Here is a 271677-nt window from a genome sequence, read left to right as displayed (position 1 = left end):
CGCACATGAGCGCGGCACGCATAAGTCGAACCCGGAGCCTAACGTTAGATGGCGCTGACTTGCTACACCGAGCACCGTCGGCGCGCTCTAGACAGGGCTGCTCAACACAGTACATAATTACAATACAGATTATTTCCGGTTCAGATGAAATGGCTTCCAGAAACGGATGAGGAAGAGGAGGAAGGAGGAAAGGCAGGGAGGTCAACCGGAAGAATATCCGGTTTGCTATACCATACACGGGGGGAAAGGGGTGAGGGGATGAAAAGATGAAGGAGAAAAGACAGTAGAAGGAAATAGAATTCACTATGCGAAGTCACAGCGTTCGGTACACTCACTGCCTATCGTGCAGGCCAGAAGTCTTCAAGAAGCGGAGCAGTGCCTTGGAGGCCTTTACTGTCGATGATCGCCGCGGCCAGTGGCTGAGAATCTTCATTTCCGTCAGTGGGCAAGAATCTAGACGCTCCAGTGTTGGCAGAGAGACTGCCTTTAGGAGCTGTAGGCAGGGCGTTCACAAAGAATGTGGGCGGAATCTTAGTCTCATCACACCCGCAGATGCCACATGCAGGGTTATCAGCGATGCCGATTAAAAAAGAGTAATGCTTGGTGAATGCTATACCATGCCACAGGCGACACAGCAAAGTTGCTTCACGTCGTGGTAGGCCGGATGGAAGCCGAAGCTTCAGATCTGGGTCCAAGGTTTTCAAATGCGAATTCGAAAATTGGCCTGAATTCGACGAAACAAACGTGATGTCCCGCGCCAGTAATCGAAGCCTACCCGCTGCGTCGGCTCTCGAGATGGGAGAAAGTATGCATGCACCTTACGGAACCTTTCTTAAGAACACAGCAGAAGCATCCACTGCAATAATCAAATTTCTTTCCTTTATTAGCATGACGGGACTTTCCATCACCAAAAATACGACAATCGTCATACCGCATCTCTGTTTCTGACATTTAGTCCGTAGCTCATATTAAGAAAAACTCTCGAGCAACGCATTACCAGCAGGTTTCTCTGTAAAGGACAATTTTTTTTACATGCTGGTTCGCAGGGCCCACGCTGCGGTGCAGGTCACTGGGTTTCCGCAATAAAGTTCGAAATTATCTAAGAAGCTAGGCTTAGGGCGCACTTTGGTAATTCGATATAACGCTCTGCTTAGCATACACGCCTCTGCAGACCAGAAAGCACGACCTCTTCGCCGCATAGTATGCAAATGGTTTGGTGTGTGTAAAAATTAATGGCAGTCGTTACAGTTGTTTGCGCCCTAAAGAACTGTCCGTTTCGACATATTGTTTCTATGTTTTTGCCATTTACGTCTATGATCACGTAACTTGCCCCTATTTTCCCTCATTGCTCGGAGCCACCCGTTTACTATAAATTAATCCATCCTGCTAACTGCACTTGTAAAGTAATTCCTTTTAATTAACCAGGATGTTTATGCAGCCGGTTCACGCTTACTGAAATGTCCCATTGCGTTAATTGTTCTCTCAATTCGAACCTGATATTCCTGATAAGTGTTTCTAGCACCTTTTTCTTTTGTAGCAATAGCTACATTACGGTGGCATTTCGAGCCTTCAGCGTGGCGGCGCCGCCGCCCTGTGGCTGCGCTGCCACCCTGTGGCTTCGCCGCCACACCGCGGCTGCGCCGCTACGCTGTCACGTGATTGGTCACGTGGTGCGGAGTAGCTGCCGGCGGCGCGGCGCTGTGGCTTATCACGTGGTTCGTCACTTGACCAAGTTCCACTCGGCCAGCTGTAGCTATCGCGTCACTCCAGGTTTAACCAAAGCTAAACCACTGCAAATTTTTTATTTTTATGTGAACCGGAGAGATGTTAATGATCGTGTTAAATATGATGTTTTGTATTGTATTATAACGTTTAAGGATCTTGATTAAAAGACTTTTAATGCTTCAAATTTGTAATTATGTGACCTTGTTTCTGTAATAACCCCTAAGGCATAAGCTATTGCTCTATTTATGCCTGTAATTCAAATTTGATGTAGTTGTGATGGAGACATACCTTAATTTATCCCATGGAGTCTGGATAATGCATGAATTCACTTCTGTACTTTATTATTGTTTGTTTAAAATGACTTCTTAAAACATGGCAGTGCAACGCTAATTCACCCATTTTGAGGGCTTGTACAATATTGCGGCCGGACATCTTGTCGTACCTTTCGAAGTCTTCTGATAGTCTTTTTCTTCCAGTACAAAATTCAAAATTTTCCCGGTCAAACCGAAGGTCCGATTTCCAGCGCATTCTTAGATTATTTGCGGGTACTTGTTGTGCCTCCCTTCTTACTCTTATCATACAGTATTGTGAGCGAAGGCTTATACGTGAGCTCCTTCCGGAAACTAATTTGAGTAGACCTCGTAGGCCTATTTTTGCAGATCAGGTTAAGGATATTTTTCTTCCTACTAGTAACGATTAAATTGTTTGTAATAAATTATTACTAATTCGTTACGAGCTGGGCTACTAGAATGCACTTTATGCATCCAAATGAAATACATAATGTAGTTGTGCCGATTACAGCTAGAAAACATCAGCGGGTTTATATCAAATCTCTACCTGGAATTTGTAAGTACTTCCATCTATTCATAAACTCTGGTCGTGAATTCGGCTAGTTGTACTAAATATAGACAAAGTACAATTAGTTTTTTTTATCTCGATCTGGTGGTTTGAAGTTGTATATAGCATTTCATTGCATTTCATTGGTGTTCGTATGCGTGTTTCCGCTACTGTTGTTAGTTAAAACTTGCCCATCTGCTAAAGAATGCAAGCATTTGAGACATATTGTCACGCGTGAATGCGGGAGATCACTGATCACAAGAGACAGCGGTGGGCTTCGACAAACGTCTTGTCCACAGCTCCAGATCACTTCTTCTTCTTCTTCTTCTTCTTCTTCTTCTTCTTCTTCTTCTTCTTCTTCTTCTTCTTCTTCTTCTTCTTCTTCTTCTTCTTCTTCTTCTTCTTCTTCTTCTTCTTCTTCTTCTTCTCCTCAAGTAATATTCTTGTTCTCCTTCTTCTTCTTCTTCTTCTTCTTCCACTTGTTTTTCTTCTTCTTCTTCTTCTTCTTCTTCTTCTTCTTCTTCTTCTTCTTCTTCTTCTTCTTCTTCTGAGGCGGCGCGTGCTAGCGGAATGCACCGTGTCAATATTTTCTGCCTTGCTACGCGTAGCTTGTGCTCAGCAAGGTGCGCAAACAAGCTTTAAGAATCCTCGACTCTGCATCACGTGTTCCTCATTGGAGTGTATAGACGGACTTGACCTCTAGAGACAGTAATGCAGCCTGCTTGTTTCTATCACCGCGCCTGATAGCAAGAGAAATAAGCATACTTTTACGAAGCAGTTGTCAGGTCGGAAATCTTCCTTAGCATGAGTAAAAGAATATTAAGCCACACAAGATGCCTCATTGAAAAGGCATTTACGGCAAGGAATAGTGACCCAAAACCACGAACCTAACTTTTTCTGCGCTTTATAGTCGGGTAGATGTAGGCTAAACTCATACCCGAAATCAACGCATGACACAAAAAGAGGGCCATGGAGAAGACGTGGGAAACCAAAACTGAAACTGGGCAATATATCCAAACTTATTTCTGATTTCGAAGCGCGACGTTCGATAGTGGCTTGATAATAAAGGAAATATACCGGTTTATAAAAAATGTATTTGGCTGGGCAGCTATTTTTACCATACTATGCAGGTTCCAGTGTTTTACCGTTTTGATATAGTCTTAATTTTACTATTCGGAGCTTTCTTGGAACAATGTGGGCTAGTTGCAATTTTTCAATCGAAAAGTAGAAGCCAAGATTGAAACTGCGTGCATCTCAGCTATGATTCCTTTGTGCTTACCAGACAGCTGCGCCGCCATAAGTCATAAAATTTTCAGTTGGGAGGAGAACGTATGAGCCTGTTTGTTGAAAACCTATGAAATGTCATGTTGCTTACCCCAACGTGTCGGCCATTGTTTGAAATTTTCCGCAGGCGTCAAGAACGAAATGAATGAGCTACCGTGACGTTGGTGACAAAACACGACTTCAGCACAACAAATAACCGAGTTCAGTCTTCGGCTGTGGATGCCTACGGTTTTTAAGTTCAAAACAAACTCATCGGCTAGTTTATTTTCGGCTCTGAGCCAGGAAGCGTCAGCAATGTGTCGCTTTTCTTCTGGCACACTGTGTGCACTTTTGAATGAGCGTGTTCTTGAATAGCAATAATTTCTTGAGTACTAAAGGCTGTAGAGATTTAAAACTTCGTGAACGGAATGGAACGCATATAATCTCCAGACTTTATTCACAGATATAACCCGTAAGTGTTAAAGGCCCCGTTCTCTATAAAATGCGGTGTCGATCTTGTCGGCGTTGTGAGTGAAAAATCACAGGCATGGTTCTGGCAGGTGGTCCCCAAAGAGCAACCTAGAAGGCAGGTGGGCCACCTAGGTCACGTAACCTTGCGGCGTCATCACAACCGGCCGAGCGGATTTGGATAAAAGTTCCCACTGCGGCAGGTGGCACTTAATGATTAGTCGTTCACGAAGAGCAAGAAGGCCTACTATCGGGAGCGCGTGCCATCACTGGGCAGTGGCGCATCACTTAAATGCTCCACGACAGTGCTAGCAGGGGCATGAAGACTCTCAGGGAAGTATGACTGTAAAAGAGAGAATGACATTCTGCACAAATAAAAATTTACCAGTTACGCTATCGCGACATATAAACTCAACGCGGGGCTTAAGCGTCCCTTCCAATTTTTTGGTAGCTGTCGGTGACTCGATGAAGTGCAAAAAATTGGCGGTGGTTTAGCTCTGGTTAAACCTGGACTGAGGCGATAGCTACAGCTGGCCGAATGGAGCTTGCTCAGTTTAATTGCAGTCAGTCTTTCGCCGCTCCGTTTCGCTGGGCATTCCTCCTTCATCTTAGTCCCACTTGACACAGCGCATGTGCACAGCTGTGGCAGCTCGGTTTCAGCGGCGCGCCGCGCCGCCGGCAGCAGCAGCTGCACCGCACCACGTGGCTGGTCACGTAACCATCCACGTGACGAACCACGTGAGAAGCCACGGCGCCGCGCCGCCGGGAGCTGCTCCGCACGACGTGACCAACCACGGGACAGCGTGGCGTCGCAGCCACAGGGTGGAGGCACCGCCACGTTGAAGCATCGAAATGCTACCGTAATGTAGCTATCGCAACAAAATCGAAACAAACTTCCTGTTTGTCACTGACCTCTATATCCTTCCCTCGTCAGCTTAAAAGAATAACGTGGAATAGTTCAGCTAATCCAGGATATACAAAGCGAAAGATGTCGGAGTTCACTGTGTTCATTGGCGTTGGCGTTGATAATGTTCTAGGTGGCGATGGCTTTGAGGAAAGGAAGGGCGCATAACTGGTTCCCTGGATATGCAGACGCCTCTTTCGTGCTTTGATACATGTGGCGGTGGTGAGAGAGAGATGTGGCCTGAATTCATTAGTGCTGACAGCATTGTGACTCACATGCGGCACTGCAGCAATAGCTAGGCCGCAGCGTTCATTTGGTGATCAATCTCTGGCGATTAACCATCAACTGCATGCCACCTCCCAGGATTGCATTGAGGACACGCTGCCTATTCAGTGTGCAGAACGCAATCAAAGCAGGATTTTGCAGTTGGACACCAACGCCACGGACGTGAAAGCAAGATTGAAGTTTCCACTGGCCCACGGAGCCGGTTGTGCGCCTTTCCTTTCGTGAAAAGGAACGGTGTTTGCAAAGTTGTCAACTCCAATGAACTGTATGAACCCCGTCGGCTCACTTGTTTAAAAAAAACTGGTTTTTATTGGGGAAAGGAAATGGCGCAGTATTTGTCTCATATATCGTTGGACACCTCAACCGCGCCGTAAGGGAAGGGATAAAGGAGAGAGTGAAAGAAGAAAGGAAGAAGAGGTGCCGTAGTTGAGGGCTCCGGAATAATTTCGACCACCTGGGGATCTTTAACGTGCACTGGCATCGCACATCACACGGGCTCACTTGTTTTGTTTGGCTTTTGAGGATAGGAAATGGCACAGTAACCATCTCACATATCTCGGTGGACAACCGAACCACGCCGTTAGAGAAGGGATAAAGGAGGAAGGGAAAGAAGAAAGGCGCGGCGCTGAGCAGCGGCGGAACACCTGTGGCTCGGTGCGACTAGTGGCGCATGCGCACTAGTGACTAAGGAGTGAGAGCGAGAGAGAGAAATATCCGTGACGAGGCACGCGTTATGACGTCATGTGCCTCCTCGGAGTACCGCCACGGCGAAATCGCAAGTTCGCGTCTAGTAAAGATTTCGCTTTAAAATGTCAAATTCAAGCATAGGTTATTCTCACAGGAATGCGAACTAAAGGTACTGGCGCCTGTGTGCCGGTACGTTTTTGAAGCCATGGTGTTCATTCGGGCTGCAAATTTCATGAAAAATTTATACCGAAATTTACTTTGGTAGCATCCGCAGAAATATGTTTTGTGCAGAGCTCTAATATGGGTACAACTTTCGTATTTTTACCTGTATTATTAAAATGAACCACTGATACCTCAATGAAATTACGTGGTTAGATTCATGTTTTGTGAGTCGCCTTATTATTCTTGCGTCACTGTTAAAAAGTGTACTGGCCTTGTACATGAGTGCTAACTAAACTACTATAAAATTTTATGTGAGTTATTTCGCTCTACAAACTCCTGTCACGTAGATAATAATATAAATGTCATTCGTTCTTCATCCATTGTTTCCAGTGTATCTTAAATAGTGTATTTTGAAAATTATTCGGAACAAATTGAATATGTTCTCAACTTTTTTCTAAGTAAAAGAATAGTCAGGAGAGGTTCGAATAAGGCCAACTGTTGTTTTGTTTTCGACGACCGTTCCCAAAACAAACCACACCGAGAAAAGGATGAACGCATGACCTTCCGCGAAAAGCATGCCCGGGATGAGGGGTTCAGCGTCATGACGCTCTCCATTTGGGTCACTGCTCTTAAATGGCTTTTGCATGGCCCCAATTCTAGATATACTGGATAACGCGGCAGGAATCAAGCAAATTCACTGAAATTCACCAAAAGTCAAGCAAATTCACCAAACCTGTGATGGACACTTGATCTCGAAGGCATTAGCTCGGACTTTATTGCCACTGAAGCTTCGTTTCCTGCGGTGTGGCTCTAATGCTTCCGGGTGCCAACAGCTCCTCGAATATGTACAAGGTTTCCTTCCAGTTTAGAGCTCGGCTTTTCCGCGGTGGAATGCTTGGGAAAAGGATCTTCGACCGTAGTTTTCCTATCAATAAAACTTGAAGGTCTTAGAGTTGTCTTATTGACTGTTTTGAGACCCGTTAGCGGAGATTAGTGTTGCGTCTTTTAGCAGCTGTAGATTTACCTTCATAAGTTTAAAACTTATAGCACGATACAGCAGTTCCAACACTTGTGCTGCAGTGTTTCACACGACTGCTCGTTCTTTACACATATTCGCACAAGTAGCGAGCATTAGTACCGATATTAGATTCGTATTCGAGTAGGTTTTAGCTACAGAATCAGGTTGAAAAAAGTACTATTCGCACACCCCTAAAATAGAAACAATATTAATTCCATAACGAGAAGCTGTCATTAAAATTTGAAAATTACCTGAAAAAAGGAGGCAAAAAATGCTATAAACTTCAAAATTTCTATAGCAATATGTCTTTGTCAACTATATAACTTTATTCTTTTCTGCCATGTATCACTGTAGGCATTATACAGAACCAATAGGCCACAAGAAGTGTCACTGGCAAAAATAAATTTTTGCAAAGCGGCCGAGGTTGTTTCACCCATAGAAAACGAAGCTCCTTGTTTCAGTCCTCTTTTATCTATATCTTATATTTTAGTTCTCGGCACAAGAAATATTTCCACTACTCAATCCTTGGTCGCTGTTTGTTTCGAATTCCGGATAGCATTTAAAGAGTACGCACTCGCCGCTGTGCGCGAATAATGCCCGCGAGAACCCTATTTTGCAGTTTCCCTCTTTGCCACTGGCTTAATAAAATATCTCAGGGTGTTTAAATTCGACGCTAACATTAAACAAATGTCAAAAATCTGAGTAACCATTAAATCATTCTTGACTCAAGTTCTGGTTTAGCTTTACCAAGTAGTGCACTTGAACTATTCTGGAAACAGCAAGAACCCTTTTAAATACCATGACAATATTAAACAGCTTTCCTATCCGAAAGAAACGCATGGGAATGATAAATATTCTTATGTGCACAGCGTAACAGTTTTGACGTATTCTCTGACGTCGGTTGGCTGTGCGATAAAAAAACAGCACATTCATCAAGTTGAGAAACCGCTGCCACGAGCTTCACGTCATACTTGGGAACAAAATATATGCTCTATTATAGTTAAATAAAGAGCGGACCGAAGCACATTCTTCTATCTTTTTATGTAGTTTCGGCAATAAAGAGGGCATTTCGTTCCTAAAATTTTATTCATGGTCGCCCTCTACCTTTATGTCGAGGTTGCCTCTATTTTATCGCGGATATAAAAAACATGTGCGATGATTGTAATGACATAACAAAATAAGCGGTCAAGAATGTTTGTAATCGAAGCAATTGTTGCCCCACTTGAACATATTTAAAAATTATGGATAGAAACTTAGTTGGCCCCTGGATATGCATCTTGGAAAAGTCATGTTTCTTTTTAAAGAAAGGAATAAAAATGACCTCGCCACTTACCGGGAAAATGATATTCTGTCAGTATTCTATGTTATGACTGTTATTAGTATGACTATTAATATTATGGCTATTAACATTATTATTTTTATTTTCCTAAAATAAACAGTTGCCCAATCGGCAAGTTACACTCTTTGTAATTATTCATTTTGTTACTAGAAAATATCCTTCGAATGGGCATCAGGAAAGTTCTTCGTGAAAGGAAAAGTGGTCGCTTTCAGAGTTCTTGTCCTGTAGACCAATATGATGAGATTTAGGTATGAATGTCCTTTAATTCAGTACTTCTGCTGTAAAAACTGCACAATGAACGAAAAACATTTATTTAGTCGAACGTAGCCTTCTGTGGCGATAGCGTGACGCCCTAGCTGAGTGCCCTTAAGGAGACTACAGCAGCTCTCGACCGGTCGTATAGAAGTGGTTGGTCTTCCAGGCTCCAGTTGGGCGGACTCCTTCCACTGCTCCTGTGATGGATTTTCTATTGGGGACTGCCGTGCTGCATTGGCAGTCTCGCGAGTGTTATATTGTGCGACCACCTCAAGCAGAGTGGACAGGTGGTCCTAAAGGCCGGTGGGCAAACTTGCTTAGGATGTGTGAACTAATGCAAGTGTTTGGTGCAAAGTAATGTAAGCGTTTGTCTAGAGCCGCCTACAAGCGGCACCTAAGGGCGCCTTGTTTTCCGTAATTGTATTGTATGCGGTGGACTTCCTGGAGCTTTCGATTGTGGCATCGGCAATGGCGGCTTCCTCCGCTTCCCCTGGGTCGTCGTAGTTGACGGTGAGGCTAGTGATTTCCTGAACAGTGTGGTCTATCACCGACACTACTGCCGCTATGATCCCTAGTCTGACACGGTCTTCGTAGACCATGTCTGCCCTTTCTGCTAGACATTTCTCCTGGCCTCTGGTCCTTGCCTCTCTGTGCCCCTTTTGTAGTAGTGGTGGTTTAATAATGAAACAATAATAATAAAAACGAAGGAAAAATATTTGCTAGCCTCGGCATCTGCCATCGCTACTCAAGCACCTGAGCTGGGTAGCGTAAAGGTTAGCAGGCAGAATGTAGGACTGAATTGAAAGAGATGAGGGGACCGGTAGAAAGGATACGAGGTAGAGGTGCTATACACAAATATTCTATTTACACAATAATATATATACAGGCTGGATGCGTGTGATGTCCATACTACAGCCGGAGTGAGGCGTCCAGCTTAAAATCGTCCCTTTTGTACCTCGGGAAGCATGTTGCGGTGGAAGAGCTGGACCAGGAATGTCCTGTGCCGCTCACCTGGGATCATGCCCATTTCTTAATTTTTCGATTTCTGTCAGCATAACCAAGCCCCGCACGCAGGGATATGCCAGTTGCAGAGAGTAGGCACTCCTTTTCTACTGCAGCTATTCGCTGACCTTTATGTGCGGCTCGTGGAAACCACATTCCGAACCTTGATTCCCCATACACGACATTTACAGAAGGAGTATGGTGCGCATAAAGTGTTCGAACTTTCATCCGAATGCATCCCTCTGAACATATATTTATCCTACAGGGGCATCATAATTGCGCTGTTTTTGCAACACCCTGTTTAATAAAAGAAACCCGCAGCCGGAGTAGGACAAAGGCAGGAGGCACACCTGTTCGCTTTTGAAGTACCAGGGGTAGGTCCTGAAACTAATTCTTGTCTTTGGCTGTGGATTAAATCCGTTATTGTCGGCGTTTCCACGTATGTTTTATTTTAGGAAAAGCAAGAGGGAAGACAAATCTGCCGTACAAAAAGTGACTAAAGCACCCTTATCTACTTTTAAGAAAAAATTGTCACCTCAGTTCCAGCACCGGCTTTGCTTAAATGCTCTTACATACGCTGCCTTTGCATTACCAGGCTGCAGAACTGCTCAACAAAGGATTTTTATAAATCATGCAATACTTTACACATTACATTAATTACAATACATGGCGAAAATGGGTTACTGCTTGCGCTGAAATCATAATTGCCGTCAAAGTCGCATAAGAACTCACTTAGAATCAAGGTGTATAGCCAAAGAAAAATAAATTACGACGATGGTCGATGAGATATCACTTTTGCGCTGCAGAGTTGGGGTCATATTGTCATGGCTTGCTTGACGTAGAGGCCGGTGGCGAGCACAGGTGATAATAGCAGGAGCGCAAGAACACAGGAACAGGCAGGTCCGCCAGCAGCAGCGTCGTCGTCGGCACGCGGCAATCGCGCTTCAACTTTCTCTTCGCTACACTACCACCCCTATAAAGAAGCATCGTCCCGTTGCTAACCCGGGAGCAAAAAACAACTGGCGGAAAACCACACAGGGGCCCAGAAATCTTGCTGGCCGATGTGCAAGGCAGTGGGAAATGCAGGCGATTATCGCGCATAATACGTCTTTAGCCGGATAACGTGCACGATTTCAGGTCGGAGGGAACAACGAGATGATGGTCGCATTCCTTCGGGCAGCACCTCGTAGTTCAGGTCACCGATGCGGCGAAGAACCTTATACGAACCAAAGTAGCGCTTCATGAGTTTTTCGGAGACACCTCGATGGCCTACCGGCGTCCACACCCAGACCTTGTCCCCAGAGTAAAAATGAATGCGACATTGACGGAGATTGTACCGACGAGCGTCTGTATGCTGTTGGTGCTGGAGGCGGAGTCGAGTGAGTTGCCGAGCTTCCTCCGCGCACTTTCAGGCTAGACGGGCATCATCGATTACGTCGACAGACGGCACGTGTGGCAACATAGCGCCAAGGATCATGGTGACCTGTCTGCCATGCACCAGTTGGAAAGGGGTCATACCTGTCGTCTCCTGGACAGCGGTATTATAGGCGAATTTAACCTAGGGTAGTACCTTGTCCCAACTGCGATGGGCGACGTCCACATACATAGCGATCATGTCAGCCATCATCGTCTTGTTCAGCCCCTCCGTCAGCCCATTGGTTTGCGGGTGGTACGCCGTAGTTCGGCGGTGGCTGGTGTTGCTGAGACGGAGGATCTCCTGTGTGAGCTGTGCCAGAAACGCGGCACCCCGGTCAGTGACCAAAAAGGCAGGGCACCGTGACGGAGCACAATACACTCAATAAAAAACTGAGCTGCCTCAGCAGCCGTCGCTGACGGAAAGCTTGGGACTCGGCGTATCTGGTTAGGTAGTCGGTGGCTATGATAATGTAACTGTTACCCGACTTCGACGTTGGATATAGGCCGCGAAAATCTATTCCGAATGTGTGGAACGGAGAATGCGGTGGGTCGAGCTGCTGTACAAGTTCAGCTGGCCGTGTAGAAGGTTCACCAATGCGGAAATTTGGGCGAGTTGGTAAGTCTTTTCCGCCTCTATCACTCTCGACAAGTCTTTACGTAGGGACGAACGTACTTAGGAAGTTGCGGCCAATAATACTTTTCTCGAATACGTGCAAGTGTTCGGCTGTAGCCAAGGTGACCAGCTGTTGGATCATCGTGACAAGCTTCGGCTACCTCGGCGCGCAAGTCTTCTGGCACAACAAGGAGCCATGACATCGGGCTCCTGTCGAAGTTCTGCTTGTACAATACGCCGTGCAGAACCGGAACGTCGGCAGAATACGCAGGAAAACGCGAGGCACCACGTCTTCGCGGCCTTCCAGGTGTGCCATCAGCTGACGAATCTGAGGATCATTGCGTTGCCGAGTAGCCATATCTGCCGTGTCCAATGACCCAAGGAAGCCGTCCTCTTCGTCATTATCGCCCCCTGGTGCCGGATTCACGGTTGCTCGAGACAAACAGTCAGCATCATTATGTTTGTGGCAGGATTTGTAGATGATGGTGACGTCGTACTCTTGTAGGAGCAGGCTCCACCGAGCAAGGCGGCCTGCGGGATCCTTGAGATTGGCGAGCAAGCACAGCGAATGGTGGTCGGTAACGACGCGAAAAGGGCGACCGTACAGATAGGGCCAGAATTTGCTGATCGCCCAGATGACAGCGAGACACTCTTCTTCAGTTTTCGAGTAATTGCCCTCCAACTTCGAAAGAGCTTGGCTGGCGTAGGCAATAACCCGCTCGGCGCCGTCCTGGAATTGCACAAGCACTGCCCCTAGTCCTTGGTTGCTGGAGTCCGTGTGGAGTTCACTGTCGGCGTACTGATCGAAATGGCCTAGTACGGGAGACGCTGCAAGGGCGTGCTTTAATTGGCGGAATGCTGGCTGCTGCTCCTCGATCCACTCAAAGGCGACGATATCTTTTGTAAGGCGGTAAATTGGCGCTGCGATCTCGGCGGAGTTGGGAACGAAACGTCTGAAGTACGCGCCAAGGCCGAGAAAGCTGCGGACCGTCTTCTTGTCGGATGGTGGAGGGAAGGACTCTACGGCAGCCGCTTTCTCTGCATCTGGCTTCACACCCATTTGGCTGACGACATGGCCTAGGAACTTCAGCTCACTGTGTGCGAAGCGGCGCTTTGAAGGCTTGAGCGTGAATTCGGCGGTGAGAAGAGCTTGAAGAACCGCTTCAAGGCGCACAAGATGGTCAGCGAAAGTGCTGGAGAAGATGCAAACTTCATCCAGATGCACGAGACACGTCTGCAACTTCAGTCCGGCGAGCGCAGTATCCATGACTTGTTGAAATGTCGCGGGCGCTGTAAACAGACCAAACGGCATAGCCTTAAACTCGTAGAGTCGATCCGGTGTTATAAACGCGGTCTTCTCGCGGTCGCTCTCATCAACTTCAATCTGCAGTATCCACTCTTTAAGTTGATGGACAAAAAATAACGGGCATGAGGGAGACGATCGAGAGTGTCGTTGATGCGAGGTAGTGGATACACGTCCTTCTTGGTCACCTTATTGAGTCGCCTGTAGTCGACGAAAAATCGAAGGGTCCCGTCTTTCTTCTTGACCAGTACTACAGGGGTGACCCACGGACTGCTGGATGGCTGGATGATGTCGTCGTTAATCATTTCGCGCACTTGCTCTTGTATAGTTTCCCTCCCCTTCAAGAAAACGCGGTACGGCGGTTGGCGAATCGGGGGCGTCGCGGTATCGACAATAATTCTATGCTTGGCGACGGGAGTCTGGCGAACTCGGGATGTTTTCGCGAAACAGTTGTGGTACCGATGGAAAAGAGAGAGCAGCTCACGTGTGTGGGCCGGCTCAAGGTTGGGGTATATGTACAGGGGCAACGTTGTAGGGTCACGTGACCCGGGCGGGGCCTCCTCCTCAGGCAGCGCAACAGCTTCGCGAATGTCGCTAAGTTCTTCCAGTTGGGCTATAACTACCCCTTTCGTCAGGTGCTGCGGCTCGTTCCTGAAGTTGGTCACTAAAATGTTGGCACGCCCACTTTCAACATTGGCGATTCCCTGTGCTACACCAATGCCTCGCGTAAGTAGCATCTGGACAATTCCTTCGAGAACGCCTTCGCCACATGCGGTTGTATCATCTCGGAACTGAAGAAAAACTGTCGACAACGGCGGCAAGTGAACATGGTCGGCATCAAATTTCATCGCAGGGAAGGTAGTCATGTATCTCGCGGGGCTGTTCACCGTGGCGGGAGCGCGGATCAGCCCGGTTGAAACCTTGAAGGCCGAGTTCGCGGTACGGACAGTAGCGGAACATGTGGTCAGGCTCACCACTGTGGAACACAGCGGCCTCCGGTCTGCAGTCCACCAGATGTCGGTTTTCCTGCGGCCCAGCGGTTCCAGGCATGCATCAGACGGGGGCACGAACTCGTGGCGTCGAGAGCCGGAATCGGCAGCGGTCTGGTACTGACGAAGTACGGGAGGTGGACGACGGACGCCGGAGGCGTAGCTCAGAGATGGCTGGTCGGCTGCGCCTACAATGGGTACGTCTTCGGACTCCAGCGCGTGTCGCAGTTCGTCCCGAACAGCCGTCACGATGGAGACAGATGCAGGCTGTTCAGGAGCTGGGAACAGCCTTTTCAGCTCCTCTCAGACGACGCCGCGGATAATTTCGCAAACATCGGCGAGGCCAACACCACTCAGGCCAGACGAAGCAAGACTTGAGACGACAGGAAGGGCGCTCAGTCCCTGAAAGTGACTGGTTCTTGTCTCCAATGCGTGTTCGATGTCGGTAGCTTCAGCGACGAATTCGGGCACTGTGGTCGGAGAATTGCGGATGAGGCTTTCAAAGATGTCATTCCAGACACCCCTCATCAAGGCCCGTACCTTCTTCTCTTCAGTAGCCCGAGGGTCAGCGCAGGCACTCACACGTAGTACGTCTTCGACGAAACTTCTCACGCTCTCGGTGGGAGCCTGGATACGAGCGTGGAGCATATCTTCAGCATTCTGTCGCCGGCGCTGGTTTGCGATTGTGCGTACCAGTTCGCTCTTGCACGTCTCTCATGATGTTGGCGAAGCCTCGTGGTTCTCGAACCAGTATTCCGCTGTGGCATCTAAGGAGAAGTACAGGTTCTCCAGACATTGGTCGGGTGTCCACCCATTATGTCGAGCTACCCGTTCATAGTGCTGGACCCAGTCTTCGACATCATCAAGTCCATCGCCACGGAACGGGACGACTGATCTTGAGGTGACAGGCACATAGACGATCCTCGGCGCAGTCGCGAGGTCGGTTTGTTGTGACTGGGACGACATGGTGGCGTTGATCCTAGATGTCCTCGATCCCTGGGGCAAGAGTCCGAATTCGGCTGCTTGGCCTTACTGACGTCGACTAGCACGAGTCGCGGTTTCTCCCGAGGGTTCAAGGAAAACCCGACTGCCAGGACTTAGTACCGGGCTCGAATTGCGAGGCGGCGTGCGTTGCATGAGATGCGTTACCCAGCACCTGCACAAAATATCACTGCTTGCTTGACGTAGAGGCCGGCGGCGAGCACAGGTGGTGATAGCAGGAGCACAAGCACACAGTTGTTGTTGTTGACCTCACACAATGGCACATACCCACAAGGGGGATTGGCGATAACCAGGCGGTGACTATTTAAATGACCAGTTGCATGTGGCAAGCATGGGATGACCTACCAAAAATTGGATCACACAGTTTCCGTAGCCGAGGTGGTTGCAGGAGGTTAGGGGGGTCATACAAACTAAAATTAGGCAAAGAAGAGGTAGGGATTACTATAAGTGGTTGTAAAAACCGAAATACAGAAGCTGATAATGGGATGGGCAGGACGAAAGCTCATGATGGTAGACGTTTTGATTCTAGGAGATAATTTTGAACGGCAGAGCAAACATCCCCATTGGTATGGCCAATCTTAGAAGCGCCAAGAGACAGAATAACCGCAGAAGACAGGCGCAAACTGAGATTCTGTATTGGAACTTCTAATAGTATCCTCCTAATCGATGAGTAGCGACGGCAAAAAAGAAGAAAGTGCTCTATTGTTTCCGGCTCCGCACAATACGGACACAATGTGGAGATCGCCAGACCAGGCCTGTAGAGGTAAAAATTTAGTTGCGGCACCCGGTAACGAAGCCTCGTGAAGGAAACTTCAAGATTGCGCGATTGCCAGACTGAGCTTCTCCAAGGGAACAGTAGGTGCGGGAAGTCGTCCAAGGAAGTAAGCGCTGATGCGCCCAATTCGTTCATTACACTGTACCGTCGAAAGCGTGCCGCCGTGATGTAAGCAGTTGTTGGAAGCGGGTCAACAATCGGTCCACTCAGGGCTGCCTTCGCTAAAGCATCAGCTGATTCATTTAATAGAAGACCCCTGTGCCCAGGAACCCAAAGAAATCGAATTGATGTGATGTGTGGAGGGATCAGGAATTTTAGTATCCGAAAGAGCTGCGATTCAGTGGACGCCGAGAAGGAAGTGCATAAAGATAACGAGTCCGTAATTATTATTACTGCAGATAAAGAAATTGGTACCTTGCGCAGAGCGAGAACCACTGCTAGAAACTCAGCCAGATAGATAGGAGTGAAATCTTGGAGACGGAGAGAAAAAGACCAGTCAAGAAACTGGGAGTAAATACCTACACCTGACTTTTCTGCACACACCGAGCCATCAGTCACAATTGCAACATTTGAGCTGAAGGTCGACAAATAACCCTGCAACATACCATTTAACCATGAGAAAGGCAGTAATTTTGCATTACATGGATAAATGTCATCGTAGATGATAGACACAGTTGCGGGGATTGACCGCACCGGAACAATTTCAGGTATTCGCACGTTGAGTGGGCCCAGCAAAGATTCAACGAAACAGATTTGGGGAGTTTGAAGGCGAGACCATCCGACCCCCAAGAACTCCGCTTGCTGCCCTAGGAAGATCAACTCGGATGCATGCTGCTCCGAGTCGCAAAACTTTAAAAACGATTGTACTGTCAAAAGGCGAAACCTTGCAGTAAGAGACGGCCCCCGCGCTTCCAGATACAAATCATTGTTTGCCACGTATTTAGGGAGACCCAAACACAGGCGCAGAGCTTCTCGCTCGAAGAGCAGAAGTGGGCGCAGTTTGTATGCAGCTGCTCCAGAAAACAAAACGCAACCGAACTCCAAGATTGGCCGATATACATTTTGTAAATCAGCAGAAGAGCATGTCTGCGCATACCGCAGCGAGGGCTACTCATCCTTTGCAGAAGGCCTACCGCCCGAATCCCTTTCGCAGCAACGTGATCTATATGTGACCGCCAAGAGAGAGAGGAGTCATAAGATACCCCGAGATACTTTAGGGAACATACCTGAGGAATGACATGATGACGATAAGACAATGAAATGTGTACCTGTTGAGTAACCGGAAAAGGTAACAAAGCGCACTTGTTTACATCAAGACTTAATTGTAATTCAGATAACCATCGGTCAAGGGAATTTAAATATGACTGTAAAACCATATACACGGAATGTAAATCACTCGCAGCAGCAAAGAAAGCTATATCGTCTGCATACACGTACGTAGTCACGTCAGGGGATGTCAGAATCGAAATGAGTAAGAGGTTGAATAGAACAGGGGAGAGAACTGCACCTTGAGGCACACCTTTAGATTGATGAAATTTTCTTGTAGAAACTCCGCGTTGACAACAATAAAATTCTCTGTCAGCCAGGAAAGCTGACACCCATTCCACAAATTAACTTGGCAAGCCCAGAGCCCGTAGTCTGTACATCAGAGGCCCATGTTCGACACTGTCATATGCTTTCGAGATGTCTAGAGTTACTAGCGCAGTATACTGTCGACGCCGGCGCGCTAGTCGGACACGGCTTTCGAGGTCAGTATGCGCACACCATATAGAGCATCCAGGCTTGAAACCAATCTGACAGGGGTTAAGTAGTCCCTTTTCTGTAATAATGGGCAAGATTCGTCCATAGAGCACGCGTTCAACCAATTTCACCAGATTCGATGTCAATGAAATTGGTCGAATGTTATCTAAGACCAACCCTTCGCCTGGCTTTTTAAGCACCGGGATAATTTTGGAAACACGCCATACATCCGGGATCCATGGGGTTCTAATAGAGTAATTTACCAGCTCAAATATAGCATTGGGGGATTCGTCAAACAGTATTTTAATCATCGCAGAGGTGACACGGTCAGGACCAGGAGCTGCAGAAGGTAACCGATTTATCACCTGGGAGAGCTCAGAAACAGAGACATTAAGGAAATCATCATAGTGATTCCCAAGCAGTTGTGGGCGAGAGAACGCAGCCGAAAAACGGTGTTCCAAGCCTTTGCCAATTTCTTCTAATGACCTGGCAAGCTCTACGGGAGTCAGCACATTAGAGGGAATGTTATGAGGCGGTGGCAGCCTGTTCCTTGACCTCAGAAAGCGAAACAAGGCTTGTATGTTATTAGATTTTGATAGATGGTCATAATTCTGTTCATCATATTTTTCTTTTGCCCTAGCGACTGTGCGCTTGAAGGTAGCTGCAAGAAACTTATAATCGATCCAATTCCGGGGACATTGATTATGGATAAGTTTCTTCCAGGCTGCCTTGTGCCGCCTATAATCCTTTGAACATTCTGCATTCCACCAAGGGCTCAGAGAAGTGCCTATGCTACCGCACACTGTAAACTCTGATTGCCTCCGTACCCGATCTAAAATAGAGCATAAGCCTAACACCCTGCTCTCCTGAGACAAATTCGGCAAAGAGTGTAGTTCTGAACTGAGTGAACTTTTGAACTTGTTGTAATCGCCTAGGGTGCAACTGAATCCGCCGATAGAAGTCATCGGACACACAGTGTCAAAAGTGAGTGGGAAATGGTCACTGTTTGTTGCAGAATCAACCGAAGTCCAGGAGGAAACTGCTACCCCTGGGGTTGAAAACGTTAAATTCAATGCTGATCGGGAGTGCCCACGGAGAAAGGTCGGAAAACCCGAGTTATGACAGTTTAGGTTATTCACACAAGCCCAATCCCATAAACGCAAACCGCACTGGTCTGTTCCATAACCCCAAGTCAAGTGATGCGAATTGAAATCCCCAACAAGCAACACATGTTATCTGCTGACAGAGAGTAAGGAATCTAATGGCCGTGTATCATGAACCCCAGATGGAAAATATGCATTTGCGATAGTAATGGGATGGAAACCAGGAACTGAAAGATCCACTGCCTGAATTTCGCAATGAGCGTCCACACGCTGAAACACCAATCGTGCCTTGTGACAGAATCATCTGGATGAAACCAGCAGAAGCAAACCGCCCCGCCCCCCCCCCCCCCTTGATGGGCGGTCCATTCTAAAAATTCGATAATGTTTCATTTGAAATGAAAACTCTTTCGATAACCAGGTTTCTTGAAGCGCAATGACATGAGGAGAAAATCGAGTTACTAAATCAGTGAAGGTCCGCCAGCAGCAGCGTCGTCGTCGGCACGCGGCAATCACACTTCAACTTTCCCTTCGCTACAATATGACTAATATATTTTTCCTGTGAAATGCTACCTGTGCGAAAAATCGTATCATGTTTGAGACTTACGAATTACCTGTTCATTGTCAATCGTTTTTCCACTCCAAATCAGAGTCTGCTTGAAAATTTTCAGAAACTTTAAAAAGAAAGAAAATGAGCTTGATCAAAATGAGGGTTGTGAAAAAACACCCCGAAGCGCAGCAAGCGGCGCATTTTCATGCCATATTGCCCTTAACGCCTGAGTATATGCGCGCCTGTACCTTTAAAATGCTCGATGCGCTCATTTCTCTTAGTTCTTGGACAAACATTACTAAAATTGCAACTTGTTAGAGAGATGGTTTTAGATTAGGTGCATGCATTATATGGTCAGACACTGTAGTCAGTAACACAATAAATATTAGGTATGGTCTTGAATGGAGGACGAGCAAAATTTCATGAAGTTCATTTTCGTGCTTCACCGCGGTATTTAATAACTGAAGAATGTATGAGCTCTTTTTTCACAACTTTCTTCTTGCTCAAAATAGCTCATAACAAAGCATAAACTCCAACACATCAGCATAAAGGCTTCTCACCGAATTTTAAATTCACTTTGGTAATACCATATTGAATGTAAGTCGTTCAAGGCATAGTAGCATACTTGTCCTACACTGGCAGAAAGACGGATAGAAAGTGGTATTGAAGAAAAATGTGCAAGCTATGCGGATGCAGTTACTGCAGTTTTGGGGGAGGGGCATTCACTGGACTTCAGAAGGGGTATGGTGGTCAACAGAAAACCTCATCTGAGGCATAAAATTACGCCGTATTATTTTGTGCAGTGATGCAAGGAACTATAAAGATGCAGATATACTTTTCTGACTTCGCTTTTTGTCTCAGCATTATTTCGCAGACGATTTGTTCGCTTCTTAGCGCAAAATCGTAAAACCAAATTGCTGTAATATCTGTTCATTTCTCTTTTTTAGCCGCCGCGGTGGCTGAGTGGTTACGGCGCTCGGCTGCCGGCCCGAAAGACACGGGTTCGATCCCGGCCGCGGCGGTCGAATTTCGATGGAGGCGAAATTCTAGAGGCCCGTGTACTGTGCGATGTCAGTGCACGGTAAAGAACCCCAGGTGGTCGAAATTTCCAGAGCCCTTCACTACGGCGTCTCTCATAGCCTGAGTCGCTTTGGGACGTTAGACCCCCATAAACCATAAAAAAACCAAACCAATTCTCTTTTGTTATCACTTACCTGAATCGTCGTTATCGTTCAAAGTTTAAAGAAACATATACACGTAAATGAGGATTTTACTCATACTAATCTTCTTCGCTGTATTTCCAAGAGCACTCACATGTATTATGGACAAGCCGTTTAATGCGTTCGCACGCTCTATCTCATGAATGCGTGCGTTCTTTCCAACTTCAAACACTTGTAGGCGTAATGCACAGCATGCCGAAGTAATTCTCTTGTTTTGAGTTAAGAAATTACTAGAGTAGAAAAGAACAGGGTTCTTCCTGATGGCCATACTAACGGAGTGGTGACATTTTTTACTCCGAAACAAGGGCTACATTACCTCCTCCTCCCGTCTTCCTGGAATTTGACGTATAATAAATTGAAGCCTCTAGACAATGCGAAGAGGCCCCTCCCTCCAGAAGCGCAATCCAGCAGCCCCACCGCGAAAACTAGCTAGAAGACTGCACACCCGCTCATCGCCACCCTCCACCAACGCGCTTCGCAACGCCCTTCTCTATCCAGAAAAGGCAGCCATCATAACCTTCCTACCTCTCACTTCCGAAAGGGTTCCACTTATTAGAATGTCGTGAAGCAGCGCAACGAAATGGCAACGCCAAAACGTAGTTGACAGAGAGTGCAAAAGAGAGCTGCGCTCTAGAAGCACGAGCCAGATGAGTTGGGTGGGGCGCTGGCGTTGCCATTTCGTTGCGCTGCTTCACGGCCTTCTAATAAGTGGAATAGAAGCACTAGCCAGATGGGTTGGGTGGAGCGCCCCACCCAAGCTCTCTGGCCACGGGGCTGTTCCACCTACACGCCACCACCCACAACCTATCTCCTCCCTCCTGCCCTCTCTATAAACCTTTGTAGGGTGTGCGAAGCTCGGTGTAGAGTAAATATACTCAATAGAGAAAAGCATGAACAGTAAACTGTTTTCGCAGAGTTGTCTTATTTTCCCGAAATTTTTAGTGGACAATTAGACAACCGACACAAATGTTATTCCTTCCCAATCAAAGCCACTCCACATAGCATTACTCTAATTTTAAAAGCAATTTATAAAGTTATCCATATCAATATAGCCCACCGTATTATTGGCATTTAGAACACACTAAAAATAAAAAGTAAAAAAAGCTGTCTTTCTCGCACAGCGCAAACCGTGAGACAATGAACACCACTTCCCCAATGTCAGCAAAGTAAAGAGCATCACTTTTATTAAGATGGTGCCACAAGTGGTTACTGAGCACAATGCTTTAGGGTCTCTGTAGCAGGACACTGTCGATGGATCTTGATTCGAAATAACGCGCACTGTATAGAAAGCATTAGACGTTCCATGCAGAAGGGTTAGAAAAGAGATACGTAGAAGGAAACGCGCTTGCAATGAAAACAGATATTTTGGAACGGGTATGTGGAAGAGCTAAGAAGTAATAGCCTGCTATTCATGCATACTATACATAGCGGTAAAAGCAGCGCAGTTCGCTTTCTACGGAAAAGAATGGAAAGCATTATGTTGACGGTTGGGGTGAGCTTGTTTGCAGCCTTCGAGCTGCGTGTGTTTCATAAGCATTAGCTTCGAGTCGTTTTGGCTGCTATGACTTAGCTGAAAGCAAAAATAAAAATGTGTGGCATATTCCTTTAACATCTAATGATAATCTCTTCCCACTGTAGTCATGTGCTCTATTCACTTGTAGATCACTGTATCGCTAAAAAGGGCGTTGAATTGTGCAAGCGTTCAATCGCAGCAGTTATTCCGTACAGTCTATTACTTAAATTCCATCCCTAAAATGTTACTCAACGGAAAACACCAAATAATGCATGAATACGTCCATCGCGCAGAAAAGGTAATGACACTCTTTCTATCATAGAAATGGCATTTGGCCAGTCGACCGTAGTTCAGAACAAGCACGCCATAGACATGCGGTGAGTGTATTTTTTTGTATTGCGGACCATCATCGAGCGCGCAATGCAAACGCAAGGCACGTCGCCGCTCGTTCGGGACCAGGGACCGAATTATTAAAACAAAGAATGAGAGAGCACCAGGCGAGTAAGCCAATGATTAATTACTTCCTTATTACAAATACAGTCCACCTTGTGGAATTCTCCTAAACATTTGACCAACACTGTTCCCACTTCGATTTATTGATCAATTCGCTCTCGCAATGCCATAAGCTTGCTAAGCCATTTAGCTCGGTTAACAGAGTGATTGCTCTGCTGTAGCGGTGCACCCAGGTTCGAACCTCTGACCTAGACATACATTCTTAACTACGAAGTTTCTGATGCAGTCCCTGATGCAAATATCTGATACAAATAGCCGTATAGCTGCGCATGGGTAGATTCGAATGAGGAATTACTCCCGTATTATACATTATTGGCGCTGTGAATATTTGAACATTGAAAATTAGTTTTCGAGGAAAGGAAATGACGCTGTAACTGTCTCACATATCTTGGCAGACACTAGAACCGCGCCGTAAGGGAAGGAATAAAGGAGGGAGTTAAAGAAGAAAGGAAGAACGAGGTGAAATAGTGGAAGCTCCGGAATAATTTAGACCACCTGGGGATTTCTAACGTGCACTGAAATCGCAAACCACAAGGGCGCGTTTTGTGTTTCGCCTCCATCGAAACGCGGCCGTCATGGTCGCAGTTTTTACATGGCGGTGTAGGTTACTGGGGTTCCTCTGGGCCTCTGTTAGAGAGTGTAAAAAAAAAAAAACTCAAGTGCGCCGAAATGGACCTTTTTTTTATAATAAAACGTGTCATATGAACTGTATATAAACTGTACGTACATAAACCGTGTTTGATATAAACCGTTACTATTGGCATAAATGAGTGAACAGGAGATGTACTGGATGCGATATTTAATACACCCAATTTGCAATGGAGTTCTCACATCCAGCTGCAATATCAACCACACGACGGCACGCCCGTTGTCACAGGCTGACGTCAAAGAGATCCTTCATTATTTTATCCTAAATAAAACACATATAGCGAGTATATCTCAAAACGTGTATCGTCTGCGACACTCGAATGTCGCCGACCATCCTTTACCCTTTTTGAGGTCTGATCTTCTCAAATTCTTTCGAGCGGGAAAGAGCACTTCGCCCCGGTTTATGAGATTACAATCTTATGTATTTATCTGGATGCTGTATTCACCTTTTATGCCCGAAAATGTTTCTGCTGACATTCAGATGACAGTGGCAGAAAGAAATGTTGAGAATATTTTGACTGAAAATTTCTTGAAACTTGAACACTTCACAAACGAAACAACCCGCTGTTGGATCTTTGACATTTTACTCCTTTCAAATTGTCTTTTTTGAAGTCATTCCTCGCAGGTCAACGTGAACCCGTCGCATGTGTTAGTGCAAACAAAGTAGGGTCTGTTTATCAGTTACTTATAAAATTGAGAAGAAGGGCCTGGGGGCGAGTAGCTGCATGACGAGATGAACGGCGGCGCAACACCAACGGCACGAGAAAAGGCGCAAGTAGGTAGTGTCCTTGGCTTGTGACGTGGCAGTTGCGCAGCCGTTCATTTTATTATTTATTGTTCGGCGAGGTTTCATTAAAATGTCGCGAAAATGGTGCATCGCGCAAAACACCACGCATGCAGAAAAGTATTTTTAAAAAGCAACCAGAGTCTTTGTAGAAACTTTATTGTACACCCATTCTATTGTGACAACTCTTAGCCGGGTGTGCTCGTCGAATATCAAGGAGGCGATCGGCTGAGATCATACTAGCGGTAAATGTCTCGTGATTACCTTTTTTATGCCTGTGCAATTGTTAACAGCCCAAGGGCGGACGGTTAACGAGATCATCAGGAGGAGGAGGAGGAAAGCACAGGCAAGAACGGTAAAGCATATGCATGCTTAGCGCCACACTTTTATTCTGAAGACTGAGATGTTCTGCATAGCAGCCTAGGCCCAGCGGTCTATGATGTACCAATGATCGTGCACATATGCTTCTGCGTGATGCTGGCGTCAGTTCATTAAATAAAAAACTTGAAAGAATTGCTATAGGCACGTGTACAGGCGCTAATTTACGCTCCGTAAACTCAGTGCTTTGCATATGACAGATTAGTGACTTCACAGCTGGGTTATAAAGAGCAGTATGAGGCATTAAAATCGGGGGAGAAGGGAGGGGAGGGATGGAGCACGTCAGCACTCTGCGCATCCGTCTTTCGGTCAGTTTAGTGGCTTAAGCTGCAACAGCGTAAAGATTGCGTTGTTTTTGTTTTCAGAGGGCGCTTAGGTTTTTAAGGAATTCTAACAATTCACTTTGAATGTACCTTGGGCCCAGCAGGTACAAAAGAGAAGGGACATCCCGATGTTCCATTTGAAAGTTTGTGGGGTTGACATGGGGAGATAAGTACGTTCTCCCCACTCAATCGCGGCTGACACGGTTCAAAGCCGCCCGGACCCCACCCCGTGATCGCGTACGCTACCGAGCGCACGCCGACCACGGCGGGCCTTGCTCTGGGGGAACAAAGGAACGACACATTGGCTGACACAAACAGGCATTTATTGCTACAGAAACAATAACGCCAGCTAGCAACAAGGTACGCTAATGAATCGAGGGCGTCCGACTCACCAGCAAGGTTCCGAGCGAATGTTCGCCCGCGCTAGGGCAAGGGATATAAACTCCGCAGGCCGGACGGGACGAGTACGGGAGCCTGTCTCCCCGTCGCTTCTTCGCCCCGTCGGCGAAGAGCGGAGCCCCGAGCGACGCGTCCGCCCAGGGTGATTATCCCGGCCGAAGAGACCCCATCTCCCGCGGGCGGGCTTCAGCAGTCTCCCGCGCAGCGACGCTGGCGCCATCTCTGGCCAGTTAATGTAACTGGCAAGGGAACGCGCTCATCCTCGGGGTGACTGCTGCTGCACGGTGCCTCGCGGGAAAGCAAACTCAGGGGGCTGCAGGGCAGGTCCCCACATCCCCCCAACCTTAAATAGACCCACGCGCCTGAAAGTACATGCTATGGAGGAGTCTCCTGGTCTTCATGTCTTTGAGGCACGTCTTGCAGCGGAGGTCACGCCGACAGCGTCCACGCAGACTTCCGCGGTATTCCGAAGGCGGCGTGAAGGTCTCCGCTGGGACGACTCGTATGGCCCGCGGACTACCGTGTCCGCAGGCCCGCGAATCGAAGGCCGGTGGGAAAACTGCAGGCCAGGATCCTGCAGTAGTCGCCAGGGCAGCAGCAGCCGAAGGTGACTGCTGTCTGGTCTCGCCACAGCTGCCCCGGATGGATGCGGCGAACAGGATACAGGCCGCTCCGTCGCAGCAGGTGGCAGCGAGACGATGTGCACCGGTCAGCAAGCCTGGGTGGCTCCACCGGATCTGCAAAATTGTCGAAACGCTCTCGGCGTGCCTTTAACGTAGGTCACGGGAGGGGAAACGGCATCCGCAAGGGCCTCGTGGCACAATGCCTAACTCGCTAGCAAAACGTGTCGGCGGCTGTGCAAACGCAAAGTTCGAGTGAACAAAGCCCTTTCTTGAGTTGAACGAGACTGCTCAGTTCGTGCGAGGTTACAAAAAAAACGGACGGGCAGCAAAGTGCGCCCCCTCTCAACGTCACGGTCCGGTGGTCATGTCTCTTATAATGTGGTGCAGGCAGCTCCGAAAAGCCTCAGGCCTAACGACCACTCCTACAACGACCGTGACCACACCAAAGACCCGAAACGGGTTTTGTGCGCGCAGCCGCGAGGAGACATCAGCTTTGTGGGGTGGTCCTACCCCGCTCACTGCACAAAGCAGCTTCTGAGCGGTCGGCGCCCACCGTATCGGACGGTGTCGGAGCGCCCGGTGCCGAGCTGCAATACCAGCGAGCTCGTAGCGGCACCCGTGGCCCCAGGCCACCCGGCTCCCGGAGCCGCGACTCCCAGAGTCGAAAAAGAGATAGTAGAGAAAATATATACAGAAACTCGGACCACCCACGCGGCTTCCGTACTCACTCGCTTCGGGCTCGGCGACTCCGCGGGCGCTAGGCCTCGAACTCCCTCGATGCGGACCAAGTCATTCTCACGAAGAAACTCCAGGGAAAAAATGTGCTGAGCATGTCGAAAAGTTCAAACATGCTGCAGCGCAATACACCTCGCACTCAAGAAAGCATGCCGCAGGTCCTAGCGATCAAAATTCACTCTAGGCCTAGCACTTGTCAAGTCCGGACAAAGAGCGTTCCTCGAACCGAACCGACAGTCGTCCAATGTTCCAAGAGCAGGCCCCACGTTGGGCTGCCAGATGTGGGGTTGACATGGGGAGATAAGTACGTTCTCCCCACTCAATCGCGGCTGACACGGTTCAAAGCCGCCCGGACCCCACCCCGTGATCGCGTACGCTACCGAGCGCACGCCGACCACGGCGGGCCTTGCTCTGGGGGAACAAAGGAACGACACATTGGCTGACACAAACAGGCATTTATTGCTACAGAAACAATAACGCCAGCTAGCAACAAGGTACGCTAATGAATCGAGGGCGTCCGACTCACCAGCAAGGTTCCGAGCGAATGTTCGCCCGCGCTAGGGCAAGGGATATAAACTCCGCAGGCCGGACGGGACGAGTACGGGAGCCTGTCTCCCCGTCGCTTCTTCGCCCCGTCGGCGAAGAGCGGAGCCCCGAGCGACGCGTCAGCCCAGGGTGATTATCCCGGCCGAAGAGACCCCATCTCCCGCGGGCGGGCTTCAGCAGTCTCCCGCGCAGCGACGCTGGCGCCCTCTCTTGCCAGTTAATGTAACTGGCAAGGGAACGCGCTCATCCTCGGGGTGACTGCTGCTGCACGGTGCCTCGCGGGAAAGCAAACTCAGGGGGCTGCAGGGCAGGTCCCCACAAGTTTTGTTCCTTGGACATGGCTGCAAGTGGTGAGGTTAAGGCATAGGCGGAGATGCGTGGCATCAACACCTCGTTTTTGTTGTGTTTTGAACACAGACACATTCTTGCGATTTGCTCACGGTCGTACCTCGAAAGGCGCATTACGGCGCACTGCGCCCCGAAAAAAAAACACCACCAATAGATCGTGCCGTTTGAACATTGATTGTCTTTGGCAGGTTATTCATGCTTTTAAGCTCTTCTCCACTTGTGATGCAAGTCAACTGCAGCAGCGGTAGCCGAGCGTCGTCGGCATGCTGGCACCTTGGGCGCTTTTTTGGATGGCAGCAATGCAACAAAAATTAAAGAAGAACGTTTTTTTTGGGGCTGAACTTTCATATAATACGTTTACGTTGTGTGTAGAGAAATAGTAAAAGTGTTTGGGTTAATCTGGGCAGCCTGGAGCTTTGTTCTTCCTCAAACCGAGAGCAAGAATTCCGATGTCTCAGTGCTTGTCGGACACGTCTTAATTTGGTACGTGTCTTAATTATGCATATAGGACAAGGAACGAGCATTCTCATATGTTTTGTTCCGCGGCAACACTTAAAGCTACGGTATCAAATTTGGTTGACGCATACTCTCTTGAAAGAATTAAATGACCACCTTCAAAAGGTTTAATCGCACAGTCGAAATGGGACTGACGGCATGCACACAGTTGATAAAAAATGCAAGATTTGTCCATCCTGGCCCCGCCATGGAAACAGGTAACGGCGATGGCTAAATCGTGCACCAAATCCTTGCTCTTATCGGTACATTTCCATTGACGAATACTACTCCTGCTCCACATCTGCTTGGACGCAGCACAAAGCTCTCAAAAATGTCCTGTGCAACTGAAGGAGCCATTCACTATAAAAGAAGTTTCTTCACCATCTAACAAATCAAAGGCCTCCTACTCCGTCTTTTTAACCTTTCGAGAATAGAATTGTGCACGGCAACTTAAGCAACGTATGATTTTTCAATCCAGCACTTCGTGCTTTCCAGTACGGAAGCAAAAACTACTGCCCGCCAAGAAACTCACGAAACGTTTTCGCTTTGCGGCTGCACAAGAGCCTCTACAGCTTCGAAATAAGTCTCGAAAAACTTGCCGCGTAAATACACCCACGCAATAGCTCGTCGTCAGCACTACCTTGTCGAAATTTCATATATTCATGTCCTTACCACCTTCTGCACACCCAACTGAGTTGCCTTCCGGAGCCCTTCACAACGGCGTCCCTCATAGCCTCAGTCGCTTTGGGACGTAAAGCCCCCATAAAAAAAACGAAAACATACCTCCTTGCAGCATTCCTAGCAAGCGGTACAGCCATGGTCTCCCATTTCTGCAACGAAGACGCGACCGTCACTTTAGCTGGCTCAGTCCACATTACAGCTATTATTCGAGAAGCCACTTAGTCATAAGTTTTACATGCAAACAACAATTGAAGAGTTGTCGATTTTAAATGGTCAACATATCTACAGGCAGCTCAGAAGAGCCCAAGGAGAAAGCACTTCTCTATACCTCATAAGAATAAGTGTCCAGCAGTGGGCTACCCTTCCATCTATACAAGGCTCTTGGGGTAGCAAACGGTGCATCCTGGAAATACACTTAGCACCATGAAAATGAACTTTTGAACTTTTGGTGGAAGATATTATGATCGTGCTCATTTCTAACGACCACCAAACTAATCGCTCACTTCAAATTCTTATATATCCCCGCAGCCGTGAGCACTAAGTCTTTGCTACGGCCCTCACATCGAAAGACGAATTATCCCTATGCGACATTCTAAATGGCCCACCGCCCAATAGCCAACGTTGTGCTGACATTTCACTCGTAGGGAAATATCTAATGAGCGAGATACAGTAGCTTGTAGGTACGCATGAACCCCCCTCCCCCCCGCGCAAAGGTACACGCACAAAACACTACCAAGCAGAGTGGTAGTGCAAATAGAGATGCGCTAGCGCCGAGAAATTTTTTTCAGCTCAGAAGTTAAGAACATTACATCTGCACTAGAGCATCACTAAATGAGCTTACATTCTGCCTGCTGCTTTTTTATGCGCGCGTGTGTCTGTGCTCATGCGTGCCTAGAAGGGTTGTATTGATGTGTTGTTGTCTCACTTGTCTCACTCTAATTGGAGAGGTGCAACCTTGTCCGACACAAATGCTTCGAAAGGATGGCGTCGTAGCGTTGGTGTGGGAAAAAGGCGACACATGACTAAATGTAGATCTCCTGCCCAGCTAAGAACAATCTGTACTGAGAACATTTTTTATCTAGATTCATAAGCAACGAGAATTGTTCAACAAAAAATATTTTGCTCGCCGTAAAATATAACGCAGTACTCATGAGTCAGTTGTTTTTACATTTTCGCTTCTTTCATCGGTAGTATGAATTCTTTTTTTTTTTGTTTTCAGTTACTGTATGCCCGAAATGCTAGTAATAAGGTCGCATGCAAGAAATCCAGTTTTACTCTGTGTTCTTGCGGTCAGGAGCTCATTATATATATTATAAAACCGATCGGAAGCTAAATTATGGGCTGGTTCAGGACACATTCTTCAATAGAAAATCGGGGTGCTTTAAAAATCTACAGGTACCACAGAAAAGCATCACCATTATTTGAGTTGTTGGGAACCATCCTCGTCATGGTCGGAATAAGGTTCTTATTAACAGTTCTTGAAACCGTAGCACAACGCTTTCTTCATTGACTTTCTTTCCGAAATGTAAGGTAGAACTTCGTTATTTACACATCAATCGACAAAAAGGCGAGGAAGCCTGGACGACTTCCGCAGGTATGTAAACCTTATCGTCGGGCTCTCAATGCCCTTTCGTGTTCGCCGCCAGCCTTGCCTTCCAAAATACATGCAACACTGCCCAAGCTCTAATGTCAAAATCTATGCATCCAACAGCTTCCAAACTCCTCTGCACTTTCATGTTCTCAATGAACACCATGCTTTACACAGCTGATGTATACAAACCCCTAATCAACAGGATTTTTTTTGCACTAAGAAGATTACATTCTTTCAGTTCATTTATATCATAATTCACAAAGGGGGTTGAACCTGTGAATGGCCTTAAGCAAAGGTTAATCAAAGCAGTTATTTATTTTTTAGATTTGTGAGTCACCACCAAATGTGAAATGCAACTTGAAAATAAATATTACTCATTCGATCATTCCACTCCGTTCATGAACTTTGTTTAGATCGATAGCGTTTAGACTTGAGAAGCTTTTCGTATTTTTTTCAAACCGACCAGCAAATTGTTCTTTCGAGCAAATAATGTTTAAGTCAGGCGCTCGTTTTAGCCACTAAATAAAAACCGTAAAAATGCATTGACATTCTGCGTCGAGAAGTTTAAACAACGGGTCCGTTGCCCTCGTGTAGACAAGCCGAATCAGAATATCAGAATATAAAAAAAAAAATGTCGTTCATTTTTACTTTGCCAACTTCGGTTATTTTTATGCCAGGTCTTCCGCTGAGCACCAAGCAGCAATAGTCAAGGGCAGGCCCATTTTCCCTCCTTTAACTATGTCCGGAGTGAAACAACTTTCCGGCAGTGCTCAGAACTAGTGTCAAAAATCACGGCTAAATATAATTACTTTGTACTGTTTAGCTAAAACGCTTTTATGCCGAGACAGAAGGTGCAGAAAATTTGCTAGGAGAAATTTTTCACGATTGAAAGCAACAGCAGGTCTGGGCCAAACAGCATGTTTAAAATCCGGCTCCATCTGTGCAATTGTGTTTCATTAACAACTAGTGAGGTTCCTTGGTGAGCGAAGCCAGGTACGCCTAGAGCATTTCAGAAAAGCTATCTTAGAAAATGAGCATAAAAAATTGGAATATACTGCCGCCTTGTCACTCAAAATTCGGTGTTGTTTTGTGTCGGCAAAGTCTTTTCTTAGTTTGTTAAGTTCCTCTGCCTGCGTTTCTGTATTTCTTTGTTTTTGAGCGTCAATTTCGCCCTTTTCGTTAACCTCCTCTGACGAGGTTAACAGTATTTTCCAAATAAATAAATAAGGTTCCTCTTTTGCTTTGGCACTTACACCGAATTGTTCATAAAACCATTTGTCACGATTACAAATAAAAGTTTATTGCAACAAAGTAACGTTCATAAAAGCATTTGTCACGATTACAAACAGAAGTTTGTTGCAAAAATGTGTAATCAAAAACCGTCTAACAAGAATGACCCCAGACACGCGGGCGCACAAACAATTACCAGGCGGATTGGCAGATTACCTGGTAATGCTCTAGTCCAGCGAAAATGTTCTCAATTCTCTCAGCTGAGAAAAATGTCTCAGTAACAGTTCATCACTCGATGCACTAGCATTCCGCATGGTAGCGTTTTGTGTGTGTCCCTTGGTGTGGGTGTTCAAGCGCTGCTACAAGCTCCGCTTTATGGGTATGACCCGAAATCATTGATGAATTTTTGCCCATATATGCAGAATACTACATTCTCTACTTTATATTCATGGATCCGCAGGAGCCTCATACCGCACCTGGCGCAGCGGTGCAGCACTCTAGCAAAGCGCCACTGCTCTGCGATCGCAGATGTTGCCACCAGTGGAGATTATGAGAAGCAGATTTCTCTTAACGACCAACCCTTCGTGCAAAATCGTTATTGTAACTGCCGGATATCATAGTGAGCAGTTTGGTCACAATCCTGTACGCAGGTTGTGAAGACATCGCAAGGTCACATGCCCTAGGCAGCCCACCCAGGTCGCTTCTCTTGGGGCTTCTTCGTGGATTTTTTTAAGGGCCGAGTTTCAACTAAATGTTCTGTTAGTATATTTACATGAACATTTGCTTACATATTACATAAATTTTACGAGTACTGTCACAAAATACCTCCTCTTTCTCCCGAAAATTGTTTCCCAATATACAATCTTCCTTTTTTATCCTGTGAAAAGGCTGAAGAGACAGGAAAATGTGCCAGAAGGCTAGTTCAACATGCATTGCGTTTCTATTGGCGTGCCACAGGCGAAGAGAGTCTTCTAACTTTTTTTTTTCAGAGCATAAAATTTTGTGATGCAGTGCCCACTGACATATATAAAGAAACTAGAGTACTTCAAAAGAAAAGAAAAATTCACATATTAGCAAAAAAAAAAACAGAAGGTGCCATGACACACTGAATGCCTCTATGTATAAAAAAATGAAACATGGATAATAACATAGTACTGAAGATATCTGCTTCACAAGGAGGATCTATTCATCAAACCGAAACGGAGGAAAACGGCCACTTTTTTTTAGATTACCTGCTGGTCGGTTTGAGCCATGAAATTTCGAGAGAGCATAAATGAACCAAACCAGCGGATACAGCAATTATGAAAAGTAGTTTTTTGATTTTTGGGAATTTCAGTGTCGAATATTCTTTTATCAAATTTCATCAATTTCAGCGGTTCCACCTATGCGAGTCGTAAATTAACACCTGCTTTAAGAACGTTACGAAGGCAGCTAAACACGGCAACACAAGGAGAATTGCTGTACATAAAAGACCAGGCAGCGATAGCCATCATCATGATCCTGACTACGCCCACTGCAGGACAAAAGTCTCTCCCATATCTCTCCAATTAACTGTGTCATTTGCAAGCCGCGGCCACCTTACCCCAGCAGCCTTCTTAATTTCATCAGCACACATAGCTTTATGCAGCCCCCTGATAGGTTTGCCTTCTCTTGGAATCTAATCCGTAACCCTGAAAGATTAGCCCAGAGGATCTGTCATATGCGCGTCATCCAATTCTTATCCTTCTAGTTATTTCCCTCTCATGATCCCTCGGATGAGCGGTCACTACCTGTTCTCAGTAGACGTACTCTTTTACCAGTTCCTGCACCTCGCTACACATTGATAGCCCCACATAGCGATTCCAGCGATAGCCAAATACCTTCAACTTTACACAAAAGCTATTTGTTTCCAAAGACAAAAATGTAATTGCCCTATTTTAGAGCACGTGTACTCTGACCTTGGAAAAAACCAAGGGCTGAAGGCACACGCGAGTGAGTAACGTTGATTCGTGCAGAACGCCTCCGACAAAAATTCCTCGAAAAAAGCGACTTTTCAACACCAAATGCGTTTTTTTTTATATTCTTCAAGAGCGCATATTTCGAAGAAGTTTTAAGTAAAACAATAAGAACCTTTCTCTACCACTGTTCTTTGGATGTGGAGAGAAAATTGACGGAGCAAATTATGTTGATAATCGCTGGAAAGTAAATATTTCAATTTCATCATAAAGAAATAGGCTGCCGTGCTATTTCCCGCTCGAAAGAAGGAAGGACGACCAGGCTTGAGCGCCAACATAAGGTCATCAGCGGCATTCGACATGGGAGCTTTCCACTGCACTGAGTTTCATTGAGGATGAAATGATTAGGAATCTCTTTGACATTACGGTGTTACATTGGGCATGCTGTTAGGTGGATATTATTGCTCCTAAATGTAACAAAAACCCAGAGTAACACACGAATATTGAAAACGAAGTCCGTAGCTGCAGCCGTGCACAGCTTTTTGCGATCGGGAACCTTTGTAAGCCACTTTATAGGTACTGTAATCAAAATAACGTACTTTTCGGCACACTTGAGTCCCATTTGATGGATCCAAGGAGACCTCCAGAGGACTGGAAAGTTATGCACAGCCATGCAATAAACTTCAGGTGGCATATTTAGGGCTTTTTAAAGTCACTATTCTGAATCAGATGTGGCCTGGGGTTTTAGCAAAATCCCCTGAATTATTCCTAAATTTTCCAAAATTCCTTGATTTGATATTCGAGCGGATCAAAATTAAAGCTTTACTCGTTTCTAAAAATTGTACGTTGAGCGGCACGTGACATCGACCTCCGCACAAAAGTTTTGAAGACCGGGGAACACAAAATAAGAATATAATTGTCATTGTGAGGCACCCAGTTACCTAAAATCAATAAACTCACTCTCTACAGCTTACGTTAAGCGTACATATCAATGTTAGAAACTTTGAGATGTTCGTATTTCAGTACAATTCGATTTGTTATCATTTTGCTTCGCCCGCATGTCTTCCGAGTTATCCGCTTCCATTTTTTGAGCTCGATTCACGTAATTGGAAGAGCAAAGGTCAGAAGAGCAAGGTTCCGGGCTAGTTGGTAATGCATTTAAGGGAAGAAACAGCGCAATGAGTTGTGAGTCAGCGCTCGTGTGTGTCCGTCCTTCGTGTGTCCGTGTTTCATTGCGCTGTTTCTTCCCTTAAATTCACGTAATCGCTCGTGCAAGGCGCTGATAATCGGCGCGAAATTGCTCCCAACGCGAGGCGGCGTTTCATTTGCCAACGGCTGTTGACGTCTAATAGACGAAAACAAAGGGTTTCTACTCAGTATCATTATAGACCATAAATATAAACGTTTAAGAATCTTGCGATGGGCACACATGGAGAAATTAGGATTCGACAAGAGTTTGGACTTCATAAATAGGCAGTGTGCGTAATGCAATTATACGGAACTCTAAAACAGTCGTTAAAATTGCGTCTTGAAGAAGTATGTTGACTACAAATAGCTATAAGTTTAAAAGCTGCCAATCGGCTTGTGTCACTAGATAGTCATCAGAAAAAGAAAAGCCAAAATTATGAGTATAAATAGAGAAGTCTGATACATTCAAAATTTAGTTCAATCTGTAGTCTCTTATAGACAGAAGTAAAAGGGACTAACACTTGACTTCCCTCTTTATAAACTGTCTCTAGAATATAATCGCTTTTCATCAATAGACACTCCATAGTCCAAGAATAGACAAAATACTAATTGGCTTAAAAAACACATCCACTTTCAGAGAGTAAGAGAGTATTAAGACTCTTAATCTGCATTTTCATCTATCCTGAATAAAGAAAAGTCTAACTGGCTTCCAAACGTCTTTCTTCTAGAAAACGCCTATACACCATGAATATTCAAAACGATGTATTTATAAGACAATGGTGTGCATAGCAAATTAGAAGGTGGACTACAAAATATTTTTTGTAAGAACCCCGCGGAAATATATAGGTACAAAATTCTACTTTATAGAAACATGTTCTGTTTCTATTTTCTGTTTTATAAAGTTTCTATAAACTAAGTACTTGGGCCGAAGAGACACGCCAGTGAGTAACGCTGATTCGTGCGGAATGTCTCCTACAGGAAAAGCCTTGAAGAAAGCGGTACTTTTTGTCATCAAATGGTTTTTTTATTTGTTTCAAGAGTGCATATTTGAAAGTAGTTTTAATTAAAACAATATAAACCTTTCTCTACCACTGCCGTCTGAGTGAAGAGAAAACTTAGTCAGAATTTTAGGCTGAAGATCTTTGGAAAGTAAATGCTGGAATTTCATCTCATAAAATTGGCTGCCATGCTCTTTACCATACGAAGGTAGGTGGGACAGCCAGGGTTGAGCGCCAAAATAAGGTCATCAGCGGCATTCGACCTTGCAGTGATGGAAGCTTCCTACTGCACAAGGAGGGATGCGTTTCGTTGCGGATGAATTGATTAGGCATCGCTTTGACATTGCGGTGATAGATCGGGCATGTTTTAGGTGTTTATTATCGCTGCTGAATGTGACAAAAACCATAGTAACACACCTACATTGAAAACGAAGTCTGCAGCTGCAGCCGTGTAAAGGTTTGTGCCATTGGGGTCCTTCGTACGCCAATTTATACGTTCTCTAAATAAAAGAAGATACGTTGTAGCACACTTGAGTCGATTTGACGTTTCCAAGCTGAGCCTCAGATGACCGCAAATGTTCTGCACACCCACACCCACAGGTTGTGGCAGTAAAAAAAAAATCATCTACAACAATGCTCTGACATAAGATGTGAGCACACAACAATTATCCAGAAAATAGTTTTTTAAACGTCTAAATTAGAATACGCATGTAAATTACCTTAGAGTTAGCTGTCTGAAATTACAAAAATAAATAAAACGATGCTTCCACTTCCAGCCGGTTGAAGAAGGTGTAGTAATTTCCTCTTTTCGGCACTAGAATAATATATGGCGATCTGGATGCGGCATAACAGCAAAAAAATAACTAAAGAGCCCCGGTCCTATGACTCTATGACTAAAAACAGTTTTTTGCGTGCGTCTTCTAGAATTTTCATTGGTGCTGTGCGGAGTTGAGAACTACTCCACTTTTATGGGATTACGCCGGGCCGAGAGTGGACCAATTGTAATATCCATTGAGGAAGGAAAAAATTTAAGGCAGCCATTACGTCACACTATTTGAAGCCGGACGTGGGGGTTCCCGATCACAAGTTGCTCACTGTATTGGTGTCTTGAGCATGCGCAACAGAAACTTATGCTAAGGACGCCGCGGCGGCCAACGTTACTATATGCTGCGCCACCGGCCAGAGACTCCCAGTAGTCTTTGCAAAAAAAAAAAAAACATGCTACTTTCGCCATACGTTTTTTCATGCAGCTGAAATAGCGAGGGCCTCTCTTTTGCTTTCCTTCATCAGTGATATTATCTGAAGATGTTACTTTCCTTTGAAGAGAATAAAATGTTGCTCAAAAAATAGCACGCACTCAAACCCACTGGCGCAGACGAAACAGTTTGTCCCTGCAGATAGGAAACAAATACTTAGATTTCAAGCTTCGATTTCAAGAAATGCCAAGAGTAAATAAAGTAGAAAATTAGAAGATTTTGATTTCTCTAAACAGAAATTCATAATTTACGTAAAGCAGATATTGATACAGAAGAAATTGTGTACTGATCATCGACTCAGATAGTTTCTGAATTTCGTGCTTCAGTCGATCATGTGATGGTTGTCGTGAAATGCAAGCTATAGAATTCCTTACGTTTTTAGGTAAACAATCGGTACACCTCATTGATTCCGTTACTTCTTTGTTGTATGAAGCAACTTGGGCATGTTGTTCCATTAATTTAACAGGCCCTGGTGTGAATTCCTAATGTTTGCCTCGAAATCATCAAATAAATTTCAACAATGATTCCTGCTGTTTACTGGAGAAATTATTTGTTATGTTAAACGACATTCGGCTGACTAAGAACGAGAATGCTTGTAGAACATTCATCCCTTCACCGACAAAAAAAAGCAGAATCTCGTGATTTCTATTCGAAAAAAGGGTAATGCGTTGTGCCTGTTTTTAAGATCATACAGCAAAGATAAACATTCTGTTCAGCAGAGCGCAGAGCAGAAATGTCATCTATTTTTCAATGGATAAGGTTAGTACGGTGTCTCGAGGTACACTTTTTGACCTTAGCTCGGCCTTTTCGGAAGCAGCGCTCAAAAATATTCCGCAGCTGCAAAGAAATAAACAACCAATATGATTGTTTTCTTTTTCTTGGATTTCTCGGAGAGCGTGAAAGAATACTAAGAGGTGGTGTTCAAAAATAAAAATCAAACTTTAAGGCTCAACGACTTGCATCAAAAGCAAATTTAAGTTGAGGTAAACAGGTATGCTTGTACGTCTTGTGTGACGTGTATGAAACTGAGAGGATGTGCGTGGCGCAGAAGACGGAGAAGGAAAGGGCCTTTATGTGGGTGAGGGGTGCCGTACCTAAATAACCTCTGATGTGTATATAAATGCACGTTCCCATTTGAAACTCAAGTGAAAGCATAGAGTTGTCTCGTTTCGACGATGAGTTCCCACGGTGCTGTAAGATTCGCAATTTTCGCAATCGTTGCCTTGCATTCAGTGTGAGTACAATTTGATCACGGATGACTGGGGTGGTACAGAAATGCAAAATGTTTATACAAGAGCCTCCCAACATCCGCTATTAGAACGCCCTTTGCCGCTTGATAGGAAACTGCTGAGGTTTTTGATTGCGAATAGAAGTAAAACTTTATTTTTTTTACTGCTACACAGAGTTATAACGAAATAACCAAGTCTGTGCTGTCCCGCAGTTAATATCATGCGGTGGACGATTCAAACAAGTATAATTTATATTCCTGTGAGTTAGCAACATTCTGTGCTAGTAGGGAAGGAGATGCTTCAGCAGTGAACATTCTTTTCTGTGAATGTTAAATAGACGGCACGAAGGTTTTGTGGATTGTTCCCGCATGATTACTTTTCTCCGTGCATTGATAAGAAACGTGCCTCTCTTCTTTAAGAAGATATTTAAAGAAAATATAGACCGCCTGATGTTTAAAGCTTCTTACACTCATTTTAGTCAATAATGGAAGTTCGGTTATTGAGCGAATTGTCATATCGAAGAAATACATGTTCCTCCCACAACAACCATATAGTGATTATTTCGATAAACTTTTTGCTGCATGTATCATTCGATTTGATTGTGCGTGGTTAAAGAAAGTCTTGTGTGAAGCATCATTTTATGCACTCCTCTGTCATTATTAAGCAGTCAGGAGTCAAACGTAGGCGCTGAGCCTCAAATTCTGCTTGCCAGGGTATTTCGATTCTCTATGATGTTTCGCTCTTTGGTGCTAGTTACTTGGTTCGAAATAAGCAGCAGCAACCGCATTTGGATGCAGGGAGAATCTAAAAGAATCCTCGTTCTCGTAGGAAGGTGGCGTCGAACATTCAGAAACACCATGTGGTCATTACTTCCAATCCGCTAGGGCTTGACAGATAGGTCGCATTGATCAATTTACAAAAATATTCTGAAGTTTTATATTTCATAAATATGAGCATAGTTGCAGGCAACTGCTTACATTGAACATTTCCCGAAAAAAAAATAAAGCCTACTGCTAGCCACAAAAGATGGGAGAAGTCAATGAACATTATAAAACTTTTCGAAGAGAAGTCCCTATGGGATATGTGTTGCCGCGTAGCTTTTAAGGAATAGCAGAACTCACAAGCCTGTATCGATCCTTCGGTGCGTGTAGGAAGATCATCGGTTAAACTTATATTTCGCCGCAGTTGTGTGTCCGTGCTCATGGAAGTACACGAATTAACTCCTCCTGTAAAAATGGTAACGCAAAAGTCAACATGAAAAAAACTAATCTAATACTGGACAGTACGTGAAGAGAGGAACACACTAAACCAGACATTGACGTACAGGATATGGCAAGAAAATACGTCTATCCCAAATAACTGTCGTTATTCGCAATTGGAGAGCGGAATCGCTCGAGGAATAAGGACAGTGAGGAGAGCATTTGACAAGTGCTCTCAGGACCTGAATAGCAGTCTAACTTCAGCACTCAAAAAGAAAGAATACAACATTTGGCGATTGCCGGAATTCGCTAAGGGACATATATTCGGACGCTAACCGAAAGGCTTAAAAGAGATATCGGATAACACAGCGAGCGGTGGACAGCAAATCAAGGGTCAACATTAGATGGAGGTAGGAAGGCAGCATAGTGGGTGAGGGATTCAACAGTAGGTATATATACTCAAACTGAAATTAACGAGATGAAATTGACGTGTCGTTTAGCTACTGATGAGATATGACAGGTGGTCCTTCAGGTATGACGGAGTAGACTTCAAAGAATGTAATTCAAACAGCGGCCGTCAGTCACGTGATAATGCCGGACAAAGAAGTTTTGGGGGATGTGGTTAACGTAGCTGACATTTTATCACTCGCACTGGAGTATACAGGGATGCAGTTTATTAGCTGAACAGGGGTAATTTCAGGGATAGTTCTCATTTTGACATTCCACTCATCTCAGGAGAGCCAAGGGCACGACAAGTGGCCACCTAGCTGAACAGTTAACTCATTTGAATTCATTTCAACTACTTAAGGCTTGTCTTTCTTTGTAATGCGGTCGCGTCCATATCTCCGTCCTGTGGTCCTGTATTTTGCTCCAAATAAGATGGACAGTTTACATCTTCATTTGTCTATATCGCAGTCACCTTTCTGAGAGCCTTGAACGCAGTAAATTTAATTATGAATCCTAAATTTTTCTGAAGTTGATTTCGTAAACAACACTAATATTCTTCTTATTCTTTCCAGTTTTGAGTGCTTGAGTAAGCCACAAATTTTGCAAAGGTCTAAAGGAACAACTGAATCACCATGGTCTGCGGAAGAATGCCCAGAAAAGGTAAGTATTTAAAACGTATTGCGTATAAATGGTCCCGTTACGAAATCTAATAAAAATGGCCACGACTTATCTTTTCGAATTTGAGTACAATAAAAAAAAACGAGCATGACCTGCGTGCCCACAAATCAGCCCAGCGACTTGCTCGAGGTGCCCCTTTCCTTCTTACAGTGTTGAGATGATTTCTGAATTCTTTTCATGTTCAGTGCCAGCGCTTGTATCTCTGGAAACGTCACTAGCACCAGCTTAATTAGTGCTTTGTAAAGATTGCGCTCAATACACCACTTGCGTAGGCTCAAGCGACGACAATTCTTGGCACTGTATGTTCGAAAATAGCATGAGTTTTCTTTTTCTGAGCAGCCAAATCTAGAAATCACGGAAAGTTCATTTCTTAAAGAACCCTATCAACGACTTCAAAAACCCACAGAGTCGAAGCTCGAGAACAAGCGAATCTGCTTGGAAAACTGCTGTCAAAAAATAAAGCTAAACGTGCCTGTCCTTGATACATTGGGTCCGTTCTGACGAAAATCCCCAAGTTCCACCACAACTCTCGAATCGAAGTACAAAATATAAAATGAGTTTCAAAACCTCGATGAATTAACGTTAAAAATGTAGGAAGTAGCGCACAGCAATATGACCTTATTCCGTTAAGGAAAAAAGTGAAGAGAGACATTGGAGTAATATAAAGACAGGACGGACCAGGTGAGGTTCAATAAACAGCAGATCTGCTGAAGGACGGTGGGGGCATTCTGCTTGGAAAACAAGCCATCTTATGTACGCAATGCATTATGAGCTCGAGCATACCGCTAGCTTGGAAGAACACTCATATCATCTTAATCCGCATGAAAGGGGACGCCAAGGACTTGAAAACGTATGGACCGATCGGCTTGCGGTAGCTTGCCTACAATGTATTCACAAATGAAATCGCTAATAAAATCAGGACAACACTGGACTTCAATCAACCAAATGATCAGGCAGGATTTTGGAACAGCTACTAGACTTTAGCCTGTATTCACACTGCTAACCAGATGACAGAGAAATGCTCAGAATACAACCAACTCCTGTACACAGCCTTCATAGATTACAATAAAGGAATGGACTCAGTCCAAACTACAACATTCATGCAGCCGTTACGGAATCAGGGTGTAGACAAGCCTTATGTAGAAATACTGGAAGATAGCTATAAAGGCTGCACAGCCATGATACACTTCCAAAAAGCCAGCAATAAAATTTCCATCTGGATGGGCGCCAGACAGAGTATTACAATCTCTCCAATGCTATTCATCACTTTTTACGAAGGTATTTAGAGTCCTGGATTGGGAACTGTTGGGGATAAGAGCTATTGAAGAATACCTTTGTAATCCGCAATTACCTGATGGCATTGTCTTGCTTAGCCGCTCAATTGCACAGCAGTATCAACGATTTCGCCAGGCAGAGAGGAATGGCTGTTATAAAAATTAATATTTTAGAACAACTGCTTTCTTTCCGTAACAGAATGCTTGGAAAATATGCCTTTAAGTTCACCTTCACCACAGCGCCTTCGCCTTGGCCTTCATCAAACTGCCTTTATAAGTGAATACCTGCCAGCATCGACTTGATATGGAGTCCCAAAATTATGATAGATTTTGTAGATGTCGATTATGGTTGGCTAAATGGTCAAATGCTTCTCGTCGACAAAAAAAAATTAGCCTCTTTTAGTTAGGTCGCCATGCGTTGCGCACTTTCTTTGGCATACCTAATTTTGATTTTAGGAGGAAGAAACCACTGCTGCATATTTTTTAAGAAGTAAAATTCTCAAGTAAGCTTTATAATGAGGGCGATACAAGTACTACGCTCATCTCTGCAAGCAACATGCGACACCTATTTTATGCTTCCGATTAATCATGGCCGGAACACTTCTGTAAAATTTAGAAAATGCGATCACTTGAGTCTATTCCTTGATGAATTTGGCCCTCCGTACGTACCAATAGCACAAAGCAGCGGTCCAGGCGGAACAGAGAATGCCGCGCAAAACGTGCGTCACACGATTTTAATTAAGAACCCTCAGGTAGGCATATCTCTTTGCGCCACAGCAATGACTGGAATCGCGCTAGCATTGCAAAATAGAGGGTTGAATCAAGAAATGACATAAGTTGAAGACGTGCGCGTGGCAAACAAATGGACCCTCAGCAAGCATGAACCGGTGGTTTATTAATGCGAAAGCATTTCTAGGCTATGCTTACGGGGTCGTGTCACCAAAGCCTGTCACAAAAACGCGTCCATAGCGATTGTGACGTTCTAAAAAAGGCAGCATGAAACGAGTGGTTGTGATCAATACAGGACTATGTGAAAATAATGGGCAAATAATTTGATGTCAATAGGATAAGTAGTTACTTAATTAGAGTCAATAATGTCAAAAAACTTCGAAATAGCGTCGACGTCGATATATAGTGAGTGGATGGGAAAACAACCGTGGATAGCAAAATATTAGAACAATAGGCAAAGACGAGAAAAAAAAGCTGGAAATTGATTTAAATGCGTTTGATGAGTGTTAGTTATTGGAAGAAAAAGCTTGATTTACAAACAATTATTAGTTAATTAATTAGAAGCACATGTCAATGTACTCAACGATGGGAAAAAGGCGACAAGTGTCGTGGAGGCGCCAATGTTTTCGCATTTCTCCAATGCGCGTAGCCACAGTGATCTCTAACGTTTTCCGTTATTTATATGGGAGGAGCGCCTTTTTAATGGGAGGAGCGCAATTTCAGCCCGAGTGCCGCCTTATACCCACGCGATTTTCAAAAGGCATTAGCTGAATGCTGGCCTGTTGCCTGATTATCGATGCTAAAATCTTTGGCTGAATGGGTATGTGCACACGCATCGTGCTAACAAAAAACATGCCTGCCATAGCGATTTTTGGGCAGGCTTGTCTTGCACCGTTAAAATGAAAGCATAATAACTCGCCTAGCCTTTAAATGTTCTGAAACGTGGGCGGTAACTTACATGCGTTGCACTCAGGAGGACAAAATCACTTGACCGTAAGTTACTAGACTGTTCTCCATTAGCTTTTACACTATACTTGTACGAACAGACTAAACATCTTTATTAGCTCAGGAGAGTAAAGTTCTAGGCCATTTCGTTGTAAGTACCGCCCTATATTGTCGGCTTCCTTTGTCTTGTGTCTGTTTGCGGTTTTAGTTGTTATATCATTATTACTATCATAGTGAATAAAAGAGGTTGCCTCTGTTCCTGACACCTCTTCTCGAATGTTTTCAGTTGGTACTGCACTGGAAGCCTGTGATTCCTACGCGGGCTCAGTTGATATTACAAGTTTTTCTTTGCTAAAAACAGTGTTATGCAAACATCTTCAACCCACACAACACTATCATGGAGATCCATACTCACATACTGGCGTGGCAGGGGAAGCGAGAAAGAGGTAAATGCATACAAATAAGTACTGTTCGCCCAATATTTGAAAACATTCGCTTGATTTGAGGCGGTAAGCATTATAGAACTACCTTGCGCGCTAGTTATTGACCACTTCCGTGAAACCAGTGTCGTAATTATGAATTTCAATTATTTTTTTCAGTGCATTCCTTCAAAAAATATCACATGCTCAGGCGACTGCCTATGCGTTTTTCTGGGCGACTCTGAAGAAGGCACTTGCTTCAACATGACTGGAGTTGAAGAGCTGCGCTGAACTAGCAAGTCGAAGAAATTGATAAGCACACTGCTGCTTTTGCCTTGATGTTTCGGGGAAAATAAAAGTTTCCTGTGGCCAGTATTGATTCGGAAGAGATGTTTGGCAGTTATAAAAATTATGCTGTAGAATAATGCAATCTCTGTGTAATGAATACACAGATTATAGCCCTCCTGATAGAATACCGAGACTTTGTTCGTGAAGGAAATCAGGGTTCCTTTATTGCCGTGAACATTCAGGAAGAGCTACAAAAGTGCCTTATACAGATCAATCCGCCGCTTGGTCTGTATTGAAGAGCTTGATTTGTATTGGACCGCTTGAACAAGAAATTGAGTAGAAAGGAGAAGAAATAGATAGACGCAACCCCTACTGGCTCACATTAGAAATGATGGCAGTGTAGCGTCTAGCAGGAAAGTTCGAAACCTTTCAGAATAGAAGACGTCATGCAATGTTCTGCTATGAGAGAGGGTATGCACTGGTTGATATAATATGGTAAGCCTTCTGTGTACATGAGCTCGCTAACGTCGGACTTAGCAAGAAAACTTGGCAGCAGTGCTTGATGAGTAAGCTGCTCTTAGACGACGTTGTTTAGATTTCTGACTATGAAAATGAGAATCTGAAGAGTTAGGAAAAGATTTCGTCTATCCTGATGAATAGTAAATAATGTCAGCACAACCATTAAGAAACAAATATTGCCACGACGAGAAAGAAAAATTCGTCTTATGCAGTGTTTTCAACTAAGCTCACTGCGAACATGGAGGAACAATAAAGGCAGATAATACATGCGAAGATATCGAGCAAATATCGGAGTGTTACGGCCTCATTGTCATTTCCCACTTTACATTGAATGATCCCTGGGAGTGCTCGGACCCTTCCTGGCGCAGCAGTGCAGCGGTTAAGCCATGCGCCACTCTCCTGTGATGGCAGGTGCTCCCAGCGGTGGGCCGTGTGCGACCCAGGTTCTCTTCCCGAGCGACCAATCATCAATTCAACCGCCATCTGCTAAGGTGGGCAGTTTTCTCACTGTCCCGTGGGCAGGTTGTGATGACGCCACTAGGTCGTATGACCTAGGTGGCCCACCTGCCTCCTAGCCCGCTCTTTGGGGACCACCTGCCCGAGCCTGTGATTTTTTGCTCACAACGCCAAAAACGCAAACACTCAATTTTCGAGAGAACGGGGCCTATAACCCTATTGCGTTAAAACAGAATGATTCGACTATGATTTGTTACGAAATGCCGAAGGGATGCGTGATAGCTGTGAAAGCTGGAAAAATTGTGAAAGCTGAAAAAAATCACCAAAGTTTATTCTCTCGTTTGATTCGTTTACCGTCTCGCATGCCTTTGACTTTGGTACCAGAAATATGGCATTGAAAACAAAGAAAGCTCTGGTCTACTGATTTCTCCCCTTCATGGTGATGCAAAGATAGTAGGGCCCCGATACTGGAATATCCCGGAATACACAACGCACCATAACCTTCACAAGTGTGATTCACCTTTTAATTTAAGAGGAGTACAGATAAAAAAAGCACTATTTTCTAACTATGAAGAGCATGTTGCGCTATATTCCGCCGTAACAAGACACGAATATCGGAGGGTTGCGAGGGAAATAAATGGAGAAATTGAAACCGTTGATTAATTTAGTCAATGATTTTCCCCCTCCACTTACATTTTTGCCATGAGGTGAGGGTGAAATTAAACGAAGTACTTGGAAGGTGCACTGAGGAAAATTAGAACCATAATGAAAGAAGGATTTCATTTCAGTTGCCGAAGAAAACTTACGTGCTCTAAACAGTAATACACCAACATTTGAAGACCGAAAGAAATGTTGACGCTGTTCTTCTAACATTTCGAAAGTGTGCTGTAAATCAGTTTGAGCCCTAAAACACCCAAGTTTTGTGCAAATGGCTGGTATGAGCTATATTTTCGTATTTTAATCTTCCCGCACAAGAAAGGCTATTCCTTATGACACCGCCCATACGGCTTCTTCTTTTCTGAACCTCTTTCTTTGTTGTAGCCAACTAGTAACCACGAACAGCTCCACGGATTTCATGCCCGTGCCCATCTTGCTTGTGAGCGCAGATGTATGTATGTATGTATGTATGTATGTATGTATGTATGTATGTATGTATGTATGTATGTATGTATGTATGTATGTATGTATGTATGTATGTATGTATGTATGTATGTATGTATGTATGTATGTGTGTATGTATGTATGTATGTATGTATGTATGTATGTATGTTGTATGTATGTATGTATGTATGCATGTATGTATGTATGTATGTATGCATGTATGCATGTATGTATGTATGTATGTATGTATGTATGTATGTATGTATGTATGTATGTATGTATGTATGTATGTATGTATGTATGTATGTATGTATGTATGTATGTATGTATGTATGTATGTATGTATGTATGTATGTATGTATGTATGTATGTATGTATGTATGTATGTATGTATGTATGTATGTATGTATGTATGTATGTATGTATGTATGTATGTATGTATGTATGTGCTCTTACGTAATCAGGAGCATCTCATGGTTTTAACACCGAATGCTAAAATGCCAGAAATATCAAAGAGCCACGCAGCAAATTGCGCACTCCGCTTGACTGAAGCTCTGCTGGAGTAGTGTTGTGTGTTATAATTTGAAATTTTTAAAAGTGTGAGGTAAACGGCCCTTATGATATCTCACGGCTGCTTTAAATTATGTGTTAGCTGAAAGAAGAACATATATGAAAAACAAAAGGAGCATCCGCAATTATTGAGGCAGTCCTTGTTCGATTACTTCGGTTCCCCACGCATTGAAACAATCGCGTGATTGTTAAGCAAGTAAGCTACAACTTTTCTTTGTGATAAAACAAAAGAAAGTGCACAGCTATGCTGATATTGACATTTTCCGTTTTCAGCTTACTGTAATCAGTGCAGTGAATTCCGGGGCTTTTATAGAAGAAAATTTTTGTGCTCACTGCCAACAGAATCGAAAAACACGCCCGAAAAAGAGCCTTTTTCTGCATGTCTTTGTTCACTCTTTCTACACTGAGCATATTCAAGTTAAGCAAAATTCACAACAATGCCTAATAGGTGAGGCGCGTTTGCGAAGTGGACGCAAAGAACCATGGGAAAATCGTCTGCCAGCTACTTCCGGTTCCAAATTTCTCGCGCACAATGGCTTTTGCATAGCGATAGCCGTGCATGCATGCATTGTTTATTCACTCATTTATTTGTGCTGCGACACCGCTTATTGCACAGCATTTCCGTAAGATCTGCGCGTACAGCGTGTGAACGCGTCTTGAGCGCAGAAATTGACAATATCGAAAGTTAGGTGTGTTTTGTCGTTGTTATAATATGCCTGAGTAAACTGTCCGCTCTCCGTATGCACGGCAGTGAGTTGAACTAGTTTAACGCGTTGGTCGTTATATATTTTTTTTTTCGCCGCACTACGGTGCCAGCGAAGGGTTGAAATGTGTGCAGTTTAGCAAGGGATAGATGTATTTTCCTCACAGCCTGTAAGAGCTGCAAGTGGGCTGGCAAGCTATCCACACATGCCACTGTGCGCACAACCCGTCTCAGCACATCGCACTGCATACCCATAGAAAGCCTCATACCATTTACATTATTTTGGTTGCATTTCGTGCGAAAAAACACGTCAAAGCATAGCAGAGTCGATGTCACGTTGGTCTTGCGATGATGCAATACAATAAGTGGTGTTGCAGTGCAAATAAATTACTGTAAGGAGCGATGGAGGCTTCACGACTGCTGTGAAGCCAGCGAGAAGGGGGAGAGATTTGGAACCGGAAGTAGCGGTAGCGGACGACTTTCCCATTATCCTCTGCGCTGAACCAGAAAACGCAGCTGACCCATTCTCTAATGTGTTAGCAAATGTGGTTGCATGTAAGGAAACCGATGTCACTTCCGGTCTCCAATCGATGGGAATGCCCTCGCTTTGTGACGTAACTTCCCTTCAGCGAATGGGAATGTCTCTGACTGGTGACGTATGTCTCAAAACTTAAGCTAAGGGACTAATTTTAAGAGTGACGAGGCATTTTGGTCAATGGGGCTTCTAATGCTATTCTATTAAAAATGCATTACAAGCTATCACCGCCTTTCATTGCTGTTTTTTGTGTTCCCCATCGATGGTCACCGACCAAATCTCCCCATCTCTCATGGAACATTAAATTGAAAACCCTTTTGTTTTTGAAGCCCTGAACTACGTAACGGAAACTCTTTGCGAAGAAAGATAGCTTTTTTAACAGCGTTTCAAAGATCGCTGAATGTACGCATGAAACTCGATGCGCGTATATTTTTACAACATCTTTCCTGACTGCTAAGCGAAGTTGCATTAACATCAAAAAGGTTTACATCTACCCTTGTTTTCAAGTACAAACAAAGCAAATATTTCCAACACATCCCATTCTGAGTTAGAGGAGGGTGGCCCCAGGAACAGTAATTTTTTCTTTATCACAGATTCAAGTCGTTTCAAATTATTTTATGCCGATTTTGCTTTAAAAAGAAGTGAAAGATACATGGGTACGGTGTCTGTAGTTAAGTTCTACGTGAAGGCGGGAGTTTATTACGTAATAGAGTGCAATCAAAAGAATAATAAAAAAACTAAAATTAACTTTCTTATATTTAGTTTGAGGGCACATGGATATTTTGCGAAATTGAATGCCGTCAAAATCGTAGGCGAGCACCGTTTTTTTTTAAATTTTATAATCGGAATCGTGCTACAATTTATCGAACGTGAAAATAAACGCTCTTGAGATCTCTTCACATTCGCTTTTTTATGTTGCATATTGAAGAAATGTGCATTCTCGAATCAAATCCAGCCTACGTTCACGTATTTTGCGACACAGATAATGTAGAATTGATTCCCGTCACGATACCACGTGCAGTAATTCCATTTTATTACTCGTAATATATAGAGCGCAGAAACCAAATTAACAAGCTGCCAAACAAGTATCTTCTCCAATTCATATCCTGAAGCACGATATTGGTTCAAATATTTTATAAACAGGGTTAGCCTCTAGTGTTAACGGCCTTCAATTTCTCATTATAATCTCATCTCCTCAAACCAAAAATTAAAAAGTCAATCGGTTTATTTCAATTAATATTAATAATAATATTTCGTTTTGGGAGAAAGGAAATGGCGCAGTATCTGTCTCATATATCGTTGGACACCTGAACCGCGCCATAAAGGAAGGGATAAAGGAGGGAGTGAAAGAAGAAAGGAAGAAAGGAAGAAAGAGGTGCCGTGGTGGAATGCTCCGGAATAATTTCGACCACCTGGGGATCTTTAACGTGCACTGACATCGCACAGCCCATGGGGGCCTTAGCGTTTATTTCAATTGATTATTCAATTTTTGTTGCACTCTTACGTATATAATGTCCGCCTAACCTCATAACCAACTTGAACTGACCACGAAGGCGTATCTTTCACCGCTTTTCAAAGAAAAGCTTTATTAAATAATTTGAAACAATCTGTATATACACTAAGCGGCTGTTCAAAATATCACATTTAGGAACGATATGTTCTCCCCACTTCAGGTGGGAACGGCGGCTGAAAGAATAGAAAAGAGAAAGCGTATCAACTAAAACATTTAGCAACGCTTTGTTCATGGACTGAACGCATGAGTGTTTACTCATGCCTCGTCCTAAGCTGATAATGCACTGCAAAAAAAGAAGCGAGTGCCCTCAAGAATGACACACGGCTCCGTCCATAGCACGTCCGTCTCACTCACTCACAAGCATAAAGAGGAACAATTCTATTCATTACCATTTACTTCAAGGTCTTCCTGAAACAGCTGCCTTAGCTCATTATCAGGCAAAATGTCATTCGCACGCTAGCACAAGTGTTACTCAAAGATGTTCCGAGCGAAAGTTTCTTGAATGAAGCCGTTTTCCAAGATGATAACAGACCCAAAGCAAACGGAAAAAAGAGATGCCGAATGAAAACAATGTATTTTGTGCTGAGCAAGATTATAGCATTTTCAAATGTTATTTCAGTGAATGAGCCATAGCATATACGCTTCGAGTTCGTTCAATGGCTAGTTCCTTCGAAAAAAATAATACATTTTTTATACCATCTTTCAATTTCAGAATCTATCTGTAGGTTTAGCCCGGTTGATTTCTGCAGCAGTATGCAGCATTCAAGGTACATGCCAAAGAGCTGTTTAGGAATGTCAGAGCTGCCTTTTCTTTGCACGCTGTTGCAGACTTCATATTTTCGATTACCAGTGATTACACGTGCGCTTTAGTAAAGGCCAGAGCATAGCGATGCTTCCTTGGTCACTGCTTACTCCAAAAATATATCACTCACTTTGAGCTTCGTATTTACAAACGCGGCCAAAATGCAAGCGGTAGGTTATCAATGCGTTCCGAGCGATGCATAAAACCAATAATTGACGGACAAAACCCTCTTTATTTTTTGTTCAAATTCGAACTGCCCAGCTTTAATGAACTTCGTACATCTTTTTCCAACTGGTTACAAAATGTTTCCCTGAAAAAAGAAAACTTGTGGAGTTCGTGACAACAGCTCTTAATGACCTATTCAAGAGTGTCATCATCAAGAGAGCTATGTCTTCGACTGTCCGAGATGAAACTTTGAATGAAATTCAGGTTGTTGGCGACAAGTTTTGGGGAACATAGAACGCGAAAGCCCGATTCAAACCAGCCCTTCCGTAGGGCATATAGTACATGGAATGCGTTAGCTAAGGCATCATTATGTAAAAGCTGGATATTAGAGCTTAGTCTTTCTCCGCACGTTTCGTTCAATGGTTCATGCAACTGAACCAGCTCTTGAACTTATGAGGCTCTTTCCATAGTAATCCAAGTGTTTAGGATTAATCGTACACCAAGCATATGCAACTGATCCTGCATTTGAACGTAACTTGATCTTTTCTTTGTCGAAGCGTGTCGAAAACCCAGTGGGAAGTGCGAAAATCTTTTGATAACCCTTCTCATTTATAAAAGAAAATCAACAAAATAAAATGGGTGATTGGTGGGAAAACTTTATTTCGAACGACGCATCATCACAAACTTTATAAAATAAAAAGTTTGTGTTCGGCAAAAAGAAATTAGTGCTAGGCATCCTACTTGCACAGACTCCGTTTTTAGTTGACTTTTACCGAAATTCGTGATGGCGGACACCTAGGCCTAACTCTCGACTACAGTCTACGCGCCAGTGCTTGGAACGCCAGTGCACGGCGTTGAGCATGGCACAGTAGGACTCTTCCGCCGGCTCCCATTCTGGTTGCAGCTACTTGAGACCGGCGAATGCCATGTTACAGGCGCAAGTTATGCTTCAATCCAGCGTCCCGGGGAACGAGTTGGATCAACGAGCCGAATGCGACCAGACCATGGGTGACGAAGACGGCATATCTACAACTTGGGAGCGTCGACGCCCCAGCAAGCGCCGCAAGATGACCCGTGAAGGCAGGGTAAGTCGGCCCCACTCTGCACTGGTAGTGAGGCCCACTCAAATGTTTAAGGAAAAAAATATTCCTCGCAATGCAATAGCTGAAGCTATAGGAATGATGCCACCGAAATATGAGTTAGCTGAGCTGGCAACGACGCGCTTTGACGACGTCGCCAACAGCATAGTTGTCACAGTTTATGATGAAGGGCGTGCAGATAAGATGGTGGGTCTAACTCATCTCGTTCACAAAGATAGAAACGATATCATCGTCGTTCCAATTAAGGTAGAACGCGTATCTTCTAAGAAGATCGCTTTTGCGGTGTCATCCGCATCGACCCGCAAAACGACCACAAAACCATATTTCAATGGCTTCGCTGCGAACAAGCAGAAGCCATAAGTACAGAAGATGGGCAAAACTGATTAAGATATCATCGCATTTAATGCAGCTGCAATTTCAAAAGTAGACATGTACTACATGAAGGTTACAAGGGTAGAGGAATATTGGCCGAAGCGTATGGTGTGCTATAACTGCCATTACATTGGTCATATAGCAAAGTACTGCCCCGAGGACAGTGTGTGCAAAGACTGCGGCCAAAGTCACACACCCGAGGAGGGTGCGATGATGAGATATTTTGCGTCGAGTGCAAAACATCGGGCCACATTGCGGTGAGCCAAGCTTGCCCCAGCAGAGTGCCGCCAACTCCTTTTGAGGCGCCGGCAACTGCTCCAGAGACGCCCGCGTCCGGAGCGGCATCGCAACAAGCAGGCGTTCGGTGGGCTGACGTAGCAGCCGGGAAACACAGTGAAGAATGGCTCGTAATAATCAAGTTAATGTTGTACAAAAGTCAACCAGGAAAAGTGATAGATTTCTGTCATCGTTACGCAGCTCCGTCCGAAGACCGAGACGATCTAGAAGCGTGTGTCGAAACGTCAACCAAAAAAACGCAGCAAGCAAAGCACCATTCGACACTGAAACTCAGCTCTCACAAACAGCGGCGCAAATCAAACACAAGGCTACACGTGAGATTCAAAACGAAATCAAGATCCTCAGACACGACTTCAAGGCTCAGTTTCCCACGCTCGAGCAAACCATGAAGTTTTTGGCATCACACGTTGAGATTCCCCTCAATAAGGAGCAGTGTGAACCTCCTAGCAAAAAGAAGGTCCAATCTCAACGACCGGCCGAAACTCAACAAACCTCTTCGTAATGGTGCCGGGGAGACCACCGTTCTACAGTAGAATATACGAAGCTTTCGCCAAAACGGCCCTATCCTCAAATATCGGATTAAAATGTGCAAGCCGTTAGCCATCCTGCTTCAAGAAACGCGAGGACCATGTACCCTTCCAAAATATAGGCGAAAAGCTTCACTACGCCAGCATGTCAAGGCGCCAGCGGGGCCACAATTTTGACCTTGAATGTAGCTAGAGGTCAAACAAGGAAATTACGCCTGTCTCACATATCTCAGTGGACACCCGAATCGCGCCGTAAGGGAAGGAATGGGAAGTAAAGTGAATTGCGCCTGTCTCACACACCTCGGCGGACACCCGAACAGCGCCTTAAGCGACAGAAAATGAAACTTGGTTTTAAGAAAAGGAAATGACATCTATCTCACATTATGCCATTTTCTTTCCCCAGAAAATTCTCAATTTCGATTTCTGAAGTTATCGAACCACGCGGTGACTCAGTGGTCAGGGCGCTCGGCTACTGATCCGGAGTTCCCGGGTTCGAACCCGACCGCGTCGGCTGCGTGTCGATGGAGGTGAAACGCTAAGGCGCCTGTGTGTTGTGCGATGTCAGTGCACGTTAAAGATCCCCAGGTGGTCGAAACTATTCCGGAGCCCTCCACTACGCCACCTCTTTCTTCCTTTCTCCTTTCACTCCTTCCTTTATCCTTTCCATTACGGCGCGGCCCAGGTGTCCGCCGAGATGTGAGACAGATACTGCGCCATTTCATTTCCCTGAAAACCAATTTGCAATTTCTTTCTGAAATTATCTGCATGGTTTGCGCGTCGATTAGAACCGCATTTGGTTCCATATCTGGGCATACAACGTGCAATAATACGGTTGTAAATATCACCGAAGCTCTATTAAATATACACTGTAAAATATACATAATATATATACTAAATAAATATACCATAGTAGAGAAATATTAGCCGTACTCTTCGGGATCCAAACCCTTACTTTTTGATAGAGATTTTCAATTATTTTCTTATGCAGGGATTTCGCGAAAGAACCTTTGCGCGCAAGTTTCAAATTAGGCATCAAAAATAGAACTAGGAAAAAAAGATGTGTGTGCCTCCAATGATTTCGTTCTTTTTTCATGAGAGCTGCGCCCTCATAAGAAATAAAATGTTCCACTTGAAAACCGTCCAAGAAAAAATATGCATTGCATCAGCCTGTTTGTTGAGAGTTCCCTCCTAAATGTCAGGTTATTGGCCTCTCCGTGTCGGGCGCGGCTTGAACTATTTCGCAGATGCAAAAAAAGAAACGTACGAGCTAGGTCGTGACGTCGGCGGCAACACGCGGCAGCAGGGCAACAAACGCTTAATTAAGCTCCAGAACTCAGCTAGGGATACCGACTGCTTTGAAGTACACTGCAAACTAATTCATTTGAGTTTATCTTTCGCTATGAGTGTTGAAACATCAATAACCTACATGCCACTTTTTACGTGACGGAAGCCAATAGCCGCTGATATTAAGGAGCATTGTGGATTTTTTTTCTCATTCGTGGAGTAACTTACTCGGAGATGATAGTGTAAATATTCATTCAATTAAAGATAATTGATAAAAACTTGGAGCAAAAACAACCACATGACGCCGGTGCGATTCGAACCCACGCCGTCCGAATTTCAAGTCCGATGCTCTACCAAGCGTGTGAAGGCATGGATTCATGCTAAGGAGATGCTTGCGCCATGGACGGTGAATTGCTGCCTGTGCCATACATCAGATACAATTGACCACTGTTTTATTTTGTGCATTGATGCTATGTTCTGGTGGGGCATATTATAACCAACAATTAAGAAGGACATTGACATCACACCCTACAGTTTTCGTTTTCTGCCTGTGGAGAAAAATTGTGCTGTGCCATTTGATATATTTATATTGCTGGGGCTATTTAGTCTCTGGAAGAGCCGCTTGACGGACCGCCACGCCGAATCATCACGGTCGTCGAAATCTCTTTCGTGAGCAATGCGCTTTTGTGCGGGGAGTATATACTAACCAGGAAGAGCCGCCTAGCTGGCTCCCCTGTCTCGATGCATGCGTGTGCCTCCCAGACTTGATGTTTTGGAAGGTGGGGTCATGCAGGGATATGGTGGCCTGGTGCTTTGAAGCGTACGTCTGCTTAGATTGTTCTTTTCGGCACTATTTCCACGCAATACAGAAAAAATTGAGCTACGCCGACGGCTTTCCAATCTTCTGCCTTCGGGGGTATCTATGTGTAGTGTAATCGAACCTTCAGTGTGTTCACCAGCGCCACCACGTCCATAGCGGCGGACATAGTGTATTAGCGCCAGTACCAAGCATTAGCATGCTCAAAAGGTGAGGGCAGAAGCTGTGCGAAAACCCTGTTACGCTGCCTATGACATCAACACTGACAGAATCGAGGCCCTCAATGATCTATTAACTATAAAACTGAAAGGAAAGGAGGTGTTTGTTATGACATACGTGACGGAAGCCAACAGCCCCCGAAAACATGAAGCAGAGGGGATGTTATTTTATTTTAATTTGTGGCGTAAATACTTGGAGACTGATACTGTACACATTCAGTCGTTAAAGATAGCTGATGGAAGGCAGAAAAAAAAACAAATGTCCCCTTTTGCTTCTTATCGATTAAAATTGAATAAATATTTGCACTATTAATCCCCAATTAATTCACTCCACAAATTGGGGAAAAAAACCCATCCACTATGCTGCGACATTGCAATTGCTCTGGAAATTCAGGATTTTACTACGGGGTATCAAAGCTTTCAAGAGGACTTATCAGCGATAGTAGATTGGTTCGCTTCTAATTTAATTTTTATAAATACACAAAAAAACGAAATTAATGTGCTTCAGAAATCCTCATAAGGCGCTTTCATTAAATAACGACATATATTTGCATTCTTCTAAGTGTAGTTCATGCATCTGCCAACCATTGCAGTTCGAGCCAGTGGTCAAGTATTTAGGAATTTTCTTTGACCAGCACCTATCCTGGAGTGACATATGTCATTTACATATGCAGAAAACTGAGGGCTGTCGCAGCCATGATGTATAACCTTCGAGGGCAAAGCCCTGTCAACATTCGAAGAACTGTATATAAGTCATTAGCCGAAACAATTATCACATACGGTATCACCTTGTATGGTACGTGTTCTGACCAGAAGAAACAAAATATCAACAGAATAATTAAAAGAATTGTCAATAGCATAGCCTATGGAACGGAATGGGAACATATAGAGACACATGAAAAATACCGCATACTAGGAATATTTCCAGTGCATGGGCTATTTAAGTATACTGTGTTGACCCGCTACTATTATTCTAACAATTTTAAGCTATTAGTAAAGAAAGATGTATCACTACGAAAAACTGAGAAATATGTTAAACCACGAGTCTTTACAAAATATGGAAAGAAAGCCAGGAATTATTATGTACCTCAGATATTCAATGAACTAAGTGAGATACTGTACGATTTAAAAACACGAGCTGTAATGCTGAGAGAAGTAAGGAAATGGTGTTCAACTTTGTATTTTAATGTGTGATTTTTTCCCACTCAAGTGGGGAACTTGTCGGATTTCTTTTTTTCGTTTTTATTATATTTTCTCGTTTTTTATATTTTGTTTGCATTAGATTGTATTACTTGTATTTACCTTGTATTATTATTTTTTCCTGTTATGTGAATATTGTGAATGAATATTGCTTTTAATCCTAGTTTAAGGATGCAACACTGGCTGCCTGGTCTGCTAAGAAGCACTATGTGCTTGGATTGACCCGTAGTTCTTTTTTGTACATTTCGCTATGAAATAAAGACTTCACTTCACTTGTTCCATTTGATCTATTTATATTGCTGGGACTATTTGGTTTCTGGAAGAGCCGCATGACGGACCGCCACGCCGAATCATCACGATCGTCGAAATTCTTTCGTGAGCAATGCGCTTTGGTGCGGAGAGTATATCCTGCCCAGGAAGAGCCGCCTAGCTGGCTCCCCTGTCTGGATGCATGCGTGTGCCTCCCAGACATGATGTTTTGGAAGGTGAGGTCGTGCAGGGATATGGTGGCCTGGTGCTTTGAAGCGTAAGCCTGCTTAGATTGTTCTTTTCTGCACTATTTCCATGCAATAAAGAAAAAATTGAGCTACGCCGACGGCTTTCCGATCTTCTGCCTTCGGGGGTATCTATGTGTAGTGTAACCGAACCTTCAGAGTGTTCGCCAGCGCCACCGCGTCCATAGCGGCGGACATAGGACGTCTTGTATTAGCGCCAGAACCATGTATTAACGTGCTCGGAAGGTGAGGGCAGAAGCTGTGCGAAATCCCTGTTACGCTGCCTATGGCATCAACACTGCCAGAATCGAGGGCCTCAATGAGCTATTAACTATAAACCTGAAGGGAAAGGAGGTGCTCGTTATGAAATACGCGACGGAAGCCAACAGCCACCGAAACCATGAAGCAGAGGGGATGTTATTTTTTTCTAATTTGTGGCGTAAATACTTGGAGACTGACACTGTACACACTCAGTCATTAAAGATAACTGATGGAAGGCAGAAAAAAACAACAACCAAGTGTCCCCTTTTGCTTCCCATCGATTAAAAGTGATTAAATATTTGCACTAATAATCCCCAATTATTCACACCACAAATTGGGGAAAAAAACCCATCCACTATTCTCCTTGGTTTCGTTGGATGCTGGCTTCCGTCACGTATCTCATAACAACCAACTCTTTTACTTTCACTTGTATGCTTAATATGTCACATTTAGTGCAACAGCAGTTATATAGTGGGCATTTCCCGCATTTAGTCATTGTATTTGTGTTTGTTTCTCTGTCTGTCTTTCTGCTTCATTATCATTTGTCTGCAGCCTGCTTTGTGGCAGGATGCGCACCTTCCCACTGGTCTGTGAGCAACCTGTCAAGGTGTATACTATGCATACATATATAAGCTGGCAAGTGATAGTCCAAGTATAATGGTTGGTCGCGAGAAGTTGCTCACACTAGCAACGCCCCTCACAAAAGCCTCACCGTTGGCATGGCCTGCCATCGCAAGGCAGTGGCTCGTAACTTAACCGTTTGCTCCACTGCTTCAGTGCTCCTGCTCCAGGAGAGAGGGGAAATCCATTCCGCATATGTGATCAATAAACCGAGCAATTTTTATCCGTGAACAACGGATCCGATCACCGGACCTGAAGTGCAAACAGTAGTGCTAGCGCGTTTCATTCGCATTTTTCCTTACTACTGAAATCGGCCGTCCATTTTTTTTTCAGACATACTGTGTGCACTCTTGAATGCAGACGTAGTGCATACACACGCCTTCTGAAGTGGCAAAGGCTGTGGACATTCACAAGATTCGCGAAAGGAGTGGAATTCATATAATCTGCCAAGTTAAATATTTTCGCAGCTGGCTATAGTTCGCTGATTCGAAAAAACATAAGCGAAATTCTTGTCTGGCAGTGGCCCCTATACGTTTCCTTGCCGAGCTTATAAATATTCCATTTAAGGATATGTTGGCCTCACAAGATTGCAAAGTAGGAATGCTGGTACATTTGTTTGCTACGTAGCTGGGGACGTAGTGTGCATTCATTCCGCATATTTCCTTACAAATTTAGATAGAAATCTAGATTGGTGTTATTTTCAAAGCACTGTTTTGTGTCGAACTGAAGTGTGCGCACGATTTTGGGATTTGTACATCTCTGACCCGAAAGTGCACTGCTATAAACTAAGTTTGGAACGCCTTTTGCCTCGGAGTAAGGAGCCGAGCATACCAACACTCTGCACTGTCGCCACTTTAAACCAGCTAATTCGATTTAAATATTTTTCCTTTAAACAGAAATAAAGTTATTTCTTGCTATTTATGAATAAATTAAAAAAAAGTATGAGCTATACCAGCGCACATTTTAACATTTGAAGTGTGAAACGTCATTTCCCTGGCGTTGTCCAAGCAATAATGATCACGTGTTGTTAGGCACAAGGAACCATACTGCACTATTCGAACCTGTAAGCCAACTGCTTGCCGCAATAGATTTTAAGATCGGTGCTTTACTGACGCATCCATGAAGCAGTTAATACGAGCGTAAGTTTCGAATAGGAGGTCCTCTTTCCACGCTTGCCACATCAATGGGGGAAAAAAAACGCCATATCGCCGCGGGAAAAACCGCGGCGATGAGCGTGGAATAGTATCCAATAAAATTGGCGTTTTTTTGCATTTAAGACAGTGAAACAGCCGCAAATTTCAAAAAGTCGCCTGTTTCATGCGCTGGATAAAACAAAGAAACTTTAGTCGTTGTAACGAGCATTTTAAGTATAGGGCTTGAAAAGCATGCTTCCAAAAGTGTTTTTGTGGCGGAAACTTCTATTCACCAATCGGAAAATAGGAGCAGAGATCAAAAAAGCAAATATGACTGATTACATCTGATTTTTTTGCTCTTCTAACACTGCCATGACCCCATGACGAGTACAAGATTCTAGCGGAAAACTACCGAAAGGGAAAATATCTTGTCGCTAGGCTGCCAGGGGCATCATTGCTTGTTGCTACTGTGCGCCAGGCGCGGTTTGAATGCATACGCAGGTGTCAAAAAGGAAATGAACGAGGTAGGCTATGACGTCGGTTGGTAAAAGAAAGAAAACTTCAGGGCAACAAACGCCTCATCTTCGATCTACAGCAATCAATGCTTACGGATTTAAATTGTTTCAGCCACTCATCCATTTCAGTTCACTTTTCGATGCGAGCCTGGAAACAGCACGAGAAAAATGTCACTTGCATGTGATATGCATGTTTATTACAATGACGATGGCAAGTATTATGAGAGGCCTGTTTATGTCTGTACAGCTTTCAACGTTTGAAAGGTTCTTGAACGGAGCGGAATGCGTACAGTCAGCGAACTGCTGTTTAAAAGATGATTTTTGTACTTGGCGATGACCTCCAAAGATGGGACATAATCAAAATTTCGGTTTATCGTTAACCTCAAACCTCCTCATAACTGTGCCTATAACTGCAGGTCACAAGTACACAGCCTTGATACAGCAATCTAAATTGACGTCGGCGGTAGCTTCGTGCATATGTGGCTACTTCCATCGTGTGAAGCCATGCATTCTGCCACGCGTTAACAGAGGAAAGACATGGGTAGGCGTCTGCAGAAAGAGCCAAAATAGCGAATCTGTGTGTCCCTATGAAGATAGCTTGAAATTCTCTATTGGTGCTTTTATGGATGCTTCAGGACAATTTTTTTACCGAACCTTAATAACAAATAATCTTGTTTTTTCATTTCCCTGAGCCGCACTTCCATCTTAATATGCTTATATTGTTTTCAGAAAATGAAAACTGAACTCGTGTTTTTTTAATTAAAATCTCATATGCTGTCACTTATTCCTCCCGAAGATATCTAATTGTAAGAAGCGAATAAGAATAGAAAACAACTAATGCAAACGGTGTCGGGGTGTTTACATCCAGCGTTCTCAAATAAAGCAAGAATGATATCAGTGCTGCGCTCAAAGCTTGAATATTAAATCCGCTTTTTGAATACTGACGCGTCTTATTAGACTGAAACACAATCTGGGTGAATTTCTCTGCGTTCTCTTGTTAAAGTTTTTTCACAGACAACTCAGATTGAGCTGAAACATTGCATTTTTTCCTGGCAATTTTTTCCTGGCATTTTTTCCTGGCAAGGAATATTGGGTTTTCTGCCGTTACTATTTACGAGTTTGTTAAAATTATAACTAATCACTCATATGCGCATAACAAAATATACTTAATTAAAAGCATGAACGCTTATAGCGCAAGGACAGCTTACAGACTGGGGTGATGTTGATGGCTAGTAGTAGGGAAGTTTTGCTCCAAAATTTGTACCGCAGTGTATTGTGTGTGAGGCGGGAAATTTATTAGGAAAGAGAATTCGTCACTGCCGGTCATTATTGATCCGTACTGCTAATCCACTCCGCAACATGGCGGTGAGATTGCTCGAAATTGGGGTTTACCTTTTTCACCCATGCCCACAGCCGTGAACAGAGCTGGCACCAGCGCATCACACATGCTATGTTTACATGGCTAATGGAATGCATTACCGGCATAAAGTACCACAGAGGCATCCAGAAGATCTCATATTATCGTTTCAAGAGGCGCCATCTCGCTTTTCTGCGCTCTGCTTGGTCTTGTTACCACCCAGCTGTCGTTCGGAGCCGGAATATTTCGCTGGGCCCTCGAAGTCTATAATTTTGAGCGTTCGTTTCACATGAAAAGCAGAAAACGTTCAGTGTGGGCTTCCCAGCAGCTGGTGAGACCGTTACATGCAGTGGTGTGGCAATATGAGGCTACGATGACGGACAATATATAGCTGAATTTCAAAAATTTTTTGTCGCTTACTGTAAAAAAAAGCTCAGAAAAATCCCTGAGTGAATTTAAAATAACAGCAGCAATGAATTTCGCCACATTTAGTATTATAATTAGGAACGCCTATGACTGGAATTTATAGCCGAATAGCCGGCAGAACACTCTTCGGCCCAAATTAAGCATGCCATTCTGAAATTTTTATCTGGTTGTTCTATTTTAGCTGCAGCTTTTTAGACAAAAAGTGTAGATTTCTCTGGCAGCGGAAGAAAACATTTCTATTGTTCACGAATGATAAGTTGGTTGCTAAAAATATTGAAAAAATGGTGCAACTTGGGCTAAAATAAATATGAAGCAAACAAAATCCTGTATCGGTTGTGTTATATAAAAGCATATTAACTCTGCATTTAACAGAAACAATTTGGTGGATAAAAGTTATTAACTATTTGTAAATCAGCTAATGATAGCAATTTCGCACTCATATTTAAAAGCTCAAGCGCTTTCTCATCGCCAGAAATGTTCAAGTTGAAAATACGGTAGTAAAATATTTCAAAAAATTCGTAAAATCGCCATAAATTTTTTCGAAGAACTGTTGAAGGGGGAGTGAAAGCTATGGTGCGTTTCACATGGAATGACTTAGGTAGTGAAATTTCAATTTTTGAATCAGGCAGCACCTGCTGCCATCCCGTCAGCGGCTCAACGGCTGTATTTTGATATGCTGCTCTAGTTTGCTTTTTGATTTAGAAAAACAGTTTAGGTGGCTTAACCCCTGCCGCACGAGCACATATAGTGCGGATGAAATGGGCACTGGTTATGTTTTATTTATGCCCGAAAGAACGCGTAACCCAGCCCTGGTGTTCAGTGCATCCTTTCTCCTACCACAATAGCTAAGCGAAATCTCCCTCTTTGTAGGAGGAGAGAGTCGTCTGCACGACAAGCACGGATTTGTGTGGGCCCTCTGCTTTTTCTAAGGCAACGGCGTGCCGTTCACAAGCGTGCCATTTTCATAACCTGACGGGCAGCCATGTCAGGTTCGAATATAAGGCTTTCAAGTAGTTGCGACTGGTGTCCCCTCAGCGAAAACAAAACACAATTATCAGTGGAGAATGGACGACAGGATTGCAATGTATTACGGACTAATATCATTAAATGCATGACTGAATAAACCTGACACCTACCATTTATGCGTAAATTTCTAATCCATTTATGGTTTCTTTCTATAAATAATTTGCTAACAATCATCACTTCTCAACATGCCACTCAGCAAAAGTGAGCTGCAATCCATTCTCAAACTCTTGATGTATAGTATTTACATATTTGTGTTGCGTCCAATTTCTTGGAACTAACCTAACTCTATGACCCAGAGGAACCATCCGAATCTTAAGAAGCTATGCCCCCGCTCTATGAGCTGCGCTAGTAATTGAGGGAACTATTCAGTCAACCAACCTCTGAAGACGAATATGCTCCTATAACTTTACGGCAGTACTCACGCCCTTGTTTGATTAGCTACACTAGCTAGGAATGAAGGCCACCTGTGCCCGCGAAGCCAGTGCCACGCTCGGTGCGAGCATCACGGCGGCTCAGGAGAAAGAAGATATAGAGTCTCCCTCATGGGGGTGGACAACTGCGCGGAAACGCTCTGTGGCCAGTACAAGGAATAGCTTTTCGAATGTAGCTATCCGCCGTTTGCTGCTTCAGCAGCTGTAAATGCCGCTGTTGTCGGCTCACTGTCGTATAGTTCTCAACACTGTAAAGATTCAGCATTATCTCTTGAGCAGTAGAAGTTCGAGCGAGGGGTAATACCGATGCAGTTTCTCTAGAACATGGATTCGGGGAGATTAGAATTCTCCTATAAAGCTTGCATATGGAAGTAAATAATTGCTTTGATTTTGCCAAATAAGGTTCCACGAAAATAACACTGTGAGTTAGATATATCCTGCCACTGTTGCGTTCCATCGTAGAGAAAGAAAGAGCGATAAAATGTCTACACTGCTATGCCTTGTTTACATCCCGTGCATCATATGATAATTATCCTTTAAAAGTACTCTGAGAACGTCCAGCAAATTTAGCGTGAGGTCTATCTACCATTCAGAATCCAGGTGGCAACTTTTCGTAGTACTGCAGGTATTTAAAATCTGCAGCATATGACCGAGGTTTTTTGTCAACCGATTAAATACCAGCGGGTTTCCCACTGTGCATAAAAGTTTAACCAAAAGCCTGCTTGCACAGAACTGTTTGCATGCCTAACATATAAAACATATTTTTATGCATCTCTATAGCTCTTCATTCTTCTCTGGTGCCTTTAGATTGTGGATGGGAAAGCCTTCTGGAACAGAAATGTCTGCGGAGTGACCCAAAACCGTAATACGCGCTTATCGAAAAGCTCGAAAACGCAGCAATTCGTTCCTGTTATTAGTATCAGACACAAGAAAAAACACCGAGTCTGGATAAGTCGAACATGGACGTGACTGAAAATGTTTGAGTATTCCTTGCAGTTCAAAATCAGAGCAGCCTTTTTAGTACAGTTGCACAATTATTATATCGGAAAATTTGTCCGCATTACCAATCAGAGTCGGATCTATATTTTTGCCATAAAATATCAAAACTCCGGTGCCTTGAATCACAGGTTTGAGTGTAACCCCACACTCTCTCCGAAAGAAGCGGTGGAAGTTATTCTGAGGTTGTTAAACCAACTCTCAGCCGAAATGAGTGATTGCGACTTCTCTTCATGGCATTGACACAGCCGCAGGAAAATTCCAACACAACCCCTGAAAATATATGCTGTGTATCAAGTCATTCACTGTGCGGTAAACAAAGTAAAATATACGTCACGTGTGACGTCCGCCGAACTCCAGGGTGTCATCTCAGTATATCAGCCACAGAACAAAGATGAACTGTGTTGTTGACAAGGCTGCGGTAATCGACATTCCTCTGATGTGTATATAACAAGATGTGAGCGCTCAGTACTCCACGGAAAGCGTGAGGCCTACAACTCAGCACGATGAGTTCTCACGGTTCTTTTAAACTCACAGCTTTTGGAATAATTGTCCTGCAAGCAATGTAAGTACCACTTACTCGATTTTAAACGACTTGGAACCTCATAGGTTCACTAAACCCTTTTTTTTGGCTCACAGCTACAACAATAAAGATACATTCTCTAGATTATTGCTGGAATGTTGAAATGCTGAATATGTTGAAAGTAATGTTAATTCAGGAATGAATGGAAAAAAAAGGAATATTTGTATTTGCTCAGGTGGCGACAACAGGCCTAGTTCGTGAGTAATCTTTAAGTACGTAAATAAGCCGGCGGGTGATTTGCACGAATGTTCTTTAAATTTTGAATCCTGAAGGAAATGCACCTGCACCAGTACTATTTCCAAAGAATATGGATTAGAAGAAACGCGGACTTTTTTTATTTTAGCTTTGAAGCTACTCGTCTAAGTACAATGTTTTGTTTGCAGCTAATAAGAAGGATCATTCCAGAATAAAAGATACCGCGCACTCAACATTCACCCAAAACAATTTAGATTCGTTTGAAGAACCAGAAACTTTGCCATGCATAAAAAAAGCTTCAAGCGCCACAAATATTGCGTATTTCATTTTTCATCTTACTTCGTGTTTATTTAACAACAGCTGATGTTAAGGAAACTGGAGAAAATCACGAAGGCTTCACTTGGTAACTGCAGCCTTTCGTTAGTCATAGATTGAAATTCCTAGTATAGGTGGCAGTGCGGCTTTGTACACCACCTGAGCATTCGGTTTCACTGCATTGGTGCGCCACTTATCGGCAGCTTGTAACGACAAGACAGGGCAAGAGACGATCCTGTTTTTTAGACGTAACTTCTAACAATATTTACTAATTATGTTTTGCTACCATTTCCAGAGTTATGTGTTTAAGCAGGCCACAGATTATTTCAAGGTCAAATAACAGACCAGAAGATAAAATCTCTGTGGAAACCTGTAACACAACAGTAAGCCATTTTAATTTTACTGTGACATACGCGATTCATTAGGTAATATAAACAAAACATTTCTCATCAGTCATTCGCTTTCCGCAGCAGTAAAAACTGCAAGTCGGGTTCTCGGTGACACGTAAAGAAAGCTGAATGGAAGCGTAGTTTTTGCAGCCGTATTAGGCATTCCTTGAAGTAGGGAGAATTTTTCGCTGAATGTTTTGTGTCCATGCGGCTTCAAAGGAAGCCTACACAGTTTTCACAGAAACTTTCTACTTAAAAAAACAGTCATTATCGCCTAAGCACACATTAAGGACCACCGCCTGACCTCGCCTGTATCTGTACCAACAAAGCTGATCTGAACAACTAGCAGGAGAAGGCGAGGTGAAATCGCTTCAATGAATAACTCCAAGTGGGAACGGTGTTCGTCCATTCTCGCCCACGAACTGCTCGGTTTCTGTGAAAATTGTATAACTTTCGTCTCTATCCGTATGGCTGCTTTTGCGTGGCTAGCAATGAGGAATTGCTCCCTTAATACGAATCGTAAGCCGGAAAGAGCCTTAGGAATCTCTAATGAGAAGCAGCTTTCATGGCGGAGAAGCGATACACTAATGAAAAGCAACAGCAGCATCAAGCGGAAGCACACAATGATGGGAATAAATCCGATCCCCTTTCTGATGCTTATCAAGTGGCGAATGCCAGCCTATACAGCAGCAGTAATATTCCATTCGGGGAACATTACAACGAAGAAATTTAAGGGCAGAAATAATTGGAACCTTAAATTTTTACTAAGTTTCAGGCAACTTTCAAAACAAAAACCGTGCTGTTCTGATTGGCCCTAAATATCAATCTGCTTGTAGAAAAATGTCATGAAGTACAAATTTTGCAGTATAATAAGAAAAATTTTGTTGCTGTCAATAATTTTTTCAGCTGTCAATAAACCAATAATTCATTCTATCCCACTTTCCTTCCGGTCTAGCTCCCTAGTACGTGTTTCAGTGCATAAATATTTAATCGTGCTGATTCACAAAATCCTACGTTTGTGTTATCATGTAGACCTTGTATTGTAACCAGAAAACTGCCTGACACATTGGTACACAAAATAAATTTCGCCTCCTTCTCCCAGTACATTTGAGGAAGCAACTATATTTTTCCACGGTCCAGTGTCGCGTGCAGTACTGTTTGTTAGTATGGGGAGTAGGCACGGAAACAAGCATGGAAAAGATTTATATTCTTCAAAAGAAAAGGCTTGCGTTTCATTTAAAATCTATCAAGATATGACTCTGTTTCAGCGTACTTTAAAAGAAGTCAGATATTAAGTATAACAGCACTCTGCAGTCAATGACTGTCCGAGTTTATATACATGCCATACAAAACAGATTGTAGTGCGTTTTTAAATACGCTTCCCAATACAGATCCACACTATGGTGTAAGAAAAGTCAACTTTATAAAACCTCGTATAAGAACCGGGTATAGTGAGCAGTCAATTCACTGGCAAATCACGAACCTTCTGAACAGTTACCCTTGTATATTTTATCTTCTTGGACAATCATCATCCTTTTCATATTTAAGGAAAAAAATAAACTTTCCTTTGTGGAACATATGTGATTATTAGTGTCCTATTCCTGCTGTGTCCTTGCATTTCTGATTTTGTATCTCTTCGCTTGATGTACGTAAAGTGTTGTATTTTTTTTAAAAGTGAGTTTGTATGTGCAATGTATCCGCGATCAATGACTGAAAGTTTTGTTTTGCTCCATGCTCGCCATCTTGTGTTGCACATGTAATTTGTGGCGCCGAAGGCCCTCTCAGATGACTTTTACGTCACCTTTAGCCTCGGTCCCATGGCAAACTTGAATTTGCTAAAAAAATTTCAATAACCACCACTGAAACACACTGCTCAGTCAGATCGAAAGACAGGCATCCATGACCAATTCTTGAATGCACAGCTTAGTACATAGATAGTGTAAAGCGGCCGAAATCTGTAAACAGACCAACCATCTCTATTACCCAAGTGTAATTAATTTATTGCCTTCAAATTAGGCAGTTATCAAGCAGATGCTAACCTGCTCTCAGATACCAACATGCTTAAGCTTCGAGAGGGACAGCAGATATGTATTATTCAGAATAAAGACATTTTCTAGTACGATATGATAACAGTCGTTTACACTCCTCGCCTGCAGTTATTTTGCGTTTTTCTCTGCTGAATTCAATACCGTTAATGAATATATCATTTTTCTCCCTTTCAGTGCAATCCATTTAAAAATATAATATGCAGAGAACCCTGCATTTGCGTTACTCTTAACCAGAAAGAAAACGGGACATGTCTCGATTTGTCTGGATATGATTACGACATCGGCTCGCTAGCACCAATTTATTCGGCAACTCCTCGTCCTGCCGAGGCACCGCTAATTTAATCACTGCTGCTTTCCTATTGCTCTCGACGCAGCGAATACGCAACATTTCAATTTAATATTTATTTATATTGGGTTTTTTTTTCAATAAATACGCATGTGTGAGCCCTGCCGGACAGGTGTTCACACTCGCACAAAGCTAAATATTCGTCAATTTGTTGAATTCTTTTCTTGCGTTGGATATATTCCCTGTTATATTTAATTGAAACAGCCGCTTTTGATATCTATCTCCGACGGCAAATTTCTTTTGCGTTTTATTCCTCGCCTTTTTTTTTCTTCGGGAAGTAGAAGCGCTAATGGTACAAACATTAGCTAGAGCAGTCTCTGAGCCTAAATCTCAGACATCTGTCCAGACAGAGGCGCGAGAAAACGTGCGAAAAAAGTATCTGAAAACCCCGTATACGCAATGCAGGACCAGCAACCTGCCTGTAAGTCCAAGAAATCTGAACTTGTTCGGCGATGACAGATATTGTCACCGGGACGGTATTTTTTTTCTTCGCAGCTGTAGGTGGTACTGCAAGGACCTTAGTAACATGAAACGGACGAATGCTTATGTTAATATAGGAAATACACAATAAAGTTATGGGAATGGCAAGTAGGACAATTCGCGCTGTATTTTTATGCGCCAGGCGCTCGACTCCTGACCCGAAAGTTGCGGGTTTGATCCCCGCCACGGCGGTCGAATTTCGATGGAGGCGTAATTCTGGAGGCCCGTATATTGTTGTCCAAAATTCCGGAGCCCTTTACTACGACGTCCCGCATAGCCTGAGTCGCTTTGGAACGTTAAACACTCATAAAGCGTCCTAAACCAAACCACGTTTAAGGCACCAACTGTTGCTGTGCCACCGGATGCACCTGTACGCACTCGACACCTCGTGGCACTACTGGGACTCTAGCCGCTGCATGCTGAGATGTAATCGTCGGTACGTATGTATCGCAATGGAATGACCTGCAGCGTACCACATGCTGTACACGCATTCACGAACTGTTGAACTTAGACAGACTGATGGCCAAAAAAATGAAGATGGACAACCTTTATTCAACTTGACACCAGGTGAACCAGTGCTTCGAGATGGTGGCCGTAAACGGCGCGCCTTATACTCGGTCGAAACTCTATAACGTAGTGGTGAACGTAGCTTTGGACACTTAATGTGTAGACCATGTAAGGATACTGAGCTACGTGGCCATAAAGCAGGTTGGAAGCAGATTGAAACAGACGTTAGCCGCCCGGCGATAGCCCTGGCAGCGCAGGTGCACTCCAGCGCCTCTTGCTTTGAGATTTTACGCTGTGAAGACGTTTGTCCCTGTCTCGTTCTTGCAACTCTTACTTAAAAATTTCTCGTAAAGTTAAGATGGGCGTCTAACCCGGATACTTACACGCCTGATTCAGCTGCGCTAGGGCGCTTGGTGTGAGAAACGTCTAGTAGAGGACAAAACTGGCCGCACTTCTCAATGCAGAAGGGAAGCTGATAAATGCAAATCAACTGATGGATCAGTCAAGTGGAGGAGCTAAAGAGTCAGTAGCATAAGTAAACAACAAAGCTCTTTTCTTCCTTCAACGCCAGCCGGAAACGATGGCGTGAAGTTGCTCAGGCAGAGGATCTATAGCACCGGTGGCGCTCCAGCAAGAAAATAGTACTGATGACTTTTATGCACATTATCTTATTTTCAGTGCACACTATGCAAAAGACTCAAAACGCAGAAATTTTAGGAATAAAGAGAGAGAGAGAAACCGAAGGACGGAAAGGCAGGGATGTTTACCAGGCAATGCCCAGTAGGCTACCCTATACGTGGGGAGGGGAACAAAGTGAAAGGAAGGAAAGAAAGATCAGCAACGAAATTAAACACGAATCCATCGAACTCTACGACAAGGGCACAGAGGGCGCGCACTTACAGCCCCGAGTTTATAGTCGGGAACTCAACCCCGACTCCTTTAAAATCTTCAGGAGCGCCTTCACCGACTGCACCTTCTACTTGGGAGGACCGGTGGTGTGGGGCACCTATCTTTTCACCGGACCAAAGCGACCAACATTTCGTCGAGACCTCCTCTTGAAACCTCGGTTTCTCTGCACTTCGCTCGAAGCCTCTAATCACTTGCCGTAAGGCGCGTGATTACACAAAACAGCTCTTCTTCTCTTCCCATGTACGGTCACACCTGTCCCCCGAACTGCGACCTCTCTAACAAGAGAACACTGAAACGTACAACTGCTGCCTTCAGCAACTCCGGCAACACTGGCGGTGCCACTGTCCTGTGCGGGGCATGCCATCTTTGGGGGAAAGCGTTCAAAGCCATGATATTCCGCGGCGCGGCACTGCCTTGCACACAGGTCGAGTTGAACACCCCCCCCCCCTCGCAGCAATGAGAGCCACCGGGTGCCTCGTACTCTCTGACCCCGAACTCCGGGTCCAGAAACTCCGGCTTGGCCTAGCACGGGTTGGCAAGCAGACACGCAGCCCGACAGTCGAAAGGAGACAAGCTCTAACCCTACTGCCTGAGCATGGCGTAAGCTACCTACAGCGCAATAGAGAGAATAATGGGTCAAAGATGTATTTAAACTGTGCAAACTTCTGCTGACCGACCGGCTGATGTGTTCTCGATCCGATCAGGACACTCAAGTGCACACCATTGAAGACAGGGTCTAAGAGAATGAGGCCATAGCTTTTTCAGATTTATATGAATAATAGTGATAAGCTGGTTACCCCAGGAACACATAAGCGCTTGCTGGCTGATGATTGTGTGGTATTTTGTCAAATTATGTGTACTGAAGATCAAAATGAACTTGATCTGTCTCTAAAAATGTGCTTGATTGGTGCGGTAAGTTTGCAATCATTGTTAACACTGAAAAGACCGTTCCGCTCCAATTTAAACATAACAACAACGCACTAAACCATGTGTATGTTCTTGGATCGCCACTAACGCAGGTTAAGAGCTACAAATATCTAGGTGTAACAATAACTAACAAAATCTTTCCTGGAATTCGGACATGGATAACATGTGTTGGTCCGCGTTTAGAAAGCTGTGTTTCCTGAGGCATATATTTAGAAATTCGGATGCTAACGTGCTAATATAAATATATTGACATATAGCGCATACACCAAGCGAAATCTCGAATATGCTTCGATAGTTTGGGATATATTTGCCAAATTTAACATTAACAAAAAAGAGAGGAGTCAGAGAAAAGCTCTTCGGTTTATTTATTCAAAGTTTGAAATCACTGGCTCCCGCACTCAGCTTATGGCGGCTAATGATATTGCATCACTTGAAACGCGAAGGACAAAGGACTGTCCTGACTTCCTTTATTTTTTGCTGACAGTTTCTGACAGTTCTGTCAGTGAAACTGACAGTTTCAAGTATTCTTTTTTTTCGCCCACAGTATCCATATGGAATCATGCTATGGCGTTGTCTTAGTTCAGTAACACTTGTCACTTTTTCTAATGCATGTTCCTCTTGATTGTGTTCTGTATCTTTCTGAGATACTCTTATACCTCTTATGCTTGGACCATGACAAGGGTCTGCAGTATGTACTATATAAATAAATAAATAAATAAATAAATAAATAAATAAATAAATAAATAACAGGACACCGTGCAATGCCGCACGGCGTTGCAGACCACATGCACTGGATCACGGGATCGTTAGTGCTCTCGAATGACCAACGGGAAGGAAATAACCGGATGTGGTCTGTTTCACGACGCATCAGTTGCAGTTGATACAATTCGTACGGCTCTGGCTATGACGGAGCCCTTGCTATGCGGCTTTTCAGCACCGATATGGTTTTTCAGATCATCGTGAGGAATTTTTTACATTTGAAAGCTGAGCAGCACATCGTAAACGTCCAACGCTCAGGGGTATCCAACATTTAAGTTTGAGCTGGATTAAAAATTAAAATTAAAATTTGTTTTCAGGAAACAAAATGACGCAGTAATTGTCTCACATATATCGATTGACACCCGAACCGCGCCGTAAGGGAAGGAATAAACGATGGATTGAAAGAAGACAGCAAGAAAGAGGTGCCGTAGTTGAAGCCTTCGGAATAATTTCGACCATCTGTGCACTGACATCGAACAGCACAAGGGCGCCTCTTTTTGCGCTTCGCCTGCATCGAAACGCAGCAGCCGCGATCGGGTTCAAACCCGGGTATTCTGGATCTCTAGCCGAGCACGCTAACCACTGAGCCCCTGCAGCAGGTAGAGATGAATTTGCACGTTCTGAAGATATCCAAGGCCGAAGTAGCTGCCCACATATGTATGTTCAGAAGCTCGAAATTCTATCTTGTGAATTAGACATCTCAAAATTATGGTGTTATTATTGCGCAGTGAATCGTCTAAACAGTCAGTGGTTCTGGCGACAGGTGGGTAGTAGTTATTTGCTCTAGTATGAATGAATAGCTGTAGGATTGTGATATCTGCAACAAAAAATTCGTCGTCCGGTCGTATAATTTTTGAGGCCAGCTGATGATACATTTTCGACGAAATAAAAGTGAGCCACCACCGACCGAGCCGTTAGTGCGAGCAGCTCGAAATACACGGGAAGATTTGGTGGATGACCTCCTATTCCGTGAAATCCAGTTTAAATTTAGTAGTGGGATCTTTGGGCTATGTTTTAAAGCTACCTTCTGCTAGTCTTGAAATGAAGGTACGACTTAGTGTCTGTTTCATGCAAGAACTTTTATGCCCCCCATGACTGATGTTCAAATAGGGAGGCTGGAAGTATTTGTTTCAAAATCTAGGACTGGTACTTGTGCTAGAGGAACTTTTCTTGCGCTGCCAACACTGTTCACAAGACAACCTCCGCCTACCATCCGCAAACGAATGGTCTCACCGAACGCTTTCATCGAACCCTGTCCGATATGCTGTCCATATACATTGACCCTCATCAGAGTAACTGGGATTCCTTGCTTCCTTTTGTCACCTTCGCCAAAAACACTGCAGTTCAACGCACGACCCGCTACTCTCCGTTTTACCTGGTCTATGATCGGTACCCTAAACTAATAATGGAAACATCCTTCTTCTCTGCACCTGTTTTCTCTGACCCACCATCCTATGAACAATTCACTTCACGTATTGCCCACTGTCGCGAACTGGCCCGACTCAACACAGAGGCCGCCCAGACTGCACGGAAAAGCAGCTACGACTCCGGTCACCGTGTAGTGACATTCAATGCCGGTGACGAAGTCTTCCTCTGGACGCCTACCCGCACACCAGGCTTATCCGAAAAACTGCTCAGTCGCTTCATCGGCCCATACACGGTGCTCGAACAAACTTCACCAGTGAACTATCGCGTAGCCCCAGCGTCTCCTGTCAACGACCGTCGCTCTAGTGGAACTGATATTGTGCACGTGTCTCGGCTCAAGCCATTTACCCGCCGTCCTTATTCCCTTTAATTCTTGCGACCAGGATGGCCGCTTTCGTTGCCGTGGGGGGGGGGGGGGAGTGTGAGCACTTTTCGTGAAATTCATCCACATCTGTGATTGTCCATCATCATCCTTCGCTTCACGTGAACTTCATCCTCATATGGGAATCATCATCATCAACTCTCGTTTGTTGGTTTTGTTCTTCGACGCCATTGTTGGCAGTGCCAATAAAAGCTCGGACGCCCAGCTTACATCTTTATTACTTTCGCAGTGAATCAAAACGAAGAGGTTTCCTCTCTTCCTTACACCTCTTTTCGAGTGTTTTCAGTGTGTACTGCACTAGAGTCTTCTGATAGATAAGCACACTGCTGCTTCTGCCTTGATGTTTCGGGGGAAATAAAAGTTGCCTATGGCCACTATTGATTTGGAAGACATGTTTGGCAGTTATAAAAATTTCGCTGTAGAATAATGTAATCTCTATGTGTAATGAATACACTAATTAGAGCCCTCCTGCTAGATTACCGAGACTTTCTTCATGAAGGAAATCAGGGTTTCTTTATTGCCGTGAACATTTAAGGATAAGAACTACAAAAGTACACAATACAGATCAAGCCGCCGCTTGATCTGTATTGAACAGCTTTATTTGTATTGAACCGCTTGAACAGCAAGAAATTGAGTCGAAAGAGGAAGAAATAGATAGAAGCAACCCCTACTGGCCCACATTAGAAATGATGGCAGTGTAGCGTCTAGCAGGGTAGCTCGAAACCTTTCAGAATAGAGGACATCATGCAATGTTCTGCTATAAAAGAGCGTATGCATTGCTTGATATATGGCAAGCCTTCTGTGTACATAAGCTAGCTAACGTCGGACTTAGAAAGAAAACCTGGCAGCAGTGCTTGATGAGTAAGCTGCTCTTAGACGACGTTGTTTAGATTTCTCACAATGAAAAGGAGAATCTGAAGAATTAGGATAAGATTGCGTCGGTTCTGATGAATAGTACATAATGTCAACACAATTATTCAGAAATAAATTTTGCCACGGCGAGAAACAAATATACTCTTACGCAGAGTTTTTCACTAAGCTCACTGCGAACATGGAGAAATACTAAAGGTAGAAAATACGCGCGAAGATATCGAGCAAATGTCGGAGTGTTTAGGCCCCATTGTCATTTTCCACTTTACATTGGTGGGTCGCTGGGAGAGCTCGGACCCCTCCTGGAGAAGCAGTGCAGCGGTTAAGCCTTGCGCCCCTCTCCTGTGATGGCAGGTGCTCCCAGCGGTGGGCCTTGTGCGACCCAGGTTGCTCTTCCCGAGCGACCAATCATTAATTTAACTACCACCTGCCACGGTGGGTATTTCTCTGACTATCCGATGGGCAGGTTGTGATGACGCCACAAGGTCGTGCGACCTAGGAGGCCCACCTGCCTCCTCAGCCGCTCTTTGGGGACCACCTGCCCGAACCTGTGACTTTTTCGTCACAACGCCAAAAGCGCAAACACTGAATTTCCGAGAGAATGGGGCCTATAACGCTATTGCGTTAAAACAGAACGATTCGACAGTAATTCGTTACGACATCCCGAATGGATGAGTGATAGCGATCGAAGAAATTGTGAAAGCTGAAAAAAATCACCAAAGTTTATTCTCTCGTTTGGTTCGTTTACTTTCTCGCATGTTATTGATTATGGTGCCATAAATAGGGCACTGAAAACAAAGGAACCTCTAGGCTACTGATTTCTCCCCTTCATGGCGATGCAAAGATAGTAGGGCCCAGATATTGAAAAATCCCGGAATACACAACGCACCGTAACCCTCACAAGCGCGATTTACTTTTTAATTTCAGAGGAGTACAGATAAAAAAAGCGCTATTTTCTAAGTAGGAAGAGCATGTTTCGCTATATTGCGCCGTAACAAAACACGAATGTCGGAGGGTTGCGAGATAAATAAATCGAGAAATTGAAACTGTTGACCAATTTAGTCAATGACTTTCCCCCTCCACCTCTACTTTTGCCACGAGGTGACGGCGAAATTCAACGAAGTACGTGGAAGGTGCACTGAGGGAGAAAATTAAAACCACAAAAAAAGAAAGATTTCATTTCAGTTACCGAAGAAAACTTACGCTCTCTTATCAGTGATACACCAACATTTGAAGACCGAAAGAAAAGTTGAATCTGCTCTTCTGACATTTCGAAAGAGTCTGTAAATCAGTTTGAGCCCTAAAACACCCATGTTTCTGCAAATGGCTGGTATGAGCTATGTGTTCGTATTTCCATCTTCACACACAAGAAAGGCTATTCCTTATGACACCGCCCATACGGCATCTTCTTTTTTGAACCTTTTTCTTTGTTGTAGTCAACTATTAGCCACAAACAGCTGCACGGATTTCATGCCCGTGCCCATCCTGCCTGTGAGCGGAGATGTATATGTATGTATGTATATGCTCTTACGTAATCAGAAGCATCTCATGGTTTTAACACCGAATGCTAAAATGCCGGAAATATCAAAGAGCCACGCAGCAAATTGCGCACTCCGCTTGACTGAAGCTCTGCTGGAGTGGTGTTGTGTGTTATATTTTGAGATTTTCATAAGTTGGCGGTAAACGTCCCTTATGATATCTCACGGCTGCTTTAATGTATGTGTTAGCTGAAAACAGAACCCATATGGAAAACAAATGGAGCATCCGCAATTAGTGAAGCAGTTCTTGTTCGATTGCTTCGGTTCCCCTCGCATTGAAAAAATCGCGTGATTGTTAAGCAAGTAAACTCTAGCTTTTATTCATGATAAAAGAAAAGAAAGTGCACAGCTATGCTAATATTGACATTTTGTGTTTTTAGCTTACTGTAATGAGTACACTGAATTCCTGGGCTTTTATTGAAGTAATCTGGGTGTGCTCACTGCCAACAGAATCGAAAAAGCACGTACAAAAAAGAGCCTCTTTCTGCATGTCTTTGTTTACTCTTTCCACACTGAGCATATTCAAGTTAAAAAAATTCTCAACAATGCCTAATTCTCTAATGCGTTAGCAAATGTGGATCCATGTACGGAAACCGATGTTCCTTCCGGTCGCCAACCCTATGAGAATGCCATCGCTTGGCGACGTAACTTCCCTTCAGCGAATGGGAATGTTCCTGACTGGTGACGTCAGTTTCAAAACTCAAGCTAAGGGACTAATTTTAAGAGTGATGAGGCATTTCGGTGAATGGGGCTTCTAATGCTATTCCATTAAAAATGCATTACAAGCTACCACCGCCTTTCATTGCTGTTTTTTGTGTTCCACATCCCTGGTAACCCACCAAATCTCCCCATCTCTTATGGAACATTAAATTGAAAACCCTTTTGCTTTTGAAGGCTTGAACTACGTAATAGAAACTATTTGCGAAGAAAGACAGCTTCTTTGACAGCGTTTCAAAGATCGCTGAATGTACGCATAAAACTCGATGCGCGTATATTTTTACATCTTTCCTGACTGGTTAACTAAGTTGCATTAACATCGATAAGGTTTACATCTACCCTCAGTTTAAAGTACAAACGTAGCAAACACTTCCAACACATCCCTTTCTGAGTTAGATGAGTGTGGCCCCACGAAGTGTCTAATTTTTTCTTTATCACAGATTGAAGTCGTTTCAAATTATTTTATGCCGATTCTGCTTTAAAAAGAAGTGAAAGATACAGGGGTGCGGTGTCTGTAGTTTAGTTCTACGGGAAGGCGGGCTGTGTTTATGTAATAGAGTGCAATGAAAAGAATAATAAACACTAAAATTAACTTTCTTATTTTTAGTTTGAGGGCACATGGGTATTTTGCGAAAATGAATGTCGTCAAAATCATTGGCGAGCAACGTTTTTTTTTTAATTTTAGAATCGGAATCATGCTTCGAGATATCGGACATAAATATAAACGCTCTTGAGATCTCTTCAAGTTGGCTTTTGCATGTTGCATATTGGAAAAATGTGTATTCCTTGAATCAAATCTAGCCGCAGTTTACGTCTTTTGGGACACAGATGATGTAGGCTTGATTCCCGTCACGATACCACGCGCAGTGAAGCCATTTTATTACTCGTAATATATAACGCGCAGAAGCCAAACAAAGCAGAGTACCTCGGAGTTCACCTGTAGTCAGACATACCATGGATTAACCACATTAATCTAACTTTAGAATCCGCCAGCCGCTCACTCGGCCTACTAAAGCATAACCTCAGACTGTCTCCCCCGCACATGAAAAAAATCGCTTTCATCACACTCATTCGTCCGAAGATTGAATATGCGTCAGACATCTGGGATCTCGATCACGCCTACCTCATAGCTAACATTGAGTCCTTGCAGAACCGTGCTGCGCGTTTTATTCTTTCAGACTACTCACATACTACCAGCGTCACTGCCTTAAAGAATCGCGCCGAACTAGGAGACTTATCTTACCGCCGTGAACTATAACGACTAGCACTTTTCCACAAACTGTATCATTATCCTTCGCTTCAACACGATTTTTTCCAATCACATGCAGCCTCCTTTCCGCGGCTCGACCATCCGCACAAAGTTAAAAGCATCCCGTGTCATTCATCTGCATTTGCGAAGTCATTCATCGACATCGTCGACATCACCTGTCCTTCATCATTTGCAAACAATCTAAACAACATTTTTTGTTCATGATCACTAATGGCATTGTTTTGTGCCTTTTCCTGCTAATCCCACCCCTTATGTAATACCCCGCGAGGGGTCTTTAAGGTAATAAAATGAAATGAAATTCATACCACGCACCATCATTGAGTGGAAAAGTTTACCAGCGCACATAGCCATTAAATCTAACGCCTCCACATTTCTTGGTCTCATCCGCAGCGCAGTAGGGATTTAAAAAGTTTGTAGTGTTCGAAAGTTTCGAATGTGTTCTTTTTTGCATTTTCTTTACTTTTGTGATTACTTCTGTTGTTTTCGTGCCTAATATGTACACTGCAGTATCTTACATCTCCGTTATGCCAAATCTTTTTCTTTAAACCTATAATTTGTATTGTATTGTTTTTATCGCCTGCGTTTTATTTATTCTCTGGTGCTTAAATATTTTCTCTATGCTATACCTAGCCTGTTTATTGTTCCTTTGCGCGTTAATGCTGTTCTTTGACATGTTTCTACACTGAACCCCCTCCCCCTTCTATGTAATACACTAGAAGGAGGGCATTTAGGGGTATACTGAATAAATAAATAAATAAACAAGCTGCCAAGCAAACTAGTATCTTCGGTTAGTGTCTTGAAGCAGGATGTTGGTTCAAATATTTTATCAACAGGATTAGCCTGCAATGTTAAAGGCCTTCAATTTCTCCATATTATCTTGTGTCCTAAAACCAAAAAGTAAAAAAAGCCAATCGGTTTATTTCAATTAATAACATTAATAACTGGTTTTTGAGGAAAGGAAATGGCGCAGTATCTGTCTCATATATCGTTGGACAGTTGAACCGCGCCGTAATGGAAGGGATAAAGCAGTAAGGGAAAGAAAGGAAGAAAGAGGTGCCGTAGTGGAGGGCTCCGGAATAATTTCGACCACCTGGGGATCTTTAACGTGCACTGACATCGCACTGCCCACGGGCGCCTTAGCGTTCATTTCAATTGGTTATTCAACTTTTGGTTGCACTCTTACATAAATAATGTCTGCCTTCTCGCATAACCAACTTGCACGGATCACAAAGGCGCATCTTTCACAGCTTATCAACGAAAAGCTTTATTGAATAGTTTGAAACGCTCTTATTTGTAACACCTTCTATTGCCCTCGGTTTCAGCGTGAGCGTGCACTCCTGGCCGCAACACTCCGCCGTTTAGATCCTCGGCCTCTTACTGAACCCAAGATTCTGGGTTCTTGGAGTAAGCATTCATCGCAGAGGATAGCCTAAAGACAATTTTAATGTTCTTGAAGGACACAGGACTGAGTGCAAGATTGTGAACAATCAGTGTGTGCCCTGTGTACCCTACAAGTAACGGCCAACGAACGCGTGGAAAAGTGATAATATTCCTTTGTTCTCTCCATTTTCTATCTTTCCCCCCGTTGCCCTTTCCAGGTGTAGGGTAGCATACCGGGCGCTGCCTAGTTGACCTCCCTGCCTTTCCGTCTTTCTTTCTCTCTCTCTCTCTTTAAACGCTATTTATATACACTAAGCGGCTGTTCAAAATATCACATTTAGAAACGATATGTTCTCCCCACTTCACGTGGGAACGTGGGAACAGCGGCTGAAATAACAGAAAATTTAAGACGTATCAACTAAAACACTTAGCAACGCTTCGTTCATGGACTGAACGCATGTTTGTTTACTCATGCCTCGTCCTAAGCTGATTATTGACTGCAAAAAAAGAACCGATTGCTAAAGACTCGTGCTATACGTCAGCCTTCAAGAATGACACACGACTCCGTCCATTGCACGTCCGTCTCACTCACATCGCTTAAAAGAGGAATAATTCCATTCATTACCATTTAGTTCGCAAGGACTTCCAGAAGCAGCTGCCTTCACTCATATAAGGCAAATGTCATTCGCACACTAGCACAAGTGTTACTTAAAGATGTTCCGAGCGAAAGTTTCTTGAATGAAACCGTTTTCCAAGATGATAACAGTCCCAAAGCAAACGGGAAAAGGGATACCGAATGAAAACAATGTACTTTGTGCACACCTAGATTATAGCATTTTCAAATGTTATTTCAGAGAATACGCCAAAGCATATACGCTTGGGGTTCGTTCAATGGCTAGTTCTCTCGAAAAAAAAATAATACATCATTTATTCCACCTTTTTATTTCAGCAACAATCTGTAGGTTTAGCCCGGTTGATTTCGGCATCAGTATGCAGCATTCAAAGTACATGCCAAAGAGCTTTTTAGGAATGTCAGAGCTGCCTTTCCTTTGCACGCCGTTGCAGACTTCATATTTTCGATAACGAATGACTACACGTGCGCTTTAGTAAAGGCCTGGGCTTAGCGATGCTTCCTGGGTCACTGCTTATTCCAAAAATATATCACTAACTTTGAGCTTCGTATTTATAAAGGCGGCCAAAATGCACGCGGTAGGTTATCAATGCATTCCGAAGGTTGCATAAAACCGGGAATTTACGAAAAAACCCTGTTTATTTTTTGTTCAAAATAGAACCGCCCAGCTTTATTGTACTTCGTACATCTTTTTCCAACTGGTTACAAAATATTTCGCGGAAAAAAAAACTTGTGGAGTTCGTGACAACAGCTGTTAAAAAAAAACTTGTGGAGTTCGTGACAAGAGATGTTACTGACCTATTCCAGAGTGTCGTCATCAAGAGAGCTATGTCTTCGACAGGCCAAAATGAAACTTTGAACAAGAGTCAGGTTGTTGGCGGCAAGGTTTGGGGAACATAGAACGTGAAAACCCGATTCAAACCCGCACTTCCGTAGGGTATATAGTACATGGAATGCGTAAGCTAAGGCATCATTACGTAGAAGCTAAATATTAGAGCTCAATCTTTCTCCCCCCTTTTCGTTCAGTGGTTCATGCAACTGAACCAGCTCTAGAACTTATGAGGCCCTTTCCATTGTAATCAGAGTGTTTGTGATTAATCGTACACCAAGCATGTGCAACTGATCCTGCATTTGAACGTAACTTGATCTTTTCTTTGTCGGAGCGTGTCGCAATCCCAGTGGTAAGCCCGAATATCTTTTGATGTCTTTTGTCATTTATAAAATAAAATCAATAAAATAAAATAGGTGATTGATGGGAAACTTTATTTCGAACGACGCATCATCACAAACCTTAAAAAATGCGAAGTTTGTGTTCTGCAGAAAGAAATCAGTGCTAGACATCGGACTTGCGCAGACTCCGTTTTTTAGTGGAATTTTACCCCGAAATTCGTAGTGGCGGAGACCTAGGCTTAAGTCTGGACTAGTCTACGTGCCAGTGCCTAGAACGCCAGTGCTCGGCGTTGATCATGGCACCAGTCGGACTCTTCCGCCGGCTCCCAATCTGGGTACAGCTACTTGAGACCGGCGAACGCCATATTACAGGCGCAAGTTATGCTTCAATCTAGCGTTCCGGGCAACCAGTTGGATCAACGAGCCGAATGCGACCAGACCATGGCTGACGAAGACGGCATATCTACAACATGGGAGCGTCGACGCCCCAGCAAGCGCCGCAAGATGACCCGTGAAGACAGGCTGAGTCGGCCCCGCTCAGCACTGGTAGTGAGGCCCACTCAAAAGTTTAAGGCAAGAAATATTCCTTTCAATGCAATAGCCCAAGCTATAGGAATGATGCCATCGAATTATGAGTTAGCTGAGCTGGCAACGGCGCGCTGTGACGACGTCGCCAACAGCATCGTTTTCACAATTTATGATGAAGAGCATGCAGATAAGATGATGGGTCCAACTCATCTCGCTTACAAAGATGGAAACAATATGATCGTTGTTCCAATTAAGGTGGAACGCGTAACGTCTAAGAAGAACGCCGTGCCCTGTGTCATCCGCATCGACCCTCAAGACGAACAAGCAGAAGCCATCAAAGTACAAAGATGGGCAAAACTGAATAAGCTATCATGACATTTAATGCCGCTGCACTGCCAAAAGTAGTCAAGTACTACATGGAGATTACAAGGGCAGAGGAATATCGGCCGAAGCGTATGGTGTGCTATAACTGCCATTACAATGGTCACATGGCGAAGTACTGCCCCGAGGAGAGTGTGTGCAAAGACTGCGGCCAAAGTCACACACCCGAAGAGGGTGCGATGATGAGCCTTTTTGCGTCGCGTGCAAAACATCGGGGCGCATTGCGGTGAGCCGCGCTTACCCCAGCAGCAGAGTGCCGCCAACTCCTTTTGAGGCGCCGGCAACTGCTCCAGAGACGCCCGCGTCCGGAGCGGCATCGCAACAAGCAGACGTTCGGTGGGCTGACGTAGCAGCCGGGAAACACAGTGAAGAATGGCTCGTAATAATCAAGGTAATGTTGTACAAGAGAGTAACCTCGTCATCGCTCTTCGGCAGTAGATAGCGCAAATACGCGCAGAAATTAAGCCTCTAAAATCCCAGTCAACCCGGAAAAGTGATCGATTGCTCTCATCGTTACGCAACTCCGTCAGAAGACCGAGACGATCTAGAAGCGTGTGTCGAAACGTCAACCAAAAAAACGCAGCAAGCAAAGCACCATTCGACACTGCGACTCAGCTCTCACAAACAGCAGCGCAAATCAAATACGAGGCCACACGTGAGATTAAAAACGAAATCAATGTCCTCCGACAAGAATTCAAGTCTCAGTTTTCCACGCTCGAGCAAACCATGAAGTTTTTGACACCGCACGTTGAAATTCTCCTCAATACGGAGCAGTGTGAACCTCCTCGCAAAAAGAAGGCCCAATCTCAACTACCGGCCGAAACTCAATAAACCTCTTCATAATGGCGCCGGGGAGACCACCGTTCTACAGTGAAATTAGAGAAGCTTTCCCCAAAACGGCCCTATCCTCAAATCTCGGATTAAAATGTGCAAACTGTTAGCCATCCTGCTTCAAGAAACGCGAGGAACATGTACTCTTCCAGGGTACAGGCGAAAAGCTTCACTACGCCAGCTTGTCGAGGCGCCAGCGGGGCCGCAATTTTGACCTTGAATGTAGCTAGTGGTCAAACAAGGAATTTACGCCTGTCTCACATATCTCGGTGGACACCCGAATGCTGCGTAAGGGAAGGAAAGGGAAGTAAAGTGAATTACGCCTGACTCACACTGCTCGGCGGACACCCGAACAGCGCCTTAAGCGTAAGAAAATGAAAGTTGGTTTTAAGAAAAGGAAATGACGTCTATCTCACATTATGTCATTTCCTTTCCTTAAAAAACCAATTTCTTTCTCCACTTAGATTTCTGAAGTTATCGACCCACGCCGTGGCTCAGTGGTCAGGGCACTCGGCTACTGATCCGGAGTTCCCGGGTTCGAACCCGACCGCGGCGGCTGCGTGTCGATGGAGGCGAAACGCTAAGGCGCCTGTGTGTTGTGCGATGGCAGTGCACGTTAAAGATCGCCAGGTGGTCGAAACTATTCCGGAGCTTTCCACTATGCCACCTCTTTCTTCCTGTCTCCGTTCACCCGCTCCTTTATCCTTTCCCTTACGGCGCGGTCCAGGTGTCCGCCGAGATGTGAGACAGATACTGCGCCATCTCCTTTCACTGAAAACCAATTTTCAATTTCTTTCTGAAATTATCTGCACGGTTTGCGCGTCGATAGGAACCGCATTTGGTTCCATATCTCGGCATACAACGTGCAATATTACAGTTGTAAATATTACCGAAGCTCTATTAAATATATACTGTAACCTATAGGTAATATATATATATATACTAAATAAATATACCAGAGTAGAGGAATTTTATCCGTGCAATTCCGGATGCAAGCCATTATATTTTGATAGAGATTTTCAATTATTTTCTTATGCAGGGATTTCGCGAAAGAACCTTTGCACGAAAGCTTCAAATTAGGCATCAAAAATAGAACTAGGAACAAAAGATGTATGTGACTCCAATGATTTCGTTCTTTTTTCATGACAGCTGCACCCTCATAAGAAATAAAATGTTCCACTTGAAAACCGTCCAAGATAAAATATGCATTGCATCAGCCTGTTTGTTGAGACTTCCCTTCTAAATGTCAGGTTATTGGCCTCTCCGTGTCGGGCGCGGCTTGAACTATTACGCAGATGCAAAAAAAGAAACGCACGAGCTAGATCGTGACATCGGCGGCAAAACGGGACAGCAGGGCAACAAACGCTTAATTAAGCTCCAGAACTCAGCTAGGGATACCGACGGCTTTGATGTACACTGCAAACTTATTCATTTGAGTTTATCTTTCGCTATGAACGTTGAAACATCAATAACCTACATGCCACTTTTTACGTGACGGAAGCCAATAGCCACTGATATTAAGGAGCATTGTGGATGTTTTTTTCTCATTCGTGGTGTAACTTACTCGGAGATGATAGTGTAAATATTCATTCAATTAAAGATAATTGATAAAAACTGGGAGCAAAAACAACCACATGACGCCGGTGCGATTCGAACCCACGCCGTCCGAATTTCAAGTCCGATGCTCTACCAAGCGTGTGAAGACATGGATTCATGCTAAGGAGATGCTTGCGCCATGGACGGTGAATTGCTGCCTGTGCCATACATCAGAGACAATTGACCACTGTTTTATTTTGTGCATTGATGCTATGTTCTGGTGGGGCATATTATAACCAACAATTAAGAAGGACATTGACATCACACCCTACAGTTTTCGTTTTCTGCCTGTGGAGAAAAATTGTGCTGTGCCATTTGATCTATTTATATTGCTGGGACTATTTAGTCTCTGGAAGAGCCGCTTGACGGACCGCCACGCCGAATCATCACGGTCGTCGAAATCTCTGTTTCGTGAGCAATGCGCTTTTGTGCGGGGAGTATATACTAACCAGGAAGAGCCGCAAAGCTGGCTCCCTATCTGGATGCATGCGTGTGCCTCCCAGACTTGATGTTTTGGAAGGTCGGGTCATGCAGGGATATGGTGGCCTGGTGCTTTGAAGCGTAAGCCTGCTTGCATTGTTCTTTTCGGCACTGTTTCCATGCAATACAGAAAAAATTGAGCTGCTCCGACGGCTTTCCAATCTTCTGCCTTCGGGGGTATTTATGTGTAGTGTAACCGAACCTTCAGTGTGTTCACCAGCGCCAGAACGTCCATAGCGGCGGACATAGTGTATTAGCGCCAGTACCAAGCATTAGCATGCTCAAAAGGTGAGGGCAGAAGCTGTGCGAAATCCCTGTTACGCTGCCTATGGCATCAACACTGACAGAATCGAGGCCCTCAATGATCTATTAACTATAAAACTGAAGGGAAAGGAGGTGCTCGTTATGACATACATAACAGAAGCCAACAGCCCCCGAAACCATGAAGCAGAGGGAATGTTATTTTGTTTTAATTTGTGGCGTAAATACTTGGAGACTGATACTGTACACATTCAGTCGTTAAAGATAGCTGATGGAAGGCAGAAAAAAAAAACAAATGTCCCCTTTTGCTTCCTATCAATTAAAATTGATTAAATATTTGCACTATTAATCCCCAAATAATTCACTCCACAAATTGGGGAAAAAAACCCATCCACTATGCTGCGACACTGCAATTGCTCTGGAAATTCAGGATTATACTACGGGGTATCAAAGCTTTCAAGAGGACTTATCAGCGATAGTAGATTGGTTCGCTTCTAATTTAATTTTTATAAATACACAAAAAACGAAATTAATGTGCTTCAGAAATCCTCATAAGGCGCTTTCATTAAATAACGACATATATTTGCATTCTTCTAAGAGTAGTTCATGCATCTGCCAACCATTGCAGTTCGAGCCAGTGGTCAAGTATTTAGGAATTTTCTTTGACCAGCACCTATCCCGGAGTGACATGTCATTTACATTTGCACAACACTGAGGGCTGTCGCAGCCATGATGTATAACCTTCGAGGGAAAAGCCCTGTCAACATTCGAAGAACTGTATATAAGTCATTAGCCGAAACAATTATCACATACGGTATCACCTTGTATGGTGCGTGTTCTGACCACAAGAAACAAAATATTAACCGAATAATTTATTTATTTAATAAATAAATAAATAGATTATTCGGGTAATATTTTGTTTCTTGTGGTCAGAACACGCACCATACAAGGTGATACCGTATGTGATAATTGTTTCGGCTAATGACTTATATACAGTTCTTCGAATGTTGACAGGGCTTTTCCCTCGAAGGTTATACATCATGGCTGCGACCGCCCTCAGTGTTGTGCAAATGTAAATGACATGTCACTCCGGGATAGGGGCTGGTCAAAGAAAAGTCCTAAATACTTGACCACTGGCTCGAACTGCACTGGTTGGCAGATGCATGAACTACACTTAGAAGAATGCAAATATATGTCGTTATATATGTCGTCATTTACATTTGCACAACACTGAGGGCTGTCGCAGCCATGATGTATAACCTTCGAGGGAAAAGCCCTGTCAACATTCGAAGAACTGTATATAAGTCATTAGCCGAAACAATTATCACATACGGTATCACCTTGTATGGTGCGTGTTCTGACCACAAGAAACAAAATATTAACCGAATAATTAAAAGAATTGTCAATAGCATAGCCTATGGAACGAAATGGGAACATATAGAGACACATGAGAAATACCGCATACTAGGAACACTTCCAGTGCATGAGCTATTTTAGTATACTTTGTTGACCCGCTACTACTATTCTAACAATTTTAAGAAGCTATTAGTAAAGAAAGATGTATCACTACGAAAAACTGAGAAAAATGTTAAACCACGAGTCTTTACAAACTATGGAAAGAAAGCCAGGAATTATTACGTACCTCAGATATTCAATGAACTAAGTGAGATACTGTACGATTTAAAAACACGAGCTGTAATGCTGAGAGAAGTAAGGAAATGGTGTTCAACTTTGTATTGTAATGTGTGATTTTTTTTCCACTCAAGTGGGGAACTTGTCGGATTTCTTTTTTTCGTTTTTATTATATTTTCTCGTTTTTTATATTTTGTTTGCATTAGATTGTATTACTTGTATTTACCTTGTATTATTATTTTTTCCTGTTAAGTGAATATTGTGAATGAATATTGCTTTTTATCCTGGTTTAAGGATGCAACACTGGCTGCCTGGTCTGCTAACAAGCACTATGTGCTTAGATTTACCAGTACTTCTTTTTTGTACATTTCGCTATGAAATAAAGACTTCACTTCACTTGTTCCATTTGATCTATTTATATTGCTGGGACTATTTGGTTTCTGGAAGAGCCGCTTGACGGACCACCACGCCGAATCATCACGGTCGTCGAAATTCTTTCGTGAGCAGTGCGCTTTGGTGCGGTGAGTATATCCTGCCCAGGAAGAGCCGCCTAGCTGGCTCCTCTGTCTCGATGCATGCGTGTGCCTCCCAGGCTTGATGTTTTGGAAGGTGGGGTCGTGGACGGGTAAGGTGGCCAGGGGCTTTGAAGCGTAAGCCTGGTTAGATTGTTCTTTTCGTCATTATTTCCATGCAATAAAGAAAAAATTGAGCTACGCCGACGGCTTTCCGTTCTTCTGCCTTCGGGGGTATCTATGTGTAGTGTAACCGAACATTCAGAGTGTTCACTAGCGCCACCCCGTCCATAGCAGCGGACAGAGCACGTCTTGTATTAGCGCCAGTACCATGCATTAACGTGCTCGGAAGGTGAGGGCAGAAGCTGTGCAAAAACCCTGTTACGCTGCCTATGGCATCAACAATGCCAGAATCGAGGGCCTCAATGAGCTATTAACTATAAAGCTAAAGAGAAAGGAGGTGCTCGTTATGAAATACGTGACGGAAGCCAACAGCCACCGAAACCATGAATCAGAGGGGATGTTATTTTTTTCTAATTTGTGGCGTAAATACTTGGAGACTTACACTCTACACACTCAGTCATTAAAGATAACTGATGGAAGGCAGAAAAAAAAACAACCAAGTGTCCCCTTTTGCTTCCCATCGAATAAAAGTGATTAAATATTTGCACTATTAATCCCAATAAATTCACACCTCAAATTGGGGAAAAACCCATCCACTATTCTCCTTGGTTTCGTTGGATGCTGGCTTCCGTCACGTATCTCCCATAACGAGCAACTCTTTTACTTTCACTTGTATGCTTAATATGTCACTTTTAGTGCGATAGCAGTTATATAGTGGGCATTTTCCGCATTCAGCCATTGTATTTGTGTTTGTTTCTCTGTCTGTCTTTCTGTTTCATTGTTATTTGTCTGCAGCCTGCTTTGTAGAAGGATGCGCACCTGGCCACTGGACTGTAAGCAACCTGCCCAGGTGTATACTGTTTATACATACGTAAGCTGGCAAGTGATAGTCCAAGTATAATGGTGGGTGGGGAGAAGTTGCTCGGCACGAGCAACGTCTCTCTCACAAGTCTCACCGTTGGTATGGCCTTCCATCGCAAGGCAGTGGCTCGTACCTTAACCGCTTGCTCCACTGCTCCATTGCTCTTCTCTTGCTACAGGACTCCCAGGGCCTTTTGAATGTAAAGCAGAGAAGGGCATATTCCGCATATATGATCAATAACCCGAGCAATTTTTATCCGTGAACAACGGATCCTAACACCGGACCCGAAGCGAAAACAGTAGTGCTAGCGCGTTTAATTCGCATTTTTCCTTACTACTGAAATCGGCCGTCCATTTTTTTTTCAGACATACTGTGTGCACTCTTGAATGCAGACATAGCGCATACACACGCCTTATGAAGTGGCAAAGGCTGTGGACTTTCACAAGATTCGCGAAAGGAGTGGAATTTATATAATCTGCTAAATTAAATATTTTCGCAGCCGGCCATGGTGCGCTGAGGTGAAAAAACATAAGCGAACTTCTTGTTTGGCAGTGGCCCCAATACGCTCCCTTGCCGAGCTTATAAATATTATATTTAGGGATATGTTGGTCTCACAAGATTGCAAAGTAGAAATGCTGGTACATTTGTAGTCGTACGCAGTAGGAGACCTGGTGTGCATTCAGGCCGCAAAATTCCTTACACATCGAGAGAGAAATCTATATTGGCGTTATTTCTAAAGCACTGTTTTGTGTCTAACTGAAGTGTGTGCACGACTTTGGGATTTCTACATCTCTGACCTGAAAGTGCACTGCTATAAACTAAGTTTGGAACGCCGTTTGCCTCAAAGTAAGGAGCCGAGGATACCAACACTCTGCACGGTCGCCACTTTAAACCGGCTAATTTGATTTAAATATTTCTCCTTTAACCAGAAATAAAGATCTTTCTTGCTATTTATAAATAAATAAAGACAAGTATGAACACGACCAGCGCACATTTTAACATTTGAAGTGTGAAACGTCATTTCCCTGGCGTTGTCCAAGCAAGAATGATCACGTGTTGTTAGGCACAAGGAGCCATACTGCACTATTCGAACCTGTAAGCGAACTGCTTGCCGCAATAGATTTTAAGATCGGTGCTTTACTGACGCATCCATGAAGCAGTTAATACGAGCGTTATAAGTTTCGAATAGGAGGTCCTCTTTCCACGCTTGCCACATCAATGGGGGAAAAAAAACGCCATATCGCCGCGGGAAAAACCGCGGCGATGAGCGTGGAATAGTATCCAATAAAATTGGCGATTTTTTGCATTTAAGACAGTCAAACAGCCGCAAATTTCAAAACGTCGCCTGCTTCATGCGCTGGATAAAACAAAGAAACTTTAGTCGTTGTAACGAGCATTTTACGAATATTATCACGATAGTATAGTGCTTGAAAAGCATGCTTCCAAAAGTGTTTTTGTGGCGGAAACTTCTATTCACCAATCAGAAAATAGGAACAGAGATCAAAAAAGCAAATATGACTGATTACATCTGATTTTTTTGCTCTTCTAACACAGCCACGACCCCATGACGAGTACAAGATTCTAGCGGAAAACTACCGAAAGGGAAAATATCTTGTCGCTAGGCTGCCGGGGGCATCATTACTTGTTGCTACTGTGCGCCAGGCGCGGTTTGAAAGTTTACGCAGGTGTCAAAAAGGAAATGAACGAGGTAGGCTTTGACGTCTGTTGGTAAAATAAAGAAAACCTCAGGGCAACAAACGCCTCAACTTCGATATACAGCAATCAATGCTTACGGTATTAAAATGTTTCAGCCACTCATCCATTTTAGTTCACTTTCCGATGCGAGCCTGGAAACAGCACGAGAAAAACGTCCCTTGCATGCGATATGCATGTTTATTACAATGAGGATGGCAAGTATTATGAGAGGCCTGTTTATGTCTGTACAGCTTTCAACGTTTGAAAGGTTCTTGAACGAAACGGAATGCGTACAGTCAGCGAACTGCTGTTTAAAAGTTGATTTTTGTACTTGGCGATGACCTCCAAAGATCATCAAAATTTCGGTTTATCGTTAACCTCAAACCTCCTCATAACTGTGCCTATAACTGCAGGTCACAAGTACACAGCCTTGACACGGCAATCTAAATTGACGTCGGCGGTAGCTTCGTGCATATGTGGCTACTTCCATCGTGTGAAGCCATGCATTCTGCCACGCGTTAACAGGTGGCTACTTCCATCGTGTGAAGCCATGCATTCTGCCACGCGTTAACAGAGGAAAGACAAGGGTTGACGTCTGCAGAAAGAGCCAAAATAGCGAATCTGTGTGTCCCTATGAAGATAGCTTGAAATGCCCTATTGGTGTTTTTATGGATGCTTCAGGACAATTTTTTTACCGAACCTTAATAACAAATAATCTTGTTTTTTTCATTTCCCTTACCCGCACTTCCATCTTAATATGCTTATATTGTTTTCGGAAAATGAAAACTGAACTCGTATTTTTTTAAATAAAATATCACATGCTGTCACTTATTCCTCCCGAAGATATCTAATTGTAAGAAGCGAATAAGAATAGAAAAGAACTAATGCAAACGGTGTCGTGGTGTTTACATCCAGCGTTCTCAAATAAAGCAAGAATGATATCAGTGCTGTGTTCAAAGCTTGAATATTAAATCCGATTTTTGAATACTGACGCGTCTTATTAGAGTGAAACACAATTTGGGTGAATTTCTCTGCGTTCTCTTGTTAAAGTAATTTCACAGACAACTCAGATTGAGCTGAAACATTGCATTTTTTCCTGGCAATTTTTTCCTGGCATTTTTTCCTGGCAAGGAATATTGGGTTTTCTGCCGTTACTATTTACGAGTTTGTTAAAATTATAACTAATCACTCATATACGCATAACAAAATATACTTAATTAAAAGCATGAACGCTTATAGCGCAAGGACAGCTTACAGACTGGGGTGAAGTTGATCGCTTGTAGTAGAGAAATTTTGCTCAAAAAATTGTACCGCAGTGTATTGTGTGTGAGGCGGCAAAATTATTAGGAATGAAAATTCGTCACTGCCGGTCATTATTGATCCGTACTGCTAATCCACTCCGCAACATGGCTGTGAGACTGCTAGAAATTGGGTTTTATCTTTTTCACCCATGCCCACAGCCGTGAACAGAGCTAGCACCAGCGCATCACACATGCTATGTTTACCTGGCTAATGGAATGCATTACCGGCATAAAGTGACACAGAGGCATCCAGAAGATCTCATATTATCGTTTCAAGAGGCGCCATCTCGGTACCACTGCGCTCTGCTTGGTCTTGTTACCACCCAGCTGTCGTTCGGAGCCGGTATATTTCGATGGGCTCTCGAAGTCTATAATTTTGAGCGTTCGTTTCACATGAAAAGCAGAAAACGTTCAGTGTGGGCTTCTCAGCAGCTGGTGGGACCGTTACATGCAGTGCTGTGGCAATATGAGGCTACGATGACAGACGGTATATAGCTGAAATTCAAAAATTTTTTGTCGCCTACTGTAAAAAAAAAGCTCAGAAAAATTCCTGAGTGAATTTAAAATAACATGAGCTATGAATTTCGCCACATTTAGTATTATTATTAGGAACTCCTATGACTGGAATTTATAGCCGAGTAGCCGGCAGAACACTCTTCGGCCCAAATTAAGCATGCCATTCTGAAATTTTTATTTGGTTGATGTATTTTAGTTGCAGTTTTTTGACAAAAAGTGTAGATTTCTCTGGCAGCGGAAGAAAACATTTCTATTGCTCACGAATGATACTTTGGTTGCTAAAGATATTGGAAAAATGGTGCAGTTTGCGCTAAAATAAATATGAAGAAAAGAAAATCCTGTATAGGTTGTGTTTTATAAAAGCATAATAACTCTGCATTTAACAGGAACAATCTGGTGGATAAAAGTTTTTAACTATTTGTAAATCAACTAATGACAGCAATTTCCCACTCATATTTAAAAGCTCAAGCGCTTTCTCATCGCCAGAAATGTTCAAGTTGAAAATACGGTGGCAAATCATTTTCAAAAATTCGTAAAATCGCCATAAAATTTTTCGAAGAACTGTTGAAGGGGGAGTGAAAACTATGGTGCGTTTCGCATGGAATGACTTAGGTAGTGAAATTTCAATTTTTGAATGAGGCAGAACCTGCTGCCATCCCGTCAGCGGCTCAACGGCTGTATTTTGACATGCTGCTCTAGATTTGCTTTTATGATTTAGAGAAACAGTTTAGGTGGCTTAACCCCTGCCGCACGAGCACATAAAGTGCGGATGAAATGGGCACTGGTTATGTTTTATTTATGCCCGAAAGAACGCGTAAACCAGCCCTGGTGTTCAGTGCATGCTTTCTCCTACCACAATAGCTAAGCGAAATCTCCCTCTTTGTATGAGGAGAGAGTCATCTGCTGGACAAGCACGGATTTGTGTGGGCCCTCTCTTTTTCCAAGGCAACGGCGTGCCGTTCACAAGAGTGCCATTTCCATAACCTGAAGGCAGCCATGTCAGGTTCGAATATAAGGCTTTCAAGTAGTTGCGACTGGTGTCCCCTCAGCGAAAACAAAACACAATTATCAGTGGAGAATGGACGACAGGATTGCAATGTACTACGGGCTAATATCATTAAATGCATGACTGAATAAACCTGACACCTACCATTTATGCGTAAATTTCTAATCCATTTATGGTTTCTTTCTTTAAATAATTTGCTAACAATCATCACTTCTCAACATGCCACTCAGCAAAAGTGAGCTGCAATCCATTCTCAAACTCTTGAAGTATAGTATTTACATATTTGTGTTGCATCCAATTTCTTGGAACTAACCTCACTCTATGACACAGAGGAACCATCTGAATCTTAAGCAGCTATGCCCCCGGCTCTATGAGCTGTGCTAGTAATTGAGGAAACTATTCAGTCAACCAACCTCTTAAGTCGAATATTCTCCTATAACCTTACGGCAGTACTCACGCCCTTTTTTGATTAGCTACACTAGCTAGCAATGAAGGCCACCTGTGCCCGCGAAGCCAGTGCCACGCTCGGTGCGAGCATCACGGCGGCTCAGGAGAAAGAAGATCTAGAGTCTTCCTCATGGGTGTGGACAACTGCGCGGAAACGCTTTGTGGCCTGTACAAGGAATAGCTTTTCGAATGTAGCTATCCGCCGTTTGCTGCTTCAGCAGCAGTAAATGCCGCTGTTGTCGGCTCACTGTCGTATAGTTCTCAACACTGTAAAGATTCAGCATTATCTCTTGAGCACTAAAAGTTCGAGCGAGGGGTAATACCGATGCAGTTTCTCTAGAACATGGATTCGGGGAGATTAGAATTCTCCTATAAAGCTTGCATACGGAAGTAAATAATTGCTTTGATTTTGCCAAATAAGGTTCCACGAAAATAACACTGTGAGTTAGATATATGCTGCCCACTGTTGCGTTTCATAGTAGAGAAAGAAAGAGCGATAAAATGTTTACACTGCTATGCCTTGATTACATCCCGTGCATCATATGATAATTATCCTTTAAATGTACTCTGAGAACGTCCAGCAAATTTAGCGTGAGGTCTATTTTCCATTCAGAATCGAGGTGGCAACTTTTCGTAGTATTGCAGGTATTTAAAATCTGCAGCATGTGACCGAGGTTTTTTGTCAACTGATTAAAAACCAGCGGGTTTCCCACTGTGCATAAACGTTTAACCAAAAGCCTGCTTGCACTGAACTGTTTGCATGCCTAACATATAAAACATATTTTTATGCATCTCTATAGCTCTTCATTCTTCTCTGGTGCCTTTAGATCGTGGATGGGAAAGCCTTCTGGAACAGAAATGTCTGCGGAGTGACCCAAAACCGTAATACGCGCTTATCGAAAAGCTCGAAAACGCAGCAATTCGTTCCTGTTATTAGTATCAGACAAAAGAAAAAACACCGAGTGTGGATAAGTCGAACATGGACGCGAATGAAAATGTTTGAGTATTACTTGCAGTTCAGAATCAGAGCAGCCTTTTTAGTACAGTTGGACAATTAATATACCGGAAAATTTGTCCGCATTACCAATCAGAATCGTATCTATATTTTCGCCATAAAATATCAAAACTCCGGTGCCTCGAATCACAGCGGTGGAAATTATTCTGAGGTTGTTAAACTAACTCTCAACCGAAATGAGTGATTGCGACTTGTCATCTTGGCATTGACAGAGCCGCAGGAAAATTCCAACACAACCCCTGAAAATATATGCTGTGTATCAAGTCATATTCACTGTGCGGTAAGCAAAGTAAAATATGCGTCACGTGTGACGTCCGCCCATCTCCAGGGTGTCATTTCAGTATATCAGCCACAGAACAAAGATGAACTGTGTTGTTGACAAGGCTGCGGTAATCGACATTCCTCTGATGTGTATATAACAAGATGTGAGCGCTCAGTACTCCACGGAAAGCGAGAGGCCTACAACTCACCACGATGAGTTCTCACGGTTCTTTTAAACTCACAGCTTTTGGAATAATTGTCCTGCAAGCAATGTAAGTACCACTTACTCGATTTTAAACGACTTGGAACCTCATAGGGTCACTAAACCCTTTTTTTTAGCTCACAGCTACAACAATTAAGATACATTCTCTAGATTATTGCAGGAATGTTGAATATGTTGAAAGTAATGTTACTTCAGGAATGAATGAAAAAAACGGAATAATTGTATTTGCTCAGGTGGTGACAATAGGTCTAGTTCATGAGTAATATTTAAGTACATAAGTCAGCCGGCGGGTGATTTGCACTAATATTGTTTAAATTTTGAATCTTGAAGGAAATGCACCTGCACCAGTACCATTTCCAAAGAATATGGATTAGAAGAAACGCAGACTTTTTCTATTTTACCTTTGAAGCTACTCGCCTAAGTACAATGTTTTGTTTGCAGCTAATAAGAAGGATCATTCCAGAATAAAAAATACCGCGCACACGACATTCACCCAAAATAATTTAGATTCGTTTGAAGAACCAGAAACTTTGTCATGTATAAAAAAAGCTTTATGCGCCACAAAAGAATGCGTATTTCATTTTTCATCTTACTTCGTGTTTATTTAACATCAGCTGATGTAAAGGAAACTGGAGAAAATCATGAAGGTTTGACTTGGTAACTGCTGCCTTTCGTTAGAAATAGATCGAAATTTCTAGTATAGGTGGCAGTACGGATTTGTACACCACCTGAGCATTCGGTTTCACTGCATTGGTGCGCCACTTATCGGCAGCTTGTAACGACAAGACAGGGCAAGAGACGATCCTGTTTTTTAGACGTAACTTCTAACAATATTTACTAATTATGTTTTGCTATCATTTCCAGAGTTATGTGTTTAAGCAGGCCACAGATTATTTCAAGGTCAAATAACAGACCAGAAGATAAAATCTCTGTGGAAACCTGCAACACAACAGTAAGCCATTTTAAGTTTACTTTGACATAAGCGATTCATTAGGAAATATAAATAAAATATTTCTCATCAGTCATTCGCTTCCCGCAGCAGTAAAAACTGCAAGTCGGGTTCTCAGTGACACATAAAGAAAGCTGAATGAAAGCGTAGTTTTTGAAGCCGTATTAGGCATTCCTCGAAGTAGGGAGAATTTTTCGCTGAATGTTTTCTGTCCATGCGGCTTCAAAGAAAGCCTGCACAGCTTTCACAGAAACTTTCTACTTAAAGAAACATTCATTATCGTCTAAGCACACATTAAGGACCATCGCATGGCCTCGCCAGTCTCTGTACAAACAGAGCTGATCAGAACAACTAGAAGGAGAAGGCGAGGTGAAATCGCATCAATGAATAACTCGCAGCGGGAACGGTGTTCGTCCATTCTCGCCCATGAACTGCTCAGTTTCTGTGAAAATTGTATAACTTTCGTTTGTATTCGCGTATGGCTGCTTTTGGGTGGTTAGCAATGAGGAATTGCTCCCTTAATACGAATCGTAAGCCGGAAAGAGCCTTAGGAATCTCTAATGAGAAGCGGCTTTCATGGCGGAGCAAAGATACACTAATGAATCACAACGGCAGCATCAAGCGGCAGCACGCAATAACGGGAACAAATCCGAACCCGTTTCTGATGCCTATGATGTGGCGAATGCCAGCCTATAAAACAGCAGTAATAATTCATTCGGGCAACTTTCTATCGAAGAAATTTAAGCGTAGAAATAATTAGAACCGTAAATTTTTACAAAGTTTCAGGCAACTTTCAGAACAAAAGCCGTCTTTTTCTGATTGGCCCTAAATATCAATCTGCTGGTAGAAAAAAGGTCATGAAGTACAAATTTTTTGTATAATGAGAAAAGTTTTGCTGCTGTCAATAACTTTTCAGCTGTCAAGAAACCCATAATTAATTCTATCCAACTTTCTTTCCAGTCTAGCCCCCTAGAACGTGTTTCAGTACACAAATAATTAGGCGTGCCATTTCACAAAAACTTCCGCTGGCGTTACCATGTAAACCTTGGAACCAGGAAAACTGTCCAATACATTGGTATACTAAATAAATTTCACCCCTTCTCCCAATACAGCTGAGGAAGCTACTATATTTTTCCATGGTCCAGTGTCCCGTGCAGTACTGTTTGTTAGTATGGGGAGTAGGCACAGAAACAAGCATGGAAAAGATTTATATTCTTCAAAAGAAAAGGCTTGCGTTTCATTTACAATCTATCAAGATATGACTCTGTTTCAGCGTACTTTAAAAGAAGTCACATATTAAGTATAACAGCACTATATAATCAACGACTGTCCGAATTTATATACAAGCAATACAAAAGTGATTGTAGTGTGTTTTTAATTTCGTTTACGAATACAGATCCACACAATGGTTTAAGAAAAGTTAAATTTTTTAAAACCACGTATAAGAACCGGGTATGATGAACAGTTAAATCACTGGCAAATTGCGAACCTTCTGAACAGTTACCCTTGTATATTTGATCTTCTTGGACAATCATCATCCTTTTCATATTTAAGGAAAAAAATAAACTTTACTTTGTGAACATATGTGATTATTAGTGTCCTATTCCTGCTGTGTCCTTGCATTTCTGATTTTGTATCTGTTCGTTTGATGTACGTAAAGTGTTGTATTTTTTTAAAAATGAGTTTTTATGTGCAATGTATCCGCGACCAATGACTGAAAGTTTTGTTTTGCTCCATGCCCGCCATCTTGTGTTGCACAAGTAATTTGTGGCGCCGAAGGCCCTCTCAAGTGACTTTTACGTCACCTTTAGCCTCGGTCCTATGGCAAACTTGTATTTACTAAAGAAAATTTCAATAAACATCACTGAAACGCACTGCTCAGGCAGATCGAAAGACAGGCATCCATGACCCATTCTTGAATGCACAACTTAGTACATTGATAGTGTATAGCAGCCGAAGTCTGTAACTACACCAACCATCTCTATCACCCAAATGTAATAAATTTTATTGCCTTCTAATTAGGCAGTTAGCAGGCAGACGCTTACCTGCTCTCAGATATGTGAACTAACATGCTTAAGATTCTCGAGGGACAGCAGATATGTATTATTAGGAATAAAGACATTTTCTAGTACGATATGAAACAGTCGTTTACACTCCTCGCCTGCAGTTATTTTGCGTTTTTCCCGCTGAATTCAATACCGTTAATAAATATATCATTTTTCTTCCTTTCAGTGCAATCCATCCAAAAATATAATATGCAGAGAACCCTGCATTTGCGCTACTCTTAACCAGGAAGAAAATGGGACATGTCTCGATTTGTCTGGATACGATTACGACATCGGCTCGCTAGCACCAATTTATTCCGAAACTCCTCGTACTTCCGAGGCGCCGCTGATCTAATCACTGCTGCTTTCCTGTTGCTCTCGACGCAGTGATTACGCAACATTTCAATTTAATATTTAATTATAATGGGGTGCTTTTTCAATAAACACGCGTGTGTGAGCCCTGCCGGACAGGTGTTCACACTCGCACAAAGCTAAATTTTCGTCAATTTGTTGAATTATTTTCTGGCGGTGGATATATTCCCTGTTATATTTAATTGAACCAGCCGCTTTTGATATCTATCTCCGACCGCAAATTTCCTTTGCGTTTTATTCCTCGCCTTTTTTTTTCTTCGGGAAGTAGAAGCGCTAATGGTACAAACATTAGCTAGAGCAGTCTCTGAGCCTAAATCTCAGACATCTGTCCAGACAGAGGCGCGAGAAAACGTGCGAAAATGTATCTGAAAACCCCGTTTACGCAATGCAGGACCAGAAACCTGCCTGTAAGTCCAAGAAATCTGAGCTTGTTCGGGGAAGACAAAAATTGTCACCGGGACTGTATTTTTTTTCTTCGCAGCTGTAGGTGGTACTGCAAGGACCTTAGTAACATGAAACGGACGAATGCTACAGTTAACATAGGGAATACACAATAAAGTTATGGGAATGGCAAGTAGGACAATTTGCGCCGTATTTTTATGCGCCAGGCGCTCGACTCCTGACCCGAAAGTTGCGCGTTTGATCCCCGCCACGGCGGTCGAATTTCGATGGAGGCGTAATTCTGGAGGCCGGTACATTGTGGTCAAAAGTTCCCGAACCCTTCTTTTCGATGTCCCGCATAATCTGAGCCGCTTTGGAACGTTAAACCTACATAAAGCATCATAAAACAAATCATGTTTAACGCGCCAACTTTTGCTGTGCCACCGGATGCACCTGTACGCACTCGTCACCTCGTGGCACTACTGGTACGCTAGAAGCTGCATGCTGACATATAATCGTCCGTACTTATGCATCGCAGTTACGTGAGCTGCAGCGTACCACATGCTGTACACGCATGCACGGACTCTTCTGGTTAGATAGACTGATGGCCGCAAAAATGAAGATGGACAACCTTTACTCAACTTGACACCAGGTCAACCGGTGCTTCGTGTATGGTGACCGTAAACGGCGTGCCTTACACTCGGTCGAAACCCTATCACGTCGTGGGGAACGTACCTTTGAACACTTAATGTGCCGACCAAGTAAGGATACTGATCTACGTGGCCGTGAAGCAGGGTAGAAGCAGATTGCAACAGACGCCAGCGCCAACATCGTGATACCCAGGGTTCGTAAAAACTCCGAAGGCCGCTGCCCCGGCGATAGCGCTGGCAGCGCGGATGCGCTCCAGCGCCCTCTGCTTCGAAAGTATACGCTGTGAAAACGTTTCTCCGTTTCTCGTTCTTGCAGCTCTTACTCATAAATTTCTCGTAAAATTAAGATGGGCGTCTAACCCAGATACTTACATGCCTATTTCAGCTGCGCTAGGACGCTTGGCGTGAGTATTGTCTAGTACAGGACAAAACTGGCCGCACCGCTCAATACAGAAGGGAAGCTGATAAATGCAACTCAACTGATGGATCAATCAAGCGGAGGAGCCAAAGAGGCAGTAGCTTAAGCAAACAAAAAGGCTCTTTTCTTCCTTCCATACCAGCCGGAAACGATGGCGTGAAGTTGCTCAGGCAGAGGATCTGTAGCACCGGTGGCGCTCCTGCAAGACAAAAGAACTGCTGACTTTTATGCACATTCACTTATTTACAGTGCACACAATGCAAAAGACTCAAAATGAAGAAGTTTTAGGAATAAAGAGAGAGTGAAACAGAAGGACGGAAAGGTAGGGATGTTAACGAGGCGATCCCCAGTGGGCCAGGAAAGAAAGATCGGCAGCGAAATTACTTAAACACAATTCCATCGACCTCTACGACAAGGACACAGAGGGTGCGCACTTATAGCGTCGTGTTTATAGTCGGGAACTCAACCCCGACTCCTCTAAAGTCTTCAGGAGCGCCTTCACCGACTGCACCTTCTCCTTGGCAGGACCGATGGTGTGGGGTACCTAACCTTTCACCGGACCAAAGCAACCAACATTTCGTCGAGACCTTTGCTTGAAACTTCGGTTTCTCTGCACTTCGCTCGAAGCTTCTAATCACTTGCCGTAAGGCGCTTGATTACACCAAGCAGTTCTTCCTCTCTTCCCATGTACGGTCACACCTGTCCCCCACACTGCGGCCTCTCTAACAAGAGAACACTAAAACGAACAACTCAGTGCTGCCTTCCGCAACTCCGGAAACACTGGCGGTGCCACTGTCATGTGCGTGGCATGGCATCTTTCGGGGAAAGAGTTCAAAGCCATGATCTTCACCGATTCAAAAGCATCTCTGCAGATCCTGGCCAACCTGCTGAATAAAACGAATCACCAGCCAGTTTCTCTGGACATTGGGTATATCCATCTTTTAGCTATTGCCGCAGGCCACTGCATAACATTTCAGTGGGTACCTGCTCACTGTGGCATTATGGCTAATGAAAAAGCAGATGAAGCGGCCCGTAAGGGCCATCAACATCAGAGATACATTCGAAGTTTTCTCACGAAATCTGATGCGTCCCAAATGGCTAAAAGTTTTGCGTACGAAGAAACGTATCGGCTTTGGAGTTTGCCGACACATCAGTACCAATTTCTTCACTCAATCGACCCACATCTTATATCAAGACTCTCACCCAGAATTCCTCGACAACTCGAAACACTTTATCACCGACTTCGTCTGAATGCTGCATATACAAACGGCCTGCGATACCGTTTTGGACAAATGAACAGTCCGCATTGTGACAACTGTGCCTCGATAGAAACTGTGGAACATATCCTGCTTGAGTGCCCTGCGTATGCTAACGAGCGTGCGTACTATGAACATTGCATGCAGAAGCTCTGCCCAGTGCCCCTAACAATGGACAAAGCTTTAGGCCCCTTAGCCTGCTTCAGGCAACAGAGACTTGCAATGAACTTTCTTTTTACATATTTAAAAGACATTGGACATCTCGATAAGCTCTAAATTCACTTGCAGGTTACCTTCATGCATTCTTCTTGCAGTGAACTTCGTCAGCCCATTTGTCGGACTATGCACTCCATCATTCCATAGGTTACATCAATACTCGCCACTGCATCCTTAGTACCCATTTCATGGCTGCATTTTATCTTCGTTTTTTTTCAACTTCCACCTCTTCACGCTGCTCTCCTTCAGTCTTTATCTTCCAAATTCCCCTCCCTACGCAGAGTAGCATGCCAGCGATATTGAACCACCGGCTAAATTCTCTGTTTTTTCATTAAAGAGTCTCTCTCTCGCTCGCCATGATCTTCCGTAGCGCGGCACTGCCTTGCACACAGCTCGAGTTGAACCCCCCCTCCCGCAGCAATGAGGACCACCGGGTGCCTCGCACTCTTCTAATCAGAACTGTGAGTCCAGAAACTCTACCACAGGACAGCCATGGTGCCTATTCTCGGGACAGTTCACCCTCCAACTGTCCAACCGTTGGCTTCTCCTGGCACGGGTTGGCAAGCAGACACGCAGCCCGACAGTGGAAAGGAGACAAGCTCTAATCTACTGCCTGAGCATTTCGTAAGCTACGTGCAGCACTATAGAGAGAATAATGGTAAAAGATGTACTCAAACTGTGCAAACTTCTGCTCGCCGACCGGCTGATGTGTTCTCGAGCCGATCAGGACACCCAACTGCACACCTTTCAAGACAGGGCCTTTGAGAATGAGTTCTCAGCTTCTTCTGCTTTATATAAATAATACTGTTAAGGTGGTTTCCCCAGGAACACATAAACGCTTGTTTGCTGATGATTGTGTGGTATTTTGTCAAATAACGTGCACTGGGGATCAAAATACACTTCATCTGAGTCTAAAAATGTTTGATTGGTGCGGTAAGTTTGCAATGACTGTTAACACTCAAAAAACAGTTTCGCTCCAATCAAAACATAAAAACAACCCACTAAAAAACGTGTATTATGTCAGATCGCCAATAAAGCAGATTAAGAGCAACAAATATCCAGGTGTAACAATAACTAACAATCTTTCCTGGAATTCGCACATAGATAACATGTGTTCGTCCGATTTTGAAACTGTTTTTCCTGAGGCATATATTTAGAAATTCTCCTGCTACCGTAAAATTATAGACATATAGCGCATACTTCAGGCGGAAGCTCGAATATGCTTCGATAGTTTGGGGTACATTTGCCAAACTTAACATTAAAAAAATAGAGAGGAGTCAGGGCAAAGTTGTTTGGTTTTTTTTATTCAAAGTTTGAAATCACTGGATCCCGCACTCAGCTCATGGCGGCTAATGATATTGATTCACTTGAAACGCGAAGGACAATTGACTGTCCTGACTTCCTTTATTTTTCGCTTAACGAGAAGTTAGCTTTGGACTCTGTTCAGTAGTTATCTCCTTTATCCACCCGACATACTGGACATCATCGCACTCACTCGCTTATATCGTATTGTGCGAAAACTGACAGTTTCAAGTATTCGTTTTTTCCGCGCACAGTATCCAAACGGAATCATGTTATGGTGTTGTCTTAGTTCAGTAACACTTGTCACGTTTTCTAATCTATGTTTCTCTAGATTGTGTTATGTATCTTCCTGAGATACTCTTATGCCTCTTATGCTTGGACCATGACAATGGTCTGCAGTATGTACTATGCAAATAAAGAAATAAATAAATAAGAAGACATCGACAATGCCGCACGGTGTTGCAGACCACATGCACTGGATCACGGGATCGCCAGTGCTCTCGAAGGACGCGCTGGAGGGGTATAACCGGACGTGCCTGTTTCACGACGCCGCGAAAAGTTTGCAGTTCATACAATTCGTACGGCTCTGGCTATGATGGAGTCATTGCTATGCGGCTTTCCAGCATCGATATGCTTTCTTAGACCATCGTGAGGAATTTTTTTTTTACATTTGAAAGCTGAGCAGCGCATCATAAACGTCCAACGCTTAGCGGTATCCAACAATGAAGTTAGAGCTGGATTAAAAATTAAAATCAAAATTTGTTGTTGTCTCACATATATCGCTGGGCACCCGAACCGCGCCATAAGGGAAGGAATAAAGGATGGATTGGAAGAAGACAGCAAAAAAGGGGTGCCGTAGTGGAAGTGTCCGGAATAATTTCGACCATCCGGGGATCTTTAGCGTGCACTGACATCGCACAGCACAAGGACGCCTATTTTTCGCGGTTCGCCTCCATCGAAACCCAGCCGCCGCGGTCGAGTTCGAACCCGGGTACTCTGGACCTGTAACCGAGCACCTAACCACTGAGCCACCGCGGCAGGTAGAGATCCATTCGCACGTTCTGAAGACATCAAAGGTTGAAGTAGCTGCTCACATATGTCGGTTCGGAAGCTCCGAATTCTATCATTTAAATTAGACATCCCCAAAATTATGGCGTTCTTATTGCGTACTGAATCGTCGCAACAGTCAGTGGTTCTGTCGCCAGATGGGTAGTATATATTTGCTGTAGCAAGAATATATGCTGTAGGATTGCGACATCAGCAGCAAAAAATTCGTCGTCCGGTCGTAGAATTCTTGAGACTGCCTGATGTTAGATTTTCGGCGATATAAAAGTGAACCACCGCCACCCGAGCCGTTAGTGCGAGACGCTCGGAACACATGGGAAGTTTTGGTGGATACCCTCCTATTTCGTGACAGTCAGTTTAAGTTTCGTAGTGTGATCATTGGGCTACGTTTTAAAACTACCTTCTGCAAGCCTTAAAATGAATGTACGACTGACCGGCGGTTTCACGGAAGAACTTTGTGCCCGCCATGACTGTTGTTCTAGTAGAGAGGCTGGAACTATTTGTTTCAAAATCTAGGACTGGTACTTGTGCTAGAGGAGCTTGTCTTGCTTACATTCGAATCAGAATATATCAGAAGAAAGGAAAAAGGTCACAACTATTGACTTGGACCGGCCATTTCGACAGTTATAGAAAATACGCAAATGCGCTCTCTGCATGTTTTGTCATCACAGGTTGGACGGTGCATATGTATAAGGCTTAATAGTGTGAACAATGACCCTAAAATGAAAAAGTGACCTCAGCTCAAGAAAACTGTTACTATGAACCATCCGATTTTCTGCGGCAGCGGTGCAGAGTAATCGTGCGAACACAGGACCTTAAACACCTAAGACATCTCTGGTGAAAAGGACGGTGGGTCTACACCGCGAGCAACACCTTTCAAGTAGGCAAGTTTTTCGAGTTTGATTAGTTCGAAAGAAATCAGGTGAAGGATAAGTATAGGAGAACGCCGAAGGGCATCGCGCATATGAGGACTTGCAAACAATGCCCTCACTTTCGAAAGTTCACACTTCGGATATTTTGTGAAAGGGCTGCTAGTAACAGCTGTGAACTGCTCCTGGGTAATTTTTGGCTTTTTCAGGTGTATTGCTCTTTCTCGAAGTAGAGACATGAGAGGAATAACATCTTCACAGTTCCTGTGTAAAGTCTCCAGGGACAAGCTTTGTGGCGCATACTTTGGGACGCTTGCCTCCATTCGGGAAAACCGAAGACATTTCTCTAATCATGAGACTGTCATCTTGCGTACATAAAAGCACCAAATTCTGACCAAATCGGTCGCTCGCGTAGCTCCTCACTGGGTACCAAAGAGCACTTAGCGGTAGCAACCGCAGGCCTGTAGCCATAATGACACATGACTTTCTTGCATGCCACGCGAACATCAACAATCACCGAGAAAAAAGGTGGACAGCCTTCAACTCATTCTTGTTATTTTCTTGTTATTGTCAAGTTAGTTACGCTCACGGAAATACAACAAAGTCTCCCAAAGGTCTGCAATAGTCCCACTCTTAATGCTATGCCTTCCTTGAAATGCAGCAGTGCCAGTTATTTGAGATTATAAGAGGATGTTATAAATATTTTCGTTTGATAAAAGATACAAAGCGGACGTTTACAATTATTGCCTGGAACAAAAAAAACTTAAAAACTCTGGCAGTGGAAGAGAACATTTAACATTGACAATGGCGACCTGTAAATTACTGGTAGGCATATAACTCCCGCGCGCTGTGGATTTTCTAAATTCACAAGCAATTCTGTTCGTGAAACAGCAGTTACACAGGACGGAGCAGAAGCAGGGACGCAACACTACGTTAAGAACGATATTTTATTGCAAGCTTGTCAATCAAATATTCTCAATCGCGCAACAGATGGTGGATCCAAAAAGAACTGAACCAAAATACAAATAGCAGTGCCCATAAGGAAACAGCTTTTATAAGGCGGGTAATCAATTTCCTCACATTAAGCGCTACGGAGACACTCAAACAAGTCTTGTTTAGATGCTTAATACTGATAACATTCCTGGTTTATCTGCTACGTTGAGCTATATACAAGCACCTTACACACGCATTGGATGTGGAGAAAGGTGGAAAGTTTGACGTATGTTCTACCAGCCTGCGTCCATTACGGCTCTGTGCATAAAATAGCTCCTTAACCTACCCATTTTCACTCTCTTCCAACCTCACACTGTTTACACGGTATGAGTGAACCTAACTGGTACTAACAATTTGAAAACCTTGCATAAGAACACATATTACGTGACCACAGGATCCATAAGACGCTAACATTTCAGTAAAAACAGCAACTATAATGTTGCAAACGCTTCCTTTAAACACATTTTAGGCGCCAACTGTGGTTTCAAGAATTCCATTCATATAGTTTGCTTCCGGGATTATACGAGAGCAGAAGCAAAGTTGCACTAAAACTTGCCCTTGTTTGGGCGGTGATGCAAACTCTTTCCAAAGCTTCGGAGGCGCAATTCTTCGAAATGCGGGCATAGCTATAATGTACAGTCATTGCGTTAATCTTATCTACTGTCCTCGATATTACTAAGAGAAGCACTTGTTATAAAGTAAGTAAAACATCTCATTAGCAGCACTGCGAGGAATTTCCCAGATTTCATCTATGATTCACTTTTCTCTCCTCTAAATCCAACCGGAAACATGAATCTTGCTACTCCAAATGTAATATCTTGGTTACATAGCAGATTTTGCTGTACATTTGTACAGTGTAATCAGTACAAATTGCACTGTACAAATTAAACTGCGCGAATATTTGTACTATACTTGCGGAGCTTAGCTGACCGGTCCTGTGTCCTCTATTTCTCTGTCATTGCAAAGTTTGCGCCTACAAATTTCATCATGAACAAACTACAATTCGGCCAGGTTTCTATTCTTTTGAGCATCAGACACTAAAAAGAGTAGATGGGAACAGACACTTGGTTATTTTAATGTCATCAGGCCGAAAATGATATGGGCACATTTCCACATTCATATGTAAGGTTCAAAACACTTTTCGCATTTATTTCACTAAAACGTGCCATTAAATCTGCTCCACCTGACGCCAGTTTATTTTCTTACCTCTCACTTGTTCACTCTGTTAATGGATATAACATCCTTTGCTCGTGTCGGTCTGTTAAATATTGCATTGTTGAAGTTAAAAGTGCTTCTCGGAAAGCGGTAATGTTAATTCACACCATGTACCATTGTTTAGAAATTTTGCACTAAGGCGGTCTTCCAACGGTCTAAAATCACGCCAAATTCCAGCGTTTTGCATTTCTTTTTCTTTTTTTATACGATATACTAGGGCTGATAAATCTAAATACGTGATGTTTGCCAACGCTCTAAATTCAAGGAAAAGACATTGTATATAAAATTTCCTTTCTTTCTTCAAATCATCTGGCGTTGAAACCTTGTCCCGAATGATGCTGTCACTTGCACATCTTTAGATGCCTTTAGACCCCTTGTCAAACCTTGATTGCGATTTATTGCTGATTTTCACTTTTTTTTGCTTTTTGGTACTTTTACTTTTTATATAAGTGTAAGAGTTCTTTTTTTCGCTTTGTCCAAAGAAACCAGAATTTACGCGCCTTTTAAAACATTTCCTGTAACAGCCTTTTGCCTGAGGATAGCTTAGTGCGGAAACTAGTAATAAATAAATAATACAATTTACGGCATTGCATCAAGCAGGCCAGCAGAAGGGTTGCGATTTTATGCCTCTATTCTATACCTAACCTTCGGTTCATACTTTTCAAAGATGCTTTGGAACCTGGAATACTTCCACCGAATTAAGCGCAGGATTCATTGTTTTAAGCCAGTCGCGTGGTCTTGTAACGGACGCTCCCAATTCCCAATCAGCCGGCTCCACGCTATAAAACATTTCTAAGCGCGAATCATAATTCATTTAAGAACAAAGGACACGATGATCACACACACTGTGAAACTTCTTTGTTTTTTGCACATAACCCTTATGATGGCCGCACACTTTGAACCATGGTGAATGCATTCCCAAGTTATGCGCGCATATGTGCTGCTTCTGAACCTGCCGAAACAGGCTTCTTCGCGTCAGAGAATGGGATTCGCACGAGCACTCAACTCCTCCGGTGATGTCAGCTCATCTGTCAAAGCTGTCAGAAGTGGTGGACCCGTTCCCCGCATTACCTCAACCCTCCTCCTGCACAGCGGCAGGCGTGGTTGGCACCGCGGCTCTCGGCGTCCAGTTGCCTGTTGTCCGATTGGCGCAGCAGTACATATAGGGTTTTAGTGCAACATTTAATAAAGTACTTCGCTCTCTTTCTCTCTGCAGGGTTGATGCCACGATTTCTAAGAGAAGCGCATAATATTTGGACTATTAGATTTCAACATGACTGACCTTTACTCCAGTCTGAGTTGTGGTACCAGCAATTACACTTAGTTCAAAGTGGTGCTACAGCGAAGAGGGTTATTGAAATATATACATTTTGTGAATTCCCCATTTTGATACCATTGCGTTGGAAAATTCTTCAAAATGCTGGCCTTTTCCACATTGGGTTTATTTTGTGACGTGTGGATGTCTCATTAATATACGAAACAAAGGCACTGCCCGAACCAACCGAAGCACTCCTTTGGAAAGCGCGAACACTATGCGTGAAGGGTTACATTTGCTTTACCTCGTCAGAACATAAAATGCTCAAACACTGAAGGTAAAGAAGGCGCTTGGAAGAATTTTAGGACAATGAATCGAGGAAAAAAAGGTTGGCTAGCGAGCAACCTAGAACAGAAAGTTAGCAGTGTGGGATAAAGAGGGCATACAGTGATATTCGTCCTGAAATCAGGAAAAGCAAAAGGCCTTGGGCGAAACTTGTAATGCGTATAACCAACATTCGTTAGGCTGAAAAGAGAGCCAAGCCGAGATTAAGTTGGGAAATTTGCAGAAACATGGATCTGCAGCTCATTCTGAACGGGGCGAACATGATATGGATTAGAGGCCTCTGTCCCTCACTGGACGCAGTCGGGCCATTGAGGAAAATGATCTTAAAGATGCCAATGGGGTATTCATAAAGTATTTGTCAAATAAAAATCTGGTTTTTTTTACTTTTAGTACCTGGTTGCATTTCTGCTAGTGCCGCATTACCGACGGTCGACGAACGCATTTGGCAGCGCTTGATGGGCGATAAAAATTCAAAAGGTGTTCGTCATTCATTGTGCCTTAAAAGAGCGGGGATATATGGCGGATCTATTTGGATTTAGCAACGCTTCTGAGCTTCAGTAACAGCAAACGCCCCTCTCTCGGATTCTCCGCTGGACCGCATGCACAGAAAGAGTCCCTGACGCAGGAAACTACCGTAACTTCGTTTCCCCTTCACCTTACTGGGGCTGCCACGCTAAGCGATGGCGTGTACCTTATTAACACAAAAACAACTCCACATAAAAGACAAGCAATTGTAGCATCGATGAATATTTCGAAGATTGTATCGCAGATTGGCGGTTCTTGACCGGATCAGCATTTAAGAAACTTCTGCTGTTTCAAGAAAGAGCATTTCTCCATGCAGAAGTTTCAATCGCACTGCGAAGAATGCAAATTTTTTTAAATTTGATGGAAATATTCATGCCTTGTAGAGAATCCGACCGTTTTTGCAAAAACTTCTGCGACAAACTGTTAATTTTAATTTTAATATCGAGAAAATGGAAGCCAAGAAGAAAAAAAGCCACTTTGAGAATTGAGCAAAATCTTTGTGGCTGCAGTAGAACTCTATAGCCCTGACTAATAAAATGTTTTAGCGGAAAGCTACAGGAGGAAAAAATATCTTTCCTCAAGCTTCTATGTTGAGAATTCAGTGTTTAATGTCACATTTCTTGTTGCTGCGCGTCAGGCTTCGCTTGAAATTTTCCGCATGTGTCAAAGAGAAAATGGCCGAGGTAGGCTGTGACACTGGTGCTTGCACACATAATGTCGATGGCAGGTCATTGCAATAGACAGTAAGTGACTTTATCTGATTTAATGATATGGTCAAATAAACATCACCAAAATGTGACTTAATTGAAACATGTGCTTTTTGCAGAGAGGATGGTGTGAAATGAAAACTGCCTCTTAAGTTCATAAAAATATTGACATTATAGAACGTTCTTGAACGTATTAGAATGCTTCAAAACTCCAAGCTTTTATATCAGAGTAAATTTTTTCAGTTCTCTATGATCGACGTGAAGTGAAGTGAAGATGAAAAAGTGCGCAAGCTTCTGGTTTGGCTACGGCTTCAGAGCTCCTTCTTATTTCGCCTGCGATTTGAAACCCAAACATACTTTCTTCTCACTCGAATATGAAATTTCGACCAGTGATGCCTTTGCAATCCAAAGTTGGCAGGCCATGATGTGCATTCAGTCCGTCATTTTCATCAAAAATTTACCGAGTAAAGCCTAGTGCCGCAACCTTCAGAAGTACTTGGAACTGCACTATCATGAAGTAGTTACGAAATGTTTTATTTCCATTTCACTGCAAAATACGAAATAGAGCCTTGATGAGGGCTCACGTTTAGGGGAACATGTTCTAGCAAGAACATACAAGGTAGAAGCACTTGCGTCTCATTAAAAAAAATTATACTCTGGGATGATCATATGGATTGCAGAGAAACTAAGTTACCTCGGGTGCAGCATCCTTTAGAAATTCCCATGCACCTGAGCAACCAGAACCAAACATCTCTTCTTCACAAGCTCTTTTCTTTAGTGCTTACCTATTGTCTTGTACGGGACAGTACAATAATTCCGAATAAAGACAAAGTTCTGATACTGCAGAAAAGTACGTTAAAGCTGTAACTGATATCGTTATATAATCGCCACCGGGTCATTTATTTTCTATCAAAGCATGAAAATTGGCCACATTCACACCATACAAAAATCCCACCTACACTATCACAGCTCTTTTCTTTCAGACGTTGCCACATTAGTAAAAAGTTCAGTACATAATATGACATGCCACCTCGGAAAATGGCAAGTGACCCGTCTACGCACTTTGATGCTTCCCAAGGGTTATCGCACACCCTACTTTAGAAACTAAATAACTTTTCACTCTCAAACGAATTAAATTTTTCGTTTTCAATTCAATTATCAGGAGGCCCCCTGGCAGTTTCTCACTCTGGGACCTCCTGATGCTGTATATAATATGTAAGCCCGTTTCTTGTACATGCAATAACAATAAACTTGAACTTGAACTTGAACATATAAAAAATGTTCGTGTAATTTCTCTCATGCATAAGATCCTCCTTGAATGTGTGTACTTTCTGAATTTCCTGCACATTTTCCGCTCATGCTTATCTGTTCTGTGATATCAGTTTGCTGATGTTCCTGATTTTCTTGATTCTGGCTTTCTTTAATGCGCTGATGATAATGTTTCGTCAAAATTCTTTTTTATGATTAGTGTAACTTCCTCTTTTATGTCCCCCTAATGCGTAAACTGTTCACCGTCGTGAGCAATATTGGCGAGAACAAACATTTTTGCAGGAAGTTACGAATTTGATAAATATTTTTTTGATGTTGGACTCCAAGAGGAAATGTAGAAAACTGTGCTTGTCATAAGTAACTATAGTTATTAATAAATGAATGGCTAAACTTTGCTCCCTCTCGTATTGCTAACGACTGTACAGAAAAAAATTACCGAAGACACTTTGGAAATTCGAATGTGTGCTTGGCGAACGCGTTGTGGTCAACCCATTCATTCGCTTTGGTGTTCGGCAATATCGGCTGTCGCTGCTGCCGCTTTCGTTCTGCTTCCCTGCCTTTGGTAGCGGGCGATTTAATCAGTCGCTTCTGGCGTTTCCGTTCTGCCTCCCTTGCTTTCGCATCTAGTGACATTTTCAGTCGTCACACGCGCATTCACTCCTTGTTCTTCTGGCGTTTGGTGTTGGGGGAATCCGGCGTCCGCTGCCGGTTCCCCGAACCGCTTGGCGCGGAATCACTAGGCCGCTTCGGAGCCATGCGACTCACTGACACGACTGCAACGAGACGTCTGGCGAAGGAGCGGCGGTGCAGCTGCAACTGTCAACGCGCGCGCGCTATTTCTACCACTACTCTGAGACGTCACGGCTGCAATGCACAGCTGCGCCCCCCTCCGGCGTGCCAGTTGCTAAGGGGGGGGAGGATGCGCCGCTGCGCGGAGGAGAGGCAACAGTTGGCACGTTTCCAGCGCACAGATGGACGCGAGCGCAAGCATGATCTATTAAAGGCTTTCGTCTTAAAATTTGTGCTTATCTTTGTTGTGAGAAATGTACTGCGTGCCGAATAAGCGTACGTGGTGAGAACTTTCTCAGGCCTCAAGATTCGGCTTTTGAATTACATTTTTTCGTAGAGCGTGAATTGCATGCTTGGAAATAACTAAAGCAAGAAAAATATTTGCAATGTTTGCCATCTTTACTCAATAAAAATTAGTTTTAATTGCGCAGTGTGCACAGTTGTTTTTTGCATTAAATATTCTGCAGTTATCCTTCATAAAGGATCTCATAATGTATTTTGGTGTGCCCACATAGCAGCCGTGAATAACGGATATAATCTAACAAATCTTAAAAGATCAAGAATAATGACAGGAGACAGCTTGATTTGTTTAAAAGAAGTCTGCTTAGTTCCGTTAAATTAGTGAGTATAGCACTGCTTTGTCAAAATGTCGAATTTGCATTCGCAGTCACTGATAAGATTGCATGTCCCTAAAGTTAATAAATGAAGACAATTAGAGGAAATTAGCTCTTTCAGATACATCTTCTTTTAATTCCTTTTCATTCGGTCCGCAGAGTTAGGACATGAATGTGTAATATACAGAGCAGCAACGGTGGCACGGATATTTCAACCACAGTTACGTCCTTATGATATCTTTTATGATTTATGATTTGACTGTGATTGTCATTATTCAATGATTAGTTTAGAAATAACAACATATTGAGGACACAGGAGTCATCCCGGTGGAAGTATAATTGGTTTTTTGGGGAAAGGAAATGGCGCAGTATCTGTCTCATATATCTTTGGACACCTGAACCGCGCCGTAAGGGAAGAAGGCCACTTCGTGATTTTACAAATACCATTGACCTATCTCCCCGCCGCGATGGCTCAGTGGTTAGGGCGCTCGACTACTGATCCGGAGTTCCCGGGTTCGAACCCGACCGCGGCGGCTGCGTTTTTATGGAGGAAAAACGCTAAGGCGCCCGTGTGCTGTGCGATGTCAGTGCACGTTAAAGAGTCTAAATTATACCGGAGACCTCCACTACGGCACGTCTTCTTCCTTTCTTCTTTCACTCCCTCCTTTATCCCTTCCCTTACGGCGCGGTTCAGGTGTCCAACGATATATGAGACAGATACTGCGCCATTTCCTTTCCCCAAATACCAAATATTATTATTATTATTGACCTATCTAATGCGAATGTTGATGAAGTGAATTTTCTTTCTCTCCGTCTCGAAGCACCGCGCGGATTTATGCTGAGACCGGATGAAATATCGGTGGGTCCTCGTCACTACCAGTGTTCGAAACGATACGCTGATTTAATGATAATTTTAGGCACCTGAGTTGTTTTCGGTCGAGTCTATCCTTGCTCTCCAGGGCTTTGAGGTGGTTTTAGCTTAGCAAACCTTCTTCAACAGAGACCGCCGCTGAAAAAAAAAACGAAAGAATAATGCACATTTAAATACTGCAGCAAAGAAAATGCCGTCTTTTTTTCAATAGTATAACCTGACTGATAATCAGTTTCTTCACACACCTTACCCTCGATAATTCGACCTTGAAGGTGGATTAAATTTTTTTTAATTGCGCAAACAGGAATTAAGAACCTTTTCATGCAGACCATTATTAATAAGAGAGTTCGGTTTATGAGAGTGCTGTAATTCTGCAAAAATATTAACGATAAATATTTCAAGGCATATTGTTTTTCTTTAAAGCTGACGCTAATCGGGTGCTTCGAGAAAAAGGGCTAGCTGTACGCTCGGTCTGCCTATCAAAAAGGCTATGGAAAGTATTTTTCAGAGGCGAAAAACAAACTTGCAGTCAAAATTACTGATTTGCGACCGTATATCTTAACATTTAAACAGTCTGAAAAAAAATAATGAAAGGAAACTGCGTAAAAATGTTGATTGTATATTGAGGAATATTTTTTCACGTTTCTGAAAAAGCAAGTACGTCACATGTGACGTTTGCTGCACTCCAGGAAGCAGGCGCAGCATCCGAGGCAGAATACAATTGGAAAGGCGAAGGTTGCTGACAAGGCGCGCAATAATAAACGCTTCGCTGATGTGTATATAACGGTATTTACAAATGCATTTACCAACAGAAGACGATAGAGTCAAAAGACATTCGCTACAATGAGTTCCCACGTTGCTTTACCAGTCAAAATTTTTGGAATAATTCTCCTGGAGGCAATGTAAGTAGCACTTACTCTTAGGTGTTTTACCGGGGGTTCTTCGCAGACGAAAAAGTTGGTATTTTAGGTGCGTCCCACGTATTAAGATGCATGTATAAAGAATTAAGCAACAATGCTGGAAATGTTCGGTATGACTAGAAATAAAAAAATGATTTTCTGTTGGAGCTGAGCAATCCAGAACGCTCCATTGATAGTTTTGATAAGTTAGCTTGTCTTTATCTATGCATGTGAGAAAACGGGTAGTTCTCATGAGTATACCACCTAATCATTTGTGCGCAAAAGGAGTAGAAAATTCATTAACACCGGATACGACTTAGAAAGAATACGAGTTTTGCTCGCGCTCTTACTTGTCTGTATGCGTCATTTCTTATGCGGTTAACGCAATAGCATGTGTTTTGTTTCGAAAGGCGCGACTGAACGAAAATAAATATGAACTACAATTCTATTTACAACGGGCGCTCACTATTATTGACAACAACATTATTGTTCAAAACTTTATTCATTGATTTGCAGCAATTTTCGTTAAAGTTCGGAGTTCTGAGACATCCTTCTGAATTGTTTATGTAATACCTCTTTTTAATTAATATACTTACTTCTTAATAAAAGAGTCCTCTTAATTGGAGACAATATATTCATGTTTTTGAGGTAAAACACTCATAAAAATATCAGGTCAAAGACACAGTAACGATTTCCATACGCAGTTTTTTACATCCTAATCTTAGACAATGAGTAAGTTATCAAAACTCTTCACTAGGAAATCGCTGAATGCAACCTTGCGTTTTTCACACGTGGTGAAATATACGGGCTCCGAGAATCAAATTGCAGCGGCTACATTAGCCGCGCTGAAGGTGTGATTTCGAACTCAGTCACGGCGACCGCACTTTTAATAGAGGCGAAATATTAAAGCACCTATCCACTGAAATTTTGCGCACACATCGCAGGCTACCACGTCATGTGTTATCTATACTATCCCCTGCTCCCGACACGATGACTTTCCTGAATAAAGGAAGTGATAGAGGTTGTTTGGCTGAAGAAAAACTAATGTTAATATAAGAGTCCTATATGTACCGATGGAAAAGTAGTCACCGCTGGCGGTTGGTTTAAAAAGTTAATACATCATTTCCAGCGTTCAAAAAAATTTATTTTGCAGCAGTGAAGTTGTACCAGTGCATTAGCAAATGAAATGAAGTGGCTGTGAGCCTTCTCATAGATTTTGAGACAAATACAAAGGACTGGGTGTGCCAGTAAACCGTTGTGCTGTACTTAAGTAAGCCCTAAAATTGTGATCACATTATTGGGTTCTATTTTTAAAGGCAGGCAGGACGTCCTGGGTGGTGCTGATGTTAACTATTCAATAACTGCAGTCGGTGTGGTCAGAAAAAAGTATGAATATGCTGATTATAATTTTAACAAAGTTCACGTCACATTTCAGCCATACAGTTTACATTGGCCTTTGTCAAGATCGCGAGCGCCTTTAGCAAATCATTTTCATGTTATCACAAACCCGTTGCTCTTTTTAATTGAGTCAACCAGCTCTATTGAGGACTGTTTTGTTTTTCGTTACAGTCTTGTGAGCTTTAGTAGGCCACAAATTACGTCAAGGTCAAACAACACGACTGAACCGGAAATCTCTCTCGAAAGCTGCAACCAAACGGTAAGAAATTTCAAGGTTATGGCACTAATTATTAAGAATTCTTAGCCGAGTGGAGAAAGTAAATTCTTCTGAAGTTCTGGCTTGTCATCATGCCTTCTGCAAATATTTAAGTAGCGTTTTGAGAGATGTGAACTAACGAACTACAAACATTTTTTTCAGTGCAATCCGTCAAAAAACGTGACGTGCTGTGAAGGCTGCATTTGCTTTCTCAGAAACAACGATACAGAAGGAAATTGTTACCAAATCGTTGGACTTGATTACGAATACGGAAGCTTGAATATGTCGTCCTTGGATGCCTACACTCCCATTCCTCCCCTAACGAATTCTTGAGAATAAATTTTGTCTGTTCGTACTCATGACTCCGGAAATATTATTCGCTGTTATGCATAAATAATGCCCCCGGCTTTCGGGTAGCATTTTAAGGGGATAATTTGGGGTTTAGAAATAAGACTCGATTTGATGAGTTCAAATTTTGGTTGACATTAGGGCATTTAACAGAAATCATTAAAATTCCAATTCTTTTAAGGGTATTTTTTTCTGAAAGCTACCTGACTATTACGGAATGTTCCTGTCCGAATCATGAAATTGGGTTTTTTTGCGTATTACGCATATGCACTGTCAAGAAATGGCAGCTTCTACAGAGAAAAATGCCTTCCACTAGAGGTGTTTTGTTTTTATTCTTGTTTTGATCACAATTATTTTCCCGGGTGCATTACTATCTTCGCGTGCTGCGTTTCTGAGTCTCTGCTTGAACTGCCTGCCTTCCTACATGAAAAAAAAACATTCAACATTTCACCGCCGAGCATGAAAGGCGGAACAGGCTTGGAACAGGACGTCGCTACTGGCGTAGAGCTTGAAATGATGCTAATTATATGGAGAAGCAGTGTGCGCTTAGTTGACGTGGTTCCAAAGAGGAAACAGAGGAGAGGGTAGGGGCGCTGTCCTTTAGAAAACGCTTGTGTGCCCTGTCTGCCTAAGTAAACTAAGAGAAAATTTATTTCACAGTTCATAAACCAAATAGTCCTTGAAAAAAGTCATATGATAGCATATGCCAATAGAAGGTCCAATCAGTGCCTGCTACTGGCTTATCATTTGTAATACTTTTGAACTCTTCCCTAAATAAAACAACATCACTGAGAACGTGTATAAAAATAGGTTAAAAATCGTTAGCTATCTGAAAACGCTGCTGCAGAAAAAGTACACGATATAAGCTGCATTCTCTGCGGCGCTTTCACCTTTTTAGCCTGCTGCTGTACAGATCAAGATTCATTTCTGAGCTCAAAAAGGGCTTCGTCCCGCTTTTAGTATCTTACCTTGGGGTGGAACAACAGGGTTAACTTTGTTTGAACCTAAAATTAAAGGGCTCTGTATACATAATGTCTGTCTCTTATGGTAGCCTGCTCTTAGATTATATATGATTTTTGAAGCTCTGCCTTGAAGGTATTAACGGGCGCTTAAATATAACCTTATGATAGCCAGCTTAAATTTCCTTTGGACAATTGAAATTTTCGGTTTTTCCTGTTAAGCGTCTCCTTCATACTCATAGCTGACACGCTATATTGGGGTTTTTTGTGTTTATATTTTCAACTTCTTCTGAAGACTGATTGACTCAAGAAAACATTTGAAGGTCGCTTTTTACAGTTACCCGTTTCCACTGCCTATTATTCGTTTTTTACTGAGTTCATTCACATTATTGATAACTGAAATTCTTGATTTGAGCCCCACTGTTCCACGTGACTGGATGTACGCTTGCGCAATGGCCTTTACAAGCGCTTTTTTTGGTGGCACTAAACCGGCCACGCATTCGAACTTGGGCTCTCATTTGCAAGTGCTAGAGCCCACGTTCTGTTGTTTTAGGACTCAGCTGCGCACAGTCGGAAGGTGATGAAGACTACGACATCCAAAGTACAGCGCAAGAGGCTGGCAGCATAACGCAAAATGCAGCGGCCAGGGTAAATAACCTGTACGCGTCACCACGGGTTGGAATCCTGCTTGCGGCTGTAAGGCTGCTGAAATTTTCTAATACTATGATGTCACACCTCCTCGACTATTGTAACATAATCGTTTTAGAGTTCAACGGCATACTGCAGTGTAGCGCCTGTCAATAATCGGGGAGTACTTTGGCCTCCCCTGTCGTCCTTGTCACCAAAAAACATAGGTGTTTCCAGTTTGACGCTGGATATCAGTGTTAACAAAATCGCCCATAAACACGTTTATCCCTTGTCCAGAACAGATGCTGGCTTTGACTGCATGCAGTGAGCTGAGTTCTAGTCTTCCGTAGACCTACGATCGCGCTATTTACAATCCTGATGGCTGACGCTAACCACGCCTGAGCAGCTTTTGTGGCGCCTGACTGGCTGTGCCAATTAAGAGATATCTATTGTGGGTGTATACAGCCGCGGCCACTTGAGCAAATGATGGACTCAGTACTACGTAGCCTCAGTTGGAAAACGTAGCGCAAAAAAAGGCAAGGAATAAGACGGACACACAGCGCTACACCGGGTCCTCTCGCGTGTTCTGTGGATCTTCGGTCTGCCGTCACGTACGGACACTCTCGTATTGTTGGCGGAATAAAGTGCTCTTTGACGACGTGAGGCAGCTCTTTGCTGGGTTCACTCCTTTGCAGACGCAGCTTCAGAGTTTGAAAGATGCTGAAGGCTAAGTTGGTTCGGCTAGCTGACTTATAAAGGAAATATCTTCACCTTCTGGTTTGCCAGAGTTCAAGCATACCTACAGCATGAAAAATGCTCCGAGAGTACCAGCGGCTTGTCAGCCAGACTACGAAGTTAACTGGCTGCACCAACTGGAGTGCTTTAGAAGACAGCATGGGAACAAGCAATAGCGTTCTGTGTGTGCGTCTATCTCATAGCTGTAACGTCTCGAAGTTTTCCATAGAAAGGGCCTAAGAAGAGCCATTGGAATTCCTCAGGCGGCTGCGAACAAGGGAGTACTTCATGAGTCTACCGAAACCTCTTAGCCTTGTCGCTTCTCAGAGACTACTAATGCATCTTGGCCGCCTAGGAGAGAAGGTAGCTGGGCGATCCCTTCTCCAGCGGCTCGGCAAGAGATATGAGCTGAAGGCCTACTTGGCACTTTAGGCCAAGACTTAGACTTAGTCATTTAGGCCTTAATGTTCGAAGGCAAAGGAAACGGTTGAAACCCCCCTGGTCTTTTCCAACCCTCGCCTGTAAGGTCAAAATTTCCCATGTGAGCGCAAAGCGCAGCTCTCCTTTGGCAGCAGCGCGTTCGCTCGTACTTGAACACTTGGAAAACGAGTATGTCCGCAATCTTCAAATTTTCACGGATGGTTCTATGGACAAGGTCAAACAAGCTAGCGCAGCGGCTTTTTACATTCCTTCTTTGGACGGTAAGTGGTCTGTAGGCTTTACTGATTTCGTGTATTCCACAACGGCCAAAAGTGTTGCTATTGAGGCGGCTTTGCGGAAGTTAGGGTCTTCTCCGGCTGAACTTGTTGTCATCCTAAATGAATCAAAATCTGCCCTTCAGAGGTGAGAGCACGGTTTCTCTACTGATGCCTTGTCTATAAGCTCCCTACGCTTGGTGCAGAATCTGCACAGCAGAGGCTTTACTTTATATTTCCAATGAGTGCCCTCTCACACAGGAATGAAAGTTAGTGAGGTTGCAGACAGTATCGCCCATAAATCTCTGTCAAGAAAGTCCTCAAAAGAGGTTCCTTAAGATGAAAAAGGAGTTTTGAGAGAAACGGTGCTTGATCATATTAGTACCCTGTGGAGTGCGCCCCACAAGCCTTGCGTGACCAAGGGACTGAGAAGATCTCAGGTCACTCTACTGCATCGAATTCGCACGGGCTTTGCTTGTACTCCTGCCTGGATTCATAAGACGGGCATGGCATCGTCTCCGCTATGTTCTTTATATGGTGCGTGCGGGGATATCGAACATTATATTATGTACTGCCTAGAGTACAACGTGAAAAGGTGAGTGACGTTCGCTTCTTTCAAGCAGACAGGAGCCTTTCACAGTACAGTTCAGGACAATGTCTACACGAGTGGAAACCAGACATGCAGAAGGGAGGCTGCACGGCTTCTTTTAACATTTCTGCAGGACACTGATCTTGTTTCTAAATGGTGACAGCAGGATCAGACTATCGTTTACTGTGATTGAATGTGTGCGTAGATGGTGGCAGTGTAATGAAGAATGTTCTACTGTGACTGAATATGTGCATAGATAGTGACCTTTGGAGTGGACTATATTCTGCTGTGAGTGAATGTGTGCATAGATGGTGACTGCGGGAGTGGAATATGTACTATTATAAGTGACTCTGCGCATAGCGGGGAGATCCGGCAGGTTTAGGTCATTACTAAGATATGAGTGACGCTACGGTGGAGCAATTGCCGGCAGAATAAGCAAGGCTAATCCTACCTGTAGCATACAACTCAACTCCGTCTTTCGGAGGGGTTGTCTTTTTTGTTTGCTACATTTTTTTCTTGACTATTGAGCCAACGAGCTCAAGCATTTACGACTAGACTTTAAAACCTGCTTGTGCTACCTGAGCGACGACACCCGCGACATAACGGATTGGTTACGGCCATTGAGCTGTAGCAAGCTTCAACAGCCAGCACGCGAACGGCTAGGACTGAAAGTGGCGAGAAGCGAAGGTGTCGGATCGAATGAAGACGACAGGCCAGTCGTGAAAATGTTGCAGGAGACAGAGGTCCGCACAGAAAAGCATGGAGCGATCGCAACATCGTCAGCCACAGGCTGATACACGCACGTGCTTAGTTTCGTAGAAGGGGTGTAGCTGAAAAGAAGAAAGCTAGTCACTGTCGATCTGTGTTGGTAGAGTATGTCTTAGACTGAGGTGACGCTGTGAGAGAACAAAAAAAGACCTTAATTTCAATAGAGTACATAGCGCCCTGAATAGGGACTCTAGCCGTACATGCGTCTCGAGGCGTCGGCGTAGGAAAGGGGCGCTGCAAAGGAAGGAGGGTAGTAAACAGATGGAAGGGCCTTAGAAACGTGCTCTCGGATTACGTTTTGCAATTTCGGAGCCAATTAGACTGAGTAGTCGGGAGAGAGGGAGGAAGCAACAGCGGTCTATCCACCTCCACACGCTCAAATTATCTGATCTGGAGCGTGAGCGATCTGTCCACTGTTGTTACGGCCATCAGGTAGCTTCTCGGCCTGTGAAGAGGGTGCATGAGTGACAACGCTCGGTCTTTGCAGCTTGTGCTAGCTCTGGCAGGGATTGAAAATTTTTGTTACCTAGGCAATGCTGTTGTCACAAGCACACGAAATCCATCGTCGCCCTCGACCCATTTTAGGACAGGATTCATTTTGTCAGCCTCTCTCATAACGCACAGACGCGCTTACGGAGGTCGACTAAACGTTCTATACTGCCACTGAGGACTGCTCCGTACTTCTGGGTGCGATCGTGGAGACAGTGCTCGTTTTCGTGTTTTCGCACGGCTAATGGGCTGAAGACGTCGATGAACCTGGTCTTGAAAGTGGACCATGCTGTGAAGTTCGATTTGTCGCACTTGTACAAGAGGGTCGCAATATTTGTGAAACAGAAAATCACATTTTTATATAAGCCATATTATCCCCGTTCGTACGAGAGCCAGTCTTCAACGTCGTGGTCAAATAAGTAGCGCTCGTGTTTGTGTCTATTACTTATTTCCCGTCTGCCGCGTTGTTAGTTATGTGTCGTGAACCAATTCACCCGGCTAATTCATCTCCTGGTCGTTGTCATGCTTGACTGTGAACGTGGCAGGGCCGCGCTCTCGGAGCACTCCAGGAGGAGCAAAGGGCGCCGGCGAAAAGCAGGGTGGATGTGTTGGAGGCGTCAGAGACCATGGTTGTAGTAAGGGTACGGTTGCACAGTTCAATTATGTAGTCGCGCAACCTTCACCGAAAGAATACGGTATTTATTGACGGGAGAAGCTCGACTCAAATGCCTCAGCAGAGCAGGAAATAGCAGGTCTGACTAGAACAATTGGGGCTCTCCTCTCGCGCTGTGCGGTGATTCTGCTCCTGGAGCTTCTCTCGGCAATGTCTGAGAAATGACACGAGTGCACACCGAAAACTGAGCAAGACTTTAAACCGCCAGTTCGATTCCATACCGAGCCAATCTTTGTCAATCTATTCGACCTAAGTTAGCATTAAGCGTAGTTATCTGCTCGCTCGTTCAGTCAGAGCCAGCACCAAGCTCGATTAAGCGCGCGATCTCCTCTATCCTCGAAGAGCACCACAACTCGCTCTCAGTCCCTATTAAATACTCTCGGAGAAATTTTATAATGTCAGAACCGGCGACCTCAGACCGCTAGATTGGCTCGCAGATTGGCCGATTAGCTCGGTTCTAGCACTCAGAGAACACGCAGGGGTACAATTGCCAAACAAATGTCACCGCTGTCTTTCTTACTTGACGGTGCGTTTTACTGACACCACAGGCTGGTGACCACGGACGATTGTCAGAGTTACCGCACAGAGCCTCGAGAGCGCATCTAGCGTCTCCAACGGCCGCCTTGTGTCTGCGACCTATCCCTGTGTCTTCTGACCATTCTAGAAGACGGAATCCTCGCGTTGGCTAGCTAAAATGACACCTCGATTTGCTTTTACTCCTATATCCTCACAGACACTGAAGTTTAAATCTTAGCTTTGTCGTTGTCACCGGAGGTATGCCGCGAACGGCTGTGACCTGATTTTGGTGCCGCTAGAGTGGGTTGAAAAATACTAAAGGCATACTCAGTACACGTCAGCCATTGTATCTATGTATGTTCAATATCGCCTTTACTGCCTCTAACGGAATGTATGTGTTTTCAGTTACTTATTACGAAAATTTAAAAGTGGAGCCTTCATTTATTCTATAGATTGTTCCCTATTAACCATTCCATCTCTATAGGATATTTTGTTTTTGTTTTTTAAAAATAGAATGCCCAATAAAGTTCAAAATTAACCAAGAAGTAAAGCGTGACGCGTGATTCTTCGATAGTATTATTGGATAAGCAGCGCATTTCGGCAATTTGAGGCATTGCTTTGCTAGCATGCACGCCTCTGAAGACCGGAAAAAACCACCGCCTCACCGCATAATGTGTGCATGGTATGGTGCGCAGTGCGTAAAAAATAATGACAGTTGCAAGAGTTGTGTATGCACGAAAGAATAAACAGCTTAATCATTTATTTTCTATGTTGTCGTCATTAATGCCTATGAAGGCATACCTTGCCCTAGTTTTTCCTCATTGCTCCAATACATCCATTTACTATAGAATAATTCCTCCTGGTAACTGCACTTGCAAAGTAATACCTTTTATTTGACCACGAAAATTTCCGCAACCGATTCATGCCTACTGAAACGTCCGATTACGTGAATTCTTGTTCTCTCAATTTGAATTTTATCTTCCTGATAACTTTGTCTAGCACAATGTTTTCTTTTTTATTGCTATGTGCACTGGACGATGTTCGTCATCATTTTAAAAGCAAATTGGGTATTAACTATAAAGTTTAGGGACCTTTTTTGACGGACTTTATAATGCTTAAAATTTGTTATGTGTTCCTTCTTTCTATTATAAACACCAAAGGCATAAGCTATTGCTGTTGTTTTGCCCAAAATACAAATTTGATATAGCTGTTGTGACGACATGCCTTAATTCGCTTCGTGGACCCTAGATAAAACATAAATTCACTTGTGTACTTTGTTCTTGTTTGTATAAAGGTGAATTCTTAATCCCGTGGCAGTGCAACGCGATATCATCCCTTTGAGGGTTCGTACGGATATTGTTGGCCGGCTATCTTCTCGTAGCTTTGAAAATCTGTCTTATAGCCTTTTTCTTTCAGTGGAAATTCAAAATTTTCGATGTCAAACTGAAGTTCATGATTAGAGCGCATTCTTAGAATATCTGCGACTACCTGTTGTGCCTTCCTTCTTACTATTATTATTCAATGTCATCAGCGAAGGCCTATGCGTGAACTTGTTCGGGAAACGAGTTTAAGTAGACCTGCAATTGTAAGGCTCCACAATAAATGGTTTAAATATTATCCATCACGTACACCTATTTGCAGGTTAGGTTAAAGATATTTTTCTTCCTGATAGCAATTATTTAATTATTTAAGTGTTTGTAATAAATTAATATCAATTTATTGAGAGCTGGGCTACTTACTGCCATCTGTGTTTGCACCCAAATGAAATACTTAAGGTGATTGTGCCGATTAGAGCTAGAAAACATCAGTCGGTTTATATCAAGTGTATTACTGGACATTGTCATAAATTCGTTTAGTTGCACTAAAAATAGACATAGTACAATAAGTTTTTTAGTCTGATTTGATGATTTTAAGTCGTATTTAGCCTTTCATTGGTATTCTTACGCGTGTTTTCGCAAGTGTTTTAAGTTAACGTTTGGCCATCTTCTAAGCAATGCCAGCAATTGAGACATATTTTGTGCCTTGCTACGCACTGCTAGTGCTCAGCAAGGTGCACAAACATGCTTTACGAATCCCTGATTCAGAATCACGTGTTCCTTTTTCGAGTGCATCGACGCACTTGACATAATGCAATGCAACCTGCTTGTTTCGGTCACCGCGCCTTGGAGAGGAAGAAATAAGTATACCTTTACGAAACAGTTGCCAGCTCGGAAATGTTCCTTAGCATGAGTAAAAGAACATCAAACCACACAGGATGCTTCATTGGAACGGCATTTTTGCTAAGGCACACTGACCGAAAACAGCTAAGCTAACTTTTCCGTCGTTTTATAGTCGAGTGGGTGTAGGGTAAATTCAGTTTTCGTCCAACTCTCGACTTCGTAAACTCATACAAGTAATCAGCGCATGACACAAAAAGAGGGCCATGGAGAAGACGTGGTAAACCGAAACTGAAACTGAGCAAAACGTCCAAACTAATTTCTGATCCCGAAGCGCGACGGTTGCTAATGGCTTGATAGTAAAGGAAATATTCCTCTTTGTAAAAATATATTTCTCTGGGCAGCTATTTTGACCACACTATGCAGGATCCAGTGTTTTACCGCTTTGATATAGTCTCAATTTTACTATTCGGAGCTTTCTTTGAACAATGTTTGCGTGCTAGCTGCAATTTTTCAAACGAAAAGTAAATGCCAAGAAGGAAACTGCGTGCATGTCTGCTATGATTTCTTTGTGTTTGCCAGACAGCTGCGTCGTCGACGCAGTTGGGAGCAGAAAATGGGAGCCTGTTTGTCGAAAACCTATGAAATGTCATGTTGCTTGCCCCACGTGTCGGCCATTCTTTGAAAATTTGCGCTGGTGCCAAGAAGGAAATGAACGAGCTACCATGACGTTGGTTACAAAACACGATTTCAGCACAACAAGGAACCGGGTTCTGTGTTCGGCTGTGGATGCCTATGTCTTTTAAGTTCAAAACAAACTCATCGGCTTTAGTTTATTTTCGGCTATGAGCCAGGAAGCGTCATCAAAGTGTCGCTTTGCTTCTGGCACATTATGTGCACTTTTTAATGAGCGTGTTCTCGAATAAAAATAACTTCTAAAATACCAAAGGCTGTAGAGATTTAAAGCTTAATGAACGGAATGGAATGCATAAAATCTCGGGACTTTATTCAAAGATATAGCCCGATAGCGTTAAAAGCCCCGTTCTTCGTAAAATCCGGTGTCGATCTTGTCGGCGTTGTGAGGGAAAAATCACTGGCATGGATCCGGCAGGTGGTCCCCAGAGAGCAACCTAGAAGGCAGGTAGGCAGCCCAGGTCACGTGACCTTGCGGCCTCATCACAACCGGCCGAGCGGATAGTGATCAAAGTGCCCACTGCGGAAGATGCCACATAAATTAGTTATTGGTCGTTCAGGAAGAGAAATAAGGCCTACCAAAGGGAGCACGTACCATCGCCGGGCATTGGAGCATCACTTAGCCGCTGCACCACAGCTCTAGCAGGCGCATGACGACTCCCTCGGATCTATGACTGTAAAATACACAATGATCTTCTGCATACATGGAAATTTACCAATTACGCTATCGTGTCATATAAACTCAAGGCGGGGTTTAAGTGTCCCTTCCAATCTTTAGTAGCTGTCGGTGGCTCGATGAACTCAAAAATTGAAACAAACTTCCTGTTCGTTCCTGCCCTGTATATTATTCTCTCCTCAGCTTAAAAATATCAACTTCAAGCATAGGTTATTCTCACTTGAAAGCGAACTACACGCGCTGGCGCCTTTTGCCGATACTTTTTTGAAGCCATGATGCTCATTCAGGCGGTAAATTTAATTCAAATTAATACAAAAATTTATTTTGGTAGCATTCGCATAAAACTGTTTTGTGCAGAGCTCGAATATGGGTTAAAATTTTGCATTTTAACCTGTATTAATAAAATGAAGCACTGATACCTAAATGAAATGACAAGGTTAGGTTCGTCTTCTTTGAGTCGCCTTATTATTAATGCGTCACTGTTGAAAAGTGTGCTGGTCTTGTACATGAGTGCTAACTAAACTACTATAAATAATTTAGGTGAGTTACTCCACTCTTCAAACACTTGTTTTGTACATAATAATATAGACGTCATTCGTTCTTCATTCATTACTTCTAGTGTATGGTAAATGTTGTATTTTAAAAATTATTTGGAACAACTTGAATATGTTATCAACTTCTTAAAAAGTAGGCAAATAATCAGGAAAGGTTCGAACAAGACCCACCGTTTTTTTCGACGACCGTTCAAGAACAGGCCACACCGCGAAAAACATAAACGCGGGGCCACTTCCGCGAAACGCGTGCCCGGAATGAGGGGTTCAGCGCCACGACGGTCTCCATTTGCGTCACGGCATTCAAATTGCTTTTGCATGACCTCCAATACAGGACGACAAGGGCAATGCTACCGTCATCTTGAACAGCACCGACTACGACAAAAAAATGATGGAACTCCTGCAAGACAAGAGCACGTACATCGCACTGAAGAAGGACCCTACCCTGAATGTAGAACGAGAGCTGCAAAAGCACCTTGCCTATGTGTTTCGCTTCGTACCTCCACAGCACAAGGCACTCTACTACCGACTCCTTTGTCACAATCGGTCTGCTCCTGCTTTATACGGCCTTCCGAAAATCCACAAGGAGGGCGCCCCTATGCAACCCATAGTGGATTTTACTCGTTTGCCCCTATGTCAGCTGTTGGGCTACCTTCACCGTGTCTTCGCGCCGCTAGTAGGAAAAGGACCCACATTCATACGCAACTCGTTTGACTTCACTGAAAAAGTGCGGGACGTCGTGGTGGAGGATGACGACAACATTGTGTCTTTTGACGTTACGTCGCTCATCACCAGCGTCCCAGTCGATCTAGCGGTAGATGTTTGCGTGGCTGCCCTCCAAAATGACGAGAAGCTCAGCGAAAGAACACCCCTTGAGGCACAGGACCTGTCACGGTTGTTGAAGTTTTGCCTCGAAAACACGTACTTCGTTTTTCGAGGTTCATTCTACAAGCAGGTGCACGGAACTGCAATGGGCGCTTCCATTTCTGTCACGGCCGCCAACCTGACCATGGAAGCCATCGAAAACCGGGCTCTGGCCTCCTTCCATCCACGACCTAATGTGTTCCTGCGGTACATCGACGACTGTTTTTGTATAGTCAAGAAGGACGCACTTGCCGCGTTCACCAGGCACATTAACAGCATGGAAAAGGCCATACAGTTCACAGTCCAGGAGGAGGATGGCAACCAACTACCATTCTTGGACGTGTTAGTGGAGCGAGTGGGCCGTAACCTCTCCTTTCGAGTGTTCAGGAAGTCGACCCACACGGGCAGGTACCTACATTTTAACTCAGTGAACCCGGCCTGCCACAAACGTGCTGTTGCGGCTTCACTCATCGAAAGGTCGAGAAACATTTGCTCACGACATCAAGACCATGCCTCGGACCTGGTGCAAGTGCGCCGTGAGTTGACGACTTGCGGCTACCCCAGGAAATTTCTAGCCTCCGTGGAACGCCGCTCAGTGCTCCTAGAGAACACGGCCCGCAACCATTGCCAATCACGTGCCGCCATCCCCTATGTGCCTGGTGTAAGGGAAGCACTGGGACGTGTGCTACGCTCGTACGACGTGCACGTTGCCCTCGTTCCCACCCACAAGTTACGGCACGAACTTGTGAATGTGAAGGAAAAGCCGGAAAAGGAAAAATTCCCGGGCGTGGTGTACCGGATCCCTTGTGCTGAGTGCGATTATGTATACATAGGCGAAAGCGGGAATTTTCTAAGGCACCTGAAAGAGCACAAGAAGGACGTAGAAAACCAAAAAGTAGTTGCCAACGTTCTTGCGGATCATGCCGTATCAGTAGAACATCGTATCTGCTGGAATGAGGTCTCTATTATCGCCAAAGAAAGAAACGGGCTTACACGCCAATATCTTGAGTCGCTGACGATACAAATGACAAAAAAACACTTAATCGCAATGACGGCAATCTCCTGCCAGTGTATGCAAGATGCCTCGGACGATTATTGAAACGTATTTAAGAGCCGGGTTTTTTAGTAAAGCCTTCAGTGAACAAGGCTTCGTGAACAAGGCTTCCGTAAGGAAGCCGAAACGTCGTTTATTGACACAAGCCTTTGGTCGGCGATTCATGTATTTTGTTTTCCTATGACGCTACTACCCGACCAGACGAGATTTCGTCCAACCTTAGACTTCAGGAGTCAAGCAAATTTACCAAAACGTGCCTTCACGCTTCACCTCGAAGGCGTTAGCTCGCACTTAGGGGTCACTAGCCTCGCTTCTTGCGGTGTGGCTCTAGTGCTGCCGGGTGCCCACAGCTCTTTTAATAGGTACAAGGTTTACTTTAGATCGGAGCTCAGCTTTTCTGCGGTGGAAAGCTTGGGAAAAGGATCTTTGACCGTAGTTTTCCTATAGCTATATCTTTAAGTTCTTAGAGTTGTCTTATTGACTGTGTTGAGACACGTTAGTGGAGATTAGTGTTGCGTCTTTTAGCAGCTGTAGCTTTACCTTCACAAGTTTAAAACTTATAGAACTGTACAGCGGTTCCACCACTGGCGCTGCAGGGTTTCACACCATTGATCGTTTTTTACACATATTCGCACAAGCAGTGGGTATTAGTGCTGATATTTGATTCGTATTCAATTCTGCTTTTAGCTACACGATTCGTATTCGATTCGGGTTAAAAAAAGGACTATTCGCACACCCCGAAAATAGAAACTATATTTAATCAAATACGCCAAACTTATTCAACAAAGGTAACAACCGGCTCATTATTCCAGAGTTCTCTTCCTGTTTTAAGGATAATTCCATCGTTTTTTACTGCCGCAGCAGAAGACATTATCAGCCGCAGCTAGGAGAATTGCAATTTAAATTTGATGGTTTTCAGATTAACTCTTGAAGGAATTTGATGGTAAGGTGATTTTCTATTGGCACTGTCGCTCCTAAGTGATAAATTGCCTTTGTTGTCCATAACGAGAAGCTGTCTTAAAATTCGAAAATTACCTGAAAACGTAAGGATAAAAATGCTATAAACTTCAAACTTTCAATAGGAATATGTCTTTGTCAACCATATCACTTTATTGTTTTCTGCCACACATCACTGTAGGCATTATACAGAACCAATAGGCCGCAAGAAGTGTCACTGGCAGTAATAAATTTTTGCAAAGTGGCAGAGGTTGTTTCAGCCTTAGAAAATTAATCTCTTTCTTTCAGTCCTCTTTTACTTACACCTTCTTATTTTTTAGTTCTCGGCGCAGAAATATTTGCGCTACTCAATCCTTGGTCGCTGTTTGTTTCGAATTCCGGGTAGCATCTCGGAACTACGCACTCGCAGCTGTGTGGAAATATTGCCCGCGCGCATCCTATTTTTGAGCTTCAATCTATTGCCGCTGGCTTGATAAAAATATCTCAGTGTGTTTACATTCGATGCTAGCATTAGAAAAAATATCAAAATATCAAGTAACCAATAAATCATTCTTGACTCAAGTTATGCTTGGACTTTATCAAGGAGTACACTTGAACTGGTCTGGAAGCAGCAAGAACCACTCTTTAATACCACAATAAATGTTTAACAGCTTTCCTACCTGAAAGAAACGCTTGGGATTGATAAATACTCTTATGTGCACAGCGGAACAGTTTTGACGTATTCTCTGACGTAGGTTGGCTGCGGAATTAAAGAATGGCACATTCATCGAGTTGAGAAACCACTGCCACGAGCTTCACGTCATACTTGGGAGCAAAAAATATGCTGTATTATAGCTAAATAAACTACAGACCGAAGCACATTCACCCTATGTTTTTATTTAGTTTCGGCAATAAAGAGTGCATTTCGTTCTTAAAATTCTATGCATGGTTGCCCTCTACCTTTATATCGAGGTCGCCTCTATTTTATCTCTTACATGAAAAAAAACATGTGTGATAATACTAATGACATAAAGAAAGAAGTGGTCAAGTATGTTTGTAATCGATGCAATTGTTGCTCCACTTGAACATATTTAAAAATTCAGCATAGAAACTGACATTTTTGTTTAGTCGAACGCAGCCTTCTCTAGCGATCGCGTGAAGCCCTAGTTCCGGACCCTTAAGGAGACTACAGCAGCTCTGGACCAGTCCTACAGGCGTCGCTAGTCTTCCAGGTTCTGATTGGACAGCCTGCTTCCACTAATCCTGCGATGAGTTTTCTATTGAGCACAGCCGTACTGCGCTTGCAGCTCCTTGAGGTGTTTAATAGTGTGACCACCTCAAGTAGAGCGGACTGGCGGTCGTAGAGGCGGGTGGGTAAATTTGCTGAGGATGTGTAAAATAATGCAAGTGTTTGTCTTGAGCCGCCTCCAAAGGGCACCTAAGGCAGTTCCAGCAGGGCGTCTTGTCGTTCGTAACTGTAGTCTAAGGAGTGGCCCTCCTGGAGCTTTCGATTATGGAATCGGCAATGGCGACTTCCTCCGCTTCAGCTACGTCGTCGTAGTTGACTGTGACGCATGACACCTCCCAAATGGCGTGGTCTACCACCGAGACTGCTGCCGCTCTCATCCCTGGTATGGCACGGTCTACGTACACCATGTCTGCCCTTTCTGCCGGACGTTCCTCCTGGCCTCTGCTTCTTGCCTCCCTTCGCCCCTTGTGTAGCCTAGGAAGCATGTTTCGAGGCAGGAGCTGTACCAAGAATTTCCGGCGTACCTCACCTGGGATCATGCCCATTTCCTGACTTTTTCAATCTCTGTAAGCGTAGCTCAGCTCCGCCAGCAGGGCCGTACCCGTTGCGGAGAGGCGTAGGCGTTCCTTCTCAACTGTAGCTATTTGCTGGGCTTTATGTGCTGCTCGTTGAAACCACGTTCCGAACCTTGATTTCCATTACACGACATCTATAGAAGGAGTATGGTGCGCATAATGGGTTCGAACATTCATCCGAATGCATTCCTCTGAACTTATATTATTTCTCCTACAGGGGCGTCATAACTGCGCTGGTTTGCAATACCCAGTTTAATAAAAGAAACCCGCAGCAAGAGTAGGACAAAAGCAGGAGGCGCACCTGTTGGCTATTGAAGTACCAGGGGTAGGTCCTGAAGCAAATTCTTGTCTCTGGCTGTGTGTAAAATCTGTTATTGTCGGCGTTGCCACGTATGTGTATTTTAGCAAAGCAAGAGGAAAAACAAAGCTGCCACGCAAAAAATGACTAACGCACACTGCCCGATTGTTAAGAAATATTTCTAAACTCACTTTCAACGGCGGCTTTGCTTAAATGCTCTTATATACGCTGTCTTTGCATAACCAAAGTGCATCTCTCTTCAAGAAAGAAATTTTATGCACCATGAAATACACTACATTAACTACGATACATGGCGAAAATGGATTACTGCTTTCATTGTAATCATAAGAATTATCTTCAAAGTCACACAAGAAGATCTCACTCAGGAATCAAGGCGCATCAAGGCCAATCAAGGCCCAAGAGGAATAAATTAGGACCTTGCTTGATGATCTCATTTTCGTACTGTAGAGTTGCGCTCACAATACATAAATTTTTCCTGTGGAATGCTACCTCTGAGAAAAAAACTTTTATGCTTTAGGGTTGTTGCAAATTAACCTGTTTGTTGTCAATCGTTTTTTTTACTCCAAATCAGGTTCTTCTTGAAACTTTTCACAAATTTTAAAAAAGAAAGGAAACGAGCTTGATCGAGATATAGGCTGTGAAAAAAAGCCCGAAGGGCAGCAAACAGCGCATTTCCATGCCATATTGCCTTTAGCGCGTTAGTATTTGTACGCTTAGGTACATTTTAAATGCTGGAGACGCTCAGTACTCTTAGTTTTTAGACAAAAAATACTAAAATTAGAACATCTGAGAGAGGTGGTCTACGATTAGGTGCGTAGAATGTATGACCAGACTCCGAAGTCAGTAAGACTATAAATATTCAGAATGTTCTTGAGTGGAGTAAGACTCTAGCATGCAAAATTCCAAGATGTTCATTTTCGTGCTTCTCCGGGGTCTATAAGGACGGCAAATGAATAAACCCGCTTTTTCACAACTTTCTTCCTGACGCTCAAAATGGCTCATAACTAAGCATACAAGTAAAACACATCAGCATAAACGCTTCTCAAGGAATTTTAAATTCGCTTTGGTGATACCATTCTTTATACAAGTCGTTCAAAGCACAGTAGCTATACATGTACGCTGGGAGAAACACGGATGAATGTGGAATTGAATAAAAATTCGCAAGCTATGCGGATGCAGTTACTGCAGTTTTGGGGCACGGGCATTCATTGGACTTCCAGAGGGAGAAGGTGGTCAGGAGAAAACCGCATCTGAGGCCTGATATGGCGCCGTAATATTTAGTGCAGTGACTAAAGGAACTAAAAAGATGAAGGTGTACTTTTTTTTCTCACTTCGCTTGTTGTCTCAGCATTATTTCGCTGCCGATTTGTTCTCTTCTTAGCGCAAAATCGTGAAACCAAATTGCTGTTATATCAGTTAATTTTTGTTTTGCTATCATGTACCAGATTTCGTAGTTATCGTTCAAAGATTAAAGAAACATATTGAAGTCATCAGGATTTTGCTCACACCAGGCATCTTCGCGGTATTTCCAAGAACACTTACACATATTATAGACAAGCTGTTTAAAGAGTTCGCACGCTCTAATTCATATATAAGTGCTTTCGTTCGTATTTCGAACACATTTAGACGTAATGCCCAGCAGGCCGAAGAAATTCTCTTGCCTTCAGTTAATAAATTACTAGAGTAGAAAATAACAGGGTTCTTTCTGAGGACAACACTAACGCAGCGGTGACATTTTTTACTGCGGAACCAGGGCTACATTATCTCCCACTCCCGTCTTTCTGGGATTTGACGTATAACTAAATGAAGCCTCTAACCCAAGCGAAGAGCCTAATCCCTCCAGAAGCGAAATCCACCAGCCACTTCCCCACCGCAAAGCCTAGCTAGAAGTCTGCACACCCGCTCATCGCCACCTTCCACCAACGCGCAATCGCAACATCCTTCTCAATCCAGAAAAGACACCCATCATAACCTTCCTACCTCTCACTTCCGAAAGGGCTCCACTTATTAGAAGGTCGTGAAGCAGCGCAACGAAACGGCAACGCCAAAACCTAGTTGTCAGACACAGTGCAAAAGTTAGCTGCCCTCTAGAACCACCAGCAAGATGGCTTGGGCGGGGCGCCCCACCGAAGCCTTCTTTCCACGGGGCTGTTCCACCAACAAACCACCACCCACAACCTATCTCCTCCCTCCTGCCCTCTCTATAAACCTTTGTAGTGTGTACGAAGCTCAGCTTAGAAGCTCAGCATGAACGGTAAGCTGTTTTCGCAGAATTGTCGCGTTAGATGTCTTATTGTCCCGTAATTTTTAGTGGACAATGTGCATTCCCAAATCGCTGTTTTTTTTTACTCGTAACTTCTTAACACAACCAACACAGATGTTACTCCTTCCCACTCAAAGTCACTCTACATAGCATTAATCTCATTTTAAAAACAATCTAAAAAGTTATTCTTATCTATGTAGCTCCCCGTATTATTGGCATTTTGAACGCACAAAAAATAAAAAATAAAAAAAAAGAAAGATGTTATGGCAGAGCGCAAACCGTGAGACAATGAACCCCATATCCTGAATGTCAGCATAGTAAACAACATCAATTTTATTGGGATGTTGCCACAAGTGGTTGCTGAGCACAATGCTTTGGGGTTTCTGAAACAGGAAACTGTCGAAGGACGTGGATTCGAAACTCGCGAACTCTATAGAAAGAATTACACGTTCCATGCAGAAGAGTTAGGAATGAGATATGTAGAAGAAAACGCGTTTGCAATGAAAACAGATGTTTATGAACGGGTATTTGGAAGAGCTAAAAAGTAATATCTTGCTACTCATGCGTACTATACATAGTGGGAAAAGCAGTGCAGTTCACTTTCTGCTGAAAAGAATAGAAAAAGTCATGTTGACGGTTGGGGTGAGCACGTTTGCAGCCCTTGAGCTGCGTGTGTTCCATAAGCATTAGCTTCAAGTCGTTAGGGCTGCTATGACTTAGCTGAAAGCAAAAAAAGTGTGGCACATTCCTTTAACTTCTAATGGTGATCTCTTCCCACTGTAGCCATGCGCTCTTTACAGTTGTAGATCATTGTATCGCTAATAGAGCGTTGAATTGTGCACGCGTTTAATCGCAGTAGTCATTCCGTACAGTCTATTACTTAAATTCTATCCTTAAAATGTTACTCAAAGGAAAACACCAAATAATGCGTGAATACGTGCGTCGTGCAGGAAAGGGTCTCACACTGTTTCTATCATGAGAATGGCATATGGCCAGCTGGCCGCAGTTCAGAACAAGCACGCCATAGACATGCGGTAAGCGTGTTTTTTTTATATTGCGGGCATACATAGAGCGCGCAGTGGGACGCAAGGCGCGTCGCGGAACGCACGAGATTAAGGTCCGGATTATGAAACGAAAGAATGAGAGAACGCCAGGCGAGTAAGCAAATGACTAATTACTTTCTTATTACAAATATAGTCCACCTTGTGGAATTCTCCTTCACATTTGACCAACACTGTTCCTACTTCGAGTTATTGATCAATTCGCTCTGGCCCTACCATAAGCTTGCTCAGCCGTTTAGCTCAGTTTGCAGAGTTATTGCTCTGGTGAAGCGGCGATCCTGGGTGTGAACCTCCGACCAGGACGTACTTTCTTTAACTACGAAGTTTCTGATCGAGTTTTTGATATAAATGAGGAGTAAATTTGTAGCCGTATAGCTGCGCATGGGTGGATGCAAATGAGGAATTACTCTTTATTATACATTAATGGCATTGTAAATATTTGAAAATTGAAAATTGGTTTTTGTGGAAAGGAAATGACACTGTAACTCTCACATGTCTCGGCAGACACACTAACCGCGCCGTAAAGGAAGGAATAAAGGAGGGAGTGAAAAACGAAAGGAAGCAAGTGGCGCCATAGTGGAAGGCTTCGGAATAATTTCGACCGCCTGGGGATATTTAACGTGTAATGACCTCGCACAGCACACGGGCGTCTTTTGCGTTTCGCCTCCATCGAAACGACCCGCCGCGGTGGCTCAGTGGTTAGGGCGCTCGACTACTGATCCGGAGTTGCCGGGTTCGAACCCGACCGCGGTGGCTGCGTTGTAATGGAGGAAAAACGCCAACGCGCCCGTGTTCTGTGCGATGTCAGTGCACGTTAAAGATCCCCAAGTGGTCTAAATTATTCCGGAGCCCTCCACTACGGCACCTATTCCTTTCTTCTTTCAGTCCCTCCTTTATTCCTTCCCTTACGGTGCGGTTCAGGTGTCCAACGATATATGAGAGAGATACTGCGCCATTTCCTTTCCCGAAAAAACCAATTATTATTATTATCATCGAAACGCGGCCGTCTTGGTCGCTGTTTTTATGTGGCTGTGCAGATTACCAGTGTTCCTCTGGGGCTCTGTTAGAGAATGTCAAAGACTCAAGTGCACCGAAATGAACCTTCTTTTTATAATAAAATGTGTCATATGAACTGCATATAAACCGTATATAAACCTTATTTAACATGAACCGTTACTGTTGGCATAAATGTTTGGACAGGAGAAATTTCGGATGCGATATTTACATTGGCTACCACTCAGCCACCACGTGCGAGAAGCCCACCTGTGCCGCAGTGCCCTGTTGTGTCACATCTTATCGCCCCGGGAAATCAAGGTGCGCGATATACGTGCGGCAGGACGTCCAGCACACCCTCGTCGGCTCGGCGGCGGTGACATCTGACGCCCAGGAGTGCGTGGTGGTGACTGCGCGTCGGTGGTGTTGACACGTCGGCGGCCGGTGTTTATGTTCGTCCAGCTGTCGCGTGGAACGCGCTGTGTTTTCGTGCTGTGTGTTCGAGCTGTGCTCCGCGCCAAATCATCTGTGGTGATTTTAACGCCCACCATAGTGCGTGGGGCAGTTCGCGCCGCTCAGCGCGTGGAGACAACCTGCACGACGCAGCAACGCAGCTGGGACTCACCCCCTTGAACACCGGCGAGCCCACCTTTCGACGACGCGGAACAACAGGCTCCTGCATCGACGTTGCCTTCGCATCCAGAGGCATCGAGGCGACATGGCGCCGATCACCATCTCTCTGGGGCTCGGATCATTACTCCATCCTAATCGAACCCACTGCGTTGGAGGCGCGCCCTAAACGTGCCTACTCCATTACCAACTTGAGTGCGTTCAGGCGGGCGGTCGACGAGGCGGCGGCCACTGTAGCAGATTTCTTTTCAAGTCTAGTCCGAAGCGCTCTCGCAGCCACCCAACGAGCAGAGGTAAGGGCAGGGCAGCCCACACCTGATATGAAGCTGCTCAATCTGCGCGAGAAGAGAGATCGCGCAGAGCGACGGGCGCGACGAACTGTCAGAGCCGCCGACTGGACTGTCTACAACCGCTTGGACGCAGCAGCGCGCCGCCACGCCAACAAGCTATACCGCCGGCAGTGGGTTTCACTATGCCAAAGGATGGACGAAGATGTCAGCTCGCGAAGGCTGTTTGACACCCTGCGGCGCATCACCGAACCACAGGCAAACCGTCAACCGCTGGCCGCCCTCGCAATCTCCAGCGGGCTGAGCTTTGTAGAATTGGCAGAGCGGTTTGCCGATCGATTCGCGCCGCCCAGCCCCGCAAACGCCGCTAACATAGCTGCTCCTGAGAGCCCCAGAAGCGACGCCAGTCCCTCGCCCGTCGCCTCGGAAGGTCCATGTGATGCGCCGTTCACCGCGGCGGAACTGAACAATGCGCTGCAGCGCTGCCGCCGCCGCTCGGCGCCCGGACCGGACGGGGTGACATACCAGATGCTGCGAAACCTGGATGCGCAGCAACGACAGATCCTCCTGCAGCAGATCAACCTGGTGTGGGAACGCGGGGAGCTACCGGAGGATTGGCGAACCGCGGTCGTTTGCCCGTCCGAAAGGCAGGGCGCCCACCTACGGAGCTGAGCAGATACCGGCCAGTGGCATTAACATCGGCGGCAGGTAAGCTCATGGAGCATATGGCGTTGCAGCGTCTGAACGAGCGGGCTGCGGAGGCTGATTTGTTTGACGAGCGGCAGACGGGTTTCCGTGGGATGCGGTGCACGGCTGATTCTATATCGGACGTTGTTATAGCGCTGGAGCATGCCAGGGCGGCAGGCCAGGTTGCGCTGCTGCTACTACTGGACGTCTCGGGCGCTTTTGACAACGTTCACCGCGCACCAATTCTCGCGGTGCTTGAGGGGGCTGGTGTGAGCGGGCGCCTTTTGCGATACGTTCATGGCTTCCTGAGCGGGCGCACAATGCGCGTACGAGTAGGGGGTAAGCTCTCCAAGCCTCGTCCGGTCGACATGGGCGTGCCGCAGGGCTCTGTCCTATCCCCATTTCTGTTTAATGTGGCCATGTCGGTGGTGCCGGCCTCCCTCGCCACGAGCGGCCGACACTATGTGTACATGTCCGTATGTGCAGACGACATAGCTTTGTGGTGCCGGGGACCACCGGGCGAGGTGTTCTGCGTGCGGGGGTGTCTTCAGGGAGCCCTGACCGCAATCGATGCCAGCGTGCGCGGCCTTGGTCTGTCGCTGAGCGCGGACAAATCGGTGGCCATGGCCTGCGTTTCGCGTTCGCGAGCGCACCTTGCGCCACTGTCACTGGACGGGACTCCGATTCCTTGGCGTAAATCGGTGCGGTACCTTGGCCTGGGCATTGACTGGCGCCTTTCCTTCCGCCCCGCGGCGACCAAGGCCTGTCTGCAGATGAAGAGGATCACCGCTGCCGTGCACAAGCTCACCGCTCGAGGCCAGGGCATCTCTCAGCAAGCCGCGCTGCTTCTATACAATGCCGCAGCTTTGGGGGCGGTGCTCTATGCGCTGCCGCTCGTCACGGTGCGCAAGCCGTGCTGGAAGAAACTCGCGCTTCAGTACCGCAAGTCCCTGCGCGTGTGCCTAGGCCTGTCCAAAAACTCGCAGTGCGCCACAACGTTGGCCGAGGCAGGAGCGTGGCCACTTGAGCTTCAAGCAGCGCGCAGGGCATTGAATCACATCGACCGGCTTCACCGCGCACCGGATGGCGGCTCGCTGCTGCAGCGTATGCGCTCGCACCCGCGCTCACGAATGGGCGCGGCGCTGCTCGAGTATGAGCAATTGACACAAGGCCCACCCCCCTACGGCTCCTGCGCGCCCTGTCCTGCTGCCTCGGAGGTACAGGGAGAGATCGTCGGCATTGCGGGAAAGCGGAGCACACCCCTCTGTGCTGTGCAGCAGCTGGCCAGAGCCGTCATACACGAGGAGCTCCAGGACCATCTCCTCGTGTACACCGATGGCTCAGTCGCCCGCGACAGCTGCTCCCTTGCTGCGGCGGCTACCATCCCCACCCTGCGACTGCACAGCCAGCAATACGCAGCCTTCCTGGGCTCCTCCACCACGGCGGAGTTGATGGGGATCCGGCTAGGGCTGGACCTGCTGCTCACCCTCGGCCCCCCGCTGCCCAGGAGTACTCTGCTGTGCGACTCCCGCGCCGCCCTCAGCCGCCTGCAATCTAATGGCCGCGGTACCCCACTAGTGCGGGAAATTCGCTCGCGCATCGAGCGCCTCGCGCAGAGAGGTTGTGCCGTCATTGCACAGTGGGTGCCCGGTCACTGCAGCATCGCCGGCAAAGAAGAAGCTGATGACCTCGCGACCGCTGCACACCAACTACCTGCCAGCGATCTGCCCCTTGCGCTGGAGGACGTGCGTGCGGCCATCCACGACCATCTCCGAAAGCAGCACCCCGACCCACGCATCGCGGGGGGTGAGCGCATCGACAGTGTCACCGGGTGTCGCGCACTTACACGGTCACAACGTGCAATGATCCTCCGCGCGCATTGGCTGCGTGTGGCCCGGGGAACGACGGGTGCGTCACGGAATCGCGACGAGTGATGTGTGTGACGGATGCGGTGCAGTAAAAACACTAGAACACCTGCTCCTTCACTGTGCCGCGTTCGCCGATGCTCGTCGCGATATGCTCGCGGCCTATAGGGCGCAGGGCATACTACCAGACTCCATCAAGACGCTATTGTGGCCGCAGGGCAGTGCGCGCACTCGTGAGCGAACTTTTGTGAGCCTCTGTGCATTCCTCGAACACACGGGCTTGACGTCCCGTCTGTTCTCCGTCAGGTAGTTACACGCAGTGACCCAACGCTCCGCGAGTTCTACCTTGAACGATTAATAACTGGGCGCCCCACTCCAGTTGTAACCAACACAGTGCTGTGCGCGTGTGTGATTTAATTCCTCTAAAATGAACTAATCACGCGCACAACCTGGACACATTTCTTATTGTGTGAATAGTTTGTACATATTACTTCTCCCCCTATCCTCTCTTCCTGTCCCCTCACCTCTTTGATTTCATTTCTCCATTCTGCCTGCTGTCCTTTATTTCCGCTGCCCCAGCTCAGGTGCTTCAGTATCGATGGCAGATGCCGGGGCTAGCAAAAATCTTTTCCTTCCTTTTTACTATTATTTTTTAATAAAACCACAACCGCCACCATATTTAACACACTCGTTTTGCAATGGAGTTTTGTCACATCCAGCTGCAATATCCACCACATGACGGCACACCCGTTGTCACAGGCAAATGTCAAAGAGGTATTTCATTATTTTATAATAAATAAAACCAAGCACTCCGAGAATATTTCGAAGCCTGTATCGCCTGCAGCACTCGATTGTCGCCCACCAACCTTTACCCTTTTTGAGCTCTGATCTTCTCAAATTATTTCGAGCGGGAAAGAGCACTGCGTCCCGGTTTATGAGATTACAATCCTATGTTTTTATCTGGCTGTGATATTCACCTTATATGCCCGAAAAGGTTTCCCATGACATTCAGAGGGCAGTGGTAGAAATAAATGTTGAAAATATTTTGGCTCAAAATTTCTTGAAACTCGATTACTTCACAAACGAAAGAACCCGCTCTTGGATCTTTGACATTTACTTCCTTTCAAATTCTCTTTTTTGAAGTCCTTCCTCGAAGATCAACGTGACACCGTTACATGTGTTAGTGCAAACAAAGTAGGGTCTGTTATTTAGATATATTACTTAGTATACTTTTAACCAGAAAGCTTGAAAGAGTGGCTATAGACACGCATACAGGCGCAAATTTGCGCTCCGTAAACTCAGTGGTGTGCATATGACAGATTAGCGACTTCACAGCTCGGTTATAAAGAGCAAAATGAGGCATTCAAGATTCTGGGGAGAAGGGAGGGGAGGGATGGAGCACGTCAGCTATGTGTGCATCCGCCTTTCGGTCAGTTAGTGGTTTACGCTGCAACAGCGTAAAGATTGCGTTGTTTTTTTTAGAGGGCGCTTAGGTTTTTTAGCACTTCTAACAATTCACTTCGAATGCACCTAGGGCCCAGCAGGTACAAAAGAGAAGGGACCTCCGGATGTTCAATTTGAAAGTTTTGTTCCTTGGACATGGCCGCAAGTGGTGAGGTTAAGCCATAGGCGGAGATGCGGGACATCAACACCTCGTTTTTGTCGTGTTTTTAACACAAACATAATCTTACGATTTGCTCACGCTCGTACCTCGAAAGGCGTGTTACGGCGCACTGCTGCTCCGAGAAAAAAAAACACCACCGATACATCGTGCCGTGTGAACATTGATTGTCTTCGGCAGCTTATTCATGCAAACGCTTAAGCTCTTCTCCACTTGTGATGCAAGTCAACTGTGGCAGCGGTAACCGAGCGTTGTTGGCATGCTCGCACTTTGGGCACATCTTTTGCATGTCAAAAATGCATCAAAAATTAAAGAAGGGTGTTTTTCGGGGCTCAACTTTCAAATATTACGTTCGCATTGTGTGTAGAGGAATAGTAAAAATATTTGGGCTAATTTGGGCAGCCAGGAGCTCAGTCCTTCCTCAAACCTAGAGCAAAATTTCTCAAGTCTCATTGCTTGTGGGTCGTGTCTTAATTTGGGACGTGCCTAATAAAGCATATATATATATATATATGCTTCAACCAAATTTGCTTCCGTAGCTTTAAGTGTTGCCGCGGAACAAAACACAAGGGAATGCTCGTTCCGTGTCCTATATATATATATATATATATATATATATATAGGACACGGAACGAGCATTCCCTTGTGTTTTGTTCCGCGGCAACACTTAAAGCTACGGAAGCAAATTTGGTTGAAGCATACTCTCTTAAAAGATGCAAATGAGCACCCTCAAAGGGCTTAATTGCACAGCCGAAATGGGACTGACGGCATGCACAGAGTTAATAAAAAAATGCAACACTTGTCTATCCCTGGCCCCACCATGGGATTAGGCAACGGAGATGGCTAAATCGTGCACCGCATCCTTGCTCATATTTGTACTCGAGTTCTGTAGACGATCACTACTCCTGCGCAACATCTGCTTGGACGCAGCACAAAGCTTTCAAAAAAGCCCTGTGCAACTGAAGGAGCCACTCACTATAAAAAAATTTCTCCTCCTTCAAACGCCTCCTGCTCCTTCTTGCTAACCTCTCTAGAATAGAATTGTGCACGGCAACTTAAGAAACGTATGACGTTTCAATACAGCACTTCGTGCTTTCCTGTACGGAAGCAAAAACTACTGCCTGTTTAGAAACTCACGAAACGTTGTCAGTCTGCGGCTGCACAATGGACTCTACAGCTTCCAAATAAGTCGCGGAAAACTTGCATACTGTAGAAACCAATATCTGCCGCGTGAATACACCCACGAAATAGCTAGTCTTCTGCACTACCTCGTCGTAATTCCACATATTCACGTCCGTACGAGATTCTGCACAACCACCTAAGCTGCCTTCCTCCACGTAGCACTCCTGGCACTCGGTACAGGCATGGTCTCCCAATTCTGCAACGAAGACACGACCGTCTTGGTCGGTGACATTAACTGGCTCAGCCCACATTACAGCTATTATTCGACAAGCCACTGAGTCATAAGTGTTAGATGTAAACAACAGATGAAGAGTTGTCGATTTTAAATGGTCAACATATCAACAGGCGGCTCAGAAGAGCCCAAGAAGAAAGCACTTCCCTATACCTCATACAAATAAGTGTACAGCTGTAGGCTAGCCTTCCATGTATGCAAGGCTCTTTGGGCAGCGAACGGTACATTCTGAAAATACATCTAACACCATGAAATTGACTCCATCAGACTGGGGCACAGTAAGCTAAACCAAAATCAATGACTGGATTCTCGGTTGAAAAGACGTTGAAGCACTATTTATCAAAAAACCTCGACCAAAATACTTAGGGTTCCGCCATAATTTTCACCGCAAGTGACCATACGAAATGTGTCACACGCACTTGTGTCAAACGTGGGCACCTGCTCATGGATCGGCATCTTTTGTCGTTTTGGGGAAAGGTATTACGATCGTGCTGATTTGTAACGACCGCCAAACTAATCGCTCACTTCAAATTGTCATATATGCCCGCAGCCGTGAGCACTAAGTCTGCGCTACGCCCCTCACATCGAAAGACGGGTCTCTCTGCGACATTCTAAATGGCCCACCGCTGAATAGCCGACGTTGTGCTGACATTTCCCTCGTAGAGAAACATCTAATGAGCGAGATACAGTAGCTTGTAGGTACGCATGAATCCCCCACGCAAAGGTACGCGCACAAAACACTGCTAGGAAGGATGGTAGTGCAACTTGAGATGCGCTAGCGCTGACAAACTTTTTTCAGCTCAGAAACTAAGAACATTATGTCTGCACTAGAGCATTACTACGTGCGCTTACATTCTGCCTGCTGCTTTTTTATGCGCGCGCGTGTCTGCGTGCACATGCGTGTCTAGAAGGTTTGTATTCATGTATTGTTGCATAAAGTTTTTATAGAAATCTCCAGCAAAATGCTTTTATGCACGATCGGGGGCTAGTGCCAATACAGTTGAGAAAACATGCCAACCTTCTTGTCTAAGACGGCACATCTCAAATGCTGTAGCGCTACCTGGCTTCGCTTACCAAGAAAGGTTATCACTTTTTTATGCAACATCTTTGCAGAGAAGACGAATGACTTGGAATATACTAATAGGTCCAGACGCATCGATACATTCAATAATGAAAATTTTCCTCCTGCAAATTGATGTGAGTACCTCCCATTTCCGCATGAAACTGTTATGCTAAGTAAACAAATCAATGATCGTCAACCATGTTTTGCGTTTTTTACGCTTTTGATTCGTGCCCTGCCGGGAACGGATTTCACTATGGAGGTAATTAACCCTGGAAAGATGAGCATGCCACTTGACCATGAGTTCGTGACAATATTACGTTTTTGGATCTTTCGGGGTAGAGACGGATGCTCTGCACCTTAACAGGGATAAAATAAGCATAGACAACGAGCACAAATTCAACGGAATATTTTTCACGCTGGTTTGGCTTGTTCGACAGCGGTTACAAACGCGTTATTTACACTTCGCGGAGCAGAATGTTAATTCCGTTCAAAAGCTTGAGATGTTCATTCGTTTCAGTTTACGCAGTGGGTAAAAAAGAGTATGACTAAAATGTTACTTGCTCTAAAGAAAGATTTTCTGGGAAGTCCGTTCAAAATAGGAGCAGCCTCTAAAGTCTAAAGGCTGTCGACATTAAAAAGGTTCATGAACGGAGAGGAATTCTTGAAGTCTGTAATGTTTTCTTTCTGCACTTTTATTGCATTTGTTATGATAGACAATAAGACGAAGTAAATACCTGCTTTTAATTAACATTTACGTGAGGCTATGCACAAGTTCAAATAGCTTTATTCATAATCTTACAAGGGAATTGAAACGAGCCAGTGTTCCCATTCAAATTGAAATTCCCGTTGGTGTGGTGTTTGCAGACATCAGTTGTGTAAAGCATGGTTTCATTGAGAAAGTAAAATTGCTAAAGAGTACGGAAGCTGTATAGATGCAGAAATTTCGACATGGGACATGACCACTGTTGCATGTGAATATGAAGACACAGTCAGAGAGCAAGCCGAAACGACATAGAGGGACCGAGGATTAGACTTACGTACTTACCGACGGCAGTCGCCCATACTTGCCTGTTTGTTTGTCGATTAAGTAAATAACGAAGTTCTCTCTTAGGGTCAGAATAAATTTAGCGGAGAAAGCATGGGGCTAAGATTTGAAGAACAGCGAATATGAAGCCTATTACGACCCTAACGAAGCTGGCTTCAAAGGATCTTAACCATTCGAATAAGAGTCTTCGAATTCTTTGCCATCCTCTCAATGTAGTTAGCATCGGAAGTAATTTGGAATTAATTTCTGTGTGTGCAATGCTACTATTTGTATTTAGGCCGTCCAGATTTTAGTTTCTCTAAAAGACCACATTTCTTTTGCGTTGTTCTTCCCACACAACAGGCTCTCCCTCTAGGAGGAGGTCGTCGTCTTCTGATGAAAAATAAAGTCTTTCACTCACTCACTGACTGCCTCACAACAGCTCTCACCTACAAATATAATCTAACAGTTCTAACATCTACAAGAGTGCACAGAACCAGACAGTCCCTTCTGTTTGCAATGAATGTGCCGTCCTCTAAAGTTAAACAATATAAAACTGGTGAATCACAGACAATGTATATATTGATAGTCGGTGATTCTCTCCAATATTCAATTACTTTAAAATCGAATTTGAGCACTGTCGATGAATGATTTGTGTTTTCAAAGCTCTAGCATCGTTGCCACGAAGTCGTTTTGTAATCTTTCTGAGTTAAAAACCATGAGCCTTAGTTTCCTGGCTCTTGTTCATTCTGAACAAAGGGTATTTGCAGCATATTCTTCATATCATTCATATATTACCACGTTCAATGCGACGTGAGCCACCGGTAAGTCACGTTGTGTATTCCTGTTGAGCGACACGAATACTGAAAGCCGGTATGAAGCCATGTGTCCACTCAGATTTATCAAAGAGCCTGCGAAAAACACACATTCCAAGTTGCTGATGACATTTTCTTTTGCTTGCACTGACTTGATTTCGCCGGAGGGTCGCTGGCGGGTCACGCGGCACCCATGAAAATCTATGGTGGCCTACCAGTGGGCTATGACGCACAGGGAATAGGGCCCTAAGAATCTCGGCTCCTGTGCATGTGTTAAAGAAATATAACGAAAGACTAAAGGCTTGCCAATATCAGGCAATCTGGTTGCATTTCCCAGTCAATCAGTAAGAACTGTGTGTCTCCAGTCCGCAGATATTTTGTTACGTCTCCTTTCTATTTTACTTCGACAAGCAGTCGACTGGAAGACCTGCCTCACGAATTCGATATTTATGCTTTAAGAACAAACCGCTGATGAAAATTACACAGACATCAAGGCGGTACTCATTAGCTGTGAAACTTGGTTTAATTTCGTACTGAACTCCACCAAAAGTCGTATTCTTAAAGAGTTAAGAGTGCCGTGTATGATTCGACAAATTCAAGGTGTGCGCGGATGCTTTTATTCTAGTGTCCCGGTGCAGGAGCTGTATCATCGAAAGACAGCTGGGAGTACACTCAGCTTGCAACGTTAATATAAAGCCGGCCTTATCTCTCTACTGCATGCCTTTCGAGGTGTAGTTTGTAAACAAGTCTTCGGGCAGCGTGCGGTATAGTTTCGCTTGAGTTGAAAGGAGGTCGCACAGTCTAATTGCGGGGTGTAAGCAGTGCCCCATTTATAATGTGCCAGATGGATAAGCCTCCTTCTTTGAAAGATGCTGAGCGGAGGCTTATATGTCTATTTAGAGAATAAAATTGGCGTTTGAAGTCAGGGGTTAATTTTGAGGTGATTACCTCTGGGGACGAATGTAGCATATTTTTTCAACGCAACACAACCTGCTGATTGAGGGGTGGGTGATCTTTCCCTTCACACATTCCGCAAGTTTGCTGTTTCAAAACTATGAACTCTGTGTCTGGACCGAGATTTTAGATTATTATTGTTTCAATGTTTTTCTCACTTCTAACACGAAGCCATGCAATAATTTCAGTCTTAGGTTATATTGGCTCAAGGTGACGAAGTCGTTACCCCTTTGCTATGTACGTTTCTAAGATGCGGCGGTCGTCACCGATCGGGTATTGCATAGATGTCCACATAAGCAAGAATATTCCTCTCCTCCCATGTGACGAATCTAGGTATTTATTATTCATTATTACTGTAAGCCTTCACAGGCTCATACTGGAGTGTGTAGAAAATCACCATTGCACCGACATTTTAAAATACATCCAAGAGAAAACAAAAAAGAATAACAAGGAACATTGAACATTATAAAGCTATTTTAAATAGACCGGCGAGTACATGCCCATGAAACACACTCTATGAATTGGCCCTTTGCAAACCACTTATCATAAATGTGACTGCCAAAATGTTGCAGTTTGCTGGCCAAAAAATGCTTTGTCCTTGGCAGCAAATTCATCAGCAGGTACAAATTTAACAATACCATGTGGCAGCTTATTCCATTATTCTATAATGGACGGCAAGAAAGAATACTTGAAAGTGTTCTTTAAAAGCTCTAGAAAGTAAACGTGAAAAGTTTATTTTATTCTTTGACTCTTCTAAGCCTTGTGTATTTATCTGGATGCTTTCATTCTGAAAAGTATTGATTGACTGTGTTGGCTTTAAGCTGACGACTAAGTAGTCTATCAAATCGTATCCCCAATGTGAACTAAGGCAGTTGATGTCAACGACGAGAAGAGTCGCCATTTTGTTCTTCGAACGCGAGCCCATGGTTCGAGCAAGCGCCGGGAAGGAGGTGGTAGCTTTGTTGAGTGTCCAGAAGGCGGTAAAGACGTGTATATGTGGAATTGCGATAAAACCAATGGTGACGACGACCTCCTGTGTCGGCCCAGTTGCTTCGGAGATTTTGCGTTTTGCAGTCTACTGATCTATCAGGACGTATGCGTCAGTCGCAGCAGCGATGATGGTGTCTGGTTCAGTGTAGCGCCGTCGTTTTGTAATGCTGGCATAAGTTCCGCTATGTTGATCGCACAGTAAAAAATTTCGATGAATTTCTTGGAGGACAGTGTGGTGAGTTTCTTGGATGGCTCTGCCTTTCAAAAATTTATTCCAGTCACTTGCACTACGTACCATGAAGAAATAGATGCTCAACTTGAATTATCAGAATGGCTGTTCGGTCCAGTTGGTATGTCACGATGAAACTTGTACCACTTGCAAACGAGGACGAACATGAAGACAACACGTGCGACAACACGTGCGAAGACAACGTAGCGCACGCGTTGTCTTCATGTTCGTCCTCATTTGCAAGCCCTAAGAGTTTCATCAACCTTAATGAGATCTGTAAAATTTAACTGAAAAACGTCAGCAAAATGCAGGCAGATATAAAGGGCAAACCAAGGTGCACCACGGCGCACCCGCATACCCTCAACGCAAATTTAGCGTTTCTTTTCAGCAAATGCTGGCAACCTCTTTCGTTTATTCAAATTTCTTCCAGTATTCTTGCAACAAGAAGTAATCTTGTCCAAGTTATAGAACTTGTTAGATTAAGTAAGCAACGGCTGAATTGCGCCAATATGAACCGACTTTCTAGCAAAAAGCGTGTCACTTGGCGTACAAACATTCCCGTTCGCACAAAGTTGTGGAAAGGGAGGAGTTTATATTCAATCTTTAATATATCTGTGTTTAATATACCACATGACCACCGGCCCGTTGTCACACGCAGCTATCAAAGATATGCTTTATTATTCAATTCTAAATGGAGCGCTTCACACAACGCGTATTTTAAAGTCTTTATAGTCTAGCGCTCGACTGTCGCAGACTATCTTTTTCTCTTTTTCAAAAGCCATTACCCTCGTTTCTTTGGACTAGAAAAGGGCATGTCATATTCTTATTAACAAATCAAGTTCTAAAGATTACTTCGAGATGATAATTTGTTTATTTAACACGTACTGCGGACCAAATAGAGTCCAAGCAGGAGAGGAACCGTAGAAAACATTGAGGTACAGAACTTCGACCTTGAAAAAAAAACATGCATGACGTACGCAACAAGTACTAAAAAGTGACGACAAACATTTATAAAACGCTAAATAGGCACAGGGGAAAAGAAGCAACACGCAGTGTCAACAACATAGCGTGTCACATGCAGCGCCAACCGACGTTTGAAATTACTCAGGTGAGGCAAGAAAAAGGAGAATCATGAGGCAGTGCGTTCCAATCAGTAATAGATTAAGAATTAAAGAATACTTAGAGGCATTCATGCGGGAAAAAATGGGTTCAATGTACAGTTCATGCTTATGACGAGATTTCTTAGATGGCTGTTTAGTTTTGTAATCCTGGGGATCTATGGCTATTCACATTATTGTTACCGAACAGTTTTGCCTTGACATTCATAGGGCGATATTTGATGAGAACATTCACTCAAAATTGTTCTAAAGTGTGTGATTTAAATAAAAGAAGAGCCCACTTTTTTAAGACGTGTGTTTTTTTCACCTTCCAATGGCAATATGTAAGAGAGATTCCGCGCAGATCAGTGTGAACCTATTGCATGGCCGCTGATGCCTACCGTTTACTTATAAAATAACAAATAAATAACCTCGCAATACTCTCCAAACCTCAGGTTTGGATGGCAGGATGGCAAACCTTCCTTCTACACATAAACAACATCCATCACATCCTTAAACGCATTACGTGCGCGCAAACAAGATTCTCTAAACACGTTTACAATCGCTAGTAATACACTTTACGGTTACATGCACCGAGCAATATCTAACCTGCGTTGAAGTCTCAGTCACTGCTTTCATTCAGTAGGTTGCCTTGCACAGCAGCTTCGAGGAGGAAGCAGCAGCCATAATGAAGCTCTTCACCACCGCCTGCCCTCCTACTGCCAATGGTCCGCAAAATTGGCAACTTCTGAATATGGCACCTTACACATTACGCCTAGCCCGTGCCTCAGCCAACATGCGATCATGTGTACTTCGGTTTAACGCTGTTCTCACACCCGGAAACTTGTCTCACTCTAACTGGAGAGGTGCAACCTTATCCAACTCTGATGCTCCGAAAGGATGGCGTCGTAGCGTTGGTGTGGGAAAAAGGCGACGCATGACTACACGTAGGTCTCCTGCCCAGCTTAGAACGGTCTGTACTGAGAACATTTTTTATCTAGATTCATAAGCAACGAGAATTGTTCAACACAAAAAAATATTTTGCTCGCCGTAAAATATTCGCAGTACTCATGAGTCTCAGTTGTTTTTACATGTGCACTTCTTTCATCGGTAGAATGAATTTTTTCTTTTTTGTTTTCAGTTACTATACGCCTGAAATTCTAGTAATAAGGTCGTATGCAAGAAATCGAGTTTTGCGGTGTGTTCTTGCGGCCTGGAGCTCATTATATATAGTATAAAACCGATAAGAAGCTAAATCAAGGGCTGATTCAGGACACATTCTTCAATAGAAAATAGGGGTGCTTTAAAAATCTACAGGCACCACAGAAAAGCATCACCATAAATTGAGTTGTTGGGAACCATCTTCGTCAGGGTCGGAATAGGGTTCTTATTAGCTGTTCTTGAAACGGTAGCACAAATCTTTCTTCATAGACTTTATTTCCGAAATGTAAGTTAGAACTTAGATATTTACACATTAATCGACAAAAAAGCGAGGAAGCCTGGACGACTTCCGCAGGTATGTAAACCTTATCGTCGGGCCCTCGATGCCCTTTCGTGTTCGCCACCAGCCTTGCCTTCCAAAATACATGCAACACCGCCCGAGCTCTAATGTCAAAATCCATGCATCCAACAGCTTCCAAACTCCTCTGCACTTTCATGTTCTCAATGAACACCATGCTTTACGCAGCTGATGCATAGAGACCCCTACTCACTGGAATGTTTCTTGCAGTAAGAAGATTACATTCTTTCAATTCAGTCATATGATAATTTACAAAGGGGTTTGAACCTGTGAATGGCCTTAAGCAAAGGTTAATCAAAGCAGTTATTTAGTTTTTAGTTTTGTGAGTCACCACCAAATGTGAAAAATAACTTGAAAACTAAATATTACTCATTCAATTATTCTACTCCATTCATGAACTTTGTTTAGGTCAACAGCATCTTGACTTGAGAAGCTTTGGCTGTTTTTTTGTTCTTTCGAGCAAATAATGTTTAAGTCAGGCGCTCTTTTTAGCCACTAAATAAAAGCCGTAAAAATGCATTGACATTCTGCGCCGAGAAGTCTAAACAACGGGTTTGTTGCCCTCGTGTCGACAAGCCGAATCAGAATATCAGATTATAAAAAAGCGTTGTTCATTTTCACTTTATCCACTGCGGTTATTTTTATGCCAGGTCTTCGGCTGAGTACTAACCACCGCACTAACCAATAGCTCTAACGAATAGTAACGGGCAGGCCCATTTTTCCTCCTTTAACTATGTCCGGAGTGAAATACCTTACCGCCAGTGCTCAGAACTACAGCGTCAAACATAAAATCACGGCTAAATGCAATTACTTTATACTCTTTACCTTAAACGCTTTTATGCTGAAATAGAAGGTGCTGCATAAAATTGCAAGGGGAAAATTTTCACGATTCAAAGCAACAGCAGGTCTTGGCCAAATAGCATGTTTAAAATCTGGCTCAACCTGTAAAATTCTGTTTCATTAACAAGTACTGAGGTTCTTTGGTGAGCGAATCCAGGTATGCCAACAGAGTTTCAGAAAAGCCATCATAGAAAATGAGCTTGGAAAATTGGAATATACTGCCGCCTTTCCACTAAAAATGCGGTCTTGTTTTGTGTCGGTAATGACCTTTCTCAGTTAGTTTCTCAAGTTCCTCTGCCTGCACTTCTATATTGTTTTAGTTTTGCGCGTCAATTTCGCTCTTTTCCTTAACATCCTCTGACGAGGTTAACAGTATAATCAAAATAAAAATAAATTTTCTCCTTTGCATTAGCACTTACACCCAATTGTTCATTAAAACATTTGTCACGATTACAAAGAAAAGTTTATTGCAACAATGTATTGCTCATAAAAGCATATGTCACGATTACAAAGAAATGTTTATTGCAAAAATGTGTAATCATAAACTGTCTAACAAGTATGACCACAGACACGTGGGCGCACAAACAATTACCAGGCGGATTGGCAGATCACCTGGTAATGCTGTAGTCCAGCCAAAATGTTCTCAATTTTCTCAGCTGAGAAAAGTTTCTCAGTAATAGCTCATCACTCGGTGCACTAGCATTCTGCCTGCTAGCGTTTTGTGTGTGCCTCTTGGTGTGGGTGTTCAAGCGCTGCTACAATCTCCGCATTATCGGTATGATCCGATATATTTGATGAATTTTTGCCCATATATGCAGAATTCGACATTATTTACTTTATATTCATAGATCCGCAGGAGCCTCATACCACACCAGGCGCAGTGGTGCAGCAATCTATCAAAGCACCACCGCTCTGCGATCGCAGGTGCAGCAACCAGTGGGGATTGTGAGAACCAGGTTTCTCTTAACGATCAACACTTCGCGACAAATCATTATTGTAACTGCCGCGCGTATCACAGCGAGCAGTTTGGTCACAGGCAGGTTGTGAAGACATCACAAGGTCACGTCCCCTAGGGTGCCCAACCAGGTCGATTCTTTTTTTTTAAGCGAAATTTATTGTCCCAGAGCATCAATGACGGCTGAAGGTGTAATGAAAGGTGTAGTAGTGATTAAATGAATGGAAAAAGGCTAGCCGATTTGATGAAGTCCAGTAGAGAACGTTGGTACTGTCCCTGCGTCCAGGCAATGTATGAAGCAGGGTTGCTTGGTGAAAGACCCGCTACCTTCAGGTACCGGATCCTTGTAGGCTTGAGAGCTGGGCAGTCCCACCGTAAGTGATGAATGTCGGCTTCAATGTCCTCGAGTGTACATATCGGACACACTGGCCGAGGAAACAAATCTCGGTACTGAGACCACCTCCGAGCAGCGGCAGGTGTGAGGGCAACCCCGACCCGGATCCTCCTAAGCGCAACCTCCTCTGCACGGGTAAGACAGCGAGGGAGGGTTACCGCACATGGAGGGATGAGAGCACGTGTGAGGCGCTGGAGGAGTTTCTTTTTTCATGAAAGGAGGGTAGACTTGTCCAAATTAAGGAGCAGAGGCAGTGATGAGTCTGGATTCACAAGACGGGTCGCTAAATCTGCCTGGCTTTGAGAGGTCAGCAGATCCCGTGGGACCCACTCAATTCGTGCTGGCTGCGGGATGCGTGCTGCGAGCCGGTGGATGTCCTGAAATATCGTTGGACAGAGGCTACCACGCCGTAGGAACCGGACAACATGAAGGGCGTCAGTGCGGATGACAACGCGGTCTCCAGGGAGCATAGTTGTGGCGGCCACGGAGGAGAGTGCTTCTTGAACTGCAACGAGCTCAGCACAAAAGGATAAAGCGGGTTCCGTAAGTTGAAACCAAGAGGTTTTATTCAGGGCAAGTCTGCACGGGCAGTAGCTAGCTGTTGTTCGTTTGCAGTCTTGTATGCTTGCGTCTACGTAGACAACAATCGATCCTTCAGGCAGGCAAGCATCTTGTTCCTTAAATTTCTGGCGAAGCAATGATGCCGAATGAGCAGATGTTGCCCGGCGATTATCTGTTGGTTTGTTGTCGCTGAGCTGTACAAACTTCCATGGTGGATGAACTGGCGTTGGCGGAAGAATGGAGTGTGACGTTGCATAATCATCAGTGTATGCGTGAAGTGCGATAGACTGACTGGCCTTAAGGCTGCGCGCATCACGGCGCTGCTGCACGAGCTCATCAATGGTATTGAGCTGCGCATTCTTTTGTAAAGCTATGACCGGTGTGATGCGTGGAAGGCACGTAATGGTCCTCATAGCCTCTCGGTTCACGGCTTCAAGGCGATCCTATTGGGCTGTTGTAAGATGTTGAAACTGGGTTTGATCAACAATACGTGGCTGCAGAACTGCCCTCACCGATTGCCGTGCAACGAACGAGCCTGCGCGACCCGCTTTAGGAGAAATTCTTCCCATCATCATCATCATCATCATCATCATCATCATCATCATCATAAGCCTTACTACACCCACTACAGGGCAAAGGCCTATCCCATGTCTCTCCAATTAACTCAGTCTTTTGCCAGCTGCATCCACCCTTAGCCTGCGAACTTCTTAATCTCATCCGCCCACCTAACCTACTGCCGCCCCATGCTACCCTTACTGTCTCTTGGAATCCACTCCGTTACCATTAAGGACCAGCGGTTACCTTGCCTTCGCATTACATGCCTTGCCCAAGCCCATTTCTTCCTCTTGAGTTTGGCTAGGATATCATTAACCCGCATTTGTTTCCACACCCATGAAGGTTAATGACATCCTAGTCGAAATCAAGAGGAAGAAATGGTCTTGGGCGGGGCATGTAATGCGCAATTCTTCTAATCAAACCCAAAGTCCTAATAGCCTGCCTTTTTGCCTGAGAAAGCCATGCAGTCGCTGATCCTGATTGGTGAATCTATAAGCCAAGGATTTTTACACACGGACTTTCCTGTAGTGGGATTCCTGATAGAAAAAGACGCATTGGACTTGCACCCCGTTTACGGCGGCGTCCCCAGCGGTTGGCGACCTACGTGTATGTTGTTTATGCATGGATAGCTGAAGTCCTATGGATGATGCGTAATTAAAGGTAACATCCAAGGCAGATTGAAGGGCAGCCTCCTGAGTACGGAGATCTTGGTGAGTACTCCACACCATGATGTCATCAGCGTACTGAAGAAATTTTTTGTCACGGATGTCATATAAGCGCCAAGCTAGCGGGTGAAAGAAATATTACATAACGTCGGCGACAATACTGATCCCTGGTTCATGCAGCAGAGAGGAACAAATGATCCGACCGATTCGCCGCTGAGGCGTGTTGCGAATTTTCGGCCTTCCAAGAATGATTCCACCAAACTACTCATTCTCACAAGGAGATGAAGCATGTCAATAGAGTTGAGAATAGCTGCATGACTGATGTTGTCATATGCTTTTTTCAACGTCCATTGCTAAAATTGTACACCATTGCGGCAGCGGGTAGATGAGAAAACTGCAGATGACAACACAGCCAACCCGTCCTCTTTACCAATATATGGGCAAAAGCCGATTTGTGCGGGGTGATAAAACAGTGCTGCTCTAGCCACCATGACATTCATGTGGCTAGCATTTTCTCCGCCAGCTTGTACAGCGTAGGAGTTAAGGAGATAGGTTGTAAGTTTCCAAGGTCCGTCGGAGGCTTTCCTGGTTTCGTGATAGGAATCAGGACAGCGGATTTCCAGCTCTCGGGCATGATGCCATCCAGTCATACTTTGCTTAGGGTGTCTAGTATTTGAGCGAGTGCAGCTCTACTCAGGTTCTTGTACACCTCGTACTTAATTTTGTCCAGGCCAGGCGCTGTTTTCCGTTTCGCATCATCTATCGCAGCCAGCACCTCAGGCATAGAGAATGTACACGCAATTCCATCTGCGTCGACATCAGACGGCTTTTGATATACATGCGCTGGGTTGCCTGCCATATTTAAACTAATGGCTGAAGAAGGCACAACATTGTATTTTGGGAAAAAACTTTCGGGCTGCTTCTCGGGCGAAATCATCTGGCGACAAGTTAGCCGCCAAGCATGCGGTTGCTGCTGCGTCAGTCGAACGGCGACCTCGTTCCATTGTACGGAATGTTCGCCAGAGAGAGGGATTCCAGGATTTTGCGGGAAGTTGTTCGCACCACCCATGCCACTGCCGTCGAGAGAGGTCGCGCTCATATTTTCGTGCCTTAGCTGTAAGAAAGTACAACCGCGTACGTGCCTACGACGAAGTAGGGTCTCGCGTAGCAGCCAGATCGGCTTGACGGCGTGCCGCCCATAGCTTAAGAAGGCCTAGGTCGGGTGTCGGTCGACCAAAATCAGTCCAGGTTGTAGCTGTAGCACTGTTGAGCGCTGTTTGTATGCGCTCAGCAAGGATTGGCGAAGAATGTCAAGAGAGATTGTCCGAACAAGAGCGAAAACTGTCCCAGTTGATCACAGAACATTTGTAGCGTAAAGGTCGAAAATGTGAGGTGTGAAGGCCGATGATGATAGGGTGATGATCACTTCCCCAGCAGTCTGGCTCCATGTGGCAGGAGGGGGTACCCGAACCCGACCACCACGTCACGTCTGGACCATAGGAAGCACTGCGAGTTTGACGCACTGGCCGTGTTGCTGCCGCAGGATTGTTGAGCAGCACAAACTGGGCATCCGTGAAAGCGCCTGCCACGAGGGCGCACACGCCTGTCACGAGGGCTCGAAGCGGGTTTCCCCCAATCCTGATGAAAGGCGTTAAAGTCGCCTCCGACTAAAATCGGACACCCGCTGCCCGTCTACGTCGAGCGAGCAGTTCACGGTGTTGCCGGAGCTAGGTGACCTCCGCTAAAAGACGTGCGATTTGTTCGTCGACTGCGGCCATATCGTCCTGCTTTAGTTTAGGCACACTGCGCTGCTTTGTTGGTTGTTTTTGGAGGCGTTCTTTTCGCACAGTATCGTTAGAAGGCTGCTGGTATGCAGGATCATGCGAGGTGTGCTCAGGAAGCTCCGGCCACTCCTCGTCATCCCAATGGAGAGCTGCGAACCGATTGGATGTCTGCAATGAAGTTATACTGTCATGTATTCGCCAATGCTTAGTCATTCGACGATGAGCCTGTTGTGTTGCCTTTTGTTTTGTCGGACAGCTTAGAGATTTTATCTCGCGGTCGTCAGATTTACAAAGGCCGCATCGATAAGCCACTTTTTCTTCGGATGTACCTTCTCGGGAAGACGTGAGGGCAAAGGATTCGCGCGTATGCGCAGTACGGAAGCAGTTATAGCTGGACTTGGCGCTGCGGATCAGGTGTCGACTGCGTGGCAGGTGCTGCCACTAGAGACACCGGCAGAGCTGCTTCCGCCACCATGGCAGCGGAGGCACTAAGCCTAGCGTCAGTGCCCAGCTCAGCTGCAATCATGCATGGTTCCCAGGAGGCCTCAGACGGTGAGTTGACGTCTGGAGCTTCTTCAGAAGGCGAGGATGCACTTCTTTTCAAATAGGGCGCGTATTTACGTGGATCGCGAGGTTTTTCTGAACAGCGATGTGCTTCCACCTTAGCAGCGACACACTTCTCGCTTCCTCAGGTCGCTTCTCTTGGGGCTTCTTCGTGGATTTTTCTAAGGGCCGAGTTTCAGCTAACTGTTCTGGTAATATATTTACATCAACATTTTTTTACATATTACATACAATTTTACGAGTACTGTCAAAAAATTCGTTTTCTTTCTCCCGAAAATCGTTTCTCAATATATAACCTTCCTGTGTATCCTTTAAACATGCTGAAGAGACAAGAAAATGTGCAAGAAGGCTTGTTCAACATGCATTGCGTTCCAATTGGCGTGCTACAGGCGAAGAGTCTTTTCACATTTTTTTTTTTTGCAGAACATAAAATTTTGTGGGGCAGTGCCCACTGACATATCTAAAGAAATTATATTATTTCATAAATTAAAAATCCATTCATTAGAAAAAAAACGGTGTCGTGACCTACTGTATCGCTCTGTGAATGAAAAAAAAAGAAAATTATATAATATAATTGTCTTGAAGAAATCTGCTTCCACAAGGAGGATCTATTCTTCAAATCTAAATGGAGGAAATCGCCCACTTTTTTTACATGAGCTACTGGTCGATTTAATAATAATACTTGGTTTTTGGGGAAAGAAAATGGCGCAGTATCTGTCTCATATATAGTTGGATACGTGAACCGTGCCGCAAGAGAAGGGATAAAGAAGAGAGTGAAAGAAGAAAGAGGTGCCGTAGTGGAGGGCTCCGGAGTAATTTCGACCACACGGGGATCTTTAACGTGCACTGACATCACACAGCACACGGGCGCTTTAGCGTTTTGCCTCCATAAAAACGCAGCCGCCGCGGTCGGGTTCGAGCCCGGGAACTCCGGATCAGTAGTCGAGCGCCCTAACCACTGAGCCGCCGCGGCGATTTCAGCAATCAAATTTCGGGAGAGCGTAAAAAATGAACCATACCAGGGGATACAGCATTTATGAAAAACTAGTTTTTTGAGACTTTTTGGGATCTCAGTGTCGGATTTTCCTGTATCAAATTTCATCAATTTCAGCTGTGCCACCTACGCGAGTCGTAAATTATCACCTGCTATAACGACGTTACGAAGGCAGCTAAGCATGGCATCACAATGGGAATTGCTGTACAGGAAAGACGAGGCAGCGATAGGCATCATCATCGTCTTCAGCTTGACTACGGCCACTGGAGGGCAAAGTCCTCTCCCATGTCTTCGCAATTAACCCTGTCATTTGCAAGCTGCGGCCACCGTATCCCCGCAACCTTCTTTATCTCATCATCACTCATAACTTTCTGCGGCCCCCTCCTATGTTTGCTTCTCTTGGAATCCACTCCGTAACCATTAAGGAACAGCGCAGAGAAACTGGCTTATGCACTCCAGCCAATTCCTATCCTTCTATTTATTTCCCTCTCATGATTCCGATGAGCGGTCGCTTCCTGCCCTCAGTAGACGTATTCTTTTACCACTTCCAGCACCTCGCTACTTATTGATAGCCCCACATAACGATATCCATCGATAGCCATATACCTTAAACTTTACACAGACACCATTCGTTTCGAAAGACAAAAAAAAAAGAATGCCCTATTTTCGAGCACTTGTACTCTGACCTCAGCAAAAACCAAGCGCCGAAGACACACGCGAGTGAGTCACGCTGATTCGTGCAGCACGCCTCCGACAAAAATCCCTCGAAAAGAGCGACTTTTTAACATAAAATGCGTTTTTTTTTTATTTCCTTCAAGAGCGCATATTTCAACGAAGTTTTAAAAGAAACAATAAGAACCTTTGTCTACCACTGTTCTTTGGATCTGGAGAGAAAATTGACGGAGCATACTAGGTTGATAATCGCTGGAAAGTAAATGTTAGAATTTCTTCTTATAAAAAAAGCCTGCCGTGCTATTCCCTGCTAGAAAGAAGGCGGGACGACAAGGCTTGAGCGCCAAAATAAGGTCATCAGCGGCATTCGACCTTGCAATGATAGAAGCTTTCTACTGCACTGCGAATGATGCATTTCATTGAGGATCAAATGATTACGCATGTCTTTGACATTACGGTGTTACATCGAGCATACTGTTAGGTGGTAATTATGGCTGCTGAATGCGACAAAAACCCACAGTAACACACGTAAATTGAAAACGAAGTCCGCAGCTGCGCCCCGCCGCGGTGGCTCAGTGGTTAGGGCGCTCGACTACTGATCCGGAGTTCCCGGGTTCGAACCCGACCGCGGCGGCTGCGTTTTTATGGAGGAAAAACGCTAAGGCGCCCGTGTGCTGTGCGATGTCAGTGCACGTTGAAGATCCCCAGGTGGTCGAAATTATTCCGGAGCCCTCCACTACGGCACCTATTTGTTTCTCTCTTCTTTCACTCCCTCCTTTATCCCTTCCCTTACGGCGCGGTTCAGGTGTCCAACGATATATGAGACAGATACTGCGCCATTTCCTTTCCACCAAAAACCAATTATTATTATTAAGTCCGCAGCTGCAGCCGTGCACAGTTTTTTGCGATCGGGAACCTTTGTAAGCCACTTGATGCGTACTGTAAATAAAAGAACGCACGTTGCGGGACACTTGAGTCCCTTTTAACGTATCCAAGGTGACCTTCAGAGAACCGGAAAGTTCTTCACAGCCATGCAATAAACTTCCGGTGACATATTTAAGACTTTTTACAGTCTCTCTTTTGAATCAGAAGGGGCCTGGGTTTCTAGCAAAATCGGCTGGATTATTCCAAAATTTTCAAAAATCCCTTGATTTGATATGTGGGTGGATCAAAATTAAAGCTTTACTCATTTCTAAAAAATTGTACATTGAGAGGCAAGTGACATCTACCTCCGCACAAAAGTTTTGCGGACAGGGGAACACTAAATGAGAGTATAATTGCCATTCTGAGGCACCCAGTTACCTAATATCAATAAATTCACTTTCCACAACCTACATTAAGCGTACATATCAATATTAGAAACTTTGAGATGTTCGTATTTCTGTACAATTCGATTTGGCAGCATTTTTCTTTGCGCGCTTGTCTTCCGAGTTATCCGCTTCCATTTTTTTAAAGCTAGATTCACGTAATCGCTCGTGCTAGGCGCTGATCATCGACGCGAAATTGCTCTAAACGCGAGGCGGCGTTTCATTTGCCAACGATTGTTGACGTCTAAAGCGGGGGCTACATGGGGCGTTTTTCTCCTGCGATTATCGCGCGTAGACAAAAAAACGCGCCGGAGGGACGCTGGCCAGGCTACATGAGGCGTACAAGCGGCGAACGCCGCCGCAGTGTGGCCAGACAAGGCTAAAATGGTTTGGCCACCACTAAATGAACGATCAATGCTTATATGTTGTTTGCTTGTGTTATAATTATTAAATTAGGCAATAGATATCCTAGAGTTATGTCTATACACATTTTCAGGTATGTTTAGTATTGTCTCGATATTTTTGTGGATGTTCAGCGGAGAGAGTTGGCCAGAACTGTTTCGCCTGGCGACCCTGTGCGACTGAAATGGCGGTGCGGATTGGGCAGACACTATATGTGAGCTTCGTTCTGTGCACTGCTTGTGGCTCTCGTTGCTGAAAACCAGTTTTGAAAAGAGCTTTCATTTACTTCGAGCGGACGGCAAGCAGGGAGATAACTGCGAGGGAGAACACCCCGCTTCTATTCTTGTGACCAAGGCCAGTGTCCATGGGGGCACATCGGCGTCTTCTGTTGTTAAAGAAAAGATTATTGCTCATGAAGATGAGGGACATAGAAGACAAGCAGAAAATAAAGAGGAAAATCTAGGTGCACCCCATCTGGCAAGTAAGAAAGGAGGAGGGTGAATAACGCGCGCGAAGTGCTCAAGGGACGCTAAGACGGCTGGCCGCTGCCGCCGAATACAGACGGAAGTAAGTCCGGCAGGCACTTCCGGTAGCGTCTGACGCGCGCACGCCGCGTCAAAGTCTAGCCGTTCCTGATCGGCGGCGGCGGGCGTTTTTCTTGACGCCGGGCGTCAAATCTGCGCCGTCGGGCGAAAATCGCCTCAGAAACGCTCCATGTATTCCGGGCGTAATAGGCGGGAAAAGAGGGTTTCTACTGAGTTTCTACTGAGTATCTTTATAGACCATAAATATAAACGCCTAAAAATCTTCCGATGGACACGCATGGAGAGTTTAGGATTCGACAAGAGTTTGGACTTCCATAAATAGGCAGGGTGCGCAATGAAATTAGACGGAACTCCAAAACAGTCGTTAAAATTGCGTCTTGAAGAAGTATATTGACTAAAAATAGCTATAGGTTTAAAAGCTGCCAATCGGCTTGTGTCACTAGATAGTCATCGAAAAAGAATAGCCAAAAATTATAGGTATAAATAAAGAAGTCTGATACAAGCAAAATTGAGTTTAATCTGTAGTCTCTCAACAGACTGAAGTAAAAGAGACTACAATATAACTTCTGTCTTTATATTGTCTCTAGAATATAATAGATTTTCATCAATAGACACTCCAAAATCTAAGAATAGACAAAATACTAATAGGCTGCCAAAAGACATCAACTTTCAGAGAGTAAGAGAATATTAAGACTCTTGATCTGCATTTTCATCCATTCTGAATAAAGAAAAGTCTAACTGGCTTTCAAACGGCTTTCTTCTAGAGAACGCCTATACACCATTATTATTCAAAACGATGTATTTATAAGAAGACAATGGCATGCATAGGAAATCAGAAGGTCGACTACAAAATGATTTTTGTAAAAACCCCATGGAAGGGTATAGGCACCGAATTCTACTTTATAGAATCATAATCTGTTTATATTTTCTGTTCTATAAAGATTCTATAAACTAAGTACTAGGGCCGAAGGCACACGCGAGTTAGTCACGCTGATCCTTGCGGAATGTCTCCTACAGGAAAAGTGTTGAAAAAAGCGATGCTTTTTGTCATGAAATGGTTTTTTTTATTTGTTTCAAGAGTGCATACTTGAAAGTAGTTTTAATTAAAAGAATATGAACCTTTCTCTACCACTGCCCTCTGAGTGAAGAGAAAACTGACGGAGAATTTTAGGCTGCAGATCATTGGAAAGTAAATGCTTGAATTTTATTTCATAAAATAGTCTGCCGTGCTCTTTACCGCACAAAGGTAGGCGGGATGGCCAGGGTTAAGCGTCCAAATAAGGTCATCAGCGGCATTAGACCTTGCAGTGATAGAAGCTTTCTACTGCACTGGCAGGGTTGCGTTTCATTGCAAATCAATTGATTAGGCATATCTTTGATATTGCGGTGGTAGATCGGGCATGTTTTTAGGTAGTTATTATTGCTGCTGAATGTGGCAAAAACCCATAGTAACACACCTAGATTGAAAACGAAGTGTGCAGCTGCAGCCGTGTAAAGCTTTGTGCCATTGGGGCCCTTCGTACGCCAATTTATACATTCTCAAATTAAAAGAAGATACGTAGTGGAAAACTTGAATCGATTTGACGTTTCCAAGCTGAGCCTCAGATGACCAGAAATGTTCTGCACACCCACACCCATAGGTTGTGGCAGTGAAAAATAAATGATCTACAACAATGATCTGATATATGATGTGAGCACACAACAATTATCAAGAAAATAGTTTTTGGAACGTATAAATTAGAATACGCATGTAAATTACCTTAGAGTTAGCTGTCTGAAATTACAAAAAAAAATAAAACGATGCTTCCACTTCCAGCCGGTTGAAGAAGGTGTAGTAATTGCCTCTTTTCGGCACTAGAATAGTATATGGCGAATCTGATGCGGCATAACAGAAAAAAATAACTAAAGAGCACCGGTCCTATGACTCTATGACTAAAAACATTTTTTTTGCGAGCGTCTTGTAGAATTTTCATTGGTGCTGTGCGGAGTTGAGAACTACCCCACTTTTATGTGATTATGCCGGGCTGAGAGTGGACCAACTGTAATATTTATTGAGGAAGGAAAAAATTTAAGGCAGCCATTACGTGACACTATTTGAAGCCAGACGGGGGGGGGGGGGGTTCCCGATCACAAGTTTCTCACTGTATTGGTGCCTTGAGCATGCGCAACAGAAATTTATGCTAAGGACGACGCGGCGGCCAACGTTACTATATGCTGCGCCACCGGCCAGAGACTCCCAGTAGTGATTGCAAAAAAACAGGGGACTTTCGGCAAACATCTTTTCATGCAGCTAAAATAGTGAGGGCCTCTCATTAGATTTGCTTAGCCAGCGACATTATCTGAAGATGTTATTTTTCTGTGAATAGAATAAAATGTTGCTCAAAAATAGTATGCACTCAAACCCACTGCCTCAGACCAAACAGTTTGTCCCCGAATATAAGAAACAAAAACTTAGACTACAAGCTTTGATTTCAAGAAATGCAAGAGTTAATGAAGTAGAAAAGTAGCAGATTTTGATTTCTATAAACACAAATTCAAAATCTACATAAACCAGACATTAATACGGACGAAACTGCGTACTGATAATCTACTCAGATAGTTTCTGAATCTCGTGCTTCAGTTGATCATGCGTTGTTTTTCGTGAAATGCAGGCTATGAAATTCAATACCTTTTTATATAAATAATCGGTGTGCCTCATTGATTGCATTACTTCTTTTTGTTCTATGAAGCAACCTGGGCATGCTGTTCCATTAATTTATTAGGCCCTGGTGTGCATTCCTAATCTTTTTTCTCGAAATCATCAAATAAATTTCAACAATGATTCCTGTTGTTTACTAAAATTGTTTGTTATGTTCAACGACATTCAGCTGACTAAGAACCAGAATGCTTGTCGGACATTCATCCCTTCACCGACAAAAAAAGCGGAATCTCGTCATTTCTTCCCGGAAAAAGGGTAATGCCTCGTGCCCGTGGTTAAGATCATATAGCAAGGCTAAAAATTCTGTTCAGCAGAGCATAGAGCGGAAATCTCATCTATTTTTTCATGCATAAGGTTAATACGGCGTCTCGAGGTATACTTTTTGACCTTAGCGCGGCCTTTCCGGAAGAAGGACTGAAAAATATTCCGCAGCTGCAAAGAAATAAACAACCAATATGATCGTTTTCTTTTTCTGGGAGAGCGTCAAAGAATACTAAGAGGCGGTGTTCAAAAATAAAAGTCAAACTTTAAAGCTCAACGACTTGCATCAAAAGCAAATTTAATTTGAGGTACCCTGATATGCATCTACGTCTTGTGTGACGTGTATGAAACTGAGAGGCCGTGCGTGGCACAGAAGACGGGGAAGGAATGGGCGGTTATGTGGGTGAGGGGTGCCGTACCTGAATAACCTCTGATGTGCATATAAAGGCATGTGCCTATTTGAAACTCAAGTGAAAGCATAGAGCTGTCTCGTTTCGACGATGAGTTCCCACGGTGCTGTAAGATTGGCAATTTTCGCAATCGTTGCCTTGCACTCAGTGTGAGTACAATTTGATCAGGGATGACTTGGGTGGTACGAAAATGCAAAATGTTTATACAAGAGCCTCCCAACATCCGCTATTAGAACGCCCTTTGCCGCTTGATAGGAAACTGCTGAGGTTTTTGATTGCGAATGGAAGTAAAACTTCATTTTTTTTACTGCTACACAGAGTTATAATGAAATAACCAAGTCTATGTTGTCGCGCAGTTAATATCATGCGGTGGACGATTCAAACAAGTATACTTTATATCCCTGTGAGTTAGCAACATTCTGTGCTAGTAGGGAAGGAGATGCTTCTGCAGTGAACATTCTTTTCTGTGAATGTTAAATAGACGGCACGAATGTTTTGTGGATTGTTCCCGCATGAATACTTTTCTCCGTGGATTGATAAGAAACGTGCCTCTCTTCTTTAAGAAGATATTTAAAGAAAATATAGACCGCCTGATGTTTAAAGCTTCTTACATGCATTTTAATCAATAATGGAAGTTCGGTTATTGAGCGAATTGTCATATCGAAGAAATACATGTTCCTCCCACAACAACCATATAGTGATTATTGCGATAAACTTTTTGCTGCATGTATCATTCGATTTGATTGTGCGTGTTTAAAGAAAGTATTTTGTGAAGCATCATTTTATGCATTCCTCTGTCATTATTAGGCAGTCAGGAGTCAAACGTAGGCGCTGAGCCTCAAATTCTGCTTGCCAGGGTATTTCGATTCTCTATGATGTTTCCCTCTTTGGTGCTAGTTCCTTGGTTCGAAATAAGCAGCAGCAACCGCATTTCGATGCAGGGAAGAGCTAAAAGAATCCTCGTTCTCGTAGGAAGGTGGCGTCGAACATGCAGAAACACCATGTGGTCATTACTTCCAATGCACTAGGGCTTGACAGATAGCTCGCATTGATCATTTTACAAAAATATTCTGAAGTTTTATATTTCATAAATATGAGCATAGTTGCAGGCAACTGCTTACATATGTTGGTAGCACTGAACATTTCTCGAAAAAAAAGCTTACTGCTAGCCCCAAAAGATGGAAGAAATCAATGAACATTATTAAACTTTTCGAAGAGAACTCCCTATGAGATATGTTTTGCCACGTAGCTTTTAAGGAATAGCAGAACTCACAAGCCTGTATCAATCCTTCGGTGCGTGTAGGAAGATCACCTGTTAAGCTTATATATCGCAGCAGTTGTGTATCCGTGCTCATGGAAGTACACGAATTAACTCCTCCTGTAAAAATGGTAACACAAAAGTCAACATGAAGAAACCTAATCTAATACTGGACAGCACGTGAAGACAGGAACACACTAAACCAGACGTTGACGTACAGGATATGGCAAGAAAATACGTCTATCCCAGACAACTGTCGTTATTCGCAATTGGAGAGCGGAATCGCTCGAGGAATAAGGACAGTGAGGAGAGCATTTGACAAGTGCTCTCAGGAGCTGTATAGCAGCCTCACTTCAGCACTGAAAAAGAAAGAATACAACATTTAGAGATTGCCGGAATGCGCTTAGGAGGCATATATTCGGACGCTAACGGAAAGACATGGAAGAGAGATCGGATAACATAGCGAGCTGTGGACCGCAAATCTAGGGTCAACATTAGATGGAGGCAGGAAGGCAGCATAGTGGGTGAGGGATTAAACAGTAGGTGTATATGCTCCAACTGAAATTAATGAGATGAAATTGACATGTCAATTAGCTACTGACGAGATATAACAGGCGGTCCTTTAGGTATGGCGGAGTAGACTTCAAAGAATGTAATTCAAACGACGGCCGTAGGTCACGTAATAATTCCGGTCTAGGAAGACTTGAGGTATGCGGTTAACGTAGCAGACATTTAGCACTCGCACTGCAGAATACAGGGATGCAGTTTATTAGCTTGAACAGGGGTAATTTCAGGGATAGTTTTCATTCTGACATTCCAAGAGCGCCAAGGGCAGGAAAAACTGACCACCTAACTGAACAGTTAACTCTTTTAAATTCGTTTCAACTACTTAAGGCTCGTCTTTCTTTTTAATGCGGTCGCGTCTGTCTTTCCTTCCTGTGGTCCTGTCTTATGCTGTAAATAAGATGAACAGTTTACATCTACCTTTGTTTATATCGCAGTCACCTTTCTGAGACCTTTGAACGCAGTGAATTTAGTTATGAATCCTAAATTTTTCTGAAAGTGATTTCATAAACAAGACTAATGTTCTTGTTATTCGTTCCAGTTTTGAGTGCTTCAGTAAGCCACAAATTTTGCAAAGGTCTAATGGAGAAACTGAATTACCATGGTCTGCGGAGGAATGCCCAGAAAAGGTAGGTATTTAAAATGTATTGTGTATAAAAGGTCCCATTGCGAAATGTAATAGAAATGGCCAGGACTTATCTTTTCGAACTTGAGTACAATAAAAAAAAAATAGCATGACTTGCGTGCCCACAAATCAGCCCAGCGACTTGCTCGAGGTGCCTCTTTCCTTCTTACAGTGTTGAGATAATTTCTGAATTCTTTTCATGTTCAGTGCCAGCGCTTGTATTTCTGGTAACGTCGCTAGCACCAGCATAATTTGTGCCCTGAAAAGATTGCGCTCAATACACCGCATGCGTAGGCTGAAGCGACGACAATTCCTGGCACTGTATATTCGAAAATAGCATGAATTTTCTTTTCCTGCGATGCCAATTCTAAAAAGCACGAAAAGTTCATTTCTTATAGAACCCAATCAACTAATTCAAAACCCACAGATTCGAAGCTCGCGAACAAGCGCATCTGCTTGGAAAACTGCTGTTAAAAAATGAAGCTAAACTTGCCGGTGCTTGATATATTGGGTCAGTTCTGACAAAAATCCCTAAGTTCCACCAGAACTCTCGACTCGAAGTACAAAATATAAAATGAGTTTCTACACCTCGATGAATTAACGTTAAAAAGGGAGGAAGTAGCGCACAGCAATATGACCTTATTCCTTTAAAGAAAGAAGTGAAGAGAGACATTGGAGCAATGTAAAGAGAGAACGTACCAGGTGAGGTTCAATCAACAGCAGATCTGTTGAAGGACGGCAGGGACATTCTGCTTGCAAAACAAGCCATCTTGTCTAGGCAATGCCTTATGAGCTCGAGCATACCGCTAGCTTGGAAAAGCACTCATATCATCTTAATCCGCATGAAAGGGGACGCCAAGGACTTGAAAACGTATGGATCGATCGGCTTGCGGTAGCTGCCTACAATGTATTCACAAAGGAAATCGCTAATTAAATCAGGAAAACCCTGTACTTCAATCAACCAAATGATCAGGCAGGATTTTGGAACAGCTACAAGACAAGATGGGAGGAGCATAATTTCAGCCCGTGTGCCGCCTTATAACAACGGGATTTTCAAACGGCATTAGCTGAATGCTGGCCTGCTGCCAGATTATCGGTGCTAAAATCTTTGGCTGAATGGGTATGTGCACACGCATCGTGCTAACAAAAAACACGCCTGCCATAGCGATTTTTGGACAGGCTTGTCTTGCACCGTTAAAATGAAAGCATAATCACTCGCCTAGCCTTTAAATGTTCTGAAACGTGGGCGGTAAATTACATGCGTAGCACTCAGGAGGACAATATCATCATTTGACCGTAAATTACTAGACTGTTCTCCATTAGCTTTTATACTAAGCTTGTACGAACCGACTAAATATCTTTATTAGCTAAGGAGAGTAAAGGTCTAGGCCATTTCGTTGTAAGTACCGCCCTATATTGTCGGCTGCCTTTGTCTTGTGTCTGTTTGTGGTTTTAGTTGTTATATCATTATTACTATCGCAGTGAATAAAAGAGGTTGCCTCTGGTCCTGACACCTCTTCTCGAATGTTTTCAGTTGGTACTGCACTAGAAGCCTATGATTCCTATGCGGGCTCAGCTGATATTACACAGTTTTGCTTTGCTGAAAACAGTTTTATGTAAAAATCTTCAACCCACACAACACTACCATCGAGATCCATACTCACATACTGGCGTGGCAGGGGAAGCGCGAAAGAGGTAAATGCATACAAAGAAGTACTGTTCGCCCAATATTAGAAAACCTTCGCTTGATTTGAGGCGGTAAGCATTATTGAAGTACCTTGCGCGCTAGTTATTGACCACTTTCGGGAAATCAGTGTCGTAATTATGAATTTCAATTATATTTTCAGTGCATTCCATCAAAAAATATCACATGCTCGGACGACTGCCTATGCGTTTTGCTGGGCGACTCCGAAGAAGGCACTTGCCTCAACATGACTGGAGTTGAAGAGCTGCGCTGAACTAGCGAGGCTGAAGGAATAGATAAGCACACTGCTGCTGCTGCCTTGATGTTTCGGAAAAAATAAAAAGTTGTCTCTGGCCACAATTGCTGCGGATGACATCTTTGCCAGTTATAAAAATTACTGTAAATTACTGTAAATTAATGTAATCTCTATGTGTAACGAATACACTAATTAGAGCCCTCCTGATAGAATACCGAAACTTCCTTTATGAAGGAAATCAGAGTTTCTTTATTGCCGTGAACAATCAGAACAATAATTACAAAAGTACACAATACAGATCAAGCGGCCGCTTGATCTGTATTGAACAGCTTGATTTGTATTGAACCGCTTGAACAGTAAGAATTTGAGTATAAAGAGGAAGAAATAGATATGAAGCAAACCCAACTCTCCCTCATTGGAAATGATGGCAGAGTAGCGTCTAGTAGGCAAGTCTGAAACCTTTCAGAATGAGGGACCTCACGCTGGACCTCATGCAAAGTTCTGCTATAAGAGAGGATATACATTGCTTGATAATAGTAAGCCTTCTGTGTACATGAGCAAGCTAACTTCGGGCTTAGCAAGAAAACATGGCAGTAGTGCTTGATGAGTAAGCTGCCCTTAGTGGACGTTGTTCGGATTTATGATAATAAAAATGAGAATCTCAAAAGTTAGGAAAAGATTGCGTCGATACTGTTGAATAATACTTAATGTCAGCACAGTCATTAAGAAACAAATTTTGCCACGGCGAGAAACAAAAATACGTCTCACGCAGATTTTGCCACTAAGCTCACTGCGAACATGAAGAAATACTAAATCCACAAAATACGCGCGAAGATATCGAGGAAATCGGAGTGTATCGGCCTCATTGTCATTTTCCACTTTACATTGATGGATCCCTGGGATTGCTCTTACCCCTCCTCATGCAGTAGTGCAGCGGTTAAGCATTGCACCACTGCCCTGTGATGGCAGGCGCTCTCAGCCGTGGGCCTTGTGCGACCCAGGTTGCCCTTCCCGAGCGACCAATCATTAATTCAACCGCCACCTGCCACGGTGGGCAGTTTTCTCACTATACGGTGGGCTGGTTATAAAGGAGGGAGTGAAAGAAGAAAGGAAGAGAGAGGTGCCGTAGTGGAGGGCTCCGGAATAATTTCGACCACCTGGGGATCTTTAACGTGCACTGACATCGCACAGCACACGGGCGCCTTAGCGTTCTTCCTCCATAAAAACGCAGCCGCCACGGTCGGGTTCGAACCCGGGAACACCGGATAAGTAGTCGAGCGCCCTAACTACTGAGCCACCGCGGCAGGGCGCGTCAACAACGCAAACACTGAATTTTCGAGAGAATGGGGCCTATAACGCTATGGCGTTAGAACAAAATGATTCGACTGTAATTAGTTACGAAATGCCGAAGGGATGAGTGATAGCTGTGAAAGCTGAAAAAATTTGTGAAAACTGAAAAAAATCACCAATGTTTATTCTCACGTTTGATTCGTTTACCGTCTGGCATGTTTTAGGTTACGGTGCCAGAAATAGGGCATTGAAAACAAACGAACCTCTGGTCTACTGCTTCGTTCCCTTCATGGTGATGCAAACATGGTAGGGCCCCGATATCGATAAATCCCAGAATACGCAACGCACCGTAACCCTCACAAGCGCGATTCACCTTTCAATTTCAGACGCAAACAGATAAAAAAAGCGTTGTTTTTTTCAGAATATGTAGTGCATGTTTCGATATATTGCGGCGTAACAAGACAGGAATCTGAGGGTTGCGAGGCAAATAAATTGAAAAATTGAAACTGTTGACCTATTTAGTCAATGATTTTCCCCCTCGGCCTTTATTTTTTCCATGAGGTGAGGGCGAAATTCTACAAAGTACGTGGAAGGCGCACTGCGGAAAAAAATTAACACTATAGAAAAGAAATATTTGATTTCAGTTATCGAAGAAAACTTGCGTGCTCCAATCAGTGACACACCTACATTTGAAGACCGAAAGAAAATTTGACGATGCTCTTCTAACATTTCGAAAGTGTGCTGCAAATCACTCTTAGTCCTAAAACACCCAAGTTTCTGCAAATGGCTGGTATGAGCTATGTGTTCGTATTTCCATCCTCCCACACAATAACCTCTATTCCTTATGACACCACCCATACGGCTCCTTGCTTTCTGCAGCTTTTTCTTTGTAGTAACCAACTGCTAGCCGCGAACAGCTGCACGGATTATTGCCCGCGCCCATCCTGCTTGGGAGCGCAGATGTATGTGTGTGTATGTATATGCTATTACGTAATCAGAAGCATCTCGTTCTATTAACACCGAATGCTAAAATGCCAGAATTATGAAAGAGGCACGCAGCAAATTGCGGACTCCGCTTGACTGAAGCTCTGCTGGAGCGGTGTTGTGTGCTATATTTTAGATTTTCATAAGTGGGAGGTAAAAGGCCCTTATGATATCTAACGGCTTCTTTAATGTATGTGTTAGCTGAAAGCACAACCTATATGGAAAACAAAAGGAGCATCCGCAAATAATGAGGCAGTTCTTGTTCGATTGCTTCGGTTCCCCTCGCATTCAAACAATCGCGTGATTTTTAAGCAAGTAAACTCCACCTTTTCTTCATGATAAAACAAAAGAAAGTGAAAAGCTCTGCTAATATTGACATTTCGTGTTTTTAGCTTACTGTAATGAGTGCACGGAATCCTGGTGTTTTATCGAGGCAATTTTGGTGTGCTCACTACCAACAGAATCGAAAAACACGCACGAAAAAGAGTCTCTTTCTGCATGTCTTTGTTCACTCTTTCCACACTGAGCATATTCAAGTAAAAAAAAACATTCACAACGATGCCTAACTCTCTAATGCGTTAGCAAATGCGTTAGCAATAGCAAATGTGGATGCATGTACGGGAACCGATGTCACTTCCGGTCTGGCGGTGTTACTTCTCTCCAACCAATGGGAAGGCTCTCGTTTGGCGACGTAGCTGCCCTTCAGCGATTGGGAGTGTTCCTAACTGGTGACGTCAGTTTCAAAACTCAAGCTAAGAGACGAATTTTAACAGTGATGAGGCGTTTTAATCAATAGGGCATCTAATGCTATTCCATTAAAAATGCATTACAAGCTTAGCACCTCCTTTCATGGCTGTTATTTGTGTTCCCAATCCGTGGTGACCCGCCACATCTCCCAATCTCTTTTAGAACATTCAATTGAAAACCCTCGTGTTTTTGAAGCCTTGAAATACGTAACGGAAACTCTTTGCAAAGATAGATAGCTTCTTTGATGTCGTTGTAAAGATCGCTGAATGTACGGATGAAACTCAGTGCGCGTAATTTTATTGCACCATTGTTCCTGACTGCTGAGCGAAGTTGCATTATCATAAAAGATTTATATCTACTCCTACTTTGATATACAAACGAAGGAAATATTTCCAACACATCCCTCTTTGAGTTATAAGAGTGTGGTCCCAGGAAGTGTCTACAGTTTTTGCTTTATCACAGATACAAATCGTTTCAAATTATTTTCTACCGATTTCAATTTAAAAAGAAACGAAAGATACATGGGTGCGGTGTCTGTAGTCTAGCTCTACGCGAAGGCGGGCTTTATTTATGTGATAGAGTGCGGCCAAAAGAATAAGAAAAACTAAAATTATCGTTTTTATTTTTAGATTGTTGGCACAAGGATATTTTGTGAAATGGAACATAGTCAAAATCGAAGGCGACCACCGTTTTTTAAATTTTAGAAACGCAATTATGCTTCGACATAACGAACGTGATTAAAAACGTTTTTCAGATCTCTTCAAGTTGGCTTTCCCATGTGGCATATTGGAAAGATGTGCATTCTTTGAATAAAGTGCAGCCGCACTTTACTCCTTTTGGGACACAGATGATGCAGACGTGATTCCCGTCATGATACCACGTGCAGCGAAGCCATTTATTAATATATAACGCGCAAAAGCCAACTTAATAGGCTGCCAAACTAGTATCTTCTACGATCTATATCTTGAAGCAAGATGCTGATTCAAATATTTTATAAGCAAGGTTAGCCTCTAATGTTCAAGGCCTTCTATGTCTAAATACAATCTTGTGTAATAAAAGCGAAAATTATACCGTAAATCAGTTTATTTCAATAAATTATTCGACTTTTCATTGCACTCTACTACGTAATTAATGTGCGCCTTGCCGCATAACCAACTTGCACAGACAACAAAGCGGAATCTCACCGCTTTTCAAAGAAACTCTTTAGTGAATAATTTGAAACACCCGGTATATACACTAAACGCGTGTTCAAAATATCACATTTAGGAAGGATATGTTCTCCCCACTTCACATGGGAACGGAAGCTGAATTAAAAGTAAATATAAAGCGTATCAACAAAAAGCACTTAGCAACGATTCGTTCAAGGACTGAACGCATGTTTTTTTTTACTCATGCTAAGCTGATAATTCACTGCTAAAAAAGAAGCGATTGCTAAAGGCTTATGCTATACTTCAGCCCTCAAGAATGACACACGTCTCAGTCCATAGCACGTCCGTCTCACTCACATCGCTTAAAAGAGGAATAATTCCATTCATTACCATTTACTTTAAGGACTTGCTTAAGCAGCTGACTTCACTCATTATAAACCAAATATCATTCGCACGTTAGCACAAGTGTTAAAATGCGTTACTAAAAAATGTTAGTCTCTTGAATGATGCCGCTTTGCAAGATGACAACGGGCCCAAAGCAAACAGAAAAAAGGGATGCCGAATGAAAACAATGTATTTTGTGCACATCTAGATTCTTGCATTTTCAAATGCTATTTCAGTGAATACGCATTTCATATACCCTTGGGGTTAGTTCAATGGCTAACTCTCTTAAAAAAAAATAATACAATTTTTATCCCATCTTTTGATTTCAGGGACATTCTACAGGTTTTGCCCGGTTGATTTCTGCATCAGTATGCAGCATTCGAAGTGCATGCCAAACAGCTGTTTTGTAATTTGAGAGCTGCTTTTCCATCACAGACTGGCGCTGACTTCATATTTTTCATCCCGAATGACTGAACGTGCACTTTAGTAAAGGCCAGAGCATGGTAATGCTTCCTTGGTCACTGCTTATTCCAAAAACATTTACCTGAATTTGAGCTTCGTATATACATAAAGAGGGCCAAAAGGCGTTCCGAGCGTTGCATAAAACTGGTAATTGACTGAGAAGACCTTTTTTTTAAGTTCGCACTGCCAAGATTTAATGTACCTCGTACATCTTTTTCCAACTGGTTGCAAAATGTTTCCCAGAAAAAAAAGAAAAAAACTTGTGGAGTCCGTGACATTCGCTGTTACTGACCTATTCAAGAGTGTCGTCATCAAGAGAGCTATGTCTTCGACATTCCAACATGAAACTTTGAATGAGGAGCAGGTTGTTGGAGACAAGGTTTGGGGAACATAGAAGGTGACAACCAGATTGAAATCCGCACTTCCGTAGGGCATATAGTACATGGAATGCGTAAGCTTAGGCATCATTACGTAAAAGCTAAATATTAGAGCTGAATTTTTTCCTCACTTTTCGTTCAGTGGTTCATGCAAGTGAACCAGCACTAGAACTTATGAGGCCCTTTCCAATGTATTCCAAGTGTTCGTGATTAATCGTGCACCAAGCATATGCAACTGATCATGCATTTGAACGTAACTTGATCTTTTCTTTGTGATGGGTGTCGTAAACCCTGTGCTAAGTGCGAAAATCTTTTTGATGATATTGTCATTTATAAACGAAAATCAATAAAATAAAATTGGTGATTATTGGGACAACTTTATTTGGAACGACGCATCACCACAAAGCTTATAAAGTACAAAGTTTGTGTTCTCCAAAAAAATAAACCAGTGCGAGGCATAGGACTAGTGCAGACGATGCTATTTAGGAAAAAATTGCGATTTTAATTCGAAAAAACACGTTTTCCAGGATACTGTCGCTTAAATTAGCTCCGCTGTAGAAATGAATTGCGTAAATTTTCAAAGCAAAGCAATCATACTGCGTGAAACGCGCCTATTCAATGCGTTCTATCGAGACTTACAGTAGGTTTATTGCGGAAGCATTAATTGGCTTATGCCTGGCATCCACGGAAACTGTCCACAAGAAGTGCAAGCACTTTTTTTCTCCCTGGTGACTCGGCTACTCGGCAGTAAATCCCGTAAGCTCTGGTAAGTTCGGAGGAGTGGCGCGCGAGCTGCAGCCAATGGGAGGAAGCTCGGGTAAGTTTGGAGGAGTGTCGTACCAGCTGCGCGAGAAGTTGCTCGGGAAGAGACACATGGATCGCACAGTCGCTACCGGTGATTGCGACCGGAAGAGCCGCCTGCCAATGCAGTGGGGCATGCTGGACGGAAGTTCATGTAGACCAATTAGCGTGCTAGAGTTCGCAGCCTACCAACTAGCACTAAAGAAGAATGACAGATGCGTTTTTACAAGAGAAGACGGCCCAACGGATCTCTTCATGAACAGTGTCCATCTCTTCCATATGCCATCTTGCCGCAGTGTCTGCTAATTGCTGCTGAGGAGTAATGGAGGAAGCCGAACCGTCAGATCACTAAGCCATCCTGCGAGTTCTGGACCCGGAGCGAAAATGCGTAGCTGTAGAAAACGATCCTGCGTAACGTGTCACTGTCATAACAGCGTGGTCACGTAAGCGAGAATGCTCATCGGCTCAGCCCGCAAAAGAAGAAGCCAAGCGACTTTGACGCGGAGACCCGGCTATACGGACCGCCGAATGAGAAGCGTGTAAATTGGTAAGCCAAGATAGCAAACACAGAAGAGGTTGCACCAAGGTTATTCATTGGGCAAACTTGCTCAGGGATAGCTGCTCGGTGTGCAGTCGGTTGCGCTTGAAGAACGACTTCTCAAACATGGCGCTGCGCCAGCAGGATGTCACCTTCTTGGAGCTTCTCGACAAATGCCGCTCTATGTTCAGAAGGGGCTAATTCGCTTAACAAGCTGCACAATGCGTGTTTGTTAGCTTTTATTGTGTGTTTATTTAAAACAAACCAACAAAACTTACCGCCAGAAAAATAAGTCAAAAGACCCTAAGATCTTGATGATTCCAGGTTTTTCTTACTCCTCGAGGGGTCTGGCTCCAAATTTCCGCAAGAGTAAAAAAAAAGTCGATGTGAATTAGCACAGCTAATCCAGGATATTCAAAGCGAAAGTGAGATTGAGGTCTCCACTGACACACGGAGCCAGTTGTGCGCCTTTTCTTTCGTGAAAATAAACGATCTTTGCAAAGTTGTAAACGCCAATGAACTCTATGAACGCCGTCAGCCCACATGTTTTGTTCAGTTTTTGAGGAAAGGAAATGGCACAGTAACCGTCTCACATATCTCGGTGGACACCCGAGCCACGCCGTAAAGGAATGGATAAAGAAGGGAGGGAAAGAGGAATAATAATATTAATAATAAAGAGGAAAGAGCAAAACTGAAAATCGAAAGTTTCCATAGCGTTTTATGGAGGAAAAACGCTAAGGCACCCGTGTGCTGTGCGATGTCAGCGCACGTTAAAGATACCCCTGGAGGTGGTCGAAAATATTCCGGAGGCCCCCATTACGGCGCCTCTTTATTCCTTTCTTCTTGTACTCCCTCCTTTATCCCTTCCCTTACGGCGCGGTTCAGGTGGCCAACGATATATGAGACAGACACTGCGCCATTTCCTTTCCCAAAAACTAATTATAATTATTATTATTATGAGGAAAGACGCGACGCTGCGTAGCTGCGGAACACCTGTGGCTCGGAGCTACTAGTGACGCATGCGCAGTCGTGACTAGGGATAATAGTTATAATTGGTTTTTCGGTAAAGAAAATGGCGCAGTATCTGTCTCATATATCGTTGGACAGCTGAACCGCGCCGTAAAGGAAGATATAAAGGAGGGAGTGAACGATGAAATGAAAAAAGAGGTGCCGTAGTGGAGGACTCCGGAATAACTTCGACCCCCTGGGGATCTTTAACGTGCACTGACATCGCACAGCACACGGGTGCCTTAGCGTTTTGCCTCCATAAAAACGCAGCCGCCGCAGTCGGGTTCGAACCCGGGAACTCTAGGAATTGAGACAAATGCGCCGTGTGCCGACACTGCTCCTCGCGCATGCGCAGCACGGCTCTCCAGGAGCCACTCGAAACTGCTCAACCTGCGGGCAGTAAAGCTTGCGCTTTAAAAAAAACTCAACCAACTATATTTAGTCGTTGACTTGAGAAAGGAGAGGAGGGATAATGTACGTTGCGTTATATATAGACCTCCTGCATGTTTGTAAACAAACAAGGTGGCGGTGCAGTCGCTAGCGAGCTCGTGGTAGGCAAAAGGTCGGGGAGTGGCGTCGCGGATACGTGTTGAGCGCGGGTTTTCAAGGCTTGTAGGTGGTGGTGGTGGTAGTGGTTTTATTAAAAATAATAGTAAAAAGGAAGGAAAGGATTTCCGCTGGCCCCGGCATCTGCCATCGATACTGAAGCACCTGAGCTGGGGCAGCGGAAATAAAGGATAGCAGGCAGAATGGAGAAATGAAATCAAATAGGTGAGGAGACAGGAAGAGAGGATAGGGGGAGAAATAATATGTACAAACTATCTAGACAATAAGAAATGTGTCCAGGTATGAGTAAGAATGCAAACATAAGAAAATGCATAAGAAAATGAGAGCAATATAGCAAGCAGGAGATCAAGCAGCAGGCGAACAAGCAGTGCATGTAGCAAACTGAAAAATAAACTTGACATGAAACACTGAATAGAAATGGCCATGGAAGGCAACCATGCTCAAGGAGTCCAGATAGTAGGAAGAGAGAGATAAAGTGCCGACACAAAAACTTTCACACTTGCTGTCATTCTCCGTCAGAAGAAAAAGCTTTTTATATTCTTTAACTCCGCCCTAAGAGTGAAACACCACAGCGCCCGCGTCCATCCGCAGTGCTGCTGGAGGCCTAAGTGCAAAAAAGCGCCCCCCTACTGTGCGATGCCAGTGCACGCCAAAGATCCCCTGGTGATCGAAATCGTCACAGAGACCTCCACTACGCACCTCTCTCCTCTTGCACTCCCGCCCCCATTCCCTCCCGTAAAGCGCGGTTCGGGTGTCCACGGAGATATGTGAGACAGTCACCGCGCCATTTCCTTTTCTCAAAGACATTTTTTAAATTTTCACGGGGCTCTATCGAAACGAGGCCACCGCGGTTGTGTTCGAACCAGGGTACTCCGGCTCAGTAGACGAGCGCCTTAACCACTGATCCACTGCAACCGGTAAGCCGCCGTGCGCAATAGCAACTTTCGTCTCCGCTTCCTCAAGGGCCAGCAATGACTCTACAATCACTCAATGCGCTCCTTGTGGCATCCGCGAAAAGTGGAAAGCTTGCGCAAGGTTTTTCTCGCATTAACGACGTGGCGGAAGTGCCGCAGCAGCGGAAAACTCACAGTCGACGCCGACGACGACAGTTACTGCGTCACTTCTTTTCCTGAAAATCAATTTTCAATTTCCTAGATTTGGTTGGTTGGTCTTTTGGAAAAGGAAATGGCACAGTATCCGTCCCACATATCAGCGGACACCCGAACCGCGCCGTAAGTAATAATAATAATAATAATAATAATAATAATAATAATAATAATAATAATAATAATAATAATAATAATAATAATAATAATAATAATAATAATAATTGCTTTTTGGTAAAATGAAATGCCGCCGTATCCGTCTCATATATCGTTGGACACCCGAACCACGCCGCAAGGGAAGGGACAATGGAGGGAGTGAAAGAAGAAAGGAAGGAAGAGGTGTCGTAGTAGAGGGCTCTGGAATAATTTCGACCACCTGGGGATCTTTAACATGCACTGACATCGCACAGCACACGGGCTCCTTAGCGTTTTGCCTCCATAAAAAGGCAGCAGCCGCGGTCGGGTTCGAATCCGAAAAATCCGGATCAGTAGCCGAGCGCACCAACCACTGAGCCACCGAGGTGGGTCAACCGTAAGGGAAGGGATAAGAAAATTGCAGGACGCTTAAGCTTCGCCTTTAAGAGTGGAACGTGACAGCGTGTTGCAGCACTGCCAGGGAGACCACGGAACTGCCTGGGATTCCACAAAGGAGGGGGCAGGAGGAGAGATTTTTCGTTCACGGCCAACGCCGCCGACGTCGACGACATCGGCTTTTCTGCGACACGGGTCCTTTAACGCTGTCGTGTTAAAACGAACCAAGCGAAGAAAGGAAGAAAGAGGTACCGTAGGGGAAGAAATGAAAACAAAAATTGGTTGTTGGCGAAAGCAAATGGCCCCGTATCTGTCACAAATCTGGGAGGACACTTGAACCGCGCCAAAAGGGAAGGGATAAAGGAGGGATCGACAAACAAAAGGAAGAGAGGTATGGAATAATTTCGACCACATGGGCATCTTAATGTGCACCGAGATCGTACAACACACGGGTACCTTAGCGTTTCGCCTCCATCGAAACGCGGCCGCCGCGATCGGATTCGAACCAGGGTACAACGAATCAATAGGCGAATAGCCGAACGCCCTCACTACTGAGCCACCGCGGCGAGCGAAAATGCGACCATGCCATAGCATATAGCAGTCCAGTCATGTGGGTCTCCACCAAGGCGAGCAAGCAAGCAAATGAGCGAGGAAAGTGCTGTAAATGCAAACTCACTCAACGTAGTGGATTAGAACAGGCAACATGGATTAGAACAGAGGCGACAAAATGAACCCTTGTCTAATGATGAAAGGACGCGTCTCTTGGCTAAGGACAGTGGGGAACGCACATGGTTCACGTACTTGGAAGCGCTCCAAACGATTTAACCTATATACTGACATATTCATGTATCTGCGTCCCGCTCGTGAAAATTCCCCAAGTGACCACAGCAACCGCAGAGCATATGTGCACACTGCCGAATGCAGTTTGTTCTACTTCGCCCCCTCATCCTTCGTTCGGGTATATCCGGAGGCTGTGTTGACGAGGAATGGCCCTGACTGTTTTAGTTGAAGATGTGGCTGAAAAAAGAAATGAAGAAGTCGAAAAAACTGTCAGGCGAACTCTAACACCTGATGTACAAACTATGCCAGTTACGAATATACACACCGTTTAGTGTCGAATGGATGATGACGTGGCGCGCGACGAAAATGGAATGCCGACGTGTTGTAGTAGTAAATGGATTTGATAAAATAATAATAATAAGGAAGGAAAAGATTTATGATAGCCTAGGCATCTGTCATCGACACTAAAGCACCTGAGCTGGGGCAGAGGAATAAAAAAAAAAGGATAGCAGGCAGAATGGAGAAATGAAATGAAAGAGGTGAGAGGACGGGAAAACGCCGACGTGTCAGATTTGCTGCTGTGTGCTAGTGTCAGAAGCGCGTTGGAGAGATAAATCTGCTGCTAGAAATCTCGCAAGGACCGGGAATTGATAGATAAGTGTTTAAATCTGGGCAACGATACATCGCGTAAAGAGTTCGTAGCGCAAGAGCACCTGGGAAGTACACTCACCTTCATCGTATTCGAAAGTCAGGCAGACCAAATCCAGCAAAGGTGTCATCCTCGTAGGTGCTGTTGCTGGTGCTGTAGGCGCATTTCCACTTTCTGCGAATCATAGCAATGGTCGATGCTTCCAACTTAGTAATTTGTTGAAGTACACGAGCTCGCGTTGGCCACGTGCGGCCTATAAAGAGAAATAGTTCGCCACTGTATTGTATATATGGTTAGTAGTAAACATGTAGAAAGCGTTCCTGCCGTTTATTTATGCACTAGGCATTGAATAAAACAAGTTTTGACACTCTGCACTATTGTCACTGCACTAGTTTTGCACTCTGCAGTCTGCACTAGGAAAATAGTGAGGGGAAGCGCTGGCCTTGTTTCGTCGGAGCAGGCATGCGCTCATCGCCTGCTGACATACGTACGTGTCGCGCTGCGCGAAAAGTGGGGACAGCGTCGTGTCCCTGATCTTCTGTCTCGCTTAGCGCTGTTTTTAGCCGCATGATCACGCACCAGCCAGGCCGATTTGTCCTCTTGTTAAGCTGGTCGATTTGGTGAAAATTTTTGATTTCTAGAATTATTTTCTTTCCTAGCCCTGAAGTCTAGTTTCGTGACGAAAAATTATAGCAAAATATTGAGTACAAATTTATAAATTACGCTTTTTAGAACTGTGGTCGTCAAAAAATGTGAGGTAATTTCTTTTATTTCAGTGCCGCATTTCTTTGACCAAAGCGATAGCGAAGATGCCATAAACGAGGGAATAAACTTTAAGGTTCCTTTAGTGACCTCTCACATTTTCTGCGACTGGATCACTCACCTTAGTAATTCTCATGAAAATCAAATGATTCCATTTGTCGCAAACTATTACTGAGATGTTGAGAAGCGTAATAAATCTCTCGATTTTTTTCCCTACACGGGCAGTACTGTGTTATTTCTTGTAAGAAACGTTTTTATTTAACTATGCATGCATAAGTACTGATCATATAGAAAAAAAACTAATCGCGTCATCGTACAGAACAGGGCTTTATGTACATGCTGGCATAAAAAAACTGCGCACTATCTACTCAATTATTTGAGACCTTGGGGGGACTTGACGACGGTGTTAATTATGATTACCCTGAACTGCACCAGGTATAGCTATAAATTAAAGGAATTACTGAAACTTGCGTAGGAATTTCATATTTGCAGCAAGTTTAGTTACATATCGCATGCATGAATAACGAAAACACTTTTCGTTGCCGCGTCCCCTCTCAATCTCGCCACGTGTCTGTTAGTAGCATGCCTGCGGCTGCTTCTTTCCAAACAAGCTTCGCGATAATGTACTACCTCATGGAACATGACATATGCATGATGCAATGAAAAAGCATATGGCGTTTAGCACACCTAAGGTACGCTATTCCAAGCACACCAACGCGACCGCGCAAGATTAACACAACTTACCAGACTTCTTTCTACTCGAATGAAATAATTACGTCGTCATATCAAGAAACAGCTTCAAGTAAATATTAAATGTCATAAAACGCGCCATTAAAACACGGTGTGCTATTAACAAAAAAATGCATTCCTTGGGGGCGAGTGAACCTGTCGGCGACCCGTGCACTCTGGCTCAAGGTGATAAGTACGTGTGCAGCTGCATATGTCTTTTTTTCCTTGAGCAATTATCAGCCTACTATCCTGAAGTTCAGGTGAATGAACGCAGTAACTTGCATGCTATTAAGTGCATTGAGTGGCAGTGCCTATCTACTCCCAGACTTCGCGCTTTACTACCGTGGCCCAATGCCTGTCAGCCAGTTTCCGAATGCGGAATTTATGCGCGAGAAACCTATCGAGGCTAATTTAATATTTTTTATGCTACTACACGGATCCAGCAGTGACGCAGCTGGTCAATACATGCTGCTTCTGCAGTTCACAGGCTTGAAGCAGCCGCCGGTAGCTGCGGCAGCTGCGGTAGACACGGGCAAGCGGAACCTGTTTTGCCTACCATGCGAAAGTCGCTGCTAACATCAGCGCCACCGCATCTTCGTGACGACGCGGGGTGAAGGAGGTCCATAGGACTCGGCGAGGGACGTCAGAGGCTTTCAGCTTCTTGAGATTCTAATTCATTCCAGTTTAATTACTACTGTAAGAAAGAAAACAACAAGATTGAATTTATCGTTTATTCCAAGCGCGCTTTACGATTCAGTCGGTATGAAATGCGAATGGCCGCTAAAACACAAAGGCTGTCAACATTTAGATGGTTCTTGAGCCGATTGGACTGCATGAAGTGCAGGAAATCCTATTTCGTTGTCAGGTTTCATATCCACCAGAAAGAAGCGGGTTCGAGCTGGGTGAAGACAAATCTGTGCATCTTGGCTTTTTTAAATGCCCGCCGTGGTGGCTCAGTGGTTAGGGCGCTCGGCTACGGATGCAGAGTTCCCGGGTTCGAACCCGACCGCGGCGGCTGCGTTTTCATGGAGGCAAAACGCTAAAGCGCCCGTGTGCTGTGCGATGTCAGTGCACGTCAAAGATCCCCAAGTGGTCAAAATTATTCCGCAGTTCTACACTACGGTACCTCTTTCTTCTTTCACTCCCTCCTTTACATTTCCCTTACGGCGCGGTTCAGGTGTACGCCGATATGAGTCAGATACTGCGCAATTGCCTTTCCCCCAAAGTCAAATATTATTATTTCTTTTTATTTCATTTTCAATACTTCGTGCTTAAACGCAAGCGCGTCGTTATACAAGGGAGATTTTTGAAGCGAAAAGCTTCACTGCGCCAGCTTGTCGAGCCGTCAGAGGGGTCGCAAGTTTGACCTTGAATGTAGCTAGAGGTCAAAGAAGGAAATGACGCCTGTCTCACATATCTCGGCGGACATCCGGACGGCACCCGTAAGGGAAGGAAATTGAAGTGGATTGGTTTTAGCAAAGGAAATTACGCCTGTCTCACATGTCTCGGTGGACACCCGAATTGCGCCGTAAGGGAAGGGAAGTGAAGTAAAGGAAATTACGCCTGTCTCCCATATCTCGGTGGACGCACTAACATCGCCGTAAGAGATGGAAAATGAATGTTGGTTTTAAGAAAAGGAATTGACGTCTATCTCACATTATGCAATTTTCTTTCCCCAAAAAACCAATTTCTTTTCATTATTATTATTACTTACTGAAATTATCTACCCTCCACGGTGGCTCAGTGGTCAAGGCGCTCGGCTACTGATACGGAGTTCCCGGTTTCGAACCCGACCGCAGTGGCTGCGTGTCGATGGAGGCGAAACGCTAAGGCGCCCGTGTGCTGTGCGATGTCAGTGCATGTTAAAGATCCCCAGGTGGTCGAAATTATTCCAGAGCCCTCTACTACGACACCTCTTTCTTCCTTTCTTCTTTCACTCCCTCCTTTATCCCTTCCCTTACGGGGCGGTTCAGGTGTCGCCGAGATATGAGACAGACACAGCGCCATTTCCTTTCCCTGAACACCAATTTACAATTTCTGAAATTATCTGCACAGTATGCGCGACGATTGGAACCGCATTTGGTTTTATATCTCGGCATACAACTTGCAATAGTACAGCTGTAAATATCACCGAAGCTCTAATAAATAGATACTTATAACTATATATAATATATATAATATATATACCTAATAAGTATACCAGAGTAGAGAAATTCTAGCCGTATTCATTAGGATCCGAACCTCTAGTATTTAATATAGATGGTCAATTATTTTCCTATGTAGGGATTTTCTGAAAGAACCTTTGTGCTTCGATTTAGGCATCAAACATAGAACTAGGGAACAAAAGATGTATGTGCCACCAATGATTTCCTTCTTTTTTCATGACAGCTGCGCCCTCATAAGAAATAAAATGTTGCACTTGAAAACTGTCCAAAAAAAAATATGCATTGCATCAGCCTGTTTGTGGAGAATTCCCTTCTAAATGTCAGGTTATTGGCCTCTCCGTGTCGGGCACGGCTTGAACTATCACGCAGATGCGAAAAAAGGAAACGCACGAGCTAGATCGTGACGTCGGCGGCAAAACACGGCAGCAGGGTAACAAACGCTTAATTAAGCTCCAGAACTCAGCTAGCGATACCGACGGTTTTGAAGTACACTGCAAACTCATTCATTTGAGTTTATCTGTCGCTATGAGCGAAGAAACATCAACAACCTAAATGCCACTTTTTGCGTGACGGAAGCCAACAGCCACTGATATTAAGGAGCACTGTGGATGATGTTTTTCTCATTCGTGGTGTTACTTACTTGGAGATGAAACTGTAAATATTCATTCTCTTAAAGATAATTGATAAAAAGTAGGATAAAAACAACCACATGCCGCTGGTGCGATTCGACCCCACGCCCTACCAGTTTCGCGTCCGACGCTCTACCAAGCGTGTGAAGGCATGGATTCATGCTAAGGAGATGCTTGCGCCATGGACGGTGAATTGCCGCCTTTGCCATACACCAGAGACAACTGGCCACTGTTATATTTTGTGCATTGATGCTACGTTCTCCTGGGGCATATTGTAACCAACAGTTAAAAAGGAAATTGACATCACGCCCTACAGTTTCTGTTTTCTGCCTGTGAAGAAAAACTGTGCTGTGCCATTTGATCTATTTAGATCGCTGGGTCTATTTAATCCCTAGAAGATCCGCATGATGGACCGCCACGCTGAATCACCACGGTCGTCGAAATCTCTGTTTCGTGAGCAATGCGCTTTGGTGCGGGGAGTATATCCTGCCCTGAAAGAGCCGCCTAGCTGGCTCCCCTATCTGGATGCATGCGTGTGCCTACCAGACTTTTGATGTTTTGGAAGGTGGGGTCGTGCAGGGGTATGGTGGGCTGGTGCTTTTAAGCGTAAGCATGCTTAGATTGTTTTTTTGGCACTATTTTCATGCAATAAATAAAAAAAATGAGCTACGCCGATGGTTTTCCGATCTTCTGCTTTGGGGGGTGTTTATGTGTAGTGTAACCGAACCCTGAGAGTGTTCACCAGCGCCACCCTCGTTCATAGCGGCGGACGTAATACGTCTTGTGTTAGCGCGAGTGCTACACATTAACGTGCTCGAAAGGTGAGGGCAGAAGCTGTGCGAGAACCCTATTACGCTACCCATGGCATCAACACTTCCAGAATCGAAGCCCTCGATAAGCTGTTAACCATAAAACTGAAAGTAAAAGACACCCTCGTTATATCATACGTGACGGAAGCCAACGGCTACCGAAACCACGAATCATAGGCGATGATTTTTTTTCTGATCTGTGGCGTAAATAGTTGAATATTAATACTGTAAATATTCAATCATTAAATATAGCTGATGGAAAGCAGAAGAAAAACAAGCACATGCCGCCTTCTGCTTTCTATCGATTACCTTTATGTGATTCTTGTTTACACTATTAATCTCCAATTAATTCATGCCACAAAGTGGGAAAAAATCCCATCCACTATGCTCCTTTGTTTCGGAGGCTGTTGGCTTCCGTCATGTATCTCATAAAAAGCAACTCTTTCACTTTCACTTGTATGCTTAATATGTAACTTTTTAGTGCGATAGCACTTATATATTTTGTTTTTTTGCTGTCTTTCTGTTTCTTTGTTATTTATCTGCAGCCTGCTTTGTGGCAGGCTGTGCGCCTGCCCACTAGACTTTGGGAAAACCGCCAAGGTGTATATATGCATACACACACCTGGCAAGTGATAGTCCAAGTATAATGATTGGTCGCGAGGAGTTGCTCGGCATGAGCAACGTCTCTCTCACAAGCCTCACCGTTGGCATGACCTGCCATCGCTAGGCAGAGGCGCGCATCTTTACCGCTTGCTCCACTGCTCACTGCTCCTGCTCCAGGACTCCCAGGGCCCTTTGAATGTAAAGCAGAGAAGGGCAAATTGCGCATATTTGAACAAGAACCCATTATCACTATCCCAGCAACCTTTATTCGTGAACACCGGATCCGAACACTGGACCGGAAGTGGAAACAGTAGTGTTAGCGTGCTAATTCGCATTTTTCCTTACTACGCAAATCGTGAGAACACAGCGCTTGCAGACAAAGGACCAGAACAAGAAGGACACACACATAGCGCAGGTGTGTGTCCTTCTTGTTCTGGTCCTTTGTCTGCAAGCGCTGTGTTCTCAAGATGTACCCCAACCAACTCGCCCAGCAACAAACCTTACGCAAATCGGCTGTCTTTTTTTCAAACATACTGTGTGCGCTCTTGAATGAAGACGTAGTGCATACAAACGCCTTCTTATGTGGCAAAGGGTCTGGACATTCACAAGGTTCATGAACGGAGTGGGATGCATATAATCTGCGTACCTAGTTACATATTTTCGCAGCTGGCCGTGATGTGCTGAGGAGCAAAACCCTAAGCGAACTTCCTGTTTGCAGTGGGCCGTATATTTTTCCTAGCCGAGCTTATAATTATTGTATTTAAAGGTATGTTGGTCTCTCAGGATTGCAAATTAGAAATGCTGGTACATTTGTGGTGGTATGTAGTTGGAGCCCTGGTGTGTATTCAGGCTGTAAATTTCCTTACATGTTTAGAGAGAAATGCACATTGGTGTGATTTCCGAAGCACTGTTTTCTGTCGAGATAAAGTGCGCCATGCCCTTGGGGTTTCCACATCTATTATCTGAAAGTGCACTCTTCTAAACGCCGTAACTGAATGGTAATCGTTGTTTGCACCGTAACTGAATGGAATGCTTTACCTTTTACCAGCACTACGTGACATAGACTCCTTTGAAAAAATAGAAGATTGACGCTGTCAAACCTATCAACTTCGTGTTTCAAATTTCTTTCAGTGTTTTTTACATTCGTGTTGCATTGTATTGTAACGAAGACAGGACCGGCACAGATCACAGTCTCACCGAAGTCCAGCGCACAGCAGGAAACTCACAAGATGGCTGTCCGAACCACACACACGCTTCGTCTTTGTCCACCGGCACACGCACACTTCGTCTGCATCGTCGGCGCGCTCCCATGACCACGCGCCATTACCCCCTCCATCAAGGCGGCGGCCCGACGCCGGAAACGAATACGGACAGCAAAGGTAATGTTCGGTATAGACGGCGGACGGCAGAGAATACAGAGAGCTGTTAAGCTGGGAAAGCGGCGGGTTGCAGCCTGTCATGGTAAGGCTTCATGCGCACCACGTGGACAGTCTCGGTCGGATGGCGCCGACGTGGTGAGAAGGTCGTGTCCCGAGGAAAACCTTCGTATGTGACATCACTTATACGACGAACCACCTCGTACGGACCGAAGTAGCGTCGGAGGAGCTTTTCGGAGAGTCCGCGGCGGCGCACAGGTGTCCATACCCATACAGAGTCGCCGGGCTCGGACCGAACGCATCGGTGTCGGAGGTTGTAGCGACCAGCGTCGAGTTGTTGATGTCGAATCCGGCACCTTGCGAGTTGGCGGGCTTCTTCAGCCCGCTGGACGAATGTGTCAACGTCAGCGTAGGGGCCGATGTCTCCGTCGTTGTGAGCAGCGGGTAGCATAGCATCCAGCATGGTAGTGACACACCGTCCGTAGACCAGCTGGAAAGGTGTAAGACGGGTAGTCTCCTGTTCTGCCGTATTGTAGGCGAAGGTTGCATAAGGAAGAACTTCGTCCCACGTACGATGCTCAACGTCGACATACATAGCAAGCATATCTGCAAGCGTCCGGTTGAGGCGTTTAGTCAAGCCGTTTGTTTGGCGATGATAGGCTGTTGTCTTCCGGTGACTGGTGTGGGTGAGTTCGAAGAGAGATTGCATTAATGCCGCCGTAAAGGCGGTTCCACAGTCCGTGATGACGACTGATGGCGCACCGTGACGCAAGACGATTGATGTCATAAAAAACTGAGCCACTTCTGCAGCACTAGCGTGGGGGAGCGCCTGTGTCTCGGCGTACCGCGTTAAGTAGTCCGTCACCACAACAATCCATTTGTTCCCAGAGGAAGACAGTGGGAATGGGCCCAGCAAGTCCATGCCCACTTGTTGGAAAGGTGTTGTAGGCGGTGGGATGGGCTGGAGAAGCCCTGCGGGTTTAACTGGTGGTGTCTTTCGTCGCTGGCAGTCACGGCAGGTCCTCACATATTGCTGGGCTGATGAGAGCAACTTTGGCCAGTAATACTTCGCACGAATGCGGGCATACGTCCGCGTAACACCCAAATGGCCAGCCGATGGCTCGTCGTGGCAGGCGTGCAAGATTTCTGGACGGAGTTCGGATGGCACAACAAGAAGAAAGGTTTCCGTGTTATGGACGAAGTTCCTCTTGTAAAGGACGCCATCTCGGAGACTGTACGAACCCAAACCTCGAACGAAAAGCCGCGGAACAGCGACGTTAAGGCACTCCACATGCTCGATGAGCGGACGCAACTCTGAGTCAGCCCGTTGACGCCGGGCCATATCGGACGACGTGACGAGAGCAAAAAACGGGAAGTCGTCCTCCGTTTCGGCCGGAGCAACGTCGGCAGGTGCACGTGACAAGCAATCGGCGTCATTGTGCTTACGGCCGGACTTGTACACTACCGTGATGTCGTATTCCTGGGGGCGAAGGCTCCATCTCGCAAGCCGTCCCGAAGGGTCTTTGAGATTGGCTAGCCAGCATAACGAATGATGGTCACTGACAGCTCGAAACGGGCGACCATAGAGATATGGTCGGAACTTGCTAATCGCCCACACTACCGCAAGGCATTCCTTCTCTGTGGTAGAGTAGTTTGCCTCTGCTTTCGAGAGGGAGCGGCTGGCGTACGCTATGACTTTCTCGTTGCCATCCTGCCACGGAACGAGAATAGCGCCGAGACCAACAATGCTGGCGTCAGTATGAATTTCAGTGGCAGCTCGTTCATCAAAATGGGCGAGTATTGGGACAGTTTGTAGGCGGCTGCGTAGCTCGTTGAAGGCAGATTCCTGATCATCATGCCACACAAAAGATATTGTCTTTTGCTAGCTCGTTGCTCATAACCGAAAAGTCCGCTCCCGTATCAACCAATGCCGTAACCGCTAAATCGTCGATATCGACCGGTAAGTTCGAAGCTGCACATCCTTTGTGATCGTCACGTGTCCTCGTTTGATAGCCGTCGTCTGGTCGGGAACGCGATGGAGGATGTTCGGCTGTTCGCTCGTCAGCGGCCTTACCTCCGCAGGCCACTGGGTCTAGTTTCCCCGGCGAGGACTCGGTGAGCGGCTGAAACGGCTTGTCGAAGGACGGGGACTCGGCGAACGATAGCGGGTAGAGGTTGGTGGGCGGTAGTCAGGGCGAGGGAAATCAGTGTGAGTGTGATCCCGGCGCGTTCACAGGTGCTCCTCAATTTCGCGGGACCGTTCGCCATTGGGCGGACAGGGGACTCGCGGATGAAATCCGCGAATTCCAGCTCGACGATAAGGGCACCACCGCAAGATATGGCCAGCCTCACCGCAGTGGTAGCAAAGGGGCCGCTGGTCAGGTGCCCGCCACACGTCCGTCTTCCGCAGCCTGGCTTCGGGCAACACAGGGACAGGCGGGGGCCGCGGCTGGAAAGCAGATGCAGATGGGCTGGTGCTCCAAGGGGAGAGGTCGCAGTTCTGTCGGAGTACCGACGCGTACGTCTGGCGCGGGGACGTCGGTGTAAGGGCAGCAGGGGCAACAGGTTCAGGAACCACCTGCTGCACTTCCTCTCGGATAATTTGTGCTAACGATGGACACTGCGGCTGCGACTGGGCAGAGAGGCGCATTTTGTGCAGCTCTTCTTTGACGATAGATCGAACCAGCTCCCGAAGGGTGTCAGCGGAATCGCTGGAGGCTGGCGCAAAGTCGGCAGTTGATACGGTGTTCACGGCGCGATTGTAATAGCGGGCGCGTTGTTGCAGGGTCTTTTCGACGGTAGTGGCCTCCGATAGAAACTCCGAAGTGGTGTTAGGTGGGTTTCGCACAAGCCCAGCAAACAGTTCTTCTTTTATCCCGCGCATCAGGTGGCGCACTTTCTTGTCCTCGGCCATGTTTGGATCCGCCCTTCTGAACAGTCGTGTCATGTCCTCATAATACATTGCGACGCTCTCATTGGGTCGCAGGTTCCTTGACTGCAGCGCCGACTCAGCTCGTTCCCGACGGTCGGTATTGACGTAGGTCGCCAGCAACTGGCTACGGAACCGTTCCCAAGAAGGAAACGTTGTCTCGTGGTTCTCGTACCACGTCCGCGCCGAGTCGTCAAGAGCGAAGTAAACATTGTGCAGCTTCCGCTCCGCATCCCAGCCGTTGTACCTGGACCGCGCTCGAACTGGTCAAGCCAGTCCTCCGCGTCCTCAAACACTTCGCCATGGAAGGTCGGCGGCGTTCGCGGCTGGAGGACCAGGAAATGAGCAGCTGAGTTCCCGTTGTCAGCCATAGCTGCCGCGTCTCCGTTGCTAGCCATAGGTGCCGCGTCAGACCTGCGCGTCGCAGCTGGAGCCCTGGTCCTAGGGTATAACGGACCGTACTCTGGTGACTGACCTTGGATTCGGCGGCTCGTACTGCGATGAATCGGAGTCAAATCCGTGTTCATAGAGAGCCTTCGGGGCACGTAGATGTTGGAAAGTACCCAGCACCTCCACCAAAAATGTAACGAAGACAGGACCGGCACAGATCACAGTCTAGCGAAGTCCAGCGCACAGCAGGAATCTCACAAGATGGCTGTCCGAACCACACACACGCTTCGTCTTTGTCCACCGGCACACGCACACTTCGTTTTCATCGTCGGCGCTCTCCCATGAGCACGCGCCAGTATTGCCCCTCCTGCTAGGGCCCAGAAGGGCCTGAGGTATTTTGTAAATAAATAAATAAATAAATAAATAAATAAATAAATAAATAAATAATAATAATAATGTTTGGAACATCGTTTGCCTCGTGTCGGCTGTATAAACCGGCTAATTTTATTTAAATATTTATTCAGGGAGCAATAAAGTTAGTTGTTAAATATAGAAATAAATAAACGGCAAGTATGAAGAAGACCAGCGCACATTTTTGCATTTGAAGTGTGTAAAATGTCATTTCTCTGGTGTTGTCCAAGCAAGGATGATCACATGTCGTTAAGCACAAGGAACCATGCTGCACTATTCGAACCTGTAAGCGAACTGCTTGCCGCAATAGATTTCAAGATCGGTGCTCTACTGACAAACCCAGGAATCAGTTAATACGAGAATAAGTTTCAAATAGCATGTCCTTTTAGCACGGTCTCCACGTCACTGGGCAAAAAAAGCCGCCATATAAGAACGGGCAAAACGGTGCCAATGAGCGTGGAATCGACTACGACAAAATTGTTGAATTTTCGCCATTTCTTTTTATTTCCACTTCTGATTGAGCAGTAGGTTAACAGTAAGCCCACTCAGTGAATTTAAATTCGGTGTGATATACTCCACCGGCAAAGCAATTAAATTTTTCAGCGGATTGGCGGAAAACAGTAATATGTTATAAAAGTAACGTATTGCGTTCTCAATATATAGTCACGAGCTTGTCCTAGAGGTTTTGTCTTCATCCTGATGTGACATGTATGTGGCATGTCATCATCAGTTTCAGGGTGGCATAGTGGCAAACACACCACTGTTTTCCTAGAGCATGGCAACCTACGGGTCATTATTGCGGCAATCGCACTGTCTGCTATGGCTAACTCCAGCATTCTTTACTGTTGCTGCAAAGGTCTTCGCCGACGGTACTTCTGGTAAAAGTGATTTCAAATCGAGTTTTGACATTAACGAAATTTAATAGCAAGGACGTTTTATATTTCCACTTACTTTTGTGATCAATAACAGCGTAAGTAATCATTGCACTACGGTTTTTGTGTAAAGCCAGACATTATTAAGAACATTTCGGCATTTCAGTTTCTTTTTTCCGGAGGGGGTCTTTTTGTCTGCATGCTTTTCTTTGGTGTCCATTGTAGGCAGAGGGATACAGAAGCCGAGTCACTTGGGGTTCATCAGCTCTTCAGGTTGGTCGCCACAGGAACCTTCTGGAAAGTGGCTGCCGTGGAAAGAGAAGGGTACAGCATCAGCAAAAACACAGGAAAGCTTTAACGGAGGTTTGTCAGCTTAGAAGGAGGAAGGTATGGTGAGAGCGTAAGGCACAAGGGGAGGGCAGTTGCCACGGGGACCATCCAGAGCATAGTTACCCTGGAAACAAAAGGGGTTCAGTGGCAGTAGTAGGGGTATTACTTGAGCGTGGGCTAAAGCCTTGTCATCTTACACAACGCTGATTGCTTCTACCGTCTAAGAGAACACAATTTTCTCGTCACTTTGCACTGCCTTATATACACGTAATGTGAGTGCGGTTAAGCGCGACCGAGCACAATTTCGTGTGAAATACAGGATACTAATTTCGCTCACAGAATTTTTCTTCAGAAAGTAATTCTAATTTTCTTGCACATTTTGCCACACGATTGGGAAAATGTGCTCCGAAAAGCATCTGTAACGTCTTAATTGCGTGTTTATAAATTTCTCTACGGCGGCCTCGTCGCTTCAGGCAAATCTAGTGCAATGAAAAAGCGAAAACATTGGCACGGTTTGAAGGCCTCGGTTACATGTGTTGTAGGAACTGCCCTATTAATCTTTCCTCCATCTGATTTTGGCGTCGGTGTCTTATAAAGTGGCCAACACTAGCTATTTATAGCACATAGAACTCGACGGCTGTAATATGCCTATCCGAAGATTGGTTTGTTTGGTTAGCTGTGTGATCAATTCTATTTTGTCAATACTATCTTCGTAACCGTGACGCATAGTTCCATTATAGAGTGTAGACAGGTTTACAGAAAGCGAGATTACCACTTCCCGCCACATTTGCTACATAGTTATCAAAATTAAGTCTCGGAAATAACCTGAAGTGAAGTCCATTTCTCGCCTTCTTATTTATGCCTCCTTGCAGTCGAGCCTAAAACACTAGAAAGGTGTTTATGAATAAATTCGTATTCAGTGCAGGCGGTTAACAAGGACACCTCTTACGCTGCTTATTTGTGGGGAAAAGGTCCGCCGAAGTGATGTAGACATAATTTGACGAGAATGAAATTGAGAAATCTTTGCTTCCATTCGGAAGACAAGAAATGACATTTGTGTACTGAAGAAAGCCATTCTTGCTATTTAATTTTTCTTAATGTCTCACGAACCAAGCTCTTTCAGTTTATTGCTGCCAAAAGCTGTATTTGACTGTCACATCTCCTGTGGGATTATTCGGCCATTTAACAAACTCAAAGCAAAGTGAATAGCTGCCCGTATGTATGTATCTTTAATGAATTTCCAGAATCTATTATGGAAAGCATGCCAGATGAGGAACTTAATAGGTCGCAATTTATGTAGGTTGCGAGTCTGTATGAGCAACAAAGCTTGCATGAAAATAAAAAAATCTTTACCTCCTGGCCTGGCGGTAGATGTGGTATCTAAGAAAAATGTTACTGATTGTGGAACAAGGCCTGATTATGTGCTCATATCACTAAATACAGACGACCATTTCTAAGGCATCCTGTTCTTAATATATGGGTGGCTATCTCTCACAGAATTCTCTGACATGCAGGCGAACACCCGAACTGCGCCGTCAGGGAAGGGAGAAAGATGTGAGTGAAAGAAGTAAGAAAGAGATACCATAGCGGAGAGTACCGGAATAATTTCGGCCGCGTGGGGATCTTTGAGTGTACTGAAAAACCCATTTTCCAATTTTATATCTATGCACTCGTATGTGCGTGTCAGATGAACAGACAGAAAATTGAATGCACGCACGAATGTAGTCTTTATCGAAGTTAAGAAAAATAATACAACCATTATGATAATAAGGTAGGCAGGTAGATAAAAACTTTTTTGATGAGCCTTATGGATGAGTTAATGCCTAGGGTTGGTCTGGCTCGTGATCCCGGGTGGTGGCCAACAGTCCATGATGTGAGGCGACCTGTTCAGCCCACTCCACCAACCCTCTTTGCCCGTGAGGCTCCAGCGAGATGGTGGTTCGAATTCTCGGCAGAGATATAAAATGTGGTCAAAGTTCGCTTTCAGAGCCCCACAAAAAGAGCATTCTGGTTTGTATTGGCCTTGGTGGATAAGGGCTAACAAAGCAGCTGAAAGGAATGTGAGAGCCTGGAGCTGTCTACAGGTTGTTGTTCTTTCGAGAAAGAGATGTGTGGTGGGGGATAGAAGAATCTTTGCTCCCTGTAATGGAGGGTGCTTTCATGATAGGTGACGAGCCGGACCTTGCGCAACCCGGGTCTACGGTGTGCCCTGCTCGGTTGACGTACGCTCGAGCAAGAAAGTGGGCCACTTAATTGCCGGGGTTACCTGCGTGGGCTGGCACCCAAACTATTTGAACTGGTCTAGGTTCTGCGGAGCGAGAATTGAGAATTTTTCGGGTGGTAGAATGAATCTGTCCCCGTGCAAAATTCGTGATTGCTGCTTTAGAATCACTAAGAATGAGTGTGGAAGCGGAGGAAGAAATGGCAAGCGCTATGGCTGCTTCTTCGGCTTCAAGCGAGATTGATGTCTTGATCGAGCAGGAGGCTGTGTTTTTGAGGTCATGCGATGCTACAGTGATGGCGTAGGCCGAATTGTGGATGTACTCTGCGGCGCCCACAAAGAACGCGTCTGTCGTTTGCATGAGCTTTATGTAATGCCTTCGCCCGAGCTTTGCGTGTGGCCTGGTTGTGAACTAGGTGCAGGTTTTTGGGCAGAGGGTGAACTATGATCGAGTCTGTCCCTGATGTGTGTTGGGATGGCGTGGGTGTTGTTGGGGGGTGGACCTGTTGGATGAATTTTTAGAAAGGAGAGAATGTGTCTACCTGTAATTGTGGAGGAGAGTCTGTCAATCTGAGCCGTACGATGAGCTTCAGTTAGTTCTTGTAGTGTATTGTGTACTCCCATACGTAGGAGATGGATGGTTGGGGCTCGTTGTGGGAGATTTAAGGCTTCCTTATGCGTATCTTATTAGTGCATCTACCTTCTCCTCTTCAGCCTTTGTGAGGTAGAGGCAGGGAAGAAGGTAAACAATCCGATTAATCACGAAAGCCTGCACCAGCCGCCTCAGATCACGTTCACGCATGCCTCGGTGCTTGTTGGCTATTCTTCTAATCAGTCGGATGGTTTGATATGTCGTAATTGTAAGCTTGGAGATAGTCTCAGTTTTGCGCTCATTGTTTTGTAAGTACATGTCTAGGATGCGTATCTTTTCAACCTCTGGCACTGGTAGACCATTTACCTCGACGTGTACGGAGTTTTTTTTTCTTGTCGTGGTTCGGAGTCGGGTGGAGTAGCAAGAGTTCAGACTTAGCACAGGAGCATGCGAGGCCTATAGAGGCTACGCACTTCACTACTGCGTCCGCACCTGCTTGAAGGGCTTCTTCCATAGCCACAACATTCCCCATGGTGGTCCATAAGGTAATGTCGTCTGCATAGGAGTGGGAGAGGTTTGCGATTCGCTGTAGCTTGCGAGCCATGGGGATGCGAGTGATATTAAAGGGTAGGGGAGATAATACTGACTCCTGTGGTGTCCCTCTGCGGCCAAGGAGGAAGGAGGGGGACTCCATAGGGCCTATGTTGATTTCCGCTGTGCGGTCTCGTAGGAAAGCTGCTATGTAGGTATGTGTTCGAGTCCCAACTCCTACATTGGATAAGGCGTCAAGTATGGCTGTGTGTAGGACATTGTCAAACGTCTTAGTGAGGTCTACGGCTAGCGGTGCTCGTATGCGTTTGTAATGTCTGAGAGGGAGGATTTCTTCTGAGATTTGAAGCATTACGTCTTGTGTTGATAGATGGCTTCGGAATCCCAGCATTGTGTGGGGAAAGAGTTCTTTTGTCTGCATGTAATTTTGAAGTCTGTTTAGGATTACGTGCTCAAATAGCTTTCCCAAGCATGAGGTGAGAGAGAATGGCCGGAGGTTTAACAGGTTCAGCGGTTCTCCGGGCTTGGGGATGAAAGTGACCCTCGCGTGGGTCCACTCGGAGGGAAGAGTACCTTCCTTCCAGTGCTTGTTGAAAAGTTCTTTAAGGGCTTGGATGGAGTTCTCATCCAAATTTCGGATTGTTTTGTTTGCAATCCTGTCTGCTCCTGGCGCAGACGTGGTGCGAAGTTCAAACATTGCTACTCTAACCTCCCACGTTGTTGTGTCCGCGTCGAGCTCCGGGTTTTCTACGCCCAAGTATGAAGGGAGCGGTAATTTAGGAGTGGTTGTGAGGTACCTGTTTTTGAGATTCTGGATCAGGGCATCATCATCCATACCTATTCTGTGAATGAGGCACGTTACATTACGCTCTTGGGTGCTGTTCGTGTTTTGGGGTTCTAAGAGGCAGCGTAGAAATTTCCATGTGTCCCTTAGGCCCAGGTTGCCTTCCATGCGGTTGCATAGCTGCCCCCATTGCTGGCGGGTTGCTTGCGCCGCGTGTGTCTATTTCCTTGATTAAGGCGGATATCCTTAACTTGAGTTATCTGTTGTGTTTGTTACGAAGCCATCGCTTTCGAAGGCTGGAATGAGCCGCCCACAGGTGGAGGAGTCTGATGTCGACTGCGTCCGATACTCTATTGCTCGGGATCTTATGATAATAAACCGTGTGTTATTATATAGAGCTCAGGTGAATAAGCACTCAGAAGGATTTGAGTGAAATGACTTGAATTCAAGTTATTTTCTTTCAATGCTTTCCATTAAAATATATCAAATGCTCCGATGGCTCTGCCAGCTTTTTTATGAGCACGGTTGAAAAAAGCAGTTGCTTCAGTATCTCTACAGTTGATGGGTTGCGCTGAACCAACAATGCCAAAGGATGTTGTAGGCGCACCACTGTTTCTGCTTGAAAATTCCTTGAACAATACAGCAAACCTATGTTACTATTGATTCCGAAGTCATGTTTGGATATTCTGCATTTCACGTTATAGCATACTGTAGTCTCTTCGTGCAAAAAAAACGCAACGTGGGTTAAATATTACACAGTAATATTCAACCTGAAATAAGAGAAAGTGGCCTTGAGTTAAGCCTGTAATGCGGATAACCAACATTCGTTAGGATAAAAGGCGTATATTCGAATGGTAATCAGGGAAATACGCGACGCCAGAGAGTCAAGTTTAGATGAAGTTGAAAATTTTCAGAAACATGGGTCGGCAGCTTACTCTGAATAGGGCTAACACGATATGAAATGGAGAGGCATCCGTCCTACACTGTACGCAGTAGTACCAATGAAGAAAATAATGTCGACGATGGCAATGGCGTATTCATGGAGTTTTCATAAAAATAACGTTGTGGCCTCCTATGGACATTTAGTACCGTGTTGCGTTTGCTATTAGTGGCGAATTATTTAGGCGCGACGAGTACATTTGGCCATGTTAGATTTTATTTTTTATTTATTCAAGTTACCCCTAAAGGCCCTCCAGAAGAGGGTATTACATAGGGGGGGGGGGGGTACAATCATAAGTAATCGCGATACATTTCAACAAGTAAGTGTAAAAAAAAAAAGGCATCACACAAAGAAAAATTGAACACTAACAAAAACAGCAAACATTTACACATTTCCGTCACAGCGAAGAAGCTCTTGGAATTTTTTATTGTCAGTTTCTGTGGCGATGACTGATGGCAAACTATTCCATTCAGTGACAGTACGGGGAATAAATGAATTGGCATAAGACGATGAATGACAGTTTACGCGTTTAACTTTGAAAGAATGATCACGGCGTGGGAAGAGAGCATCAGGTGACTGAAACAAATCACGGCGAAGGGATGGGTGGTGATAAAGCTTATGGAAAAAGGTTAAGCGAGCAAGTTTACGGCGATATGACAAATCTTCCAGTTCGGCACGTTTTTTTAATGCTGAAAGGCTTGTGAAGGGTGAGTAGTCTGAAAATATGAAACGAACAGCACGGTTTTGCAAGGATTCAATGTTAGTGATAACGTAGGCTTGAATAGGGTCCCAAATGGCCGCAGCATATTCGATTTTAGGGCGTATTAGAGTTATATAAGCAAGCTTTTTAACGTGTATAGGGGCGTATCTGAGGTTACGTTTAAGAAAACCAAGTGAGCGGTTAGCAGATGCTAGGGTGAGGTCGATATGGTGATGCCATGTTAGGTCAAACTGAAGGTGCACCCCAAGGTACTTGTATGTTGATGTTAGTTCCACAGTATTGTCATTTAGAATATAAGTGGTTGGAATGCGAGCTGTACGGCGAGTGAAAGGTATTAGTTTAGTTTTAGAAACGTTTATTGCCATTAACCATGATGAGCACCAAGAGCTTACTGCGTTCAGGTCAGATTGTAGAGATTGGCGGTCACTGTCTGTAGTAATGTTACGGTAAATTACGCAGTCATCAGCGAAAAGGCGAAGTCTAGATGTTACACAGGCAGGTAAATCATTAATATAGATTAGAAAAAGCAAAGGCCCTAGCACGCTTCCTTGTGGTACCCCAGATGTCACATTAGCAGAGGAAGAGTTAGAATTATTAACGGAGGTAAACTGAGTTCTAGATGACAGAAAGTCCTTAATCCAAGCGAGCACGTTAGGGTGTATATTAAGCTGTGCTAGTTTCAGTAGAAGTCTTTGATGAGGAACCCGATCGAAAGCTTTAGAGTAATCCAGGAACACTGCGTCGACCTGAAAGCCCGCGTCAAGTGATAATTGTAAGTCATTAATAAAGCCAGCTAACTGAGTATCACAAGAAAATCCCTTGCGAAAACCGTGCTGATAATCGAAAATAATGTTATGATCTTCGAGATAGCTGATGACTTGGCTGTGAATGATATGTTCGAGTAGTTTGCAAACAGTGCTGGTTAACGAGATGGGTCGATAGTTTAATGGAGAGGAACGCTCACCTGATTTAAATATAGGTATTACTTTGGCTATCCGCCAGTCATTAGGAATTAATCCGTGCGATAATGATTGCGAAAACAAACAGGACAACACAGCGCTAATGCTTTGGGATGTGTTCTTCAGCAACTTATTGTTGAAACCGAGGTGATCCGAACTATTAGTTATTTTAAGATTGTTTAATAAAGCTAAAATACCAGTTTCATTAATAACTATTTCAGGCATGCAAATATCTTGGATTATATCTAAGTCAGGGAATGCGCTAATGTCTTCTTTGGTGAATACTGATGAGAAGGCGTCGTTGAAAACCTGAGCACATTCATACTCTTTAATTATGACGCCGTCGCTGTCGGAAAGCAAAATGTCGGGTTGAAAGCCAGGATTTATGATGCGCCAGAATTTACGAGGGTTGTTGGTTAGCAGAGATGACAGGTCGTGATTGAAAAAGTGACGTCGAGTGGATTTCAGTAGTGACTGGTAGTCCTTGTCGCATTTCTTGTACTTTTCCCACGCGCTTAGAACACCATTTTTCACTGCCTGTCGGTAAAATCGCTTTTTCTTGTTATTGGCACGTCGCAACTTCTGGGTAAACCATGGTGCACTGCTGCTACATCTAATGGTCATTAGAGGAACGAAATCATCGATAAGTTTATTAAAAGTACTCTTGAATAAATCCCAGTTTTGCTGAACAGTACGACAAAAATTCAAAAGGCGTTCGTCAGTCACTTTGCCTTAAAAGAGCGGGGACATATGGCGGACCAATTGATTCAGCAATGCTTCTGAGCATCAGTAACAGCAAATACATCTCTTTTAGATTCTCTGCAGGAACCGCATGCACAGAAGGACTCACTGACGCAAGAAACATTCATAACTTCGTTTCCGTTTTAACTGACTGGGGCTGCCAAGCTAACTCATACCGTCTAGCACCATATTAACACAAAAACAACCCCACATAGAAGGCTAGCAATGGTAGCGCTGAGGAATATTTCGAAGCTAATATCGCAGATTGGCGGTTCTTGAACGGCTCAGCATTTAAGAAACCTCTGCTGTTCCTAGAAACTGCATTTTTTCATGCAGAAATTTTAATCGCACTGCACAGGATGCAAATATTTCTATATTTGATGGAAACACTCTTTCCTTTGTAAAGCATATGACCTTTTATGCAAAAAAATATTTTGCGAAAACTTTACATTTTAATTTTAAAACCCCCAAAAACAGATGCCGGTAAAAAAGAAACCAGTTTGAGAAATGAGAAAAATATTTGTGGCTACAATACGGCTCCACCGCCGTGCCTAATAAAATATTCCAGCGGAAAGCTACCGGAGGAAAAAATATCTTGCCTCAAGCTTTTCTGTCGAGAATTCCGTATTTAATGTCACATTTATTGTCGCTGCGCGACAGGCACAGCTTGAAATTTTCCGCAGGTGTCAAACAGAAAATGCACGAGGCAGGCTGTGACACTCGTTGCAAAACTTAAGAGCAGAGCGACGAACGCCTTATCGCTGTGCCTCCCCACATGATGTCGATGGCAGGTCATTGAATTGAACAGTAAACAACTTTATTTGATTTTGCGATATGGCCAAAGAGACATTACCAAAATGTCAAAATATGTTGGTTCTGCTTTTTCCAGTGAGGATGGTGTGAAATGAAAACTGCCTCTAAAGTGAGTACGATTATTGACATTTAGAAGCTTCTAGAACGGAGTACAATGATTAAAATTTCCAAGCTTCTACCTGAAAGTTAAAGGTAACACGCCGCGCATGCTGCTGCCTTGGACCTCAGAAAAAAAAATTCGCATGAGGTAATTCGTCACCGCGTACGTGCGCACCAAATAACTTTTTAAACACTGTCTTTTATATTTTTTACAGCTTTTTGAAACTTATGTAACAAGTAAACAGTAAAGAACATAGATGACTCACATTACCGTTCCCTGAAGTTCAATGAGCATATTTAGCTGCTCTAATTTCAGAATCAACCGTTAAGTAATTGGTCTTGGCTCAGAATGCGAAGGAAAACTTTTATTTGTAGCGGATTTTAGGTAAACGAAATTACATAATAGAAAAATAGCAATAGTTAAAGTCGCTGCCTATCCCGTTATTGTGTGGTGGCTTAGGGGACGTTTTTCTTTACAAATAAGGAAAATACGATCCCTCTTCATAACCAACAGAAATATTTCCTGTCCTGAAACAATAAGTTGCTATAAAGGAGACCAATACTTTCACTAAGCCGTCATTCACAAGTTCATTCGTGTTGTTTTCTTCCTTACGCCAGTAAATAAACTGGAATGAATTAATATTTCAAGAAGGTGAAAGTCACTGACGTCGCTGCCTTATGTATAGTACTAAGCGAGGGACGTCAGACGCTTTCATATTCTTGAGATGCTAATTCATTCCAGTTTATTTACTACTGTAAGAAAGAAAACAAGACTGAACTTTTCTTGTTCCAAGCGCGCTTTACGATTCAGACGGTATGAAATGCGAATGGCCGCTAAAACACAAAGGCTGTCAACATTTAGATGGTTCTTGAACCTAGTGAACTGCATGAAGTGCACGAAATCCTATTTCATTGTCAGGTTTCATATTTGCGATAAAGAAGGGGGGAGTGAGCTGGTTGAAGAAAAATCTGTGCATCTTGGCTTTTGCAATTGATTTTCATTAGTTCGCGCATAAACGCAAGCGCGTCTTTATACAAGGTGATTTTTGAAGCGGAAAGCTTCACTACGCCACATTGTCGAGGCGCCAGCGGGGCCGAAAATTTGACCTTGAATGTAGCTAGAGGTCAAACAAGGAAATGACTAATAATATTAATAATAATTGGTTTTTGGAAAAAGTAAATAGCGCAGTATCTGTCTCATATATCGGCGGACACCTTAATCGAACCGTAAGGGAAGGGATAAAGGAGGGAGTGAAAGAATGAAGGAAGAATGAGTTGTCGTAGTTGAGGGCTCCGGAATAATTTCGACCACCTGGGGATCTTTATTGTGCATTGACATCGCACAGTACACGGGCGCCTTATCGTTCTGCCTTCATAAAAACGCAGCCGCCGCGGTCGGGTTCGTTTTTATGGAGGCCAAACACTAAGGTGCCCGTGTGCTGTGCGATGTCAGTGCACGTTAAAGATCCCCACGTGGTCGAAATTATTCCGGAGCCTGTCTCATATATCTCGGTGGACACCCGAACTGCGCCCGTAAGGGAAGGAAAATGAATTGATTGGTTTTAGGAAAGGAAATCGCCTTTCTCACATATCTCGGTAGAAACCCAAACCGCGGCGTAGGGTCAGGAAAGGGAAATAAAGAAAATTACGCCTGTCTCACATATCTCGGTGGACACCCGAACCGCGCCATAAGCAAAGGAAAATGAAACTTGGTTTTAAAAAAAGGACATGACGTCTATCTCACATTATGCCATTTCCTTTCCCCCCCCCCCAAAACAATTTCTTTTTCAATTTGACGGCGGCTTAGTGCTTAGTCCCTACTGCTTCTGGCATGTAGGAGAAATCATCCATTAATTCAAACAATAATTTCACTTGTTTACTGAAAAAAATTGTTTAATGTTCAACCACCTTTACCTGACTGTGACGGAAAATATTTCTCGAACATTGACCCTTTCGCCGAAATAGAAAAGCTGAATATCATATTTAGTTCTGGAAAAAGGTTATGCCTTGTGCTAAGATGCTTGTGGTTAAGATCCTAGAGCTCAGCTAAAATACCACCTTTCCTAAAAAAATAGAGGATACAGTGGAAATGTTATCTTTTCTTTCCTGCAAAAGGTTAATCGGTTCTTCTATATTTACTTTATGACGTTATCTCGGTCTATTCATAATAGGCGCTGGAAGGTATTTTGCAGCTGGAGCAAAAAAATATTTAGCGATTTATTTCCAGCTGCGTATCACATGTTTTGAAGAAGCGGTGTTTAAAAATATAACAGAAATTTCAAGCTGTACTACAGAATGGAAGTAAAATTTCGTTTGAGGCGCCCAGATATGCATGTACGTCATTTATGACGTGCATGAAACCGGGGGTATTGCGTGGTATAGAAAATGGCGAAGGAAAGGGCGATTATGTGGATGAGGGGTGCCGTACCTGAGGAACCTGCGATGTGTATATAAAAAGTGTGCGCTCATTTGGAATTTCAGTGAAGGTACCGAATCGGTCTCGTTTCAACAATGACTTCCCATGGTGCAGTAAGATTCGCAATTTTCGGAATCATTGCCCTGCATTCAGTGTGAGTACAGTTTGATCATGGATGACTGGGGTGCTACGGAAACACAAGCAGCTTATATTAGAGTCTGCCAATAAGGCTAATGGAACACACTTTGGCGCTTCATGAAACTATGGTGAGGTTGTTGGTTATAAATAGAATTTAAAAAAGTCTTTTTTTACGGCAGCAGTGATAACACTGATATAACGAAATGTTAGTCAGGTCTCTCTCTAGTCCCGCAAGTAATGTCAGGTGATGCGCGATTAAACGAGTATGTTTTATCCCTCCGTGAGTTAATAACGTTACGTGCAAATAATGAAGGAAATGCTTCAGCAGCGAACCCTACTTCCCATTAATGTGAAGTAGACGGCGCGAGGATTTCGTAATTTTCCCGACATGGCTACTTATCTCTGTGCATTGTTGAGAAACATGCCTCTTTTATTTAGGAAGAGATTCAAGTAAAGTTTACACTCCGCACAGTTTGAAGCTTCTTACTCGCATTGTAATCAATAACGAAAGTTCATTAATAGAGTGGACTGTCATATTTGAAGAAAGAAAAGCTCCTCTAAAAACAACAGTATTATGAACATTTTCATGAACATTTCGGCACATGTCTCATCCATTTTCATTCGAAGACAGTGTGTGTTTAAAAAAAAAGACTGCAGCGAAGAATTATTTAATGTACCCTACTCAGGAGCCAAACGTTTAAAGCATAAAACAAAGTTTTACAAGTCATTGTATTTCATTCCGTTTGACGTTTTGCTGTTGGGAACGAGTTTTGTTGGTTGGAAACAAGCTGCGCGAACTGCATTTCGACGCAAGTGAAAGCGAAAAGCACCCTCGTACTGAGGTTGCGTTTAACATTCAGAAACACCACGTGGTCACAAGTTCCCAGTCACTAGGACTTAACGCCTAGATCGCATTGATGATTTCGCGGAAGCATTCTACAGACTTACAATGCATAAATATAAGAGTAGTAACAGGCAACACCTTATGTATGTTGGTAGCATTTTCAGCGTTTGCTGAAAAAAAGGCTTTTGGCGTCTATGCATTGTCGGACAAATCTATGAATATCATAATTATTGAAAAACCAATCCCTATGCGATCGGCTTTGTCGTGTAGCTTTTAAGGAACAGCAGAACAATCAAGTCTCTATCGATCTCTATCAATCAGTTGCAAGTGTACTGGCGATCAAATCCTGCATATGAACGCAACTAAGTGTACCATGCTCATGAATGTACCCGAATTAGCTGCTCGTCCAAAAATCGCGACACTAAAAATAAACATAAAGTAAACTAAGATAATATTGTGCAGTACGGGAAGGACGAAACACATTAAAGCAGGCACTGACGTGCCAGATCCTTCAAGAGAATACACTTAACCAGGAGAACTGGGCATATTAACAATTTGGCTGTGAAAATGCTGCTCTAACAAGAACCGTGTGGAACGCATTCACCAAGTAGTCTCAGGGCACGAATAGCAACTTAATGTTAGCGCTGAAAAGGGAAAGAATATAATGTTTGGAGCTTGGTGGAACTCACTAAATTGGTAAAATCATCCACACTAACGGAAGCGCTTGAAACAGATATCGGATAACACAGGGAGGTACGGACAATAATTCTAAGGTCAATGTTAGATGCTGGTGATCCCAAAGAAAACAAGGGAGGGAAAACCTCAGGGGGCTTGACAACGTTTCGACAAGTGAACTTGTCTTCGTCTGGGCAAAGCGTTCATTATTGGACGGGTTTAAATAGGGTCATTCGTCTTCCGAGGAGGAAGGCCCGGTGAGGGGGAAGAGGGTGTGAAGTCTGAATAGTGTCAGGATGGGGAGAGTGAGCGTTGTTAAGGTAGGAGGGCGCAGGAGGGAAGGCAGATGCAGGTAGGGGGTAATCAAGAGGCGTTTATATATTCCAATTGAAATCAACGGCATGAAATTGACTTGGGCGCTCGTTGTGCAATGGATGACATATAACCAATGGTTGTTTAGTTCAACGCAGTTGATTTCAAAAGAAGTAATTGGAGCAAATGACGGTGTTCAAGGGATATGTCTGGCTTGGAAATCTTTATGGCTAGGGCAAATGTAGGTGACCTTTTAACATTTACACTGAAGTTTTCGGACGTGTAGTTTGTATGCTTTGAAGGAAGTAATTTTTGTACTAGTTCTCATTCTGTCAACGCATTTTTCTTACTTAGCTCGAAAGACAGGGCAAAAGGTGACCAAGTAGCTCCAGAGTTATCTCCATTACAGTTTATTTCTACATATAGCTCTTGAATTCTTTGTAATGCGGCCATATCTGTCTTCCTTTCTTGTTCTGTTGCCCTTTCATTTGCCCTAATTAAGATGAATAGTCTACATGAACGTTTGCCGCCACCAGACTCACCTTTCTCCCAGCTTTAAAATCGAGCCAAATAATTATAAACCGTAAAGCTCGTTGAAGTTTGCTTCAAAAAACAAGAGTAACGTTCTTATTATTTCTTTCAGTTTTGTGTGCTTCAGCAAGCCGCAAATTTTTCCAAGGTCTAATGATAAGGAAACAGTATCTATCGAGACATGCCCAGAAACGGTAAGTCATTAAAAGGTATAATGCAATGAAGCTGTCATTATGAAAGGTTATAAAAATAGTGACTACTGATCTTGGTGGACATGAGAACAAAAAATAAGAAACGTGCATGACTTGCGCTCCTACTAACCCTCCCGGCTAGCTGCTCGAGGTGCCGCCATCTTGCTGATGGCGTTGAGGGGATTTCGTAAGCCTTTTCACGTCCACTGGCAACACTTTTGTTTTTACATACGTCGGCAGTTCCAGCTGAAAGAGTTCCATGTAAAGATTGCGGTCAAAAGAGCGGTAGCGTTGGCTGAAGCAGAAATGTTTCCTGCAACTGTACAATCGAAAATATCGCAAAAAGTTTTTTTTCTACACAGAAACGTCTACTAAGCAATTTATTATAAACTTCGATACGAGATTTAAAAACGCCATAGGTGTGAGAGCGCGCAGACAAGCGCATCTGCTTAGAAAATTGCTGTGAAAAAATAAAGCTAAGCTCGTCTCTGCTAGGTACATTGGGTCGGCTCTCACGAAAAGCCCAATGTTGCGCGCAATAAGTCATGACTCATAGCAAAAATATAAATGAGTGTATAAATCTTAATTAAGTTAATGGCACATCCCGCCAGTAACAAAATATAGTAAAGAAATCCTTAGGAGTAATGCAAAAGGAAAAAAGAGCAAGTGAAGCTAAGGCACCAGCAGATAGTGCTAGAAAAACTAGCCATCTGGTATATGCAGTGCCGTATGACCTTGAGCGTACCGAAGGCTTGGAAGAACGCTACCATAGCCTTAATTCATAAAAGAAGGGTGCGTAGACTACCTTGAAAAATTATAGGCCCGTGAGCCTACTGTCCGTTGCTTACAAGATATTTACTACGGTAATCGCTAATAGCGTCCGGACAGCCTTAGGCCTTAGTAAGCCATATAATCAGGCAGGATTTCCAAAAGGCTTCTCGACGGTAGTCTATATTCACACTCTCAATAAGGTGACAGAGAAATCCGCAAAATATAACCAACACCGATGACGGCTGCTTCAAGGGAGATTAAATAATTCTCAGAAATTGGTTTTTTAGTTAAAAATATATCTTTTTCAGCAGTTTTATCACAGTTAACAGGCACAAGAAAACCGGTGAATCGTCTTGACTAGTAACCTGGTCCACTAATTTCTAACTTTGTCTCCCTTTCTCATTATGCGTAATGGCAAACATCTCAAATTATAAATAATAATTTTAATAATTCATTTTTTACAGTTAGGCGCCTAGTTGCAATTATAATTTGCAGCCGGCCGTTAGTAACAGCCATATCAGATTTCACAATTTCGAAAGCGCTATTACCCTCGGCGCTGTGGCTCGACAAAATTTCGCTTTTTTGACTAGCGATGTGCACTCGAAAGCTACCTTTTCCCGCATGCTTCTCGAAAGCGCATGTATTTTGGCATCGTGTAGCCAGACTTTGTGAATGTGTGAAGCTCATTTCGCGGGTTCTCTCAGACCCTGAAGGGCAGTTTATCAATATGCCGCAAGATAAAAGTTATAACATGTGTATATAACCTCATCAACGGAGGAGACATGTAGAGGCTAACGAAAAGGGTTCAACTTCAACTAAAGACAACGCATCGAGCCATGGAAGGAAAATGATAGGCACATCGTTCAGAGAAAAGAAGAGGTCAGGATCGCTCACGGAACAAAAGCGAGTTAATGACATCCTAATAGAAAATGAGAACAAGAAATGCGGTTGCACAGGGCATGTATTGCAAAGGCAAGATAACCGATCGCCGTTAAGGGTAACGGATCGTATACGAAATGGAGAAAAGCGCAGCAAGGGACGGCAGAATGTTAGGTGGGCGGATGGGATTGGAAGGTAAGCGGGGATAAGGTGGCTGCTGCTGGTAAAGGGCAGGGTTAATTGGATAGACATGGTAGAGGCATTTGTCGTGTATTGGATCTATTCAGGATGATGACAATGATTATAATTACAAGGCAAACGAGGGAGACAAATCAGGTCCATTTGTCAAAAGAGGCATGATAACGTGATCGGAACGTTGAGGCGTGCTCAAGGAAAGTGTCCCCTAACACTCACTTGATTGGTGTTCTTGTGAACAGTAGCTGAATTTGTCGGCCAAACCGGGCTCTAAATCACAAAGGATTGAAGTGTGTGATCTTTTTTTACTATGCCTAGACTCAGATATCCTTACCTTCCATTATTAACGTTGGAAGTTGCACTTCTTTCGTCTTCTCCAAGTTTCCTGTGTTCGTAATGTTAGCGCACGGTATTGAATTGAAATGTACCAGCTAGCCGCCAGAAAGTTCTACTACCTTCCATGCTGCCGTTTAATATTACTTTCATGTGAAATTTTTTTCAACGTACAAGCGCCTATAATTAAGCAGTACAGCAAAAAATTAAATGTTGCGCAACTAAGGTTAATAAATAACCCGTGCGCATAACAGGTGAGCGTTCATTAAGCTCGTAAGTTCTACGAAGAAAGCGTTTGACAAGCCCAGGTCACCACTGAATAGAATTCGTACATGGAGGCGGCAAGAGGAAATAGAGTGATTAAAGCAGCGTAACAAAAGTTACCTTTCCGGTAGGCTTTCCGGGCAACATTGGATTCTAAAGTGAAAATTAGGAAATTCCCTCTTGAGCATTTTTCATTCACTTCTTCAAGCGAACCACAAAAATAGCGATATTTTGGGATGCACAAGTGAGATACAACCCTTTCTTCTGCTTTTGTCAGTTTCGCGTGTTTTAAGTGCAAGCTACCCGCACGGGTGTGTGCGGCAATTCTGGAGCAATGGTAGTTCTTTCCAGATATGCCTTAAAGGCGTTAATAATTTTTTTAAACGATTACTGGAAATTGAAAACGACTTTAATATTTGATCTAACTGGCATGTGCGTTATGTGGCCCACCTGCCTCCTAGGTTTCTCCCTGGGCACACCCCTGCCAGAGTCATCCGCGTGATTTTCCGATCACAACGCTGACAACACCGAGACCGGATTTTCTCCTTAATGTGGCCTTTAACGCAATCGCGGTAAAATCGCGTCAGCAGTAGCGCAATAAGGGCAAGCTTGTCTTTCATCGTTAAAATAATAGCATTATCATTCACGCCGCCTTTATAGGAGCTGAAACATACGCATTAAATGACGCTTGCTATACTCGGAACGAGAATATCACCATTTGACTGCAAGTTACTAAACTCTTCTTTATTAGGGTTTTTGCCTAGCTTGTCTGAGCGCCCTGGTTACCTTTAGTTACTTTAGCAAAGAATATCAACGTATAAGTAGTTTCTCTGTTTCATACCTTTTCAAGAATGTTTTCAGTCATTTGGTACTGCACTCTGGGCCTATGATTCCTATGCGGGCTCAGAAGATATTTTCAAGTTCCTTTTATACTTAAGCGTTACATGTGTTGCTTTCCTGAGTAAATTCATTGTTATGTAAATGTCCGTAACCTCAAAGCTACCATCAATATCTATACTCACATATTGCGAGAAGCGGTAGAGTGGTAAATGCATATAAAAGGAAGTACTCTTTGCCCGAGTTAAGAAAACATTCACTTCCTTCGAGGTGGTGATTAGTACTTAGTCCGCTAAATATTAACCACTTGAGAGAATTGAGTGCCGTAACTACGAATGTTATGTAAAAGTCTTCAACCACAACACTACCATCGTGATCTATACACACAGACTGGCGCGGCAGGGGAAGCGGGAAAGAGGTAAATGCTTACAAAGAAGTACTGTTCGCCCATTATTTGAAAACCTCGCTTCATCTGAGGTGGTAAGCATTATTGAAGTACCCTGCGCTCTAGTTATTAACCCCTTTTTGGAAACGAGGGTCATAATTATGAATTTCAATTCTTTTTTTTTTCAGTGCATTCCATCAAAAAATGTCACATGCTCGGACAACTGCCTATGCGTTTTGCTGGGCAACGCTGAAGAAGGCACTTGCTTGAACATGACTGGAGTTGAGGAGCTGCGCTGAACTAGCGAGGCTGAATCTATAGATAAGCGCAATGCTGCTTCTGCTTTCATGCGTCGGGGAAAATAAAAGTTGCCTCTGGCCACTATTGATTCGGAAGACTTGTTTGCCAGTTATAAAAATTATGCTATAGATTAATGCAATCTCTATGTGTAATGAATACACTAATCAGAGCCCTCCTGCCAGAATACCGAGACTTCGTCCATGAAGGAAATATGGTTTTCTTCGTTGCCGCTAACTCTGAACAACAAGAACTACACAGGTACGAAACAGATCAGAAATAAATTGATGAGTTCAAAAAAATGTGCACGTCCTACACATATACCAAATACGTTTGCATTTTCTCATTTAAGCCGTCCGGTATTTACAGTCTAATATGGCCGATTTTTCTTATTTTTGGTTTTCGTTAGACCGCTGGCTGGAAATAACTCTCCATTGGAGTCACAACGGTTCCTGACAATTCAAGATTACAACATCTTCGAAATGCTGCAGAGCAAGCTATCTTTTAACCGCCATAGTTCATCCAAATTACCCCTCAAAGCCATGCAAATGAAATAATAATAATAATAATTGGTTTTTGTGGAAAGGAAATGGCGCAGTATCCGTCTCATATATCGTTGGACACCTGAACCGCGCCGTAAGGGAAGGGCTAAAGGAGGGAGTGAAAGAAGAAAGGAAAAGAGAGGTGCTGTAGTGGAGGGCTCCGGAATCATTTCGACAACCTGGGGATCTTTAACGTGCACTGATATCGCACAGCACACGGGCGCCTTAGCGTTTCGCCTGCATAATGAAAAACAAGTATGGATTTTTCCGCTACATACTTTGTTTAATACAGAAGTAACAATAAAAATTGGTGTTAGCTACGCCAATCGATAAAACAAAAAAAAACCTTGGTCGGTCTAACTAGCTAAGATTTGTTTTTCTGGTGCAAGTGAGAGCGCCGCAGAGATATTGTAAACATTGTCAAAAGCGGCCAGTGGATGCTTCCAACGCAGGGAAACCGCTTTAAGTTTATGAGAATGATGATTATTGAAAACCACAAACCGCTCTCTTCTAACAATGTATCTTGTAATCCACTTAGCCAGTCAGCCGTTTTTAACTACATCAGTCTGTTTTATGGCATTTATTGACTTGAAAAACTCTTGTATGGTTTCAATTAGTTGCGTACACATATAATAACTTTGTTCTAAATCTATGTTACTAGCGCAGGAGATTTTTTCGTTAAAATACTGAAGTGTTAACTGATTTAAAGCGAATGGACGAGCGAAAGCATGTGTTTAGCCTTATTGGCTCATGGGTTTATTTTGTGGGGTCGTCGACACATCTGGCGACAAAATTACACTCCGGTTAAGATCTGATCGTGGTTAGGCTGATCTTATCTGATATGCAATGATGTGATATAATATATGATATATAATGATTTGATATACAATAATATCCAATGCACAGTACGAGAGTGGGGTGAAGTTTAACACGAAGCGTTAACGGCTTCGATAAAAGCATAATGCTCTCGTGCAGTGGCCAGCGAAGCCCAACTGTTCCGGCCACCGCGAGTTCGAATCCCCGTCGCGGTAATAATTATTTTATTTACTTACTTAAAGTCAGCGTCCTAATCAAGGCTTCCGCGATGGTGCGGCTTTTGAAGTCTTCGTCGTGAAGTAGAGCTTTCGCTCTAAAATTCTGAAATGGAACTTTGAAGGATGTATTGCGACATGTGATAATCGATATGATTTCTTGGAAAAGACCGAAAGCCTGCCAGAAATACCGAGGCTGCTTGGGTTGGTTTTCAGTCATATAGCGGAGCACTCAATTCACTACTCAAGCACTAAAGCTTAGTTTTGCCATTCGGGATCTTCTACGGCCACTTCCGGTTTTCCAGTTTGCGAAAGAAGGTATCCGAAGTCCCTAATTTATTTCGTTCGGCAAACCCCACTAATAACTCTTCCCAGCTAATCCTAGAACCTACGCCATAGTCAACAACTGCCTGGTCTTCAGCCTGCTTCTTGCTTATAGCAGCATGGAAGTTGCCAGTCAATACAGCCTACTGTGTTCTTACTTTGCTCCTCAGCGATTGCATTTCTTCACAGAAATTATTTTGTTCTGCGAACTCCACTTATAACTCTCCCCAGCAAATGCTACAACCTAGGCGATAGTCACCAACTGCATGGCATGTGTAACCTTCAATTTGAAACCTCTTATTATTCTTATTTTGAAAGCTCCCTCCTTCTTAATAATGCTATAAAATTGCTCAACGTTTTAAATCATAATCCTGCTGATCGGGAACTTTGCGTAAATGTGTCCCCTGTCCGCTTAATAACGATTGCATGGTACATACTTGCCCTTTAGCATTGCATGCAGGTCCTTTCGACTTCCAAATCCAAATCCAGTCTATTTCCAACCTACAAGTTGGGGGCCCCCAGGCAAAAAGCTGTCACAGACAGCTCGACTGGCCCCTGGGGGCCTACAGGCAGCATCACGCAGAGGACTTCACAGCATAATCAAAATAATAAGAAGATGAAGCTTATATCTAGAGCAAATTCGGTGCTTACACTTCCTAAGGAATGATACACACAGCAGATGGCAAAAATGAATATGAACATGAAGTTTTTACAAACCGCAAATGCTGTTTTTACCTTCCTGAATAGTTCTAAAGTAATATTGCAACATAATATATTTCATTTCAATACATTTAAAAACCAAAACATGCCAGCACAAGATGATTCAAACAAAAGATAATTAATTAAAAACCAATTAGTTGTCCGTCGGTCGAGTAGTAGTGTCAGTTCTTATTGTCAGAGCCATTTATTTGGATTGCAGTAATATTCATTTCCTCATCAGAAAATTTGTTAATTCATGTCTAAATGTGTTAAGTGGGGCACTAAAGTCAATGTGGTTTTTAAGTTTATTGTACTGTGATGATATGCGGCAGTCAAGAGTGGACCGGCCATAATTTGTTCGTGTACGCGGCACTAGTTTTAGTTCCCTACGTAAGCTGTAAGCATGCAACGGAGGGTGTGTATTATTTGGAAGGTTATGTTTATGCATATAGAGACAGTTTGTAATCATATAAATTAGTTGCTTTAAGCATATAATGTTTAGTAACCAAGGGATCAGTAGATAGCTGGCTAGGGTTGCCATAAAGGTTCTCAGAAAATTCGTAATAACTTTTTTTGTAGTCGCTCCAGTTTATTTTAATTATTGATGGTTGTAACTCCCCAAACTAAAATGCAATATCAAAGAAGATAGTAGAAATTAGCATAATATATTGCTTTTTTGAGCCTCGCTGGAAGTAATCCTCTCAACTTATAGAGACAGCCAACTGTTCTACTTACTTCTATCGCTAGCTTCCTAACATGCGTGTTCCACGACATCGTTCCTTCGAACCAGACGCCTAAAAAATTTTCTGATTTCGCACGCTGCAAAGCTGTACCTTGAAAATTTATAACTAGTTCAGTTTCACAGGCTTTGTTATGTGGCTTGAAAATAATATACTTAGTCTTTTTAACGTTCAAGGTTCATCTGTTTTTATGCAACCGCTCTTCAAGTTTGCTCAAATAACTATTTATGGCACTGTTCAACTAAGTTACGGTTTGTGCGGAGAAAAAAATATTTGTGTCATCAGCGTACATGACCAGTTTCGGAGAAAGAGGCAAATTGAATTTGTCATTACCATACAAAATGAACAAAAAAAGGTCCCAGGATTGACCCCTGGGGTACATTATGTTTTTTAATCGAAGAAGTCAGGTTGCCAACTTTTACACACTGTTTTCTGTCTGAGAGATAACTTTTAATAAGATCACGGGCAACGCCACGTATGTCATAGTCTTGCAACTTTGAGAGTAATATATTACGGTTTACACAGTCAAATGCTTTCCTGAGGTCAATGAATAAGCCTACAGTGAATTTTTTGCTATCAATGTTCTTAAGTATTTCATCCTTGATTTGTAGTAAGGCCGTTTCAACTTATTTTCCTTTCTGGAAGCCGTACTGCGATTCGCTGATAGCATGGTATTTAGTAAGAAAATTTGTAAGTTGAGCATTAATAGCATTCTCAAAAACCTTAGAAAATACGGGTAAAACGGATACCGAGCGATAGTTTCATATATCACCTTTGTGGACCGGGGTTATAGGCGCTTGTTTAAGGTCAGGAGGAAAGATACCAGTTGCGGGAAAAATACCAAAGGAAAGATACTAATAATCGGGTAAAATCCGGTAAAACCCGATTTTACCCGATAAATAATCGGGTAAAACCCGATTTTACCCGATTATTGAACTCAGAGGAAATTGGTTAGAAATCGGGTCAAACCCCATTTCTACGCTAAAATAAGCCATCTAAGAAACTTAGCTCACGTGAGGACAAAGCTGAAGACGCCATAAGAAGAGCGGCGAACATCCTGGGTCGACACCCATAGAAGCGTTTTGAGTGAGGATGTCATTTCAAACTGCTTTTAAGGTTTTTATTTATTATGGTGGTTAATTTGCAGCCAAGATTGAACAGTATGTTTCGGAAACGCAAAGAAAAACACGCGGGAACTGAACAGATGTCGTATTTGCGTAATTGTATAATGCGCAGCGCACGCTAACGACGTCCTGCTGCAAGGCTCATTTGCTGTTAAAATGATCGCATTACCGTTTAAAGAACGTTTTCGCGGTGTACAAATTGTGATATATTATTTCACCGACGCAGAAGCGGTGCGCAGTAGATGTAAAGTTCGTGGCGAAGTGATTATTAAAACATCAAAGATGAAATATTCTATTTTACAGAACTTTTATTTCCATAGAGTTGAAATAATAATGTACAAAAGTGGAGCATTTTATGTCCGCAACAAAAACTCGCGCTTCTATTGAATTGTGTACCGCTCCAAAGTGAAACCCCGTATCAAAAATTGTTGCCGAATAACCTGATTTATGACACAGTTTGAACTAAAAATATACTGCGTAATTTTTACCCCTGGAATTTCGGAAAAGCAAATAGACTTATACATTAACTAATCTGTCTCAACCTCACTAAGCCCACTAATATCCCTTTAACACCAGCTAGTTTCTTCGAACCGCACCGCTAGACGAGCCTCACTTAATGAAGTCCTAGAGTTAAGCGTTGCTAGGTTGAGTTTCTAATATGGGCCTGACCGGGACCAGAACTTCTGAGCTCCGAGAGCTGCGTCGCATGTCTGACCACCGCCATGGTCAGTTGCTCCGCAGCCGCTGGACACCGAAGGCCGTGGGTTAAATAGTGTATTCAAATAGGACGCGAAGGCGATATTCCGCACCAGGGGGGTCATATCCAGTTCTGGTGAGGGAGTGCCGAGCGAGCTCTGGTAGCCAGGAGCAACACCCGAGGCCTGGTTGTGCAAGCCTATCGAGACGCATATTTTTCAGTGGGTTAGCACGAATACAGGGCTTTTCTTGTATTCAGCCGTTTTTTGTTCGTCTCTTCAATTGCCCACCATGGCAGGTGGCAGTTCAACTAATGACTCTTCGCGACAGGTTGCCGGGTCTCACAAACCCCGCTGGTGGCAGCACCTGTCATCGCAGGGCAGCGGCCCATCGCTTAACCACTGCACCACTGCGCCAGAAGGTGTATGATGACTGCAAGGGATCTATGAATGTAGAGAATTACCAATGTATCAGAACCCGGGAAGCGAAGTGTAACCCGAAAGCTGGCGCACTAAATTCGCATTCAGCCTAACTACACAAATCGACTGTCATTTTTTTTTCCATTTTACGGGGGTAGGGGGGTGGGGAATCGCCTGGTGCCGAATTTTCAACCTGCGTTGAGTTGAGTTGAGTGGTTGTAAACTACCGGTGGGATTAGCCTTGCAGTTGCTGCCGGTAATTGCTCCACCGTAGCGACACTTCAATAGAAATCACAAAAGCACTGTCCGCAAAAACCTCTTGTACGCGTAGTGCGTTCTCTACCTCTAGTGTTCTGCTAGGCATATAACAGAAGAAAATTTGCAGCAGCGCAAAAACAGAAACGAAGGAGAACGGAAAAAGTCTAGTCAAATTGTCTTTAGCTGCGCAACAATGGGAGTGATAGGCGAAATATAACTAAGTGATAGGTCAAGAGATTGCGCTAACAACGTGAAAAGTATGTTAAGTGAATGACCAAAAATGTTATCTCGCAAGGCCCTCATTGGCCAGCTAGTTACGTTCCTCGATGTCGAGAACACTACTGTCAAAATGAAAAGGACACAACTTGGCACACTGTAAATTGCGGAATCGCATCATAATTCCAGATATTGTGTTCCTTATTCTTGGAATACTAACAGCGCCTCTAGGGTATATATTTATTATCAGTACTATCAATGCATTCTTGTTGCTTATCAAGTGTTACTTATTCAACCTTTACATTTCGCTTTAATGACCATACAAGTTATGATCGACAGTTAGTGCGGATACTTTAGCGGACAACTTCCGTATGTAACTTCCGTCCCCGCCACTCATGAGCCAAGAAAGGCTTTCGCCTCAAAATAATTAAATGATCCGGCTACTGAACCAAGTGAGTGTAAGTACTCTCTAAATACAGCTGCCAGTACTTGGGACATTTTATTAATGTGAAACTAAGAATTTGTCTGCAGCAAAAAATACACTTATCTTAAACTGTGCATCAAGATTTTCAAAGCGCTTTTCCTCCCGTGGTTTTACTTCATCAAATAGCTGCAGACGACACAGTTGGCTCTACAAATCTTTTCTTAATTATTCATGATTAGGCCCTATGTGACACTGCTCTTCAGGCAGTCCGCACAAGATTGATGTGTGGGCTTCCTGGCGCCTCTCGACTGTTGGCCACTCTGTCTTTCAGTTTGCGTGATCTTCTGCTGTGCAGATATGAAATGTTCCGCTGAATGATGAACTTCCGCTGAGTGATGGCTGTGGTAGTGACGCATGTATGAAACTGATGACAAAGGTGCACTTCCCATTGTTCCGCATTCCTTAAATCAAAATTTGTCTCTCCTATCCCTTCACTTCATTAGGTTCTTAAAGATCCGGAAAATACATATTTGCGTCTTACGAAACCGAAACAACCAAGAAATACTCGGCTTGACTTAAGGTCCACTTCTATTTCTTGAATAATTAAACGAAGCAAATATTTCGAATTCAGTGAACGGTATTAGATTCATGTAAATAAATTTATTTGTGCCACAGCCCTCCTGAAGTCTTTGTATGTTGCTCGTAGCGTTGCTTGAAAGAACCAACGTTCTCTGCAGCACTGTTTTGCGCTTAGCTAGATTTTCTTCGCCAGGTGCTGTCGGTCATAGCCAAGCCGTGAAGAATCTTGCCCAGCTTTCGCTAATAATTCCTCGTAGCTCACAAGGACCGATTTTTCTACTCGAGATGAAGAAATCTCACTGAGTGTACGTAGACTGTGATGTAACATTCGATTTAATTTTATACAAGAAATTGCCTGCTACATATATCAAAAATAGTGCCACCTTATGGACGTAACTAAATTAACATACAATATATAGTGGGGTTAGACAACTATTAGATTTGCTTGGAGCCGCCATGATTGTGAAACACAACAACGCACATCTTGTTGCTTCGAGCATGAACGTTGCTATCCTACCGGGGCCATAAAACGCCATTCACTCTAAAAATCAAGACGCTTACATCTCCCTGGTAGCCAACTGCTAGGGTATAAGAATAATTAAAAAAAAATAAGCAATGTACACCTTCCAATAAAACAACTATGTTGATTTTTAGAAAGCCTTCTGCCATAGGTTTACACACCCCCAGTAGCGCAAATGGGGCTCTGAATTTCGGGTCCTTGTGGGCTCGGCACGGGCTGCCCATGGGGGCCCGACGTGGGTTATGTGAACGATTTACAACTCGTCATAAGGCGGGTCCCACAAGGGCAGCCGAATGGGCTTGCTACATAGCACCGGCAGGGGACCCCTGAGGTCTGCATGCATAAAAGCGATAAAGGGGCTTTCCTCAGTCCCTTGTGGGAGCCTGATGGACAGTAAAAGATTTTTCAGAGGCGACCTGGGAGGGGGCTAAGCTGGCAGTGCAGCGGCACCCACATGGACGGCCCCATGCCAGGAACACACGCAAAACCGTCCACTTTCGGTTCTGAACCTCTCTTTATTGCGATGATCACTCCCCCACCCATTAGAGTATATTCTAATCTTCCCATTAGAGACGCCGATTGCCACGCGTCGCCGCCGTTCTTCTCCCGATTATAGTCCTCTCGGTGCACGTCATGATTTGCCCATCGAACCAAAAACACGAGCTCTGATGAAGGCTGGGAGAGGTCTATTAGACCGTCGCAGGTATTACGCGACAGCGTAAAGAGCTCGTTCTGAGGAAATCCCAGCGTCGCCCGCCGGAAAAATCCTCCAGTTCCTGTAATCAGAAAATAAAAGAAGAAACCAGGGGGCATTTGGATTCGAAACCAGCCCCACTGCATGCCCATTGGGCACGCAACACATGCCACGAAAAGGTTCTTTTTGTTGTTCTTTATTACCCATAGGCCACGAAGGGCCATTATTTGAGGCGTGTTTGAGGGACGCCCACTGAACGCGTTATAGTGTGTATGACTTTGTAACGTGTGTTTGGAATGTGGGGCGATCTTTTCGTAATGAAAAAATATATATTAATAATGATAATCAGCCGTCAGAAATTGCACGCAATGAAAACGGCGGTGGTATGGCCGCATCATTGTACTAAAATAAATGGTGAGTACGTGTATGAAGTGGCGTAGTATGTCGTACAGTGTGACCTAGATAGTGACTGATGATTGGTAATCGATAATCATGATTGTAATCGACAACCGTGATCGCTAATATGATAGTTGATTGGTCATAGCTGAAAAAAGAAATAAAAGATAAAATGAATAGAAAGAAGAGAAGGCGCTACCGAGCCACCAGCGCAACAACTTCAGCGGTCTCAATGTTGTGCATGTTGTGTAGCTTAAGCTTTTAGATCCCCGGCAAACTGTATCGCTGCGGTAAGGTACAATCTTTGTCAAAACATTAGAGCTCAAAGTAGTTCGCTTCTTACCGCATATTGGGCTTCTTGCAACATTCCTAGAGGTCCAAACCTTCGGAATGGAGAAGATCAGTGTTCTTCTCGCCTTCAGAATATTAGGAATTCATCGGGATATGTAACCAACGACGCGACGTCGCCCAGACGCAAACCTCCCGGAGCAATAAACATTTCCGAGCTGGCGTATATATGTACAGCTAGAAACAATGTGAGAGAGAACACGCGAACATGTGGGCGCCGCGTAATTAAAAATTTATGACTAATTGCTTTTTGGCGAACATTTTCATCCATTGTTGGGTTGGTAACAGCTTTGTTTAATATCCTGCAGAGCTTTCGCCGGCGGGGCCTTAGGTCTCCCACGTGGGAACATCGAGGTGTTGCCTCGCCGTCGCCTCGCGGGCCTGCTGGACGGCGCGGATTTGGCCACCGAGGCTGGGGCTGCGCAAGGCAGCGGCCCACCGCGGCGGAAGGGTTCCGGAGTTAGCACCGTGCGGATTTTTGTTACAGTCCCAGAGCACATGAGTTAAAGTGGCTGTATCAGTGTGGCAGACCTTCCATATATTTGTCGGGTATGTGCCGGGGCAGAGCCTATGGTATTGTTACGGGTTGGGGCACGTGAGCGTCTGCAGTTGTCTGAGGGCCACCACGTGCGCCCTGTCCAGCTTGTCGCTGACCGGAGGGAATGTTCGGCGGGCCAGGCAGAGGGCCTTGGTAATTTCGTTGTAGGTGGTCAAGCGGTCTTTGGTGCTGTCCCATGGAGGATGGTCGCCGGCGCGGTTCGCGAGCTCGCGCGCCTTGGCGTGTACCGTCTCGTTTCGGTTGCGATATGCCTTCGATACTTCTCCCATGTGTGCCGGGAACCATTGAATTCTGATTTGAAAATCTTCTTCCCGCTGGACTCGTCGATTGGTCAGGACTCGGGCCGCGCTCTGTAAGATCCATCCTTTGGAGATCCAGTCACTCTAGCAACTGAGCTAACAGAACGCCTAGGATACGGTAGGGCGAGAGAGAATTTCCTATAAAGTTTCCGTAGGAGCTGTATAGCTTTCCTTTGTAGCCGTTTGACAGCGGTTAGGTGGATTCTAACGAGTAATTACTCGTTTATTACAGGTACAACTCTGTGAAATGAATATTCAAAGACATCCCCATGATTAATTAGAGGAAAAGCAGCGTAACCTACAAGAAGGACGTAGGGAGACAACACACGCACTGACTAAACGCGTGTACTGTGCTCTTGTGCCGTTCGTGACATTTCGGATGCAGATTACAACGCGCTCCATGACACATGGCATTTTAATTTTCCTTAGTTGGAGCATGGACGAGAGGTCTCGTACCTTTGGAACAGATTCGAGACTAATCTCTGAAAATTCATGAACACATTTATTTCTGTCCGCAAAAAAGACAGCGAGGCATCACATGCTGTGGATTAGCCCTGATATTATCCAGTTCAAGGGACGTTCAGCACGGTGCAGAACATTCAAGGGTCACAATGCTGAGCTGCATGCTCTTAAAGACAAGCTGGGTTTCAAACTAGAAGATCCCCGCAAACACTTATTTGAAAAACCCCTTGCTACTTTCACGGAAGATTAATCTGCCAGCTTTTTTCTCCTTCTGTCAGGTAGTATGCTTGGTGTCGATCAACCCCGTATCAATGGCAACGTTAATTCAAATATTTTTCAGATCGCTAATAATTCAATACCACTTTTTTAAGCAATTCATTTTCTTCCTTCCCTAACGATTTGAACTCAGTTATAAGCCACCGGGAAACACACGCACACTACTAATAAGCACAGAGATGGCAAATGGCGCTGATGGTGCTGAAACTATTTGCTTTATAGGAAAAATGAGAAAAATCTCCACTACCTTCATGTCGTTTTCAATGCCTCACTTTCTGCGTAGTAATCTGCGTAGTTTTCTGCGTAGTTATCGATCTGCGGTTAGACCGGCTGTTGTCTTTAAAGGTGCGCTAAAGAGGATTCTGAGCCCTTCTTTTTACCCCTGGAACTCGATTAACACGCTCCCAGCATTTTAGAAATTTTTAATTATTTTCCTGTGCAGCCGATTGCCCTACGAACTCGGATTAAACGTCTCGACTCCCGTCTTTTTTTTCTTAAAGGACAAGGGATGAAGGATGTCACCTATGTAAGCTAGGAGTAATATTTTGATCATTCTTAGAAAGTCATGAAATATACATTTTCTGTCCGCTTATTGTGCTTTTTATACATTAAAAATACACTAAAAATATACATTAAATATATTACACTATATACACTAACAATATACAATTAATACATTAAAGATATGAACTTTGGTTTCAAAAAGTTCTACTAGTCGGATTCACAGATTAATGCTCACCAGTCATGCCAACATAAGAAGTAATGACCATATTGGCTGTAAGCATCAGGAGGCAGACAATCACAGAGAAAACGCGTTGTCATCCAAAAGTCTAAGACAATGGAAGGCGACGTGATGGGGCCTGAACGGGAATGATATCGCCACACAAGGAAATGCCGGCGTAATGTGACACCAGCAGACAAGAACTGCTCCGAAGAGTTTGGTACTTTGGTACTTGGCTGGGTTTGTATACATTCCCGAGAGGAGACACATTACCTTGCCCGGTGAGGCGCTTTTTGCGGAAAGGCTGTGGGCCCCCAAATAATCGCACCAATGTCGGAGTGGTCGCCTTCGAATCTGCGGTCTATCTAGAACCGAATTGTTAGTCGTAACTTGCGTCAAGCATCGCTCAGGAGTTGAACTGTCAACCAACAAATACATGGGAGTCTATGGGAGCAGGTCGGCCTTGCCAGTCGGGGTACTTTTCGCTGGCATGTTCGGTCCTGGAGGTGCGCATGGCGCCATTGCCGGTATAATGCTATCACGCTGTCCACACGTAATTTAAATAAGTGGTGATTGCCTTCCTTCTAGAAGTTACTGTAAACGGATGGACGAAAAGGGAGAGTTTTCACTGTTCCCATAACGTGATTTAGAGCACTAGATTGTTCCACGGCAGCTTGAAGTGTGCTGAAAATATGCTGACGCGGACTACCCATTTGTTAGAATTGAATTATACTAAGCACGAATGAATTTCCTATTTACGAAAAAAAACTTGAAATGCATTGCCAACATGTCATTTCCCGAAACACGATTTTGAGCACTAACTGTTCAAAGGCAGCTTGAAGTGTGCTGCAAGTACTATTACGCGCATAGCTCATATTCGTTCGAATTGAAGCATATTTTGGACAAATTAAGGTCGCATTTCCGAAATTACATGTTTCATACATAGCCAACATGCAAAGGTTATGCATACTGAAGAAGTTGGCCCGGAAAACGAGGACAAGCGAGACAAACAAAGACGAGCGCTACTCACAACTGAAGGTTTATTCCAGACAATGCTCATGGTGGCAAATTATGAGGCAGTGGTGAATCTACTCAGCAACAGCAACCCAGGACAGTGTACCTCTTTCAGCGTGGACATTGAGGACTTGTACTATTCAATGCCAAGTAACGAGATGATAAAAAGTGTCCAGGAATGCATTATGGAGCACAACGACGAGGCCGCATTCGCGTCCCGATGTGATGTATCTGTTCGGTCTTTTTTGGAGATACTCACGTTTTATCTCAAATCAACGGTCATAGGGTGGAACGGTAAATTTTTCGTACAGCGAACTGGTGTTTGTATCGGGTCTCGCATAGCCCCCATCCTTAGCAACATTTTTCTGGCTAAGGTGGACAGAGCCATAGAAAAGAAATCAGGAGGGATAATTTGGAAGGCATGTAGGTATGTTGATGACTACTTAGTGTTGTCTTCTGAACCCAACCTGCAACGCACCATCGTCAATGTGCTAAAACTTTTTAAGGAGTGCGGCCCTGGTCTCAATTTCACAGTAGAAGTACCAAGAGATGGAAGGCTCCAGTTCCTAGATCTGTCTTTGCATTTTCGCCCCAAACATGTTTGTTGGGCATACCACCCTAGGGCCAAAAAAGCGTTGCTTGATTATTCATCTGGTCACTCCAAAGTCATAAAGAACGGGATAGTCACTTCCTGTCTAAAAGCGGCCATCACCAAGTCTTGCTCACATGCTATCAAGGAAAGCGTCGAGTCCCAGGTGAAGAGGCTGAAAGAAAGCGGGTACCCTCAGCATATAAATGTGGAAGCTTGTGGAATTGGTAAGGTGGGTCAAGGATGGGTCGCGACCTAAACTCCGGGAAAAAGAGCGTCAAAAAAATTTTGCAGTCATACCATATGTGCACAGATTGGCGCATGGACTGAAAAATGTTGCCGGGCGTTATCAAATTCCGATTGTGTTTTCCGCCCCTCGGAAGTTGGGAGCAATCTGTTCACAGGTGCACAAACGGATGGAAGAAGGAGGCGAAAGAATGGTACGAAAAACAAGAAAAACAAGAAATGAATGCAACATCAAACACAAAGCCCCGTTCGTTACCTGTGCCAGGGGGGTTGCGTACAGATTGCCGTTGTCGTGTGGTGCTCTATACATCGGCCAAACTGGACGATGCGTCAACGAGAGATTAGGAGAGCACAGAAGATTGCTTGGGGGAGATTCTCTTGATAACCTCCCTAAACATTGCCGCACGTGCATTACAAACGACAAGGAAAAGAAAATCCAGTGTAAACCGCTTTTTGAAAAAACGACCATCCTATTCAGGCACAGGGAGCAACTGACGCGGGAGCTCATGGAAGCCTTTCATATGCGCATCAGTGGCGATAAGTGCATTAGTCAGACTTCCGTCCGCTTCTCTGATAGGGAGTATCTGTTCCTAACCAAATCATTGGGATTCACGGGGTAACTTGTGGTGTTCATGACGTTTGTTTGTTTTTGCTCTTGTTGGTTTCACTATTTATATGAGCATTGTCTGGAATAAACCTTCAGTTGTGAGTAGCGCTCGTCTTTGTTTGTCTCGCTTGTCCTCGTTTTTCCGCGCCAACTTCTTCAGAATGCATTTCAACCAACTCGCCCAACTTTCTGCTCTCCTAAATGCTAAGGTAATTGTCCGAAACGCTATTTCGGGTACTAGATTGTTCTACGCCAGCTAAAAGTGTGCTCAAATATGATTAAAAAGAGTGCCAGTTTGTTAAAATTGGAGCATACTTCACACTAATTAATCTCATATTTACAAAAGCACACTTTTAATACACTGACAAGATGCTAAAACTACATACATATTTTTTCACGTGCTTGAAACGTGCTCGAAACAGGCTTTAAGTGACGTATGCATTTTATGAATTAATTTTATATTTACGAAAGTACAGTTTTAATATATTGACAAGATGCTAAAACCACATTCATATTTTTCGCGTGTTTGAAACGTGCTCAAAACATGCTTTAAGTGACGTATATTTCGAATGAATCAATTTCATATTTACGAAAGTACACTTTTATACATTGACAAGATGCTAGAACAGCATTCTTGATTTTTACTTGCATTAAACGTGCTCCAAACATTCTTTAAGGGAGGTATACTTCAGACGAATTAATTTAATATTCACGAAAGAAATGTTTTAATATATTGACAAGATGCTAAAACCGCATTCATAATTTTTCACTTATTTGAAACCTGCTCGAACCATGCTTTAAGTGAGGTATTTTAGGCAACTCTTAAGAATATATTTCGAATACCAAGCATAAAATTTCAGGAACCTATTTTCGGCATAGTTTTAGTGCATTCATGAATAAAAAAATACGTTTGAAATTCATTATAATTGTCCCAAATTATATTCCGAACGAATTACTTTTCACTAATGGCTTTCAAGAGAGCACTCTGAAAACCTATACAAATAAATAAAAAATGAAAAAGAAAATGATTTCCTGCATTTGCTTATGTCAGAAATTAATATCCTTTCCCGCTAAAATATTGCCGGAAAATTTACAATGAAACTGCTTTGCGCGGAATATAGTCATAAAATAATTTATAATTTCGGTGCATATTTAAGCCGCGTATGCTACAGAACAAACCGCAGTGAGTATATAAGTCAAGTGGAAATGCCGCTAATTTGCTCTCAGCTCGCGAGTGCAAACTCTAAGTCGTAAGGACGAGAACTTCACCAACTTAAAGAATGAATAACCGTTTTTTCTATGCAGCTCTTCTCTGCACCTTTGTTGCATCACTGCAGTGAGTACAGTAAACGGTTGCATCTGATCTAATCTATTCCTTACCGTAAAGCACAATTTCTTCGCCGAACAAACAGTTAGTAGCTGCGAACTTGGCACTAAGAACAAGGACTCAGCATTTTTACTCTGTCTCGCTCAAATCGCGTGTAATATCTCTGACGAAACAATTATTTACCCGTTATTTGCAGCTTGATGCCGTCTGCATCACATGGGTCTGTCATATTATTCCGTGGACAGACCTCACCCTTAGAACTGTCTGTGCGCTTTTGCCCTGCGTCCTACCTGGACAGTGCCTTAGTCGTGGCGAATTTAGTCTGCACCTCGCTGTCCTTTGCTCACATTTCAATGCTGAACGCTTAAATTTACGACCTGGTATACGGTACTTTAGTCTCGGAATGAGTGCACCGTAGCAAGTATAAGAAAATGTAACTTAGCTTTCCACCCATGTCACCATGGGGACTGCTACCGCGCACAAATCATCTATCAAACACTCTGCTGCCGGCACGCCGTCAAGCCGAGCTGGCGGCTACGAGAGACCCTACTTCGTAGCAGGCATGTATGCGATTGCACTATCTTACAGCTAAGGCACGCAAATATGCACGCGACCTCTCTCGGCGGCAGTGGCATGCGTGGTGCGAACAATTTTCTGCAAAATCCTCAAATGCCTCTCTCTGGCGAACATTCCGTACAATGGAACGCGGCCGCCGTTCGACTAACGCAGCGGCAACCGCATGCTTCGCGGCTAACTTGTCGCCAGATGATTTCGCCAAAGATGCAGCGCGAAAGTTTTTCCCGAAATACGATGCTATGCCTTCTTCATCCGCTAGTTTAAATATGGCAGGCATACCAGCGCATGCATATCAAATCCCGTCTGATGTCGACGTAGATGGAATTGCGTGTCCATTCTCTATGCCTGAGTTGCTGGCTGCAATAGATGATGCGAAACGGAAAACAGCGCCCGGCCTGGACAATATTCAGTACGAGGTGTACAAGAACCTGAGTAGCGCTGCTCTACCTCAACTACTAGACACTCTCAGCAAAGTATGGCTGAATGGCGTCATGCCCGAGAGCTGTAAATCCGCTGTCCTGATTTCTATCCCGAAACCAGGAAAGCCTCCGACGGACCTTGCAAACGTACGACCTATCTCCTTAACTCCTACGCTGTGCAAGCTGGCGGAGAAAATGCTAGCCACGCTATTGTCATGGTGGCTAGAGCAGCACTGTTTTATCACCCCGCACAAATCGGCTTTTGTCCATATATTGGTAAAGAGGACGGGTTGGCTGTGTTGTCATCTGCAGTTTTGTCATCTACCCGCAGCCGCAATGTGTGTACTGTTTTAGCAATGGATGTTGAAAAGGCACATGATAACATCAGTCATGCAGCCATTCTGAACTCCATTGACATGTTTCATCTCCCTCTGAGAGTGCGTAGATTTGTCCAATCATTTTTGGAAGGCAGAAAATTTGCAATACGCCTCAACGGCAAAGCGGTCGGATCATTTGTTCCTCTCTGTGGCGTGCCTCAGGGATCAGTATTGTCGCCGACGTTATTTAATATTGCTTTCATCTCGCTGGCTTGGCGCTTATATGACATCCGTGACATAAAATTTCTTCAGTACGCTGACATCACGGTGTGGAGTACTCACCAAGATCTCCGTACTCAGGAGGCTGCCCTTCAATCTGCCTTGGATGTTACCTGTAATTACGCATCATCCATCGGACTTCAGCTATCCGTGCATAAAACAATATACACGTTAGTCGCCAACCGCTGGGGATGCCGTAAACTAGCTGCAAGTCCAATCCGTCTTTGTCTATCAGGAACCCCACTACAGGAAAGTCTGAGCGTAAAAATCCTTCGCTTAATGATTCACAAATTAGGATCAGCGACAGCACGGCTTTCTCAGGCAAAAAGGCAAGCTATTCAGACTTTGGGTTTGATTAGAAGATTTGCCCCTAAAACTGATGGCGCAGGCTCGTTCGTTGCACGGCAATTGGTGAGGGCAGCTCTGCAGCCACGTATTGTTTATCAAGCCCAGTTTCAACATCTTACAAGAGCCCAATGGGATCGCCTTGAAGCCGTGAACCGAGAGGCTATGAGGACCATTACGTGCCTTCCACGCATCACACCGGTCATAGCTTTACAAAAGAATGCGAAGCTCAATACCATTTATGACCTGGTGCAGCAGCGCCGTGATGCGCGCAGGCTTAAGGCCAGTCTATCGCACTCCACGCATGCACTGAGGACATATGCAACGTCACACTCCATTCTTCATCCGCCAACGCCAGTTCTTCCCCCATGGAAGTTTGTACAGCTCCACGACAACAAGCCAACAGATAATCGCCGGCCAACATCTGCTCATTCGGCATCATTGCTTCGCCAGAAATTTAAGGAACAAGATGCTTGCCTGCATGAAGGATCGATTGTTGTCTATGTAGACGCAAGCATACAAGACTGCAAACGAACAACAGCTATCTACTGCCCGTGCAGACCTGCCCTGAATCAAACCTCTTGGTTTCAACTTACGGAACCCCCTTTATCCTTTTGTGCTGAGGTCGTTGCAGTTCAAGAAGCACTCTGCTCTGTGACCGACATAACTATGCTCCCTGCAGACCGCGTTGTCATCCGCACTGACGCCCTTGAAGCTGTCCGGTTGCTACGACGGGTTAGCCGCTGTCCCACGATTTGTCAGGACATCCACCGCCTCGCGGCACGCATCCCGCAGCCAGTACGTATTGAGTGGGACCCGCGGGATCGGCTGACCTATCAAAGCCAGGCAGATTAAGCGACCCGCCTTGCGAATCCAAACTCATCACTGCCTCGGCTCCTTCATTTGGACAATTTTACCCTCCTTTCATCAAGAAAGGAACTCCTCCGGCGTCGCACACGTGCTCTCATCCCTCCGTGTGCGGTAACCCTGCCCCGCGGTCTTACCCGTGCAGAGGAGGTTGCGCTTAGGAGGATCCGGATCGGGGTTGCCCTCACACCAGCCATCACTCGGAAGTGGCCTCAGTACCGAGAATTGTTTCCTCGGCCAGGGTATCCGATATGTAAACACGAGGACATTGAAGCCGACATTCGTCACTTACTGTGGGACTGCCCAGCTCTCAAGCCTACAAGGATCCGGCACTTGATGGTAGCAGGTCTATCACCAAGCAACCCTTCTTCATACATTGCCTGGACGCAGGGACTGTACCATCGTTCTCTACTGGACTTCATCAAACCAGCTAACCTTTGTCCATTCATTTAATCTCTACTATATTATTCATCACACCTTCACCCATCATTGATGCCCTGGGGCAATTAAGTTCGCTTTAAAAAAAAAACACTGCTGCCAAGAGCTTCCTAACGGCAGGGTATCATCCATGGTCTCACTCTTTCAGATGCCAATCTAAGTTCTCCGGGTATTTTATTACTTTCTCTCGATGACTTTGATTTATTAATCTTAATAATTTTAATTTATTGTTTACTTTTAATTTAACTTTTTTCCTAGTCTGTCTGAAGAATTTCTTTTCTGCTTTGTGGACCAAACTGATAGATCAGCTTGATTTCAACTTAGTTTGTCCCTGCGGATTTGCGTTTATAGTGTGATTCCGTCTCGTTCCAGTTATGATTTATCAGTTCTAATCTCCTTTCTATTTTGTTCAGAGTGATTACCCTATCATCGCCTCTTAATGACTAAACTAAATCTGCTGTAACGTTTTTCAGAAAGTCTGTATTTCACACTCCAGCTCAAGATGACCTCTCATATGTGAAAAATCCCCTTGCCCCCGCCGCCTTTCAAAGGGGCCAAATGCAAAAAACGTCACTGAGCTGTGCGATGACAGTGCTTAACTGAGTAGTATACCATGAGCAGCGATGAGCGAAAACGTCCGCTGAAAAGTCTTAATAATGGTGGCTCAAAAAATAACAAATTTGGGAAAAGGGGGTTCAAAGATGTACATGTGTACAAATACAGAATGTCAGCGTAGAATAAAACTGAAAGTTGGATTTTTCGGAAAGGCTTGGCGCTGCGCAGCGGCGGAACACCCGTGGCTCGGTGCTACTGGTGGCGCATGCGCAGTAGTAACTAGGGAACGTGAGAGAGAGAAAATTGGCAGTGGCTTACTATGACAGGATATACGTAGCGAAAGCTATGGCATAGCATGGTTATATCCTTCGATAATCTTGATTGCAAGTCCAGGTTATTCTGGTTGTCTAGCTTTGTTGTTGTCTCATTAAAGACGACCACAGTAGAAGAATATTTGTTCTTCCACCGTGAAGACGACACAGCTTTGGTTGCGGCGCACGCGAGCTCTCCTTTTCAATCCTCCGCCATGTTATCAGGCATACGACGCTACTGGCGAAGCGAGCGGAGGAGAGCGCAACGACGAGGAACGCGGTGGGACGTCATACCAAACGGCGGCGGCGGTGAGCAGCGCGGTGTGACGTCATGCCATACGGCGCGGCGAGCGCACAAAACACAGTAACCGTCTCACGTATCTCGGTGGACACCCGAACCGCGCCGTAAAAGAAGGGATAAAGGAGGGAGGGAAATAGATAATAATAATAATTGGTTTTTTGGGGAAAGGAAATGGCGCAGTATCTGTCTCATATATCGTTGGGCACCTGAACCGCGCCGTAAGGGAAGGGATAAGAGAGGGAGTGAAAGAGGAAAGAAGACGGTGCTGTAGTGGAGGGCTCCGGAATAATTTCGACCACCTGGGGATCTTTAACGTGCACTTACATCGCACAGCACACGGGCGCCTTACCCTTTTTCCTCCATAAAAACGCAGCCGCCGCGGTCGGGTTCGAACCCGGGAACTCCGGATCAGTAGTCAATCGCTTCTCGGCCTTTTGGCTAAGATCAAAGTGGAGGGAAAGAGAAAACTGAAAATTGAAAGTTGCATTTAGAGGAAAGGCGCGGCGCTGCGCAGCGATGGAACACCTGTGGCTCGGTCTACTAGTGGCGCATGCACAGTTGTGACTAGGGAGCGAAAGTGAGATTCCATTCCATTCCAAAAACCTTTATTTCCACCAGAGAAGAGGCTCCCCTACTCCCCATCTCTGGCACGCAGGCCTAGGGGTGGGGGCCGGGAGCCTCGCATCTAAAGGCAGGCATAGAGTTCTTGGTCTCTTGCGGCCTCCAGTGCCAGGTGAATGACTTTTTTCTGCACGGCGGGGTCCGCGCTTTGCAGAAGGGTTTCCCAGGCTGCCTTGCTATTTATTCCTTCTTTAATCCCTGGGGAGTGTGTACATTCCCAAATGATGTGATCTAGGGTCCCCCTATTCTCACATTTTTTGCATTTTTCCTCTATTTCCTTTTCCCTAAATACGTGTGATGCCCACACCGGGTTTATGAAGTTCCCAGCTTGTAGTCTACGCCAAGTTGTAGCTTCTTTATTCCCTAGTGTTTTGTCCGGCGGAGGGAAAATCCTCCTTTGACTTCTATAGCTCTCTATTATTTCTGCATAGCTGATCAGTCTCTCATCCAGGTCCTTGCAGTCGGGCGGCTCTCCCCTGGCTCGGAAGTAGAGGTCTCGAGCCAGGGTGTTTGCCGCCTCGTTTCCAGGGATGGATGCGTGAGCTGGTACCCACACGATGCGTACGTCCCTCCCAATTTCCTTCTTTTTTAGAATTTGTGCTGCTTCTAAGGCAATCCTCCCTCTGCCATAACTGTAGACTGCAGTTTTGCTGTCACTAGCTATAATTTTGGCCTGCGTTCCTACGCATGCGAGCGCTATTGCGACTTCTTCCGCCGTTTCCGGGTTGCGGCTTCGAATGGATGCTGCTATCTCAGGTTCCCCCTTTCCGTTGACCACTGAGGCCACGGCTGCTCCTAGCTTCCCACTTGCTGCATCTGTGTATGCCACTGCTTTCTTATCTAGACTGTCCAGTCCTCTGGCCATGGCTTCTGCCCTCTTTTCCCTTGTTTCCTTGTTGAATTCTGGGTGCATATTTTTGGGCAATGGGTCTACTCTGATCTTTTCCCTAGCACATTTTGGAATGTCTTGTTTCTTTTGCATCCCCCTGTCGGTTTGCCTGTCGACCGCTTCTAGTATAGCTCTGCCGGTGCTCGTCCTGCTGAGCCTATCTAGCTGCGCTGATCTTACCGCTTCAGCTATCTCACTCCAGTTGTTGTGAAGCCCCATATTTATTAGCCTTTCGTTTGAGGTGCTTATTGGCAAGCCCAGCGCCTTCTTATAGCTTTTCTTGATTATGGCATCAAGCTGCCTTTTTTCTGTTGCCCCTATCTTGAGGAAGGGGGTCGCGTAGCTGATCCTACTTATTATATATGCCTGTACTAGTTTCATTAGGCTCTTCTCTTTGAGGCCTCTACCTCTAAGCGATATCCTTCTGAAAATGCCCGTGACTTGCGTCGCAAACTTGTCCAATCTTTTTAGGGTTTCATCATTGTAGCCGTTACTTTGTATGAATAGGCCCAGAATCCTGATCATATCTACCTTAGGCACCAGTTTTCCTTCCACAGTGATTTTAAAGTCCTCACCCTGCTTGAGCCGGTTTCTTTTTGGGTTGTATACCAGAAGCTCAGATTTCTCTGGTGAACATGCCAGTCCTCTTTGTGCTGCATACTCTACCACAGTGTCTGCTGCCTTCTGGAGTTTCCTTTCTATTTGCCCGTCGTCTCCTTTGTTTATCCAGACATTGATGTCGTCTGCATACATACTGAACTTTAGACCCTCTATTCCTTGAAGTAATTTAGGTAACCCTCTCATTGCTATGTTGAAGAGGAGTGGGGATAGTACCGACCCTTGGGGGGTGCCCCTGCTGCCCAGTTCTATGTTCCCTGATTCTATGTCCTGATATTTGATCCTCGCTGTTCTCCCAGTTAGGAAGTCCTTGACATAGTTATATGTTCTCGGACCTACCTCTAGACTATGTAGTTCCTCTAGTATAGCCTCGTGTTTGACGTTATCGAACGCCTTTTTGAGGTCGAGACCTAGGATTACTTTTGCATCTTTGGATTGGGATTCGATTATGTCGTGCTGCAGCCTCAGCATCACGTCTTGCGTACTCAGCCCCGGGCGGAAGCCAATCATCTCGCTTGGCCAGAGCTCGTTGTCTTCCATGTATCTGGTTAGCCTTGTCTGAATTACGTGTTCCATTAGCTTCCCTACGCAAGATGTGAGGGATATGGGTCTTAAGTTTTCGAGCTTCGGCGCTTTTCCCGGCTTTGGAATGAGTATGATGTTCGCCTCTTTCCATTGCGCGGGAAGCTTTCCGGTTTCCCACACCTTCTGCATATATGCAGTGATTGCTGTTATCGAGCCATCATCTAGGTTCCTCAGGGTTTTGTTGGTGATGCCGTCTGGGCCCGGGGCCGATTTTGACTTACGCTTAATTATTTCCGCCCTTACCTCCGCTTCTGTTATTGGGCCGTCTAAAAGCTCCATCGGGGGACCCTGGTACTCTGGGAGTTCTACCCTCTTCGTGTCCCCTATATATGTTTGTATAATTTCTTTAACGAACTCCTCGTCCGTCCCCTCATAGATGTGCTTTGTCTTGGCTAGACTAATGCTCGCCTGCGTTTTAGAGTTGGTAGGGTCGAGTAGGTGCTTTAATAGGTTCCAGGTCTTTGTTAAGCTCATACCCCTTTCCATCTCGTCGCACCTGCTGCACCAGTTTTGCTCACACAACTGTCGTGCATATTTTTCTATGTCCCGATTTAGTCTTGCTATTCTTCTCCTGGGGTTCCTATTCCATCTCTGCTTCTTCCATCTGCGTTCGAGTCCATTTTTGGCCTCCCACATGTGCAGCAGTTTGTTGTCTGCTAGTTCTAGAACATATTGCCCCTTCAAAGTTACGGTCGCTTCCGACACGTGCTTCTTAAGGGTTTCTGTCCATTCCTCTATGTTTTGGATGGTTCCCCAATTTTGCTGGTCCCTTTGGGCCCTGAATTTGTCCCATTCCGTGATTTTGGGCAGTCTACCCGCTTTATCTTTGATGCCCGTGCGTACCGTCGTGGCGATAATGAGGTGGTCGCTTCCTAGGTCCGTTCCTGTGGTCATCCAAGTGGCTGCCCTTACGTTTTTGGTTAGCGTGAGGTCAGGTGTGGTGTCCGCCATGACGCTATTCTCTCTCCTAGTTGGGCACCCCGGATCTGTTTGCAGGGTTAGGCCTAACTCCTGTATGTCCTCCCATAGGTGTCGTCCCTTCGTGTCCCTCGTACTGTATCCCCACTCCTCGTGATGGGCGTTGAAGTCCCCTACTATGATCAGTGGGCTAATGTTTGCCACTTTCATTGCTTTCCGAAATATTGCCCTGAACCTGACTTTTTGCTGCTTCGGTCTCGAGTACACGTTTAGTAGGAACAGGCTTGGTTCGTTCTTTTTGCCCGTTATCATCTCTACTAGGACGACTTCTGCCTCTGCCATGTTTAGCTCATGCTCAATTGTTGCTATGTTCCTTTTAACGTATGTGGTGACGTGAGATTTCTCCCCTCTATCACTGTGGAATGCTTGATGCCCTGGTAGATTTAGCCGCTTACCAGTTTCTTGCAGGGCTATGGCCAGGGGCTTTTCCTCTAATGTATCGATATATTGTTGCAATACCGCTCGCTTGCTTCGGAAGCCTCGGCAGTTCCACTGCCAAATGAGGGTCTTGTTTTTCGCCTTTCTATCCATGTTGGATTCGTGCTATTGCTTCCTCCGTTCGTTTATGTTGCTCCGCGTGGGCTATCAGCTCCGCTCTCTGGCTTTGTAATTCTGTTCTCTGAGCCTGGACTTCAGACTGCAGCTGTCCTATTGCCTGCGTTATCTGCATCATGAATGCCCTCATCTCGTCTTGTAGGGTGGAGATTGCTAGCCTATTCGCTTCGCTCTCTTTCCTGAGCGTTTCCCATATATCTACCTCCTCGTCCCCTTTGCGTTTGAGTGGGGGTCTCCTTGCTTCTTCCGCCTCCTCCGTTACCTGCCCTGTCGCCTGGGGTTTCTGCGTAAGAGGTGCGGTCTGCTTTGTACCTGTTTTGGGCTGTTCTGCTTGTTTCAGCGAAAGTGAGAAATGCGCCGTGTGTCGTCACTGCTCCTCGCGCATGCGCAGCACGGCTCTCCAGACATCACGCGAAACAGCTCAACCTGCGACCGCAAGTCCCTGCGCGTGTGCCTAGGCCTGCCCAAAAACTCGCAGTGCGCCGCAACGTTGGCCGAGGCAGGAGTGTGGCCACTTGAGCTCCAAGCAGCGCGCAGGGCATTGAATCACATCGACCGGCTACACCGCGCACCGGACGGCGGCTCGCTGCTGCAGCGTATGCGCTCGCACCCGCGCTCACGAATGGGCGCAGCGCTGCTCGAGTATGAGCAATTGACACAAGGCCCACCCCCCTACGGCTCCTGCGCGCCCTGGCCTGCTGCCTCGGAGGTACAGCGAGAGATCTTCGGCATTGCGGTAAAGCGGAGCACACCCCTCTGTGCTGTGCAGCAGCTGGCCAGAGCCGTCATACACGAGGAGCTCGAGGACCATCTCCTCGTGTACACCGCCGGCTCAGTGGCCCGCGACAGCTGCTCCCTTGCTGCGGCGGCCACCATCCCCGCCCTGCGACTGCACAGCCAGCAACACGCATCCTTCCTGGGCTCCTCTACCACGGCGGAGTTGATGGGGATCCGGCTCGGGCTTGACCTGCTGCTCACCCTCGGCCCTCCGCCGCCCAGGAGTGCTCTGCTGTGCGACTGCCGTGCCGCCCTCAGCCGCCTAGAATCTAACGGCCGCGGTACCCCACTAGTGCGGGAAATTCACTCGCGCATCGAGCGCCTCGCGCAGAGAGGTTGTGCCGTGCGTGCACAGTGGGTGCCCGGTCACTGCGGCATCGCTGGCAACGAAGAAGCTGACGACCTCGCGACTGCTGCACACCAATTACCTGCCAGCGATCTGTCCCTTGCCCTGGAGGACGTGCGTGCGGCCATCCACGACCATCTCCGAAAGCAGCACCCCGACCCACGCATCGCGGGAGGTGAGCGCATCGACAGTGTCACCGGCTGTAGCGCACTTACACGGTCACAACGTGCAATGATCCTCCGCGCGCGCATTGGCTGCGTGTGGCCCGGGGAACGACGGGTGCGTCACGGAATCGCGACGAGTGATGTGTGTGACGGATGCGGTGCAGTGGAAACACTAGAACACCTGCTCCTTCGTTGTTCCGCGTTCGCCGATGCTCGTCGCGATATGCTCGCGGCCTATAGGGCGCAGGGCATACTACCAGACTCCATCAAGACGCTATTGTGGCCGCAGGGCAGTGCGCGCACTCGTGAGCGAACTTTGGTGAGCCTCTGTGGATTCCTCGAACACACGGGCTTGACATCCCGTCTGTTCTCCGTCAGGTAGTTACACGCAGTGACCGAACGCTCCGCGAGTTCTACCTTTAACGATTAATAACTGGACGCCCCACTCCAGTTGTAACCAACACAGTGCTGTGCGCGTGTGTGATTCAATTCCTCTAAAATGAACTAATCACGCGCACAACCTGGACACGTTTCTTATTGTGTAAATAGTTTCTACATATTACTTCTCCCCCTATCCTTTATTCCTGTCCCCTCACCTCTTTCATTTCATTTCTCCATTCTGCCTGCTGTCCTTTATTTCCGCTGCCCCAGCTCAGGTGCTTCAGTATCGATGGCAGATGCCGGGGCTAGCAAAAATCTTTTCCTTTCTGTTTACTATTATTTTTAATAAAACTACTACCACCACCACCACCGACCAGTAAAGCTTTAACTTTAAAACAGCCCTATTAGGACACCAGCACTAAGCGCATGTCTTGCCTCTCTGCGCAGCCTCACTTATGCACAAACCCCGTCACCTCTGCTTGCTTTTCTTGACTCTCATGGGAATATACACATGAACTACTTTCAGATTGACGCCGTATTTATTGCCTTGGCAATACCTGCTACCTTCCAAATGTATAAACTTCAAGTAGCAAGTTATCCTTGTCGAAGCTGTAATGTTTCGTAAACGTTTCGACGATATCACATAAATTTTATTCTCTCTTTCTAAATGGAAAATAAAGCTCTCAGATTAATATTGCTATGCGCATTGCTCGAATTCAATAGAGTTCTATTTCTACAAAAAGAGAAAAAAAACCTCCACGTTGTCGACGTGATTTTGCACAATTATTTTGATACTGTCAACCCGACCGCGGCGGCTGCGTTTTTATGGAGGAAAAACGCTAAGGCGCCCGTGTGCTGTGCGATGTCAGTGCACGTTAAAGATCCCCAGGTGGTCGAAATTATTCCGGAGCCCTCCACTACGGCACCTCTTCTTCCTTTCTTCTTTCACTCCCTCCATTATCCCTTCCCCTTACGGCGCGGTTCAGGTGTCCAACAATATATGAGACAGATATTGCGCCATTTCCTTTCCCCAAAAAACCAATTATTATTATTATTATGCCGCGATTGCATAGAGGCAGAGCATGCGCCTCGCGTGCAAAAGGACCAGGGCTCGAATTCTCGTGCCGTGCGATTCTCCACCAGGTTAAAAAAAAAATCGGAATGTCGATGGAATTGCATAACCAGGCCTGCGGTGTCTCCTGATCTCGGTGCCCAGAACCTACAATGCACTCCCTCACCAGGGCATGATTTGGCCACCCTGTGTAGTACTTGGCTACAGCCATCTATGAACGAACGAATTCTTACTTGAAGGTGCTCTAAAAGGGGCTTTCGATAATGCAGCGCTATGCCGGGATTATTATAGGACGCGTTTTCACGAATATCCAAAAGAAATATTGTTTATCGTGAGTTTGTTACAAGCTCAGTTATGTGTTGCCAAAAGTTTAATTCAGCGTCTTCTCGTTTTCACCCCTCCTCTGGTCCCTGTTGCGCGCTCCTCCACTAGCGTCACCCTCTTTTCCCGACCGCCGGCTGCCGATGCTACCCGAATTCCCCGGGAGGCGGAGCTTCCAATGTCCCTTCGGAGCGATGCGGCTGACTGGCCGCAGTGACTGTAGTTGCGTGACGCCTGAAAGAACAAACCAATGGCCATCTCTTAACCGACCTACGCAGGGTCGCGACATGGAGGAAAGCGAGACGTCCGAAAAAGCTGGCCAGATTTCTCAAGCTGGTTATGAATTTTCTGATGCGTGGAGCAGTGCAGCTTTTGGCTCAGGAGTTCATGACAGCACAGTGTAGGAATTAGCGAGTTTATATACCCTCCTCAGAAGGTTTCAGAGCCCCTCTAAATGAACATTGCTGGACTGTTTCCCGAATCGTAACGTAAACCTTATAAAGAAATTGCGTATTAATTTTCAGGTGGCATTCATTGAGCTCATTTAGCGTGGAATGCGACATGGGAAATGTTACGTTGTGCGGAAATCAGCCAAAAAACGTAAGTTATGCTTAATCTTGCTAAACTTGTGGTGTTCAGACCCTGCAAAAGCCCAAAGTGGCTGTTGCTGTTTAAACTCTGAAATATGCCGGAAAAAAATGTCTTTTTATATGAACTCTGTGAGGCTTACTCAATGCCGCGCTCATAATCTTTGCGTGTCTTGTGCCAGTGCAATCAAGTAAAGGAGTGAGTCGAGACAGTGTGCTATAAATAGCATGGTTTTTAGCGGGAATATTCATCAAGACGATTGCACCACCATGCGGGACCTAGCGATGGTTCTAGGTGCACTAACCTGGTGGTGGTAATGGGAGTGTGGTGTAGTGAACATGTTTAGTGAGGCCCTGTGATTTCTAAATATTTCCGGCTTTTATTTAGAAGGTAGCTTGAGACCTCTAATCCTATGCGAACCTCAGTGTTTCTAGGATGACAATTCCTAATCGTTCGAAACGGACTGAGACTTCTCACCGCTCGTAGCCGTCACAACCCCTGTGTTTCGAAGCACTGGATGCCATTAGATGCCATAGATGTGAAGACGTTTCCTCCTCTCTGGCACCGCGCAAGCAGAGCGGCACCAAAAGGGCGAGATCTGAACCTATTAGCGTGCGCAGATCCCTCTCCGTGAAACGCGGCCCTCGCATAAAGTCATTAGCAACCATTCATTGTGCGGCTTCGACCGCGAAAGAAAAAAATGAACGCCGGACAGTGAATGCTTGCTTGGGGTTTCACGCAATGGGTCTCACGATGAGGAATCTCCGTACGCAAATCAGCCCACCTTTTTTCATTTATTTAAGCATCTTACTCATCTCTGACTTCATTGTTTTTATGCCCCGAGGCAATAAACATCGCTTCAAAAAAAAAAAATTTCCGTACGCTATTGTGTTCAGATATCTGTGGGACCACGAGCGTGTTTTTAAAGTTTCGACTATCTATTTTGCAATGAAAGGGGTCAGTACGTACTTGATTCTCGAGATTTCGGCACCGGCGTCAGCACACGGAAGCAGTGAGAGCAGGTTACGAAGTAAGAGACGGAAGCTGGAGAGGAAGTGACCAAAGCTGCGAGAGGAGTAGTCAGCGCGATTTGCGGTGAAACAAGCAGCAAATGTTACTGGAACCAGCTTCCGTATACAAGCGTTCAGCGATCGCTGTCATGCGCATGAGTGTTGCTGCAGTTGTGCCAGCCTGCGGCGCATTGCCGGCGCATGTTTGGTGAGTCCAGCGTCTGACTGTGTTTCAGCGGTGGTTGCAATAGCTGGAACATTGACTGGTCGTGAAACACAGTCACTCCAGTGCAAGTATAATTTCGTTAATCTTTTCCTTCTGTTCTTCTGAAATCTAGTTTGCCAGGCGGCGTCACAGATCCCAGAGATAGCGACGGTCAGGTGTCACAGCAGCCAGTGAAGGGAAAAAAGAATTGAACAAATTGTACGGTATCCGCATCACAGACAGGAGCAGGGCAGAGGGGCAGGAGTCGCCGAAAGGGGCTCGGTACTGTGCCGGTAACGACCAGGTTACTGCTGCGGACCAGGACGACATGAAGACGTAAACTTCAAAGCAAGAAAGCAACATTCAGTGGGAGAAGTACTCGCGTGGCCCGTCTTTGTTTTATTTATTTTTTTAGGAGTATTGTCTCCGGAGAGCATTCTTAGAACAGCGCGAACGAGACAGGGGCGGAAAGAAGAGATGAACAGACGAGCACTCTGCATAAGCTGGGGCAAAGGGACGTGCAAGTGTTCGGTTGTGACTGGCAGCGCTTGTCTTTGTGTATCTTCCTGTGGTCCTTGTCTTTTCGCGCTGTTCTTCTTGAACATGGCATACCAACTCGCCCAAGCATCAGTCCTAACGGGCTCCATCCACCAGGGCTTGTTTGAGGTCAGCATTTTGACGGATATATCATACACGTATTTAACGGAAGAATTTTTCAAATATGTGCTGAATTTCCTGCACCAAAATGCCGGGCTTCCTAATACGACGCGGACTACGCATTGCGCCTGAGCAAACTGTGAGGATGTCAAAGTGGCTTCTAGAGGTTCCAAGGAATGGGCAGAGGTTGCTTACCGCGTCTAGGATTGCCACAGCTCCGCTTGTGTAGACTGCCAGACAGGTGAGCAAGCGTAAGAGCAGGTTGCTATTTCTGTTAATAATTTAGGAGAAGCAATAGCCGTGGTCACGTGATCTCTGGTCACGGCGCTAAGCCTAGAGCATGCAGGGAAGGAGGCTAAGATGCCAGGTACCGACGTCCGTCCGCAGCAGGAAGACGACTGATTCATTTGGAGAAACGCAAGTGGCCTTGATGTGCCCCTTACGATGGCTCGAACGAGACATCTACGCTGCGGAATTACTCTTGTAAACATGCTTAAGATCGGAGCACAACTCCCGCCGAGTCATACTCAGGCTCTCTTGCCTTTCAAGAAAATCGTGCGGTTGACGCGTTCCTTCAACACTGATGACGCTACCTTCGTAAGCAGTACGCTTAAAGCGGTTGCGGCGGAACCTGGGAAAACTAGCCCCTTCACTTCATATACTGCACTTCCCACAATTATATACGTGGCTCCATCGGCTTCGTTATATTCTCTGCGAACTAAGCACGCTTAACATCAGATAGCCCCAGCACAAAGCGCAGCCGGACACTGTTGAGGAAACTGTTGGGTCATCCGGTGCGAAAAGCCATATTTCTCTCACAGTATAGGTACGGAGCCTGCCACGGCCGCACTGCTTCGTGTCTTACTGCGCATCGTTTTAACCAGTGCTGTGACTGCTATTGCCAGCATTAACTTGAACAAATCATTTGAGGTTTGTATCATGTTTGAGTCGTCGGTGAAAACTGTGGCCCTTATATTAGAAGGATTATTTAATAGTTTCACACACTACGCATGTAATGTAAAGGTCAAGACTGGATTAAAAACAAGCCGTAACTTGATAACTCTAAAACTTTAAGCACTATGGCAGCTTTTACAAGCAGCGATGATACCAGCACAAGAGCACGAAACTGATGGTTCGAGCCCAGGAAATGAAGTGCCTTTCTTAATAGGCGTGGCTTCAGACATCACGCATTCGTTCGAAGACCAACGATGACTATGCAGTCAGCTTCGAGCAACGTTTTCGCGAGAACTTAAAGCGATTATTGTGTGTGTGTGTGTGTGTGGGGGGGGGGGGGTCGGTCTATGAGATGGAAACTAATGCTATCGCAATTTCCTTGCGGTTATTAGGCTGCTGGTAACCAAACGTTAAGATACCCTTTCCTTCGATTCTGCCGATTCTGATTGCTCCTTGCTTGCTTCCATTCTTTTCCATGGGAGAAAGCAAAGTAGTCCGTCTGTGCTTTCGCTGTTTTATGCACCATAAAGCATTTGCATTCTTCTTCGGTATTTGTGACACCTTTGACCACCTTTTCATCTTCGTTTGCCGCTACACGAAGTCGGGGGTGGCAACATAGGTGACTCTTTTGGGTCTTCCACCCAACCGATTCAACTGCACCGCCACGGCGCCAACCTCGCAATGAGCTTTTGTAACGCAGAACGAACGGATGGTAGATGAAGATGATTTACAGAGCACAGCTTCAGAGGCTACAAGTGATGCGCGCATCGCGAGAAGATGCGGCAAGGGCCCGTATGTCGAAAACGTTACAAAGCGGAACAGTGGTCTTCGCGTCGGCACTGGTTCGAATCGTATTTAGGTGTGCGCATTTGGCAAATTACTTTTTTCTGCCCCTCACCGTTCTACCGGGAAATAGAGAAATATTTCGTATAGTTTCGTCTCCATAGTACGTCTCCATAGTATCCGAATGCGGATATGTTAGCATAGTTTGCTGAATATTCGAAAACCCGCTCTCCACCTTCCTCGTTGCTCAACGGCAGACACCGGCAGCTAGTTTCGACGGCCGCACAACACGCACCGGAAGACTCCCAGGCGGCGCGGTTCTTTGGCCGTAGAAATGGAGTTTCTGAGCAGAATCAAGTTCTACATATATAGAAAGAAGCTGTGGCACGGCGGTGTTCTTCACATGAGGTGATTAATGGAGCAAACCGCTCGATCACCGGCGAATCGTTCGATGAGATCGCGTGGCGCCCTAGAAATGAAAAAAAAATCACCTTAGTAATAAATAGTTTCAGTGACTGCTGCAGACACCGTAGAAATAGTACAACCGCTAGATGGAAAAACTCTGCGACATGCTCAGGACTTCGATCGAAGGAGCCGAGCCCACGCAAACCCTGTAGTGCGTGCAAACGGGGCATGCAGGAACAGAGCCGGATGGATGTAGAGGCCAAAAAATAGCAGTACTCGACGCTGCCATCGGGACAAAATTTATTGCTGCGGCGCCGTCTTAGCCGGCACAATGGATAGCGCTGTTCGACTCCGAAGCAGTCAGCGCCCTCTACAGCGGAGCCTCAAAGCCGGAGAAGATTCGGCAAGCAAGGATGGCGCTCCCGACGTATTTCCTGCGTTAGTCGTACATCGGCCGTAGAGGAGCTACAAAGAAACATTCCTCCATCTTCCAAACATTTCTCCCCTGTCACCGATTTTCAGACACGTACGAAGCAAATGTGGGCCGAAAGTAGGAAAACCTTTGGAATGTCATGCTGGGGCTGCACGCTACAGCGGTACGCTACTCTAAACAGAAAGGACTAAAAATTAATTAAGCTATCCTCTAGTGCATTCCCTTTCATATAAGAGAGTGCGTTAGATTGGAGTTTAACCCTTTTTAATCCCGTGTAGGCGTATTCGTAATTACAGTGTATGTCCAACGTCAGCCATGTGGAGGTTGACAAAGCCGGTTTGCCTACATTCTACCAACATCGTTTCACATGCCTGTACGTGAGATGTCCCTCGTGGAGGCAAAGTGCCCCAAGTGCCCTGCACGACAATCTTTGGCTAGCCTAAGTGGGGCCGCCTGCGAAATACCTCACTAGGTACGACATCGGAAAACACAGTCTATATTAAGCAGGCGTCCAGGCGTATTTGCCGCTGCAGTATAAACGGTTCAAATTTATTGGAATTGTGGTGCATGTAACAGCATGTCAAATAGTTAAGCTCCTTACCAACGTTCGTTCTTTGCTTTTCATCAGTGCACAGACGACAGCGACTGCGACGGAAACTGCACCTGCTATAGAACTGGACAATATTCATCTCTCTGTGCCATCGTTCCAGCAGACGACTACAACTATGAAACTATGTATTGATCATGTATCACAGGAAGTGACCACATCGAATAACACTGATTTCCACGCGCTCAAACCGATTTCTTAATAAAGGCATCTGTTTTGCTTTTGAACTAGCGTGCAATGCGCGAAAGAGAATAAAAAGTATCTTATCGTCTCACGAAAAAGTATTCGTACAAACGAGGTTTGTTTTTATCCATCTAGAGGAGAAATTGTGGCACTCCTTAAGAACTATTGCCCCGCCGCGGTGGTTCTGTGGTTAGGGCTCTCGACTACTGATCCGGAGTTCCCGGGTTCGAACCCTACCTCGGCGGCTGCGTTTTTATGGAGAAAAAACGCTAAGGCGCCCGTGTGCTGTGCGATGTCAGTGCACGTTAAATATCCCCTGGTGGTCGAAATTATTCCGGAGCCCTCCACTACGGCACCTCTCTCTTCCTTTCTTCTTTCACTCCCTCCTTTACCCTTCCCTTACGGCCCGGTTCTGGTGTCCAACGATATATGAGACAGATACTGCGCCATTTCCTTTCCCCCAAAACCAATTATTATTATTATTATTATTATTATTATTATTATTATTATTATTATTATTATTATTATTATTATTATTATTATTATTATTATTACTAAGAACTAAATCTGTGCAAGTTAAGGACAACTTTATCCTCACTTTTCGATATCTTTTGGTATTCAGGGTTGCCTTCAGGTTTCCACTCGCGAACAGGTTACATAATTCTGTCCACACCGCATCGTTTCTCGGCTAGATAGCGAGCCAAGGCAACCTGGAATTGCTAAGATGTCGGTTCGGTCTTGTAGGCAGTTCATGGTCAACGAGATAGCGCGTTAAACAACAAAGATGAATAAAGGAACTGTACTTTATCCTACACGTAAGAATGGAACTATCTGCTCAAATCTGCAAAAAAAATCGATGGTCATTCGCTGCCTCTGCTACCAACAGACCAATTGCTTGTCAGCTTCAAGAAGTGAGTGCCGATTGTAAGGCAGCATAGCGCGTGAAACCGGTTCAAAGAGGGCAGGATATATCTGCGATATAACACTGCCGGTACTACATTCTCAACCTTTCTCTTCAGTGGTTAGGACTGGGTTTTAAAACTAACAAATGCCAGTTCTTGACAATACGCCCATCTCTAATATTACGCACATCTACAAATATCTGCTCTGAAAGCGCGGATCTGCGCAGAAAAAAACACTATTCATTGGAAGCGCTACAGCTTGTGCTGGAAGCTTAAGCATCTCCCCAGTCACTGAACCTTACTCTAGACCACCGTCCACAAAGCAGCAATTTCACTTCCTCATTAGGAAACTTTTTACGCCACTATGCACGAGAGCAGCGCTGGTGAAGTCTCAAGGTTAGGCTAGGCGTAGGATAGCTATTCCCAAAAGTAGAATGTTGGACACACGTCATCGTAACTAAGTTTTTAAAACATCGTACAACACATTCAGAGTCGGGTGGTCAGATCCCACCGACACAGCTACGCCGCGAACCACGCCTACTTACGTGGTCGCATCATATGGGTGAGATTTTATGATACGTAGCGGACGTGGTCGACCTCTGGAAGCGTATGAATGCACGGTTGTCGGAAGCAGGCAAGATCAGACATATAATTTAAGAGTAATTAATTATGATGCATTTTAGATGCTCGTGGTGTACGACCTCCACTCCACTGCAGAAGTCATAACGCTCTCCTAGATCAACTAAGAGCTCTATAAGCAGAGGGTCCTGACTGGACATCCCGCGTAGATTGAGCTGTTAGGCGGAATGATGGCTCCCGCAGGCCACTCCGCACTGCTACAAATCGAGAAGATCGTCCGATAAGTTGTCCGTCAGCTATATCTCCTTTCAAGCCAGGAAAAGCCATCAGTATTTCCGACTTCAGCCCGCCAACATATCATGAACAGGCTGCCGTAGCTTTCCCGCTCCACCATCAGCCTGCGCCAACATCACCCAGCAAGCCTAGCTACAATTCCCCTCCCTAGCGTCTCTAGAAGTGCCGCTACCTTTATCATACTACCTCCGCAATATGGCAGTCTCTAGAAAACTGGTCAGGATCGCCTATCTGCAACCCCGTTGATATGGCATGCCATTGCCATAGTCTGTCCGTTTCTGTACCTCCCTAACAAGTGTCAGGATACTGGCCTCTCCAGAGCCGGTACACCGCGCTTGCCCACCCTCCTCAAGGTTTTGTCTTGTCCCCTGACCGCTCCGTCATCTTCAATGATATCACCCTGAGCGCGCTGCAATGCATTTCATTTAGATTCATCGGAGCTACTATTTCTAGGTATGGTATAGATGGGCGCCCATATATTGAATCCAGTTTTCGCATGAACGCATTTTGCAGTTGTAGAGAGAAAGAGTCCGCACAGAGCTATGGCAGAGTCATTGCCCGGTTGACTACAGTCTCCATCTGCATAAGCCCTCTAATATTTCAGAAAGGTGCGCATTTTGGCATTCGCTATATTCCGGGAACCCGGCTGAAAAGGTTTGTCGACCTCCCTTTCTCGGCTCTGACAAGATTAATTCTTCATAGCCTCCCGACGCATTGCTCAGTTCTTCCTTCTCACTGCCTTTTACCTCTGATTTATTTACTTCTTCCAAACCTTTAGAAGGCGCCTCTGAACGTACCCGCATTCGGAAGTTGTCAAGTGGCAGGTGGTGGTTCTACAAACAGACCGCTCATTTTTCTTGGAAGTTTAGTACTGTATAGTATGCGGAAAAAGACGCAGACGAAATTGCATTGAGCTGAAATGGTTGGCAGACTGAGCGTTTGGTATGTTCAAGACGAACAGCCCTTCAGAATGACGTCAACACTATGGTATAAATCCAGGCCACCAGCTCCTGAGATCACCTGTTCCTCCTTCGAGAGGGCCTCCCTGAGAACATCCAAAGATGTCGTCGGTGAAAGTGCTCCCCTTTGCCCTTGCAGCGGGCATTTTCCTTACTGTGTGAGTAAACATTGGGAAAATTTAGCGAAAAAATAGAATTTCTTTTTCAACAAGTAGAACTGTATGCTGTTGTAAAATTTAGGTTATTTGCCTTAGATAGTTTATTTACATCAAAATAAAGGCATATTTGCTGTTGTTAGCAATACTGTATTTTCACTGCAGTGTTGGAAGATCCACTGGTGTGCCGGATCCATACGGAAACGCTGTAATTCGACGATGCCCCGGCACTGTGAGTTCTCACAACTAATTCCGCGAAAGTGAAAAGTTACCGCTGTGTGCGTCTGTCTTTCTGAGTCCTCGTCTTGTTTGCGTTACGAACAAGTATAAGCGTCTACCTTTCTAATTTAATATTTCTAAGCATTACGGACTAAAGGCAAATGTCTAGAAGGAAAGTTTTTATGTTTACGTGAACTAAGAAGTTATACTATGACGGAGCTTGCAGCGACAGCCACTGCTACCGTTACTCGAGCAAAATTAGTCGGAATGGTTTCCTATCAACTCAGTTAATACTAGGGCTTACATCTACGATGATATATTTTGTATTTGGATATAGGGCGAAGAGCAGTTACTATTATGGGCGCCTAAGATGGTAGCGCGGCTGACAAAAGTCTGCGAAACTTAAGTCCGGGCAACCACAACAGATCAGGAGCTAGGGGTAAGTAGCCGGGGCATTATGGTCCTACCGTAATGTTATATAAAAGGGCCTCCCGCTGTATTTTTGCGACCATATTCAGTAATCGTGGCCCACGAGTGTGCATTGTACAATGCGTCTGGTCTGAACAAGCAGCAGCAGCCTTTCATTTCCTCTGCAAGTTAATTGCTGGACATAAATAATATATACCATACTTTGAATATGGTATTTGTTAGTGAGGTGCGTCTTCGCCGGAAATTTGACGATCCTGCCACCCACTCCCCGTCCACGCTCATTCAACTCCCGTTTTGTAGCCACGATTAAGCAGTCAGTGCTGAAAATGTCACTGTCACTTAGCGTGGCACTGTCAGTGCCGCATTGTGTTTTTGATACCTTCAGTTCACAAAGCCGAGCTCGATCAGTTACTATTGCGAGATAATTTCGAGGCTGGTGCTTTAAATACCTCTCCAAATCAAACGTTTGATGTGGTCGCAGTGATAATTCTCACTAAGCGAAAAATTGGACTCGAACCAGACCGTCGGTTTCTCACAGATCCACACTCAATATCAATGCTGAGCAAAACTTCTCTTGCAGGTATCCGTTTACACTGCGTTACAAATTCTTCATTTATTCACCGACATATCGACGTGAAAACTACTGACGTGCGTTTTTCATTCCTTAGCCAGAACAAGGAATTTTTCCCACTCTGTAATGAACCTCCATTATTTCAAGCTCGCTCTACAGGTGGGCAGAAATTGATTCATTTTTGTCACCGCCGGCATCCAAATAAGTAGGCGTCATGATGGACATAAAAAAAACACTCTTTCTATGACCCTCGCAAGCACTGCTGTGGACATAATGCTCTACATATTTCCGATGGTTCCTGAGGCGCAAGTAGAGTCTTGCAGCGGAAGGAACACCAAGGTTGCAACTATTTTCGATGCCCGCATTTATCGCGTTTGCCAACGGTGTTATTCATTCCGTCAGTAAAAATCTCTTTGCTTGCTACTAAGGCCGCTATACAGGAACGAGAAGAATTAGATGTTTCTTTTATCACGGTCGCTCACAAAGTGTTGTACTGCAGAGAAGGCTGTCCAGTGCGTTCGGCGAGTAGCTTGTGTGGGGTAGTGCAAGCCTGATTTGTACTTTGGCTGAAAGGACTGGAGAAAAAGGGTTCGGATCAAGAGATTGGTTTTTCTCATGCCATGCCAGTTCTTCCCTCAGTGCACCATAAACGCGGATGGCTCGAGCACTGGATGTTCGAATGGCTGCAAATGCATCAGCGACGGATTGTACGAGCGCGTTCTGACTGGACCAGGAACATGCTGGACGAACCCCTGACCTGTCTGACATGCGGAGCTCTGTGAAACAAATAAATTGGAGCCCTCCACCCATGATCTCAATCTGCTCTTTTAGTGAGATGTCTTCATGGCGTGAATGACGCTCTCGCCGTTCTGAAATCTTGATCCACGAAGCACTTCTTCTTACGACCCGAAAAGATGAAGATCAGACAGCGCTAAGACAGCACTAAGGAGCATGCGGCAGAAAAAATCTATCTAGATCATGCAATCACTTCTTTTGTTTTAAGGCTGGCATGAGGGTGGATTTTGGCGTGACAAAGAATAATCTCTCTTACACTCTTGGTACTTCAGACACGCTGGTAACGGTGCTTTAGTTTCTGCATATTTTTGATGTTAACCTCCGAATTTAGCGTCTCACACTAAGACAGCGTGTCCACACGGATAACTCCATTAATGTAAAAAAAAGACCGCCACCACCTGGAAGACGTTCAAGTAACGAGCGTTAGCTGTTTGGAAGTAACGAGCGTTAGCTGTTTGGTTTAATAAATTGATATGAATGAGATTTAAAGTACGTACACTAATGGAAATACGAATCGGCGAATCGAATCTATGATCAGCGAAACGAACTCATCTGAGAGGAGCTCCGGAGGGAGACGGCTCATTACGTACAGATGGATAGAACATAAGAGCGTCCCATTTGAAACGAGGTGGATTGCCGCCATGCTCGGCTACGTGTGCACGCACGCCGACTAGCGGAGCGATCGACGCCTAGCGCCATATATCAGAGAAATTAAGCTGCAACTCTACCCGTTGTCGAGTTTCACCTGCTCAGAATACGTCCCAAACGGAATTTGCTTCGTTTGGGGGCTCAAGATATGTCTAGAATTCAGCTTAAGGTGCGATATGGTAACGCTTCAATTAGTGATTGCATGTGTGCAATGTTTACCTATTATTTATTTTTGGCTTTATTTCTATACCCCTACACGTAAGGTATTATTTGGCTACCAAATTCGGTACACAACTGCCCCCGGATGGGCGCCCCTTGTTGCCGGAGTATATATAGCAGAACGTATGCATGTATGTAATACCCGGACCCGTGGAGTATCTGTTACGGGTCCAAGTTCGACTTATTTTTAAAAATCGGGCGGAGAGTTTTGAAGGATGCTTCACTCCCGCCACCGGTTGGCCCGGCATTGTACTACCTCCGGGTTCGGCCTTGTCTTTAGCGCGTCTTTGCTATCCTGTCTTTCTATCCCCTCTTACAACTCTCTTTCTATCTGCACGTGGTAGCGATTGTGGCTCGGCTTGAGTCAGTGAGCAGGCCTGTGCACTTTCCTTTCTTTTTTCCTGGCAGTAACAGACGGACAGACAGACGTATGCATGCATAGCAAATCCGTAAGGGGACAGTTTAATTACCCGTTATAGGATATTTCCTGGGAGGCCAGGGGAGTAAGGGATGAAAGGGCACAACCAATTTTTTAATGGCGAACTTTTTGGATTTGAGAAACCGAAATTTTGCCGCCATTTGGTCCCCACATGTCATACCCACATAGTTACAACTCTCTATCCACCATATTGGACCGTTACGTCATCATTGGCACGTGGCAGGTGGTTGTTTCTACAATGCTATTCTAGATGGCGCTACAAGTCTCAATGCGAGAATTGCTATTTTGTAGTTGCTGGCACAGATGGCGCTGCGATCTACAGGTGGTAGCAGACCGCACGATACTTCGAAACCTAGGAGTCTTGGCTAGACCAATCATCGCTATGTTAAATAATATGGGCGAGATGACAGAGCCTTGTGGCGTTCCTTTGCTCGGGGTAGTGGAGATATCGCTTCTCAAGAAGATCGAAGGTATACAACACGCAATGTACGCAGATGATATTACAGTCTGGGTGAACCAAGGCTCCTCGGGAGAAAAACAAGAGAAACTGCAAGAAGCAGCAAGCTGCGTGGAAGATTATGTTAAAGAAAGGGGACCAGCCTGCGCCACGGAGAAATCCGAGCTCCTGAGAGTAGGAAGACGCCCCACCCAAGCAGAGCTAGAAGTGAAGCTCGAGAGACAAAACATACCAGAGAGAAACATGATACGAGTCTTGGGCATGTGGATCCAAGGAAGTAATAAATGCAGCCACACGATCAGCCTGCTTCAAAAGTCAACGGAGCAGGTGAGTCGTATGATAACGAGGGTCTCCAAAAGAAGATACGGAATGAAAGAAGCTGATACGATAAAACTGGTCAGAAGTCTGGTGCTCAGCAGAGTCACCTACTCGCTCCCGTACCACCCCATGAACAAGCAAGAAAGGGAACAAGCTGACACGCTCTTAAGAAAACCATACCCCTACGGCGTATGCTTTTACTTTTTTTTATACACATACGGCGCTACACCTGCCTAGAAACACGCGAAACGACAAGTTGCTGCAGCTGGGGCTCAGTAACACCATCAGCGAACTAGCGGAAGCACAGCTCAAGACGCAGAATTCCAGACACCGAACGTCAGCCGCCGGCCGAGCACTCCTAAAGAGGTTAGGTTACGACATGGAAGGGCATTTTTATCGATCCGCCGATATCCCCGACAACATCCGTAAAACCCCCCAAGTCTGTCCTATACCAAAGAACATGGACCCGAATCTCCACGCGGCTAGAAGACAGGCGCGAGGCAGATTATGTGGAACGCCATTTGGCTAAACTAGAAAACACAGTGTACACGGACGCAGCGCTTTATCCCTGGGATAAACGCACAAGAATAATCAATGCCGCCGCAGAAGTCGTGGATTACGCCGGCAAACCGATCACATACGCAACCCTACGGCGCCACACGGTATCAGAGTGGGAGGGAGTCGCCATTGCACTAGCGGCGGCCGAAGGCTATCGGAGAAACAAATCACTGATCATATTAACAGAATCGAAATCCACATACAGGAACTACGCGCAAGGTAGAGCCTGCAAGGCGGCCCTAAGAATCCTCCTCGAAACAGGGCCCCCTAGCCAAAAAGTCACCCACAAGATACTCTGGATACCGGCACACACGGGGATAGCGGGAAACTCAAGGGTGGACAGATTAGTTTGCGAGATCACGTTCCGAGCTGAGCTGTTGGAGACCCTAGAGAACCCTACCATAGTGGAGCCAGTACATGCGGAGCTGCTAAATTGCTGCAGAGGACCGGGGCTCAAGTACCCTCCGCCACACAACTCATTAACACAACAAGAAGCAGTGAACTGGCGGAGACTGCAAACAGGAACATTCTTCAACCTATATATTCTACACGTAATGTACCCTACACATTTCAGGGACACATGCCCGTGGTGCGGGGCAACCCCCACGCTATACCACATTACATGGGAGTGCAAAGGCAATTATGCATTCCACAAACTCAAAACCCCAAGTGCGGAGCAATAGGAGGGTCTGCTCACCAGCAGCGAGCTCACAGCCCAAAGGGCGCTTGTGCAGCACGCATGCGAAGCAGCAACACTCAGCGGAGGCCTGGAATAGGGGCCCGACCTTGCGAAGAGGCCAGACGTCAACGATGAAGACGACGGCCCACCTCTAATCTCATTGAGATTTTAATAAATGTTTTTCTCTCTCTTTCGAAACTTGAAGAGTAAGAGCTAACGCTCTTAAAACGGTGATCATGAAATTTCGAGCCGACTCAGTCGCCTTCAACTTTCATGTTCTTGGCGAACTTCGATGACGCCATTCCATACATGGTGGTAGTGGTTTTATTAAAAATAATAGTAAAAAGGAAGGAAAAGCTTTTTGCTAGCCCCGGCCTCTGCCATCGATACTGAAGCACACCTGAGCTGGGCCAGCGGAAATGAAGGATAGCAGGCACAATGGAGAAATGAAATGAAAGAGGTGAGGGGACAGGAAAAGAGGATAGGGGGAGAAGTAATATGTACAAACTATTTACACAATAATAAATGTGTCCAGGTTGTGCGCGTGATTAGTTCATTTTAGAGGAATTAAATCACACACGCGCACAGCACTGTGTTGGCTACAACTGGAGTGGGGCGTCCAGTTATTAATCGTTCAAGGTAGAATTCGCGGAGCGTTCGATCACTGCGTGTAACTACCTGACGGAGAACAGACGGGACGTCAAGCCCGTGTGTTCGAGGAATGCACAGAGGCTCACCAATGTTCGCTCACGAGCCCTGCGGCCACAATAGCGTCTTGATGGAGTCTGGTAGTATGCCCTGTCCCTATAGGCCGCGAGCATATCGCGACGAGCATCGGCGAACGCAGCACAGTGAAGGAGCAGGTGTTCTAGTGTTTCCACTGGACCGCATTCATCACACACATCACTCGTCGCGATTCCGTGACGCACCCGTCGTTACTCGAGCCACACGCAGCCAATGCGCGCGCGGAGGATCATTGCACGTTGTGACCGTGTAAGTGCGCGACAGCCGGTGACACTGTCGATGCGCTCACCTCCCGCGATGCGATGGTCGGGGTGCGGCTTTCGGATATGGTCGTGGATGGCCGCACGCACGTCCTCCAGCGCAAGGGGCAGATCGCTGGCAGGTAGTTGGTGTGCAGCGGTCGCGAGGTCGTCAGCTTCTTCGTTGCCGGCGATGCCGCAGTGACCGGGCACCCACTGTGCACGCACGGCACGTTCTCTCTGCGCGAGGCGCTCGATGCGCGAGCGAATTTCTCGCTCTAGTGGGGTACCGCGTAGTGGGGTATTCCATACATTGTGTTCTTTATGGGCAAAAAGTCATGTGCCCAGATTTCATCACCGGTCTCTATTCGAAACAAGAAAGCCTCCTGTTCAGCACTGAGACGCTCGAGGAGGTCGGAACAAATAACTACTCTCTGTGCTCAGCTGTGAGGCTTCTTCGAACCAACCTAGCAGGTACCTTGGAGTATTCCAGTCTCGATGGATCTAGCCGCACTTCCTATGCTAACGGACAGCTCTCAGCCAGTTGGCGAACCGTGATGTACCGCTCGGCAAGGATGATGGTTTCGGTTTGCTTCAGCGTAGTAGTAGCATTAGCAGTAGCAGGTCGCCCAGACCGTTCCTGATCGTAGAAATCTAATTCGCCTCATTCTGAATCTTTCACTCCTTTGACCCAGCGCCGAACGGTGCTTCCTTCTAGTGCAGAAAAGCCATAGACCGCCCACAAAGATTCATGAATCCGACGAACAATTTCTTTTCCACGTACAAGTAATCCAATGGCAGCTCGACATTTACAACAGACTTAAAACACCAACGCCATTTTTTTAGACTAATGTAGTGGCGCTTCTGTAAGTGCGCATAAGCGGGAGGCATGCTTTTGCGAGCCTCTGAAATTTGAGCGCATTACTTTGTTGACATATGGAGAGCGAAAATGAGGCACATTACATTACGGAAAACCAGTACATCGTTCAAGAAATGCATGCACTAAATGATCGTTTCTTATCGGGGTCTCGGTAGAAGCATTGTGTTTTACGGCGAGAGCGGTTCACGACGAGTTCTTGAGCGAAGCTTCAGCGTAACCGGACGAGACACCTCCCGCGACTATTCAGCCATCGTCCGGGACTGGTATGATTGCTGCGACAGAACCGGGGGATTGAGTGGAACCCGGAGGAAGGAACGCTTGTTAGTCGTGACCGGTACCCGCCGTGGTGGCTGAGTGGTTAGGGCGCTCGGCTACTGATACGGAGTTCCTGGGTTCGAACCCGACCGCGTCGGCTACGTTTCGTTGGACGCGAAACACAAAGGCGCCCATGTGCTGTGCGATGTGAGTGCACATTAAAGATTCCCAGTTGGTGGAAATTATTCCGGAGCCCTCCACTATGACACCTCTTTCTTCTTTCACTCCCTCCTTTATCCCTTCCCTTACGACGGATACTGCGTCATTTCCTTTCCCCAAAAACCAGTTATTGTTAATATTATGAAGACCGGCACCCATACTGTTTTTTTTTATTAATGAAGAATTGGTTTAATAACTTTTTTTGGGGTGGAAAGGAAATGGCGCAGTATGAGTCTCATATATCGTTGGACAACTGTACCACGCCGTAAGGGAAGGGATAAAGGAGGGAGTGAAAGAACAAAGGAAGAAAGAGGTGCCGTAGTGGAGTCCTCCGGAATAATTCCGACCACCTGGGGACCTTTAACGTGCACTGACATAGCACAGCATACGGGCGCCTTAGCGTTTTGCCTCCCTAAAATCGGAGCCGCCGCAGTCAGATTCGAACCCATTAATGAAGAATGAAAATTGGTTTTTGGAGAAAGGAAACACCAACTACCTGCCAGCGATCTGCCCCTTGCGCTGGAGGACGTGCGTGTGGCCATCCACGACCATATCCGAAAGCAGCACCCCGACCCACGCATCGCGGGAGGTGAGCGCATCGACAGTGTCACCGGCTGTCGCGCACTTACACGGTCACAACGTGCAATGATCGTCCGCGCACGCATTGGCTGCGTGTGGCCCGGGGAACGACGGGTGCGTCACAAAATCGCGACGAGTTATGTGTGTGACGGATGCGGTGCAGTGGGAACACTAGAACACCTGCTCCTTCACTGTACCGCGTTCACCGATGCTCGTCGCGATATGCTCGTGGCCTATAGGGCGCAGGGCATACTATCAGACTCCATGAAGGCGCTATTGTGGCCGCAGGGCAGTGCGCGCACTCGTGAGCGAACTTTGGTGAGCCTCTGTGCATTCCTCGAACACACGGGCTTGACGTCCCGTTTGTTCTCCGTCAGGTAGTTACACGCAGTGACCGAACGCTCCGCGAGTTCTACCTTGAACGATTAATAACTGGACGCCCCACTCCAGTTGTAACCAACACAGTGCTGTGCGCGTGTGTGATTTAATTCCTCTAAAATGAACTAATAACGCGCACAAGCTGGACACATCCTCTCTTCCTGTCCCCTCACCTCTTTCATTTCATTTCTCCATTCTGCCTGCTATCGTCTATTTCCGCTACCCCAGCTCAGGTGCTTCAGTATCGATGGCAAATTCCGGGGCTAGCAAAAATATTTTCTTTCCTTTTTACTATTATTTTTAATAAAACCACTACCACCACCACCAGAAAGGAAATGGTACAGTATCTGTCTCGCATATCAGCTGGCTCCTGAACCGCGCCGAAAGGGAAGGGATGATGGCGGGACTAAGATAAGAAAGGAGGAGGTGCTGTAGTGGAGGGCTCCTAAATGATTTCGACCACCTGGGGATCTTTAACGTGCACTGACATCGTACAGCACACGGGCACCTCCTCTCCTCTCCTCTGTCTGCACACGGCAGCCGTTGTGGCTCGCCACGAGCAAGTGGTGTACTGCTGCTACTGCTGTTGCTGATAGGAAGAAAAGCAAATTGCACGGACCTGCCTACTGGCTCAAGCCGAGCCACGCACGCTGCCGCGTGCTGAAAGTAGTAGAGAAGAAATAGAATTAAAAGGAGCGCGTTCCGGTCCCGTCCGGTATCCTTTTCATCCCTCCTTCAGTCGCAACCACAGCAACCACTATACAGTGGAAAATAAAGGTTGCTGATGGCCTAGCTCTGTTAGGCCAGGATATACGCAGCGAAAGCATGGCGACTTCTGGATCGGAATTAATATATGAAACCCGTGCATTCGCTATAAATGCGCCTTTATTCATTATTACACCTCCAGCCGTCGTATGTTAGTGATCAGTTGTAAACTGTCAAAGCATCCAATAAAGACCAAAAAAAGCCGTCGTGGCGGAGTTGTAGCGCCTGCGCCTCGCACACCAAATGCCCTGGCTCGATCCCTATTCTCGACACAGTTTTTTTATTCAAGGAGTGTGTGGGGGGCTCAGTGGCTCCCATAGATGCCGCCACCGAATACTTCGGTTATCGGTTAAGCGCGTAAAGCCCGGGATACATGGAGCGTTTTTTTTTTGGGCGATTTTCGCCCGACAGCACGCATTTAACGCCCGGCCTCGAAAAAAACGCCCGCCGCCGCCGATCTGGCCCCGCCAGATATTGACGCGCGGCCTTCGGAGAGACCGGAAGCGGCAGCCGGAGCAAGCCAATAGCAGCGCAGAAAGCCCGCACTTCCGGTTTGGCCGCCTCCGCCGCCGCCGCCGCCAACATGGCCGCCATGGCCGACGAGCTCTGCTGTGTTTATTGCACGAAAATGTTGTTATCGTGAAAATAAACGCTTCACGAGACATGAAATGTCACTTTTTTTGGACAACAGGACCGAATCTTGGATCGAAATGCCCGCTTTTCCTCCCTGAAGCGAAGGTGCCGAAGAAAATTGCAGCCGATGGTAGCCACGGCTGAGCGGGCATCGAAAGGTACGCGACCGCATACATTCGAGCACGCAAAACCACGTATATATCTATGCACGCGTGCTGCAATCAGTACAGTGGTGTCTAAATGAACAATTTTGTTATTCTGAATAAGGAGTCAGCGTCGCTGATCTCAAAGAGCTCCTCGCTCAATGATATTTGCCCCTTGTTGATCATATTGCTTTCACGCTGAGAGATACGCGGCGGCGGGCTGCCGCTTTTTCGCTCCATGTATCTCCGGCCGGGCGTCGCGCCGCCGCGACGTTTTCTGCCGCGCGAACATCGTCGGAAAAAACGTCGCATGTATCCCGGGCTTAAGGGCGGGTAAGCGTAAGAGCGGCGAGCACGCGGCGTCAGCCCAGCTGCGGCGGTTGCTAGGCAACAGGTCAACGTCTGTCTCTGTGCCTCCTCTGTACATAACCACAGCGAAATCGCAAGTTCGTGGCAGTGTAGCTTTCACTACAATAGCGTTCGAGAGCAGCGTCAGTGCAAAAAAATTGGGGCAGATGGGATCAGAGCGGAGGTGATGACGTGGCCTCTGAAGTATGGTAGTGGCTCCGGAGGCTATTTTGACGCAAACCGCACCCGCATGGTGCAGAGACGTTGTGTGTTGTTGTCAGTGAAGGAAGAATGAAAAAAAAAATTGCTCGAGCCAGCCCAATGCCTAGAGCCACGCGCAGAAAGAGAGCTGAATTGCCGATGGGGAGAGGAAAGGCTTGGTTTATGGGGGTTTAACGTCCCAAAGCTACTCAGGCTATGAGAGACGCCGTAGTGAAGGGCTCCTGGAATTTCTACCACCTGGGGTTCTTTAACGTGCACTGACATCGCACAGTACACGGGCCTCTAGAATTTCGCCTTCATCGAAATTCGACCGCCGCGGCCGGGAACGAACCCGCGTCTTTCGGGCCGGCAGCTGAGCGCCGTAACCACTCAGCCACCGCGGCGGCAGGGATAGCAAAGATTGAAAGATGAGACGCTCGTCGCAACCGCCGTGGTGGCTAAGTGGTTAGGGCGCTCGGCTACTAATCCGGAGTTCCAGGGCTCAAACCCGACCGCGGCGGCAGCATTTCGATGGAGGCGGAACGCAGAGGCGCCCGTGTGCTGTGCGATGTCAGTGCACGTTAAAGATAATATTAATAATTGGTTTTGGGGGAAAGGAAATGGCGCAGTATCTGTCTCATATATCGTTGGACACCTGATCCGCGCCGTTAGGGAAGGGATAAAGGATTGAGTGAAAGAAGAAAGGAAGAGAGAGGTACCGTAGTAGACGGCTCCGGAATAATTTCGACCACCTGGGGATCTTTAACGTGCACTGACATCGCACAGCACACGGGCGCCTTAGCGTTTTTTCCTCCATAAAAACGCAGCCGCCGCGGTCGGGTTCGAACCCGGGAACTCCGAATCAGTAGTCGAGCTCCCTAACCACTGAGCCACCGGGGCGGGTCACGTTAAAGATCCCCAGTTGGTCGAAATTATTCCGTGGCCCTCCACTACGGAACCTCTTTCTTCCTTTCTTCTTTCACACTCTCCTTTATACTTTCCCATACGGCGCGGTTCAGGTGTCCGCCGATATGCTAGACAGATACTGCGCCATTTTTTCCCAAAAAACCAATTACATTTCATTGACGCGCCTCGCTAACTCGTGTCCGCCGAAGAGTCGACGCCGGTTTTAAGAACAAATAGGATTCTCCAGTCACCCAATACTTCTAGCACCACAGATGCAGAGGTCAGACGTCACCGCATTTTAAGCAGTTCAATCTCGCGCCAATAAACGCACGTTCCTTTGGAACACCACCTTTGCCCGCGCCTGACACCCTGCGCGCTTTGTCTCCCGTAAACATCTTAACGTGCCAGCTAACGAAGTCAGTGTTCCTCCCAGAGTCTTATAATCATCTTTTTTATACAGGCGGCATTTTAGTTCTGATAACAGGTTTATGTGCTCTCAAGCGAAACTCGAGCTGTGTGGCCTCCGAGGTGGGGTCTTCGGCTCAAGAATTACGCTTGTGGAAGTTGCGAACGCAGCCGCTGCATCTAGGCGAGTTTTTTTTTTTTTTTCACATGACATTCACACAGGGCTTGCTTGAGATTTGACTCGAACGAATATTCCAATGCGATTCCGGTTCTTAACGCATGCACCTCTCTCTGCAATTTCAAGTATGCTTCCGTGTGCAGTTCTTTCGTTTAAGATGCGATCTAGCAGTGGAATCTGTTCTTCGGTGTTCAGTGTTTCGTGCCCATGTGTATATGATTAACAACCATTAACCAAAAGTAACGCGTTAGTCGGCGGAAACTACGATCTCTTTCTACACACAGTGGTCGCGCGCTAGGCCGACGGCGATGGCGTCTCGATTGAAGCGTTCCTGAGTGAGTGAGTGAAAAAACCTTTATTGTCCAACAAAATGAAGCCACCTCATCCAGACCTCACCTGTCCCATACCCTCAGTTGAGGGAGGAGGATCAGGAGAAATCCGGCCGCATGGGGTAGTCGCGTCAGATGCTGGCCAGGATCTCTTGTATCCCGGCGGCCTCTTCAGCCAGTCGGACGGCGGTGAGCTGGAGCTCAGGGTCCGTGCTCCGGAGCAAGGTCTCCCAGGCGTCTCTACTATTAATATTCTTTGCCCTGCCTGGGGATTGGCTACACTCTCATATTAAGTGGTCGAGGGTCCCTCTCGCCCCGCACTTCTTGCATTTATCGTCATCTATTTCTGGAATGATATGTTTGCTTAGAATTGGGTGTGGGTAGACATCTGTTTGTAGATGCCTCCACGCCACCGCCTGTTGATTGTTGAGTGCTTTGATAGGTGGGGGAAAGTACCTGCGGTGTTGTCTATAATATTCTGTAACTTTCTGAAAGGAGATTAGTCTCCCTTCTCTCCCGTGATCTGCAAACGGTGGCCTGTCTTGTGCAGCTCGGTGGTAGAGATCTCGAGCTACCTCGTGGGCTGCCTCGTTGCCACGGACAGATTCGTGCTCGGGGGTCCATATTATATTGATTGTTCTATTCAATGTCGCTTGTCTTAAAATTTTGGCGGCGAGGGGAGAGACTCTTCCTCTACTGAAATTTTGGGCTGCAGCTTTGCTGTCGCTTATCACGTATTTAGCTTTGGAACCGACGCAAGCTAGTGCTATTGCGACCTCCTCCGGCCTCTCGGTGTTTGGCCCTAGGATAGTTGCGACCGTGATGGGGCTACCCGCTCCGTTCACTACCGCGACGGTCGTGTACTGACTATGTTTATCGCCCACTGCGTCTACGTAGGCGACCTCCTCCTGACGCTTGTCACCGTAGATGCGTTCTATCACCTCTGCCCGCTTTTGTCTTCTTTCCTTGTTTATTTCTGGGTGCATGTTCTTGGGTAAGGAGGGAATCCTGAGATTGCTCCTAATCTCCATGTCGATATCCTCCCTCTGTCTAGCTCCCCTGTCTGCTTGGAGTCCGACTTTGGCTAGTGTGGCTCTTCCCGCATGTGTTGTGCTGAGTCTCTCTAGCTATGATGTCTGGACTGCTTCTGCGAGCTCTGTAAGCGTGTTGTGTATGCCCAGTGCTAGGAGTTTTTCTGAGGATGTGCACATGAGCAAGCCTAGAGCTTTCTTGACGGACTTCCTTATGAGAGCGTCGATTTTGTTCCTCTCTGCTGCTTAGAAAATTAGGTACGGCGTGGCGTAGCTGATTCTACTTATTGTGAAAGCGTGTATGAACCTAAGTAGGTTTTTTTCTTTAAGACCGCCTCTTTTGCTCGAGACACGTTTGATGAGATTGAGGGTCTGCATCACGTGGCTCTCAAGCTTTTTGACGGTTATCGTGGTTCTCCCATTCGACTGCATATAAAAGCCTAGGATTCTGATTGTGTCCACTTTGGATACCTCCTTTCCTCCTACAGAAATCTGAATTTCCGAGGGTGGTTTGTTCCTCAGAGCCTTATCGTTATATATGAATATTTCAGATTTTTCGGGCGAGCATTCTAAGCCCCGTTCTTCTGCATACGCTGAAATTATATTGGCAGCTGCCTGTAGGGTTTGATTAATCTCTGCATCACTTCCTCGGTTGATCCATAGATTAAAGTCGTCCGCATACAGGCTATATTCTAAGTTTGGGTTGCCAATTTTTTCAAGTTCGCCCGGGCGTTCTCTCATGGCCATGTTAAAGAGAATGGGTGATAGCACCGACCCTTGAGGGGTTCCCTTTCTTCCTAACTTTATTTCCCAGATTTAATCTCCTGGAAGCTTATGCTCGCCGTTCTATCTGTGAGGAAGTCTCTTATGTAGCGATAGGTTTTGTAGCCTACTCCGGCGTGGCTGAGACCTTTCAATATTGCCTCATGTTTAACATTATCAAATGCCTTTTTGAGATCGAGACATAGGATAACCTTTGCGTCCTTGGTTCTGTAGTCAATGATATCCTGTTTTAGTCGCAGCATGACGTCTTGTGTGCTGAGATGGGGTCGGAACCCATAAATCTCATCTGGCCACTTCCTATTCTTTTCCATGTAGTTCGATATTCTGGTCTGGACGACATGCTCCATTAGTTTCCCTACGCACGATGTGAGGGATATAGGTCGAAGGTTCCCTATCTGCGGCTGCTTCCCGGGCTTAGATATCGACTCCTTTCTCACCACCGCTGGCCTCTCTCCTGCTCCTGAGAAATCCGAGCTTCTCCTTCTCAACCATTCCTCCTACCAGCGCTCACACAACCACTTCGTCTCTCTCCACCTTTCTGGCTCTCCCATTCCTGTCGTCACACAGTGCAAAGTTCTTGGCTTCCCTTTGCATGCGGCTAAGAATGTGCAAGCCCTCCACCGCGCTGTCACCACCTGCCACTCTGTAACTCACCTCCTGCGGCGCGTGGTCACTCGACGCTCAGGTCTCCACGAGGCTCACGCGTGCCGCGTTGCCCACGCGCTGGCCCTCAACAAAGTCTTGTACTTTGCACCCTACGCTTCCTTCAATCAGACTCAACTTAACGCTCTCGAGACTGCCCTTGTGGGCCTCTACAAGGCAGCCCTCAACCTCCCTATCACTACCTCTACCACTAAGCTCTTTGCCACAGGCCTCTTCCATCCTCTTCGTTCTCTTATCAGTCTCCATCGTGACTCACAACTTGCCCGGCTTTCCCTTACCCGTCAGGGTCAGTGGTTATTGACTCAAGCGGGTATCTCGCCCATTCCAATCTCCCCGTTTACCTCTCCTATTCCCACCCCCGCTCCCAATCTTCGTATCCTTCCCCTCCCGGCCAACATGTCCCCCGTCCTGCACGCCGGACGTCGTCATGCGGCCACACAGCACCATTCCCCTCTCTTTGATACCCAGGGTGTAGCTTACACGGATGCCTCCTTCGTGGCTCCTCGAGGTTCCTGCGGCTACGCCCTGTACCATCCACACCTCCCTTCTCCTGAAACCCACACCAGCGGGCCGTATCTACACCCTCCAGACGCATTGTCCCTCGAGGTCCTCGCCATTGCGCATGCCCTCCAGTCATTTGCCCTCCTTCCCTCTCTCCAAGAGTACACAGTCTATTCAGACTCACAAGCCGCTATACACCACATACAGAAACGCACCCTGACCCCTTCTCTCCAACAGGAGGTCGAGCGAGCGGTCTCCGCACTGCAGCCTTCCATCGTTTTCCTCCGCTGGGTCCCTGGGCATTCAGGGATTGACGGCAATGAGCTGGCCCATCAGCTCGCCCGCGACACACTTTTCCGGGCACCGTTGATCCCCTGGCCCAAGCCCTCGGAGGACGGTGGGAGGCTCACCCTTCGCCGCACCATAAAAGAGGTCTACCTTGAGCTCCGCCTCGACAAACGCCTTTACCCTCCTCCTCATCCATCACTCACGGTGCCGGAGTCTCGCCTTCTTCGGCACATTCAGATGAATGCAGTTATCACCCCGTCCCGCCTCTTCCTCTATCGCTATCGATCGGACCCTTCCTGTCCCAACTGCCCCTGCATCTATGCGGACCTGGCCCATTGCCTCTTCTATTGCCCGGCTGCTCAGCAGTCGGGTTCCTTCCCCCCACCCTTTCTATCCATCACCACCTGGCTCGACTGGCTTGGCGCTGAAGGGGAAGAAGAACAGCGGCTTCTGGTCGCCCAGGCGGTCGACATGCTCGGCCTATAAATTATGGTCGAATAAAAGTCTTTACTACTACTAGGTATTAGGACCACGGTGGTCGTTTTCCATTGCGGGGGAATCTCGCCTTTCTCCTATCACTCCTGCATGTAATCTGTGAGGGCCTTTATGGAGTTGTCGTCGAGGTTCCTTAACATTGTGTTCGTAATCCCGTCCGGGCCAGGAGCCGATCTGGTTTTCAGTCTGACTATATCCGCCCTTACCTCGGCTGCCGTAATGGGCGCATCCAGGGCCTCGTTCGGGGCTCCTTCATAATCGGGAAGCCGACTTTTGTCTGTGTCCCGTATGTAGGTTTCAGCTAGTTTGCGCATGAAGCTTTCGTCATCGTATTCCCCACACGCGTGTCTAACTTTGGTCATTGCAACTTTCACTTGCGTTTTGGATTTTTGTGGGTCTATGAGATGCCTAAGAATGTTCCACGTCTGGGGGAGATTCATGCTCCTCTCCATTTCGTCGCATTTGCTATTCCAATTTTGTTCGCACAGTTTAAGGCGTAATCCTCTATTTCTTTATTATGCCGCGCCAATCTTTTTTTGAGATTGCGGTTGTTCCTTCCCTGTTTCTTTAGTCGGCGCTCCATGCCTTGTTTGGCTTCCCACATGTGTAGGAGTCGGCTGTCCGCTATCTCGGGAGCTTTCTCCCCGTCTAGCGTTTTGGTTACCTTTCTGGCATCCTTCTTAACTGCTTCGCACCACTCTCCGATGTTATTTATGACTATCTCGTCTCTGTTTCCTCTGAGCTCCCTAAAGTGGTCCCACTCTGTGATCTTCGTAGGGGTCTGTTTGTTGCCTATTTGTTTGTTCTTGGTTCTTATCTCTGTTGCTATGACAGAGTGATCGCTGCCTAAGTTCTGTACCGTGTTAATCCATTTCGCCGTTCCTACGTTTCTGACGAGGGTTAAGTCCGGTGAAGTGTCCATGCTGACGCTATTTCCAGCTCATGTGGCGTGCTCCGGATATATTAGTATCGTAAGTCCCAGGTTGTGTATATCCTCCCATAATTGTCTCCCTTTTGGGTCTTCTTTCGGGTACCCCCATTCCGGGTGATGGGCGTTGAATTAGCCTACTATGACTAAGGCTTGGTTTTCTGCTATTGTAAGTGCTTTGTTAATTACCGCCCTAAACCTAATCTTCCTCTGTTTGGGTGGGCTGTATATGTTTAAGAGAAAAATGTTTGATTCTCCCTTCTTTCCTGTTAAAATTTCCATGAAAACGTTTTCGATTACCTTTTCTTCTAGATCGTGCTCTATTGTTGCTACGTTTCTCTTGACTAATGTTGATACCCTTGATTTGTCTCCCCTGCTGCTATGAGAAACCTGATAACCCTGCAGTTTAGCCGAACCACCGGTCTCTTGCAGCGCAACTGCTAGCGGGGCTGCCTCGAGCATCGACAAGGCGCTTTGTCGTCGCAGATAGTGGGACTCCCTTGAAGCTATCAATCGTGAGGCTATGCGCGTCATAACATATCTGCCTCGTTTAACACCCATACCTGTGCTACAGGAGTTCGCCCAACTTAATACACTCAGTGAAATCATCGACCAACGGGTGGCAAATAGAGCTCGAAAACAGTCTCTCAAACTTCATCGTTTAAAGACACTTCCACCGTGGTCCTATTGCCAGCTCACTGACAATCGCCCCACTGTTTCCCCGTCGGTATCAGCAGCGTATCTGCCTGAAGGGTGCATATTATACACGGATGCATCTCATTCTGCAGAGAGGGGAGTTACTGCTGTGTATAGTCCATCTCATCCGCATCTCAACTCTCGCGCGACGTATACTGCGGATACGTGCACTCCCCTGGCATTGGAACTTCAAGCCATTTACAATGCCATTGCTTCCCTTCCGCTCGTTCCAACATTCAATACAGTTCACATTTACACCGACTCCCGCGCCGCCCTTAAACAGCTTAAGGCTGTTCGACGAACGTTCCAGATTTCACAATCTATTCATGTGCTCTGCGCAAAGTATCCATGTCCTGTGCGCATACACTGGATTCGCGGCCATGCCCAGGATCCACATAACATTCAAGCGGATGCTATGACTCATCTTCATACATTAGACGATCCGCCACCTTCCCCTCTTCCCCCAGATCCGTTCCTGTCCCACGTTTCCGATTCCGAAGTTCTGCGCCAGCGAACACGCGCTCTAATTCCTCCGTGTTCGCACCCTCTCCCTCGTAGTCTTACTCGGCAGGTGGAGGTATCCGTGCGCCGGATTCGGGCAGGGGCGGCTCTGACACCATCTGTCCGTCATCGGTGGCGTGCCAAAGATCTGCCACTACCTGACAGGTGCCCTCACTGTAGCGCTGCACCGGACATATGTGATGTGCGGCACTTGTTGTGGACGTGCCCAGCGACGGCTGCTATCAGAAAACGGCTCCTCAGGGAGGTGGGCCTGCGGCGGAACCGCGAAAGTGACTTCGTGAAGTGGACAATGGACAACCGTTTCATTAACAACCTCTGCGACTACCTCAGCGCAACGGTTCTTCACTCCTTCTTTTAACTTTCAATCCCGTGCATTCCTTCCCCCCTTTCCTTTTTTCAACTTATGCCTCATGGCACACTTCTCGAATAAAAAAAAAACCGCGATTTCTTCTTCTCCAAGTTCGATTCGGCTCATGCTGGCGTATTTCAGTTTTCTCTCTCCGCTCGTGGCGGCGACGACGATTGAATGTTGTTTCGTGTTGGGAATGACAACGTCTTCCTCGCCTACTTCGTTAGTATTTATACTCGCTGACGCTATGATGACTTTGGTCAGGTATGCGGTTCCGCGTTTGAGAAGCTTGTCGAGTCCTTCGCTAGGTCGGATGATGATCTTGTCAGCTCCCTCTGGTATTCTAGTCTCTTGTTTTTCGACCGACATGGCCTCCAATCTTCTCCCGGCTTGCTTGAGCCTGTATTGCCCGGTCTCAATTTCTTTCTTGCTCTTCTCTAGTGGAACATATTTATTTCCCTTGCATTGGAACCATTGGCCTGGTACGGTGAACTCCTGCGGGTCCACTGCGCGGCCCTCGACCACTTGCATGGTTGCGTAGATTCAAATTTTCGCGGGCTGGTCACGCGCCGACGGCGCTTGCTGCTCTTCCCGCTAGGGGCACCACTGCGTCGCGCAGCTGCACCTTTCCGCCGCGGGTGTCGCTGCTGCTCCCACGCCGCACCTGCCGGAGCATCGCGCCCGAGTTGGCGCCGGGGTTAGGCTTAGCTCTGGCCTCGAAGTAAATGCGCGATTTCTTGGAAATGCGGACTCACTTTTCGGAAATCTTGGTATGCTCGTGGTCCTGGTGACTTCCGACGTTCGATTATCCAAACAATCCCTGGTAGATGGGCGAGATTTCTTCGGATATCAGCATCGAAACACGGAGCCGTGCGGAGACACGTCTGACCATGCGGGCGCTCGCAGCGCCTCCAAGCGTTCCTGAGACGGAGTTTTTTTTGTTCGAACACGGCATAGGCGGGCGCTTTTCACTGGTCTCGAAACTTAGAAGGCGCCGAAATGCTGTGTATCGAAATTATTCCGGAGCCCTCCACTGCGGCACCTTCCATCATTCATTCCCACCTTTTAAGGCAGCGAATACAGCTCGTTCGGTCCAAAAGCCGTCGGCATTGTAGTAGTAGAATTAGTAGTAGTAGTAGTAGGAGGAGTGGTAGAAGTAGTAGTAGTAGTTGTCGGCACCGCGAGTCGGAAATATTCCGTCCCTTACTATAAGAGAAACCTTTATTGTACTCTGCAGTTTCTTGCCATCTTCAGAGATGTTCTCTCCTTGGTTGTATGCCCAGGAGTCTTCTCTGTCGAGCTCGTCCACTTTTAATAAATGACCTGTTGCTCGCAGTCCAGGGCTCCGCTGACCACTGCCGCCCGTTGAGCTGGCTGAACCAGACCTTGTTGGTCTTCACAGCGGTCGCAGGACAGCACAGTCTCCCATTGCTCAGCACTCGGTTTTTTTTGGGGGGGACCACATCAATAATTTGACAGGCGTATGCGATGTGATATAATATGTAGTAGTAGTAAGTGGTTTTCATTAAAATAATAATAAAAAGGAAGGAAAATATTTTTGCTAGCCCCGGCATCTGCTATCGATACTGAATCACTTGTGCTGGGGCAGAGGAAATAAAGGATAACAGGCAGAATGGACTTCTCCCCCTATCCTCTCTTCCTGTCCTCTCACCTATTTCATTACATTTCTCCATTCTTCCTGCTATCCTTTATTTCCGCTGCCCCAGCACAGGTGCTTCAGTATCGATGGCAGATGCCGGGGCTAGAAAAAATTTTTTCTTTCTTTTTACTATTATTTTTTAATAAAACCACTACCACCACCAGGCAGAATGGAGAATTGAAATGAAAGAGGTGAGGAGACAGGAAGTGAGGATAGGGACAGAGGTAATATCAGTGCGGGTTTTTCGTCACCCCAGGGACACAGGGACATTGGCCCCTAGTGCAGGGATAACTGTCCGCGTATATCGTAGAGTGCATTTTGTTTAGTGTATGTAGGTTTGTGTAAGAACCCGTCTGTAATAGTCTCCAAGTGACAGCTTCCTCTCTGTTGAGAGATTTGTGTGGCGGGGGATATCGGATTCTTCTTCATCCATAGTTCTGTAGTATGGCCGAGTATTCTTTAGATGCTGACACGAGTTACGCGGTCTCGTCGGATGCTCGGAAAGTAGCGCATGCTCGAGCTATCATGTCGGTCTCTTGGCTCCCTGCCACCCCCGCGTGTCCCAGTATCCGCACAATTTTGTGTGTCGCGCCATGTAGTTGTTGTGACTGCGGGAAAAATGAAAAGGAACGTCCACGGGCCTGCCCACTGGCTCAAGCTGAGCCACAAACGCTGTCATGTGCAGACAGTAAGAGAGTTGAAAGAGATTGGAGAGGAAAGAATAAAGGAAAAGACGCGCATCGTAACAACCGCGTCATCTGAAGCGACGACGGCAGTTTTGCAACAGATACCCCTAGAGAAAAGGAGACCACGCCATATGTACGAGAGCCCCAGATCCCAGCCCCGCAAGGCCAGGAAGCCCTCCGTCCTTCCGTTTTAAAGCGAATTGTTTACAGGCCGCGAACTTGCAATTTCGCAACGCGCAATTTCGCAACGTCACAACGCGCGCTCCCCGTAGATATTTCTCTCTCTCTCTCTCTCGATCTCTAGTCACTACTGTGCATGCTCCATTAGTAGCACCGAGCCACATGTGTTCCTCTGCTGCACAGCGCCGCGCTTTTCCTCAAAATCCAACCTTCAATTTTGAGTTTTCTCTTCTTTCCCTCCCCCTTTTATCTCGAAACACCAATTTTAATTTTCTAACAGCCATCGCAGACTACGCGAGCCTCGTCAACGGGGTATTGGGCTCCTCGGATGCGCCTTTGATGATGATTATGAATTTTTATGGCGCAAGGACATCTATGCCCAAATAACGCCATGACACAAGGTATTTTCGACATCTTAAGGTGGGGTCGAATACCCATTTCCCAAGCATTTCACCCTAAATAAGCCGAGCACCAGACCAGGTGAAATCTTGTACCCACTGTATCACCGGTGGGTACCCGGCGGCACTGGGGATCGATCCCCGCACCTCCCGCATGCGAGGCGGATGCTCAACCATTTGGCCACCGCTGCATTGGATGTGCGTTTCAGAGAAAGGAAAGAATGCAGAAGGTGGGAGTGAAAGAAGAAAGAAAGAGTTCCAGTAAATATGCGTTGCGGGACACGTTGGTCCATTCTCAGAATTCTTTTTTTTTGCGCACAAAAGGATGACACAATAAAGACAAGGAAAACAGGACGGAGCGAGACTTGCATCTGATTTATTCAGAAAAGGAGCATGACATTTATACCCAAGAAAGGAAGGAATAATCATAGATGCCACGTGCAGGCCAGAAAAACAGAAAAAGCACTAAGGAAGGGCACAAGCGACTGCCCGGTTATCCAACTTATCTACAAAGGCAAAATGTTTGTCATACAATGTCACAAATGACGTACTAACACATAACCTACCTCCTTTCCTAATATGGTAGGCATCAGCCAGTTTCCGCGCAAGCGTGTCAGAGCTCCTGAAAAAGATGCTAGTGCCTTGGATCTTTGCATCGCACATTGCTTTTTTGTTTTCTGTTCTTCGTCATTTTCTTTTCCACATTCATTAATGTGTGCCGGCAGGAGTGTTGATGTGCAGTGGGCGCAAGTGTTCGCCATAAAGTGTACACAACAAGGTTTTGCTGTAGCGTGCGCTGTAGAAGTATTGATGCAAGGTTTGGAAACGGACATTCATGGTGGCAAAGGTAGGATGAAATCGGACCGCATCGCAGCTAATGTGTCTCTTTTGCTCAATTTTGTTGGCAGCGCTTAAATTTGGCGTTTATGCCTTCAGCTTGCGGGCTGCATATGGCAACACTGTGCTTCCGCCGACCTAGCCAACACAAAGCAGTACAAAATCTGTGTCGCTTGCGGTTTTTCCCTTATCATGTGTGGATACAAGCAACAACTCTCAGAATAAGAAAGAGTACAGGTAACCTTCTCCTCTGAAACTTGTTTGGAACGTGCCATGTCGTTTGATTGGTGACCCATTGTGTTAAAAACAGAGCAGGTGTTAGCAGCCAAAGCGGTGGCGATGAAGAACTGCGGACGTTTCTAGCGAAAATTGCGAAATGAAGATCAGGGATACGTTTCTGCGTTAAAAATATCCTTTCTCTGATGCGCTGCTTGTAGAGTCTGCAAAGTGGAGGTTAAGAGGGATGAAATGCTTGACGGAAAACAAATGTATTCATAACGTAGTCTAATAAACAAACTTTGCATTTTTAGTATTCTCAGTCAGTGAACTGGTGCAAAATTCATCAACGTCAGACAAGTGAACTTTCTAGAGCATCTCGTGTTACTAGGATGCAATCGCTAACGTAGATCGCATGGTAGCTGTACGGCACATCGCTGCCTTTCACCATGACTGGAGGCTCTTAGAAGGCAATTTCGACCACAAGACAGCAGAAGTCATAGTTATGAAAGCATTGGCTTCGCACTCAACGTGTCTCTCATAATTCAGGCCCAGTGTGTACCATTCACCGTATAACGAAAGTGGGCGCCCCGGGCCCGAATTTTGTCACTATTCATTTCCTGCCCCTTTCATTGGTCCTCTCCGAGTGCTCGCTGCTCCCATTGCCGTAGGCCGTTAGCGCAGACGTCACGCTGGTCGTGAAACATATCCATGAAGCCACCGGCTCGCATAAACGCGTCTTGCGCCCATGTCGCAATGGCGGATCGGTGCCAACGCCAATGGATCACGAACCAAACTTGAAAATTACACGTAGACGTCATAATAGCCATGGACGTCGAAATAACATCTGGACGTCACAATAGCCACGGAAGTCGACATATCACCTGAACGTCACCTGATGGCGGTTGTGAACATCGACCGGTTCTTAGCCATTTTAGAGTTTTATCTACAGTCAACTGCCATTAGTTTTAACAACCGGAATATGCATCTGGTCGTGCGTAGCTCCCGTTCTTTCTGACATTTTTCTTTCCTGCATTGACAAAAGCTTGCATAGCTTACTTCCTAACCTACGCATTTTTAGATATCTTGACGATTATTTGGTGATAATGGACAAGCCGCATGTTTTATCTATTGACGAAGCTGTTGCTGATGTTCTCGCATCGTTCAAAACGGTTTCAAAAGGCTTAAAGTCTACCTTTGAACTCCCTAGTGGAAACTGTATACAGTTCCTTGACCTGAGAATTCATTTCTTGGACGGGCATATATGCTCGATGTACAATCCTAGGTCACAAAAGGCACTCCTCCCTTACAGTAGTGCTCATTCAAAAATAATCAAAAGAGCAATAGCCATGAATTGCCTCAATTCCGCTTTGAAAAAGTCATGTCCACATCAAATGTTTGAAAGTGTTCAAATGCAAACTGAGCGATTGCGCATGTCTGGCTTTCCTCCAGATTTATTGTCAGCTGTTGCAGAGACGCTGCTACAAAAGAAAAAGTGCATCAAAAAGACGGATAAGCAAGACCAGAGGCTGCCAACTCAAGTAATTCCATATCTTCACAGAGTTTCTCATAATCATAAGAAAGTTGGAAGCAGATACGGTGTTAACGTGCTCTTCTCCGCCCCAAGCAAGCTATCAAAAGTTCGCCCAATGATGATTAGTAAGAAAAGGCCGATTTGCACTATAAACCACGGACTTGTTTTCACCCGTTGCACTACTAATGTAGTGTACAGCATTCCGCTCACTTGCAATAGAGTGTACATTGGTCAAACGTGACGCTGTTTTAATGAGAGAGCTAGGGAGCATTATAATCTGGTGAAAGAAGGGAAGAGTGGTCATCTTGCTATCCACTGCCGGGATTGTAAGTGTAAACACTTATTTCGGAAAGCTAAAATTCTTGGGCGTGGAAGAGATCGGATGGGAAGAGAGATTATTGAAGCATATCACATCAGAAAAGCAGGTGGTCAGTGTGTCAGCACCGATTCCTTGTCTCTTCTTGACAATGAAATGGCGTTTTTGAATCATTGCGGGTGATTGCCACGAGGCGATAGTAGCGCTGTACTTAAGCTTTGGTATTCTCAATAAAAATCAGTTGGAAGTGCAGCATTCGTCCTGTCGTATGTGTGTCTTTTTCGTCCCCGTTTTTTCGTGCTGCTTCGTTTTCTCAAGATGACTTTTTTGCCTTATCCTCGTCTTCCACGCTGGACCAGTGGTTATGGCGCTCGGCTGCTAATCCGAAATACGCGCGTTCGATCCCAGCCGCGGCGGGCGAATCTTGGCAGGGGCGAAAAGCTAGAGGCCCGTGTGGTGTGTGATGTTAGTGCTCATTAAAAAACCCCGGCTGGTTGAAATTTCTGGAGCCCCTCACTACGGCGTCTGTCATAGCCTGAGTCGCTTTGCGAAGCTGAAGCCCCATAAATAATAAATCGCAATTTCGTTACCCTCGCTATATGTATCACATATAAATGGCGCTTTAAGGCCAACTACCCAAGCCAGCAGCTTGTGCCACGTTGCGAGCCAAAAGGAGCACATGGCGATATCCTTAAAGAATATACTTTCGTGGGATCAATGTATATCAACAATGTAACCGAGAGCACTTACGTTATTTCGGCTTGCAGTCAAAGCGCTTGAAACATATGGTACTTAACGAAGCAAAAGCCATGGCTAAGCCTGTGTTTTTGTTGCTGAGAGCGTCGAAATAAATTTTCTCCTTGCTGTCTCTGGAAGACGTTATTATTCTAAGAATGGCTTTCGAGGCTGCTTCGTCGCTGTTGTTGTTGTTAGCCTATGAAAGGATGGCACATACCCACACCGGGGGATCGGCCACGAATCGGGTGACTATTCACCTGTATTCAGGTAATTAAAATGAAAAGCACGCGGGAAAGCAACACCGGAGGATTCTTTCTGATGAACAGAAAAGGGATGAAAGTTTGATTTCAAAATTATTATTATTAATAATAATAATAATAATAATAATAATAATAATAATAATAATAATAATAATAATAATAATAATAATAATAAGAATAATAATAATAATAATGAAGAGAGAGACTGCAAATATTTATTGAGTCAAAATGTACTAATTGAGAGAAAATAAAATTTGTAACCCTTATCATACCCGCCGCGGTGGCTCAGTGGTTAGGGCGCTCGACTACTGATCCGTAGTTCCGGGGTTCGAACCCGACTGCGGCGGCTGTGTTTTTATGGAGGAAAAACGCGAAGGCGCCCGTGTGCTGTGCGATGTAGCGCACGTTAAAGATCCCCAGGTGGTCGAAATTATTCAGGAGCCCTCCACTACGGCACCACTTTCTTCTTTTCTTCTTTCACTCCCTCCCTTATCCCTTCCCTTACGGCGCGGTTCAGGTGTCCAACGATATATGAGAAAGATACTGCGCCATTTTCTTTCCGCAAAAAAAAATAATTATTATTTGTAACCATCAGCATGGCAGTCGGCGAGAATCTAGCAGGAAATTTAGAACAGCGGTACTAACAGATCTGTGGCTGAACCCAAATATGGTGGCGCCAAATGATAGCAAGAGCGGACTGCTTAAACTATAGACCAAGGGGTCGCAAGGGCTCCTCCAGCAGCCTTCTTCTCAAAGAGGTGTATCGGCGACAATTGAGCAAAAAAATGCCCAATGAATTCAAGCTCACGGCAAAATGCACAAAAGGGAGAGAGCGCCAAACCCGACCTGTGTAAACAGAAATTAATAGGAGGTATACGGCACTGCAGCCTCGTCAGAGATACATCAAGCTGCCGAGATCGACAAACTTGCCTGTTCTAAGAATATCTCAGGTGCTGATAATCCGCCGATGTTACAAGTGTTGTGTCTTGCGTGCTTAAGAACGCACGTCGCCGATACCTAGATGCTGTAATATAGGCTGTAACCGGGATGATAGGCAACACGGTGCCGCATAGGGAAGCCTTTGCGTGCGTACCAGCAATCTCAATAACTGTCACACTGCTGTGACCGGGAACCCATACTAAACGAACAAGACTCAAATGCGGAGGAAGTAGGGACAAGATTGTCTTGAAAATAGGACCGTCAACATGCGCGGCGAGGGACGAAGACAGAGATAAAGAATCAGTAATTACTGCCACTGCGATAATAGAGGGGTCTAGGCATAGAGCAAGTACTCTTGCCAGAAACTCTGCTTGAAAAATAGGTGTTAAATCTGGAAGCCGCAGTGAAACAGACCAGTCTAAATGCGAACAGAAAATTCCTACACTTGCCTTTTCATTGCACTGTGATGCGTTGGTTGCTATTGCAATTTTTGTAGGTAGGGTCCTTAGATGATCGCCTAGTAGACCATTTAGAATACAGGGTGGCAAAAGTTTTGCATTTTGGAGGTAAATATTGTCGAATACAATGTGGACAGCGGGCCCTCTGCATAGCGCAGGAAGGATGTCATAAATTTTCACATCTAAAGGCTCAAGTAATCTTTGCACAAACACTACCTGTGGGGTGTGAAAACGAGACCAGAGACCACTAAAAAAGGAGGTCGGCTGGCAACAAAAAATGCTTTGTGAACAGTGGAAATGAGATTCGTGGATTCTTAGGTAAGTCTGAACAGTTAAAACTTGAAGTAGAGATAATAGAGGGGGAATGCGGGCTTCAAGGTGCAGCCCATTGGCAGCCACAAATTTTGGGAGGCCGAGGCACATCCTAAGCGCTTCTCTCTCCAAAAGAATGAGAGGATGAAGTTTGTATGCAATCGAGCCTGAAAACAACACAGATCCAAATTCCAAAATTGGCCTGACATACATTTTGTAAATCATTAATAGCGCATCTCTTCGCATGCCGTACCGGTGACTACACAGTCTACGCAACATGCCCAAGGCACGGGCCCCCTTCCCCGCTACATGGTCAATGTGGGGTCGCCAGTTGAGTTTCTCGTCATAAATAACCCCTAGGTATTTTAGAGATTGAACCTGCTTTATTGGTTGTAAGTGGAAAGTGAGAGAGACCACTACAGGATTCGGCAGAGGGAAAACAAGGATGGCGCACTTGCTCACATTTAAATTCACGTGTAAGCTGCTCAGCCAGTGCTCAAGTGTACTCAAATATGACTGAAACACACCATGCAGGGAATGTATATCGAGTGCAGTCGTAAAAAACGCAATGTCGTCCGCATACATGTTTATGAAGAGGAATTGAGCTCAACAGAATATTAAAGAGCACTAGAGAAAGAACAGCCATTTGCGGTGCACCTCTCGTTTGTTTGTACCTCTCTGAATCAACATCATTATGGACTCAAAAGAATGCCTATGATAAAGAAATGCAGATATACAAGCAACTATATAATCTGGAAACTGAAGAGACTGCAGCCAATGTATTAGGACGGAGTGTTCTACACTGTCGCAAGCTTTGGCGATGTCTAGCGTAACAAAAGCCGAGACCTGGCGTTGACGACGAGCAAGGAGAATTCTGCTCTCAAGATGAGCATGTACATTCCATATCGAACGTCGTGGCCGGTATCCGAGTTGACACGGGGTGAGTATATTTCTGCTGTTCACGAAGGCTGACACCCGAATTAGTAACATCCGTTCTATTAACTTTACCACGTTTGAAGTTAAAGACATTGGCCTAATATAAAATTCGTAGCCTCCACTCTGATATTTCAGTAAAGGAATCACTTTGGCCACCTTGCACTCAGGAGGTATCCAAGCGTGTTTGATAGAGTAGTTTATGAGGTGCAATAAGGAGTCGGGAGACTCCTCATAGAGAATCTTGAGCGTCTTTGTAATGACACCATCAGGGCCAGGACCAGCAGCTAGTAATCTCTGTACAACTTGGGCAAGCTGCGATAGATTAACTTGTGAGGTATTATTATTTGGCACCACTGACGCAAACAACATTGGTCGCAAAGGCA

The 271677-nt window shown here is 44.9% G+C and overlaps 2 protein-coding genes and 1 long non-coding RNA gene across 5 annotated transcripts; all 3 read left to right on the top strand.

The window, feature by feature from the left end:
- The first annotated feature begins 37974 nt into the window (after nucleotides 1-37974).
- Nucleotides 37975-166649, top strand: LOC144118585 (evasin P1126-like). 3 transcript variants are annotated; one of them, XM_077651486.1, is made up of 3 exons: nucleotides 37975-38070; nucleotides 164608-164695; nucleotides 166539-166649. In XM_077651486.1, the coding sequence occupies exons 1-3, from the start codon at nucleotides 38012-38014 to the stop codon at nucleotides 166647-166649; spliced, it is 258 nt and encodes an 85-aa protein (XP_077507612.1). In that variant the 5' UTR covers nucleotides 37975-38011. The 3 variants fall into 3 exon arrangements, 2 of the variants coding, with proteins under 2 accessions (XP_077507612.1, XP_077507611.1); XM_077651485.1 differs by lacking the exon at nucleotides 37975-38070 and adding an exon at nucleotides 162318-162393; XR_013312055.1 differs by lacking the exons at nucleotides 164608-164695; nucleotides 166539-166649 and adding an exon at nucleotides 40284-40371.
- Nucleotides 114568-115008, top strand: LOC144118583 (uncharacterized). The gene is made up of 2 exons (XR_013312054.1): nucleotides 114568-114656; nucleotides 114816-115008. It is a non-coding gene; the product is annotated as an uncharacterized LOC144118583 (long non-coding RNA).
- A 34269-nt stretch (nucleotides 166650-200918) lies between the features above and the next one.
- On the top strand, nucleotides 200919-207586 carry LOC144118584 (evasin P1126-like). Its single transcript, XM_077651484.1, has 3 exons — nucleotides 200919-200997; nucleotides 203456-203537; nucleotides 207387-207586. The coding sequence occupies exons 1-3, from the start codon at nucleotides 200939-200941 to the stop codon at nucleotides 207495-207497; spliced, it is 252 nt and encodes an 83-aa protein (XP_077507610.1). The 5' UTR covers nucleotides 200919-200938; the 3' UTR covers nucleotides 207498-207586.
- The last annotated feature ends 64091 nt before the right edge of the window (nucleotides 207587-271677 follow it).

The sequence above is a fragment of the Amblyomma americanum genome, chromosome 2 (assembly GCF_052857255.1).
Source record: "Amblyomma americanum isolate KBUSLIRL-KWMA chromosome 2, ASM5285725v1, whole genome shotgun sequence".
NCBI lineage: Eukaryota > Metazoa > Arthropoda > Arachnida > Ixodida > Ixodidae > Amblyomma > Amblyomma americanum.
This window is presented reverse-complemented; position numbering and strand designations above follow the sequence as displayed.

Bases quoted from the DNA above. Each gene is read 5' to 3' on its own strand.
- LOC144118585 (XM_077651486.1), top strand. From the start codon at position 38,012: ATGAGTTCCCACGGTGCTGTAAGATTCGCAATTTTCGCAATCGTTGCC. The intron at 38,071-164,607 runs GTGAGTACAATT...TATTCGTTCCAG, and splicing joins ATCGTTGCCTTGCATTCAGT to TTTTGAGTGCTTCAGTAAGC. The intron at 164,696-166,538 runs GTAGGTATTTAA...TTATATTTTCAG, and splicing joins CGGAGGAATGCCCAGAAAAG to TGCATTCCATCAAAAAATAT.
- LOC144118584 (XM_077651484.1), top strand. From the start codon at position 200,939: ATGACTTCCCATGGTGCAGTAAGATTCGCAATTTTCGGAATCATTGCC. The intron at 200,998-203,455 runs GTGAGTACAGTT...TATTTCTTTCAG, and splicing joins ATCATTGCCCTGCATTCAGT to TTTTGTGTGCTTCAGCAAGC. The intron at 203,538-207,386 runs GTAAGTCATTAA...TTTTTTTTTCAG, and splicing joins TCGAGACATGCCCAGAAACG to TGCATTCCATCAAAAAATGT.